The 233,981-nt window shown below is 38.9% G+C and overlaps 2 protein-coding genes across 3 annotated transcripts; one reads left to right on the top strand and one right to left on the bottom strand.

Moving 5' to 3' along the window:
• Nucleotides 1-9,693: 9,693 nt before the first annotated feature.
• Nucleotides 9,694-198,844, bottom strand: cacna2d3a (calcium channel, voltage-dependent, alpha 2/delta subunit 3a). Of its 2 annotated transcripts, XM_047372268.1 has the most exons (37): nucleotides 198,146-198,844; nucleotides 197,737-197,818; nucleotides 164,018-164,134; nucleotides 130,504-130,563; nucleotides 110,146-110,308; nucleotides 99,666-99,797; nucleotides 98,782-98,993; nucleotides 97,115-97,189; nucleotides 85,832-85,921; nucleotides 84,187-84,300; nucleotides 78,882-78,960; nucleotides 71,927-72,060; nucleotides 68,510-68,527; nucleotides 57,835-57,906; nucleotides 57,489-57,569; nucleotides 54,172-54,246; nucleotides 51,963-52,046; nucleotides 51,802-51,873; nucleotides 51,141-51,202; nucleotides 50,981-51,048; nucleotides 49,491-49,536; nucleotides 48,742-48,839; nucleotides 48,542-48,635; nucleotides 48,313-48,408; nucleotides 46,743-46,864; nucleotides 45,950-46,027; nucleotides 29,583-29,644; nucleotides 28,298-28,342; nucleotides 28,157-28,219; nucleotides 25,977-26,047; nucleotides 22,885-22,960; nucleotides 22,724-22,776; nucleotides 20,806-20,861; nucleotides 18,514-18,628; nucleotides 15,158-15,270; nucleotides 10,985-11,067; nucleotides 9,694-10,901 (listed from the first exon to the last, which is right to left on the bottom strand). In XM_047372268.1, the coding sequence occupies exons 1-37, from the start codon at nucleotides 198,268-198,270 to the stop codon at nucleotides 10,809-10,811; spliced, it is 3,279 nt and encodes a 1,092-aa protein (XP_047228224.1). In that variant the 5' UTR covers nucleotides 198,271-198,844; the 3' UTR covers nucleotides 9,694-10,808. The 2 variants fall into 2 exon arrangements, with proteins under 2 accessions (XP_047228224.1, XP_047228234.1); XM_047372278.1 differs by lacking the exon at nucleotides 68,510-68,527 and having other exon boundaries at nucleotides 198,146-198,843.
• LOC124872373 (leucine-rich repeat and transmembrane domain-containing protein 1) lies at nucleotides 34,990-41,180 on the top strand. Its single transcript, XM_047372293.1, has 4 exons — nucleotides 34,990-35,521; nucleotides 37,407-37,791; nucleotides 38,578-38,783; nucleotides 39,777-41,180. The coding sequence occupies exons 1-4, from the start codon at nucleotides 35,515-35,517 to the stop codon at nucleotides 40,304-40,306; spliced, it is 1,128 nt and encodes a 375-aa protein (XP_047228249.1). The 5' UTR covers nucleotides 34,990-35,514; the 3' UTR covers nucleotides 40,307-41,180.
• Nucleotides 198,845-233,981: the final 35,137 nt, after the last annotated feature.

Here is a 233,981-nt window from a genome sequence, read left to right as displayed (position 1 = left end):
TTAAGGCTCCAAAAATTCTACTCATATTCATGCCCGTGATCTACTTCACATAGTCTACAAGTCCTTGGCACTCAACACAAATTAGCGATGTATAAACATAATTTCAAGCAGAGTTGGTCTTAATTTTACATCCAGTCCAGGACTGTGTATATAAAGAAAATAGAAGTACATTTCCCACAGTGATTTATAGTAGCAGTGACTGTGGGATTTGGAAAAAATAATTACCCATGATGAATGAAATGAATGAGAAGTAAAAAAAAAAAAAATCTCAACAATTATGTTGTCCTTCTCCAGAAAATAGTATATTTTTGCTATTTTTTTAATTTTTTTTATTCCATAAACCAGATATATTCTTAACCAGATAAAACACTTTAGTTGTTTGATTGTCACCTCTCTCTAAAGATACAGTACCACTTATAGAATACAAAAATACAATATTTTTTTTTTTTATGAAATTCAATTCTTACCATACATAACATTGTCATTTCATGTTACATGTGTCCTTTGTGTCTATGACTTTGCTGCTGATACACCTGAATTTCCCCACCGCGGGACAATAAAGGATGTTTATATTTTTATTCTATTCTTCTCTATTCTTCATATAGATGATGAATAGAGATAAAATTGCAATGGTGGTGCATTAAAATATAATTTTTTAACGGGAGTCTTTAGCACAACAAAAAAACAACAACAACACAGGAGGAGATTGCTCTATTGAATTTAATGAATGATTAGAAGGAAAAAATCTTAAAACATTAAAATTCACCCCAAAATACACAACCTGACCAAATGTCACTGATGCTATTGTTGTTATCAGACTGCTTTAGGTCACTTAGGATTGCCAAAATAATTTACATTTGCTAAATGCCAAAATAATCAGAGATGTTTTGAGATGTTTCTTTTTTCTCTTTGTTAAATTCAGTTTACACATATTTTATTAGTATTTCGTAGCATTATGTTTTACGCTGTTTGTCTTGGGTCAAATGTTTTGGGAATCCTAGAACAAGCTTTTCACAGCAGTTTGCTGGAGTTTTGGCCCATTTTATAACAGAACTGAGTAAGGTTTGTAGGTTAGCACACCTTTCAGCTTCACCCAAAAACATTCTGGGGGATTGGGACCAGGGCTTAGTAAAGACAATCCAAAACATTAACTTTGTTGCCCTTAAGCCACCTTATATCAAATTTTCATGTCTGCTTTGGGTCATTGCCCAATTGGAAGACCCATTTAGGCCTAAGCTTTAGCTACCTAGCCAATCTACTGAGAAATTGATTAAATATTTCTGCTAAATACCATATACTTTCCTTTTGATGCCATCTATATTTTGAAGTGTACCATGCCTCCAGTGGCAAAACACTAAGCCAGCATGGTGCTGACACTCCATACTTCATAATGTGGATGTGACATTGGGCTTTCCCAATTTGTTTAATGGCATAGCAGTCTGAGTATATAGAAAATCTGACATTCAGCAAATGCAAATGACTTTCCTTATCCGAATTGTCCGTAAACAGCAAAAGTGTAATCTGATTTTTCTATTGTACCATTGTCAATTTAAAATATAAAAATCTTTGACGATACAAAAATGAACAACAATGAAAAAACAAGGTGATAATGGCAAAGCAGACTCATGCAACAATGGTTAGAAGATTTAAAAAACAGAATGTATGTATTATTCAAAAGCATTATTCTGACTGTTGATGCTGTTTGTGTTGTCATTAAAACATCTTTAAATAACCAAGTCATATACTCAATCAATATTTGGGGTCAAAAGTATTTTCTATTGTTATTTTGTGGGTCAGAAGCTGAAGGGTTTGGGAAACACTGTCCTAGGCTAAAGATGACATGTGCCTTGTGTTTTCAGTGCACAGTTTAAAAGTTGCCCTAGAGATCCATTAGTGCACTTAGTCATTTAGAGCCTGCACAAGCTGTTTATACCCAAGATGTACTTAAGACGTAAATAAATGCAAAAATAAAAGCCCAAAGTGTTCTCACTTAATAAAATGTCTTTTTTCCGCAGAGTCTGGCAGGATATTTGGCTGAAGAGTCACTTGGGCTGGTTTGAGTGGTGATTGTCTTCTTCGATAAACAGCTGAGGACTTCAGAAGAGATTATAAGGCAACAAAGGAGTTCTACTTTATATCCAAGATACCACTGCACAATGCAATATATGTCAAGATGCCTGATTCCAGGGCACAGTGTGTGGGGTAGCGGTAGACTGCACGACCCATATTCTAAGGCTTCAGTCCTTGACACAGCTGTTCAGGGTTCGAGTCCCGACCCCAAACACCTATGCAGCATCCCTCCCCCATCTCCATCCTGCTTCCCATCTGCTTACTTTGGAAAAAGAACAAAAAAAAAGTCCACCAGTCCTGCAAAAAATATTTTTTTAAAAAGCCTCATTCTGTGATGTAGCTCTAGAATCACTCAATGGTTTACATATTTTATAGTAGGGGGATCTCTTGATATTCAGAATAATTATGAAGTTCTCCTTAGATTAAAATATGCTATAAGAAAAAAGGAGAGCAATAGAATTCTTAAAGTACTGTCTCCTAGAAAAAATGGCCACAACAAACATATTTGGTATCTTCAGTGTTGTCACCAGTTTTATCAGTTCTGAACCTCACCTGTTTAAATAGGCACGGCTTGTTCATCTTTCTGATTTCACAAGACAAACAAGCATCAATAGCAAATCAAACTCTTTAGAAAAGCATTGATTTCTAGTAATACATTTACTATTGATAGATTAAACAATTTAAATGACAAAAATATGTTGTTTAAACAAATACTTTGTTTTAATACTGTAATAATGAATGACTGGAAACTAATATACCTTAAATGAAGCATGGCTGTTGAATAAACCTAGGAAAGCATACTGGTTTATTCAACAAGCAATGTGAAATTAGCTCAATCAACCCAGTGAAAAACACAGTCCTAATAAAATATTTTGAGCCAACCCAAACATATTAAGAAAAAATAACTAAATCTCCTATTGCTGAAAGAAACCTTATAACTGAGTGGAAATTTGGTCCGTGTTTTTCATGTTCATTCGGCAACTTATTTTTTTTAGGTTTGATTTACAAGAATGTGTCATTTAAAAGACCACATCTCAACATGTTCACTCCATCCAGAAAACCTGTGCCAGGTTGTTTTCATTTAATTTCACAACCAACTTCTGAAATCAGAGTTAATGATTTATTTATAATTTATTTTGTTCACTGCTGAAGAGGGAAAAACATAAAGTCAAACACAATTAATTTTAGTTGGTAAATAAAGCTTTGTGGTATACTCCAGCACTTTGTTCTGTTGGAAAAGATAGAGAGATGTGTAGAAAGTTTATTTTGAATCCTTGTCAATTTTGAATGTTGGCTGAACACCTTCTCATAAAGACTTCAGCAGGTTGGAACAGAGGATTGAATCAGAAATTGGACTATGTAAGATATGGTAAAATTATTTTATTGTTTTAAAATAATTTCAGTTTTAAACATCTGAAACCATTTAAAAGTTAATATTTGCTTTTTGTGAACTTTTACCCCTAAACCCTTTACATGGTAAATGACAAAACTCAGAAAACATGTATCAATAAATATACAGACATAAACATGTACACATGTTTTGTATGTGTAGTGATATGCCTTCCAAATCCTATTGTAACTATGACAAACTGACTTTCTCTTCAACAACCACACCATAACCCCCCCACCCCTCCTCCCCGAATGAAGTTTGCGTTAAAAATATGAACAATAATATTGGATCACCCCCAGATTAAAATAAAAACCACAAGGAAAGAATACCTTACAAACTGACAAATAGAGCGCAGAAAAGGAAGTGGGAAAGTAAGAACCCTCATTAAAGACAAACAAAATTGATTATTAGAAATTACATAAACATAGTACTAATGCAATGTATCAAAAAAAAGAAAAATATCAAGGAAGATATGTTTCACAATCATCAAAAGCAATAAAGTAGGAGAAAGAAATAAATGATATGCAAACCTCTAAAGGCCTGTTCTGGCTTTAAACAACCATTCATTTGACCACCCTGGGGCAATAGTATTAAATACTCTATTTTTCATAATGAAAAGTGAAAATGATATGTACTGAAATCTTAAATGACTATATGAATGAAAAATAAAGCCCTGTTAGAAAGTGGACAAATACATTTGACAAAAGGAGTGGAGGAAAGAACACACCGGGGAGGAAATAAGGTCCATTGAAAAGTGAATGAAATAACACACAGTGAGAGGGGGAGGTAATAAAGTTCGGAAGTTCAAGTGAAGGACTCATCTAGGCTCTTTTGGAAAGTAGAGAAACGCGCATTGTGGCATATCAGGAGGACTACTACAACTAAACTTAAAACTTTACAAATGAGCAATCCTGCTATTAATTTTATTCTAACATGGATTTACATGCTTTTCAGTTTATGAGCCTTACTTCTAGTTGTCCCTTTGTTTTTGCTGTTTTCCAATCCTCTATCTCATATAACCTTATCTTTTTGTGTGTTTTCACTTTTTTGACAGACGTGATTGTGTGTCAGTTTCTTATTTCCGCTCCAAATTATGTCGCACCACAAGATTTTTGGATTACACAGCTCATAAGTAAAACTCTTTATACACCCACTAATAAGCGGTATAAATCACAAGCACACATATATTCACTCAGAGACATGCAACCATACAAACACACACACACACACACACACACACACACACACACACACACACACACACACACACACAAAAGCCTTTGAGCTATGACGAGATCATATCCAGTATATATTACAGTTCTGCTTATTTTTAATCACAACATGGCCTATTCTGTTACTGTGGGACTGCAAGAGTCATACAAATTAGCACCCTAATCAAAACGCTCCCCAGGACTTTTCTCTGACTGCAAACAGACGACGTCCCCGCCCAGCTTGCCTCAACCAAAACACAAGTCAGTGCCCAAAATTTCTCCGTTGTGATGTCATACCCGCTAAATGTTCATGAAAGTTAGACTGAGAGAGAACATTAGGTCTGGATACATAGAAAACTTGAAACAAGGGTGTTCAAATGTGTGTATAAATGTACATTTACATGAATGTAGAGTATGCTGGTTAGATTAGAAGTGAGGATATGAAAGGACTTTGGCTGGCATTAGGAGTAAGCACTTGGACCTTCTTATGGTCAAGAGGGTGATGGCAGGGTGGGAGAAGAGTTTAGTTGGGGACACTAGGGCGTATAAATGTCACATTGCTGCATTCAGTTTTCAGTCAGGGCCTGTGGTTGTAACCTTAGCCTTATTTTCACTGTTCTGCTATGTGAAATAAGGGTGTTGAAATCCCAGAGCCTTCAAAAAGAACACGCAGTTTATCAATGCAGCCAAACATGTGTTTGGCACCCTCACATCCTTGTTTATTTATATTTGTTGGGAAGTGTTAAAGACATGAATGGTTTTCTTTCCCCTGAGCCTAATTCTACCAATCATAACTTCACCAACTAATCTAATGGTATTTTATTTCAACAAAGTTAGAATCACCGATTGTGGCCAAAGGGAATTTAAAAACAAATTTATGAAGAATAGTTTTTGCAATTATTTTATTTGGACAACATTGGAAGAAAGAAAGTAGGGTACAAAGATACTAAGGGGTTTAATTTAGATCCAAAATCACTCTAAACCAACTGGATGGCACCCTACAACCTAATTAAGTCCATAAACATCATAGCCTAAAATCCACAGGATCAAATTGCTCAACGACTCTTGTGCAAAGAGTGCTAACACACAAAAGCATTGCATACACCCTTTGCAAAACTTTGGATCTTTAAATAATTAAGAGACTGTGAAAATCTCTGCAGCCCCATGCCAACTTCTTAGCTGGCATAAATCTTTTCTACAGTTATTAGCTCATTGGCAACACTTGGTGGGTAAGAAATTCGAAAATAATTATTTTACACCGTGAGATGCATGATGTAGAATTATTATACCTACATTTTTCTAATTTCAGACACAGATATTAAACTATGCACACAGTGGTACCAAAAATACCTTTCAGAATGATAAGTTTCTCATTGTTATATTACAAATGACGCTGCACAGACAGAGTATCTATTTTGTGACTGAGAAAATTTTAGACCTCAAAATGAAAACTGGCTTATCAGCTGGGTTTCTGAGGGAAGTCTCTTTGGAACTGTGCTCTGAACTCCTGATGGTTATATAGATTAAGATGACCCGAAGGTTAATATAAAAGCAACCTGCGCTTTCATTACACCTCAGCAGTGCCACAGCCTGATCAACACCATACAACACCGCATAGATGCAGTAATTTATGCAAAAGGAGGTGCAACCAAGTATTTAGAGCATAGAAATGAAAATACTTTTCAGAAGCCTGATATATCAGCTTTAAAAATCTTATTATTACAGATATTTTATTGTTCAGAATACTTTTTGTGGGTCTCTTTTTCAATCCCGGAAAAAGTCAGTCACAACACACTGGTGTTGCTTGCTTTAGTGTCATGATAATATTAGCCCACCTACTCTGTCGCTATAGGTACTCTCTTTCCTACCGTTGCCTCCCTGAACTCCAATCTAGTTTCCCTACCTTATGGTTCTTTCCTTTTTTCTGCCTTCCTGATTGTCCATTTTGTTTAGATGGTCTTCACTAAGAACATGTTTTTGAGCGGCAGAGCCAAAGCAGAGGTCCATGTAGCCACTTCCTTTTTAAGGGAGCTAGTATGTGTGCCCCTCTAGCCCACTGCTGAGCACACTATGTGTGAGCAAACAAGGTTTTAGAAAGCCTTAAAGCTAGGTTTCTAGATGAGCTAAGATAGCATTTTTTGCCATTTAAACTACTGCTAAATGTATGAATATGAGTGGTTCTGATTTGTTATTCAGTCTGTGGTTACAGCCGAAAATACAGTTTGCCTGCATGACGGTGAAATGTTTTTGGTGAGTCTTATTTCAACTAATGATAATCTGTGCTAGTCCTAATCAGGTATTAAAAACAATGACGAATAATATCTCAGTTTCTCCCAAGAACCCCCACCTCTTTACATTAAACACACACACACACACACACACACACACATGCTCAAACATGTACAGATGGAGTATTAGTACAGCTGGCTATCAATTCCTCTGGCTCACCAGGTCCCTAAAAACTGAAACCTTTTTTTCCTGACGCAGCATGGGGTAGTCAACCAATTCGTTGTATATGAATGTGTTGGGAGTGTATGATTTCAGCTGGCACCTCTCAACTTTGGCAGGAAAGTGTCGCCTGGCACTCACAGGAACAAATTTGTCTTGGGGCTTTGGTTTGGTTTCCGTCTTCATTGTGGGAGCGTGCGGGCATATGCATGTGTGGGTAGTGCAACTAAGGGGTCTGCTCATTATCTCCAGTGTGCCCAGTAAGCGTGTGGTCAGAGCTTGAGGGGAAAAATATAAAAAGAGCGTGTTGAAAGTGGCGACTATAGGGGCTAGACTATAGAAGCTAGAAACGTTCAGTCCATTTGACTTATGATTGAATCCAATAACGACTATTTTCAGATCAAATGCTTTTCCTTCGTTGTCACTGTCATCGTCTTTCAAAAAAAGAGAAACATATGGAGTCAATGAGTTTCAGGGCCAGCGTATAGCCAGTGATCCAGTGGAATTTAGCAAAATATGTGTGTGTGTTTTCCCAGCTTGCCTTAGCCGTGTCTTGTTGTGGTCCCCGGCCTTGTGGGTGGTCTTGGTGTGCTTCAGCTGCTCAGAACCATTTCCATTTAAACATATCTGTGGTCCTCAAAGCAAACCGCCAATGGGATCCACTCCATTGGAGGTAACACCAAAAGCTTTGCCTATTGCGTGACCTCTGGTATGCATTGTATGTGTCGTGTTTATCATGCGTGTGTTTATACTTACACTGTTTGAATGTGTGAATACAAGCAATTCACTGTTGCCTGTCTCCTGGCAAACTGGCAAAAAGGATTTCTCATGTTGTCCAGAAATCAAGTTAAAGCAGTGTGAGTGTTGACGGATTGATGTGTTTTGAATCGCAGGGCCCCTTTAGAGCATTGTCTTCAAATCATCAGTGACTCCTCTCTGAGGGGTTCCTTCCCACCTCAAACAGTTGTGTGGATTGGATCATTGGGAAAAAATTTGAACAGCTTTTCAGAAAACACCATGAGTTATGTCATTCACTTGCTTTGTCTTTGAGAGAGAGAGAACATTTTAATGGGCAGAGGGGAAACGGTAAGAGTAAACTAGCTGAGAATCTTTATGCAAGATAAATTATATTTATATTTAAATGTAAGCAGGGATGTACACACATAAACCACTTTATTAGTTACACCTGATCATTTTGTTGTTAACACAAACTGCAGCCAATTACATAACATTGAAGCACCGACATGAGACGAAGAGAATTTGCTTAGGTTCAAACAGAATATCAGAAAGAGGGAAAAGAAAATTTAAGTGACTTTGAACACAGCATGATGGTTGTTGATGCCAGGTGGGCTGTTTTAAGCCATCTGCCAGGTTTACAAGTAATGGCATGAAAAACAGAAAATAACCAGCAGAGATTGTGACTCGGTTTTAAGACTCTTAAGTTGATTCACACATAGGTTGCTAAAACAAAAAATTCAGACTTAACTTAGACTTGCGCTCCAAAAACCTATGACTTGTCTTGGATTCCTGGTCTGAGACTGAAGTCTTATTAACAGTCTGTAGCTAATGTAATCAAGAGTGAAATGAACCCTCTATGTGACCTGTAAGCTATTTATTTTTATTTTAAATAAAATAAATAATGGTTTAGAAACCAGACCTTAAAAAGATTTTGTTCCACCTTTCCCAATTGAATCATTTTGGCTTATTCTGTGTTCATTTTCCTCCTGTATTTCCCACATGAATCTTAATTAATATCTGTGGAGTTTTTGAAATTAGAACCTGTGTGCATTTGTAGGCCTTTTAGCCCGGTCAGCATTAAAGTAAAGGAAACACAAGACACAGATGAGTATCTATCACTTACATGAACAAAGAAGGTGGTAAAAGGGTGTGACAGCTTCCCAGAAAGAGGTCTGCTTTCCAAAGGCAGCTTTTTGTACACACACTGCACCCACTTTCTCACAAGTCATCTAGCAGAGTGGAAGAAATCACAGACCTGATTGGATGGGCGGGGGGGGGGGGGGCTACTAACGTGTTGAGTAGTGGGGAGAGAGACGGAGATGAAGCATGGCTTGCTGTTGACCACAAGGATCCTTGTGTTGACATGGAGACCACAGCAGAGGTTTTTCTGGCTGGCACTGACATGATCTCAGGAAAACTTACCTAGCTGTCATTTTTTTCTGTTTCTCTTAAACAACAACACAAATTATATATTACTTTGGTGCACACAATGCGAATGGTCCTATGACAGCAGAAAACACTATCACTAAACAGATACAGATGCGTGTTGTAGATGGTCCTCAGCTGTCATGTCTTGATCTATATTGTCTCTCGATGGCAGGGTGGGGGCTTCCTCTGGGGCAGCAGTTCACATAAATGACAGAAAAGGGAAACAACAAATGCACAACACACATATGCTTGCCACATTTCTACTTTGGAGTAGATTTTGTCTTCATGCGGCTTTAACTGAGAACAAAACAGTAATCAGCGTGGATTAAAACTACAAGTTTATATCTTTTCAAACTTCTAAAGCGACTTCTAAAGAGCCTTTAAATAACATGACATTCCACAAAAGTCTACATTTTAAACAGTATTTTATTTCAAAAGTACACAAACAGGGACAATATCTTTTCATAAGGCAAAACTTAATTATTACAACCACTCACATCAGAGAATCTCTGAGTCACAGTTTATGGGTACCACTTGCAAACTATAAATAAACTTTTTTTCATATACAGTATATATTGTAACAGATTTTTTTCTCATTGTGGAAAAAGAAGATAATTAGACAAACATCATGTAACAATCCCAGCCACATGTAGCATCTTCAGAATATTTTGTTTAATCTTCAGAATAAAAATGTCCATTGAAAGTCAGAGCAGGCCAGGGGAAAGTGCATCCATCTCTGTCCATGTGGGTTGTTTGTGACTGTAATGCCCAGTTTCAAGCACAGCTACAGTCCCCAGCCCTTAGCTACAACCTGAAAGGGCTGAACATTTTGATATCAGTGTCAGTGGATATAGCCCTAGGAGACTTGTGTTGTTTTTTAAGATCCTACTGGTGTGTTTTAACTCTCTCTGCCCTGAACCTTTATCCCCTGTACAATGCTATAGTCTGAAGTATTGGATGCAGTAGAGATTAAACAGACTGAAATAGAAAATGTGGACATAAACGCTAAAAATTCTCATCCACTCAGGACTGCTTAGCACCACCCATCGGAAAGCCCCATTTGGAACGGTCAATCTCAAACTCCATCAGGGCCTTTTTCTAAGGTAGGATTATCACCATAGAACTTGTTTTTGCTCCTGGTATCTCAAAATATTGGGGGGATCAGGAAAGCCCCAACCCCTTGGTTCTTTAATAAGGACCCTGGAGGCAAAAATCACTTCTATTGTATAATTTGCAGTGTATGTTTTCTGAATTTCTCCCACAATCTTTCTGTGTGGTTCATGTGATACTTCTAAAGGATTATATTTAGCAGATTTAATATTGTTCATTAGCAGCCAAATATTATATGATCCCTAAGGGGAGATACCTGTGGGCTGGGGATAATGTAGGTGATGGATTTGAATAGGGCACAGTTTCATACAAGACAGAAATGTTGTTATCTGTGGCATCATTACAATTCTTTATAGTGCCGAGCCAAGCCAAACTAGGTCAAGCTGTGGATGATGAGCCAGAACCAGCTTTGGTCACCTAAGGTATAATGCCATGAGTGCAAAAAGCAGTGTTGCATTGAGAGATGTGGTGAGACTGCCCACTCCTCCACACTCCATTGAGTTCTCCTAGAGATGAAATAATATATGAGAAATAAATCAAGTATAGCATGCAGGTGAAGGGGGCTGTACTTGTACTGAGTAGCAAATACCTCTGGATGAAAAGGGTGACAGGTATCTGGACGCCTCCTGTCTTTTTGCATCTTCAGTCTCTCACATTTGAGCGATTCGTTATGTGCAGCTGAAGTTAAGGTAAAAAAGTGAAAAAAGTGTGTGCTGTACACTTTGCTCTGTGTTTTCTGCACAACCACAATTTCCAATGTATTTTATTAGGCTTTTATGTGACAGAATGATACATCTTTATTTATAAAGCACTTTAAAAACAACACTTTTGATCAAAAATGCTGAACACTGATAAAAGACAAAATAAAACAAAAATATGACTTAAAAGTTCTAGCAAGCATAAAAACAATAAAACCAATACAAAACAGTGAAAATTATAATATTTTAAGGAAACAGTAAAAGCCAACATCTCAACCTGAGTTAAATACCAAAGAGAAAAAAATGTTTTTAGAGAAGATTTAAAAACAGGAAGTGAGTCGGCCTGTCTGATTTGCAATGACAAAAACATTCGGTCACCTCTCAACCTCCTCTTTGACTTTGAGATGACCAACAGCAACTGATATTTTTACTTCATTAAGCGTGAGAGAGCATGCAGCTGGATCAGGACAGATAGATACTGAGGGGCGAGACCATGTAAACATTTAAAAAGACATAAAAGACAATTAAAATCTGTCTGGAAACTATCTGGAAGCCAGTGTAGTAATGCTGAAACGGGTGTTCTTGCAGCAGCATTTTGATTTAATCTAAAGTCCCACTAAAAGCATGGATTAAAATCTCAAAAGGTTGCTCGAAAGACATGGTTGGACTTCAGCAATTTGTCTCAAATGATAAAAGCTGGACTTGATTACTAATTTAACCTGTGCATCATTTTAAATCACACCAAGGCTGTCTGAGTCAAATATTGTGTTAAAGGACTCTGATCAGTATGGACTTTTGAAACATCACTGGGCTTAAACAATACTTAAATCTTTTGTTCATTAAAATGCAAAGAGTCCAGCAACATTCATGGTTTGATTTTTGCAAAACAATCCAGAAGGTGATTTATGAAGTCCTGCTTTTTCTGTTTTAGTGGCATATAAATTTGGCTGTCATCAGCATAAAAAAGAACAACAATACCATATTTCCAGGGAATTGATCCAACAGGATGTAAATGAGGAGAAAAGAGATGCGGTCCAATTATAGAGCCCTGGGGTACAGTACTCCACATGTAAGAGGCATTATAGAGGAATCAATAGCACCAATACCAACACAAGCACTTCTCTTCATTAAATAAGATCTAAACCACTCTGGAGTAACACTCTGAATGCCCAACCAGTTCTCCAGGCGAGACAGGAAGGTCTGATGGTCCACTGTGTCAAAGACAGCTGTTAGGTCTAGCAGCGTTAAAATTACACAGTGACCAGAGTCTGTGGTTCAAAGAATGTAATTAAAACCCCTCAACTGTGGTGACTCAGAACTATGAGTTTATGGTTTAGAAACCAGACTGAAATGGATCAAGAAGGTTGTGCTCATTTAAGTATAAAATCAATTGGCTGTAGACAACTTTCTCCAGGATGTTAGATAGAAAAGGGAGATTTGAGATGGGCCTAAAATTTGTAAAATCTGTGGAGTCCAGGTCAGGATATTTAATCAATGGTGTCACCACTACATGTTTAAAACTGGCTGGTACATAATCATTTGCCAAGCTACCATTTATAATATTGACTACATAAGGAGCCACGATGGGGAAAAACCTCTTTAAAAAGATAAGGTGGAATTGGCTCAATTGGAGGCCCAGCAGGATTCCTATGACCAGTGATCTCTTTTAAAAAAGGCAGAGTGAGAACATATCTAATTAGTTAACCAAGTCAGAGATCCACGGTTCAAGTGGAAGTGTCAGTTGACAGGAAAGCCATTAGTTGTGAACACCAAAAATCTAGCCTTCATAGAAGTGTGGAAGAACAGAAAACATTGCTAAAGGAAAGCCATGGAAAGTCCCATGTATAGGTTGTCACAAGCCATGTAGAGCCCGCAGTTACCATGTGGAAGAAGGTGCTGTGGTCAGACGAGACAAAAGTGTAACTTTGTGCCAAAAATGCTTTTTTTTTGGGATAAACTAATATTGCACATCACCCTGAACACGTCATCCCCAAAGTAACACCACGTGGTGGCAGAATCATGCTGTGGGGTAGCTTTCTTCAGCATGAAAAGGGAAGCTGGTCAGAGTTAAAGCAAAGATGGATAGAGTTTTATAAAGGACAATCCTGGAAGGAAACCTGTTTGACACTGCAGATGACATGAGCCTGTGGAAAACATTGAAACTCCAGTAGACAATAATACTAAAAATACAGCCAGTTGGAATGATTTAGATTAAAGCATATTACTTTGTTAGGGGAAAAGTCAAAGTTCAAACCTAAATCTGGTTCCAAAGCTGTGGAAAGACTTTGGAACACAATCTGATACCATGCAAAGAAGAATGAGCAAAGATTTGAGTCTTTAGATGTGGAGAGATGGTAGAGGCAAACCCAAAAAATATGCAGCTACAACTTTAGGAAAAAGGTGGTTCTGCAAACCGTTGGCTCAGGAGGGTGATTATACAAATGCATGAGGCAATTTTCAAATTATTTCCAAAATATTTAAATAAACCATATAATGTTGTCTTTCAATTCACAATTATGTACAACTTTGTGTTGTACACTTACAAAAAACCAAATAAATTACATTAACATTTAAGCTTTCATGTTAAAATGTGAAGACATGGTATGAATATTTTTGCAAGGCACAGTATTTCTCTATTTATGGAAAGGTACGCATGTTCTTGATTGCATGACACAAATAGGTGCTTCTGAGGGTAATAATACTTTTGTACAGAACGAAAAACCCAGCACAAGAAAAATAAATTTCCAGTACAGTATGATAGATTTTCTATTGTGGCAAGCACCAGAATAGCACACGTTACACTGCAGTGAGTGCTCTACAATAAAATAAACACCAGAGGGCATGTTTATGGCCGATACAATTTCAAAAGAATGAACACTGATGAAAAAACACCACTTTTTAGTTAGAGGCCTACGTCCTTCTGTAGAAAATCCCTGTATCGGTAACCCTATCAGCTATTGACAAGTGTTTATCAGAATTTAGGAACAAACTGACTCACCAGGCACTTTGAGGACATTTTTGTAAATTGTTGTACTACAGGGCTCTGTTTTAGATCTTGTCCCCTACAAGACTCATCATTTAGCCTTAATAAAGTAGGGAACCAGACTTTTTTTCCACCAATTAAAATTGTCTTTTACTTTTCCATTTATGTATAAGCATAAAGGATGGCTTAACTAATTCTCACCCTGAAAATTTTAAATGGGACAACAATAACAAACCATACATCACAACACGCTTTCATCATGTTTATCTGTCTTGCTTTGATTTACATTACTCTGCCACTACATCAAATAATGATTTACCCTTACACATAGATGGTGACGAGAGTCTTAGACTTACACCTGAGTTACACTTAAGTTGCAAAAACAAAGACTTTAAACTTGACTTAGACTAATGCTTTAAAGACTTGACTCAGGCAAAAAGTTTGAGTCCCATGAAAAATCTTTATGTCATGTAATCATGGCAAAAAGCCAGCTAGTATGTAAGCCTGAGACATGTTATGCATATGTACATTACTCTGTGAAAGGGTGCATTTGATCTTTTCTAGCAAGGGACATTTGTAGACTATGAACTCTTAATAGCTCACAAAAATATTTTCATTCTAGTGGTAATTTCATATTAATGATCACATTGATGTCTGTCAAACGGAACTCTTTATGGAAAGACTTTGGGTCATTTCAGAACAAAACAAACTAAGGAAAAGAGAAGAAAAGCCCTCAAAAGCAATCTAGGGTACTCCATAGTAAAGAAGCAGACAATTTGACTATAAGGACTAACAGGAGTTACTTCAAGTTCTTCAAAATAAAAGCATGTCCTGTTTGAAACAATCAGAAAATTGACATTTCTACTAATTTTCAAATAACATAAATGTCTAATTGTCTAATTATATGTCTAATTGGAGAGATATCAGGCCTTATCATATATGACTAGCAGCAAAATGTTAACGGCTGCCACAGAGGGAATGTTTTTTTAGTTATTAGCAAACTGAGAGTTGATGTGGATTTGGAAAAAAAACAGACTTATGGACATCTCTGCCATACCCCCCAAAAACAACTGAAGGATATACATAATTTCTATGGGATCCATGGTGATAGGTCCAAACTGGCTGCAGTCACACTTGTTGTCCACGACCACCATAAAAAGGTTACTGCTGGGGATCTGCTGAATCACAAATGACCTGCCAATAAAAACAGAAAGCCAGAAGGAAAACAATGAAAGATATGAAAATAAGTAAGGAAAATGATTTTTTTTCATCGACTACTAGTCCAAATGGATGAGGGAAAAGTATGGGTAATTGTGCTCATTTTTTAATTTGCCACTTATAATTTATAAATTGCACTGGAAAGACTCCACAGAACACAGGACGAGGAGAGAAAATACGTCATTAAGTACTCTGAATAAACTCAGAGACACACACAATCGCAGATGGACCTGAGCAGACAGAATACACACAAGCATTTCTGCCTCACTAACTCTTTGCTACGTCTAGTCCAAGGTGAGCATCAATGAAGTGTCGCTAAATATAACACACTCCTTCAAGAGACAAATGCGAACCACACTATGGAGCCTATTTCTTCCCAGTCTGTGTTTCACTGGCCTGCGAGATCAGGCCTCCTGCTCAGTGATTTATTTCCATGGAAGAGATTTATGAGGAAGAGAGCTCATAAAGATTATACGTTTCTTCTTTATATCGCTCTCTTTTCCTTGGGTCTCTCTCTTTCTCTGCCTTTGACTTCACTGTGGTTATCAAATATTTTATTTGGTTATCAGATGTTAAAATAGTGCTTGCACAAATCCTTTCTTGATATGAGAAGTCTGACTGCTGACAGATTAAAGCTGGCCCGTCTGCAGCAATATTTATATCCTCACTGATTAAACAGTACTATTAATTTAATCTTACCCCTAAAAGTCTCCAATAACTTAATGGTACCGGTCCACTGCATTCTTATACACATATCTCACTGTGACCAGTGGTGTCCAACATACACCCGCACATTGACCAATTTAGTTCCAAAGGAGTAATTCAGAATGTGCCAAGACTTTTAATACTGCACTCTCACCCCTGTGCAGTGGCAGACTGGTCAATTTCTGACCACTGAAAAAAAACAGAACAAGCTTTCGTGTAAAAAAAAAATGTTCTAAACATATCATGACACTGGACAGCTGCTCGACTTAAATGTACCCAGTGTTAGGAAAGTAAGCTCCACATCCTGCGTGAAAGAACAGATACCACATAGACTCATCGAAGAATGCCTCAAATACACACAGATGGACAGCGACAACCAATAAAGCAAACTCTTTCACAAACACAGACAAACCAGACAACTTTCATCTCTGTGACCCAAGGGAAGGACTTGCAACATGTTTGTCTGAAAGAAGGATGAAAGAGGGACAGACAACCCTTTGAGTGACATGGACGCAGACACAGCATAACAAGGAGGACTTGGGAGTGGGGGGTAAATGTTTGAAACCAAGTGCTGAAAAGGTAAAAAAGACAGTGACAGTCCATATCCTCGTCTCAAGGTTCTGAGGAAAACAATAATTCACTTTGTGACAAAAGATGGTAAAATATAGAAGCATGTTTTTGCTTGGAGGTACTGATGTTTATGAAAAATGGCAATGTATTGCCCATTACATGAAAAAGTCCCTCTGTGCTAAAATTTGGCTGCAGTTCCCCTTGGAGAAAGTCGACATGTTGTGGATTTTATAGCTTCACTTATGGCCACGACTCCATGGATTACATTTAAGATTTAGACTCCCAATGATTGTATGTGATTACCCAGTTATTGATGCATGAGGTTGAAATAAAATCTCAAAAAAGAAGAACAAAATGGAGGAAGAAAAAAAAAAAAACATAGTAACTTTTTTTTATGCAGTAATGTTCTTGTATCATAATAGTGATGTTTAAAACATTCTCAACACTTTCTATTCAGTTGATCTGCAACATATTAAGAGTAAAAGCATGCTAGTAAGCAACTAAGCAATCTGGTCAATGGCCCCATACAATAAAAAAAAACCTTCACTCCTTCGACAAAGCCCAGTTGGGATAAAAAAAACATTTTATTATGCAACTAATCAGAAATATGAAGAACTAAAAGATACCAATCAGATATTAATTTAAAAATAGACAGATGTAGACACCAGCTTTAGTATTATAAGCTGCTAGTGGTTATATTCTCTTACAGTGCCCTATATGCTGTGCTGTCCTGACCCCTGGGCAGAGAGCAGTATTGACCTTTTAAAAAAATGCTTCTGAATCTTCAACAGCATTCATTCATCTTGTGAGACAATGGTGTAGCGCTAAAGGTTTGCATAAACATATGATTACATCTTAAAAGTCTTTAAGATGAAGGCATCTCATTTAGTCTGTTTAGTCTGTTATATAACCCTCTGCATTCCTCTGCATTTTGAGGAAAGGGATGTTTCTTGTGCATCAATCCACCAATTGGGAAGTAATAGATGTGTATAAATAATGACACACATGGATACAAACATTCAAAATACAGCAAAAAGAAGTTTAACAGGCAAGACCTGGGGGTCTATTTCCTACGGCATAAAGTATAAACACGTGTCTCAATGAAAATATATAAGGTCTCAGTCCACCAATAACATAAAACAGATGTTTATCACAAATACTATTAGTTGAAAAATTTGAACAGCAAAACTTCATATAAATGAAATAAAGAAATTATTTCACATTGTCAGATTTATCGTATCAGATCAAGGGGATAAATAGTTTGGAAGAGCGTACAGCTCTGCCATGTAAATCTGAACTAGTGTGTGAGAGCCTGAGTAGGTGCTGCTGTATGTGTGTTTTGCGTTATGACTAGATTCTCAACCGCATTTTAGACATGGCACCAACAGCAGTGGTTACCCTGCCGACCTTGAGGGGCTCTGCAGGCAGCAGACACAGAAGGAAAACACACACATGTACACACAAACAAATACACACACACACACACACACACACACACACACACAAACACAGATTTCGAAGCTCACTGGCAGTTCCACAGCTGGGAGCAATGAAGCGCCCATTGGAGGGATCCAGAGAACACCCCACAATTGCCTGACAGAAAATCCCAAATTGTTAATGGGGACCACACTCATTTTCCCATTTTTAAAAGGAAGCATTTTTTTCAACCTCTCTCCCTCATCTCTAAATGCCTCGTATTTCAAACTGCTGGAGGACAGAGTTGGGGGTTTGTGTGTGTCTCTGATGAATTGGCTGGATAAATGTATTTTCAACAGACAACAAATGAACTTTTTTCTCATCCCATTTGGAGGTGTATATATCTTTTTTTTCTTGTTAGATTATTTTATAAAATACAAATGACATAAAGCTTTTTATTCAGGAATGCTCTTTGGGCTACTGTAGATATAATATTTTTGCTGTTATATGTTTCTGAGTGTCTCTTACTTGATGCAGCCGTCACAGTCAATGTTGCCCATGTTCTCTTTGATTGTTCTTTCTGATACGAAAGCAGGGTACTCTGTGTCACATGGCACCTGCATATGCGGACCTACCCTCTGGGCTAAAACAAGGATAGAGTAACAAAAGCAGAAAGAGAGAGGAGGAGATTAAGAAAAATGAGAACATAAAGAATGAAAGAAAAGCTAAATGAGAGAGGCAACAACCACTGAGTTGAAATTTGTAGAAAAGTTAAAGGACACCAGATTGGAGACTCAAATTATACATGTCAAAAAAACTCAAGTCATCATGTCATTAAACAGAATTGCAGGCAAACAGTTTAACACACCACATCCATGCAAAAATGCTATCATTAAAGGCAACAATATTTGTTAGGCAGAGCAACGTTTTTCTGCTTTCAAATGTCAGTTTGGGCTAGTCTTGCTTCCCAAACATTGCTTGAACACTACTGCCACCCAGAGGATTGAGACAATTCTACAAGATGCTTGGTAGTATCTTCCAAGAGCAAACCAATTCATTTAATGCAATCAAACTGCTTTAATGCCCAGCTTTCTCACAGAGCTTTTCTCATCTTTATGATAGAGATTTTGATCATAACGATGAGATTATATGTGTGATCAGAATAGAGTGGTTTAATTACAGCAAGTCAGCAGAACAGCGTTGTCTGGTTGTGTGTATGTGTGCGTCAAATTAAAACCATAAATGAGTATAAACGTCTAAGATTAGCTCAGCTTGAGTAGCTGTGTAGATTTGGTTACAGCCTTGCTAGGTTGTTGTGTTTCAGCCATGTGACACAAGTTCTGGTGTCTTTGTTGTAAAAAGATACAGAAAGTGCTGCTAAGACCTGAGGCTAGCCAACTGTGAAATTGTCTCGAATGCTTGGCGAGAAGCGATGCCCAGCTTTACTTCATCCAGGATTAAACTGTGCAAGCAAAGCATTTTATGGGATTTTCATTTTCTTCTCCATCCCTCTCTCAGTTTTACAAAATATTTTATTAGTTTTGGCTCCAATTAATATGACACTGTGATGATACTTAGTGTAAGTTTCAATCCATTCAGGGAAATGGTGATTAACACTACCTAAAGCATGAGGAATAACAGCATTCACAGCTTGTCAGTGAAAATATGACAATGTGCATTTGTTCAAGGAAGAAAATAAGTAAAACATGTAAGAGCAAAGACGTGAAACCAGAAAAGAAGAAAAAAAAAGAATAAATAGTTCTCCTATTAAAAAGCAGATATTAATTTATTATTTATTATTACTCTCCAAAATCAGTGTTCAGTAAAGCCAGTATAATACACAAATCACTGCAACTTTGTGATAATCAGATACAAAATCTGCTTCTGGTATTTTCATACTGGCATTTTTAAGGGGTCATACCAAGAAAGCCTAATTGCAAACAGAGAGATGATGAAGACAAAGGCAGATAGATGATATTTAACCAACTAATTTCACTTAAATTTAAGCACAGAGTGTGTTTTTTTTTTTATTTCATGGTAAAATTTAAGTGCAATTTATTTATATGGCGCATTTTACAGAATATCACAGAATAACATCAAGTTATTTAAATGTAAAAAATGGAATGAATAACAAAATGGCATATAGTTCAAAATGATAAATTAATACAATACTAACATTAAGCTGGCCGAAAAAATATTTTTTTGCATTTTTTTAATGAATTCACAATGACAATCCATTGTAAAGACAAGATGAGCAAATTCCACAATCCAGGTGCAATTATTTGAAAAGAGTGTTTCAGTGCTAATGTGGAGTAGTAGTCTCCGCTTAGCTGACCTAAGGGTCTCAACTGAAGGGCAATACATTAACAACTTAGAGCTTAAACATGTAAGTCTCTAAACGTTAGCAAACAAATTTTAAAATGAACTCTGAAGGTAACTGTTAACCAGTAAAGTGACATTTTTCAGCCTATTATTTCCATTTAGGATTACTTCATCAAAGATTTGTACCATCTGGGGATAACCAAGGTTTTTTTTTGCTTAGCAGTAAAAAATTATACTACACATATAAAAGCAGGGATGAAACTAATGTCAACAAAAAAGGAGTTAATTCAGTATTTGACCAGAAAAATGTTTTTATCATCCATCCATCGATCCATCCATCCATCCATCCATCCATCCATCCATCCATCCGTCCATCCATCCATGCATCAAAAACAGGAAAAAGCATACTTTAAATGAGCAGAAATTAAAATATTTTTATTAATAATATTTTTTAAATATTTACATATCTATTAGCTATCACAACGAGTTCATTCTTACCTTTAGCAGTGAGATCCAAGTTCCACCAACTGTACAAGTTGAATTCAACCAAAAATCTAAATATTGAAATGACAGAGATTAACCATACTATGAAAGATCTGCACATGGTGTAAAAAAAAGCCATTAACTGGTTGTTTATTGACTTTGCATCAATTTCATGCACGAGCACAGAAAAGTAAGAAACCTTAATAAGTAACATTTTAAAGTAAAAATGTTGTAGTTGTTTTAGGTAAGGAGTTCATCGTGCCATGACTGCAATGAGTGCTGGCATTCTACCTGAATTAGGAATCTACTGAAGGTGCTGCAGATTTGTTTAATTCTAAGAAAATCACATTTCTGACAACACATGAAGCTATTTCATGGTACTTTTTTGATTTAGCTGTTATTAGGCTGTTTATTAAAATATTGAACTTGGGATGTCCACTCCCAAGTATCATATACTAGAACCAATCAAGGCATCTATCCATCGATCCAGCCATTTTCTATACCCGCTTGTTCAATACTGGGTCGCAGGGGAACTGGTGCCTATCTCCAGCAGTCAACGGGTTAGAGAGGGGTACACCCTGGACAGGTCGCCAGTCAATCGCAGGGCAACACAGAAACACACAGGACAAACAACCATGCACACACCCATTCACACCTAAGGGCACTGTAGAGAGACCAATTAACCTAACAGTCATGTTTTTGGACTGTGAGAGGAAGTCGGAGTACCTGGAGAGAACCCACCCATATGCATGGGAAGAAACTGTACCATAGGATGTACATGTATTTCTGTTTTCACCATTTTCGATGAAATTCACATTGTAAGAGACTGTGTACTGCTGCAACTTCCTGTCTGTCTGTATAATGTGATCTGCTCTGCATGCTGTGGTCAGACAGTTTAGGGTAGAGCAGGGAGAGCAATATTCAAAGTTAAGTGCTAAGTTTATGACTTATAACTTTTTTGTAAGTTTTGTAAGAACGTGATTACCTGCAACTGCTATGAAAGAAGCAAAGATCCAAATTTTCAGTGAGTCATATCAAATAAGCGAGTAAAAAAAATAGATGAAATGTGTTGTGTTATTTTGCACTTTAAAGCTACTGAGCTTTCAAGCCTGTGGATGGCAATAATTTTGAAACTGAATCGGGCTGGACCTCTGTATTACTCTGATCGGTATTGGGGACAAGTCCTGATTGAAACATTCCCATTTTGAACTTCATCATAAAATGCATAAAGAAAAAAACAACAGTTTTCATCTGTTTCCACCTGCACAATTCTGACAACACAAACAAAAATGAAAATCTTGCAGAAAGTGAGGTGGTTAGGAATAATCTTATTTTTTTATGTGTCCTATAAATAACTTAGTGTAAATTAGTCCTAAGATTTAAACTTAATGAAATCATTGCAATGCTCTGTCTAATTAGCATCTGACATGGAACAAGTAAAAATGCCAAAAATATTGCATCTGATCTTTCCAAATAAAAAATGAATAAATAATATTGAATTTTCAGCACTTAATCTTATGTCTAGATTTTACTATTCTAAAATGGAAAATATCTCACATTTCTTTCAGATTATCTCTACTGTGTAAGAAAATACCAGTATTGACAACTCAGTCCTCCCATAATGCACTGTGGCAGTGACAGACCACCCAGCAGGACTAAACCACAACCGCAATGTGGCATCACAGAAATACTTGTGCTGCAGGAAACATCAGGTAGCCATTACTGGTTATGATCACAGAGGATCACATCAACGTACATGTGGAGGCCTCCATAAACAAACACACAGCTGATATACAATATACTCACAAACATACAGCTAATCTTAGAGCAGAGAGGCCTAAATACAATTCCTCAGAAACCACATATATATGAACAGAGCTTATAGCATAACTCCATAAACAGAAACGAGACAGTCTGTTATAAGGACTCTTACATGACAAGCTCAGTCAGGATCCACTTTACAGCTGCGAAGAAAGCGAAGTAAGGCTACAAGAAGAAAAGGGGGAAAGTAATGATTAAGCACTAGTAATAAATATTGTAATATGAATGACCTTATTACATGCTTAGAACACATAGAGGTTGAAGAGTGCTCACATCCAGCAGCTTGTGCCCACTGTCGCTGCTCTCTGAATGGACCCAGCAGAGAGCCTGATAGTCATACAGTGTGACACTATGGAGATAAAGATAAAATAGAGAACAAGACGGTGACACAGAGCATCTGAAATAGAAGCCAAGATAATATTTTCCGCAGTTCTGTTGCATTGTCAAGGAATATGCCAAAAAAGGAGATATACATCTTGATTCACACATTCTCTACAATTACATGCCTCAGGGGACTTTTAGACTGCTGTGTGGGAGTGGAAAGAGAAGATCCCACCTCTGCAATAACTGCTGCTTCACCTACAAATATTATACAGGATGGATGTGGAAAGAATGGAAATAGGAAAGCAAGTGAAAGCTGAGCGCTTCCTCAGAGGTGTGTCAAAGTGATTTCATAAAAGTCTGTGTGTGTAAATAATTTGAGGGATATTGGAGGGATATCAGAGGAGTTAAGGGCTTAGTGGACCCTGAGGCTGTGAGATCTAACTCCGTCTGGATGAGGTTATTGCTAATGTTTCAAACTGGCCTTTACACAATGGACACTCTTTTCAATGGCCTTTGGAAGAGTTTTGACACACATGATATACCTGTGTGTGAATGACTGTCTGAGCATGTGTGACGACTGAGTGGGTCCAATATATCTGCAGCCCTAGGGAATGTTGAAACCTCAGTCACAGTACTGATGACACACAGCTCCAAAACACTGCCCGGAACCAATTAGTGCTAAGTAAGACCACATAAATGGGTTAATGAATAACTTAGACTCATGTAAAATGGCATGAATGTGTATATCAGCGATTCTCAAAGTCTGGATACCAATAAAGATTCAACAAGTCTGTCCACACCAAATCCATTCATTAATGACATGATCAGACATTTTGTTAGGTTAAAGAATGTATTTACTTTGTGAAACATCGAATCCTGAAATAAACAGTAATATGGGGGAGCTCCTATTATTTTATTCATTAATAATTGCAAGATTCTTAGCAATGTAATTATTTTGTGTAGCAGGAAAACAACTCTTTGGGTATTTTGTTTTCTTCGCACACGATTAACTAAAACCACAATAAAGTTGTAATAAACTGAAAAATCAACAAGTCACATTAAAACTGAGAGGAGACAGATTGCGTTAGCCTAGAATCTGTGTGGGAGTAGAACACTCTGCTCTCTAGGAAATACAAAGATACATGTGTTTAAGTGACATGTTGATTGAACACTGCACCAGCTTTCTAAAACCTGGTAAACCGTGAACTGGTGCAGCAAATATTCTACAAAAGCTGATTGGGTAGAAAAATGTAAATAAATATTTTAAAAATAAAAACATCCTGAACACTGTTACTGGTGAGTGAGTCAGTTAAAGTGTACGATAGTACTGCAGACCATGTAAAAGTGATGAAATGTGGTGTAAATTGAAAGTGCTTCTTTTTAGTAGTGAGTAGTAGATTTTTGGGAGCTATTAAGAGGAAATTTAAGCTATTTTTCTATTGAAGTATTGAAATTTTACAGATCAACTTTATCATTATATACTAATAATAAAAGTTGAAGGAAGTGGTTACTTCAAAAATCATAGAATTCTGCAAAATTAGTGAAAACAGAATTTGGGAACAAAATAAAATGGAGTTGGGAAAAAATAAAACAAATTTCATTAAGTTGATTTTAGAATATAATTGAAGACAACAATTCAACGTACTATAACCATCTCTGGGTATGCACAAGTTTCTAATGAAATGGTAGTTTTCATTATGGTTTATTATAAACATTTGAGTAGTGTATGGTCACAAACTAGGTGCCATTTCTTTTATAAATTTATTCAAATAAATTTGTTTATTGAATAATTCATCCAGGCCTTTAATCTTATCTAGAAATTGAATTTGAACCTATGAACATGACGTTGGACTGTTATATGTTATCGTACAATACTTGCTTTAATTTCACACAATTGCCAGAGCATCAACATTTTTGATAGATTACTTGTTTGGAATGATTTTTAACATTTAAACTAAGACATAACAGTTTGTAATTGTTTTGCGAGTTTTTAAAGCATTGATTCTGGCTATTGAATATATTTAAGCTGACAGTTTGTTTCAAACTTAAGTAGGGCATTTTGAAATGTCAGTTTAGTTTTAAACAAGACAAAAATGGCAGACATCAGTGTTTAGATTTAAAGGCTCTGTTACTCATCATGCTAATTCCTCCCCGAAACAACTTATATTACTTATTCAACATGTGTCCTCCTCAATCTTAAACAATCCATCATCAACTAACTTTAAGGATTCAAGGAACTCACTTAAAGGCCTCTTTGTTTTCATGGATGGGTCTGTAAACTATTATTTTGAGGGACCATTAGACATAAACCCAGCCCTATAAAATATGGCCTGGGTTTTGCACTTGTGCAGTGATTTGCAGTTTCATACACTGAGAAATTCCTCCTCACCCATGTCCCGTACGTAGAAGGGATTGGAGGGTATTGCCCTGTTGCGGCCTTGGGAATGTGGTTGCAAGCTTGAGTGCAATGCTAACTTACACACAGCTCTGAAACTAGACAAAGATTTCACAAATTTCACATAATTCCGCAATTGCTTCATATTACAACCAAAATGTGCCTGTTTGCTTTTTGCTTGTGGGCACTTCTGCAATGGAGTACTGTGGAAGGTGTCACTGAACTAAATCTGAAAATTAATTACAGACTGCAGCAACTCACAGCCCCTGGCATTTTCCAGGAGATAAAGCTTCTTAACAAGAAAAGCATGTCAATGTGCCCTTTTCTGTATGTGAGTTTGTTTTTATGTATGATGTGCAAATTAATGAATTGAATTGAGGTTTCTCCTAATTCTTTTGTTTCAGAAGGAATATCTGCTTTAGTCCCCTAATAGAGATCTCCACAGCAAAAGGGTCAGAGTTTAGATCTGGCTGCGTTTAGAACTATCAGCACGAAATGAGACATGCTCTCATTTTGAAACCTTTTTTTTCATTTTTTGCACATGTATGTACACATATACATCCATTCATTCTCATTTATAGATTCAAGCTTAAGCTTCTGAGGGCACACACACACACGCTCACACAGGCACGCACACATGGATTACCGTTTAAAAGAGCCCATCTGCAGCAACTTATTCATTACAGCTCCTTCTGCCTCGCCAAAAAAAATTCCAGTCTAAAAATGGAAAGACAAAAGGTTCTTTTATTAAAGTAATTTTTGCTAATTTGCACAAAAGAAATGAATATATATATATATATATATATATATATATATATATATATATATATATATAACATTATATGTATAAATTATATATAATTATATTAAATGCCTTGTTTATTATGCTGTTTATTGTGACCATGCATTAATGCCAACTCAAAGAAAATTGCTGTGTTTATCTTCTTTTGATGGTCTGAATGACTCTGCCTTTGGTACAACTGATCACATTTATGTAAAGCATTGTGACGTGCTGTGCAGCATGAGTTGCCTTGTCTTTGTCTTACTGACTTTTGATGCTTCTACTTCTGTGGCTATGTTTCTCATTGTCATTTTAGTCCTGAGAGAGCAATGCTTCTAAATGAATTTATAGCAGTAAATTTGAATGTGAGCTAATTTAGACAAAAATGGCTCTAAAGGTTATGATTTAACCTTAACGTTGCTTCAAAGTAAATGCTAAGACAAACAAATCTGACCTTTTGTTAAGGGGACAAAACAGGTTGGTAGTTTATCGAGAATCGATTACCTACCTACAACAAGATCCTTGTCCTTTGTAACCTTTTAGGAAACTATGTCTATAGGTAAAGCATGTAAATGGGCAATTTGTAAGAAAATACATTATTCTCCCAAAAGTATTCGCTCACATGCCTTGACTCGCATATGAACTTTAGTGACATGCCATTCTTAATCTATAGGGCTTAATATGACATTGGTCCACCCTTTGCAGCAATAAGAGCTTCAACTCTTCTGGGTATGGCTGTCAACAAGCATGTTCATGCAAATCTTTGACCACACCAAACTCTCTCATTCATGTCTTTATGGACCTTGCTTTGTGCACTGGTGCACAGTCGTGTTGGAAAAGGAAGGGGCCATCTTCAAACTGTTCCCACTAAGTTGAAAGCATGGAATTGTCCAAAATCTCTTGGTATGCTGAAGCATTCAGAGGTCCTTTTACTGGAACTAAGGGGCCAGGCCCAGCTCCTGAAAAACAGCATAATCCCCCCTCTACCGAACTTTACACTTGGCACAATACAGTCAGCTGCTTGACTATGAAAACACATTACATGAAACTCTCTGTGCATTGTTATTGAGCTAATCTAAAGGCCACATGAAGTATGGAGGTCTATCCCAACTATTGACTCTGCAGAAAACTGGTGACCTCTGCACATTATGCACATCAGCATCCGCTGTTTAAGTCAGTTTAAATGGCCTACCACTTTGTGGCTGAGTTGCTGTTTTTCCAAATCGCTTCCACTTTCTTATAGTACCGCTGACAGTTGACGGTGGAATATTTAGGAGCGCACATTGGATTTGAATTATTTGGATGGGTGAGCGAATACTTTTGGCAATATAGTGTAGTACTAAGACTGTAGTACTAAACTGAACTTTATTCAGTTTAGTATTTAGTATTATTCGAAGTTAATCATATTCAATATAAATGACAGAAAAACGTTTTATCCAATTTGAATAAAAAGCTAACTGCACTGTTCAATTGTTAGGATTAATTGGAATGTATGTACCTGACTGTTGTGAAGTGCCTTGAGACAACATGTGTTGTGAATTGGCGCTATATAAGTAAAACTGAATTGAATTGAATTGAATGGCTGGGGTGAACTAATAAGAGTGAATACTAAAATTCAGTCAAAAGGAGTTAAAACAAAGTTTAGTTTAAGCTTATGATATTGAAATTTGTCTGTATCTACATTCAGAGTAATATTTAAAAGGTTTAAAACAACTTTAACCATAAAAATTGCTACTTTGTTCAAAATATAAATTCATGACATATCAGCAATATACACTGGATATGTATGGCAAATTATCATTACATACACCAGGACAAGACAAGACTAAGCATATGAAAACAAAAGACAGATGCAGGAAAAGAACATGCTGGGGAAGAGAAGGGCAATGACAGCCAGCGGACTGGCTTTGGATGAGCCAAAGTCAGAGTGACAGCACATCAAGTGACATCTAAGCAGAAGGTACATGCTCAAAAAGCACTTTGAGAGAGAGAGCAGTCTCTGCAACAGTACCAAAAGGAGATTTATGTATGTATGCATGTCTCACCAGCGTATAGTCCTCTGCTACAAGAATGAAGCCATTGTTGTCAATGAGGTAGCAGTTAATATTCTGTCAAATAGAAAATATAGTTTAGGGCAGATTCATTATGCTAGGAATCATGGACTGTTAAGAGAAAACATATCTGACCTCATCATCACAGCTTATGGAGCATTTTCCATCTAATGCCACACACTTAAAAAACACAAACAACAGATATTTGTTTAGTTTAAGTGCAAACACCACTCAGGTTAAAAACAATCACGACTGAGTGGTGAAAGTTATCTGTTAAAAATGCGACAAGAAATTTAAGTGGTTCTTTGTGACTTGTAAGTTGTTAAAAGCAGTCAGTCGCTGTAGGTATGACATGAAATTTGACAAAAACAGTTGCTAAAGTTGCCTAGATGTTTGTTCTGTGCATACAACAGAAAAAAACAAAACAATGAATCTGCTGTATACAGCAGTTTGACTCTGGAGTGGAACAACTAAAGTAACTCAGTCTGAATCACCCATCAGATTTCAAGCAATCCAGCAGAGGGTGCCATCTTTCATACACAGAAATAGAGTTCTTGCAGGAGAAGAGTAGGTAGAAAACATTTCAGAGTAGCTCAAATAGGAGTTCACAAAGAGAAAATTTAGGTGGAAATATTTCCAGTTAGGTAGAGGAAGTAATGCAAAATGCTGACTGAGACTTGACAGACCAGTTGTCTGCTCAGGGATGTTAAAAGTGTTGTCTGCTGAGTCCATTCTGCCTGAAATTCAATACCATGGTTGACAAAAATATAAATAGTTAAAAAAATTGCAAAAGTAGCCTTACAGCATTCAGGTAAACACTACAATTTTTTAAGTATTGGAAAGGCTGCATATTGCCACATATGCATAAAAACATACTGTATGCGTTTTTTATTTTAACTATGAAAGAAACCAATAAGCTGTCTGGGTTTTAGCTGTAAAAGAAATAGGTCAGCAGGCCCTTTGAAACACAGCCCAGCTAGAGGGCTCCACTGAAATATAAATTTCTGAAAAATGACTCAACATTCAATACCTCAACGTTTTTATAGTGAACCAGTAAACATAATGTTTTTGCTTTTTTATACCACATCACTTCAGTGTCAGACAGTTATTTACTCTACATTGTCACTACTTTTTCAGGTGAGGAGCATTTGAACCAACTGATGAACTAATGCATGGACGGACAGTCCGCCTGAAGTTAATAATAGTAGAATATAATATTACAAAGAGGAAATCACAGAAATTATAAAGTGAATTTAGAACAGTAACTTAAACATCAACAGGAAAAACTGTGACATCTAGTCACTGTGTGTTTTGTGTTTTTGGCCTCTGTTTTTAGGTGCCTAGGTTTGTAAATGTATTTGTAGTTGACACATAGATGCTTTAAACATATGGCATGTCAGTTTACACATGAGTACAGTACCTGTCTGCTGGCTGTCCAAAATTTTCTCTGGAAAAACTCCAACTTCATCTGGATTCCAACAGCTGAAAGAGATGTAAAACAATCATCAAATGTGGAACCACAAAAAGCCCGTAAATTTAATACAAAATTAAAATCTGAAAGAGAAACTATTTTATTTTAGCAAATATTTGCTTTCTAACATGGACCGAAAGGCCAAGTGCACTGCAAATGTGTTAGCATATTTTTTCTGGATTTGGTTTCTGTATAATACAGCTACTCTAAAAATGTCAAAGTATACCCAGCCAGATGCCAATTATAGTGTTTATTCGTTACTGTGCTTTGCTTTTGTTATCCTGACATGTGTTTCCGTAGATGGAATAAATAGCCATACTTCAGTCTGCGGTGCCTGTCGCGGCGGCAATCCCAGAACCCGGTGGTGGACACCGGCAGTAAGGGATGCTGTTAAGCTGAAGAAGGAGTCCTATTGGCTGTGGTTGGCTTGTGGGACTTCTGAGGCGGCTGACGGGTACCGTGAGGCTAAGCGTGCTGCGGCCCGGGCTGTGGCAGAGGCAAAAACTCGGGCCTGGGAGGAATTCGGTGAGGCCATGGAGAAGGACTACCGGTTGGCCTCGAAGCGATTCTGGCAAACCGTCCGTTGCCTCAGGAAGGGGAAGCAGTGCTTCGCCAACACTGTTTATAGTGGGGGCGGGAGACTGCTGACCTCGACTGAGGACATTATCGGGCGGTGGAAGGAGTACTTCGAGGATCTCCTCAATCCTGCCATCACACATTCCGTGGTGGAAACAGAGGCTGGGGACCCGGGGTTGGACTCTTTCATCACCCAGGCTGAAGTCACCGAGGTGGTTAAAAAGCTCCGCGGTGGCAAGGCTTCGGGGGTGGATGAGATCCGCCCTGAGTACCTCAAGTCTCTGGATGTTGTAGGGCTGTCATGGTTGACACGTCTCTTCAACATTGCCTGGCGGTCGGGGACAGTGCCTCTGGACTGGCAGACTGGGGTGGTGGTCCCCCTTTATAAGAAGAGTGACTGGAGAGTGTGTTCCAACTACAGGGGTATCCCACTCCTCAGCCTCCCTGGTAAGGCCTACGCCAGGGTATTGGAGAGGAGAGTCAGACCAATAGTCGAACCTCGGCTTCAGGAGGAGCAGTGTGGTTTTCGTCCCGGCCGTGGAACACTGGACCAGCTCTATACCCTCTACAGGGTGCTCGAGGGTTCATGGGAGTTTGCCCAACCGGTTCACATGTGTTTTGTGGACCTGGAGAAGGCATTCGACTGCGTCCCTCGTGATGCCCTGTGGGGGGTGCTCCAGGAGTATGGAATCGGGGGCCCTTTATTAGGGGCCATCCGGTCCCTGTACGAGCGGAGCAGGAGTTTGGTCCGCATTGCCGGCACTAAGTCGGACCTGTTCCCAGTGCATGTTGGACTCCGGCAGGGCTGCCCTTTGTCACCGGCCCTGTTCATAACTTTTATGGACAGGATTTCTAGACGCAGCCAAGGGCCAGAGGGGGTCGAGTTTGGGGACCAGTGGATTTCGTCTCTTCTTTTTGCAGATGACGTGGTCCTGCTGGCACCCTCTAGCCAAGACCTACAGCATGCGCTGTGGCGGTTCGCAGCCGAGTGTGAAGCAGCTGGGATGAGGATCAGCTCCTCCAAGTCCGAGGCCATGGTACTCGGCCGGAAAAGGGTGGCTTGTCCTCTTCAGGTTGGAGGGGAGTTCCTGTCTCAAGTGGAGGAGTTTAAGTATCTCGGGGTCTTGTTCACGAGTGAGGGAAGAATGGAGCGGGAGATCGACAGACGGATTGGTGCGGCTGCCACAGTAATGGGGGCACTGTGCCGGTCCGTTGTGGTGAAGAGAGAGCTGAGCCGAAAAGCAAAGCTCTCAATTTACTGGTCGGTCTACGTTCCTACCCTCACCTATGGCCATGAACTTTGGGTCATGACCGAAAGAACGAGATCCCGGATACAAGCGGCTGAAATGAGCTTCCTCCGTAGGGTGGCCGGGCACTCCCTTAGAGATAGGGTGAGGAGCTCGGCCATCCGGGAGGGGCTCGGAGTAGAGCCGCTGCTCCTCCACATCGAGAGGAGCCAGTTGAGGTGGCTCGGGCATCTATACCGGATGCCTCCTGGACGCCTTCCTCGGGAGGTGTTCCAGTCACGTCCCACAGGGAGGAGGCCCAGTGGACGGCCCAGGACACGCTGGAGGGACTATGTCTCTCGGCTGGCCTGGGAACGCCTTGGGCTCCCCCTGGAGGAACTGGAGGAGGTGTCTGGAGAGAGGGACGTCTGGGCGTCTCTGTTGAGTCTGCTGCCCCCGCGACCCGGTCCCGGATAAGCGGAAGACGACGAGTACGAGTACTTCAGTTCCATAAGACTTAACATATCAGGTTCCAAAACACATGAGCAGAAATTTCTTAAAATTAGGTCATTATTGTTGCTAAATGTCATTCGGTGAGATATGAAATTACAGTAAAAGAGTATTTTAATCAGCAACTGGTAGTTTTATATTTTGGAGTTAATGCTGTCTACCTGTCCCCCAGACAAATCTATTTTGACACTGCAGCAATCATTAATGTGGTCTTTGTTAAACTTTATTAAACCTGCAGTGAACCATCAGTTATTTACATTGAGGACAACAATATATTTTCATATTTTTAGAGCACTAGAGCGTATTAGGGTTTGGGTTTTAATTCATCATCAATATAGAGCACATGAGCAAACGTTAACATTTCCATCAAAGATGTGTGATGAAAAATACTTTGCACTGTAAGAAATCACTTTCCCTTGTTCAAAATAGAAAATTGTAAGGCAAATTGGTCCTCGGTCTATTTATCAAGCTCCTGCTGCATGCTGCAGTTGCTTGCAGGGCAGCTGTGGCTCAGTGGAAAAAGTAGTTGGTCTTGCAGTTTTAAGGCTGTGGGTTGATTTATGCTTTCCCCATTATGTGTTGATGTTCCCTTGGATAAGGCACTTGACCCTAACTTGCCCATATGGGTGTGGCTGAGTTAAATGAGACTGTAGTGTAAAATCAATTCTAGGGGGTTTAGTGTGACTTGAAAAGTGCTATTTGTGAAAACTACACCAAGGTACTTGAATTTCTTCCATTAAAGCAAAGACTGACTTTCACCCAGGTATAGCAGAGTTTTACCTCTAATTATTCCAATTGTACAACATTTCTAGTATTTGGCACTATGACAGCATTTAATAGTTTATAAATTCAGATGAGCAAACTAAGAGTCTCAGGCTCTGGCAGATTCACGAGCATTTTAAAACAAATGATATTCACATCTAAATCAAACCAGGGGAGATATTCAATTAGATCAGTGAGGTAAATCCTTTTAATGCTATTGCAACAGCTTAAAGAGTATGATATTTAAGGTAACGTGATCTTTTGGTGAGTTAACAATCTAACAGGTACTGTTAGCATCCTTAAGGCTGGAAAAGCAGCCATTCAACATAAAAAAAAACAGGTGAAAATGTTTTTTCACTACTCAGTGCACATTGGCAACATAATTGTGCACATTTTGCATGCAGTGAGGTCCCACTGTGACCCATTTAAGCTCTTGCCCATAGGAACAGGTGCAGATTATCCCATCCTAAGCTTTGCCAGATCCTTTCGGCAGCCCACCATTTCTACACCCACATGAAAAACCCGGGAGAAGAGACTAATTTAGGATGCTGGGAAACAGGAATGGAAACAGGACAGATGGAAAAAAAGGTAGAGCATGGGTGATAAGGATGATTACAGACACAGAGTTGTCAGACCGGAGAACTGTAAATGTGTCCAATCTATTCCACATGGAATTTTAAAATTAATAAGCATATTCATTAGAGAAATAAATTAATTTTAGGAGTATAAATCTACTACAGCAGCATTGGGGTTCATTCTGTGAAATGGATGCAGGGGTTAAAAGTACACTGATTTTAGAATGTACCTGAATGACATTTGGAACAAAAGCTCAAATCAATCTCACTAATACATGGTATATATTGTTTTCCAAGTAAAGACATTTGACATTTCCCTTATGTATGATTTAGTAACTTCAAAGTATTTATGTCCTGAGCTGGGTTTATGAGTCCAAAGATGAAGAGACAGAAAATCCACTCTTAATCCATTCAACAACAAATGTCCTATCAGTTCTGTCCCAAGCAGGGGGATGACAACCGGTCAACAGCCTACTGATTTAGGATTCTAGTAAGGCTTGAATAAATGTACAGTGCCTTGTAAAAATATTTATAACCCTGAAACGTTTCACATTTTATCACATTAAATCATTTTACAATAAAATAATCTCTCACAGAAGCAAACAAAGAAGGAACAAATTTAAAAGGTTCTTGAGATGTGCATTAGCAATATATGCTGGAACTGTTTTAATCAGATTTAGTACAGAAAAAAAAGAAAGGAATCATTGAATTTAACCGAAAAGATCATATGCTAAGAAATCATTGTTGTCAGCATGTATAAATCAAATATGTCACAGCAAGATAGTAAGGAGAATTTTTAGAGTTTTTTTTTGGTGCTATTGACACCTATTTTATTTTACAAATACGTGTCCAGAACAGACTAACTTGACACATTAGCATATTGCTGTTTAGCAGATCCAACGCAACATCACATATTTGCCGATGCATTTCCCTGCATAGGTGTAGGCAAATTATCTTCAATAACATTGGAAATTTGGATATTAATTGACGTGTCTGTGAGCAGATCCATGCTTCTCTACTTGATTTTTTATACATTTTAAAGATACTAGATGAATAATTGTTCAAGGCTGGCAATGTCACTTGTTTAGCTAAACAGTTTTTAATTTAGTTTGTTTAGTTTTTACAGACAGAATAACAGCAAATGGTAAACCAATAATAAGCAGCGGAATAGATCTGAATCTAGATAAACTGAAGGGCAAATACCTAGCTTGCAAGCTTTGAAATATTTAACATCAACAAGGATTCATCCATTCACATGAGTTTAACAGTCAATCTTTTAATGAGCAAAGAAAGGAAAAAAAATCATGCAAATTTGTGGCAGCCTTCTAATGTTGAACAGAATGTGTACGCGAATGTATGCATTTGTACAAGCTGCGCTGCTGTGCTGAGGGAGTGTTCTACCAGCCCCTCTGCCCACGGCCTTTGCATAATACCATCAGAGGATGCCAAACAATAGCCAATGTGTATTTCTGTGCATGAGTATTTTATTGTCTCGCTCGTTGCAATCTAGATCTAATTTTGTCTTGTTCAGCTCTTGCCAGAGTAATAGGAGGTGTAGCATGGATGTTGGTGAATGTGTTTGTGCTGTGATTTAAGAGGCACAGCTGTCCAGAGGGAGATGACACACCATCATATACACCAATGCAATTGGGGATAGAGGGAGAGGGGGGAGGGGGTGTGGAGAGAGTGCACAACAGACAGAAAGAAAGACAGACAGGAGGACCAATGGTGATTTGGTGTCAACAGAAGAGCAGAAATTTGGCAAATTCCGTCAAGAGAAATGGCAATGTAGTAAAAAGGGCAAACACTGAGAACAAAAATATACAGAAAGCCAAATGAGGAGTTGAGAGATAGTAAGAGGAACAAAGAGAGAGATAGAGAACAAGGGAGACAGACAAGGAGAGAGAGGGAGAGAGAGGAAGAGCTCCAAACTCGAATGATTCCCAGACTAGCTGGCAGTGAGCTCCGCGCTCTGATCTGCCTGCTCTGATGGGGTTTCATGCCCTCAAAGGCACTGCTGGGAAACCTGAGGGCAACACTGGTTTCTGCCGCTTTTCTTTTTTTCCCTGTAATTCCCACCCATTGACCAGACTAACCGAATGAGAGTTGAAGCCAGATAATCTCAACCCAAATGACGACAAATGGATCCTACACCAGTAACGCTCACTGCAATACCAAAAGGAAGCTAAGAGAACCCTGAAAGCAACGTGGCATCACAGACAGCTGGCAGAAATGAGAGGTAGGAGTTCCATCACTGGTGTGTTTGTGAGAGTAATTTCTTTGTAGGTGTGCAAGGAATCAATCAGGTTTTAAAAGTCTCCAAAGAAAAATGACAATCACATTTTTAATTTAATGTCTGCACATCGGGATACAGTTCACCCTTTTTGTATGTTGCACTTAGTCTCTGACATTGTTGACAGTGGAGCTTACTCAGAGCTGCTCTTGGTATGGGTTATGTGGGCATGTCATCACAAACTTCTTTGTATAGGGTTAATCCTGAAGGGGCACAACAGAGCAAAGAAGCATTCTCCTGTGCTGACCTCATTTCATAACTGCTATCATAATGCTCATCTAGGCTCAGGCCGTGTTTATGTGTACACTTCAGAGTTTGTTCTTCAGCCAGTGCACATACAGAGAGAATATGTAATTCATTGTTTTCATGCACATGCTATGATGAGCAAATGACCCGAAAGCTTGCAATTCAGCAAAATAAATCTGACAGGAAGTCTAAAACAATTGTTGCTGGGGGAATTAAGATAGATATAGAAGTGATTGTGCTTACATGTTTTTGAACCTGTAACACATTCATTTTAGTTCAAACAAAATTAGTGGATTTCGTGGCCCCAAGCGCTTTCAAGAGTAGACTATGATTTAAATAGGTGTAATTTAAACCATTCATTCCCAGGCTGGGGGTCACGACCCCATGAGGGTTTCCAGATAATTTCTGGAGGCTGCTAAATGGTTGTGGAGGAAAACAAAAAAATCATCTCAACAGTGACATCACATATTTTGACACTGGATATGGATTAATACATTATATTGCTTGCGCATATGTGAGTTTAAAAGCGTACATGCAGATAACCCACACGCTCCACTCATAAACCTAATATAAAGAGACATTAACAAAGCAAACTTTGCCACCCATCAGAAACCCTGACCCCTGTTTATTCGTGCTTAGTACTCAGGTTAGAGGGGTTGGTAAAGAGTCACAAACAGAAACATGACTGCTGAATTACAAATGAAATGTGTGAACAAGAGAACTCTGTTTCATAACGTGTGAGTAGAAAAAGTATTGATTTCGGAAGAGATTTAGAGTGGCCTCATAAAAACAGACAAGTAAACAACAATTCTAGCAAAAGATGCAGGCATGCAGAAAAACAGACATAGTTGAGGAAACACAATATATTCCCAGGTATAAAACTTGTATAATATTAGTTGGAGAAAAATCTTATTAAATAGATTTATTTATAATAATAACAAACATGGCACAGCTTTTCAAACTATGCAAGATCCATGATGCAACTTGTGAGCAAGCTACAGTCACAGGCTTGGGTCAGAGCTTCATTTCATTGAGCCTCCAGCTAGTCAAGCCAATGCTATAAATACTGCTGCTATGTTCCAGAAGGAATGGACATGTGAAGTTATCTCAAAGGGAATCAGACACCCAATATGTGCAGCATATAGATTTGCGTGTGGGTGAGGGGTTATGAAGCTTTGCTGAAGTTACCAGGGGTCACTGTATAAGGGGGTGGAAGGGGAGGCGTTATCGCTGAGTAGTGTTGGTGAGAATTAGCTATAAGTTTGATTTTGCATCTCGTTGAAATGAGAAATAAAAGCAAAGTAAAATAAAAAAGTAATAAATGTAAGGGTGACCATTGATATGGTAAGGTGTGGACCTATGTACAGTAGTTATGTTACAGTTATGTAACAGTTAACCATCTATATAGTTATAATCTCTATATAGTTAAACGTTCATGCAATCAAAATGAGACTCCATCTAAACAAAAACATAATAAAATAAATACACATTCTATTGCTCCCAGCTGTATAAGTAAATATGAGCTTAAAAACGTCAACAGCAATTTCACATGATGTTGCATTATCTTGTTCCTGTGTCTCCACAGTGGTTTTGGTGTTTGCCCTCCTCTCCTCCCTGCCTTTGTCACATGCCTGTCCAAAAGAGTGCAGCTGCAACAGCAACACCAAAGTGGTGGACTGCCGGGGACGAGGCCTCTATGACATCCCTCGCCGACTACTTTCAGACACACAGGAACTGTATCTTCAAGATAACCGTATCAGGGGACTGGGATCAGTGGCTTTCAAGGAAATACCTCTCGTCCGCATTCTCGATTTGTCTAATAACTCCATAACAGCTATTTCACCGACTGCTCTACTTGGTCTGAGAACTCTGCAGCGCCTCAGCCTGGCATACAACAGCATCAGAGAGCTCGACAAACGGCTGCTGGGACCTATACGCTCACTTTCCCACCTTGACCTCTCACACAACAGGTTGCACATCTTCTGGTGATCCTGACAGATATACCATAAAATCATATGCATAATTTGAAAACTTAAAAGAAAAAAAAGCAATTAGAGATGTTTGTCCTAAATAACAATTAGGCAGATGTGAATTATTAAAAACCATACTACCTAAACTGATCCACAATTCATACCAGAAAAGGACTAAATAAAACAATACAAGTTTGTTAGAGAGGAATTTCAAGATCCTTGAAAATATAAAAAGAGTTAAGTATCTGAAGATTCACATTTAGAGCCTATTCCAAACATGCAGGGCAAAGAGATAAAGGTTTTTCACCAATTTTTTTTTTCACACCGGAAACATTTAAATACGTCTTTAAACTGGGTCTGCTATCATAAATCCTAGAATCATTTGACAAATGGTTTGAAACATAAGCTTTTGCAATAAAAAGTTACATTCATATTACTTTCTATATGCAAATTGAAGATTCCTACAAGTTGAGCACAGTGAGCCAGAGAGCTTGCATTTATTGATAAGCTAAATGTGGTAAGAGATCTGCAGATTCAAGTCTTTTTAAAAGAGGAAAAGCATGCAAAAACCTATATTACCACCCATTTCAGGATTAGGCTGTCTTTCACCTAGCCATGGTCTGAAGTATCTATATGAAGTGACTTTTTCAATTTTTAAACAGCTTGAGCGTGCCACTTCATAATTGATTGTGTCGTCAGCATATAATTGAACATTGGCTTCAGTTTGTTCAGGTCATGCAACTCAATTGATGGTGTCCGATTTTCTTACTATGTTTCTTTTGTTAGCCTGCGGGGTTTGCCGGGAGCCATGGGAGACAGTCTGAAAAACCTCAGCTACCTGGGGTTAGCAAACAACAGGCTAGCAAGACTGGATCGCTCGGTGTTGGATGCCATGACCCACCTGGACAGCCTTACACTACGAGGCAACCCCTGGAGGTGTGATTGCCAGCTTATTGGCCTCAAACTCTGGCTGGAAACCTACCTCTTTAAAGGTTAGACCATTAGGATCTTCATTCACAGAGGAATCTAAAATAACTGGTTTAAGGCTCTTTCCAAAGTCTTCCCATTAAGGTATTGCTGTGAAATCAAGGCAAAACGTAAAATAGGACATTTTTACACCACCTTTCTAACACAACCAGATATTCCAGGAATATCAGGGTAGAAAGATTATGTCTTCATGTAGAAATAAAACTTCACTTTTTGGGTTTGTCTTACATAGAAATACACAAAAAAAATGTAAATTTCAAAACAAGTTATGTTCCTCTATGATAGATGATTGTATAATTCTTCCTTCCTATCTTACAATTATCAGTGTGTTGCTGGGAAAAGCACAGATGCAGTTGAATGTTCATTATCATAGGTCCTTGAAGGAAAATCTCCAGGACAGAATATCGACCAGCCATATAATTTTCCATGCTAGACCAAAAGCAACAGGCATTGGATAACAAAATTACCACTTTGCAGTGAAGGCAAGGCTTTCATGGAGTTACATGGTCCGCCTACGCACTCATGATACCCACACATTAATGTTTTCTTGCAAGGTGAAAATTCTAATTAGTGCAAGCAAAACAGTGGACCCATATTTAAGTATGCATGCAGATACAAAGCTAGTGGGTAATCAAGTGGACATAATCGGAGGTGTCCGCCAAAGGATACTGAATTTGAAAGATGAAACTAGGGGCTGACTGATGAACTCTTGTTTTGATTCCTTTTCTGAAAGACCCAATTGCTTTGGTTCTTGTGACCCAGATGAGAGATCATTACAATTTTTACCCAAATACCACATTTGAATGCTGCTTCTTAACACAGATTAAAACAGATGAAGCAATTAATTAATCTTGGATCAGCTATGGTGACCATAAATTCGATTGTGATCATAAAGTAAAGAAAATATATGTGATACTTTCTGAGAAGAGTCAACAACATAGCATATTCTTTTGCACTCTTGTCCTGATTTACTCAATCTCCTTATCTCTACTCTTAAGGTGGAGTTGTGGATGAAGTTCTCTGCATTCAACCAGAAGAAATGAAGGATAAGGACTTGCAAAAAATTCCATATCAGTTGTTTCATGCATGTATGACTACAAGCTACCATTACCTATTTGCCAACATACACCATCTAGAGTCTGAGAAGCTACTGAGAGGCCACACCCATGGCAACCATGCCCATCCCTCCAGCCACTCTCTCCATGTCCCCATGGTGATAGGTGAGGGTTTTGGTGGAGGAGGTGGAGGTGGAGGAGGAGGGGGAGGGGGTATCGCAGAGTGTGAAACTAAACAGAAGCACCGCCCTGTCAACCTGCGCCATGCCATTGCCACGGTGATCATTACAGGTGTAGTGTGTGGGATTGTGTGTCTGATGATGCTAGCTGCAGCAGTGTATGGATGTGCCTATGCTGCAATCATGGCCAAATATCAGCGTGAATTAAAGAAGAATGAGGAGCTGGCTACAGCACAGGGGGCAGATCATGCCACAGCAGATGAAAAAGAACCATTGGAGAACGCTATTGCCTAAGACTAGGTAACATTTTCCATGGACTCAGCCTCCTCCCTTTAACCTAATTATCTCTGGATGCCATGTTTGGGTTTGTACATGTGTGTAAAGAGTGAGATTTTTTATTTTTGCATAAGTTTACCAAATATTTAAGAAATTGGGTAGCTATATTTCACAGGTATTTGACTATGCACTGATAGGAAGAGTATCTTCCTCTTTAAGAGGATTTCAGAAGCTGAATTCAAATGTGAATTCAAAAATATACATTTTATTTTGTCTGAAAGAAGCATATCAAAGACAGGAAAAATATAATATATATTTATAGGTGTGTATTTATAGGTATTTGTAATGTGAAGCTTTGGTATTTATAGAATGAAATCCAGATTTTATCTGTTTTTTGTGTTATTGCTCATCATTTTGAGTCTGTTTTAGACTTATAATAGTCCATATCAGGCAGCTGTTGTCAGTCATGTCCTCATTTATTTGTATCAATGATGTGAATTTGAAACAAAATTAACCTGTGATGTTTAACTTGTGCTTGAGAGAGTGTGCGTGCTTGTACATGCGTGTTTAGAGAAAGATCAAATAGAGTACAGAGAACTTAAAGCATCTGTGCCTAGCAATGCTAAAATGTTTGTGAAGGAAATATACTTTTTTAAAGGATATTTTCTGGAAACTGAAGTGAAAATGAAAAATTCATTAAAGCAATAATGAAACCAACTAAAATGAAAATAACTTGGACTCAGACTTTTTGTATGTACTATTTAATGGGTTCATAGTTTACACATGCAAGTAAAGTTGTTCAGATCAGTCTTGATTGTGACATAATACTGGTAATGGTAAAAAATGTCCTTCAGTATGTTATATATTTAATAAAAGAAAACATTGTTGCTAATTGCTGTCTGAATTCTGGTTATCAATTCCAAAATCTCTGTGTCCTTAAGAATGAAAAAGAACTATTAAGAACGAAGATTTGATGCAGAGATATTCAAAGAAACTTTCAGCTATTTTGTGGTATAAACTACTATTAGGTTCAATTCATTTCAGTAACTCAATTCACTAATTGAAACACATTATATAGATTAATTACACACAGAAGGATGTTTTCAAGTCTTTGTTTCTGTCAATTATGGTGATTTTCGCTTACAGTTAATGAAAGCAGTGTTCAATTTTAAGATAAGAATAATACATCAGATTAACAAAAACATTTTTTATAAAAAAAATGCGGGCATAATGAAAAGTACGTTTAACACCTGCTTAAAGGTTGTTATTTTGAAAAGGTACTTTTTAATTTGACAAATGAGCCTCATTGGACGGATATTGTAATTTATTAAATATTTAAGTTGAAGAAGGCAGACAAGTAACATGTTATTTTTGATGCTTCTAATTGATGTTTGTTTTAAATAGTACAGAATAAGTTTTACATTAAAAGTGGAAAATGTTTTTCCATAATGTATCACTTTCACATCATATATTTATTTTGCTTACACTTAAGGTGTTCGGGTTGACAATATGCATTGTTATTTTATTTGGAAAAGACCCTGTTTCGTGTAATTACACCCGGACTTCTACATAAATGTCCATACAAAATGTCCAGTCTTATGAAAAAAAGCTTATAATATAGTTTTCTAAACACTTTGAAACAGACGATATTTTAAGATGTCAGTATTTGATTTGGCCCCATTCTGACTACCTTAGCTTTACTGTCTGGTAAAACATCTGTTTATCCATACTAAGATTGTTCAGGTTGCTATTTACAGCAGATAAAATACTGACCGCTACTAAGATCTCCGCCAAACCCTACTTTAAAAAGAACTTACTATCTCCTTACAATCTAGAAGATACTACCTTTTGTGCAAAACCACCCTATTTTTAAATGGCCAAATATGCTGAAGTGACAAACAAGTGATTTTTGTTGTAGATGCAAAGATGCTGCTAAAACTACCAAGAAGTACATTTGGTAAAAGAAAAGAAAGGTTTGAGACCCCAGTTCAGTCAGCCATCACGAGTTGTACTGGCTAAGTAGAAGACTAACAAAAAAACAAAAACAAAATTCAAACAACTGAATCTGTCTGTGGGTAAAGCAATGAAAAAACATCTTGAATATTACAAGTCAAAGATCTGCAACTTTGTGCTTACTGGATTCAATTTATTAACTTAATTAATTAAATGTGCCTGTTCTGTTGCCCAACTAATAATTTTATGTCCTACACTGAGGATAATTGTAAAAGATCAAGATAAAAATTATTAAAATAAAAATTGAAATGGTATTTTTTTTCTTTTTATGTGAAACACATTCAGTAGGTCAAGAATGGTGGTTCTTTTAAGAGCATTATCTGGTTTACAAAAAAATAATTACATGATTAATATGATAATAATCTGACAAAAAAACCACATTAACAAATAATGTCAGTCAGATTTTCTTGTATGTTTTTTGTATATTGACTTGCACAGAGAAGCAATACACATATTTAAAACAGCGTTTTAATTTATTCGTTGTACTTTAGTGACACATTGAGGTACACAGATGCCTTCGGTGTTCATGCCTGACCTAAGTCGTATGGTTCTGTGTAATTCACGGCAGCCGCTTCACTGCACGTGGCTTGGGATGTGACTGCAAACACAGACACACAAACAAACTGACATGCTGGTGTAAACGAGTATGTACGTACACGCACGGCAACATTGTTACTCCAGTGATGTCTGCAGGGCCAGTGGCGTGTGACGTCATCGGCCTGTCCTGTTAAGTTAGTGTGTTGGCATATTTACAAGTCTGTAGCTCAGTGAAGCGCAGGGCAGTGAAAACTGGCCCTAACCGGCTTACGCTAAATTTGCATTCTAGCCTACATCTCGCCTCCCATTTGATACTCTTATATAAAATCATCCTTACAGACATACCCAGATAGGACAAGTGTGATCATCATTACTGTACATCAGCACCCACTGCAACAATAGGTCCCTCCTAAATCCTTCTGACTGATTAGTCATTTGTTTTGCTGCTCAGAAGGATTTGAGAAAATGCTATTACGTTGAATGAACAGAGATGAAATGAGCAGGGTCAAATTATACTGTGGGCTGGTGCAAACTGTGGGCTGCTTGTGCACCACTCTGCTCAAACTCTGTGCATACTCGTGCACAAACACAAACTGTGTGTGTGTGTGTGTGCTTGTGTGTGCAGTGGCACTGCACAGACTCTCCCATCGTTGTCCTTCTGCTCCAGTGGGTTCCCCCAGGCAAAAACTACCCACAATGCACTGCTTTCAAGTCAACGTATCCAGGCACCGTGAAATCATTTTCTCTTTTTCTGCCCTTTTGCTTCTTCTCTTATTTTATCTTTGAATTTCAAAAAGATCATCCTCCTCTTCCTTTCCATCATCATTTCTTCTCTCCGCTCAGGATACTTTTCTGCAGTTCTGCTTGACCTCAGATGTTGACAGCGTACACACAGATATCATTTGAAGATCCTTTGTGAACATCAACCAAAAGTAATCCTATGTTGTGATACATTCTGTAAAGCTAGTGTACTGGTAATTGTGATAAAGTTCAAATGTTAAACAGACTGTCCTATTTAAACATCTTTTGAACCATATAAAGGATTTTAACTTAATGTTGGAGTCATCTAAATGACCCTCTGGACTAAAATGTTTTTTCTTATGTTCTTTTTTATCCATTGTGATAACAGTTAACTGGTCAGTAGTTTATATACACTTATTATCAAGATCAATGTCATATCAATTTTGGAATTTTAATGAGTGATTCGACCCATTCTTTTGCTGAGTTAAATAACGATCTAACATAAAACTTCAATATTTTTAAAACAAGGATTCGGCATACAAATTTGGATTTATTTTGTTTTTTCACAGTCATTTAGATTAATGTCCCTCAGTAAGTGGCATAGAAACCAATTGCTTTTTGCAACCATTAACAAGATCCTATCATAATCCAGATAGAATATTTGATCAATCGTTTTTATCAGAAATGTCAGAGCTCATTTGAATTGGCTAGTTTTCAACTACAGATGTTTTTTGTAGCATAGTCCATTAGGATGTTTAGATTAATGGATTTAGATTGATACAGGAATGTGCATTATGTGAGTGAATTTGCAGAGCAGCTGTGAAAAGGTACAGTTTTAAGGATTAAATCTAAATGCATCCATTTTCAAGTTCTTGTATAAATAAAACTCCATCAGTTCAATAATGAAATGCTCTTTTCTTTAGGGTCTGCACAATTCTCTGATTTTTGGGGGGATTTATTGCTCTGACATACAGTCTTTACTAGAAAGCAGACAGTATTTGATTTTGGGGAGTTTTCCTCTTGCTGACATATGCTCTTTGGTAGAAAGCAAACAACAATTACGGCCGTCAAGGAGGCGGAGCCTAAGTTAGGCTCATTTTATAAACAACAACAACAAAGTAAAGATGTTGGAGGTGATAAAAATGCAAAGATTTTATAATTTATCACTAAAATTGCACAAACCTTATTGCTTATTATTATTAGTTACCTAATTACACACTTGAGACAGCAACATGCTTTGAAAGTGGAGGCCCGCATGTAATCCATCTTTACCTTCCTAAGGTTTGACTTCTTTTGGACAAGGAACTCCAAAAGCAGTGAGCAATTTTTTTTCTGCTCTTCTTTATAGCAGCTTTGCTAATTTCAAGGTCGTTACAGATGTCATCAGTGTCTTTGAAGATATCCAGCCTTACAGTATTACAAGAACGGGGCTTAGCCACCTCCATGTCTCAGAAGACCCTAGGAACTTCCAGCACAACTTAACTGTCTCCCTATTACAATAAACCAGTGGATATCGCCTCTCCATATTGCAGATGATGTGGCTGGCTCCTACAAGCCAAGACCTTTAGCATCCACTGGGGTGGTTTGCAGCTGAGTGCCAAGCTACAGATATTAGGATCTGCTCCTCCAAGACTTAGGCCATGGTTCTCAACCAGAAAAGGGTGGCTTGCCTTCTATGGGTTGGAGGGGAGTTCCTACCTCAAGTGGAGGAGTTTAACTATCTCAGGCTCTTATTTACGAGTGAGTGGAGAATGGAGCAGGAGATGGACAGATGGATAGGTGCGGCTTTCGAACCATATTGTTGTGAAGAGATTTATCGGTCGGTTCCTGATCTTACTGTTAACACTGGGCATGAACTTTGGGTCATGACCAAAAGAATGAGAGCCCGGATACAAGCGGCTGAAATGAGCTTGATCTGCAGTGTGGTAGGGCACTCCCTAGGCCAGTGATAAGTAAATGTCAACTTCTGACTTAAACTGCAGTTACTTCAAAACCCTGTGTTCATATTAAATCAATGTTTTCCCCTTTTTTATATTTTCTAATTATATTGCTTTTCTGGCTTCCTCAATTAACTGTCAGACTGCACCACATAGTCAGTGCGTCTACCTATTTGTACATATTAGCACATACTTTTTTGTATGCTAGTGTACTATATGTTGTGTAGTGCAGTCCAGCAGATGCAAATGAACACATAAAACCACACAAAACTTCAGAACATTTGGGATGCAAGTGTAAGGAGGAAAGTTAGCAGGGGGTTGAGCACCTGTAGAGCAGGAATATAAAGCACACCAGTGTGAGGAGGAGAATACTGCAGTCTGTCAGTGTTGAGGAGTGTTTGTGGAGAAAAAAGGCTCTTGAATTTCCACTTACCTGCAGCTATGGGGGATTTCCTCTCATCCAGAAGCTGAATGGCAGTACTGGCCAATACAACACTCCTGTTTTCTGAACCTAAACCACACAGAAGGAGAACAGACATAGGACCGGGAAAAAAAAATCATGCATATGTAAAAGGTAAACATTTGGGTCATATCGGATGAGTTCATATGTTTGGAAGTGAGCAGACAGTGATTGGAGAAACAAAGATGTTACAAATATATCAGACTATACTGTCTCACTGCTAAAGCTATCACAGTCCTTGGAGGAAGGGTGCATCTAAAGCAACTCAGGCAAGTAAATAAGAGGCTTTCAGATCACTTGTATTAGCTGGCACTAATGGAAAGCCTGAAGCTGAGAACAAATGAGAACACGTTCTTCCTTTGGAAGACAGAGCATTTTCTAGAGAAACTGTTAATCTGAATATGCGTGAGATGCTTGAGTATTAGAAAGTTATTTTATAAAACTGTTGGCTCTGGGCAAGCCACAACGAAAAAAGGCGAGCCTCTCCCTAACATATCTTATTTCAACCATCAGCAATTGGCCTTGTCCAAATGCAAACAGAGCACAATTAATAAAAGAGGAAAGGCAAACAGACAAAAGCCAGAGAAAATAATAAAATCAGGAAAAAAAGGAAGAAACACTGAGAAATGCACAAAACGGTTTGTTTTTAAACTTAAACTGAGTGTTTTGTGATGAATTGTCAATTACATTATCCAAACAAACTAATTACATTTTTCCTTAAATACCACCTAATATTTTACTTCAAAAAAATAAATGCACAGCAAACCTGAGCTGAAAGGCAGAGAATAAATAAAGGTGCCAGGAACTTGTTCTGCTGCTCTCTTGTACCACAAAGGAAAGTGATCAGCATTGAACACCCCCTCTTTGTCTTCAGCTGTCAGGAAATCTCTTGATGGAGACAAAAAGCAAATGATACAAATGATGAATAAACAAACTAACTAGATTTAAAATGATAAATGTTGACAATCAAGATAATGTTTTGATCAGGACTTTACATACGCTCATCAGGAACTAAACTTTAAGTTTGGACATTTGATGCTGTATCTGAGGTATTCCTTTTCCAGGGTGGAATGACAAAAGAACAAACAGCTTTAATAACTTTTTCAAACAACTATTGAGGGTACAAATTTGAATTTACAGTTGATTAATGCTAATCCACAAAGTCAAAATTATACATATATATATATATGCAGACACTCCCTAAGATTTGAAACAAAATGTGTCTTAGACACATTTTTTTTGTAGCCATCAACAACCTACAGGGATAGTATTGGCTGTATATTTGACTACTCTTATTGCAGAGCTGGTCAAGTTAAATTAAATATGTCAGTTCCATGGCATGGACCAAGCTTTTAAGCATGGTCCACAAATTTTCAATAGGGTTAATGTTAGCCTACCTCATACATTTCCAAAGCCATGTTGTGTGTTTAGGATTCGGTGTCCTGTTAGAACACCCAACTATGTTTTGATTCAACCGTATGCCCCAATCCATTCCCCTAAGACAAAATCAAATAGGTTATAATGTCTTAGTACAACCCAGAAACCACTAAGGCATATGTCTATCATTAACTGAAAAATAGTAACTAAAGTTTAGTTCAAGTTTAAAGTCAACATTAGAGGATGCCAGCCACAAGAAAAGATTCCTGTTTGCTTACCTTGCCTTTTTGAGAAAGGTTTTATGGTCAAAGGAGAAGACTGAACCGTTTGGCCTCCAAGACAAGAAGAATATTTGAAAGAGTAAAAATGTCTCTTTCAAACCTAGGAGCACTGGACCACCTGTCAAGACTGCTGGCAATAGCATTATGCTGATGGTCGGTGCATTGCATAATGTGGGTGGAATAATAAAGAAGGACTATCTTTAAATTGTTTAACGTCCTGCCAAATTTGTTGCAAGATGGTTGAAACTTGGAAACAATTGGGTTTTCCAACCAAACAATGTTCTACAACACACACTGAGTCCAGTTTGGGAATGAATCAAGCAGGCTGGCACAAAGCTACTTGAATGACCCCTAATAAACATGTGTGGACTATCAGTGCTTCAATGTCAAGTCCATGCCATGAAACCAGCAATTTCGATGAACTTTATCAATACCGACAGTGGCCAAATGTCCAAATCGACGCTTGTAGATGACTAAGGGGCATTTATCCCAATAACAGTAAGAGTGTACATACATATTTGAGGCTTTATTTGAGCTGTTTCAGCCCCCCAAAAAGAAAGGTTTAAATGCAACATCAGAGGCCCACAATTAATCTCCATCTACACACTTGACAAGTGTATGCAAACTTCTGACCAGAACCCATTTCAAACAGTTACATACATGTAACAGATCACTTACTGGTTTGTGAGTTCATCAGGCACCACAAATAGATTAATTCTGGACAGTCCTGTCCTTGTGCCCAGATACGCAATCTCCACACCTTTATCTGAGTTTCTATAAAATTAGAAATGTTTATATACTGACTTGCCTTTGTGGGTAACTGTGTTATTGGTATCAGCAAAATGAGACAGACTGCTTATTAGTACAAATATTGTCTAATAATAAATATGTGTTGTGGGTGACGTACTCTGACTTATTAAGCACAAGACTGGTCCAGTAGGCTTCCAGTGGGGCTGTCACAACAGCATCAAAGAGAACTTCCTGAATCAGTTCCTTGTCACCTAAAAGAACAAAAAAGTTTACAAAACAAAATATGGTTATACATGGCCAGGGATAACAAATAATGTACTAGTTAAAGATGAAGTGCTATACAACAGAAAAGCTTACAATGCAAACGGGGTTCCTGGCCACTAAGATAAATCTTTATTGCTTCTATTTGAGACAAGTAGCGGTGCTCGGGGTGCTCGTCTGTGTTGCAGTATGTCCTATAGCATAACAAGACCAGAAAGTGAAAACACACGTTAGTTTTACAGTTTTAATTGGGTCAAGGTAAGTTTAATTTTAAACTGATTTGATGATCTCTTAGTCGAGTATCTACTTGCAAATGTCATTTGACAGCTGTACAAGTCTCTGAATCGATGCAATCTGCTGAGTTTCCTTAGATAGAAAAATATTTTATCCAATTTGAATAAATAACTGAATCTGACTGCACTGTTCAATGGTTAGGATTAATTGGAATGTATGAACCTGACTGTTGTGAAGTGCCTTGAGAAGACGTGTTGTGAATTGGCGCTATATAAATAAACTGAATTAAAATAATCCCTCTGTTCTCATCTGGCTTTGGATTACAAATAATCTAAAACAATATATTCAATTAAACAAAACCTTTTTAATGTGTGTTGAAAAGCATAGTTTGAAAAGCATCAATTTTAATCTGTTAGGATGTTGCTTTCTGACTCCGATGACCACAAGGAACGAAAATTACCCCATGAATCTATCTTAGAAATGCAAAAGCATCTATGAAGCCTTTAAATTTTTGTAAATGTGTTTCAATTTATAATTTTGCTTTATATTCAGGCAATAATTTCAACAGAGTAGGGGAGAAGGGGGATATTTAATTTTCATTGTCTTCTCACCATTCGTCGGCCAGAGCTACATCTGGATGTTCCAAGTCATGAAGTCCTGTGATAGAATGATAATATTCTGTCTCAAAGTGATTGTCTCAAAGTCCGGCAAATCTTAATAAAAGTGACAGGCCTCTATATTTAAAATGCAGATTAACTTAAACACAAAAACTGGTTGATAAATGTCTTTTTTGAATGAAAGTGACAGGTCTGATTAGATCAGGAAGAGCCAAGTCATGCTTCAAGAGTCCTGCATGACGGACATGTTTAGAGAAACACAGGGAGAGAGACCTACAGACAGAGGCACCGCCACATGAATATTAACATGCATGAAGCTGGACAAGAAAATATACTGAATAAATACACACTGGCAGGTGGAGACCCACACCGTCAAGCAAGCACCATCATGCACAGCAAAATAACTTAAATATACAGGCAGAAAATGGGACACTGAAACATCTACTTAGAGAAAATGTGACAAATAATTATAATTTCTACTTGTATGTTGATCTGATGTCAATTTTTAGGCTACTTCAAAGTAAAGTAAAATGTCTATTACCAAAGTGTTTCAAAGCTGTAAAGTTATAATACTTTGCAGACTTTACATACCTAATATATGATCAGTTACTAAAGAATAATGCTACACACAGGGCTACTGATTTGCCAGCTGAATTTTAATGTGATATATATGATGTGATATATAGACATTATGGTACAACTAAAGATGCATCGATCAGGCCTTATTCAAATTTTATCCAACTGACTTAAATTTCTTTTAAAGAACCATAATACTTAGAAGCTCAGTTTGAATGTAATTAAATGTAGCAAATCTTGAATGTTAACGAAATATGTGTATTGCAGATTCCCTGATAGAGGTAGACGTTTTCAATACAACAGTAAATTAGGGATTATCCCCATTTATGCATCAAAGCATAAGTTCCTAATCAAAACAAAGTACATCAGGAGACACTTCTAGTTTGTACGATTTGTAGTTTCGAAGTGCTTATGATTTGTAAGCACTTTGAAACTACAGCGTCTGGCTAACTGTGGGCCATTAGCAACGCTAAAGTTAGTATCTCCTTCACATCATTGTAAACAAAGTGTTATTTCACACTTTGGTGCTTCGTAGAAAAAAAAACAGTGAGAGACTGTCAACATACAGTCGATTTGTAATCACTGTGAATAAAGTGACTGGCTAACAGTTAGCTGCTTACAACGTGCAGCCACCCAACCTAATTTATGGAACACTTTGTGTGGATAAAGTGGCTTGTCACTAATATCAGATGTGTATTCCATGACAATTGTCCCATCATTATGCACTGCAGCATAATAAATCAATTCTTGTTTAGTTGGGGACAAACCATTAAGACACTGAACCAATAAGAGGGAAAGAAAGGTTGTGGAGAGAATAGCAAGTACAGACAGGATTATGAAAACAAATTAAATTAAAAAAAAAGAGTGAAATGCTAAAGGATGAAAATAAGAAAGGAAATATTTTCTACCTTCTTCCACAGTGACATTCCCTCTGAAGAAATACTTCCCATGCCCTCTGGAAAGAGCCACTCCTAGACTAACATTTAAATACACACCTTTAAAAAAAACAGCAAAACATAATTTCTTTCTTTAAGTGCTAATTTAAATAAATGTATCCATCCATCTTACCTGAAAGGAGTACCTTTAATGTCTGTGTAGTAATAATCATTGTGTAAAACCAGCACACGTTTCTGAAATCAAACATTAAAGCACTGTTTCAGATCACTTAGCAAATATTTAGTAGCCTAACATCTGTTATCTGATGGGATTCTTTACAATCTAGCTCCATCTAGTGGTACATTGACTGCATGGTTGTGGTTGAGACTTTGGCCTGCTAAGCTGCTGCTGCTGTGTGCTTTTTTCACTGTGTAGTTAGATAGTTGTGAATTTAGATGTGTTAATTCCTAATGATCAGACTAATGTATAAGGCCCTCTAAGCTTAAAAAATGCTAAATACTTACACACATTGACACTAACACACATACACCTGAACACCACTCTACATCAGAGACAGGCGAGTAGTGAAACTGAATCATCGGGAGGCTGCAGCCCCCTGCATTCAGCAACATGTGCTTGGTGGAGATAAGGGGCTCACACACAGACACTCACCAATGTATGCGGAGCAAATCAAATCGGAAACAAAATCCCTAAGTCATGGCAGTGCATCGCTGTGCCAGGTTTAACAACCCCTTGGCAGAGTGAATTGTCACTGTTGGGTTGTCTTGCTCATACATGTTTTGAAGGCAAAAAACAAATGTTGGTTTAATTTTCTGAATTTTGGACTGCTTACCCCTTTGTCCACACTCTTAGTCACCTCCATGGAGAAGGTCCCTGTCTTCCTGTTGACCATGGCATTTCTCAACTAGAAACACAAAAAGCAGAAACACAAAAGCCTTGTAGATCTTCAGATAGTCAGAGCAGCGAGGGTGAGGGTAATGTGGATTTACTGACCGTGTCATCCTTATCCTCCCATTCCACCTCAGACAGATCCACACTGCTGTAGTTTGGCTTCCTTCGCTTTTTGCCATCGCCGTACTAGACACACGGACCAATGAAACAGATAAATACTGATGAAAATATAACTCAGCATTAATTAGATTGTAAGTTAAACATGATTATAGTAACACTTGAACTCAATATTCAAATGCAAAGATACATAAAATAGTAAACACCAGGAAGGCACAACATTATTTTACATAAAGTTTTCTATTATTCAATTAGTGATTGAATGTGTTTCACCTTAGAATTTTGTCTTGTCAACAGTTTTAGCCTGATTATTTAATTATTTAATAGTAAGGAATAAATAATCTAAGCCACATATATTAGGACAAATGCTTTTACATTGGTAATGATAAAGCATACATCAATGTATATGTGTTGAAGCTGGAAATGCCTTTAAATACTGAAAAGATTAGGACACAGATTTGCTAAATAATTTGGCAGGGGACTCTGTATTCCCATTTCGCAAAGATGGATATGTTACATTTATCTATGCATTGCCTGATCAATGGTTTGGTTGTGTATTAGCTCAGTTACTTCTCTCATGCACCCCACGTTTATTAAAACAGGGGTAAATTCAATTTCTGCTTCAGACAAAGAGCAGCTATTTAATCCAGAGGAGTAATGGCATAAAAAAAAAAAAAAAACTGACATTTTGTTTTTAGTTTTTTTTTCTTATTTTGCTTTTTTATATTTAGAAACTATATATATATTTTTTGAAATGTAAATAGTGTCAATAATTCATATTTTAAAAATATTTGAGTCATGTAAAGGCATGTTAGCACACTTAGGAAATCAAATTGACAGAAACGTATTTAGGCATTTAGATGTGGTGAATACAACTAGCTCAAGTTCAAACTTCAAGGGGGATTAAAATGGAGGTAGAAAGGGGATTTAACTGACTTTGAATGTGGCATGGTCGTTGTACCAAACAAGCTGCTCTGGACATTTCAGAAACGTGTCATCTTTCAGGATTTTCAATTAAAGCGATCTCTCATGTTAAAAGGAAATGCCAGAAAAGCAACAAAAAAAAATCCAATGGCCAAAAATGCCTCATTGATGCAGGGTGGGCCAATGAGACTGATTTCAGAAGGAAGACAGGCAACTGCAGCTCAAATAACCACTTGTTACAACCAAGCAATGTGGAAAATCATCTCCGAATGTACAACAAGCTCAGGACAGGAAGTTGTGGCTGCAGGTTACACAGGCTAATCAGAAGTAGAAAATAACTAATGGGAAGAATGTTGACTGGTCCAATAAGTCTTTATTTCTGATCCATCCTGCCTTGTATCAACATTTCAGGTTGGTGGTTGTAGTTTAAGGGTGTGGGGGATACTTGTGTGGTACACTATGGGCCGTTTGGTACCAACTAAGCATTGTTCAGAAGCTCAGTTGGAACCACCACAGTATTTAATGCTCAGCCCTGTTCATCCCACTGGCTGGCTGTTAGAAACAGTTAGTCAGCTGTTTGATCTGATGACCACAGTTGACATAAAGCAAAATATTGCCCTCATTAACTGATGTGAATAAATTGCTCCATGAGTGCTATTCAGTATTTATTTATTTCCATTTATCTGTCAGTAAGGATCACCTCCCACCTCTCAACAGTTGTTAAACACTGTTCATTAACATCTTTAATTAGACCATTATTAAACCATCCATCTGTCTGCTTTACTGTCCGCCCTCTCCTCATCTGTTCTTTCCACATCCTTCATTATGTCTTCATTTTTTTCATCCAGTGTTGCACTAGGCTTTGGTACCTTGCACCTTTTTCTCTTTCATTTTTATTACAGTTTGGGGGTCACCTCCCTCAGCCCCTCCTTTCAGTATGGTAACTTCCTTCGCTCTCTTGTGAGGGGAGTGGATGAGTACAAAAGAGCTAATCACAGCCATTCAATAGCCGTATCTCTGTCTATTCAGAGAGCAGCAGAGGGCTGTGAAACGCTCTCCTCATCTACATAGGCCACACAACTATGATGCTGACAGGACAGAGAACAGAGCACCCACACATTTTATTTTGTTCCAAACTGATCTTCAGCCTATCTTAAAAATTTATTTGACAAAATAGGTGCAGAATAATGCAATAGACTGAAGTTCCGGTCTCTGTGGGATTGCAGGGTTAATAGGGTTAAACTTTGGGCTCAGCATCTGAGGTACTCACAAGTGGCCGTAGATCTGGGTGGGTGAGGATGTAGCCATTGTTGGTGATCGCAAAGGCATAGCCGTGAATGCCCAGCTAGGACAGGATGATAAGCAAAAACACAGGAAAACACAAATGATGCACAACAAATTTTTTCCTGGTTGTAAATCTGTACTAATCAAGCTCTTTGTCATTAAAATTGGAATCATTGTTTCCATGATGAAACTCAGAACAAAAAAATTAATTCATGGATGTCTGGACAAATAACCCACTATACAATGGCAAATCCAGCAAGGCTTCAGTGGGATAAAAGAAATCAGTATGGAAATTCTAGTGATGAAAACACTCAGATCGTATTACTACATGCAGTGCTGAATGTTCCTGACATATAATGCTTAAAGGAAAGGAATGTAGAAAATGTGTGAAATGCTCCACAGAACTGTTGTTTATTAGCTTATGACTTTGACATTCAGTACAGACCAAATGTTTGGACACACCTTCTCATTCAAAGAGTTTTCTTTATTTTCATGACTATGAATATTGTAGCTTCACACTGAAGGCATCAAAACTATGAATTAACACATGTGAAATTATATACTGAACAAAAAAGTGTGAAACAACTGAAAATATGTCTTATATTCTAGGTTCTTCAAAGTAGCCACCTTTTGCTTTAATTACTGCTCCGCACACTCTTGGCATTCTGTTGATGAGCTTCAAAAGGTAGTCACCTGAAATGGTTTTCACTTCACAGGTGTGCCCTGTCAGGTTTAATAAGTGGGATTTCAAACCTTATAAATGGGGTTTGGAACATCAGTTGTGTTGTGCAGGAGGTGGATACAGTACACAGCAGATAGTCCTACTGAATAGACTGTTAGAATTTGTATTATGGCAAGAAAAAAGCAGCTAAGTAAAGAAAAACGAGTGGCCATCATTACTTTAAGAAATGAAGGTCAGTCAGTCCGAACAATTGGGAAAATTTTGAAAGTGTCCCCAAGTGCAGTCGCAAAAACCATCAAGCACTACAAAGAAACTGGCTCACATGAGGACCGCCCCAGGAAAGGAAGACCAAGAGTCACCTCTGTTGCGGACGATAAGTTCATCCGAGTCACCAGGCTCATAAATCGCAGGTTAACAGCAGCTCAGATTAGAGAACAGGTCAATGCCACACAGAGTTCTAGCAGCAGACACATCTCTAGAACAACTGTTAAGAGGAGACTGTGTGAATCAGGCCTTCATGGTAAAATAGCTGCTAGGAAACCACTGCTGAGGACAGGCAACAAGCAGAAGAGACTTGTTTGGGCTAAAGAACACAAGGAATGGACATTAGACCAGTGGAAATCTGTGCTTTGGTCTGATGAGTCCAAGTTTGAGATCTTTGGTTCCAACCCTGTGTCTTTGTGTGGCGCAGAAGAGGTGAACGGATGGACTCTACATACCTGGTTCCCACTGTGAAGCATGGAGGAGGAGGTGTGATGGTGCGGGGGTGCTTTGCTGGTGACACTGTTGGGGATTTATTCAAAATTGAAGGCATACTGAACCAGCATGGCTACCACAGCATCTTGCAGCAGCATGCTATTCCATCCGGTTTGCGTTTAGTTGGATCATTTATTTTTCAACAGGACAATGACCCCAAACACACCTCCAGGCTGTGTAAGGGCTATTTGACCAAGCAGGAGAGTGATGGGGTGCTGCGCCAGATGACCTGGCCTCCACAGTCACCAGACCTGAACCTAGTCGAGATGGTTTGGGGTGAGCTGGACCGCAGAGTGAAGGCAAAAGGGCCAACAAGTGCTGAGGATCTCTGGGAACTCCTTCAAGACTGTTGGAAAGCCATTTCAGGTGACTACCTCTTGAAGCTCATCAACAGAATGCCAAGAGTGTGCGGAGCAGTAATCAAAGCAAAAGGTGGCTACTTTGAAGAACCTAGAATATAAGACATATTTTCAGTTGTTTCACACATTTTTGTTCAGTATATAATTCCACATGTGTTAATTCATAGTTTTGATGCCTTCAGTGTGAAGCTACAATATTCATAGTCATGAAAATAAAGAAAACTCTTTGAATGAGAAGGTGTGTCCAAACTTTTGATCTGTACTGTACATTCTACCTTATGGTTTTAAATTGGAGCATGCCACAAACCATGCCAACTGAAAGCAGTTACAGCTATAAATATTTATTTGCTATTAGTATAATAATATTATAAACATGGTAATGTTTATCTCATACCGGCACATCTTAAGAAAACAGAATGTCTTGTAAGACTGCATTTATTTCAGTATTTCCATTCAGAAACTCTTATTTAGATTCATTACACTAAGAATTTTCAGGGTTTTTTTTATAATTATTTGTAGTAAAAAAAATTTAATTTCTCAGAAAACTAGAATATTACATAAGATCATTGAAAGTGTGTCTTTATCACAAACATGTTGTGTTATTGGCGACAAAATCATGGGAATAACTGCTGACTTGACAGTGTACCAGCAGAAACCACTGTAGATTTTAAAGCACAGCAAATTTGAGAATTGTTGGGAAAACACTTCATGGTTCCCAGTTTTCCTCAACATGTCAGATCGCTTCATGCCAAACTGCACTGATGTAGTAACTTGCTTGAAATTGATCAATGTGAAATCAAACTACATTTAGGCCTACATTTTTCCATAACCCAGGCAGATTTAGATTTAAAGTAATTATATCATTTCACCAAATTCCAGTTTCGTCTGACTGGAGGTAATGTTAACATTTTGAATTGGCCCAGTCAGGGTTCTGAACTAAATCTAGAATCTGTGGAAAGAGCTAAAGATTAAAGTGATCACAAGCAATCATTTTAACCTCAAATGTTTTGAGCACATCATCAAAGATAAATAGACAAAAATGCTAGTAGAAACTAGCAAAAACTTGGTTAGCAATTGTAAGAAGGGTTTGATTGCTATAATACCAATAAAGATTTTTCCATTCAGTGTTAAGAAGGGTATGAATCATGTTTGACATGATATTCTTAAAATAAAATGTTAATAAAATCAGATACTTCTTATTATTTGATACTGCTTTTACATTATTTGAGAGATGCCTGCCTTGTATCCAATAAAACACAAACTTCTTGGCTGAATTAAAATAATTTAACATCTCAATCTGCCAGGGGCATGAATAATTTTGGACTTTAGAATGTACGTATATATGTGAAGTTTATATATGTATATGTTTATGTACGTATATATGTGAGTTTCTCCTCACACCGAATAACTGCATTAACTTAAATTTTCAATGTGCTAACTTATTGAGAAGCAAGTGTTTAGCCAGTTGTACATATTTTTTGAAAGGAATTTTGTTGTGAATGTTACCTTATATTTAGGAATAGTTTTGAGCAGCTCGGAGACTGGCACATCTGTCCCAACCACCCCAAGCAGGATTCCTCTGTTTCTCTGAAAAAAAAAAACACATTTTACAGATATCATTCAGTTTGTTCGAAAGGCAATAAACTCCAACTGAGACACTACTTACAACTATTGCGATTTATAATTTAAATGAAATTAGTCTTGCTCTACCGTGTCCTAATTTACAGAGTCCAATCAAAATGAAATTAGTGTTTTTTCAAACGTCATTCCTTAAATAAATGCAAAGTTTATTTGAGTAAAATTCCAAAGAAAATAAGCTTTTAAGTCTGTATAGTATTTTATGTGAACTTACAGTCTCATTCTTGGTACTGAACACTGGCATTGCTACTGTGGTCATCAGGACTGGACCTTGACCATCCTCCAACTGATGGTGTCGTGAGAGATAATCAGTGATGGATTGCAAGTGAAAGAGAATAAAAAGAAGTGAGGGAGACAAAGGAATGGAAAAAGAGTGAAGCTAGCTATGAAATATAATTGTTATAACAACAAACAAGATCTAACCTCAGGCATGCTAAATTGTTCCATGCATATTATACGAAACATCTTCCTTCATTACATCCAATGAGTACATTATTTTTCAGTTTGCATAAAATCTCCCACGTGAAACTGATGGGATTTCTGAAGCAGATTTAGTCATATTATCTTCTTGAGGGACCTTCAAAACTTCCATGGCATGTTTTATTCATATTTTTTACTTGCCCTAAAATGTGTTCAATCAGAGCCTGCCTTTGATCTTGTGGGGAATAAGCTTATCAAATGGACGTGTTTCCAGTTTAAATATGGGTATCTTGACTCAAAAAAAGACTGGCCTAGTAATTATAATATTTATCTTTACAGTTGATGTATGTCAAGCCACGTTTGAACCAGAAACAGCGGCAGAAGCGCCTGACCTGGGCTACAGAGAAGCAGCACTGGACTGTTGCTCAGTGGTCCAAAGTACTTTTTTCGGATGAAAGCAAATTCTGCATGTCATTTGGAAATCAAGGTGCCAGAGTCTGGAGGAGGACTGGGGAGAAGGAAATGCCAAAATGCCAGAAGTCCAGTGTCAAGTACCCACAGTCAGTGATGGTCTGGGGTGCCGTGTCAGCTGCTGGTGTTGGTCCACTGTGTTTTATCAAGGGCAGGGTCAATGCAGCTAGCTATCAGGAGATTTTGGAGCACTTCATGCTTCCATCTGCTGAAAAGCTTTATGAAGATGAAGATTTCATTTTTCAGCACGACCTGGCACCTGCTCACAGTGCCAAAACCACTGGTAAATGGTTTACTGACCATGGTATCACTGTGCTCAATTGGCCTGCCAACTCTCCTGACCTGAACCCCATAGAGAATCTGTGGGATATTGTGAAGAGAACGTTGAGAGACCCAAGACCCAACACTCTGGATGAGCTAAAGGCCGCTATCGAAGCATCCTGGGCCTCCATAAGACCTCAGCAGTGCCACAGGCTGATTGCCTCCATGCCACGCCGCATTGATGCAGTCATTTCTGCAAAAGGATTCCCGACCAAGTATTGAGTGCATAAATGTACATGATTATTTGAAGGTTGACGTTTTTATTATTAAAAACACTTTTCTTTTATTGGTCAGATGAAATATGCTAATTTTGTGAGATAGGAATTTTGGGTTTTCATGAGCTGTATGCCACAATCATCCGTATTAAGACAATAAAAGACCTGAAATATTTCAGTTAGTGTGCAATGAATCTAAACTATATGAATGTTAAATTTTCATCATGACATTATGGAAAATAATGAACTTTATCACAATATGCTAATATTTTGAGAAGGACCTGTACATATGTTAAAAAAGTAATTATCCAGTAATGTATTTTTTCATATCATGGTTACCACAAAATAACCAAAGATGTGCAAAATGTGCCCCTACTACACAACAAAACTGCATCTCAGTCAATTAGAATGCTCTACCCATTGCTCACCTTCTACAGTTGATACACTTGGTCCTGTCTATCAGTGTTTAACCCTGTCTTTCCTAGACATATCTATTGGCTGAGCTTGTCTTGTCTCTGCTCTGTTCTCTCAAACCCCCAGTCAGTCGTAACAGATGGCTGCTCACACTGAGCCTGGTATTGCTGGAGGTTTCTTCCAGTTTAAAAGGGAGTTTTCGTCTCCACTGTCGCTACATGCATGCTCAGTATGAGGGATTGCTGCAAAGTCAGTGCAAGCAACTCAGCTCACTGTTGCTACATGCTTATCCAGGAGGAGTGAATGCTGCAAGTTACTGACTTGATGCAATCTACTGGGTTTCCTAAGACAGAAAACATTTTAACCAATTTGAATAATACACTGAATCTGTCTGCACTGTTTGATAGTTAGGATTAATTGGAATGTATGTACCTGACTTAAAATCTGTATGATTTGATTGAATTGGCTTTGTAAAGTACCTTGAGACGACGTGTTGTGAACTGGCGAAATAAATAAATAAATAAAACTGAACTGCATTGAAATAAAATATCTTAGAAACATTTATTTTAATAATTTAAATGAAAAAAAAACTCAGATATAAAACAGATTTACCATGTAATGTTCAAGCTTTTATTTTTGGTCATTTTGAAGGTAATGGCATGCAGCTAATAAAAACACCAGACACAGTTTCTCAGAAATTACATAAGACTGGTACATTTTAATATGTAATTCAGATGTAGTTATATGATGGCCAAGTTATGGTCTACACAATCAAGGGTAGAAACGCTGATTTGGCATTAAAGACAGAGAACTGTATGCAAGCATATCAAAAGAAAGTTGAGTTGAAGGAAAATGTGTGGTAAAATATGCACATAAAAGACAGGAATGACCACATGAATGAATTGAGAAAAGTCTATTTAATAGTTTGGGGGCCATTTCCAAGGGCCGCTGCAAGTGTTGCATTGATTGTGTCAAGCCACTCCTGAACCAGAGAACACATCAGAAGCATCTTAAATGGCTTAAGGAAAACAATAACTGCTTTTGCTCAGCTGTCCAAAGTCTACTATTCAGATGAAATTAAGATTTTCATTTCATTTGGAAATCAAGGTCCCAGAGTTTGGCAGAAGAGGGGTCAGACACAGAATCCAAATTGCTATGTTGCTATGATCAAGATGTTGATTTCATTTTTCAGCAGTACTTGGCACCTGCCCACACTGTAAAAAGTACCAACCTCTGGTTTAATGACCATGGTATCTCTCTGCTTGATTAGGTCAGGTGAGCTTGCTGTCTCACCTGATCCCATAGAAACCTCTATGGGGTATTGTGAAGAGAAAGATAAAGGACACAAGTCCTTCCTTTACTCCTCAGCAGAGCCAGAGGCAGATAACTTCAATGCCATGCAGCACTGATTGAAAGTATATTGTACAGTACATATTTTTCAATAGGCTACCATTACTCTAAATATTATCCTTTTTATTAGTCTTCTGGAATACTCCAATTTTTTGAGAAACATAATTTTAGGTTTTTGTTGGCTTCTAACCAAAATCAGCTAAATTAACAGAAACCAAATTTTGAAACATTTTACCCTGTGTAACAAATCTATTTTAAACTAGTTGCACATTTTGAGATGACTAAAAAAACTATATTTTCTGATATTTAAACTTATTGAGATGCACCTGTTAAAACATGAAGCAATCAGGATTAGAGGAAACAAAAAGAATAGCCTACACTGTATTTTTATATCCTGTACTTACGTCAAATTCAGTAATCTTTATGCATTTTCTTTAGGAGTAACATTATTTAATCAGTCAGATATCATAGTCCTTCAGCACAACCTACTTCCTTCATTTCTCACCCTCATCTACAACCAGTAATAACAGGCAATGACAGGACACTGTTAGTCACCATCCAGTCTCCTTCAGACAGCGAGGAAAGGGGATTGGTGACCCGTGTTCAGACAGCTGGTAATAGCAATCCAGTGTGCAGCATTGGACATCAAAGAGAGAACAAAGCACACCTAAGTACAGCTGTTGTAACAATGGATGGCCTTGCTGGTGGAGAATGTGATCGATCAAAGGACAGAAGGAACGAGCAAAGCATCATCTAAAAATACAAAATCTATTTTCAAGCAGAGGTCTATTGGATCATATATCACTAGAGCGGCAAGCACTCCCTTCTCTGAGTACTCTCTGCACATGAACATTAATCTGGGAAGTTATTTATTTTAGTATAACAGCAGTTTATAAAAGTCTAACCTCATTCAGCTGCTCTGGGAAAAAGCATACTTGATGCTCTGCCAAAAAAAGGTAATGAAGAAGGAAAGCAGACAAATGCAATAGCAACAGGGGCTGTTCCTCAAACATACTGTTGCATGTTCTGTAGTGAAATTGTTCCAGAGCATTTTTACAGTTATACATTCCTGCAGCAGCTCTGTAGTTTGGACGTGCACGATAGTTTACAGCAGGAAGAGGGAGCAGACGGGAGGAAAAAGGAGACAGGGTTTTTTCTCTCTCTGACTGGTTCTGTACGGTGTGGCTGCGGCCGACAGCAGCTATTTCAATAAATCGTTCCATCTTTACCGAGAGTCATTCTTAATAGGAGTTACAACGCTTAGACAGAGAGAATATTACGGTGGTGTCAGAAGTGAACCTTACTGGACCTGGAAACCTGTTACAAGCGCAGCCTTTCAGTTTACAGTGTGCTAGTCATTATCTAGTGCGACATTACCATGGACGTTCCGGTCTGCATTAAGATTGAGGAGGAAGGACCAGGGACTGCGCTGTTGGTGCCAAGGTGAAGACAGATCCATGTTCCATAGAGAACACAGTTCAGACCGCCACGGAGGATCCTTCTGTCCCTCCTTCAGAAGCTTCAGGAACCAGCGCCATGGACGCAAACAAATATGGCACCACCTATGGACCGAGCAGACCGTGTGGGATAAAAACATCTAAATACGACGGTAAGTCAGACTGGGTAGCTTTCAGGACTCAGTTTGAAATACTGGCAGCTGCTAGCAGCTGGTTGCTGGGGGAAAGAGCTCTTCTGTGTTCCATCAGTCTGGGACACACACTAGTGGTGTATCCCAGACTGATGCCGCACAGGCAGTTATTTCACCCACTTGTGTTGCCGACATCGGGACCAGCGGCGCAGACACAGTCTGTGCACTCATGAACCAGAGGAAAAGGATGGAGGGGCTGCAGGGGCTCCTGCAGAGGAGTGCCGTGGATCTGGATAACAACCAGAAGGAGGTGCTGTGGAGTCTTTTAAGAGTATTTCAAGACTACTTCTCATGTGAGGAGGATGAGCTGGGGTGTACCTCTCTGGTGCAGCACTCCATTGAGACTGGGGATGCGGAGCCCCAATGTCAGCGTCCACGGCATCTTCCCCTCAGGTGCTGGAGAAAATGCAGCGGATGGGCATTATAGAGCCTTCTGAGAGCCACTGGACATCGCCTGTGGTTATGGTGCCAAAGAAAGGGGGGGAGTGGTGTTTTTGTGTCAACTACAGAAGACTCAATCAGTTCCCCAAGAAAGATTCATACCCCGTTCCATCTGTGGGCGAATGCCTAGACTTGGTGGGTGGATCCTCGTGGTTTTCTTCCATGGATTTAAGGAGCGGTTACTGACTGCTTTCCCAAGACTGCTTTCTGCATGGGCAAAGGGCTGTGGCAATTTAAAGTGCTTTGCTTTGGCCTGTGCAATGCACCTGCCACATTTGAGCGTCTGATGGAGCGGGTGTTGTCGAGTATTTCATTGACAGAATGTTTGGTGTTCTTAGATGACATTCTGGCTCTGACCAGACGATTGATTTTTTTAGGACACAGCATTGGCAGCGGAGTGGGAACTGCTGAAGAAAAGGCGCGGGTTATCAATGAATGGCCCACACCATCTGATCACGGACAGTTAAAAGGTTTTCTGGGGCTGGCGTCCTATTATAGGAGGTTTGTGCTGGGGGTTTTCACGTATTGCATCCCCCTTGTTCCGGCTGTTACAGAAGGACCAGCCATTCATCTGGTCACAGGACTGCGAAGGGGCTTTTGCTAGCCTGAAGCAGGCCCTCACAAGTGCACCCATCTTGGCCAGACCCACAGTTATCCTTCCTCCTGGACACTGCAAGTTGTGTGGGTCTAGGGGCGGTCCTGTCGCAGGTGAGACCTGAAGGAGAAAGAGTAGTGGCCTACTACAGTAAGGCTCTGAGTAAGGCGGAGCGAAGGTATTGCATCACCCACAGAGAGCTGCTGGCTGTTGTTTTGGCCATCCGTCATTTCAAATTTTACCTGTGTGGACACTCCTTCACCATACGTACCGATTACGCATCACTGCAGTGGTTGATGACCTTCAAACAACTGGAAGGACAACTGGCCCGGTGGCTAGAGGAGCTACAGAGCTATGAGTTTACGGTCACCCATAGGGCCGGAGATTGCCATGGTAACGCAGATACTCTGTCTCAACGGCCATGCAGTGACAATGGCTGCCACTATTGTGACCAGCAGGAATCTCGAGAGCAGGCGCTAAATACGGCTGACCAGGGGGACATAGAGGAGGATGAGTTAACCAATCCCAAGTGCGGAGAGCTGAAAGTGTTGGGAGCTGCTGATTGGTCTACAGAGCAGACGCAGAACCCTGACATTCGGGCAGTTATGTTGTGGGTGGAGGCGCAGCAACGTCCACCATGGGAGGAGGTGGCCACACTGTCTCCTGAGACTAACGGACTGTGGGCCAAATTTGGAGTGCTGCAGTTGCTGGAGGGTGTCCTGCAGCGGGCCTGGACAGAACCAGCCACGGGAATGAGGACTTGGCAGATTGTGGTCCCCAAAGCTCTGTGGGAAACTGTTCTCAGGGGAGTGCATGGGCCTGTGGGCTCAGGTCACTTTGGGGTGACAAAGACTCTTCGGCGTATCCGCCAAGCCTTCTACTGGGGTTGAGTTATAAGAGATGTGGAGGATTTCTGCAGGTGTTGTGACCTTTGCACTGCTCGTAAGGGACCACAGGGAATGTCCAGGGCTCAGTTACAACAGTTACAACAGTTACCAGCAGGTGAACCCATGCAGCGGTTGGGGTGGACATTATGGGGCCTTTTCCATGTACAGAGGGTGGAAACCATTTCATTCTCACTGCAGTGGATTATTTTACAAAATGGCCAGAAGCTTATGCGCTGCCTGACCAGGAGGCAGGAACTGTGGTGAGGGGATGCAGACTGGAGGTCCCAGAATCCATCCACAGTGATCAAGGGAGAAATGTTGAATCCAGGGTTTTCTCCACCAAGTGTGAGAAGCTGGGTATAGTCAAGATGCGCACAACACCCTTCCACCCCCAAAGTAATGGGTTAGTGGAGCGATTTAATTGGACTCTTGCGGAGCAGCTGTCCATCATAACATCTGGTCTTGTCGCTGGGGAGTTAGTGTGGGTCTACTCTCCCACACGGAAGAGAGCAGGTGCCCTAAACTGGGCAGTCACTGGAAAAAGGAGACGGGGTTTTTTCTCTCTCTGACTGGTTCTGTACACTGTGGCTGTGGCCAACAACAGCTATTTCAATAAATTGTTCCATTTTTACCGAGAGTCATTCTTAATAGGAGTTACAACGCTTAGACAGAGAGAATATTACAATACTTTTGTAAAAGAGGTGCTTAAAACTTTGCTTTATTGCTTAAACCAGTCACAGAAAAAATAAAAGATTGAAATACCAAACATCCAAAATATTCAGCTGAGGATTAGATGCATAGATCAATCTATCTTTAGCTGTAAAGGAGAAGCAGCCAAAACTTCTATACCCTTGAGTCTCTATAGGAGGGCATCCATACCTTGAATTTAACTCTTAAAATAGTAATATCATAATGCAAAATAAGAACTTACTACCTATTTGTGTCAATTTACACATCATCATTTACCTGGACAGAGTAAATGTCTCCTGCACTTACAATAAACACTTTGAGACGCACATAAAAAAACAAACAAAAAAAAACACTGCTGTTAAAAGCAACTGTTAAAAGTGGGTAAAAGTACAGTTCTTTCTCTAAAGTGTTCAAGGTGGATATTGCAAATGGAATAAATTACTTTTTTGACTTCTGCTTAAAAGGGGCAGCTGGAATGAGTGATTGAGGGGATGAGAAGAATCTTCTATAATTAGGATGGCCTTCCTGAGTGGCTGTACAGTTCAGTGAGGTTTTAGGTGAACCGATTATTTTGCTGACCTGATTGTTGATCCAGGACAATTTGGTTTTATATTTCACAGTGAGAAATTTGTACCAGGATAAAATGTTCAAAGTACTGACAGAATCATTGAGCTATTTATAAATATGTGTGCTTCTTCACACCATCTTGAGGGAGCTTTGTGTTTAAAACCTGCATACTTGGTATTAAACCCATTAAAAAAGACCTGTTGTGGTCTGGTCTGTAAAAAACTTTGAGTCCATAGAATCAGTGATAGGTGGACCTGTAGGTCTCAAAGGCGCTGCAGTAAAATGCTGATATTTACAGTGTTAAATGTAGAGGAGTAATCCATAAATAAAATTTGACTTGAATACACAGACACTTCTACCCCCTCTGTCCAGATGCAAACCCCTGACCTGTGTTATGTATTTCATTGGAAAACCTCATAATCTAGGTTACGATGACAAATTGTGTGCTGCTAGATATGGTGACCCTTGTTGCCTTGGAGACAAGGTTTAATGACGCTGCTCTGTGTAAAGCACTAAAGCTAAAACCCCTCCTTGTCAGCTTCTGTAAAAGAACTAAGAGCATGCTCCACTCCCAAAGGAGTTGGCATGGATCCAGCAAGCCATTTTACTTCACAGGTGCTTTGGGAATATGCATGAGACTTCCAAATCACTCTTAATCAGTGGTAACACTTTACATTTCAAACAACAATTTTTTGTAATAATTCACTATGATTCTGTGGACAATAAGCATTTTTCTGAAGCATGTTCACAATAGTATGTCCATTGATCCATTGGAGATCAATGGATCAATGCATGTGAGATCACGATGCAGGTTCAAGAGGGAAAGCCAGAAATCCATCTTCCACTTCATTCTGGGCAAACCCAAGGTATTCCCAGATGTTTCCAGGCCTGAGAGGATTTACAGTCCCTCCAGTAAGTTTTGGGGCATTCCCAGGGTCTCATCCAAGTGGGACATGACCAGAAAACCATGAAAGGCAAGCACCTCCAAAGGGGTATTTCTTCACACTAGCTTCACCCCATAGTGCATCATGGAGCCATGTGTTTCCCAGGGAAGTCTTGTCACATGGGCACTCACATAATATAAATGAAATTTCAAAATTTATCAGATTAGGGCACCTTCTTTAATTGCTCTGTGGTCCAGCTATGATGTCCATGTGCTCATTGTTGACGCTTTCAATGGTCAACAGGGATCAGCATTGACAGCCTTTCTGCCTGTGGCTGCGAAGCTCAATACTAAACAAACTGTGATTTATGGTGTATCATAAAACTTTTCTATCAGAAACAAACAGCTTTAAATTCTTTTGCAATTTGAGTTACACTAGTCAGTCAAAAAATAATCGGTCCACACAGGTCAACCATCACTCTGCAGTTACCGCCCATGACCCTTTCTCTGGTACACAACTGATCCTTCATCGGACCACTTTTGATAGATATTTGACCACTGCAGGCCGTACATACCAACAAGAGCTGCAACTCTGGAGATGCACAGACAGATCAAGATGAGTTGCTATCGCTAAAATACGTATGTTTTCTCTTTTTTTACCTGCTTCTAACACATCACCTTTGAGGACGAAATTCATTTCCTGCCTAATATATCCCACCCACTAACAGGTGCCATAAAAAATAGATAAGCAGTGGTATTTACTTGACCTTCACAATGTTATACTTGATTATTATCATATACCTCACTGACTCTCCTAACATACCCTCTCCATGCATCCCTCTCACCAAAACCTTACTCGCATTCTCTTAAAACTACAGCATCAGATCATCTGACAGATTGAGGAAAGAAAATTAGCCAGAGAATGATGGATGGAGCTGGCGAGGCAAAGGAGATGAGGGAGTGAAGAGGTGGCAGAGCGACATGTTAGAAGAGAGCCTGGTAAAAGGAGAGAGAGCAAGTAGAAAAATATAAAGAAAGGGTTGATGGCTGGGTTACAGTGAAAATGGTGGGAAGGGAAAAGATAGTATGACCCTGCATCTGGAAATGTGATACACATGAGCTCCAGAACAGAAAGCCCTTATGCACATCCCTTTTCAAGACTAATACTCTTATCTGACATTATGGCCAAGCTGGTTCAAGTGTTTTTCATTGAGGCCAGGCCAACCGTCATTCCTCCATCCATCTGTCTGTCCATCCATCCGTCCATCATACCCATGTGTTGTGAACCATTTCGATGTCAATCAGATTCATAAAAAACAAAGTCTTTGTAAGACATCCAGCCTATCAGTTGTCTAAAGACACAGCTCAGTGCCCTGCTCATGTTGGTGAGGAGGCCCTTTTGTTCTGTCATTTTCATTGTTATGATTACAGAACTTTTTATCATTACCCGAATACAATTTATAAATCACAAAAGAAAGCTACTGAAAATGATAAAAGGCATCAGAACGGATCATCCCTGCATAGTCATTATGAACTATTGGATCTGCACCCCAAACACAACAAAACAGCTTATTTTGGAGAACTCCACCGAAACAAATAACAAAGGCACAAAACTCCCAGAAGAGCTAAATGTAACCCCACATTTACACAGATGACCATACTGCCTGCATGGAAATACTCGCAAAGCACAGCTAACATCATCACTGATGAATGAGTGTGTGCACAGACGTGTTTGTATAATCACACATACAAAAGAGAGCAATACTGTAAAAAAAGCCTACCAAGATGCATGACTCGAGCCATTAAGTTGACAAACAGCATACAAGTACCGAACAAAATTAATGTCATGAGTGTGACAGTTACCCCAAACATCGCCATTGTCTCACAGCTACTGGAAACCACAACCTCCATGCATGAAATGCACATAAACACACAGCAGCGCCCAACAAAACACAGCATTACAATAGCCTCAAACCGGATGTTTTACCTTTTGTGCTTGGGGGAGCTTAAAGAGAGCAGTTTACAGAAGGAAGGAGGAGGGAGAGGAGAGAGAGAGGGTCAAAAACATTTCTGGATAAGTGACAGAATGTCTTTCAATGCAGTTTTTACTGTGCAGAGTGGTACAGTGCGTAAAAGCCACTCATGTTCACAAAGACAGCAACCTCAAAACAATTACCGTGTAAAGAAGGAGGTGCTTTCTGGCACTGAGGGTTGACATACAGGGAATAATTAGTTAAACTGTTGATGTTTGGTAAGTGAATAGAGTAAGTGTCATTGGTGAAGAGAAACACTGCAAACAATGACACAGATTGTCAGAAAAATAGGAATAAAACATGAGGAAAATTGTGAAGAGAAACCGTTGTTTAAATTTTGTGTTGAACATTTGGAATTCATTTCTAACAGGTGACACTTACAATAACACCTCTTATTTTCTTAAAGAAAAATTATCGAGAACAGTTGTTTGTCTTACTATGAACTTTTTTACATGAGCAAAACACACAATTGTGCACACTTATACTCCAGTAGTATGACTGCATTGTGCATACGTTTGTGTTAATGTTTATTTCTGTCTCTTATGGGATTTTTTTCTTACTGCTCTACACTGAGCTTGAATCTGGATAACAGGTGTCCTCTATTGCCCAAACCCACTTGATTCTCCCAGTCCCACGTTTCAATGATATCCTACGACCACTGAGCACCAACCTAAAAGCTGGAGAAAGGAAATGGTGAATTTCTAAAAATTCTGTTTATCTAACAAAATTCCAGGCACTACTGTCATCATTCTCTACCACTGATGTAAAAAGGTCTTCCTATATTGACAAGATTTTCAGTACTACTAATACACATAAACAATTTTCCACAACTATTTTCCATACTCTACTAGAACCTCCGCCATCTACACTTTTGACAAATTTTTTGCTGACAAAGTTTCTATCTAAAAATAACCATTGAAAGGGCGGTCTTCAAGCAGCTAACACAATACCTCTCACAAAACACCCTCCTTGACCTCCTTGGGTTAAAATGTGGCCACTCCACTGAAACCGCTCTGTTGGCTGTGACAGAAGCCATAAAAGAAACCAAAGAGGGAGCCAAGTCCTCTTACTTATCCTCTTACTTATGCTGCTCGACTAAACGGCAGCTTTTGACACTTTCAACCATGGTATCCTTTTGTCCATACACTCTAGCATGGGCAGAACACACTCCTCGTTTGAATAATACGTCACTGGTTGGTCATGCAACATATCCTGGCTTGGTCAGACTTCTGCAAAACACCACCCGACCTCAGGGGTTCCCCTACATTCCAGTACTGGGAGATCTTCTCTTTGCAATGTATACCACCACACTGGGCCAGCCAGATTATTGAATCACACAGCTTCTTATACCACTGCTATGCTGATGATACCCGGCTCTGACCACCACAAATCTTGGACTGTCAATCGTCTCTAACCGAACCTCTATAAAATTGAACTGCTTGTCAAATCGACCATACACTACAATATCTGCATCAAAACGGAAGCCTTGTCTCTTGCCCCATCAATGGTAGCTAGAAACTTTGGTGTCATGATCAATGACCAGCTGGCCTCTAAAGACCACGTTCCCTTTGTCACTCGATTGTGCTGCTTCTCATTGCTAAACATAATAAAAATCAGGCAGAACCTAACCCAAAATGCCACCCAGCTCCTGGTGCATCTGTATTTGTCCCCCGACGTAAAAACTGTGACGCCCTACTAACTCGTCTTCCAGCCTGTGCTGTGATACCTCTGCAGACGGTCCAGAACCCAGTGGCACATCTGGTCTTCCAAGAGCATAAAAGAACACACATCACCCCTTTCCTCTTTGAGCTCCAGTGGCTACTCTTAGCCACCTGCATCAAATTCAAGTCACCGACGTTAGCCTAGAAAGTGCTTAATGGAATAGCTGCCATTTACTTGACACCCACACTTCAATGTAACGACTCAGTCACTCCGGTCATCAAGGGATTGTCGGCTAGCAGTGCTTACACCTACTGAGCACTACAAGAACAAGGTCTTCCCTGTCTGTCCTCAAGGAACTCTTGAAGACCCAGCTCTTCAAAGAGCATCTCCTAACCTAGAACGTATTCTGTACTTTCTTACCCCTTCTACTGCACTATTTCTTTCTGCACTTCCATTGATGCCTGCTCTCTATTTTAATACTCTCACCCAGTCATCTCTGACAGAACCTGACTAGTGGTCTTTCTTCTAAGTAGCTTATTGTTAGCTTTGATATTAACTGCATAGATACATTCTCATTTGTATGTTGCTTTGGATAAAAATGTCTGCATAAATTCATAAACAAACATGTTTTATTTGTTATGTTTTCTATAAAAATTTAATACATTTGTTTTCTATTGTCAAACCTCCATTTATTCAGTTAGTATGTCCTTCTGTATATTTTTATTTTATTTGTCTATTGCCAGACCCTTGTTGCTTCTATCAGCTGATTGTAGAAATCTCATAAATTATTGTCCTTAGCTGTACATCATTCTCTGAGGATCTTATAGCCAATTTCCATTGATTGTTTTTCTCCCCATTCAGGCAAGTTAACTCTTACTAAATATGAGAGCTCATGACCCCTTTGTCAATCCCAATTCATTATGAGTCACTCCCTGTTGTTGGGTTTGATTTACCAGAGTCATATTACTGCATTTGATTATGGTATTCTATAAGTTGATAATATGTTTATTATGGAAAATATTAGAAATTATTTGTTGTCAAAGCAGGTGTGAAATGTTTCCAAGATCATGGTGATGGTTGGGTAAAAACATTTCTGTAGTAGATGGTTCCTGTACAAAGTGATCTTTGCAAAAGCGCAAAAAGCACAAAATGGAAAAAGGCCAAAAAGACAAGCACTTACCTCAGTATTTATTTGCCACTTCATTGCACCAACCATGTTTTGTGCAAATTGTCACTTTCTTTTCAATGCGATTATTATTTGCACAATGGGTACGTGTCATGAAACAATAAACCATGGCGAAGGGATCTGAGGTTTCTATGCAATTTTGTAAGCCATTTTGTAATAAAAAAAACAATGTCTGCCATAAGCACTTTTGCATGCATAGGGTCAACACTACAAGGCTCCCAAATGTTCACAAGAGGCTCATTTACTTAATGATACCATCTGCTACACATACAAGCAGACACTTTCACATGCTGGTACACTGGCACTCAGAGACACAGAGACGCATTTCCAGTTTTCTGATTGTGTTTAATTCACACTGATTTTTATCTTCATTATATATTTCATTCATTCTCAAAAATGCTAAACCTTTTTTTTTTTAAACACAAGCAAAAAATGCGTATTTGTTTTAAAGTTCTCTGAGTCCATAACATAGTATTCCATTCCAACAAATAAAACAAAAAGGGACATAAAAAGATAAACTCACAGTGCTGTCAATGTACGCCTCAGTCCACACTGTGTCATGCTCCTGGTCAATAACTTTGGGACGACTCAGCACGTGGAGATACTCCATCACATTCTCTTGAACATCTGCCAGTGTAGAAATCTGAGTGAAGTAGCCTGCAAGGCAGAAAGAGAAGGGGAACGGTTCAAAAGGAAGATCCTTATTCAAGTACTTAATGAATGTCAACCATTCCAAATAGTTTGTCTTTGGAGTCTATGACTGAGTTCCTGGAAACTATAAAAGGACTTTACTTATACAGAAACTGGAAAGGAATTTAGACCCCACACATACTGTTTCATACACAGTTTATCATCTCCAAAAAGGGTGCCACACATTTTTTTGGACATGTCAAAAAATTTTATTTTGAGTGTGGAAATTTAGAACCAAATCATATTTCTCACATATGCAGCACTGCTGCAAATGTTACATCAATGCAAAGAATTCAGCAGTGTCCTATACCAGCGGTACACAATGTTATTGTAAGCAATGCAATTTCTGAACTGATGCAGATTTTCTCATCTCTGCTTGCAAGGGCTTATAATTGCTGACAAGGCATGGAAGTTGGCCCTTTTTTGTGATCAATTCAGTTAATAATTATTTGACCAACCCGGAGGCCCTCGTTGACTGTGTGTAGATCATTGAACACTTAATTCAAGATAGTCATGTGCTTATTCAGTAAGTGAAAAGTTGTTCAAGTAAAGGTTTTAAAATTCGATGGATACTGTGGACAGTTTCTTGTTGTCTGTACATCAGAATAGCCCTGACATACAAAGACCTCATTATAATGACCTGTGAATGCCACAGGTATGCAGCAACAACATCAAAAAAGAAAGAAAATATCAAAAACATTAACATCCTCACTCCTTCATTTACAGTGCATAGAGTAATTTTCAGTCCCACAACAGATTACATATTATGCAAGACAGGGATGCATCCTAAATGTGACACATACACCACATAAGTGTAAGAACTTGAGATTTCACAAAACACACTTTGTCTTTGTTGTTTCTGAACATACAACAATAATGTTTTTCAGTACAAAAAAATCATAACAATGTCAGTATTTGACTATTATTTTTAGAAAACAAAAAAGTGAGATTAAAGACATAAAACACACTTATTAATGCTTTGAGATCTTTAATTTGTTTTACAATATCTAGCTTTCTTTCAGTGATAAGAAACAACATGTGGACTCACTTGATTTAAAATTTGCCTAGTATGGCTGACATTTTGTCAGCTGCTATTATTCAAAATAATGGCATTAAGTTTAAAGTAATGTTTTAATTTTACCAACATGTTAATTCTGAGTGGAAGTAACATTAACATTTTGAAGTGGCCCAGCCAGAGTGCAAACTTGAATCTAGTCTGATCAGCAATTATAAAAAGCATTTGATTGCTAATTTTTCAATTGATTATTCAGAAAAGTATAAATGATTTTTGGCATGGCATTTTATTTAATTATTTTGGAATATTAATGACTTATTTCCTATCAGAAACACATGTCAAGGGTTATTATAATACACCATAGAAATATGCAGTAGTGGTATGACACATCTGCTCTGACCAGCCAAATATTTTAAGAGGGCAAACTGCAGAGCTTTTTTTGTTAGGTGCAGCACCATGTCTGTTGAAATCAAAAGCAACAGTTAGACTGAACACAAAAATCACATGGATAAAATATGTCTGAAACTGGTGAAACTCAGAAGTCAGCTTCATTGGCTTGCTTCTTAAAACTAAATCTGTCTTGAATCTATTTTAATAATCAGTCCCTTACCTCTGTGATGTCCAACCAAATCAAGAGTAGATGTCTGTATGTATATCTGTATGTTCAAAGCTGTTTCAAACTGTTCACACTCAGTAAGTCATTAACAACATCTTATTTATCTTGGTAGCAAAGCTGAGTACAGAGGGCAGCAGAGATTTACTTGGTAGAGCAGACAGAACCCTGGATGTATTTATGAAAAATAGCAAAACAATGTTCAAGTCAGAGCAAACCAGTATGGGTTTGTGGATGATTACGTGGTATGTAAATGTGATGTAAAAGCTATTCTGAGCAAACCCAAATGCGGTGGCATTTCCTTGAGTGGCAATGCCATCATTATGCTACTAATGTACATGTGGAGGAGGGAATACTGTTATCTCGGCAGGAGGAAAGAAAGCTGGAAAGTAAGAGGAAATCAGGACAACAGGAAGACTGAGACAGAGCATAAGAAGCGAAACAATAACAAAGAGAAAAAAGAGAGACCAACAAGTTTCCACTCAAATGGAAAAAGAGCAAATGGCCTCCATCAGTGCAAGGTAGTCAAGCAGAAAAGCACAGCTCGAGGAAATATAGGGTCACTGTTCCCCAGCATAATCTTTACCCTATAAGGGGAAATAACAAAGCTTACACAATAAAAAAAAAGATCTGAGACACGTTATGTAAAAGTCTAAACATCATTCTTTAACACTGTACCAATTAACACCTAATTCTCAATCTATACCTGTAATAAAAAAGGATAAATTAAAATAGGTATCTTTTTTAAATCTCTGAACCCTTCCTAAATGTAATGAACACAGAGTCACAAAAACACTTGACTCTAAAGCTGACCTTTAAGAGAACATTTGAACTGGTGAATATTTTACCTGAAAATACAACAACGGAACACATATCCATACACAGACTTACATCACACAAAAACAGACCGTCTCAGCTTAAATGCATCGTACATCACAAGAGAGAGCTAAGAATGACTGCTCCCTCTGGGAAGGCTGAGGGCGTCCTTCAGGCTGAGCTACTGGGGCCAGTGAGATGAGCTGGCCAAAAGAAAAATGGCTGTGCTCTGTTCTCAGTGACAGACACACCGGTTGCACATACTAGACAGCTACAATGTGGCCTGGAAACAGTGAGGGCAGAAAAATCATTTTTAAAGAACCTTGGATTGGCAAAAACTGTATATGTAGGCACAAACTCACAAGGTGTCCTCATACATGAATATGATGAAGTGGGAGTAAAAAAATGCATCATAATGTGACAAAGAGCTACCGAACTATGAATAGCTTTACACTAAAAAATCATTTGATGAAACATTACTTAAAAAAATTATGACAACAAAAAGACATGCAATATAACTGAACATATTAAAATGTCCTGAACTTTGAGGGAAATGCAATACAATGTTTACTTAAGTGTAAGCTCTTTTTCATTTTAATAACTGTAATCAAACCAAAGCTTTCTGCTTTGGTTTGATTACAGTTTGCTGCTCATTAATGCTGTTGTGTTTTAGCACCAACAAAGTGGTTCCCAAATAGATTTTAGATCAACAATTTGATCAACTGCATTTTATTTTCTTGTTTCCTAAAGACATGACTTTAAGATAGTCTTCATCTGCAGTAGTTATCGTGCATCTTTCTACTTCTCTTACTCTTCTTAAACACACACTGGACAGTATGCTGCCATAGTGAGGGACAATGACTGAACACAAAAAAAATTAAAAGTAAGCCAAAGTCTGAAGAAAATCTCGTAAAAGGTCTTCTATGTTTCTCAGTTTTGTGTGTTTGTGTTTTTGTGAATCTGATGTGAACAATCACAGGTTAACAGCTGTTCAAATGTTCTAACTCATTGCTTTTCATTGGCGTGAATAATCTATTCATTAAACTAGAAAGAGTCAGAGTGGAAATCCTTCACAGGAGCACGAAGTGATTAACATAAAGGGACGGTTGGCACTTGAGAAGAAATCATTTAATTTGTTGCTTTTTATGTGCCTCTATGGTGTGCCTATCTGTTTTCCTATTATCTGTATTACAGAAAACAAAAATAGTCTCTTCTTACAAATAAATCTTCGATTCCAGATATCTACACAATCTAAATATAAAAAAGAACAGGCATGGGAATCCTATATTTCAGTAAAGTTCTCACATGGGCATAAATGTGTTTCTTCCTTTGCCAAGATGCTATCTTTTATATAGTGACAGCCACATTTATTGGTGCCTCCGGCCAAGATCTTAAAATAGGTAAATATTTTGCTTAAGTATTATAATCTCTCACTGAAAAATGTAGAAAACGTCAAGCTTTAATTTGAGCATGTTTGTTTCTGGAAAAATACCATCTTCAGAAATGATTGTCCTGAGGAAAATCACCAGTTACTCCTTTGTCGGTACCCCAACAAGCCATTTACAAAAATGTAAATTAATGATGTTTTTCTTTCTTTTAAAAGCCAGATGGTCCAATATCATGCTGTTTCAGTGATAATGGCTATGAATCACACAGCTATCATCTGTTCAGCATGAAACGGCAAATGATTTATATTTTTAACAATCCAAACAGATGTAAAATTAAATTTGCTATACCTCTCACATTTGATCCAAGCACCAAAATACTTCTGTGTGCATGACTGCTGGATACATTTATTGTGTGATTTGCTGACATCAATTTAACCCTGCCCACTTAAACAGGAAGTCATTTAATTTTGTGGTAAATGTCCCTGTTTACACTTTTAATCATATGAGCAGTAATCTATAGCTGGCAACAGATAAGTTGACGTAACATAATCCAAATTTTACAAGAACCCATCATTTCTGAATTGTAGTTTTCACCAAACCTTTGCCACCAAACAGGAAGTTGGTGCAACTTCCAATAGAGTTGCACCAACATACAGTTTGGAATTTTACACAGTTTTCACTTTGCTTTTTCCTGCTTCAAAACAGACCTTAGCTAAATATGCTTCAATGTAATTTTCAAGGCTTGCAAATTCCCGCCATCTATGCCTGAATTGTAATTCACGTTGAGTGAACGAACTGAAGTGCTGGTGCTGAAGAAACATGGTTGCAACACAGTTCTAAGTCCTAGTTGCTAAGGTGCATAGCATCATAAAATCTCTGAAATACCAGGACATCTTAAATACAAATCTTTCGGAATCTGGCAGTAAAGTGAAAATGGGTCATCACTGAATTTTTCAGCAGAACAGAGATCCCAAACATATAGCCAAACCCAAACAGAAATGTTTAACAGACACAATATAAACTTTGTTCCATGGTCATCACAGCTTTCAAAACAAAATCCTACGAAAAAGCTGTGAGGGTAGTTCAAGAGAAGAGAGCATTACAGAGGACCCACAACTCTGGTTGGCTTCAGGAGAATTTCATTTGGGTCTCACCTCCAGTTGGGTCGACATCCCACCACAGACCTCATGTTTACATTATCCATGCTCTATTTTGAAAATCTTTTTTCGTCTGTATAAGCTGCAAATTTTTTGTTTGTGCATAAAACAATGTATTCCCAACTCAGACACATCTTTACCAGGGTTGGAAATAAATGTGGTCAATGCAAATCAATATTCACATAACTTTTCAGGTTCAAACTAAAGCATGACATGCACATGCTTGAAATGCTTGAATTAAGTAATATGCGTCACCATAACACCTTCTACGATCCCCTTGCAAGTTGGCCTCTAGTTCAACATCTCCTTATTGCTTCCACTCACTCATTTTCTGCACCTTCTTTATCCTGTTCAGGGTCACGGAGGGACGTAGCCCATCCCAACAATGGGCAAGAGGCAGGGTACAGCCTAACCAGACTATTACAGAGCTGAAAATAGATCAGTCGTGAATGTTTGCACTCCAGCAGATACAAACTGGAGTCCATTCTGGTTTACGGCAACAAACAGTAGCCAAACAGTAGGGTGAGTGATTTTTATTGGTGTGTAGTAGGTACTTACTACAGTTTCTGAAATAAATGCTTTTAAACATAGGTAAATATTTATGACATATTGTCATTTGTGATAATAATATTATCATTTATATATACATTAATATTATCATTTGTAAATACATGTGAGTAATGTATATACACTGATTAGACATAGCATTATGACCACCATATTAAGTGAATATCATTGATTGTCTCTACATCATATCACCTGGTAATGGTTGGTTTATAGTAAGCAACAAGTGTACATTGTGTCCTCAAAGATGATATGTTAGAAGCTGATTAAATGGGCAGGCAAAGGACCTAAACAGATTGTGATGGTTATTCGACGAAGTAAGATGATCTCCAAAAACTGCAGCACCTGAAAGGTGATTTCTGCAGTGGTCACTATCTATCAAAAGAGATTCAGAAAAAAAACTAGCAATGGGGTCTAGGCTCACTGATGCAAAACCAATTCAATATGCATCAAAGCAGAGATTATTCTCCAGAGTCTTAAAAATAAACTTTCGGGGGCCCAGTATGTGGAGGATATTAGTCTGCAGTTGGGTTAGGGTTAGAATCTAACCATAGAATCTTTGCAGCATATATCCCCCCGTTACACCGAGTAACAAGCTGAACATATAGTGGAACCAGAAGTGGTACAATCTCTTGTGACACAGAAGAAGACTGCAAACTGTAGGCGATGTGACTGTCACTGTATGTTTAATGAACTGGCATTCACACACACTTATACAGCATGACACACATTCAAATATAGTTGTCTCATCATCCCCACTAACACCCTCAAACTGACTAGATGGCCCCACTGATATCACTTCCACACAATGCTATAGCTAACCTGGTCTTTTGTGCAGACATACAGCTAAATACATGTGTACATCTTTTATGTGACCTGTGACTCGATTGTCTTATCTAGTGCGCCTGAGGAAATGGAGCCAGACGGTCTCTGTCAGCTACCTCTTGGCTAAATATAGAACCTGAGAAAAAGTGTTCTTCCCATTGAGACAAAAATGACCACACACAAAGTTGTTACAAAATAGTATATTCTTTCAAATGTACTCTTAGCTTGGGGGATGATAACATAACATGACATGTTGGGTTGGTGCAACTGCAACCAGCTGCCTGCTGTCATGTGTGAGTGTTAATATTGATGAGCACTGACAAACTCATCCATGCTACTGAAAAGAGAGATAAAGCGTTCTCTCCTGGCAACATGCAAGACCATAAGGAGAAAAAGTAATAAGATCCCACCTTTGTTAGCACACGCCATCCATTTTAAATTATCTGCGAAGGCAGACTCTCGACCAATCAGGTAGGGGAATATTCGGACCTACAGAAAGAAAGGAAATTGCTACCATCATTCATTATGATCACAGTTTGATAAAGGCCAGTACTCTATAAAAGATAACACTCTCAAGTCAGTGCAAAAGGCTTCATTCGACCAGAGCCACACATGGACCCAAGAAGGTTTTACATTTCTCATTTATAGTTTAATTAAAGTTATTTTTAACTTAAATAAATGTGTCAATTTCAAATATCACACATTCAGGTAATATCTTCGAACAGATGTAAGCCCTAACAGGCATTACTTCAATTCAAAATCCAAAATCTAAGGTCATATCAGGTCAGTTCAATCTATTTGCAGCCAAACCCAAATTTTCCAAACAGTTTACAGACAGCTCTAGCAGAAGGTGTAACTGGCAGGTGTGTCGATGCATTCTGGTGTGTTTGAAAAGCAATGCTGCCAGATGCAAGCCTCTGGGGGCACCGCTGCTATGGCTTCAGTGCTTGATTTTTTCATTGCCTCTCTTCATTATGACAAAATGGGTCTTTTTATGTATTATATATGCCATGAAGCAAAAGTATTTGATTAAGTTTAGGAATATTTTTAAATTAAAAAATTATTTTTGTTCTTTGTTTCAGACCTTCACCTAAAAGTACAAAAAGTCATATTTATACCCTTAGCAGACACTGATTCTTGGTTATGAAATGTTTAATGAACTATGGTACTCTTTGTGTGTGAGTTTAGCTGTCACACAGTAATTATTTGGTAGTCTCTATTGATGCTCATCCACAACCATCAATTTAAATCAGGAGTGCTGAAGCAGTGAAATGTTAAAGTTGTGGTTATGAAACACTCCTCCTAGGTACAGCTAATCTTAAAACTGTAGGGCACTTTATTACAGCATATAACACTAACCTAAAACACCCATTTAGTTTGACTTCTATTCAGCTGCAGACAGAATATCTACATGTTTTTTTCTTGTTTTGTCTACTCAGCTTCATGTTTGCTTGTGATACACATCCATTATTGGATTTTCCAACAAGAAATGGCCCATTCCATTGAATTGTTTTTGTTAAGTGGTGATTTTAATTATGATTTAGTGGAGAAATTTTCACATCTGTATATAAACATGAACACAAGCAAAAGCAGAATCACTCATATCAGAATATCTAATACAGCAGCCTCACATATACTTTCAAATATACTTTCAAATATTACAGTGAGCATGTTACAAGTATTTTTGTTTTCACATTAATATTGTTTATTTTTTAGCATTCTTTCTCAGCTGGTAACACAGAACTTAGTTTAAGCGAAAACCATAGAACACAATGACATAATTTATTTTCTGTCCACCTTCTGAACCTCAACTAGCGGGCAGGGAAGATTCTGGCTGATCCCTCCCACCCCGGTCACAGACTCTTTGAGACTCTCCCCTCTGGCAGGAGGCTGCGGTGCACCCGGACCAAAACCTCACGCCACAAGAACAGTTTTTTCCCATCTGCCATCAGCCTTGTTAACAAAGCCCGGAAACCACACTGACATTCTCCCTTTCCCCCACACCCCCCTTTTTGCTGACAGGACACTTGTAACTCGCAACTCTATGCGTTACATTAACGCTCAGCTTGGACTCCTGCTTTACTTGCACTGCCATACTTGCACACTGATCATCTGCACTGTTGTACCGCTCTCGCACCCAATACTGCTCTATATTTACTCTCACTCACTTAAAACTGTGCACATATATTTATATTATATTGTAGATATGTTTATACTGTTTAATTTGTATTGTATTGCACCGACTACGCCAAAACAAATTCCTTGTATGTCCAAAAACGTACTTGGCAATAAAGCTTTTCTGATTTCTGATATTCATGAGATATGGATCATGATCAAAATAATGAGATCCCACATACAAGTAGCTCAAATATGCTTCCTTTATAGGGTGGCAAAGCTCAACTTTGGTAATAAGATGTGGAGCTGCGTTGTCCGGGGAAAGTTTGGAGGACACTGCATGGCAGAACCAGAACTTGGTGGAGAGATCCCTCCTTGCAGAAAGAGGTGGAGAGTGTTGTTATGGGTAAGTATGTCTGGGTTTCCCTCCTGAAGCTGTTACCCCAGCAAATCAGTCTCAGATAAGTAAAAGTCAATGGATGCCAGAAATTTTAACTATTTTTCCCAATATGTTCATAAAAATCCTTCTCATAATTTAGGAGGAAAAAGAAAGAAAAATGGAAAGAAGTTAGAATTAAACATTTGATATGAAGTACATGTAATACTATTAGAAAAGTATGTTTAATTCATGTCAAAGTATGTTTTAACAATTTGCAATGGTACCTGTTTTCTTCCTAGAAACAAATGTGATATATTGAGATATCTTAACATTGTCACACTTCATTTTGAGAAAAACACAGTTTGATTCTGCTTCATTTTGTTTAGTATTTTAGACTTTAAGCACTAACAATGTTTATGATGGCAATAAATATTTCTTGAATATGTCAGTAATTTGCGTAGACATTCAAAATCGTATTTGCATTCATTTTTTACAAAGCCAAGCAAGCTGTAGTGTGATGCTGTACAGTGGCGAGGTAGTATAGCCGGCTGGGAAGAAAGCCATTAAAAAGCAGCGGTGGAGGAAAAGATAGGGTGAGCGAGACACACTGGAGAGACTGACAAAGACTGAAGACTTCTATTATCAGCGGGGTTCTTCTAAATGAAACTATCTAGCAGCCTTGTCCCCTCTCCAATCACTGCTGTTGAGCCTTGAGGAAGGAGTTGGTGGGAGGGTGAGTTGCTGGTGCTGGAGGCAGAATTAATACAGACGATGATAGACAGACACAATCCAGATATATCAGTTAGATTAGCCAAAATATAATAATGACAGTAATATTACTAAACACAAAGATATACATTAATATGGGCATATATCCATGTTAGCAACCTTCTGGACTCACTATAAACATATTTGTAGGGATTTGCCTGAGAGGTACAATTTGCTCAAGGCCTGTTTTGTACATTTTAGCTCTCAGTTCAGAATGTTTCTAAACCACAATTGTTTATACATTGGCTATAGAACCATAAATGCAATATCATAGATGCAGCCTTATGATAAAGCGTTTTACATTAATGTAGTGCTGTAGCAATCTAGTTGAAAACCTGTTTCAATAAAAATCACAATAAGATACAGTGGAAACCAGATGTTTAGTGACATTGTGTAAAAATACACAATTAATGTTTCTTAAACCATTTGTGCCCCGCATGTCTTGGGATGTTGCTTCAATAATTTACAAACAGCTGGGTTCTGTTTTGATATATATACATTCATTTAAGTTTATATATTGAGAAAACAATATGCTAAATTGAAAATTTTTGAGATTTTATTATTATACGAATTAACATTTATTACCACATAAACAGACACAAAAATTCCAGAAAACCGGTAGTGTTTAGTACTACCACTCCCTTACTTCACAGATGGGATGGTGCTCTAAGCTTTACAAGGTTCCCCCCTTTCCCCTAAATGTAACAATGGCCACTGAACATTTTTCGTAATATTTATGTCTTTGTCCAGGAGTGCACTGACAAAGTGCAATTCGCATTTTTAAGTTGCCTTTTGGAGTAATAGCTTCTTTCTCTCTAAATGGGCTTTTAGCCCATGTCGGTACAAGGTTTGTTTCACTGTGAATAAGGTCACCATTTTACAAGTCTCAGCCAGGATTTTCACAAGGTCTTTTGTTTTTGTTCTGAGGTTGATACACACATTTCGCACCAAGGCAGGTTAATGATTAAACAAACTGGTGAAGGTCCACAACTATCTTCCTGTTATCTTGGATGATTTCTTTTACTTTCCCAGCATGTTACACAATGAAGTAATGTGTTTGAAGCATTGCCTTTAATCGCATCCACAGGTGTTCTTCCATTTAACTCAAATGTTTTAAATTAGTCCATCAGGAGCTTACAAAGCCTTGAGTTTCTTACCTGGGCTTTCCCAATTGTTTCTCTATTCTGATATTTAGCAAAAAAATTATTTTGGTAAATCTTACTGACCTGAATCAGGAAATGTTTAGTCTGATTTATTGCCCGACAGAGAGAAATGTTTACATATGTATGTAAACTTTTGATTTCAACTATATGTTTTCATTGCCCTCATGATGACAGTTCAAATTTAGTTTCTTATTTCTCATCCCGCTGAACAATTTTCAGTTAAAAAATAATGTCAAAGTGGCGGTGGGGCGGGGGTAAAGCGCATGACACATGTACAGAAGCTACAGTCCTAGATGCAGCTGTCATGGCTTTGAGGCCCTTTGACCTTTGCCGAATGTCTTCTCTTTTCTCTCCTCCCCATTTCCTGTCGGTCAACTTACAAAATAAAAGCCCCTAGTGCCACAAACTAAAGCAACAGCCAAAGTGACATTCACATCATCCATAGATATTAACAACTGCGTTGAACTAATTAAAATATATAAAATGTGAAAGTTTAGTAGAGGACCAAACTGAGTTTAAGATGTGTATAATTATCATTCTGGCAAAAAACAAAGATGTTGCAGGTTTAAACTTTGACTATGTTTTAAGTTTCAGTTGTTTCATTGGATGTATTAAATACAGTGAACTGTTCTGACTAACATTTTGTCAAAATCTAGATGGAAATGTGAGGTTATAAATAATAGCTTATTGTAAACAATAAATATTAAGTATTGTTTATTGAGTTATACATGTAGCTTGAATGTTGAAATTAGATTTATTGCTCAGTGAAATGTTTATGTCCAGAAAAAGTCTTAGAAACTGCCTCTAGCATGTGGAAATAGAATTGTATTAAAGGTAGAAATCTGTATTTGCACAAAAACCTGAAATTCATTTTGACTGAGCTTCAGTGATCCAGAGTGGAGGTTGTAGGTACTTCCAGTACAGCAATGATCACAGCAGAGCTTCACTAATAAGGGCTTTTTGGCACAGCAGTCACATAGAAGCTGTTAAAGGAACACAAAAGCATCTCTGGATCCTAAAAGGTAAACCTAAAGCACAAAAGTATTTTAGGGGAAAAAAAGTCCTTCCTTTCGGCCATTATGAAGATTCATAAAGGAAATCGGGTAATAAGTAGTACACAAAAGCCCCCACACAACCTATGTAAAATTATTTTGGACTTCTCAGGTTAAATATTTCTATGCTAATAAAAGGACATAAAATTTCAGCTACAACAGTTTAATCTCTGAGTAAAGGTTAAAATGAAACTTTAAGGGTGCACATATTTTCCAATAAAAGATTGAGTTACATTACCTTCCTCTCTGGCCAGTTAAACTTCTCAAAGATGGCATCATATGTATCGACTGCTCCATCTGTCACCAGCATAATGGCCTGGCTACACTCACTGCCCCTACCAGTCTTGTTAAACTGGAAACACAGAGAAAATGACAAAGTTCTTGCATCTTAACAAAACAAACTTATGTTTTAACATATTCAACGCTGTGAAAAATTGATTGCTGCTTTACAGAGTCCTTCTGCTTTTGTCACACTAAAATGTTTCAGATCATCAGATTTAAAAAAAAATACGAAGAGACGTTTTTAAATTATTTGATTTATTAAAGGAAAAAGGCATTTCCAAACTTCCTGTGATAAGAAGGTTTGAAAAGGTTTTTGTCCCATAAACTTAATAACTGATTGTGCTGCTCTTGGAAGCATTGACTGCCATGACATGTTTGTGAAATGGGGCAAAAATGTCTTTTTCATCACTGTAGCCGAATTTGTCCCCACTCTTCTTTGCAGAACTATTTTAGTTCAACCACACTAGAAGATTTTCAATAATGAGACACCTGTTAAACATCATGCCACAGCATCTCAGTCAGACTTATGTTCAGACTTTGATGAAGCTGTTTCTACACCCTCACCATTCAGAGGTGGACCTGCTAGTATACTTTGGACCATTTTCCAGCTGCATTACCCAAATGGGCTTAAGTTTAAGGTTACGAGTTTGTGGCTGGACATTTTCCTTCAGGATTATCTGGTAGAGTGCAGATTTCATACTTTCATCAATTATAGCAAGCCTGCCAGGACCTGAAGCAGCAATTCAGCAACAAATCAGCCTCAGACCATCACACTACCATCACCCTGTTTGTGGGGTGTTGGTTCTTGAGATCTGTTCGGTTTAAGTGATTTCATTATTTTACAGGTAAATCAATAATTGGGGCCTGGGTATGCTAAGTGAAATTGAACCCAGAAAATTTGACTAATTACAGATAATTAATTGGACAGCTTCTTCCCCTAAATTATTTGAAAGCTGCATGTTGTATTTACTCTGGTTATCTTTGTCTGATATTGAAATTGTTTTTTGTGACCTGAAATATTTGAGTGTGATGAGAAAAGCAAAGAAAAAGAAAAGAAAAAACAAGAAATCTATAAGAGGGAAATACTTTTCACAGCTCTGTACATAGCCAGTTTAGATCCACATATGTAATAAATTAATGACCACAACATCTCCCAACTTCCTCCCTACTGGAAAGTACAATTTTGGATCACAACAAAGAAGCAAACATATTAATGTACATAGTATTATGGACATAAGATTATCAGCAATGTAAATGTTTTACAAGTCTCAAATCACAAAGAAACACACATATGTTACTGCAGTTGGTCTTCCAGAATATTTAAACAGATAATTGTTTGTCAGATATGATTATACAGATTGAGTTAGTAGCTGCATGTGTGTCACTTTACTTTTTTTGCATTAAAATTTGATTAATTGCTGATTCCTAATGGCAACAACCTGAGTCATCAAGTACCTTGTTTACTCATTAAATATTTTTTGACTGATTCTATGAACAGAGCTATTAATTACAGTCTTAATTGAATTTCAGCATAAAACTGTTGTTCAGGTGAGTGTGCGTAGGGGTATTAATTAATGATTGTTCATCGGTGAGTCACTTACATCACTGAGAAGATTGAATGCCTCCGTCAGAGCTATGTCCAACATACCAATGCCTTGAGCAAACAGCTTATCAAGGTGCTCCCGGAAATGCTGCAAAAATAAAATTTGGAGAGATAGCATATAAGGTCATAATGACATGAATAAAGACCTAAACTTCAAATTTCAGAAGATGCTAGATTTAGACTTTGTGGTATTTGTTTTTTAAGAAAAACAAATCTGAGATTACTATAATTTAAGGAAATGATCAATATAACAGACTGATTTTCTGATATTTTACAGAATTTGATAAAGTGTGGTATATGTGTAGAGAGGGATAACACAGTCTAATGGACTCGTAAAAAGCCTTGGGCCAGATTATGAGGCTCAACTACCACATTATTTTGAAATGTATTTTCACTTACTGACTGAGATGACTACCCTTTAATGACCAGTGTTGGGACCTACAGCCATGGATTTCCACATTAAAACTCCGGTACATACTTTTCTGGAACTTTTCAAAATAAAGTGCATTAACTTTCTTCCAGCACAGCCAGCAAAGGGGGTAACTGCGGACTTCCTGTGGCGCCATTACCCAAAATTAAGCACAACTCCGAAGGGGGAAGGGGGGGTAGCAGAGGACTTCCCAGTGATGCCACTGCCCGTATAAGACCCCCACCCTTCCCACATATCGCTCTCTTTCAACACGGCCTTCGAGGAGGACGGTTCAGGAGAGGCCCAGCGCGCGAATGTCTTTTGCTGGCAAAAAGACATAAATTCAACTGGATCCAAGGAAGCCATACGATCACCGATCATATGCAAAGTTAAGTAGAATGAAATACTGTCTGTGTATCCGGTATTTTCATTCATGAGCGAGGAAATTAAGGTGTAAGAGTTGCTTACATTTTCTCTTCGAAGCTCCGCAGAAGCAAAACTGTGTCGAAGAGATCCCCGGCAAAGAAGCTGTTTCAACAAGCCGAGTCTGAAGGACGGACCACGGCTTGCACCACCGTGTTACGGTAACGAACAGCCGCCCAGCTCTCCGGAGCTAACGCTATCGTTCACAGAGCGAACGCAGAGGTTAGCTGAAAGCCAACCGCTTGTTGACTGAGGACGTTTATTCGAACTTCATCGCCCTTGGACAACATTTCCTCACCATGGTCAGAGGTTAGGTTTGGGCAGATTAACAGTTAGGTTTAGGATGAAATGATCTAAACATTTTCATGTTATGAAGTTTGTTTTGTGGAACTCGGCTATCTTTGTGCTAGCATGCTATTTGTAGCACACAGGCCGGTTCGTGTTGTTTGTATGTTTTAAAGTTAAGATAAACTTTATTTAAAGGGTGGTTTTAACCAGAACATTGCTCATAACGCGCCGTCCGCGCTTATGCATTTTAACCCTTTTATTAACCTGGTATTTTAAGGGTATGTGTTGATTCTGGTGCTAAGCTATTAGCTTCTTTGTTAGCCCAACGACTAGCCGGTAACAACACGCAGCACTAAGTAAACACCATTAAGCCCATTTCTCCAGAATGATTTGGCTCTTTTCCAAAATACCCCTTTTATAATCTTTCTTCGAATATTATTTCAATAACTAAAGGCAGCTAATTAGACACCGATGTGAAATGGTCATCCAGAAGGTTGGTTTTATTCAGTAGATCATTATTTAAAACATTATTTTATTAAAATAATATTTTATCTGATCTTGCATTGTGAAGGGTGTACTAAACGTTTGCTGATTATTGTCTAAGTTGGTTCCAAGACTAACTTCACTTCCAGATTCTTCAAGATAATCCTTGGTTCTCAAACATAAACATTGCATGGTAATGTTGCATCACTCTTTTTGGTCATGATTTCCAATCATCTTTTTAATCAACTTGTTTATATTGTACATAGCCCATTAGTCTTCATTATTCTTTCATTCTGCTTGGTAGTTTAGTTGGATTGTTTTAGCATAGTAAAGAGTTTGTTGATTGAAATATGTTTGACTTTGAGTTGACTTATTTTTGTTAATAAATTCTTGTATTTTAAGAAATTGTGTGAATTCATTCCATGTGTGTGCAGAGTTTATGCTGTTCAATAATGTCAGAGCTCGTCTCACACCTTTCTATTCTGTCCTAATACCATCGCCTTATTGGGCTGGTATTCACAGGACAACCCTTAACAGACCGAAATATTATTTGATAAAATATTAAAATATTAATATTAAAATATTAATATTAAATAATATTCTCAGATTTATATTTACAACACCAGTTTCCCTCATCTTCACTGAAAATCCACTGGATATTTTTAGCAACTCCAACTTGACAACAATCCCTCAGACAAATACACATCAGCAGCCATATTGTGTAACTTGTTTTCAAATATATACATCTATTGTTCCATGAAGACGTTTTCATACTTTGCATTTTGTCACATTACAACCACGATTTGCAATGTATTTCATTTTGGTTTTATGTGATGGATGAACACAAAGTAGCACTTGACTGTGCATCAAGTGCTACTTTTTTGGATTCTGCTCAATCCATCACCTATAAATGACAGGAATACACAACTGCAAACATACCTAGGCCTGGCCTTCACCTTACAATTACAGGTCATGCAAGGACAATATTAATCACTGTAAGGGGTTGCAGTGATTCACAACTCAAGCAGGAACATCTGGTAACAGGGCAACTATTATTGTGCGCTCTACAAATCTGGCCTTGTTGAATGAAAACTGACTGCTGTCGTAAGATGCTGTTTTTTTAAATTTGTAAATCTGAGAGTGCAGGTGGCCATTTCCTAACTGGTAGACCCAGACAACAGACAAATACAGATTGGTAACCTAAACGAAGATGACGTATAAGATGGTGCTGCCGCAAACTGCCCGTTATTCATCCTCTGCTCATCCCAACCAGCCAGTGGAATGCCTTTGTCAACATCTTTTTATCAAGGAGTTTGTAGATCAGGACTACCTTTTATTTTGATCCTATTTTCTCTTGTTTATCTTAGTTAGGGAGGTGAGTTATTGTCATTTGGAATATTTATTTTGAGTAGGTCAGTTCAGTTAATATTTCAGATAGTTTCCTTTTGTTTGATGTTTTGGCATAAAATTCATCCAGCTCCCTATCAGTGTTAAAATCTGAAGTAAAATAACATATTCTAATCAAATCATTGTAAAATTGTACACCTCCATTTTGTGGTTGACTAAGGTTTGACAAGAATGACTCATCTTGATGCTGTGGTCTGGCAGGCCTAGACCGGTCATAACAAATGCATTAGAAGTACCAACCGCACTTTGCATGTAAGACATAGGAATAAGGCGGATGAAGGTGCTCTGGTCAGGCAGACTAGAATTAACATTTTTGGCCTACAAGCAAAACGCTTTATGTGGCTAAAAACTAATGCTGACATTTTCATAAAACACCAACCAGATCATGAATCACAATGGGGGTGTTGTCACATGTTGTGGGAAAGCCTCTGTTAATTTCCTCTCTTCCATTTTCCTATCAAAGTTGACATGAAAATGGATGGAACTACATTGAGTACAATCCTAAAAGAAAACCTATCAAAGGCAAGAAAGCGCTTGAGACAGGGAGAGATTTAACATCCAGCAGGTGAACCACCACCCGTAAAACCTAACACATGAACATACAGGTCCTTCTCAAAATATTAGCATATTGTGATAAAGTTCATTATTTTCCATAATGTAATGATGAAAATTTAACATTCATATATTTTAGATTCATTGCACACTAACTGAAATATTTCAGGTCTTTTATTGTCTTAATACGGATGATTTTGGCATACAGCTCATGAAAACCCAAAATTCCTATCTCACAAAATTAGCATATCATTAAAAGGGTCTCTAAACGAGCTATGAACCTAATCATCTGAATCAACGAGTTAACTCTAAACACCTGCCAAAGATTCCTGAGGCCTTTAAAACTCCCAGCCTGGTTCATCACTCAAAACCACAATCATGGGTAAGACTGCCGACCTGACAGCTGTCCAGAAGGCCACTATTGACACCCTCAAGCAAGAGCGTAAGACACAGAAAGAAATTTCTGAACGAATAGGCTGTTCCCAGAGTGCTGTATCAAGGCACCTCAGTGGGAAGTCTGTGGGAAGGAAAAAGTGTGGCAGAAAACGCTGCACAACGAGAAGAGGTGACCGGACCCTGAGGAAGATTGTGGAGAAGGGCCGATTCCAGACCTTGGGGGACCTGCGGAAGCAGTGGACTGAGTCTGGAGTAGAAACATCCAGAGCCACCGTGCACAGGCGTGTGCAGGAAATGGGCTACAGGTGCCGCATTCCCCAGGTCAAGCCACTTTTGAACCAGAAACAGCGGCAGAAGCGCCTGACCTGGGCTACAGAGAAGCAGCACTGGACTGTTGCTCAGTGGTCCAAAGTACTTTTTTCAGATGAAAGCAAATTCTGCATGTCATTCGGAAATCAAGGTGCCAGAGTCTGGAGGAAGACTGGGGAGAAGGAAATGCCAAAATGCCAGACGTCCAGTGTCAAGTACCCACAGTCAGTGATGGTCTGGGGTGCCGTGTCAGCTGCTGGTGTTGGTCCACTGTGTTTTATCAAGGGCAGGGTCAATGCAGCTAGCTATCAGGAGGTTTTGGAGCAATTCATGCTTCCATCTACTGAAAAGCTTTATGGAGATGAAGATTTCATTTTTCAGCACGACCTGGCACCTGCTCACAGTGTCAAAACCACTGGTAAATGGTTTACTGACCATGGTATCACTGTGCTCAATTGGCCTGCCAACTCTCCTGACCTGAACCCCATAGAGAATCTGTGGGATATTGTGAAGAGAACGTTGAGAGACTCAAGACCCAACACTCTGGATGAGCTAAAGGCCGCTATCGAAGCATCCTGGGCCTCCATAAGACCTCAGCAGTGCCACAGGCTGATTGCCTCCATGCCACGCCGCATTGAAGCAGTCATTTCTGCAAAAGGATTCCCGACCAAGTATTGAGTGCATAACTGTACATGATTATTTGAAGGTTGACGTTTTTTGTATTAAAAACACTTTTCTTTTATTGGTCGGATGAAATATGCTAATTTTGTGAGATAGGAATTTCGGGTTTTCATGAGCTGTATGCCAAAATCATCCATATTAAGACAATAAAAGACCTGAAATATTTCAGTTAGTGTGCAATGAATCTAAAATATATGAATGTTAAATTTTCATCATTACATTATGGAAAATAATGAACTTTATCACAATATGCTAATATTTTGAGAAGGACCTGTACTTTAATCTAAACCAGTTCAGATTAAAGTATGTCCATGTGCTGGCATGGCCCACTAACAGTGTCAGACCAAAATTTAACTAAGAACCTGTGGCAAGACTATTAAGGTTTACAGATGTTACCTGTCCTATCTACTTAGCTGAGCTGGTTTGCAAGAAGAAAATATTTTGCTCTCTAGATCAACAAAGATGGTAAAGAAATGCCTAAAAGAGTTGCAGCTGTAACTGCAGCAAAAGCTGGTTTAACAAAGTATTAACTCAAGGGGGCAGTCAGTTGGAAAGCATCATTTTATTTCCTTGCACTACTTTGTGTTAGTCTATCACAAAAAATCCCAACACAACACACCAAAGTTTGTCACTAAATGTGAAAAAATTAAAGGGATATGTATACTTTTGCAGAGCAGTGTAGATGTTTTATATTTAATGTTTCCTAGTGATAGTAGAAACACATTTCCACGTTAAGAAGTGAGCACACATACATGCACACCTTAAAGTGCATGAACACCCCAGATCTCTTGTACACCCTATTTGGGTCATGATCCTCAACGCCTTTCATCTTTTCTTAACTTCTCTCCCTTTTCTTTCACTTTTTCTACAACCATTTTCCTGGTTTTCTTTCCTTCAGTGATGAAGGTAAAGCATTCCAACACTCAGCGAGGGCAGCAAGATATATAAGAATATATCAGAGTATGCACAGTAGGGAACAATCGTGCAGTTGCACACACATACAAACACCAGGCACAAGTACACATGTACACAGAAATAACTATTAACGTCTCTTCTAACATCCTCGTATGGCAAAAAGGAAACCTTTCCATGGATTCCAATAAAAGGTTAATCAGTTCCAACAAAAGACCATTCCCTGGAGCAAAGCAAGCTTTACCTATCGACAGTGCATCATCTGTGAGTGCCTGTGTGTAAAGGTTGAAGTGATTTTTCAGAACACAGCAGGATATGTTTAAATCCAACTGAGTATTTAAGTGGCAGACAGAAAACGTGAGTGTGAGTGCAATCCTAAATATCAAATTCTTTGGAGGGCAGACACCTTTAACTCTTTAAAGTTATCATAGCAGTAAGTCAGATCTGCCTAGCCGTACATGTATCAGTGTGAACAAATAAAATATCGTCAAATGCAGCTTGCCAAGGCGTTTGGTTTAGATTTTATGGGAAATTACTCGGAAAAGAGATTGATGCACTTCTGAAAAACACATTCAAAGGCAAAAAAAGAGCTTTGAGTTAATAAAAAGGACTGATTTAATTGTAGAGATAAGATAACCACAGTCTGTTTTAAATCCAATTAGCAGGCATGAACAGTGATCCAATACTAAGTCAAATCAAGAGTTTACCATCCTTTGACATTACATTACATCATCTTTTTTACTTGTAGATAATTTTATTTGATTCATTCAATGTAATCCTGTCTTCTTCCTATCTTTTAACTTGTATGTCATTTTAAATTGTATTAGCTTAATGTGTTTTTAAGTATAGTCAGTTTGCAATAAGCCTTTTACATTAGTTCGTATTTTAGCCCCTGACTTAACCCAAAATCTCTAGGCAAATTGATAAGTAAAGTCAAAACCAGAAGGGAGAATATCATATTCAATATTAAACATCTAGAAATATTCCAGTCAAAGATAGAAGAGATTTAGTGATGCTGACATTGCTGCATAATTGTCTTAAAAAGAATACCTATTTAAAGCATGTAAACACTCTAGCAATAATTGATCTGTGTCTGAGTTAGCTAAAATGAACAAGAGCTAAAATTTATCAAAGAAAGTTCAAAAACAGGATTAATTTCCCCCTCAGGAAATTCTTGGCAAGACCTCACTTTGTGCACTTCAGTGAGAAAATTTAACATGAGTGTGAGCTTCTGGACACATCAGTGTTAGGCCTCTCTGCTTTGTAATCGACACAACACGTTCCTCGATACACTGATTAAATTCCCCATTCAATCACAATGTAATCAGTTTTAGAATGTATTGATTTAATACAATGCTGGACTAGAAGAACCAATAAATCAATAAATATTTTACCTTAGTTCATGTTGTCAGATATAAAGTCAGCTAAAAGATCTCAAAAGCTACACATCATGCACAGAACATTTCAGAACTGATGAAAAAAAATCACTAATATCTATCATTCTCGGGAGGGCTTACTAAGATTTTATTTTTTTTTTGCTTTTTTCCACATGTCCGGTCTTGCCATTAAGACATACCATACAAGAAACTAGATGATGTACGTGTACCAGCACAGCTTTGGTATACAAAAAGGATATCTGGAGATGCTATCCTAATTAGGTGACTGTTTTTATTAAATCAGGACTGCATCTGGTAGCAGAATGGACCAGCACCGAGGAGGAGGCACCCCCGCAAAAGCCCCCAAATTAACCGGGCAAGCATCAGAAAGCAGTTTAGGACCAGTTTAGGAATGGCACTGTATTATCCCGCCTGGTAAGATAACCCAAGGGCGGTCAAAGAAAAGGGACTGCAACCGTGCTCAGTTCAGTTCTTGCAACCCATAGACAGATTAGAAAATCCTTGAGACTAAAGCCAGCAAGAAACCAACTAACAATAGGCCTACCAAAATTAACCCAAGAGCACATCATTCATTCATTAGCGGAGATCACAAAAAATTCTGAACAACATCTAAACAAAGAGTCTGGGCAAAAATGTCATCTGTGGGTGAGTTACAAGGTAAAAACCAAAAGGTAAATCCCTACCACTATCACCACCACAACAGTGGTAGAGATTCATCCTGTAACCGGTGGGTTGCCGGTTCGAACCCCTGCTCTGTTTGTCACCGTCGTTGTTTCCTTGGTACAGGACACTTTACCCGCCTTGCCAGCTGATGGTGGTCAGAGGGCCCGGTGGTGCTGATTGTATGACAGCCTCACTTCTGTCAGTCTGCCCCAGGGCAGCTGTGGCTACAATGTAGTCTACCAATGTCAGTGTGTGAATGTGTGTGTGAATGGGTTGATGTCTGATTGTAGTGTGAAGCATTTTGGGATCTTTGTTTACTTGATAAAGCACTATACAAGTGCAGACCATTTACCAATCACTGTGAATTCTGCTCTTTACCAGAAAATTCTGAGGGAGAATATCCAACCATCATTGTGAGACCTTAAGGTCAAGCTCACTTGGGTTATGATGTAGGACAATGCACACTCGCAAGGTAACCTCTAATTGGCTCAAAGAAGCACAATTAAGGGTTTGGTTTGGATTGGCCTAGTAAAAGCCTGGACTTAAATCTGATTTCAATGGTGTGATATGACCTGAAACAGCCTGCTCATGCAGGAAACCTCGGCAATGTGGATGATTACAGCAATTTTGCAAAGAAGAGCAAGGACAAAATTCCTCAGTTGTTGCCGCCAAGGTTAGCAGCACCGGCTTTTAGGTTTAGGGGGAAATTAATCTGTCACAGAGTGCCACGTTAGTTTAGGTAGCTTGTTTCTCTTTATAAATGAAATTATTGTTTGAAAACTGTTTTTTGTATTTACTCAAATTATCTTTGTCTAATATTTAAATTTGTTTGATTTTTTCAAACATTAAAGTGCAACAAAAAAAAAAAAAAACTAAACAGAAAAATGCTGTAGGGGGCCAAAAACTCACAGTTCCCCTATGTTTAAGATTTTTCTTTTTCAAAAGAAAATCATGAATTTAAACTATGATACATCTACAAATACTGGTTGCACTTTCACTGGATTTTCAAATCTTTAAATGTCATTAGTAATACTTGTAATATGATATCTTTAAACATGCAACAGCTAAGTGAAAATTGAGTGTTGAAAGAAGACAAAAGGAGCATGACTGGATGGGAGAGAGGGGCTTGAATTAATAACGCAAGACATAATGGGATTACGACAGTGTATCACAAATCATAGCGCTATTTTATTTTGATAATTGAGCTCTAATTATTGCAGGATGAGGCCAAGTATTATGGGGTGTTTTCAATTCACTACAACTGTTAGACATATCTGAAAGTTTACTCTCAGACCTACTCATCTGTGGGTAAAAATACTATGACTTTAGGCAGTTTGGTCCTAAAGTAGTTGTAGTAGTTTGAATTTTTGCACATGAAACCCTGATGACTTGAAGTACATTTAAAAAAAGTGTCTTTTAAATATCACATATAGTTTTAAAGACAGACAAATAAATTTGAAGCCACTGCTGGGACAACCACTTTCTGTCCTCTGCTAAGTATAAGATATTAGCCTTATCTACCGGTGCACACTGCTTACTTCTCTTAGGTGGGCTAGCTCGACTACATTAAGCTACTATCTGGACCTAAACACACAATCCTCAATACACAGTTCTAATCCATATTCATAAGTGTATAGTCACAAAAGGTACACAGAAACCAACGACCTCATCAAATTACATGCAGAGAGCATTTTTCACCACTTGCAAGTGGAGCTCTCACAGCATTGCATGCCTCTACAGGTAAATAACTCACAGTTGTGCTGGATTAATGGAGGAAAACAGAGTTTACGATATAATCACAGGACACTCGGAGGAGAAATTGGTCTTTGCTTTTGATCATTGTGGTATCCTCATTAATGCATCTTAAAACTTCCCATTACCATTCTTAAAGTCATACTATAAATACACATGAGGTTACTCTTAAATATATTGCAATCTTCAGAATTTGGACAACACTTCAATAATACTGGATTTGTGCGAGTTATTCAGTTATATTAAGAGTTATTCAGGTACTGATGTTTGTGCCACTGGATCTAGGGAGTGCAGCGAAGATGATCTCATGTATGGCTGTGGTTACTCATCACAAGTAAGTGTTATTGCATACTAAACCCTATATTAGTCAAAAACTATAAGTCAAAAACTATTTCTATCATGGGAGAAGAAGTGGAGGTGGTGGAGGAGTATAAATACCTCGGTGTTCACCTGGACAACAGACTAGAGCGGAGATGCAAGTGTGAAGCTGTTACAAGAAGGGACAGAGCAGACTGTACTTCTTGAGGAAGCTTAGGTCCTTTGGTGTTTGCAGCAAGATGCTGCTTATCTTCTATAAGTCTGTTGTGGAAAGTGTGATCTCTTCTACCATCATCTGCTGGGGAAGCAGCATCAGAGCCAGGGACTTAAAAAAGCCCAACAAGCTGATAAAAAAGGCTGGCTCTGTTCTGGGGACTCCTCTGGAACCTCTGGAGATCATTGTGGAAAGACGGATTCTTCATAAAATTAAGAACATTATGGAGAACCTTGAGCATCCACTTCATGAGACTGTCCTACAACAACAGAGTGTCTTCAGTCAGAGGCTTCTTCAGATCTGCTGTAAGACGGAGCGCTACAGGAGATCCTTCCTGCCCACAGCCATCAGCATCTACAACGGCTCTTTGAAGAAACCTTCATAATGAGCTACAACAACAGTTAATTTCCCTTTGGGATTAATAAAGTATTTTTGAATTGAATTGAATTGAACATTACTACAATATTTAATGGTTCTTGTAATCCTATATTATTATTTTCACTGATGGCATCTTTGAAAGCCTTTACTCTGAGCAGTTGCACAGTGCAGAAAGGGAGGTGGTTCTTCCCTCATGTCACCCTGATAAGAGTAGTGAATGTGTCTTTGCTTCTCTATTCAGCTCCTCTGTGTTAGTCTCCCTCCCTCAGCTCCTCTGCCTTTCTTCTGCCTCAGCTGTTCCCCATTATCACCTGATTGCTCTCACCTGCACCCTATGCCTTACTCCACACCTCCCTCAGTATTTAAGCACTAGTTCTCTTTACTCACTGCTGGTTTCTTCCATTGTTCTATCTGGCGTTCTGTTTCGTATCAAGCCAGTTGTTTGCCGTCATATTCCATGTCCTGTTCCCCTTGTGCAGTTCTTTGATTAAGTTTGCTTAATCATTATTTAATATTCTCACCTCTCCACCTCTGGTTTCCGTCTCCATTTGGGTCCAATTACAAACCAACAATGACAGAATACCCAAAATTGAATTTCTGTTGTTTTCTGTTGCCTTAAATTTGTATCAGGAAATCTATAAATGATTTCAAGGTGACTATTACAGTACAGAAAATATATAAACTGCTATAAATACTCACATCTTTGTTGGTGACATCCGCTTGAACCAGGGTTCCATTAAGACATGGCTCCACATAATGCAATTCCTCATTGTACTATATATAAAAACAAAGGAAATGTATGAAAGCATTTCATTTAAAAACTTCCAATCTGCTTGAAGGGCAAATTATTGAATTTTAAAAATTTATTATGAAGACTAATAAACTTCACTCATCTTGATGACAAGCACATGTGCACAAATTGCCCAATACGCATTATACCAAATGCCTGCTCTTCGGTAATAATTCCATTAAATGCATCAATATGAATTAAACATCAGAGTTCTAGGAAGACAATGGAATTGTGTTTCTCCAAGCCAGTAATTGTGCTCTAATCTGTTTCTGTGTTTGCTGTGAGTGAGAAGTTTAGGACTGAGAATGTGTATTTATTACAGAGCAATACATACTCCCACTGCATAAGATTGTTTTCTCTCAAGAGTGTATATAATTTGCTTTATCACTTCAGCGAAAATAATACCATGATGGGATGTGTGCGAACAATGGTTTTGTGAAATAGTAATGACAAACTTATCAAAATAATTCATTATTTTAAAGTAGCTTTTCAAATTCCCCCTGCTTTGTTTCCAACTGACAAATTTTCTAATTACCATAATAGCATATTAAGTGTCGTTGAAATCTTTGTTTACCGTAGAAAATGAAGTGCCATTTTAATGTCTACATCTGTACTCAATTCAGGATTTTAGCATCTCCAATTAAAGTTTCAATCAAATAATAAAAACAAAATCTGAATGTAATCTTTTAGTCATCAGAATATGCAAATATTTTTTCATACTCTTCTTTCTTTTCTAGATGGAGATATTACAAAAATCTGACTGTTTATGTTTCTGTACAGTCAAAAACTTGAACATGAAATGTGTGTGTTCAGCAGAACTGCATCAGCCTGAATAAATGATAACAATAGCTTAGATTGCAGCAACTAAGCCTGTCTTTTTTCATTTTAAATCTTCATTCAAATGGCGATTAATTAGTTATGAGCATGACAGGAAAGACAGCTCATTTCAAAAGGAAATGTCTAGTTTAAAAAGGAGAAGATGAAAATGAGCATGTCTCATTTGTGTATGTAAGCTTGTTGTTTGTTAACTGGGTCAGAACATTATATCTTGGGACTAAGAAGCAGACTTGACATAAGCTTAAAAGAATCTTTACCCATGCAGATGGAAGTGTTCCCCATTTTGTTTTGTTTTTTGCACAGTATGTGTTTGAAATTGTTCATTGGTAACTTTAGTATTAACAGTTTATATTTAGGGCAACATGGTGAATCTGGTGTGTAGCAATGCTGCTTCCTAGCTAAGTGTTTGGTTCAGATCTCTTTTGTGGGTGAAGTTTGCATCTTATCAAGCATGCATGGGTTTTCTCCTGGTATCCTGGCTTCTACCTAAAACATGCAGCAACAACATGCAAGTAACTGGAAACTCCTAATTGACCTTAGATGTATCTGTGTGCATTGTTGTTTGTTTCCTTGGAAAGAGACAAACTCCCCTAGTCCAACTGCGACCCTTAAAAGGATTTAGGGAGTAGAAAAATGGATGGGTTGGGTTAAAGTAGGCTTTCAGTTGTCATAGTTGCTGGTATGTTTACTGGATTTAAAAGAAAAAGATTGGTCTTAAGTGTGGATTGTGTGGACGTACAGCAATTATATTAAAAAAGTCATCATCTCCAAGAGTGTCTAGAATGGAGGAAACAGTCTGCCTGGCAATAGTCAGTCTCAGGCCTTTCATGCTGCCGCTGACATCCACTAGGATCACCACATCCTTTGGAGAGGTGGCAGCCTGGATGTACCACTTTCGGTTCCGACAGTCAAATGCTATAACTCCATGTTCATCTGGCTTCCATTTGATTCCTGTAGCATTGTATAGTATATGAAATAAAAAAAAAGCTGCATTAGTTTGTATCATAAATATTTCCATTTACCACTTTTGTTATTCATGTAACATTCATGGTTCTCTTTCCATAAAGCTACTTCTTGAAGCATTCTGTTTTGAGACCTCCAAATTGCCAAAATTCATAAAAGCTGTTCTGTGTCCCCAGTACTGAGAAAAAACTGAACACCTCACAAAAACCACTTCAAGCTATTTCCATTAGGATAATTTCTTTAATAGGTAAAAAGCTATTTATTTGAAATTCAAGACAGGTTTGACGAATACCAAAATAATAGAGTTTCTCATTTTTCTCACTGTTTTTCCATCAGGTACTTTGGATGTATCCAGAGAGAAAGTAACACTGGAGGAGGCCATTTAATGATCTCAGTTGTTCTATTGTGTGTGTCAGAATTAGGAGGAGGTGATCAAAACGAACAATTGACACTTTCCAGTGATTTTATAAAATTCACTGCTGTTTTAAAACTGAATGGACTTCATGATACTGTCTAAATTATGTTTCTTTTATTTCATTTTATCACACCTTATTTTTTTTTTTAACTGTTTTTTCATCCCCTTCATCCACAAGCTAATCTTTATAAACTCCATCAGCCTTCTGTTTTCCACCTTATGCATGTCTGAAAGCACACACTTACCCGGATATTGTCTAAAAAAGCCCTTAGCGCTGCCAAAGTATTGCCATATAAGCGAGGGATCCCTCTCAAAGTTGTCCACAAACACCTTGTTCAGGGCCTCCGACCAGTACACATCATTGACAATCGCAGAGTCTAAAAACATACAAGGAGAAAAATAAAATTTGGTTGAATTGTGAAAGGTTGGAGCTTGCAATTGGTTGGTGGTAACTGCTTATATCATCATATTAAAATCACAAAATACCAGTCTACACATCTGCATACTGGCCTAGTTATTAAACGACGATTTAGAGAAAATGCTCAAACATTAAAAACAATGAGAAGGTTTGAGACATCAGAGCTGAAAGAGAACAGAGTAAAGCAAACGGATAACTTTTGCTAAAAAAAACAAACAAAAAGCAAAGCAACTACAGTTTGTGCAGATTTCATCAGAACCTAATTAGAAGGTGATTCTCAATCCATCTTTTTCCTTTCATTTCAAACAAGTCAGTTAGCTAGTCAACTAAACAACGATTAAGCTCCTTCAGTTTCCAGTCTTGCCATACATCTAGGTGTATCTGAAAATTGCATTTTACTTGGGGATATTTAAAGGGCAACTATTATGCAAAATTCACTTTTTGATCATTTTTATACTTCCATTTGGGTCTATCGGTTCTACAAACAGTCCAAACGTTAAAACAAAACATTCAGTTGTTTTTTTGACTATAAATGAATGTTTTTAATTTTTTTTAGAAAAGGCGCAGTTTCAAAACCTGTGTAATTGTGACATCACAAATACACTGGCACCTAGCAAAGTTACCTGAGTCCCGCCCCTGACTAGCAACTGAACACATCTTGCCGGCTGGTTTTACCTTACACACGCTTTACAATGGTCACCCTCAAAGGCAGATGTTCTGTTGTTGGCAGCAAAGACCCACATGTGTCCATGCACATTCTCCTACTGTCGGATAACAGGTTCGTGGCTCCATTTTATTTTTGAGGGCAATGTTCCAGTCACATTGACAAGGACAGTACTAGTTTGCGCAAATCACTTCACCACGGACTGCTCTGAAAACTTACATCAGCACACGTCAGGATTTTCAGAAAGACTCAAACTGAAGAAAAATTCAGTCCCTAATGTTCATGACAAATCTGCAGATGACAGAAATGTAAGTACTTATTGTTTCTTATAAGTGTTGGTTTCGTTTCCAAGTAATAAGTGCTGTTTCGGGGAGCGCCATATACAGCTAATTTGCATAACAGTGACAGAGCCCTAAAACAACTCATTCTGAAAGAAGCTCAAAAAAGTGGGAAATGATGAGGTGAAATCTCATTATCTGAGAATGATTTTGTGTGAAAAATGTAATTAATATGTTTTGTATAGCTCATTGACCTATCCCAAATGTGTAAAAGGAAGAATAATAGGTCACCTTTGGTGAAACATCCAATCTTTTTTTTAAATAAAACATGTTATTAATGTGCAGGTTTATTGAGATAAAAGGAGTAAAATTTGGTGTGCTACTGCATAAGGACAGTCAGTTACTTTTTGCTGTGATGTAACGATCTTACTTTTTCTGATTCCATACATTATTGCCAGACCATTTCAGGCTGTACACTCAATGCTCAATAATATGCTTTTGAGTAACCCCAAGGGTTAAAATAATTATAAGTGGTCAGAATTTTACTTCTGAACATTGTATACATGCAGTAAATATGAGCTATCTAAGTTGCAGCACTCATATCATTGAATACATTTACATGTCCCAACAAATATGTGGCACCCTGACCTGTCCATAGATCATTAAAAAGGCTATCAGATGTGTAGGAAGGTGATATTAATCTAATGCCACAGATGTTCAGCACCAGAGCATGCAAGGCAGATGCACAAAATGTGACAGGGGTATTCTTTACTGACTTTTTCTGAAAGCTAACTTAGTTAGCAACCCTCTGAAGCCCACATATTTCTGTTGGTAGTTTAATGGTAATGTTAGAAATATACATTAAAACAGCTACAGTTAAGCCCTTGATTATTTATAGCCCTGGCAGATTTGGGTTTAACTATATAATTAAATTTTACCATTATCTTTCTTCTGATTGAACATAATATTAACGTTTTGGATGGCCCAGTCAGAGACCCAACGTAATCTGATAGAGAAACTGCAGAGGGAGCGAATGATTTGGGTGAAGGGAAGAAGGTCTTCCATCCTCAAATACTTGGAGCTCATCTCCGTAAGCACACAAAGCATTGGTCAGCAATTATAAGAAGAGTTTGATTGCTGTAATTCCAACAAAGGTTTTTCCATTGACTATTGAGAAGGGCAAAAATAATATTCCTCATGATATTTTTAGTAAAATGTAAATAAAAATAGTTTTTGTTATTGATAATATTTTTACATTGATTTATTATCTTTTGAGAGATCCTTGCCTCCTTTTCTTTCTGAAACAAACTCATTGGTTAAATGAAAATACTTTTCAATCTAAATGTAATAAAGTTGCCAGGGGTATGAATAATTTTGGGGTTAACTGTAGGCATGGAAACAATATGAAAAATTAGTTTGATTTTCAAAAAATCCTGAAGGAAAATTAAAAACTGCATGTTCCTCTATGTGTACAATGAAAGTGATTGAGAGATTTTATGCTTCGATTTGTGGTTTAGAAAACCTGCAAAAGTGTGACTTTTTATTTATTTATTTTTATTTATTTATTTTTTAAGTGTTCATTGCTTTTTTTGCCTTTGCTGCCTTGCAAAAGGTGCATGTTTATTCCCTTATACAGTATGAGTATCTGCAAGGTATCTAATGTGTACAAATCAAATATGTATGTACATGTATGCATATAGAATGAACAATAACATTTGCACATAAATCCACCTTATACAGCCTTACAGTCAGACAGATACGCAATACCCTTTAGAGTGAGCAAGAAAAGAACAGCCAGGAATGCATACAGAGAGATGGGCAGAAAATGACAGACATACAGACAAGTACCTAATGGATGGAGTGAAAGAGAAGTAGATCACAGATTTCACGTCATCTCCAATGCTGGCAACATTGTTTTGCTGTCAACAGCCATGCCAATAAGCCATGATTGAATTATTCTTCTGGAAGCTATAACACACTAAAATCCTCTGTTGATAGTCAACACCCATCCACCTCCAGGGTGGAATGGAGTGGAGAGGGAACTGGAATAGATCCATGATGCATTTACACAACAATGCAGACACTTCTGGTGAATTTTCAGTGTCTATTACAATCTGAAATAATCATAATGAGGAAGCAAGCATAGGTTCTACTGTGCCAATAAGGTTTAATTTAACAGCGCTCTAACTTCAGCATAGTCATATTTATTCTATGCACACCCATGTTCATGTACTAAGATGAAAAGCTAAGATTAAACAGAACCACATTGTGTGACTAATAAAAACATAACTAAACATTCCTTGCTCAGATTATTTGCATTGTTCAAGTTAGATTACGACCTCAGGGAAAATTAGGAGGGAATTTAATAAACAAGGTTTGAAATCATGATTATTAAACTGAAAAGTAATGGGCATGGGAATGCTAACATGCTAGCAAAAGTATGTACCTTTTAGGAATGTTGGCTTCAGCACATCCATCACACATGTTTGTATGTCATGTCAAAGAAATTGACTGTCTAGGCTTGTGCGCGTGTGTGTGTGTGTGTTTTACTTTCACTGTTTGAAAGAAATAACTTTGATACACAAAGATTTACACTATGACAGACTAAAGGAAAATTCATCACTGCTGATAAAAACAACTTTTGTCCACACACTTCAGCCAGCTCTGCAGCATAAAGTATTCGGTTCAGATGACAGTGATTGGAGAGTGCATGTGGGGACAATAGGAGTCTGTGAAGCAAACTGGCAACAAAAAAGAGTGAACAAAGGTAAAAAAAAAAGCTAAAGTGCAAGTCTTTTTTTTCAGTTATTTCATCCTTGGTTCCTTTCTAGCAGTTATTCTTCGCATCTAAGCCCCGGAATGTAAGATGAGCGAGAAGAGAAGAGACACAAGGGGTTCAGCCAAAAAGGCATTTAACAAAATGTAACTTTCTTTCTTGGTATGTGTCATTATAAACCATCAAGATTTAAATATGACATTTTACTCAATTGCATCATCTTTTTTTGTTGTTGTTTTGTAAAGGTTTTTACACACAAAAAAAGAAAAGTAGGGTTGTCTTACGTGTTTGGTACATCACAGATGCAAAGAAGACAGATCTGTCATCCTTCCTCTCTCCTTGCCCAACTCTTTTACAGGTGCGTTTTTGGAATTTCAACATTATTCTGTGCTCAAATTTTCAAGTAAGACGTAGAATGACAGTAAAGAAAGGAGACATAAAAGTTCTGATGAATTTATGATCCATGGTTGAACTATTTAACCTGCAGAGATCTACTTCATTAAGCAGATTCTGGGCATTATTAAATTTTTCTGGGCATTTTTACAACAGTCAGACAATGTGATTATGAAATCTGTGAGCACAGTCATTTCAGATCTTATTATATATGACTTACATATAAATGTATTTCTAGAAGCTTTAAATTGTTAGGAATCTTCAACACTTTAATTGCCAGCAATGAACGAACTGATAAGGCTGATTGCAGTGCAGCTGAGATTTTGAGATTAAAACACATCTGAATATGATTTATGAAAATATGTAATGTGAAATAACTACTCATATGTCTGACAGTCACATCTAGAAACAATCTATATTCTATAAATTAACCCAATTTTGACTGATTATAACTGTGATGATGCAATTACAGGTTTGTATGTAAATTGATTATGTTGGAATGTGTTTTCTATCCTTCCCTCTGCAGTTTTAGTGATTGTGATCAGATTTCTTATCTTTTTAAACTGCTTTGTAGAAATAAATACCTGCTTATTGATAATATCACAGTCAAATGCTTAATTCTTGAACCTAATCAGAAGAATACCTTGTTAAGTTCCATATTTAAGTTCAATTATTTAATTGAAGGTAGTGGTTCCTGTATTTTTTACTTTTTGACTCAGTGCAGCAGTTACAGAGACTCATTTTTGGCATGCTGATATTTATAAACATTCCTAGAAAGACAAATTATTGAAAGTGCATAATTCTTGTACTTTGTACAGTTTTTTGGTCTGTCACTGTATACAGTCAGAGCCTTTAAAACACAAATGCTGCTTGAAAAATAAACAAAGTAATTATCAAACACGCTACATCAGTCCACCATTTACAGGTCCTTCTCAAAATATTAGCATATTGTGATAAAGTTCATTATTTTCCATAATGTAATGATGAAAATTTAACATTCATATATTTTAGATTCATTGCACACTAACTGAAATATTTCAGGTCTTTTATTGTCTTAATACGGATGATTTTGGCATACAGCTCATGAAAACCCAAAATTCCCATCTCACAAAATTAGCATATTTCATCCGACCAATAAAAGAAAAGTGTTTTTAATACAAAAAACGTCAACTTTGAAATAATCATGTACAGTTATGCACTCAATACTTGGTCGGGAATCCTTTGGCAGAAATGACTGCTTCATTGCGGCGTGGCATGGAGGCAATCAGCCTGTGGCACTGCTGAGGTCTTATGGAGGCCCAGGATGCTTCGATAGCTAGCGGCCTTTAGCTCATCCAGAGTGTTGGGTCTTGAGTCTCTCAACGTTCTCTTCACAATATCCCACAGATTCTCTATGGGGTTCAGGTCAGGAGAGTTGGCAGGCCAATTGAGCACAGTGATACCATGGTCAGTAAACCATTTACCAGTGGTTTTGACACTGTGAGCAGGTGCCAGGTCGTGCTGAAAAATGAAATCTTCATCTCCATAAAGCTTTTCAGCAGATGGAAGCACGAAGTGCTCCAAAATCTCCTGATAGCTAGCTGCATTGACCCTGCCCTTGATAAAACACAGTGGACCAACACCAGCAGCTGACACGGCACCCCAGACCATCACTGACTGTGGGTACTTGACACTGGACCTCTGGCATTTTGGCATTTCCTTCTCCGCAGTCTTCCTCCAGACTCTGGCACCTTGATTTCCGAATGACATGCAGAATTTGCTTTCATCCGAAAAAAGTGCTTTGGACCACTGAGCAACAGTCCAGTGCTGCTTCTCTGTTGCCCAGGTCAGGCGCTTCTGCTGCTGTTTCTGGTTCAAATGTGGCTTGACCTGGGGAATGCGGCACCTGTAGCCCATTTCCTGCACACGCCTGTGCACGGTGGCTCTGGATGTTTCTACTCCAGACTCAGTCCACTGCTTCCGCAGGTCCCCCAAAGTCTGGAATCGGCCCTTTTCCACAATCTTCCTCAGGGTCCGGTCACCTCTTCTCGTTGTGCAGCGTTTTCTGCCACACTTTTTCCTTCCCACAGACTTCCCACTGAGGTGCCTTGATACAGCACTCTGGGAACAGCCTATTCGTTCAGAAATTTCTTTCTGTGTCTTACCCTCTTGCTTGAGGGTGTCAATAGTGGCCTTCTGGACAGCAGTCAGGTCGGCAGTCTTACCCATGATTGTGGTTTTGAGTGATGAACCAGGCTGGGAGTTTTAAAGGCCTCAGGAATCTTTTGTAGGTGTTTAGAGTTAACTCGTTGATTCAGATGATTAGGTTCATAGCTCGTTTAGAGACCCTTTTAATGATATGCTAATTTTGTGAGATAGGAATTTTGGGTTTTCATGAGCTGTATGCCAAAATCATCCGTATTAAGACAATAAAAGACCTGAAATATTTCAGTTAGTGTGCAATGAATCTAAAATATATGAATGTTACATTTTCATCATGACATTATGGAAAATAATGAACTTTATCACAATATGCTAATATTTTGAGAAGGACCTGTACATTAAGGAGTGCACTTGTGCAGCTTAGCAGCAGACAGTTATGCATAACATGTATTTTTATTGCTTGATGTCCTTATGGAACCAATAGTGTAAAAAAGTTCAAACTGAAAAGTAAAAATCCCTGTCATCTTTATGTCAGTTTTTTTGAGTTTGTAAACATCAGAGCTTATTGTTATCCCATCCATCCATCCATCCATCCATCCATCCTTCCTCCTTTTCCTAGCAGGATTGCAGGAGGCTGGTGCCTATGTCCAGGGGTCATTGAGTGAGAGGCAGAGTACACCCTGGACTGGTCGCCAGTCTATTACAGGTCATTGTTATTGCAATAGATCACAATTTTTATTAAGCACATTTTTTCCCAAGTGATTTGATAATTACCTTTATTTCTTTTTTCTGCTCTCGGTGGAGGTGGACGCTTTTTCTCTGTCTCCCGCACCCCTCTCATATCTGCCCTGCTTCAGCTCTGTGTCTTGTCTTTTTTTTGGAGCCTCTTTTTGCACATCTTCCAAATTCTTCCAAAATATGGATTTGGTCAGCTGGTCTCTCAATGCAATTGATCAAATTTTCTCGACGAGAAGACAGGGGTCGGGAGAGCCCAACTTGCCCGGACGGGACATTTTTCTCCGGATACACGATGGACTCCTGGCAGAAGTGGAGGATTGTGTGTCTGTCGATGTCAGTCGAGGATGTGGAAGATGTGTATATAATTGGATGTTTGATATCAGGATTTCTGCTTTTTGGAGTCAGCGGTTACCTGGCATATCGAGAAATTCGGAGAATGTCAGCAGCTGTTCTGGCCATTGTAAGGCTGCCTGGCATGTGTGATGGGATCTTCAGAGCAATCAACACTCAGACTGAGATGTTACATGAACTGAATCGCAGACTGGATGTGATCCTTATACAGGATCGCAGGCAGGTTGCGGTTCCTGGACTCAGGGGTGAAATGGGATAAATCTTGGAGAAAGTTGTTCGCTCGGATCTGGCAGAAAGACCAGGAATTTGGCTGTTTGGATTTGCCTTTGAGAAGCACCAGTGAGACTCTCAAGGCTGATGGAAAATTAAGAGTCAGCCTAACCCAAATAATTATTGTTTTTCTGAATCTGGTTCCCCTGCGCGGCCTTGATGGCTGGCTATCTTCAACTTCTCCTGGAAGTTATGTAAACATGATGCTCTGCTCCCTCTGCCCCCTCCCTTCCCTGAGGACACCTGTGGACCTGCTCAGAACTTGGCCGGTTGATGTACATTCCAACAAACCATCAAGAACAATGGCCTCTGTGACAGTGCTTCATGGACTTACTTGCACACACTCACTTGCACACACACACATGCTCAAGATAAACATTTGCACTCCTCACACCACCTTCACCGTTCCCGGCATGATGTTGTTTTGTATGATGTTGTTTTGTAAATTTGTTGCTTCTTTGTGCTGAGTTTTTTTGCAATCTCAAACTGTATCCTGCTAAGGATAAAGTGTGAAATATGATTTTCTTTTTCCCTCTACTTACCTAATGTGGCCTCTTTTCTCATCTAGCAAGGGCAGCGCCTGTGAGTGGGCAGCAAAGCCTCGGTGACCCGTCCCCCCATTGTCTTGTGTCATGATGTATGTTTGGATGGGTTGTACTGGAATTCTAATTTCCCCTCGGGGATCAATAAAGTATCTTTGAATTGAATTGAATTGAATATCATGTACTCACCAAAAAAACCTGCAGGGCAGTTTTCTAACTACCTCAGTGACCTCAGCCATGCTGATGGACTCGACTACACTCAGATTCTGCTTTGTCCACCAAGGGCATAATGACTGAATTTATGAGATCATCAAGAGTGTTCCTTCCTCCTGCAGGCAATATTTTAATGTAGGTCAACAGTTTCTACCCCAAATAAAACACAGTCTAGGATGAGCCCTGTTTTCTTTTTCTGAGTGGTTAAATGGTTTGCCAGAATTTCCATGTAATCAGAAATGTTGTTTGATGCATAAGCACAAACTAATTAGAACCGACACCCTCATTCACTGGGGAGAGCCCCAACACTTAGGAGTTCAGCCAGGTGCTTGACAATAGTCTCACACTTGCCTGACTAAATTAACAAAATCTGAAAGCTGCCCAACTGACTGCTTGTACTAACTGGCTCCTACCTTTGTTGCTTTTTAAGCTGTGAAAGTAACACTAAAGAAAAACTAGAACAAATACTTGTAAGATGAACAGGTGCATGTCACTGAAGATATTTAATATTATCATTTTAATGGAAATATTTGTACAAAATCTTTATGGCATGTTTCAAATGAAAATTAGTTCAAAAAGAAAACCCTCTCCACCTTATTTGAACAGAATTGTAAGACTTTAGAGCCAAAGAAGTGTAACTCAATACATCCATGCCGGTGGTATTTTGTGTAAAGAATATGGGTTTGTGAATCTAATCATCTGCCTGTAAATCACATCACAATTACTGTTCCTCTTCTTCTATCAGCTGCCAGCCTCACTTTTCTTGCACTTTTATTTATTTAGCATCTAACTTTGTTCTTTCATTCTCACTTGCTTTTTCTCTCCCATTTACAGGGCACAATTAATCTCTTGCTTAGACCTTCCATCAGTCTGACTTAACCTACTTTCTTTTCAATTACGTTCTCCCAGTTCTCTCCCTCCTTCCTTCTCCTTCCTCTCTCTCTTTCTATATACTTTTTTTGCCTCTTGTAGCTCGGTTAAGTCAACTTGACATTCACTTTGTCCACTGAGCCTTGTACAAGGCCTTAAGTTCTCTTTTTGGATTTGAGCTGATGGTAAATCAGATGAAGCCTAATTATTAATAGCTAATTAGGTCAATGTGTGACAGTAATGAACCAAAGAGCTACAAATAATGAAGTCATAACCACCTCCTCATAGAGGCATACATTATTCTCCAGTGACACAAATTTTATTTTTAGGTATTTTTTAACTGCTTCACATGTAGCACAGATTTTGACTTTATTATGTTAATTTTATAGCTCCAAGCAACATTACCTGCAGATATATTTCAGTGTGATCAGGGAATGAATGGCTATAAGTACTTACCACTGGGTAAAAAATTTTTTATTTTCTTTCTGTATTAATTATGAAGCAGCCTCCTTGCTGCAGGCAAAAAAAAGAAGAAATATATGAAATGTATATATATATATATATATATATATATATATATATATATATATATATATATACTGTATATATGTATATATATATATATATGAACATTTTCAGAAAGATGCTTAATCTTAAAGTACAAAGTTGAACATGGAGAATTGAACTTTAGAATATATAGCTACGGCATAGTTGAAAAGATCTTGACATGTTTTCAATAATAAAGTCCATAAAATGTTCGTTGGATTATTTGGCCTTTTATCGATTTGTCACTTAATGGTGACAAATGGTTGGTGTAGGAAATATTACGAAACTTAACTAATCTTAGGTTAAACTAATAAAAACAAGACTGAAATTTACCTTGGACCATTTATTTTAACATTTACTTTCAAGATTGAACAATATCTCTGACTGTTTTCAATAGCATTGAATTTATTTGCGCGTCAAACAATTTGCAGTCAGTGTGCATTAATGAAAAGCAATTTTTCACAGATTTTTAAATAATAATCCCATTTCTTGCATGCTGTGTAGATTGTGGATTGTGCACATACCTTTATTGTACATGTTGGTGGGCACCTGAACCACACTGAGGCTGAGGTTGACTGACAAGTTGTTAAAATGATCGTTGGGCTGCAGGATAAACTCTCCTCCCAGCTCTACATTGTTTCCCTCCTCATCAATCTCATTGATCAGTACTGCATTGAAGTATTCATACTGTAAACAAAAAGAAACAAAAAGAGAGACTTCAAAACATCTACACAAAGCTAAAACATAAATATTATGTTAAATCCTAAATTCCTCCAAAGCTGTCATTCAGATCCGAGGGTCTCAATCCCAATATGTTCAGCTTGCCGAGTCATGCTGTCGATACCAACAGAACGCGATCACTTTAGTGCTAAATCAGAAAGGTTTGCATGGTGAGGTAACCTGAATCCCTGGATGATCCCAGGACGTGCATGCTGTTACAGAGGAAAGCTGCTGAGCTGACAAATCCCACCTCAAGCATCTGTGCACTACTTGCCCAGCTACATTGTGCATGAGGTGCTGTGCTCCAAAGTATTTTTAGTACTGCGTAGAGTAGGAAGACTATTAATAAATCATAGTTCTAGACACTTTGAAAGCACAAGAGTCTCTGCATCCCAAAGCTTAAGATGACGCCACAGATTACACTTGCAAAAGAAAAAAAGAAAGACTGCAGAGCAGGAGGCAACTAAAAGGCAACAATCAGAATTTTAAACATTAGTTGTCTGTCAGGTATTAAAAAATAAATAGACACGTCAGTGCATTTATGTAAAAAAAAGATAACTTTTATTACATGTAAAGGTGCAAATCCGCCCACATATTTAATGTACTAAAAGTCATTTTTTAAGCAGGCTACAGTTAGGATAGGCTTATGTGAAACAACATGCATTCCCTTCTTCAATAGGAAACATTTTCTGCATTGTTTGTATATTCCAAATATCCTCAAGAGGGCAAGAAGCCCATGGTTACTCTGGAGGAGCTGCAAAGATTTACTTATCAGGTGCGAGAATATGTTGATAGGACAACTATCAGTTATGCATTCCATAAATCTGGCAATTGTGTAAAAGTGGCAAAAAGAAAGCCAATGCGGAATAAAATATAAGATGTGAAGTTTGAAGTTCACAGCGAGTCTTGTTGAAGGCACAGATCAAACATGAGGAATAAGCTGCTCTTATCAGATGAACCCAAAATATAACGTTTTTGGCATAAATACCAATTTAGATGGAAAAATAATAATGTATGTCACTCTGAAAATACCTTCCTCACAGAAAAATCATGGTGGTGGCAGCATCATGCTGCGTGGAAGTTTTTGTTTAGCAGGGGCTGGAAAGCTGGTTAAAGTTGATAGGAAAATGAATGGAGCTCAATACAGGGCTATCTTGGAAGAGAACATGCTAAGAAACAAAGTGGTATTTTTTGCCAGGAACATTTAATTGATCATATCACTTTAAAGAAAGCCTCCTAGCATTTATCTGGGAACATAAATACCTTGGAGTACTTTCTTAGTCATAAACGGAAAGAAACATTTAGGTTTACATAATTAGTTAATATGCTGGAACAAAACGCTAGAGCAACATTGGCCAGCAAGTAAATTTTAATTATTACGTACATCTCCTAGACAGAGTCACAAAGTGCAGTACAACACAGGTAAAATTCAATTAAAACCTGTATAAAGCACATAAAAAGAGATTAGAGATTACATTACAGAAATAAATTTAGAATAAATAATAGATCATATTATAATAAAGTTACCTTATGTTTCTCACTCATTATTGAACAACTGTGCCAGAAACACTTTAACCTTAAATGTAAGTAAATGGACTTTCTGTGTGCTCAAACAACCCCCACCCAACCTTAGCTGCTCAACTCGAGCATGAATGACCTTCAAAGGGGTAAATCTTCATAGGTTCTCATGAGAAACAATACCATCCTTTCAGCACAGTGCAAAACACAGATAAAGCCATCAATTAGGTTAGCAAGCTTTGTGCCTATCAGTATAATTAATCAGGCCTGATTAGACTTAAAACCATTTTATCAAAGAGGATATTCCCATTTCAAGGTGAAAAAGAGTAAGGCTGAATATTTTCTCCATATTGTGCCCTCTGCATGCACACAAAAATAGGACAAGTTTGGAAAGCTGGATAAATTTTAGTAGAGCAAAAAATTTTCATGGTTGGACATGGCTTTCTTCAGTCAACACGTGTTTGTCTGTGCATAACATCCATTCATCCATCCAGCCATTGTCTATACTCGCTTATCCTTGCAGGGCCGCAGGGGGGCTGGTACCTATCTCCAGCAGTAGTATATAATATCCATCCATCTATTTTCTATACCCACGTCTTCCACACAGGGCCATGGGGGAGCTGGGGCCTAACTCCAGCAGTCTACTGGCAAGAAGCAGGGTACACCCTGGACAGGTTGCCAGTCCATCGCAGGGCAACACACAAACAACCATGCACACACCCCTTCACATCTAAGGGCAACCTAGAGAGACCAATTAACCTAACCGTCACGTTTTTTGGACTATGGGAGGAAGCCGGAAAACTCGGAGAGAACTCCCACATGGTTGGGAAGAACATGCAACTCCATGCAGAAAGACCCCCAGACAGGAGTCGAACCCAGGACCTCCTTGCTGTAAGGCAACGGTGCTACCAACTGTGCAGTTGGTAGCACTGTTGCACCACCATGCAGCCCTAGTGCAGGTTTGATTATATACAATATGTATTGTTCAGGTACAAATAGGAGCTTTCTGGTGTGTTACATTGAGGCTTTGGGGACAATTCGTACCTACTAGGACAACTGATCAATTATTTCGGTATTATCAGGACATGATGTGTCATATTTCAATCTGAAAAGACTCACAAAGAAAGGGATGGCAATTAGAAAAGATTTAATGATGATAAATTACATGGTTATTTCTTTGGCGCTCGGACCTGGGAGGAAGACATGAATGCTGAGAATAACATGAGCTAAGATGATCATTTGTAAGGCTTAGATTTAAATATGTCTTCCCCCTGATCCGACACTGGTGGTGGATTGGCGGCCAGGGAGCGAGGAAGCCAGGAGTAGATGAGAAGGAAGATGGTGGAGGTGGGGTGGAGGAGGGATGAACTCAGCTGACAGGCGAGGATGAACACAGGTGAAGGTCCTTTAAAAGCAATGCGTCAGAAGGTGATTGGATGGAGAATCAGAAGGACAGGATGCTGATTGGAAGGCCGGGAGATGCACAGAAGAGTCATCGGAAGGTGGAGGCGGTGAAGGTGTGTCTTTCATTCTGAATTTTCGTCTAAACTCCATTTTATAATAGTCAGTTGGCCCAAATGGGGATCAGAACAAAAACAGTCAGGCAATGAGACCCCCCTCAAGTATGCATTTGGTAATTATAATAAAATGTAGATATCACTAATACTTGTAAGGGACTTTAGTTGCTGTTTCACACAGTCATATAGTCAAAAGATAATCATAGTTTGGTACAAAAACTGTTTTGAATTAGGTCTTTGATTAGAAAAAAATGGGGATTTGTTGCTTATTGCCATACATACATGAGAAAAATCATGTATTTAAAAAAAACTTAATTTTGTTGGGCATTAAATGATTTATAAATGTTAAGCATTAAATTGTTAAGGGAAATAACTCAAACAATGAAGACCAAGCTTTCAGATACGATTGTAATAAAAGCTCCTATGTTTTAACATCGGACAGAATCACAGGGACAAGGGATTATTTTGGGAAACCTTTGTCAGGTACCAGAATACAGATGTGTATTTTTATGTCACCTTGAGCTTCACTGTGTAAAGCTGAACCCTTGTTCAAACTGAAGATCTGCAGACACAGGGGCATCTGGAATGGACCCCCATACAGTGAAATGTGTAATGTGGTCATAATAAATCGTGAGTGCACTAAATGAAATGCAAAACAGTTAAACCAGTAAGAGAGCTTTTGATTGTTTTTTTTAGTGTCCAACTGTTATGATTCTGGCACGTCTGCTCTACCCTGTCTCCCTGGCTGCAATCAGCAGATTAGATGCACCTGGTGGCTGCTGCAGTGTAGTGTAATCTGTGGAATGCCAAGCACCTGTGTCTTCCCTGATATATACTGACTCTGACAAGCAGACGGTGCCAGATTTTTGAAAGCCATCGTGTGAGTAGATATCCAGCATTCCTTCCTGTCTGATCATTGTTCTTGACCTTGCCTTGCCTTGCCTTTTGGATTTATGCCGCTGCCTGCTCCCTGTCGGACTATTTGGATTTTGGTTGTCGACCTTGTTTCCTGCATCTGGTTTATGCCTCTGCCTGCCCCTTGCCTGACGCCTCTTGTTCCGATCGTTGACCCTGTTTCTGTCCTTGGATTATTGAGCCAGCCTAGCCCTCGGATTATTCAGCCTGGAGTCACTTCTTACCTGTGCTGTGGAGATCACCGCCTGCCGCCCACTGAGGTTTCCCCTTTGGGTTTCAAGTTCCATTCAAGACAAAAGAAGGTTAGTGACTTTTCTGATCCCTGCAAAATCTGGAGAGACTATAAGTCACTAACCCCTCTTTCTGCCTCAGTGATTCCTGGAAGCTGTGAGGAGTTTTACCTGTGTGACGTTTTCCTGTGGCTGAATAAACCTTTTAAACTTTCAGTACTGTGTCTGGCTGAATCTTGGGTCTGCCTTTTTCTGATTCATAGCACCAACACCAATCTGAATCTTCACAATGAGGTACTGAAGCAGAGGGAACACAATTGCCCATTGTAGTTTTAGGTCTGTTCTCTTTCTGTCATTACATACTATATTTTGGATATGTTCTATAATTCTTCATCTTGTGTCCTTTTTTTTTCTGCCCCAAGCCGATTTCTCCTTTTACATTTTTGCTTTAACCTTTATCTTTATCGACACCTCTTCCCTGTGACAAAAAGCTGAAATGGGAAAAATGTATATGTTTAAAGATTTCTCACTTCTGCCCTGTTCTTCAATAAAGTAATTTATCCCAATTTTTGTGGTTTTATCAAGCAAAAGCAGGTCCCAGTGGCTACTTCCAGAGGCGAGGGATCTCACTTCAGTACTTTTAGATCAAACCTATAAAGGTTTATATTCCATGCAGCTGGTGTTCCAAGCGCTCCAAGATATGAATGCTTTTATGACCTTGTCAGAGTTTTTCTAAAAATACTGTCTAAATGTCTTTCAATATATGTCAAAGCTTCTCTTACATGAATGATCTTTATTTGCTTATTTATAATTTCAGCAGGCTTTGAAACAATCTATACTTAGTACTAACCTTTAATATTGCTTACTGATAACATCTTATTGGTTAACATCTATTGGTGGCTAAGATCATTTTCAATTAAAGAATGTGATTAAGAAAAATAATAGATTTGCAGTTTTTAATATTGAATGTCTGCAAAGCTCTTGCCCCAAGTCTGTCTATACGGTTGATCAGCCCCTCAGGACTACTGTTTACCTTGAAGAACTAGCTGCTAAGAGGACAGCTGGGTCCCAAGTGATTCAGTAAGTTAGAATCAGAGAACCTATAAAGAAGCCTTGCCCTACCAAGTCAGAGAGGACTGAACTTCCTTTCCAGATTTAGTTCTGATAAATGTTTTTGTTTGAATCATATTCAGTGCATAAAAACTGCATAATTTTCATTTAAGCTAAAATAAAAGTGAGACTTCCAAACTTCCTCTAAGAGCTACAGGTCTACATTTCCCCCCCTAAACATCCTTTATGCAACAGATTATGTATTTACAATAAAGGTACTTTTTTCTATTGCCCAGTAAACAATGCTGGATCTTTTTATCCTATCTGATACATTAAGTTTTGGTCTGTCTCTTCTAGTTCTGAATGCACCAGGCCCAGCTCCTTCCAAGTGTTTCTCAAAGCAAAGAACGGAATTGAACTGATATTGGCAACTCAGAATGCAGATGTTTTTACTACAAAACAGAAAGACTTGAACCTAAAAACAACAGCAAGAAAGAGACTCAAATGTAAAAATGGTCAAAATGCAGATACCTTATGCTATGTATGTATACATTACACACCTGCATAAAATCTAAACAAAATATCAATTAAAGCAAACAAATAATAGAAGAAATTACCAAATGATCTTACCGTTAAGAGACTGAAAAAACCCACACCATACACCTTTTAATTTTAATTTAAATTACACAGTTTTTGAGTTGCAAAGCTGTGGGAGTCAGTGTGGGTGTAAAAACAGAGATACCACGATGCCAGTGCACGTGTTTCTGTATGCACACTGCAAAGTTACGAGAGTGTCCAAATGTGGGTGCATATTTTCAGCAAGTCAATTATGCTTTTCCAACAGTACAGTGAAGGAGTGCCCTGTGCCACTAATGCATGCCCTGATCATGGTGTTAACCTGATCTTTAACTCTGCAGTGCATTAAACTGAGAAATTGCACATGTAGCATCAGCACCCACTCACTCATTGTGGCATAGAGAGAAAGGACAAATAAAGGTTAGTAAAAGTAAAAAAGCGGAGCAGTGGCAGTGCTTTTGCCTTGGAAAATTTACTGCAGCTCAAAAAGCTTTGAATGAATCATGAACATCCACTATTATCTGCTGCCTAAAGTGAGGTAAGTTTAAAGTGACGTAAGATGCTTACATTTTTTTCTTGTGCAAATAATCTGACTAGTGACGGTGACATGGTCTTTAAAGGAAAGGTGTGGGCACATATTTTAGCAGTATTACTGAAAGTCTAGATCTCATCACTATGCAATATTTTTCAATCTATTTGATATTTCCAGTCATGTGTTGAATAGTTAGTGCTTTGAAATTGTTAAGAACAAATAAATAAATAAACTTTATACAGAGATAACCAAACTAATCCTGAGGTTGCTAAAGGCTTATGATGGCTGCAAGGCTTACAGCACCTGTTACAAAGGAGGAACAAGTAAACCTTGACCGAAACAACAGAAAGTGGAAGAGATGGGTTTTAATCAAACAAAAATAAATAAATTAGGTAATACACGACAATTATCTCACTAGCTCTCTGTATATAATAATAGTGCATCTTACGGCTGCCAGCGAGCCAGCACGTGTTTTACGGCGGTGGAGCTCTTACAGCTAAAATCTTTACAGCAGACATGTCAAGCTTCAGAAGCAATTCAGATACCCTTTTACACCATGACTTGGTCCAGCTCGCCCCATTAAGTCACCCATGTGACTATACCCATGTATAGTAAGTGTGCGTGTTTTCAAAATCCAGTTAACAATGTGATAATTTCTTAAAATATTGATTCTAATACAAACTCATTGAATTTAAATGTCATGTTCCCACTGATTTATATTTGCTCTGTGGTGAAACAAAGCCTTTTGAATCTGTCTTGAATTTGCTGTTCCTCTTCAGCCTGGTTTATAAAGCCAGTTCAGTCAAGCCAAATTACACTACTTAATTCTGCTTTTGGAGAACCAGCTCCCAGGCCATCATCATTCACACAACACCAAGGAAAATATGAAGAAGAAGCAGGCCTTGACTTCCTTGCTTTTTCTGCTAGTCCCCACAGCCAGCAGTAATTAAGTGACTAATTTGATCATTAAAAAAGATTTAATGACTGTGACATTTCCCACTGAGTTTTAAATTTACATTTTGAAACTTGCATGTCTGAGTTCACCATGCTGAAACTAGAAACAAGCTGAAGGTATAGGAACGTCTGAAATTCCTGATCAACATAAATTATTACTTGTATACCATAAAAACTTTTCCATTGTATCGTATTACATTCTGATACCACTTCAGCATAGTAAAAAAAAAAAAAACAATGTGAAGTCAAGGGTCCAATTTGCCTTCTAAAAGAGACCCAATGCAGCTCATTATTTGATCAGCCCAAACGTTATGAAAGAAACAACTTACACACATATTAAAAAAATGCAGCTTTATTTTGATCTGGAAATAAATCTTTTCAGTGAAGCAACACATTGAATCAACAGCCCAAAGCAGCAAAGAAGGATTTTAAACAGAAAAATTAACATATGGGCAGCAGTGAGGGTCAACCATGACGCTCCACCCTCTGGTACTCACGTTTAACTTTAATCTTCACTTTTCCACACCCACATCCAAACCCTTTTTCCATGGTGGTGAAAGGGGGAAGTCACCACACCAAAAGTGTGGAAATGTGACCGAAAAATAACCAGGGGCTATGGGTGTAGATAATCACTGCTTAAATGAGGCAGCAGTCTGAGTAAATAACTTGGAGGAGAGGCCAAGTAATGGTGGATATGCAATACTTAAAATCTCACTTCATGCATTTTAAAGTCTGAGCTTCCCATATCAGAGGTAAAACAGACTGCAATACACAGGCCTGTAGTACACATAACACTTTTAAATAACAGCAATGGAAATTATCAACACTTATTTTTGTTATGTAATAGCTAAGTATTTAATAATATTAAAATGTGTATTGTAAAATTAATGGAGCACTAAACTATGGAGTAAAAGGTAAATCAGGTTTTATATTTTCTGTCTTAACAGTTTATTACCAGCCCCAAATTGCGGTGCAATTACGAGATCAAATCAATTAAAAAAATAACAATATTTATCCCCATAGCTATTTTCTAGTTTAAACACTCAGAAGTATGCTAGGAGAGATCTGATCCTAACAAAGCCTTCAATAAAATAATAGGAAATTTTTTCAGCTGAGGACATTACTAAGGAGTGGTGCATCTCTCTAAAGAAAGTTTTAACTCATACAGGTTTTCTCAAGACTTTGAGGAAATGTAATGATTGCTTGGCTGGAGATGTAACATATTTCTTATGAGCAGTTTGTGTGTCCAACCATACACCTGTACTTATATTTAGTACTTATGCTGTTTGTTCAGTTGGTGAGTCCAGAAAATGAACCTTGGACAGGATGCATGTCTATGACAGGGTGCATAGAAAATAATGAGAAGAAAGTTTACAGATATTCAAAGAAAGCTTCAAGAACTACAAATCAACAAAAAATATTAAGATTTACAAAATTAAAGGCAAAGTTTGACTCCTTTCATGGTAAAGTGTGACATTGTTTTAGGTTGTTAACATGTTTGTGTCGCGTTCTGAGGTTTAGGTTGACCAAGTGCAGACAAGAGCTAGGCAGATTAATGTTGCTGAAAGGCTTAAGCTTTAATTCCAAAAGTTCTTCTCAAAGAAACGAAGCAAAAACACTGCAGGTACAGGCAAAAGATGAAATCCAAAACCTACAAAGCTGACTCTGCAGGGGGTTGTGAACGGGGTTGTCAACGAAGTAGTGAACAGAAGGAACCAGTGAGGAACTAAGAACACAGACCAACTAATATACAGAGAGACATGAGAGGGTAAGAAAGGGCAGATAATCAAAGAAAACAGGGAACAACTGTGACATGGACGCGGGGAGGCAGAGGGAGCAGGTGAACCTAATACGAAGACTAAAACAGGAGGAAGGGGACTAATTAACAAGACAGTGACAAGACCTAAACGAAACTATAGACCAAGATAAAATAAAACATAAGAATCAAAAATAGACATGAACTAAAGGAAACAGAGAAACTGGAGGGAACACAACAACGTAAGATCTAAGGACTTGGCAAAAAGAAACCATAAAGAAACCCTGACTACAAAAGTAAACAAACCTAAACCAACACTGATAGAACAAACTGAGATGAAGCAGAGGAAACGAGGACTAGAATAAAAGTAAACAATAACTAAAGCTAACCTATAAAGGAGGGACTGGAGAATAAAGATAAACTAGAGGAACAAAGCTAAGAGGGACAATGAATGTAAAGGGAACTAAAACTGAGTAATTAATAACTAAAAGAAGAAAACTAATGACGAGAGGAGTAACAGAAAAGAAACTAATAAAAGGGAGAGTGCAAAGGAACCAATACTAAAACATGAACATAAAACGAATCAGAATCAGAATCAGCTTTATTGCCAAGTTTGTACATACAAACAAGGAATTTGACTCTGGTACACTTTGCTCTTTGGTTTTGTTTTTGTATAACAGAATATATATATTTACAATGTACAATATACACATATATAAATAAAAAGGTGCATTTGCAACATCTGTATGCTGTTGTTTTGTACTCTATTGAATGTTTAACAGAGAAACAGCCTGGGGGAAGACACTGTCTCTGTGGCGGCTGGTTTTAGTGAACAGTGCTCTGTAGCGGCGGCCTGAAGGTAAAACTCTAAACAGTTTATGTGCAGGGTGTGTGGGGTCTGCAGAGATTTTAGCAGCTCTTTTCCTGATGCTAGACCTATATAAGTCCTGGATGGAGGGAAGGTCAGCCTTGATTATTCTCTCTGCATTCCTGATTATTCGTTGCAGTCTGGACCTGTCCTGTTTTTTGGATGAGCCAAACCACACTGAGATGGATGAAGACAGGACAGATTGAATGATGGCAGTGGAGAAGATGACCAGCAGCTCCTGTGGAAGGTTGAACTTCTTGAGTTGCCTCAGGAAGTAGTCTCTGCCTTCTTTCGAACAGTGTCTATGTGTGAAGACCATCTCAGGTCCTCAGAGATGGTGGTTCCTAAGAACCTGAAGTGGTCCACGGTCGATACGGTGTTGTTGAGGATGGTGAGGGGGGTGTATGGGGGTGGTGTTCTCCGAAAGTCCACCACCATTTCCACAGTCATGAGTGGGTTGAGTTCAAGGTAGTTCTGACTGCACCAGTGTACCAGCCGATCCACCTGCTGTCTGTATGCAGACTCATCACCGTCTTGGATCAGACCAATGACAGTGGTGTCGTCTGCAAACTTAAGGAGTTTCACGGACGAGTCCGATGAGGTGCAGTCATTTGTGTACAGAGAGAAGAGGAGTGGGGATAGGACACACCCCTGGGGGGCACCAGTACTTATTGATCTGGTTCGGGAGAAGATGCTCCCCAGTCTCACCTGCTGCTGTCAGTCCGTCAGGAAGCTGTTGATCCACTGACAGGTGGAGGCTGGGACGTTGAACTGGGTGAGCTTCTGGTGGAGGACGTCTGGTATGATGGTGTTGAAGGCCGAGCTGAAGTCTACAAACAGGATCCTGGCGTACGTCCCTGGGTGGTCAAGGTGTTGCAGGATGAAGTGTAGACCTAAGTTAACAGCATCATCTGCTGACCTGTTTGCTCGGTAAGCAAACTGCAGGGGTCCAGCAGGGGGCCTGTGATGTCTTTCAGGTGCTTCAACACCAGCCGCTCAAAGGATTTCATGACCACGGACGTCAGAACTACAGGCCTGTAGTCATTTAATCCTAGGATGGTGGGTTTCTTGGGCAACGGGATGATGGTGGATCGTTTGAGGCAGGAGGGGACCTCACATTTCTCCAGTGACTTGTTGAAGATCCTTGTGAAGATCGGAGCGAGTTGATTTGCACAGGCTTTCAGGCATGATGGGGAGACGTTATCAGGTCCTCCAACTTTCTTTGTTTTCATGCGCTGAAAGAGCCTATTTACATCTTCCTCGGAGATCTTTAGTGCAGGCAGAGGATCTGAAGGTAGGGGGTTGGTAGCTTTGTGGGAAGAACTTGTTCCTGAATGGGATGTGGAGGAGATGATTTGAATGGCTTTCTGTCATGTCTGCAGTAGAAGCCATTCAGACGGTTGGCCAGGAGACGACTCTGTTCAGGATGGGTGGGGGGGCTCCTATAGGCAGTCAGGTTTCTCTGACCGGTCCATACAGCCGAAGCATCGCCAGTAGAAAGGCTGTTCTTAAGCTTCTCACTGTAGCTTCTCTTGGCTGCTTTGATCTCCTTTGTTAGTCTGTTCCTGGCCTGCCTGTACCGCACCCAATCTCCACTGCTGTGAGCTTCTTCCTTTTCCCTGCGCAGATTCCTGAGGTGTGGAGTAAACCATGGCTTGTTATTCCCAAAGGTGCAGAATGTCTTGGTCTGCACACACATGTCCTCACAGAAACTGATGTATGATGTCACCACATCAGTTAGTTGGTTTAAGTCAGTGGCTGTAGCATCTGCTTTGATTCCTCAGTCCACTTCTTAACAGTGTGAACCTTGGGTTTAGAAGCTCTTAGTTTCTGTCTGTAGGTTGGGATGAGGTGGATTAGATAATGATCCGAAAAACCCAGAGCAGCCCTGGTAACAGCGTGATATGAGTCCTTTAAAGCTGTGTAACAATGGTCCAGTGTGTTTTTGTCTCTGGTGGGACACTTAATATGCTGTCTGTATTTGGGGAGTTCATTGGAGAGGTTTGCTCTGTTAAAATCTCCCAGTATTATGATGAAAGAGTCCGTGTATTTTTTCTCCACATCTGTAATCCGCTCAGCAAGATGTTTTTCCGCGGCAGAAGTGCAGCCATGCGGTGGAAAATATGAGCCATTATTATAAACAAGGAAAACTCTCTCGGTGAATAAAACGGTTTACAGATTATGGAAAATGACTCCAGATCCGGACTACATGTTTTTCCCCAGCACTTTTACGTCTCTGCACCAACCTTCACTTATATAAAAGCAGATTCCGCCTCCTCGCCTCTTCAATGATAGCTCCGCACTGCGATCCACTCTGAGCAGCTGGAAGCCCAGCAACAGCAGTGCGTGGCCCGGGAGGTTTTCACTCAGCCATGTTTCGGTAAAGCAGAGAATCACTGATCCGCGGAGGTCCTTGTTTTTACCTGTGAGAAGAAGCAGCTCGTCCATCTTGTTGTTTAGAGAGTGGACATTTGCCAGGTGGATTGAAGGCAGTGGTGTGCGAAGTCCTCTTTTGCAGAGCTTTACCAGCACGCCAGCACGCTTTCCCCTTCGACGCTTTCGGCGCAGTATCCCGTATAGAGCCGCAGCTCCGCTTGCTAGGAGCTCAGTGAACCTCGGATCAATGAAAGATGGTGAAAAAATCCTGAGAGAGGACTCTCTGATGTTGAGAAGTTCCTCTCTACTGAATGAGACCTCAGGATTGTGGCCCGACACCACAGTACTGTGGCTCGAAAAACATAAAAACACACAAAATACAAAAACAAAGAGAGAGCGAAGCTCCGAGGCTGCCATCGTCGGCGCAATCTTGGTTTCAACGAGAGCAAAGCTAAGGAACCAGAGAACTATAATAATAATAATAATAATAATAATAAGGAAACCCTTCTAAGTACATAAAAAGGAAAGCAACACCAAGGGAACTAAGGACGAGAGGAGAACACACTGGGAGGGAGAACGAAATCAGAACTGTCAGGAAAACAGAAAGCAATAAACAACATGAATACAAAACCACAAACAAGCAACATTGAGCAAAAGTAATTGATTTGTTACACATTCAGTTTTTGATGAATTTGTCCTAGAAACAATTATGTTGGATTTTTTCTAAATAAGAATATGCTGTGTCAAAGTGTCAAACTTTTTTAGTGAGTTGTCAATCATATTCATTGCACTTGGCTTAACTTTATTGTACTTGTGACAGGTACTATGCAAAAAATGCAGGTATTGGATTACTATCTGCACATAATTAAATGAAAATCAGTCATTACGTGTATATTTTATTTTGTGAATTGGCACTACATAAATAAACTGAAATGAATTATCAGAGAATATAACTTGTGATCAAGCAACCCTTTTATGTAATTTTGATCAATTATGTTGTCAATGTACCATGTTTTGCCTTTGTTTTGTGTTATAGTAAATATTATACTGGGTTTTAGCTTTGTGTTGTTTCAGGCTATTTAATTATGTATGGTCTTTTTATAACCTTTCTGACAAAAGAAATATATATCTAAAAGTGAAATATGTGTTTAAATAAAGTAAGTAATTGTACATAAACCTTTTGGCACTAATGGTAACTTGGGAAACATAAACTCTGCATTCTGATATTTTGTGCAAATGATTTCTGATAATAATATGATATATATTGTTTGCACAAATAAGTTCATTACCCAAATGTAGCCATTAGAACTGTTTTTTTCTTTTTAATAATTTTTTTCTAGAACTGATTCATCCTTTAAAAGTAGCTTTAAGTTGTCAGTATTAGTTATTCTGCATGGCCTTTCCACATCTCTCTAGAAAACCTGTACACAAAAGTAGATTGAAACAGTTTGAATGTGAAGTTGGCAAGCAGATGAGACTAACAGCTGTGAAGTGTAATTGTACATTACGTGTTTGAGGGACTAAAATACCACTTGATAGGATGGCTTAAAAATAATCCTTCTTCGCATTACTAACAATGTATGTGGCAGGACACTGAGGTAGGCAATACAATGAATACACAGACATACAGGTCAAACTGTTTTTGTTACTAGTGTGGACAGCAAATTGGCAAATCAACAAGCATGCGGTTATCCCTCTGTCCTCTTTAGTGCCATCCCAGACAGGAAGGCAAGGGCAATACATAAATAAAAAACTAAAGGACAAAGCATTTCTTTTATTGTTCCCTTCAGACCGGGGCTACGTTTTCAGTCAGCATAAGAGTTGGCAATTGGGTGTTTTGTCTCCAACCTCCAAGGAAGGCTTTCATTGGCTGCAGAGGCCATGGGAGACTGCTGTCTTGCTTTCCTATTTACAGCACAGGGTAAGAGAGTGAGGGAGGAAAATCGCAGCAGATTACCGTGCCAATTTCACATGGAAGCAGAAGAGCTCTGGAAAGGATAGATAAGGAAATTCCTATCAAACCGCTGCCAGCCAAATATGTATCCAGTAGCTATAAACCGCACAAACATTTTATAATAAACCCCCGAATAGTGATGAAGGAGGTTTCACCCTACAGCGTGGATGCGGTATTTTTAGTTCAGCTGGTGATAATTACCATCTATTCACCATGTGCTGAAGTAAAACGCATTATTAGGATTGCCACCATCAGAGAGACATGAACACACACATGCACACTCTTACACAGGTGTAAGGATAGAGTGCTCATAAACATACATGCAGTTTAACATGCATGTGAACAACTAACGCAGCTCTAAATTTTAGCCCAGGCTGGGTGACTTGCTTGATTTATACCTCACATAATAACAATAATAATAATAATAGTGAAAAACAATAAACAACTGAACAATTGAAACATACATTGCCCTAAAACACACAAAGGAACATCTTAGTACACTAACATTGATGTGGAACATTAAAAAATATATAATAAATAATAGTAGAGGGCAGTGGGTAATTCCTGTTGACTGTTCATCCTTTTTGGCACCCCTGGTAGAAAGTAACCTATAGGTGGGGTGCCATATCACCCACATCAAAAGCTAACTATAGATGAAGAATTAATAGATCAGTAATTCAAGCGCTGCTTTAGTTTGTGACCCTTTTTTCATTTAAGTGGTAAAGAAGAAACTTCTTATTTTGGACAAATATTTTGCCATGTTATTACTGAATTATCCACAGCTACAAAATGTTGTAGTTGTTGCTGTGAGTGTATGTCTAATGACAAATGTCAGGTCCATGATTTTCGTGAACCCTATGATATTATTCTCTGCCTTTACCTGGTCCACCAGCTGTGTTGCACAACCTCCTAATTTACATCTTTTATCAAAGCAAGTGCAATTACTGTGGCCAAATACCATGCCAACAAGCATCTGCTAATGACTTCAGACTATGAATGCATGTTCAAGTTTTCTTTTTTGAACCCTCTCCATTTCCTATTTTTTAGTTTATTTGTTTTTTTCTCTATATTCTCAGAGACCTAGATACATAATCCTGCCATGTTGGTGCAATGTATGTTTTTTGTTATAGTATTTTGCTGTATTCAGGAGATATTCTCCATTACACTACACACTCCATAATGCAGCAACAGTCCAGGCTGTGAAATTAAAGCTGTAACAAAGAGGCACTCTCCATGTTGGGCTCATTTCATTGCTGCCAAATAATTACTGACATAAAACGGTACTGTGATCCCACAAAATGATCATGCCCATCAAGCACCAAATTAAAAGACAAGCACATACATGACACAAAAGTGCCATATGCTATATTGTGTTAAACCATATCCACAAAAGTATGCAAAAATCTTGTCATTGATAATATTTGTTACATGGTTGTAAATAAGGAAAACACAATAGTATTAAAAATGGCAGAAGGAAAGAGAAAACACAGTTAGTTAGCCATTTAATTTATTGTGTGAAAGTACTAAAACCATATAAAAGAAGATTGCTGCTCTAAATCCAAGAGTTTGCAAGTGACTACAAAGTATAACTGATTGCTGTCTAATTTACAAGTTAATAGAGTTTTTGTTTGATCTAAAAATCTATGATAACATCTGTAACATAATGCTTACATCTTTACCACAGTAAACAACAAAAACAAATGTTTGAATATAAATATATACATTACCGGTCTTTTACAAAAGTATGGATTTTGAGAATTTGTTGCAGGAATGGGCAAAGACGACAAATGACTGTAGACTTCATTTTCCATAGTCATTTATTTTAGTAATCCATTGTCTTGCTTAAGGTCTCATTTCTAGTCACTATTGTTAGCTTGAGGGTAAAACCTGCTTTCCTTTCAGCCAACATTTAGCTCCTTTCACTCTAAAAACTGTGACCTCTGTTTTCATTTTACTCATTTTAGGTCCTTACGTTTAGGTCTTTACAACACAAAAACCAGTAGAAAATTTGCATTTTTTTGGATTACAACCTTTTCAAAATGCTCCAAAACAAGTAAGATGGGAGAAAAAAAAAATCCCATTGCTGTATGGCACTTTATATGAACATACTAATGCTGCACACCGAGGATAAGTGGTATAAAGCACAAAAAATGCGCCACAGAGCGCAGAAGGCTGGAACCTATTGGAATCTAAATGGAGAAGATATTAAATATCAGAAGTGTGCTTCTGTGGTTTCACATTTAAGTAGTTTGAAAAATGAGCTAAGCTCTGTTAGCCAGTTCATTATCAGTTAATGTGAGCTAGTTTAAAATCGCTAATATTTTTAAACATAGCTAATGTCACATTGTGGTGACAAACTCAGTACACTGAAACCATATCAGCTTTACTTTAAAGGTTGTTTTTTTTTTCAGTAAAAAATGGAGAATTCAGAGGATGTGTAAGAATTATTGAGATCACCAAGAAGACCAAAAAGATTTGTTATAATCCTAAGAGCTGGACAGCAGTTAACTTAGTAACTAAGCACCTTTGATAGCATGTGCTAGCAAAAAACCACATTCACTGTAATACTCTAAAGAACTGACAAAGTAAACACTTACTTAAAGCAGGCACAGATACAAGCACTCAGAATTAAAAAATGGCTTAGCAAATTCTCCAAAGTCGACTTAGTATCATAGCTCCCCTTAAGACCTCAAGTTTGTGCTGCTCCTCCCACTTTAAAAAACTCTGTTCTAAACTGTGCTTGACGTTCAGCAAACTCTGGCACAAACACCATGCTCACGCAGCCACACACAAAACTGCTGCACTGCTAAACACGCACATGACGTACACAATTCAAAGCAGCTCTCACAAAATTAAAGCTGTTAAAATGGATTTGAGGCAGAACCATGAAGGCAGCAGCTTGGTTTGGAGGTGTGCATGCAGATGTGATTAAAAGAAAGCATTTGCCCAAAAGGAGGAACTTATTAGGAATAGTTTAGAATTAGTTGAGTGGTTCAGTTTGTGTGTGTGTGTGTGTGTGGAGGGGGGGGTGGTGCTAAGGTAAAAATAATATTAATTCATTATTTTATGTATAACTCAAAAAAAGTGATGGTTTTTAGAGTGTGTTTAGATTAGAGATTTGCAGTTTATGTCATAATGACATAAGACAGAAAAGATATTGGGAGACATAATTTAGACTAAAAGTGTATAGATATTGTTTATCTGTGTTTACTTTAAAATAACCCCACGGTCATGGAAACGTTTAAAAAAGCTATGTACACATGCAAACCTGTGGATATGCCAGAGTAAGGGCTTCCATATATTCCTCCAGTGATTGAATGCTCACAGTTAAATTATTTTGTTACTTTATCATCTACACAGTCAACACAAAAAATGAACAGTGCATAAAAAGGCAATGAATTGATTGAGATATTATCTGAAAGAAAAAAAACACCAATAAGACCTCAAAACAATTGTTTTTTCTGAACCCATTTCCTTCTGATTTATCAATCAAGCAGTTTTCATGCAAATTTGCTGGAGGGACTATGTCTCTCGGCTGGCCTGGGAACGCCTTGGGCTTCCCCACGGAGGAGCTGGAGGAGGTGTCTGGGGAGAGGGACATCTGGGCGTCTCTGCTGAGTCTACTGCCTCCGCGACCCAGTCCCGGATAAAGCGGAAGACGATGAGTACGAGTATACAGTATATGTTAACGTTCCTACAATTTTTTCAGTGTTTTAATGGTAGGTGAAACATTTTCTTCAGTGAGGACTTAAGAGTCTTTATAAAACATCTGTGACAAAGTATCAATCTTATAGCTACACTGAGGATTTTTGTTTTTAGTTTGTCATGGTCTGTTTGGTTTCCATTTTGTGTAGATCTTGATCTTTGGTTTTCCAAATTGATGTATTTTTTACATTTATCTTAGTTTTGGTTAGGCTATTTTGTAAATTTATGCTGTATTTGCCTTGGAATACAGAACTGGGATCTGGAAATGCTGTCCCAAGTTGACCCCATTCTAGTTAGAAGTTTCAGTAACCAAAGGGATTTGCCTTTTGCTGTGTTGAAATTATTACCAATATAATCTATTTAACAATGTATTTCTTGCAATTAAACATCCAAGCAACATACACACAAACTATGGGTCAATAAGACAGAAAAGGCGAGAAATGCAAATAAACAGTGTATTCCTACAACTTGCACTCCGTTTATATGCATGGGAGCCGGTTTGAATGAAAATCTGGGTTGCTCCTGGACTTCTAGGTCAGAATTCTGCTTTCAGAGTAAAAGCTGAATCATCTCTGTATTGCAAGACTTCTACCTTTGAAGAACTTGATCTCAAAGCATACCTGGTCCTCTTTTACTTTTCATCACGCTTGCCCCTTTTTTTCAGTGGCTTCCTTAATACTATTTCTAAGTTTCCTTACTTCATTGTCAGAGCCTTATATATCTCCATCCATAGTCATGTTTTGAAAAAAAAACATTTATGTGGCAGTGTTTTATTATTTCTGTCACAGCATTACATTACTGCCTTCGAAACAGGTGTAAGATCAGCACCAAAAGTGTACTGTCCGGGATGTGTTCACTGAGCCGGGTTTTGGTGAAAGAGTCAAATCAATGGAAGTCCAAGTTCCATGTACAGTCAAGGAGCAGCTCACTCTTTCCAACCTTCACCAGGGTGCAGACATCAGCTAGCATCTCAGTAAACTCCCACGAACATGTGTCGCGTTTCCAACCAGGATTTCAGAAAAACATTCTGGATCGATGAAAACTGGAGAAAAGCTTTCCAGAGAGGATTGCCTGGTGCTTAAGAGTTGCTCTCTTGTAAAAGTGGCTGTAGTTTGGCAGCAAAGTACACTAGAAATACAAGCGAAGTACCGAGGCAGTCATCCGTGGTGCCATCTTGAAAATGTAATTTACACAAGTACTACCTAAATGTTGCCACAATGACCTAATAGTACCGTCACTTAATCTCATGCTTTGCTATGCAAACACTATGTCTGCACGGATTATTTACTCACTTAGGCATTCCAAATGCTTGGAGTCGCTTCAACTAATAAAAGCATTGAATACTTTCTGAATAATTTGGCTAAAACTTGTTTGATCACTTGCCTCAGACTTTGATAGAGCATTGGGCAGTAATGTCACAGAGAAAGCTACTTTGTCTACTGACTCAGTAGCACCCTTTAAATTCTTAACACTTTTTGCATGCACACTATCAAAAATGGGTCTGCCTCATAAACTACATACGTACATCTTGTACATGACAGTATTAGATGGCTCCCAAAATTCACTTCACTTCCTCATCTTTAAACCCATGTAAAACACATTTTTGGATATGACAAGGGGCAAAACAAGAAAGAAATTCAGTATTTGTTATTGCTTTCACTGTCTTGCTTCCTGCCCTATGAGGCATGTACAAAAGTAATATTAATAGTAATATTAATACAAAGCACACAAGCCACTGCCAAATCCTAACCAACCTGCCTAACGGCCTAATTTGTTCAATACCAGTAAACATAGAATAGTATCTGATCATGCACTGATATGTTAGGAGGCATTGCCTTTTACTTTCTGAACATATTCCACCTACTGTTTATGCAATAACTGCATTATTGGCCAACAGCTCCAGTGAGGCTATATTATAATGTTATACTATACTATATATAACTTTCCAGGGACATGGACTGCAAAGGAAAAATATTGCAGTGTGCTCAACTGAAACAGCAGAACTTGGCTTTTCTTCATATCTGGCCACTCTTGTTTTTACAGAGGCCTACAGTCTTCATTTATCCTAACACGTTAATAATAAAAGCTCTAACTTTGATTGTCAGCAGGGATTTGCTTCAATCCTCTGAGAATAAGGAATGAACATGTTTATTGAAATTAAGTTTGCACTGAGGCAGTACTAACATAAAACCACTGTATGCATTGACTTACCTGCAGGTCTGGATCCTCTTCATGCTGTAGGTGGGCTTCTTCTGCTGCCTCTACCAATCTCTAAAGGAAGAGAGAGGGTAAAATCATAGCTTCAATAGATATGTGAATCAATTTGTAGTTTAAAAGAAGTAGCCAAGAGAAGCTCCATACAGAAATTATCTTTTATGGCCATTGTAAGCTGTTAGCACCACAACAATATTGACACTCTTATAGACAAAGACACACAGAGAGCAGGAAAACACTTGGTGATATCATAAAAAGAAGCCATTTTCTTTAATGCTTCAACAAAAGAGATAATGACTGCCCTGGACCCTTAGATCCCAGTGATGCCAAATATCATTGGTTCATGTTGTTTTACACATGCATTTTTCCTCTCCAACCACCATTACCATGCACATTCACAGACAAGCACACATGAAATCACTCCTTCATCACCCTCTTGCTGGTATCGTCTGCCGTGCTTTTAGGGTGGTGCGGGTTGGTATCTTTTTGTCCTTGAGTACATTTTATGTTTTTTACAATCTCTCTCTCTCTAATATGAGCTAACATGATTTTTTTTTTGTTTGTTTGTTTTTGTTTTTATTGTAAAAGCTGCCACATGATGAGACATTCAATGGAGACAGTAGCAGCAAACATTAGAAAAAACTAACTAGGATTACAAGACTTTTAAATATTATTTTCAATTAGCAAAAGGCTTGAAGAAGTACAACTTTAGCAAATGTGTTGTGACCTAAAAGATATGATTTTAAATTCTCTGGACTGAATGGTACAGCCCTTAAATCATGGCATCTTATTGCTCTTTGCACTCATAGATTTGAACTCTATCCCACACTACATGCCTGATAATCATGTGTCAGCAAGGAAGCATTGGTGAGGTGGAACCTCTAAGTCTAATCACAGATAATCTAGTGTTATTCTGGCTAAATAATATTGTACACAGTAGTGCTCAATGATTTTCTGCTGAGCACAGCTTTGAGGACCTTTCCTTTTTGACAGCACTCATTCTCTATGCTCTCTTTGTCCAGGTTAATGTCAAATATTCCTGCAGTGAGATGCTTCCACTACCATTATTCAGTTCAGGTATGATAGAAGCAGCAAACAGGTCAACCATTTTACAGAAATATACTCATCAAAGTTCTTAAACAGTTAAATTTTTGTCTCTTTTCATTAAATAATTTTTTATTCCTTTTCCTATTACGGTCCTATTCAATAAATTAGAATATAGGTTCCAATGAGGCTTGTTTGTCAGAGGATTTTTTGAAAATAACAACCTTTGAGCAGGTATAAAACATACCTTTCAAAACGCCCACATTTCTGTAATAAGAAAGTTTTTAATTGCTGTAATAATAATTTACAGAAATAAATGCATGAAAAACATCGGTTTTTGTGCAGTTGTCAGCAACACAGGGGGCTCCACAAGGGACTGTCCTCTCTCCCTTCCTCTTCACCCTCTATACAACCGACTTCCACTATTGCGCAGAGTCCTGTCATCTACAGAAGTTCTCAGATGACTCAGCTGTGGTTGGTTGTATCAGAGAGGACGATCAGGTTGAGTACAGGGCTGCTGTAGGCAAATTTATCACATGGTGTGGGCTGAACCACCTGCAGCTCAATGTGACAAAGACTAAGGAACTGTTGGTGGATCTGAGGAGGAGGACTAGGATGCCAGTGACCCATGTTTCCATACAGGGGGTCAGTGTGGACATTGTGGAGGAATATAAATATTCAGGACTCCACAATGATAAGAAACTGGACAGGGTCAAGAACACAGATGCGTTCTACAGGAAGGGCCAAAGCCACCTCTACTTTCTGAGGTGGTTGAGGTCCTTCAACATCTGCCGGACCTTGCTCAGAATGTTCTATGAGTCTGTGGTTGCCAGTGCTATCCTGTATGCTGTGGTATGCTGGGGCAGTAGGCTGAAGGTGTAGGACACCATAAGACTGAACAGACTGATGCAACAAGGCCAACAACGTGTCAAGCTGGACTCTCTGACAGTTGTGTCAGAGAGAAGGTTCCTGTCCAAGGTGAAGGTCATCTTGGACGAGTCTCATCCACTTCATGACATGCTGGCTGGCTACAGGAGCACCTTCAGCCAGAGACTCGTCACACCAAAATACACCAGAGCGCCACAGGAAATCATTTCTGCCTGTAGCTATCAGACTTTACAATGCCCAACTCTGAGTGACTTAATCTAATTTTTTCTCATTTATAGATTTATTTACAGATTACCATATTTCCATGTACATGCTTATTTTTTTCAGTCATATTTAAATTACTTAATTATAAATTTCTATCACTTATGGTTATATTTGTATTATTGAATTTTTAACACCTTGGATGGAGTAGCTTGTCAACGAATAAGCAATTTCCCCTTGGGATCAATAAAGTATATTCTATTCAAAAAAAATTTAATGGCTCTGTTGTCTCTGTTGACTCATTTAGCACAAAGGAACCTCAGAAATTGGTATTTATATACAAATGCATATACACTGCCTGGCCAAAAAAAGGGTTGCCACCTACTGTAGATTTAACTAAGTATATAGGTACGAGCCTCCCATTGGATAATTACTGCATGGATGATTATGTTTCAGCTGGCAACAAGTTATTTAACCCCAACTGGTGCTATGAGTTGCTTCTCATTTCTTAAACAACCATGCCAAAAGACACATCCCGTAGTCGTGGAAAACATGTCAGTCTGTTTCAGAAGGGTCACATCATTGACATGCATCAAGCAGAGAAAACATAGTGGGGATCCATCGTCCACAAGGAAGAAATGTGGCCGGAAAAAAATCCTGAATGATCGTGATCGGCGATCACTTAAAGGTTTTTCAAAGAAAAACAACAGTAGAACTCTTGGCTATGTTTAATAGTTAAAGTAAGAGCATTTCCACAGGTACAATGCATAGGGAACTCAATGGATTGGGACGGAACAGCTGTGTAGCCTTAAGAAAAACACTAATCAGTGAGCCTAACAGGAATAAAGGCTTCAGTTTGCTAGGGAGCATAAAGATTGGACTCTGGAGCAATGGAAGAAGGTCATATGGTCTGATGTGTCCAGATTTACCCTGTTACAGAGTGATGGGTGCATCAGGGTAAGAAGAGAGGCAGGTGAAGTGATGCACCTATCATGCCTAGTGCCTACTGTACAAGCCTGTGGGGGTTGGTGCAGTTGGTGAGGTCTGGGATCAGCAACAGTATGTGTTCAAAGATTGAGGTCAGCTGACTACCTGAATATACTGAATGATCAGGGTATTCCATCAACGGATTTTTTCCTCCCTGATGGCACGGGGATTTTCCAAGATGACAATGCCGGGATTCATCGGGCTCGAATTGTGAAAGAGTGGTTTAGGGAGCATGAGACATCATTCTTACACATGGATTGACCACCACAGAGTCCAAACCTTAACCCCATTGAGAATCTTTGGGATGTGCTGGAGAAGGAATTGTGCAGCGCTCAGACTCTACCATCATCAATGAAAGATCTTGGTGAAAAATTGATGCAACACTGAGTGGAAATAAATCTTGGGACATTGCAGAAGCATATCGAAACAATGCCACAGCGAATGTGTGCCATAATCAAAGCTAAAGGCGGTCCAACGAAATATTAGAGTGTGTGACCTTTTTTTGGTGGTGACTTTTTTTTAGCCATGCAGTGTTTATACACACCTTTAACTCCTCTGAGCAAGAGTGTTGAAAAGGCCTTGATCATGACTTTAGATTAAACAAAAAACTATTTCAATAGATTGTGGACCTGAGAATATCAGAATATGCAGTATTTATGACTCATGTGCTAAACTGTTTATTTAGATAACTGTGATGACATGTCAAACTGAATGACAGGTCCTTCTCAAAATATTAGCATATTGTGATAAAGTTCATTATTTTCCATAAGGTCATGATGAAAATTTAACATTCATATATTTTAGATTCATTGCACACTAACTGAAATATTTCAGGTCTTTTATTGTCTTAATACAGATGATTTTGGCATACAGCTCATGAAAACCCAAAATTCCTATCTCACAAAATTAGCATATCATTAAAAGGGTCTCTAAACGAGCTATGAACCTAATCATCTGAATCAACGAGTTAACTCTAAACACCTGCAAAAGATTCCTGAGGCCTTTAAAACTCCCAGCCTGGTTCATCACTCAAAACCCCAATCATGGGTAAGACTGCCGACCTGACTGCTGTCCAGAAGGCCACTATTGACACCCTCAAGCAAGAGGGTAAGACACAGAAAGAAATGTCTGAACGAATAGGTTGTTCCCAGAGTACTGTATCAAGGCACCTCAGTGGGAAGTCTGTGGGAAGGAAAAAGTGTGGCAGAAAACGCTGCACAACGAGAAGAGGTGACCGGACCCTGAGGAAGATTGTGGAGAAGGGCCGATTCCAGACCTTGGGGGACCTGCGGAAGCAGTGGACTGAGTCTGGAGTAGAAACATCCAGAGCCACCGTGCACAGGCGTGTGCAGGAAATGGGCTACAGGTGACGCATTCCCCAGGTCAAGCCACTTTTGAACCAGAAACAGCGGCAGAATCGCCTGACCTGGGCTACAGAGAAGCAGCACTGGACTGTTGCTCAGTGGTCCAAAGTACTTTTTCGGATGAAAGCAAATTCTGCATGTCATTCGGAAATCAAGGTGCCAGAGTCTGGAGGAAGACTGGGGAGAAGGAAATGTCAAAATGCCAGAAGTCCAGTGTCAAGTACCCACAGTCAGTGATGGTCTGGGGTGCCGTGTCAGCTGCTGGTGTTGGTCCACTGTGTTTTATCAAGGGCAGGGTCAATGCAGCTAGCTATCAAGAGGTTTTGGAGCAATTCATGCTTCCATCTACTGAAAAGCTTTATGGAGATGAAGATTTCATTTTTCAGCACAACCTGGCACCTGTTCACAGTGCCAAAACCACTGGTAAATGGTTTACTGACCATGGTATCACTGTGCTCAATTGGCCTGCCAACTCTCCTGACCTGAACCCCATAGAGAATCTGTGGGATATTGTGAAGAGAACGTTGAGAGACTCAAGACCCAACACTCTGGATGAGCTAAAGGCCGCTATCGAAGCATCCTGGGCCTCCATAAGACCTCAGCAGTGCCACAGGCTGATTGCCTCCATGCCACGCTGCATTGAAGCAGTCATTTCTGCCAAAGGATTTCCGACCAAGTATTGAGTGCATTACTGTACATGATTATTTGAAGGTTGACGTTTTTTGTATTAAAAACACTTTTCTTTTATTGGTCGGATGAAATATGCAAATTTTGTGAGATAGGAATTTTGGGTTTTCATGAGCTGTATGCCAAAATCATCCGTATTAAGACAATAAAAGACCTGAAATATTTCAGTTAGTGTGCAATGAATCTAAAATATATGAATGTTAAATTTTCATCATGACATTATGGAAAATAATTAACTTTATCACAATATGCTAATATTTTGAGAAGGACCTGTAGTTTTGAACTCACCGGCTGTTGAAAATGACCAATAATTTATTCACAATCAGTTAGACAGGTACATTTGTTTTGAATCGGAGCTATATAAATAAACTGAATTGAATGGAACTGAAATGTTAAACTGAATGTACATCTACTTTTTTCAGTGCCTGCTGGTGTTTTATTTTAGACTGCTATGTCCAGTCAATGGTTTATCTAATCAATAGGATTAACATTTCAATGTGGGACAATAACATTTATCATTATATAAATTATTTGTTTTATTTAAAAGCAGAATCTTTTTTTCTTAACAGTCCTTGTGCATCAGCATGGGAAGAAACTTATGCCATCAACTTATGCTATGCGCTTCACACTAACACGGTTGCTAGGCAACACAAGTTATGCTGATGTAAGGGCAAGACAAACTCAGACCGACGTAACACCAGCGGCACACTATGCTAATCTGTCATGTTTAGCTAATAGCTACAGGTAGCATAAGTGTTACTGTTTGACCATCATTTGTTTACATGACGCTTCTTATAGATACTCATTTGACTTGGTGATCGACATCCGACAAGCTCATGTATGCTGCACTGCTGCAGCTCAACATACCGTAAAGGACGTTTAACCTGATGTGAAGCGTAAATCGACGAATCTGTGTTTGTTTAATCTGTGGCTTCAAGGACCCGGATGTGTGACACAGAAAACTGAATTTTGGAACTGAAAATGAATTTCAGACCTTAAAGTGAAAGTAATCAAACTGAATTTTCAATACAAAGCAATGCAATTTTCAAAGCAAACAAATTCAGTTTTAAACCATTATATTCAGTTTCAGTTTAGTGAAATTCATTTTCAAACCAATGCATTTAATTTCAAATTACACAAATACAGATTCAGTCAGAGCAATTCAAATTCAGTTTCTGATGGCACAAGTTTCTTCCCATAATCAGCACCTTAAGACATAACTGTTCATCTTCTCTGAGCTAAAGATACAATAATGGTGGCAAAATTTCTAATTTTGTTAGTTAGTTTTACTGTACTTTTTGATACTTTTATCTTTAAAATTCAAGCCAGCTTTACTTTGTTTTGTCTACACCAAGAGACAGAACGCATTGCATCAAACAAATCTGCTTTTTGGCATTGTTTACAATTCAGTTCTGAATTTCAAAGAGTGGAAATACCAAACATCCAGTGCCTGTAAAAGATCAAAATGACTCCCGGCAGACACGACCTTGAGACCAGGTTGTGTAGTAATTGATCATAGAGGCTGTGCTGAGACTCCCCTGTCTACGAAGCTGAGAAATGGGATGTCTACAACTGCAGGTCCAATGACCCAGTCCCAGCTCATTCAGAGGTGACACTAGAAAACCCAGGGAAAAAGTAAGACATGTCTTATCAATTTATCTAAGGCTGTTTTCTGACACCGGAACCTGTTGGACCTGTCGGTCTTTGTGCTTTTCAGTTCTCCATTTCCTTCTTCTTCAACCCACACTGTAGAGTTAAAAAAAGTATTTAAAACTCCAGATTACAGGAAAAAACCATTGAATGTATATTTCAAAGGGAGCCACACTAGTAAAACGTTTGATAAAGTTAGCCATTAATCATCTAATAATATTCAAAGGGTTCATGCTTTGGAATTTCATTTTGCTGTTTGCTGGTTTCTTTTACATTATGTTTTGGTTCTATACTGATTTAATTTTGAAATATATAAGTGTGATTACTAACAATACTAATTACTAACTATTATTGATTCCATATGCATTTAATTTCAATATAATCATTTGTATTTGTATTTTGGTTCTCAAAATAAATTTTTACACTCGTATTTCTTTCTGTTAATTATGCCACAAGATGCCTCCATAATAAAGTAAAAGAAATGTATTATTGATTGTTTGGATACTGATAAAAATAAATAAAATAATATATCATCCTAGATGAGACTAATTAGATCGCTGATATCTAAACATAATTAATTACCCTTATGATTTGCAGCATTTAATGGTCCACTGTTTATGAGTTAAGTTATTTTTGTGAAATCTATTAATTTTACTGCTAGGCTATTGAACTTGGTTGAATTTGTGGTGGCCCTAAATCATGTTCCATGTTGCCTAATTACTGCAATTTCTTCGCTACTGGAGACACAGTGTGTAAAATGAGATTGTGTTCCACAGGATCTCTCAATATTAAAATGTCACTATTTCTTGCCTAGAGGAAATCTGTCTGTCTAAATGAACAATCCAGTTTTAGTCGGCACGACTCTGTCTAGCATAATTATCACTAAAGAATTCCTCACCACTTTTTTGTAAAGCAGCATTTTGGATAACAGAGAAAAATAAACGGTGAGTTAAATCTAAAACAAGAAAACGTTTTCAGCAGTGTCGGTAAATATTTCTGTATACTGAAGCTGACGTCCACTACTTCCACTTTTGAAGACAAAGGGTTGAATTTAATTTTATTTAAGGGTATCAGAACTACGGGAACCAAAAACGTGCTTTCCACACTTTTCTGATTTTTATTATTTAAAAACATTTTAAACTATGTATCTTTTTCCTTCCACTTCACAATTATGTGATTTTATATATTAAAATATATTGTAAATGTGAAGAAGTATAGGTATTTTTCAAGTAAGTCTATGTCCCATTTTGCAAAATTACTACATATTTTTAAAGCTGGAGGCTCCTTGAATGGAATCAGATCTTTTCCATCGAGATCTTGTGATGTTAAAATGTCAATATTTGTCACAAAGCAGCTATCCATTAGCAGTCAGCATGACCCCGTCTGGCTAAATTAGCATTGAAATGGCATGCCCCATTTTCAATTTGTTTGTTTGGGAGCATTTTGTGAACCAATTAGAAAAAGTAAACAGCAATAAATGTTTTGTAAGCAATGTTAAAAATTCTACCTGCATACTCATGCTAATGTTGGAAACCAGATTTTGGCCTCTTGTACATAGCTCAAAAATAAAAATTATTTCACACTGCCCATAGATTTATAATACCTTTATTGTGTTGGTGTAACCCAAAGGATACAATTTGTGTACCTGTTTCTGGCTACATTAGAAGGCTGTTTTTTTTAAGTATTTGGGGCTGATTTAGCTTGTCTTTAGTTCAAAATCTAAAATAAACATCAACTGGATAAACACTATGAAAACACAATGTGAAACATTCTTGTGTGAAAACGTTTGATTATATAGCTATTTTTGGTGTTAGGAAAATTGTTGGAATTACTGGTGGAAAATTGCTGTATTTAGATAAGTCCATCATGGCCTTAATTACTCTACACCGATTCAAAGTTTTTAAAAAGATAACACCTTTAGTTCTTAAAACAAAAAGAGAGAATATTCATTTATCTTAGAAATACGGTTAAAATCTCAGCTTGCTTCGTTCTTGTGGACCCAATATATTGTATCATCCTTGAACGTACATCTACCTAAATCCATAGGAGAAACACATCTTTAGAAACGTTTTCACTGATCAATGATTCTGTGCAGTTTTGTCACAGAGGTCTGCAGAGATTTTCTTTACTTCAGTTTTGTTCTAGAAACTGAGAAAGAGAGGCTGAATGATAAATGTGTTCCACCATCATTCAAAGCTCCAATCACTTGTCACTCAGTATCTGTCTGTTCCATCTGGCAGTGACAAGACCATGGGTAGTTGGAATAAAGAGGGTTGGCAGTTATTGATGACTAGTAGGAAGAAAAATTACATTACATCTAAAGTCCATAGATTTTCTAATTTGGCATACAATGTTAACATGATTCATCGCTAACCTGCAAGTTAGGCTGCACAGATTTTGTACAGACACTGCACTGTTTTATTTTCTAGACAGCGGCCCACTTTTCTAAATAAGTCCAAACATGCTGTTTGCCACAATAAGACTTCAGTCAAGCCATAGATTTGAAGGTTTTGCAAGAAGCTGCTCTTTGCTACAATTTCCGTACATACTGCATGAAAGGTAGATCACTCTATGCTGATGCAAAATTGGAATTTTGCTCCATGAACAGACATAAAGTTGTGTTGAGCCCGCTAACCGGCAGAGAGAGGCTAATTTTTCGCTCTCTCTAAAAGTAGGTCAAACACCGCCAAGTTTTTATTCCCTAAATCTGTCGTAAGAGGAGGCTTTAATATTTCTAAAAACAAGTCGCCTACTTTCTATCTCACAAATACTTTCGGTTTTGCAACAATATAAACACAGAAGATGACATTTAAAGGTCCATCAGACATGGCTAACTCAACCAGAAAAATGCTACAGGATTTACACGTTGTTGACCCACCCCCTTATGGCTGCTATCACTAGAAACTACAGACTCTAAGTTTTCCATCGAGGTATGGCACTTCTTTGTAAGAACTTGTCTGGTGATGTAATTTCCATGCATATCATAGGTAATAAAAATTGCAGTCACGGTCGATTTGCGCATTAATCCAAATACAGGGACAAAAAAATAGTTTCCACATACCTTCTCGGTGGTGGGTTTTTTTTCTCCACGAATGTCAATAATTATAATGGCGCAGAAGAGGAAACTGACCATTTTCTGAGCTTTGGAAAACCTTTGAGCACCAGTGATGTTGAAGTCAAAGTCTTCAGCAGAATTTGGAAGTGGAGGAATCAGAGGAATTTCTTCTTATGGACCTTTTCATGGGTAAGGTATGCTGCTATTTTTTTAGGAAATAACTTATTATTTTGTAATCAAAAAACATAGCAATGAACTAACAACCCCAACCCCCCGCCAGCCGTGTACCTGCTGAACAAAGGGCCCACATGTCCTGTATGTGGAATTGGTTCAAGGAATTTTATAAAGTTGTTACATCATTGATGCTTTAACAATATCACTTTACTGTTACAGAATTACAGCATTGCTTTCGTTGGGTTGTGCCTTTATCAAGATTAGGCCTATCTATGATGTCATAAAGACATAAGGACAGAACAACGCTCGGAAGCAGCACGGTGAGTTGTAGCATTTTCACAGACTGGGTAATGCCCAGAGAACAGGTAGTAATCAGAAGGAACCAGTGGAGAACAATGAAACCAACAAATATAATAACTGAGGTAGGGTGTAAAATGGACGAATGAACAAGGGGAGCAAAGGGGAGGGAAAATCAGGAGCACCTTGTGGGAGAAACTATGTACGCAACTGAAAGACGGAGGATAATTGACAAAGATAAGCAAGGAATCCGGGGGAACAGAAATACATGTAAGTGAACATTGAAACTAGCTCAAGAAAATTAACAGGGAGGAACCAGATCTATGAAGAAATCCTAACTAAAATATCTAACAAAAAAAACCAAGAAAGTAATCTAAACACAAGAATGAATGAATCGAACGAACAAGAATGAACTGAAATAACAGCAGGTAAAGAAAACTGACAAGGAACTCAGACTCAAAACCTAACACAGGCAGACACAGTTTTTCATTGATAATTCTTTTTTTCAATAAAATTCTTTGTCTAGTTGGAAACAATGAATATATTGCAGCTAATTCTTCATTTTATCGATTTTATGCTGTGCACAATGGTACATTTTGATGATACACAAGGAAAATGTCATGAGCAAAGGCTATGTCATATGCAGGAGTCCTACAACAGAAATCAGCACTTGACCAGATTCCCTTTTATGAGCTGTAAAACACATTTTGCACAGTTTTAGGTAAATTTGGCCAAATTGTGTCAAAATGACAGCTTCACTTGGCAGTAGGCAGTAGGACTGAATCAGTTGAAGCATATTATGCTTCAACTGATTAAGTCCTACATAAAAAAAGAAATTTATATTTTCTTTGTTTAATCAAGGATAAAACAGGTATAGTAATAGTTGTAATATTAATATCGGATGTCGGCCCAAATGTTCATATCGCTGCATCCCTAATTTCTATATGGCCAAAAATTTATTAGTAGGTCTAGTAGAGTAATAGAAAATAAAAAGCTCAAGGTGATCACATAAATACTGCTAATTCTGTGTAATGAATCATCAAACAGGGATCTGTGCAGAATAAGAGGAGTATGGATTTCAAACAATGAGATTGTTCATTTTATAAAACAAAAACAGTTGTCAAGCATGAAGGAAAAAGGCAGCAAATGTTGTCCATGCTGGTATAATGCTAACCAAACACTAAATTTAAACCACGGTATACTGTGAAGCATGGTGAACCATCTTCTAATATTTTTTTCTCGCACTCTACAGTTAAAAATAAAAATATTTTAAAACATTAATCATGAAATTCCTTATTTTCGGACAACATTACAAAGTATGTGTGGTGGTCTGGTTCTGTAAGGCCTAATTGTGACAAACAGCTTCTTGCTCAGGAAATTGTCAAAATGTCCGTTTAACATTCATGCATAACAGTTACCAAAACATTTTTGTAGAAAACCTGCTCTTACTTCCCTGTTTGGAAAGTTTCACTCTGAAAAATATGTTTTGAAAAATTATCACTTCAGGCCAAAGGTGAGAGATCAAGGTGATACTTAAGGTCTTACCTCTAAATGATGTCTTACAAACACACATGCAAACATTTCTACTTTTTTATAAATGTGTTGTGATGCTCATGGTGCATTTTTACTGTGACCAACTTCTCTCATTCACATCCGGTCTCCCTGCCTTGGAGTTCTGGTAATGAACTCCAAGGCAGGGAATAATGAACTTCACATTTCCATTCAAATGGATTTCACCGCTAAACTACTGCAATCAGCCACCCTATTTTAGCTGAGCAATGGGTGTGTGTTGTGTTGCTGTTATGTGTGTAGGCAAGCTGTTTTGGGACGGTAACACTGTAATCTAGACTCTAGCAAATAATTTTCTTCACCATAGCAACACACCTGGCCATTGCATATTGTAGAATATTTTGTGATTGGTTATAGTCAGCTATATAGAATCATGTTTGCATTTGCTCTGCTTCCTTCTTGGTCTCTGACAGTTTGACAGAAAAAGGCAGAGCAGAGAGACCCATGGCATCTTGCAATGTTTCTGAAACCAGTCCAAAAGGGTTTGACAATATAAGAACATATTCTAGTTTTAATTTAGCTGCAAGACGACGAATTTGTGGGTTTTCTCATTTTTTTAATTAGTAAATATACATCTCTCTCTTTGATACTATGGAAACCCATTTAATTCAAAATTAAATAAAAAAATAAATACTGCTATTGATACATTATTAATAAATATTCCATGAAATAAATAAATGTCCCCATGAAATAAAACAAAATTATGTTAAAAGAAATGTTCATCCTATTTTATTTTATTCATTTCAAGATTTATTTAATTTACTTAAATATTTATTTAATTTACTTAAATATTTATTTAATTTACTTAAATATTTATTTATTTTACTTAGAGATTTATTTATTCATTTATTTATTTAATTATTTAATTATTTATTTCATAATGCAGTTTTATTTTGTAAAGCTACTTCACGTATTTCACCCCCTTTTTCATTTTAAGCTCTTTTTACTTCATGTTCTTATATTCAAATGAAGGGGCGGAGTTTTATCTGTGGGGCGGCGCTGGGACAGCAGGGCCGAGCTCAATTTGTGGCTGAGGCCGGCAGAAGCATACCACTGCCTGCCAGAAGACAGCATGCCGGAGGGGGATTCTGCGAGGAATCCCCTGGCTCCCTCCCCTGGCTCTGGCCGTAGAAGCCTGCCATGGCGGTAGCCACTATTTTTGTGGAAACCAATGCTGATTATCGGCAAACGGGATGTCATTATTGTTATAGCCTGTTACTTTTAAATGATGATGTCTTTATTGGTTTTTAATTAATAAACAACGTTAGACCCATAACATAAGGTGGCTGTACTGACTTGGATGGAAAATAAATAGCACTATGTGTGTGTATGACGTGCAGAAAGGATGACAAAGACTTATTGCACAAACAGCTTCCACAAAAACAGCGGCAACCGCCGTGGCAGGCTTTTACGGCCGGAGCCAGGGGAGGGAACCAGACGATTCCTAAATTAAATAAATCTTTAAATGAATTAAATAAAATACAATGAAAATGTCACGTAATTATTTTGTTTTATTTCATGGGGATATTTGTTTATTTGATGGAATATTTATTAATAATTCATCAATAGCAGTATTTATTTATTTATTTAATTTTGAATTAAACGGCTTTCCATATGATACACTTTAAGCCAAAGGATAATAACTATATACAGGGGTTGGACAATGAAACTGAAACACCTGTCATTTTAGTGTGGGAGGTTTCATGGCTAAATTGGACCAGCCTGGTAGCCAGTCTTCATTGATTGCACATTGCACCAGTAAGAGCAGAGTGTGAAGGTTCAATTAGTAGGGTAAGAGCACAGTTTTGCTCAAAATATTGAAATGCACACAACATTATGGGTGACATACCAGAGTTCAAAAGAGGACAAATTGTTGGTGCACGTCTTGCTGGCACATCTGTGACCAAGACAGCAAGTCTTTGTGATGTATCAAGAGCCACGGTATCCAGGGTAAAGTCAGCATACCACCAAGAAGGACGAACCACATCCAACAGGATTAACTGTGGAAGCAAGAGGAAGCTGTCTGAAAGGGATGTTCGGGTGCTAACCCGGATTGTATCCAAAAAACATAAAACCACGGCTGCCCAAATCACGGCAGAATTAAATGTGCACCTCAACTCTCCTGTTTCCACCAGAACTGTCCGTTGGGAGCTCCACAGGGTCAATATACATGGGCGGGCTGCTATAGCCAAACCTTTGGTCACTCATGCCAATGCCAAACGTCGGTTTCAATGGTGCAAGGAGCGCAAATCTTGGGCTGTGGACAATGTGAAACATGTATTGTTCTCTGATGAGTCCACCTTTACTGTTTTCCCCACATCCGGGAGAGTTACGGTGTGGAGAAGCCCCAAAGAAGCGTACCAGCCAGACTGTTGCATGCCCAGAGTGAAGCATGGGGGTGGATCAGTGATGGTTCGGGCTGCCATATCATGGCAGTAAGGAAACGTTTTCCTCCACCAGTATCACGTAGTGACCAGGCCACTATCCTGCAAGGAGAATGGCTTAACATCTCTCTGACCACTGTGCAGGACTTGTATATGTCATTCCCAAGACGAATTGACACTGTATTGGCCGCAAAAGGAGGCCCTACACCATACTGATAAATTATTGTGGTCTAAAACCAGGTGTTTCAGTTTCATTGTCCAACCACTCTATTTCTTTATTTTATGTGCTAGAATCGGAATAATAAAAAATACATGTAATGAACAACATTATCATTATTGTAATAGTCAATAACACCACCTATAAATGATTAGGACTTTTTCACATTAATAATATTTTTTATTATAAAGCCCTTAATGATCTAGCTCCATCATACATCAGAAATCTGATTGTTCCACATGTTCCTAACAGAGCACTTCGTTCTCAGACTGCAGGTTTACTGGTGGTTCCTAGAGTCTCTAGAAGTAGAATGGGAGGCAGATCCTGTAGTTATCAGGCTCTTCTCCTGTGGAACCAGCTCCCAGTTTTAGTCCGTGAGGCAGACACCCTGTCTACTTTTAAGGCTAGGCTTAAAACTTTCCTTTTTGATAAAGCTTATAGTTAGAGTGGCTTATCCTGAGCTATCTCTGTAGTTATGCTGCTATAGGCGTAGGCTGCTGGAGGACATAATGGCCACTTTCACCCTCTTCGCTACATTCTCACACTACTCTCCAATTTAGCATTATTTGCTTTTATTTCAGCTTTTAACTTTATGTTCTCTCTCTTTTCTCTTCCTAGAAGCTACACCTGGCCTGACTCTGTGTCTACCTGTGACACCTTTCTGGAGGGGAGCATCGTCCAAGCTTCTGCTGGCAACAACTTAATGCTCACCCTCTACCGATAATACACATGGCCCTGTCTTTCAGTGTTTAACCCTTTCTCTCTCCTAGTCATAGCTACCGACTGAGCTTCTACTTTGACTAACTCTATGTGCTTCTCTTTCTAACCTTGAAAACTGGCTCAGAGTTGATCTGTTCTTTCTTTCTAGATGAAACGACAAAAAGAGCTACATCCATTAACATCTACTTTTCCTTACCATAGAAAGTACTCCTGGATCAGTGCTTTTGCATTCTTTTTGTGTCTCTGCTCTGTTCTCTCAAACCCCCAGTCGGTCGTGGCAGATGACCGCTCACACTGAGCCTGGTTCTGCTGGAGGTTTCTTCCTGTTAAAAGGGAGTTTTCCCTCTCCACTGTCGCAACATGCATGCTCAGTATGAGGGATTGCTTCAAAGAGAACGTCAGTGACTGTCCACTGTCTCTACATGCTCATCCAGGAGCAGTGAATGCTACAAGTCACTGACTCGATGCAATCTGCTGGGTTTCCTTAGATAGCAAAACTTTTTATCAAATTTGAATAAATAACTGAATCTGACTGCACTGTTCAATGGTTAAGATTAACTGGAATGTATGTACCTGACTTGAAATCTATATGATTTGATTGAGTTGACTTAGCCCATTTTAAAGTTAACCACCTCTCACATAATGCAACAGGAAACAACAATCCCTCATTCTGAGCATGCATGTAGCGACAGTGGAGAAGAAAAACTCCCTTTTAACAGGAAGAAACGTCCAGCAGAACCAGCAGAACCAGGCTCAGTGTTAGCGGCCATCCTTTAGTTATTGAGCTCCTCTCCTGTGGAACCAGCTCCCAGTTGTGAGGCAGACACCCTGTCTACTTTTAAGGCTAGGCTTAAAACTTTTCTTTTTGATAAAGCTTATAGTTAGAGTGACTTAGGCTATCTTCCTTATTTTTTATCTCTGCCTTCCTCCCTCCCTGTTGGATGGAGTAAGGGGAAGTCAGGTTTGGCCTAAACCAGCTCAGTTATGGTTGAGGTGCAAACACACCCTCCATTTCTACTACCTGTGCGACCCCTTCTCTTTTCCAATGGTTATAATCAGTCTGACAGAGATGGGTACCCTCAATCCTTGTGGTTTTTAGTATAACAATGGCTACCAGTGGGCTCAAGATGGACAAACCTTATCAGTTTATTATTTTACTTAGTACCCCTACACATAGCCCATTCTAAAATGGCCAAACTAATACTCAGTAGTTTATTCTTACCTCCCCAGAACCCTACACCATTCCAGACCCTTTGTGAAGTGCCTTGAGACGACATGTGTTGTGAACTGGCGCTATATAAATAAAGCTGAAATGAATTGAATATCATAATTTAGGAGGACTTGGTTTATTTCTTTATTTTTTTTATTATTATTATTATTTTTCACCGTGTCCTGTCCGGCAGAGAAGCACTCAGAATTGTTGTCTGAATGCCAAGAAAAAGCCCAACAGATTTACTTTCACAAGTGGAACATTACAGCTAATGCTTTAAAGCTCTGCTTGATATTCATAAAAAGAAACTTTATTAGAAACTGCTTTGGGACTATTTAAATTGTTACGGACACGGAGACAGAAATGGAAAGGAAAAAAAAGAAGCACGAAAGAGAGAAAGGGAGGCAAAAAGGAAAAGGGGGAGAAGGAGAATAGAATGGAGGGAAGAAAGAAAGAAAGAAGGATGAAAATAATACAAGATAACATCCTGTTTGCTTGTACACCTGCATAAATTTTCGTATTACCAACCTTTTTACCGAAAGGTGCTCGGTATTTATGAATGCAAAATGTATTTAGTAGTAAATGCGGCTCAATATAGAACATTTGTGTATCTGTTAACACCTGGATCTAAACACCTTTGGGTCTGAGTGTGAGCGCGCCTACAAGGTTTCTCCGACCAGAGAGGACAATATTCTGGATCACTGTTACACCACCATCAGAGACGCTTATCACGCCGTCCCACGTGCTGCACTGGGCCAATCCGACCACATCATGGTCCACCTGATTCCTGCATACAGGCAGAAACTAAAGCTCTGCAAACCTGTTGTGAGGACGACAAGGAAGTGGAGCAGTGAGGCTGTGGAGAATCTCCAGGCGTGTTTAGGCTGTACAGACTGGGATGTGTTCAGGTCCACTACCAACAGTCTGGACGAGTACACAGAGGCTGTGACTTCCTACATCAGCTTCTGTGAGGACAGCTGTGTACCATCATGCACCAGGGTGAGTTACAACAACGACAAACCCTGGTTCACAGCTAAACTCAGAAGGTTAAGACTGGATAAGGAAGAGGCCTTCAGGAGTGGGGACAAAGACATATACAGAGAGGCTAAGTACAAGTTTGGCAAGGCAGTGAAAGAGGCCAAACGACTGTACTCTGAGAAGCTCCAAATCCAGTTCTCAGCCAACGACTCTGCGTCTGTCTGGAAAGGGCTCAAGCAAATCACCAACTACAAGCCGAAAGCCCCCCACTCCATCAACGACCGACGCCTCGCCAACGACCTGAACGAGTTCTACTGCCGCTTTGAAAGACAAAGGGACAGTCCTGCAACCATCTCCCACGACGCCCCCCAACAGCTGCAGCCACAATCCACCACCCCCACCTCCCCAACCTCAAGAGGGGCCTTGGCACCTCCAACCCCCACCAGCCCCCTACCCACGCCGAGGACGGCTCTTTCCATCCAGGAGAGGGACGTCAACAAACTCTTCAGGAGACAGAACCCCCGGAAAGCTGCTGGTCCGGATTCTGTCTCACCAGCCAGCCTGAAGCACTGCGCTGATCAGCTGTCTCCAGTCTTCACAGACATTTTTAACACCTCACTGGAGACATGTCATGTGCCAGCCTGCTTCAAGTCCTCCACCATCGTCCCTGTTCCCAAGAAGCCAAGGACCACAGGGCTTAATGACTTCAGACCCGTCGCCCTGACCTCTGTGGTGATGAAGTCCTTTGAGCGCCTTGTGCTCTCACACCTAAAAGACATCACCGACCCCCTCCTGGACCCCCTGCAGTTTGCCTACAGAGCCAACAGGTCTGTAGATGATGCAGTCAACCTAGCCCTTCACTTCATCCTCCGGCACCTGGACTCCACAGGAACCTATGCCAGGATCCTGTTTGTGGATTTCAGCTCTGCCTTCAACACCATCGTCCCAGCTCTGCTCCAGGAGAAGCTCTCCCAGCTGAGTGTGCCCGACTCCACCTGCAGGTGGATCACTGACTTCCTGTCTGACAGGAAGCAGCGCGTGAGGCTGGGGAAGCACGTCTCTGACTCCCTGACCATCAGCACCGGTTCCCCCCAAGGCTGTGTTCTCTCTCCTCTGCTCTTCTCCCTGTACACCAACAGCTGCACCTCCAGTCACCAGTCTGTCAAGCTTCTGAAGTTTGCGGACGACACCACCCTGATCGGACTCATCTCTGATGGTGACGAGTCCGCGTACAGATGGGAAGTGGACCATCTGTTGGACTGGTGCAGCCAGAACAGCCTTGAGCTCAACGCTCTAAAGACAGTGGAGATGGTTGTGAACTTCAGGCAGAACCCAGCCCCACCTGCCCCCATCACCCTCTGTGACTCCACAATTGACACTGTGGAATCTTTCCGCTTCCTGGGAACCATCATCTCCCAGGATCTCAAGTGGGAGCCAAACATCAGCTCCCTCATCAAGAAAGCCCAGCAGAGGATGTTCTTCCTGCGGCAGCTGAAGAAATTCAACCTGCCAAAGACTATGATGGTGCACTTCTACACAGCCATCATTGAGTCCATCCTCACCTCCTCCATCACCATCTGGTACGCCGCTGCTACAGCCAAGGATAAGGGCAGGCTGCAGCGTGTCATTCGGTCTGCTGAGAAGGTGATTGGCTGCAGTCTACTGTCGCTCCAGGAACTGTACACCTCCAGGACCCTGAAGCGGGCAGGGAAGATTCTGGCTGATCCCTCCCACCCCGGTCACAGACTCTTTGAGACCCTCCCCTCTGGCAGGAGGCTGCGGTCCATCCGGACCAAAACCTCACGCCACAAGAACAGTTTTTTCCCATCTGCCACCAGCCTGGTTAACAAAGCCCGGAAACCACCCTGACATTCCCCCTTTCCCCCACACCCCCCCTTTTTTTGCTGACAGGACACCTGTAACCTGTAACTCTATGCGTTACATTAACGCTCAGCTTGGACTCCTGCTTACTTGCACTGCTTTACTTGCACAATGATCACCTGCACTGTTGTATTGCTCTTGCATCTTATACTGCTCTATATTTACTCTCACTCACTTAAAACTGTGCACTTATATTTATATTATATTGTAGATATGTTTGTACTGTTTAATTTGTACTGTATTGCACCGACTACGCCAAAACAAATTCCTTGTATGTCCAAAAACGTACTTGGCAATAAAGCTTTTCTGATTCTGATTCTGATTCTGATTCATAAAAATATGCAATAGTGAGTGTGAGGAGCCACAGACCCGGCTCCCTGGACCCGGGACAGATATGGAGGAGACCTGAGCCACAGACATCCAAAGGCCCCCCAGAGCACAGGAACCCCAGTAGAACCACCGCCGGGACTACCGTAACCCCCCGAGAGGAGCAGGGGAGAATCCCAGGGGAACCACCCAGCACCACAGTGCAGGAGCCCCAGGGAGCAGCAGCGATGAGCCCACAGGTCCCGCTGGCAGCCGTCTACGCCCGAGCAGATCCAGCCATGGACCCAGAGACCAGAGACACCAGGACATATCACTCCCCAAGCAGAGGCCCGACCAAGGCTAGGGGTCCAGGCCCCAGCAAGCAGCCACCAGGAGTGAGCCAGCACACATCAAAGCACCCAGCCCCAGATACCGAGAACCACAAGTATACCGGCAGGCAGAGATACACATTAAATGAGGGGCTAAACTGATCCAGGAGAGGGAGCAGCCCAAGACCCAACCTGACACAAAAATCAGGCACACACAGTCACAATCACACATTCCCACCCTCATGCGTACACATAAAAACACTCACACCCACACACCCAACGTAAAGACAAACAACAATGGACGTCGTGGACTCACTCACACTCCCCATACATACTCCACCCCACCCATACTTCCAGGTCCAGGTGCCGATACCCCATAGGGACAACCAGCCCCCGGACCCAGGAGCTGGTCCCCTTCCCTCCGGGGGTGGAGACAGGCAGACCGGCCCAGCACCTGAACCTGGTCTGGGCTAGCCAGGTTCAGGGCTCGTGCCTGAACCTGAGCAACCTCGGCCCGGACCCCGACCCCCCGCCACGACCACCCACATCCGGGGAGGGGGCCATGTACAAAAGAAGGGTCTACATGGTCCAAACAAGCCCGCCAACCAGAGCCGCCACGGAATTAAATAGTCCCAACCCCCAATGAGTTCTGATCCCAACCCCATGAGCCCTCCACCCCCAATGAACCCAATATGAATATCCCCACTAGGCCACCCCCAACCAGGACACAGATATCGAACACATGCCCCTGAACCCAAACGCCATTAATCACCTCCCACAGCAAGCCCCTGACCCACACACAGACGGGACAAACTCACCCGGCAAGAAGTCCCCGCCAGGCGGCAAGCACTCGAGGCCGGCGACCCTCACCCCACCCCCGCAACCACACAGACACACCATATCACTGCCACTGAAACGGTAGCCCAGGTAGAAACATTATCCAGCTCAGCTCTACCATTGCCACTCAGCCGATCCAGATGCCGGTGACCCCGCATCCAAGAAGAGGACACAACCCCTCACGATGCAGTCCCCCACGCCACCCCCTAGCCCACCACCCTGATCCCCCCCCAGACACAACAGCCAGCAGAGCAGCACACCCCCAAGCCTACTCAACCATTCGGCCAATGTCAGCAGCCCCAGCCCATCAGTCCGTGAGAGGGAAACATCCACCAGCCGGGTAACCGGGCCGGGCAAGCCAACCACTCCAGGCCAAGCACATCTCATCAGCCGCACAAGATATGCTCCACCGCCCAACCCACCTGACTGCCAACCGTAGCCCTGTGCCCGGCCAGGGGCAAGAGCCACAGAAGGCAGCATTGGAGGAAGGCCACCACAGCACGCCAAGGACAGGGCACCTCGCCAACCCCACACTCAAACCCCGGAGGAGTGCCTGGATGCCGGCCACCCACCCTCCCGCACAGCACACCCCACCGCACCAAGCAAGCTGGCAAGCCCCTCCATCAAAGCGAAGCCACATCTCACTCAACACTGCACACCACCCGGCCAAGACCCCCTCGCCGGAGCCTGATGCCTCCACAACCGATGGACCGGGCACCAAAACAAGGGACCGAGATCCAAGGCAATCCAAACTATCCCGAGAGGGCCGAAGAGCCAGCACCAGATAACCCCCAAGAGCCGAACCTCAACTCCAGCCCAGATCTCGACCAGAAGGCCCGCTCCCTCTCCCGGCCTCCGACCCCAGATGGCAAACAGCAAACGAGGTTGAGAAAAGACCCCGAACCTACCTCCACCCGCTCAAATGTGGTGTTGATGCGTGTTGTTGTAGTGTGCATTTAAAAAGAAAAATGGGTGGGGAAGAGGGTCTGCCATGCCCCCTCCACCTCACCCAGAACACTAAATGTTTACATGCAACTTAATCCTTAGAGGTGAGCGCAAGCAGTAGAGGATAGGCTAATAAAATACTTTCCCTCTTTGTGCCATTGAGCGCACTTACACCCAATGCCCTACATATGAATGCCATGAAAATGTTATAAATGAGTGTCTAAGTTGTAAAATAAAATTGGGGTACAGGCTGTCATGGGACCGCAAAGGTGGAAATCCCTTGTGGCACCCCAATGACGCACCTGCACCCCAAGGCCCTACATGAGTGGTAGTGTGATGGAGTGGGCGGAGGGAGGTGTCCAAGGATGGGGAGGGAAGGACTGGGGGGCAAAATGCTCTCCCAGGGAGCCAGCTCCCCAGCTGACCCCAATAGGCACCCCCGTTCGCCGAGTTCCAACAAGGGAGGGAGGCATAGGCACATCCATCGGGCGAAAGGCTAGGGACAGGGACCAGGCCCGAGAACAGACCGAAAACCAGGACCAACACCCCCAGTCCCCCCAGGGAACCATCCAAACCCTCAAGCCCCAATCCCCAGCCCGAAGGAGTCACCAACTCACAACAAAAAGGAGCCAGCTGGAAGCGTGCGCAGCATCAACCAAGACTGCGGCCCCACCGCCAAAAAAAGAGCAGACCAGCCGGACCAGTGCAACCAGAATACGCGACACAAAGGAAGACACATGATCAGCATGCCCAACCACCGCCATCTGTCATAGATGAACCACTGATTTGTTTTTAATTCAATTCAAATAAACGGAACACAAAAAGTCGATTTTCTGGTGGACTGTAAAAGTTTGGGGAAATTAGCTCTATTTTGTTGCCTGAGTGGACATTTTGCTCAAGGTTCTTTTAATAAAAAATTGTAACTTTCTTTGTTTCTCATTGTATTATAATGTTTAAGCATGCAGTTTTTCTTCTTGATCTTTAACTTTTTTTAGAGTACCAAACATGTTATATAAGAGCAAATCCGGACTAGAAAGACATTTAGTAACAATGTACATGTATAAATAAAGCATGATAATATATCTAAGTTTAGGCTTTCAATTCAGTTAAAAATATCCTGAATTTTTGCAGAAAGATTAGTCCAAGGACAAAACAATTTTATAACAATTTAGACATTCACGTAACTGTTGAGATCGATTACAAGAAGGGGAAAATTAGAAGAAGCTATGTTTTATAAAAAGAACAAATCCAACATGCTGTCACTAGCATTACATGCTTAGAAGGATTGCAGTCAGGAATATGATTATAATTAAATGTGTTCTAATCTAATCTAATGAATATTTAGACACACAGATTAGGTGTTATATTAGCATACTATTCAAGCAGTCTAACTCAGCATGCAGCAAAACTAGAGCTTAATCTCTAGGGTAAAATGACTTCAATCCTAGTAGGTATTTTTTTCAATTGAAAAATCAGATTACCAGTAAATAGATACTACTCACTGAAGCTAACACGTTACCTGAACAGTCCAGGTAATGTGTTAGCTTTTTTTGTAAATGTTTGCTGTTTGCTGGCTGCTTCACATTATATGTGTTTCTCACATACATTAAATAAACCTGCCACGTGCTTTTATCAACAAGTGGCCCTGCTAGAGCGTATGGTGCAGATTAGAAGAGAGGAAATTACTTTTCGTCTGTAGTTGTTCTGCTGAAGTTTGGGCTTACGAGATGAAAGCAGTAATTAGGCTGATAGTCAGAGAGGCCGGCCCTGTTGTACTTGAAAACACACCTGTTTGAATACAAATGTACACTTTAATATTCCTTCAGTGCAGGAGATGAGGTAAAAGCTAAAGGCACAAAGATAAAAACACTTGCAGTGGTGATTACATTTGATGGGTTAGAAATCCCAAAGTTGTATCTTACAATGAGTATAAAGTTCTGCTGATCATGTCTACACTACATAGCTTCGATTCTTCACATAATGTAAAAAATTCTGTCTTTGATTTAGTCAAATTTTAACTTCTGGGTATGTATTTATATACCCTCACAAATACAGGGGTTGGACAATGAAACTGAAACACCTGTCATTTTAGTGTGGGAGGTTTCATGGCTAAATTGGACCAGCCTGGTAGCCAGTCTTCATTGATTGCACATTGCACCAGTAAGAGCAGAGTGTGAAGGTTCAATTAGCAGGGTAAGAGCACAGTTTTGCTCAAAATATTGAAATGCACACAACATTATGGGTGACATACCAGAGTTCAAAAGAGGACAAATTGTTGGTGCACGTTCTGCTGGCACATCTGTGACGCATGGGGGTGGATCAGTGATGGTTCGGGCTGCCATATCATGGCATTCCCTTGACCCAATACTTGTGCTAGATGGGCGTGTCACTGCCAAGGACTACCGAACCATTCTTGAGGACCATGTGAATTCAATGGTTCAAACATTATATCCTGAAGGCGGTGCCGTGTATCAGGATGACAATGCACCAATACACACAGCAAGACTGGTGAAAGATTGGTTGGAGCTTGAGATGGAGGAGTCTTAGAAGCTAAGCCAATTACCGGGATGTCTGAAGGCCAGTGGTAGAGGTCTGGAGGTCGGCCAGGAGACTGTGAGAACCTACGGAAGAGCTCTGGAGACTGGTCCACAGAGCGCTGGAACCCATGGTGAAGCTCTGACGACAGGTCCACAGAGTGCTGGAACCAAAGGTGGAGCTCTAGAAGCTGGTCCAGAGAACGCTGGAAGCCAAGGTGGAGGTCTAAACGTTGCTGCCAGGTCCGCTGGAACCTTCGGAAGAGCCCTGAAGAGCTAAGCTGGGGGCCGCCGGAACCCTAGGAGGAGTCCTAGAGGAACAGTACTAGGGCTCAACGTATTTTGGGAGAGCACATGAAGGAGCTCAAGAATATGAATGCGAGAAGGAGGTGAGTCCATCTGAGAACTAAGAAACAGGAACAAGAGGTGGGTTGTCCTTGACTTATGATAAACTATTCTGTGTAATAAATAGAAAAAAAGTGCTTTTTGTAAGGAGTGTGTCTCGTTACATCTGCCATAAAACTATCACAGCATTTCAAAGCAAAAACTATAACGACACTTAAATATGACAGTGGTGGTGTGATGGTCTGGTGCTGCTTTGCTTCTTTGGGAAGTGCACTTGATGTAATGGAACGATGAGTTCTACTTACTAAAAGATGAGATGAAATACTGTGATGTTACCTCAAAGGAGGGGGGTCATGCTCAAATATCTTCATTGTAGTGAAAAATATATTCTGTCAAAAACAGTAGGCAAAAATTCCTCAACAGGGATGTAAAAGATTGATTGCCAGTAATCACAAGTGCTTAATGGTCATCACAGGCAAGGGTAGCACAATTACTCATTAGGTTTAGCAGACAATAACTGTTTCACATAAGGTCAGGTTGGTGTGGGTAGCTTTTGTTAATTAATTAACGAAATCATACAATTTCATTAATTGCATAGAAATAGCTTATGTATTTACTCAGGTTATTTTTGTTTGATATTCAAACGTGTGTTATGCTCCGAAACATTTACGTGTACCAAAAAAGACAAAACAGAAGAGCGTTGTGAGGGGCCAAACATTGTTTTTTTTTTTGTAGGAGAGAACGGCTGTGTAGTAAAAGCTTGAGCCTGAAACCTTCTTGTTAACAGGCTAAATTAATAATTACCACACCACCTTTTTTCCCCTACTTTTAAAGCTAAACAAAAGCAAAGCCTTTCACTTTAATTAAACACAGTTTCTGTTCACTTTACATCATTCTTTAATCCCACCTACTTTTACTATCCATTTCATTTTTGTGACATTTGTACTCATCTACCTCCTTTCATTATCTGACATCTTGTAATTATGTTTTGCCCATAAATTGACTCTCTTGTTTACTCTTTCCAAAGATCATCAACAATCCCCCTCATTTAGCTGTCAGCCTGATTGGTTTATTGTTGTTTGTGCACCTCACCTACTGTGTAGAGGATTTCCTGAGGGCTGACATCAATGACCTTAGCAACTGCTATTCATTATGGATGCAGCAATAAATCCGTCAAACTTTCCAGAGGTTGTCATGTGCAGCTGAGCTATGCTAAAAGCAGCTGTCAGAAAAGGAGAGGTAGATTGGTTCACATACATTATTGACCAGTACCAACGCCTCTTGCTTTCTTTTTGCGCAGCACATTAAGCTTTGACTCAACACTTTTCTGAGGGTAGTGACCTGAATCTCAATGTTCTACCAGGGTAACCCAGAACAGGAGCCCATCAGGCAGAGTTCTAAACAGCCCCATATAAATGCCTACCCAGCAGTCTTGGCTGCTGCTGATTTAGTGGACAACTGTATTTTGAATGCAGCTTAACTTTGTCTAAACGTCTTTTCCTGTTTGAGGATGTAGTTTGCTGGGCAACTCCGATCAGTTAAGGGGAACCCTGAACATTTAGGAGTAGATTTTCTCTTTTGAGGTTTAGTTTATTTGCTCCTAACTTTATCAGATAGGAAAAGCAGTTGTCTTCCACAAGACTTTATGTACTAACCATGAATCCGTTTGTCCCCGCCTTGGGGATGTTTTGTATATGCTTTGACAACTGATAACTTTTGGCAATTTTTTACAATTCACTTAATCTGCTGACTATGTGTCTCCAATAAATAATATCTACCTGCAGAAGTCTGCTCTTTTATTTTGGGTTTTGTCAGAAGTCATAATCTGTCATATGCCCAAACTGGGATCAAAATAACAATCAATACAAAAAGAGTAAAATCTTCAGGAAATAAGTATTTAAGCAATTATGAATGTATTAAAGGCATGTTGTTGTGTTTCCTTCACTTTTCTTATGTTTGTAGTAGCTTGTATTATGTTAAATTATCAAGCTTTCTGTGCTGAGCTGATTTTTGGCATCATAGTTAAGGAGATGCATCAATGTTAGACGCATCTCCTCAGAGGTAAATCAACGTTTATGTCAGATCTAAGCATTGTTTTGAATATAGCTCATTAGAATACTTAAGATTAACAAGAAACATGCTGATAAAGTTAAAGTACATGGGTATAAAATATGTGGTTTACATGTAAGAAATATGGGTAAAGATTGGCATAGAAGTAAACTAATCCTCAGTAAGTTCTTTGAAAGAAAATTCTCTACTTAATAACACAACTTAAAAACAACACATCATTGATCAAGATCAGGAACTGAATACTCAGCTAAATTCATTTGTACTGTTGGTAGGCATAGGAGCCACTATATAAAATAGCTGCAAAATTTCAAGTAAATCTACATCGACAACTTGCTGATGTACAGCTTTTCTTTGGTTGTAACAGCAAATACTATGTAAGGTTTGGCCTCCTACAGTAGCAGGGAAGGTCGTTTGGGTCTTGGTTCTGCCAAAGGTTAAAGATGGGTTGGCTTGGGTCAGCCCATCAATAGTACTAGGGACAGCAATTAATATTCTCATAGGAGCCAAGGAAGGGTGCAGCATCAACAAAATAGGAGAGTGCTCTCTGACACTTTACTTCCTCTGTTTAACAGATTTAGATTGGGTTCAAGCCAAGTAGGCAGAGCATAATACAGAGTCAGAGACAAAGAGGTGAACGGGAAACTTGAAGTCCTTGTAATCAATAGTTGATATTTCGTAGTTTTGCTGACCGAAGGAAATATGAAATTCTCAACCGAGCTCCATCAAACTGCTTTTAAATTTTCAGAGAAAAAAGGACTAACACTCAATAGCACTTTAAGGCTGCAGAATTTTAAAACCGTTCCCCACATTTTTAAACCTCTATATTAGGTACATCTTGCTAGTACCAGGTTGGATGTACATTTGGTTTCAGAACTGCCTTAAGTCTTTATTGCACAGATTCAACAAGGTGCTATAAACATTCCTCTGAGATGCTGGTTCATATTGACATTTATCTAAACATTGCAGCTGTAATTAGACTTATTTGACCAGGTAGTGCAATAAAGAAAGATTTAAGGATTATATAATGAATGAGGGATGCAACCTAAACACCACTTAGGCTTCCTTTCCAGTCCCAGAAATTGCGAAAATATTATCAGCTTCCCTCGAAGCAAAAATGGGGGTTGGGGGCTCATCTTTAAAGAAAAACTAATAAAATAAATAAATTCCATTTGCTCCCCAATATTAGTTTATTTTAACTGTGCTCTTTGAATTCAATTGGCTTGTAGCTATTTCTCTTTCTTAAGTGGTTTAGTTGCATCTGCCTGAAAAAAAGTGGCACAAATTGGGGAAGAAGCCCTTATTATCAATATACAAACAGAAAAAAGAAATGAAAATTAATCAGAATTCGCTTTGATTACGTTTCTGAGAATTTTTGTCTAAGTGTAGAATAGAATAGCTTCATTGCAGTTATGTTAAATTATCCATACATGTAGGTGAACGTTTGGATACAGTTTGGCACATTAACCTAGAACATAAAGTTTAAATGCAAAGTTTTAGGTCAAAATTAACTTGTAGTTTTAATGAAAAATAAAAAACAATCTGCTGGATTTGATCAAAATTGTGATGCAGATTATCTGTCAAATTGACAATATTTCTTTTTTAGGTTTATCTTAAGTTAAAAAAAAAGTTAACTAAATACAGAAATGATGGGAATAAGCATATTACTAATAATAATGATGGGACCTGCTGATGAGCAGGTACCCCGAAACCACAAAACAGCTTGTATTTTGAAACCATGACTGATGCAAATTCAGGCCTAAAATTCTAAAATGAGAATTGAGTCGTACAAAATGGGAAAACAAAACATCAGTGAATTTTAGAAACTAAATACCATTTAAAATAATCTCCTGAAGACTTTTTAATTGCTAATGACAGAAATTCAAAGTGCACTTTGGGCAATGGAAACTGATGTTCACATGAGGCTTTTCACACATTTCTTTTAAAATCCCATGTGCATCTTTTAATATTAACATAAAGTACAACAGAAACAACTTTTCCACTCTCCACAGTGACAATCATGCTGATGACTACAGACATATGGCTGCCACAGGTAAATGATATCAGCAGGTACAGAGCACAGACCAAATGACATTACAGGAGAAACAGTGCTAGAAGCATGGCATCCACGCTGCTCTGAAGTGTGTTAGTCACATGAAACACAGCACTGCTTGACTTCAAAGAGGGCATTATAATAGCTCCACGCCTTTCAACTTTGATAACAATGCCTTTACCATTTCTTGCCATTTACCACTTTCAACTTGTGTGAAATTTTTCCAGCAGCTCTGACAGTAAAAGAGGGAAGGATAGCTGAGTGAAGCTAAGCCCCCACCTACATAAAATATTCAGCCAAATAGGCAGAAAGGTTAGTACTTCGTTTGTGCTGATTTGTGTCATTAAAACTGTTGTTTGTGTTGAGATATTAAAGATTATTATGCACACAGAACACAAACCCCCGGATTCCTGATACCATGTCCTCCAAAATTGTTTTCGAAACCACCACCATGGTTTGACCCGCTTTGGCTATTGCGGTTCTTAATATTTCTGTAGTCACTCGTGTTTTTTGAGCTTTTCCTGGCACTGCGGTGTGCGGTAAAATCTGTGACTTGTCATAATATATTCTTTGAGCTACCGCAGTGAACACTTTCTCATGCTACTGACACAGAGCTGACCAAGCTTATGGCCATTCAATGAACAGCAGTCAGTTCACCTACCATTTCGGCCCTGTTCAGCCACGATGCGAACCTGCTGACGAGCAGGTACCACAAAAGCCAATACTGGACCGGAAAAGCCAGTAATGGAAATGGTCGCAAAACGCGCTAAGTAGAGCCCATGGAAAATGGGCATTGGATTCCAAACTTTACAGATTTCAATGTAATGAACTGTGACAGGATGTGTGGAAATCTAGAACGCACCCCACACATGACAAGGATCTACTGTTGTCGACATACTTTCCAGGTTACCCCCAAATGTTGTTCTTTTGTGACCTAACTGGTCAGTGCTTTTTTGATTGTTAAACAGAGACCTCCTAAAGTTTAGAGAGGTGGTCATAATGTCACAAAAGATACATGTAAATACACTTTGTTTTAGATTCCAACTGGTTTTAGTGGGCAAAATTTGGTAAAAAGAAATCAACAGACTGTCAGAGGTATATTGATACTCTAATACCGTGTAATGCAACTGAAATCCGGCTTGCTTCTTCACTGGCAGCAAATAGTGCTGTAAAGTTAAGGAAGCCCCATCCCATTGCAGAGAACCTCACTTTACCTGCAGCCATGAATATAATCAAAGTGGTATTGGATCAATGGGGCACTGCGTGGTGTAGCAGTAGAGCATGCACCCCATATACGGAGGCTACAGTCGTCGAATATGAAAAGTATCTGTATCTCCAAACTCTATTCAATTCCACATTACCACAAAGTTCCATCCATTCATCCATCAATACAAAAAAGACGAAAAAAAAACTAAAACTCTGGAAATTTAACTCTGAATAAGTATGGAATTTTGAAAAAAGGGTAAGAACCCTGATACTAACAATAATACGCTTGCTAACATTTTTGAATTACTATTACACTTAATGGGACTGAGTTATTGTTAATGGTGATAAAATTCTTTCCAAATTAAAAAGCACAATGTTAACACACAAAAGTCATAAATACTCAGTCTTCGGCCCAATTAAATAGCGACCACATCAATGAACATACTGCACTCATTCACAGGTGCTCCCTCTTACAGCACCAGAGACCGCCGTCTCGTAGCAGGTGGCGGTGGGCGATAAGAGGGTGGGGGGGATCAACGAGGAGATAAAGCCACAATGACAGGCAGGGGAGAGTGACTGCACGGAAATTGAATCGCTGAGGCGTCACATATACTTTGGGGAAAAAAAGCAGAGAGATGGGGAAAGACGGAGCAGAGAGAGCAAAGACAGACAAAGAGGAGAGGGATGCTTAAGGAAGGCTAAAAGGAGTGCATGCCAGGCCTGACTGATTTGAATTTCAGTAATAAAAGCAATGGGAAATTAGACCAAGATGGGAAAAAAAAGAGAATGGAAGTCATGTAAGAATCTGTTACATTTTTAAAGCTACCAACTCATTACTATTGAAAAACCAGAAATTTAGCAAAATTGAAGTTAGGTGAAGTCCTGCCACACAAGGGTTAAGCCTTTACCTCCTATATTTATTTCTTTGATGTGATTCTGCTATTCAAAATATTTCATCTGTCTTTGTGACAGAAGGGCATTTCTCACTAAACCCACAAAACTGTGCACACATCTGAATTCAAACAAGCCCCATGAAATATAGCTTCAGTTAACTGGCATTCAGGCAGGTATTTTGGAGAGCTAACCGTACCATCCCATTACCAGGGTTTAACACTTTGAAGGGCTCTTGTCAAGGCGATAACATGTTCAGGAGGGAAACCCAGACATTCTTCTCGCCAGTGACTCTATCCAGCTTTTTCTGGGGAATCCCGAGGCAATGATATATAGTCCACCAAGCAAGTTGTGGGTGTGCCCTGCTTTGTTTTACCAGTAGGACACTCCTGAAAAATGTTTATAGGGAGCGATGCTGATCAGATAACTGACATGGTGTCCAGGTTTATGATTTGTAAATCATAATATTTCGATTCGACCCGCTCCAGCAATTGCAATCCTTAATCTTACTGTAGTCACTCTTGGGTTTTATTAACTTTTCCCTGTACTACCTCTTCGAAAATCTTGTCATTTCTCTTGGTCCCATGACCAATCAGTGAACAGCAGTCTGTTCATGTCACATGTAGTCCCTGCTCAACCCCGGTCATACCTGCCCAGGAGGAGGCAAGAAAAAAGTTTGTACTGTTACATAAAAAACAGTAATGAAAACGCTTGCAAAGTGGGCCAAGTGGAGTGGAGCCACCCAAAATAGAACCAGTGGAAAAGGGGAATTAGAGTGCAAAAAGTACACAAGGCTCTCAATGTCTGCAAGCCTGACGTGAACTCTTTAATAGTTGCTCTGTCAACTCAACAGGGAAGCTCAAGAACTTTGAGTCTGAAAGTCTCATATTAATGTCAATATTTAGGTGCACACTTGTATATCTGAGACTTAAACTAAAAGCTTACACTTTCTGACATAACTCTAAAAGAGAACACATGCCCTGAAAAAAGCAAGTTGAACCATTGAAGTGCTTTGCCACTATCTGTGCCCCTCTGTCTCACTTTTTGCTTTTTTCAGTTTCTATCCTTGATCAGACTGTCACAGAGAAATCCAATTTCTTCCAACAGCACCATGTTGTCCTGATAGGATCTATCACCTGAAGCAGGAGCTGCAGCCAGAGAGCCAGAGCACTGTGGACACCTGTTACAACACTGACACACACACACACACACACGCGCACGCACGCACGTATGTATCTGTGTGTGTAAAGGAGGGGGATAAATTGGCTGATTTTCAAAGTTAACATATTTGTGTGAAGTAACAAAAACAGATGAATAGAAAAGAAGGAAACATTCAAGTATTTTAAAAACAAAAGGTAATGCTGAGTAGCAGGTATTTATCATGGGCTCATTAGCTATTTTACTGCACAAAAATTACACTGAGCACAATTTTGTGTTTATTTCAAAATAGTTTAGCACAAAAAGACAACATGGAATAAGAGCAACTTCAAAATGTATTGCTGTATTGTCTAAGCCTTTTACAGAAGACTTTTGTTTTCTAGAATTAAATGCTAAATAACCAAGCACACTTTAAACAAACACTACACAATAGCATAAGAATTAAAACACAAGTGGGGAAAATATATAAGTGGAAAATGTGTAACTCCATGACAGTAAAAAAAATCATAGATTGATCATAACTTTCTAAACTCTCTAAACAGGTCTTATTTAAAAGACATTTAAGATTTAAAACTCCTGTAAAAAAAAAACAGGAGTATCATTAAATAAATAAAAGTACAAAAATCCCCCAAAAATTGCAGTTTTATTTTTTTCTTCTTTGCCACTTTAAACATACTGTTTACGAACCACAACTGCAATTCAACCTGATTTTAAATTTGTCTGGACACCAAAAAACCAGTGTAATTTGTCTTTTTTTTATTTTGCTTTGTGTGTGCGCTCGGTCAGTAAGTCCAACCAAAACATACCGCTAAAAATCCAAACCAAAATACTGATTAAAATGTTGAAATCAAAGTGTACTGTGGCAAATCAACAAAAAAGCAGGTAATTTGAATATAATTGAATTTTAAAATGACTGTATTATAAAGCAAAATTTCTTATTTGTCCTTTAGATAATGAAAGGAGGAAAATTCAATCAAAACATTTCTCCATACTTATCTAGACTGGACTCCTTTGTATGCCCTCCTATGATGTGTGTTGCCCCAAAACTGTCTTGGATTTTATCCAGTGTGTTCAGAATAACAAAGTTTAAGAATCTTTTAAACGTTGCTGAAATTGTCAAACTGATTTACAGAAAACAGGTTTAGACCAATGGGATTTTTCTTCTTTCACGCACTCCTTCAGTATGCAAGTGTTGCAACATTGCACCTGCTCAATAACAAAAATGCTAATACATGTTTTTTAACAGTAAATACTGGTGCATTATTCACATCGCAAGCCTAAAAAATCTGCATGTATGGTTGGTTTAAAAACTTTACTCCTCATACTTTGACATCTGGAAATGCATTTACAATAAATACATATTCAATACCAAGTACCAGGTTTAAATATTATTGTGTACCACCCCTTTAGGCACACATCCAGGACGGCAACAGAATAATAAGTAGCAGCAGTTAAAATATGATTTAAAAAAGATATCTGACAGGCAAGAAGCGTTGCTAACTGTTACTGAGAGAACATGATGCAGATTCAGTACCTTCATAGCCTGGGCTTTCTTGTGAAACATCTCTTCCATGTTCTTAGCCAGCCTCTTCACCAGACGCAACCCATCAATCTCCTCCACCCTCACTGCCCGCTCAAACTCCTTGTATTTCTGAAAGAGAAACACAAGTTCAAGTTATTAGATCACAATTACTACCACAGCTAAAGAACACAAATTACACATTTTTATTTCACCAAAGTGCTGGCAGATGAAGAATGTTGGTCAAATGTATCCATCATACTACTTATTGAATGAAACACACCGTCTCCCAAACTTTTGTGACTACTCATGCAGACAGTCCATGATGCTGCATTTACGTTTTACTCGTAAACTACATATTTTGTACTAAATTGGCTATAAAATATTAATCTCTCATTGTCATGTGAAACCTTCATTGCAGCCTTGCTCAACAGAAGGTTATCAAGATAACAGATGGTTATCAAGATAGAGAAATCTTCACCTTCATCTCCGTTAAGGTTTATACCAGACCCAACAAAGAGAGGCTAAAACTAAATGTTATCTGTAGCATTTAGGATTCAACTACAGGCCTTGCAGTCTGCCACTTAGACAAGCAAACAAATGGAATAAACAAGATAACGAGAGACTTAACAAATTAACATGAGACAATGACTTTCATTTCCTTGTGACAATGAGATCATTTTCTCATTATCTCAAGAAAATGACATAGACATATTTATACCTTGTATGGCTTTTGTAGGTAAGCAAGTGGACTGAAATAATTTAGGGCTTTTCTCATACAAACCACCCAAAGACGTTTTACACTACAAGTCACGTTCATACACCATGCACAGATCTATAGACAGCATGGGGTTCAGAGTCTTGCCCAATGACACTTTGACATGTGGTGGGGTTGAAGCTGAAGTTGAACTCACAACTTTCCAATTGCCAGAACACGCACGAACAACACATGTAGTCAAAAGTGGTAGAAACAAATTTACAACATTGTTTACATACAACGTGATAAGCACTAGAGTTTTAAAATTACAATATCAGTAATTCTGAAGTGGAAAATAACTAGAGAAGTATTTTTTCAAACTAATCTACATATAAATGAAACCAATCAGCTAAACCAGGAATTATCTCCAGCTTCAAATTTTACTGCACAATGAGCACTGATGACACACCACTGCCCCCAGTATCTGCAGAACACATAATCACATGATTCAACTGTAAACCTTTACTCGGGTGCTCAGCTCAGCAGGGGCCATAACCGAAGACACTGACATCAAGTCCCACTAATTCATCATAAATATTTACCATACACATACAGGGATGGTCTAACTGTCGCCGCAGCAAAACGAAAATAACAAGTTGTAATAAATTTAAACATACAAGACACTGTGTTTCACTCTTGTGAGCTTTAAGATTTTATATTAGATAATATGTCATTGCTAATGTTAATGCCTGTGACTCCAGCTTTAATGTGTTTTTAGCAACTCATGAACAAAAACACGCAAGAGCTGAGTTATAAAGTATTTTGGTTAGCAGAAAATGGGGGAACGAAGCAAAGTTTTTGGTTAAATGTTCCCACCACTGAAGTTTGATTAGTGCCAAATGAGCAAAATTATGTTTTTCAAGGTTATGAAAGGCCAAAGTACTTCACATTAGGCGAGAAGACAAACAGAGGCGTGGATACTTTTTTACATTCATAGGTTAGACACATTATCTGTCTGCTATGATTTTCCCTTTTTAACCCTTGACTCATTACCACTTTGCCTGTGTGTGCTAACGTGCAGACTTTTTGAGAAGCCCAAAAATGTTTTATTTCATCCTTTTTTGTCACTTTTTGTGAAGATAATGTGAAAATGCCCAAAAAATTTGATTAATTGAGTCAAACTTTTAAACAATACATACAATAATACAAATAATAGCACAGGTCATTTTATAGTTACAATCTATTATTATAGTCTCTCTTATTACATTATTAATTAAGGCTGTAATAGAAACATATTCTTTTGCCTCTGGAGTTGGACCTAGGTCCTAACTAAGCCTTTTTTTTATTTTTTATTTCCAGTTTGGTCTCATAAATTCGATTCTGAACACTCATAATAACAAGGGATTCATTTTATTAACTTTTTTCATACTGGAAATGGCAATTATACATATAGTATTTGTAATACTTTAAAGTGCAAATCTCAGTCTATGTTTGATTTTGCAGTATGCAACAAATTTAAATATTTATTGTTAAAATTCTTTGGGAGGAAAGGTATCAGTTTCGCATAATCAAGAAATAAAACAATCAATTGATAGATTAACTGTCAGTCAGTCATTTTCTACCACTTATTCCAGTCAGTCATTTTCTACCACTTATTCCAGTCAGTCATTTTCTACCACTTATTCCATAGTGGGTTACGGTGCCTATCACCAGCAGTCTATGGGCTAGAGGCAGGGTACACCCTGGACAGGTCGCCAGTCCATCGCAGGGCAACACACAAACAACCATGCACACTCATTCATACACCTAAGGGCAATTTAGATTGATCAATTAACCTAACAGGCATGTCTTTGGACTGTGGGAGGAAGTCGGAGTACCCAGTGAGAACCCACGCATGCACAGGGAGAACATGCAAACTCCACACAGAAAGACCCCCGGCCTGGAATTGAACCCAGGACCTTCTCGCTGCAAGGCAACAGTGCTACAAACTGTGCCACCGTGCAGCCCTGATAGATTTACTGGAAAAACAAAATTATTAGTGGCAGCCCTACATTAGTTTATTAGATAGAGCTGAGCACTGATCATTTTGCCATTTCCTAGTTTTGCAGATTTGGTCATTCTGTATCCAGTTTGAAAATGTTTTGAACCCTCTTTGACAACCAATGGTTTAAAAATAAATTTCTATAATCTTTTTATAATCTACTATAAGGAAATATGGGTATGTGACTGCGGTAAGTCATCTCCTCCAGGGATCAGTTCTTTGTGCTATTTGGGTCATAATCTCTCATTTTCAATAAGAGTCAATTGGTCCAAATGGGAATCAGAACTTCAATAAATTGAAAAGTGTATAACATAATTTATAAACATAACAAGGTAAAAATAATATGTAAGATTTGAGCATTTCTGTGACTGTTATATACTACCAAGTCTGTATCTCCATAATTCATCAAACATACTTAACTAAAGAAGGAAAAAATTATACACCTGGTTTAATGGGTATGAAATAATTTGGTCACTGAAATGGAAAGATGCCGAGACAAAACATGAGTGTGAAATAGAGGTACAAATTTGCGTACGGATAAATTAATGCGGAGATTTATACAACCACATGACTGAACAATATGTGTCACTTAAAAGGCAGCCAAGATTTTGGTTTCAGTGCCAAATATTTTCAGATGCCACATTCAAACACCTTAATTTCTTCAGAGGATCCACATATATAAAGACAGAAAGAAAGAATAAAAAGAAAGAAAGAGTGAGAACAAAATGGAATACTATTTTGATCCTGCTGAACAACTTAAAAAAAATTTCTTAGACTCTCATACCAATCTTACTTACTCCATCCTTCATCAGCACTGCTAATTAATTGCTGCCTCAAATAATCTGGTCTGTGGCCAATCAAAGTGACTGGCTGATGACTCAGATGCCAAATCACAGCGACCGTAACGGTAGGAAAACTGGAACGTTAATCCCACTGGCACACTGAGAGCTACTGTATGACACAGGGATAAGAAATCCAGGTTTTAAAGCGATCCTGCTTCCTGGCTCACTGTAGAAGGCTGTTAAAGCTGACAGTTTCGCAGCAGCTCAGACATGAACTGGTCTGACAGGTTTCTTCACCAATTTTCTTAGTCCATTTTCCATTTTCTGTCTCCCAAAGGCTTCTTTTTAGGATCTCCTGCTATAAAGCTTATTCTCTTTTCCTCTTTCCTTCTCCCACTTTCTCAACAAATTATGAAAATGATTTACATTATAGATTCAGTTGAAACTAATAATATTTTGGGTTTTAAAGAAGTCTTTTCTGATAAAACCAATACACTTTGGTTAATATGTTCACTAAACTGAAAGGCATCCCACACAAACCTAAAGAAAGCATAGTTTTTTTGCAGTCAGCTGGAAATGTTCATGTGTTTGTGATCATGTTTGCGTGGTCAATGAGACACTAACAGGAATCTACTGACCACACTATGTTCAGTCAGGCTGACCAGAGCAGACCAGGCCCAATTAGCCGGAAGCTACCGTCTTCACTTCGAATCATCATCAAAGAAAAGCCAACTGACATACATCCAACAACATACAACAACCTTTTGCTAGCACAGGAGAAAGGAAAACATTCACACTAAGATAAATGGTAAAAAAGGGCATAAGTTCAAATGATCAGAAAAATTAGCTTAGATAAACAGAGAAACCTATCTGCAGCTTAACAATTTCTGCTTAAACATGGTCAAATGTTTCCTCTGGTCCTTCTACGGAAGAAACTTTTAATAAACCTGAAAACACGTCTTATTTATCAGTCTCCTCACAATGATTATAATAAAATACCCTAAATTTTTTTGAAAACATTAATGTTTTCTTTCCACTTATGGTAGATATGCCATATAGAAAGATTATTTTCTGATCAAAACAAAAGCCAAATTTAGTTCTGCTTTACTTTATTCTGGTGAGTATCCCCACTGGGGTTTATATGACAAACCAATAGACAAATTGCAGCTTGTCTGGCAAGCAAATGCACCACAGAGCATTTGAAGATGTATAATAAATTTCGTAATAATGCCAGGAGTACAAATAAAGACCGGTAACAAGAAAACAGTGCTTGTGACACCTGTATCAATCAAAGAATAACAGAACTAAACAGCTAAGTCCTATCCATTTGGATGTTTTTGCTTTTTTTATATTCATGATACATTTCATTTAGAGGCAATATGCGTGTTTGCTAATTGGTAGCATGTATTCATGTATAAAAGCAACAACAAAAGAAAACACACACACAAACACAAGAACTGCATCAAAACTGGTTTTAATTGAATTATAAACTAGTGAAATGTGTATACACCTTGAATTACATTGTGGTAATAAAATTAATATTTAAATGTCTTGACCTAAAATACAACATTTAAAAACACTTTACTTTCCAAGTTTATTATCATTATGAGGCCTGATGTGTAGAAATTATAATAAACAATGTTTTTATCAATTCAAAGCAATTAATTATCTTAGAACAGTATAGTAACTTTATAAAACCCAGTGAACCCTTTACTCGGGCAGATAGAACCACCCTTAAAACAATTATTAGTGAGTCAGTTGGAGCACAATCACAAAGAACAAATAAGAGCAAGCCGCACATCTAAGAGCCACAGAGACAAGAAGGCTGAGCTGACTGAGCAGCCAAGGGATCGCCTAGACAACCCAGATTATTGTATTGTGTCATTTGGTGTAATTTTGATTATTATATGAGATGAGATGTGGATTTTGTGGGTTTTGACCAGATAGGTTCATTTTCTGTGGTAGCTTTAAATCAGGACCCCCTATAATAGTTATACTTTGAATTAATGTCAACAAACAGCAATGGGTCTCCCAGCATGTGACAGACATTGTTTGGTTTGTGTATAATTAACAAAAGCTTTTAGTGTTTCTACAAAGCCTGGCAACACAATTTGACATATCTCTGAAAAAACAAAAAGCAAGCAAACAAATAACTGGTTTTGGTGCACACTAATGAAAAAAATCTTTCCATGTCATGCTACAATTGCAAACTAGATCTTTTCTATGGGAATTGTGAGCGTTTTCACAGTATCAAAATGCAATAAAAAAATAAATAAATAATACAAACCTTTGCACCAGCCTCTTAAAATGTGTAGATGTGTTATTTTATTTGTTTCTGTTTATGTATATTTGTGCTATGAAAAAAGCTAATAAGTGGAAAAAAAACTTAACATGAAAGTGATGTTAAACTCCAGCTACAATGCGAAATTCCAATCTTGACAAAACCACCTAAATCCACCTTTTTGGATGTGGGGTCACCCGCATTTGAATCGGCCGAGCAGCAATGGTGGAGCTGAGCTGGTTAATGTTTCTCCCTAGTTTCTGCCAGTGATGTGGTGAGTTTGTGTGGTCGCGGGGGGCATGGTGGGGAATGCCAGCCCCGGGTGCTTGCCGCTGGCTGGGGACCTCTTGCCGGGTGAGTTTGTCCCATCTTGGTGTGGGGTCAGGAGTTTTGTTGTGGGCACGGTGCTCGATGGTGTCTGCCCTGTTGCGCCTGTTGGCATGGGGCTGGGGTGGGGTGGGGTTGCGTGGGTCCCTTGCCTTGCTGTCGCAGCACGCTGTGTGGCCGGGGGCAGGATGTGGCGGGGATGCTGTGTGTGGAGCTGTGTGTGGAGCTTGCGCTGTGTGGGTGTGTCTTTGTCAGCTTTTCGGGGATTGAGCTGTTTGGACCAATTAGACCCCTTTTTTGTACATGGCCCCCTCAACGGATGGCAATGGGGGTTGTTGGAGACTGGGGTCGGGGTATGGGCCAAGATTGCTCAGGGTCAGGCGGTGCCGGCACTAGTCTGGGCTGGTGCTGGAGCGTTTTGCCTGTCTCCACCCCTGGAGGGAAGGAGACCACTTCCTGGGTCCTGGTTGCCCCTATGGGGTATCGACACCTGGACCTGTGAGTATAGAGTATGTATGGACAGTGTGAGTGAGTGTAAGGCATCTATTGTTTGTCTGTCTTTACTTTGAGTGCGTGGGTGAGTGTGCCTGTGTTTGTGTCAGGTTAGGTCTTCTGCTGCTCCCTCTCCCGGATCAGTTTAGGCCCCCCAACAAATGTGGGGCCTATTTCCTCCCAGCCACACAATCTGCCGGTGGCTAGTGTCTCTGCCCGTTGCCCCTAGGCTCTGTCGGGCCTCTGATTGGGGAGTAATGTGTCCCGGGGTCTCGGGTCTCTGGGTCCATGGCTGGATTTGCTCGGGTGGGGCGGCTGCTGGCGGGGCCTGTGGGCTTGTCTCTGCAGCTCCCTGGGGCTTCTGCACTGTGGCTGCTGGGTGGTTTCCCTTGGCCTATCCCCTGCTCTTCTCTGGGGGGGGTTGCGGTAGTCCCGGCGATGGTTCTCCTGGGGTTCCTGTGCTCCGGGGGGCCTTTGGATGTCTATGGCTCGGATCTCCTCTGTGTCTGTCAGGTCCAGGGAGGTAGGTTTGTGGCTCCTCACACTCGCTATTGCATATTTTTATGGAGAAACCTTGTATACACAAGCGCGCTCACATTTAGACCCACAGGTGTTCAGATTCAGGTGTTAACAGATACACAAATGTTTTATATTGAGCCACAGTTACCACTAAATACATCTTGCATTCATAAGTACCGTGCACTTTTTGGTAACAATGCTGTTATTACATATGTTTTTGCAGGTTTTGTAATCTCTTCATCCTTCTTTCTCTCCTGCATTCATTTCTTCTTCTCTCCCTTTTTCCTTTTTGCCCCATCTGCCTCTCTTTCGTGCTTCTTATGTTTTCCTTTTTGTTTCCTTCTCAGTGTCCGTAACAATTGAAATAATCCGAATGCAGTTTTTAATAAAGTTTCTTTTATAAATATCACGCAGAGCATTAAAGTGTCAGCCGTAAGGCTCCACTTGTAAAGGTAAATCTGTTGGGCTTTTTCTTCGCACTCAGACAACAATTCTGAGCGCTACTCCGCCAGACATGAGACAATAAAATAAAAAATAAAAATAAATTAAAAAAACACCCACACACACATGCACACGAGGCCCAGGTTTTGGGCCCCGTAAGGAGCAGTGGGTCCTAACAACATAGAATGTGTTAAAAAACTAGACCTCTAACATTTTTACAATGTTGTGATTATTAATCTGAAAATATTATTTAATATTTAATATAAATATTCTGATATTTTATCAAATAATATTCAAATAATATTTTGGTCTGTTAAGGGTTGTCCTGTGAATACCAGCCCAGTAAGGCGGTGGTATTAGGACAAAATAGAAAGGTGTGAGATGAGCTCTGACATTATGGAACAGCATAAACTGCACATATATGGAATGAATTCACACAATTTCTTAAAATACAAGAATTTATTAACAAAAATAAGTCAACTCAAAGTCAAATATATATTTCAATCAACAAACTCTTTACTATGCTAAAACAATCCAACTAACTACCAAGCAGAATTAAAGAATAGGGAAGACTAATGGGCTATGTACAATATAAACAAGTTGATAAAAGAAGATTGGAAATCATGGCCAACAAGAGTGATGCAACATTACCATGCAATGTTATTTATGTCTGAGAACCAAGGATTATCTTGAAGAATCTGGAAATGAAGTTAAGTTAGTCTTGGAACCAACTTAATAAGCAACAAACGTTTAGACAACCATTCACTATGCAAGATCACATAAAATATTATTTTAACAAAATAATGTTTTAAAGAATGATTTGCTGAATAAAACCAACCTTCTGGATGACTAATTCTCAACGGTGTCTCATTAGCTGCCTTTACTTATTGAAATAATATTTGAAGAAATATTATTAAGGGAATATTTTGGAAAGAGACAAATCTGTCTGGAGAAATGGGGCTTAATGATGTTTACTTAGTTATCAGATTTAGTGAAATAATGTTTAGGGACTATTATTCACTAGCTTGAAACTAACAACCTTTCTGTTAAATATTCTTTAGCACCACTCAAACACATACTTTTAAAATACCAGGGTCAACAAAAGGGTTAAAATGTATAAGCGCGGACAGTGCGTTATGATCAATCTTCTGTTCAAAATCAGCCTCCAAGTAAAGTTTGTCTAAAGTTTAAAAACATACAAAGAACACAACCTAAGCACATGTGCTGCAGATAGCCTGCTAGCACTAAGATAGCGGAGTTCAACACAAACAAACCAAACTTCATAAAATGAAAAACGTTTAGATCATTTCAATCTAAATCACTTCTATATTATTCTGCCCAAACACTTAACCTCATGAACTGTGGTGAGGAACGTTGTCCAAGCGACGATGAAGTTTGAAGAAGGTATCCACAGTGAACAATGGTTAGCTACAGCTAACCTCCTTTGCTTTGGGGGTTGAAGGTGTTCTGTGAACAAAGGGTTAGCTTCCCGCTAACCTCCAGCTGTGGATGAAAAACGGCTCGTTGTGTCTGCCAACCACGCTGCACGTTAACACGGTGATGCGGTCTCTGCTGTCTTCCTTCCAGACTGGGAAACCGCTCCGCTCGGCTTCATAGAGACCGCTTCTCTGTAGGGAACTTCTCTGGGACAATTTGCTTCTGCGGGCCTCAGAGAAAAAGTAAGCAACTCTTACACCTTAATTTCCCCGTTCATGAATGAAAATACCGGATACACAGACAGTATTTCATTCGTACTTATCTTTGCATATGATCGATGATCGTGTGACATCCTTGGATCCAGTTGAAGAGTTTATGTCTGTTTGCCAGCAAAGAGACATCAGCACGCTTTTCTCCCCTATCCGGTCCCTTTCGAAGGCTGTGTGGAAGAGGGCGGATGTAGCAACAGCTGAGCTTTTATTTGGGCAGTGGCGTCACAGGAAGTCCGCAGTTATCCCGTTTACTGGCTGTGCCGGAAGAAGGTTAATGCACTTTATTTTGAAAAGTTCCAGAAAAGTTTGTACCGGAGTTTAATGTTGAAATCCATGGCTGGGTCCCAACAACAATGTAACAAATGCACAAAAATTGGAGCGTTTGTTTCCATTCCTCATACAACAGCAGACAAAAGTCTGTTGTTATTATTATTATTTTAGATTTCTTTTTAATCAATGATCCTTAAACGGATTTTAATGGAGCAAGGTCATTTATCACATACCTTTAAACACCTATGTGCTTTATAACTCCCTAGATCGAACCACAGTTATAACAATTTTTTCCTTACAAATTTTAAATAAAACAAACAGTACTGTTTAATTTTTGTTTTCTGTAAATCTTAGTCTAGAAATTATAGACAAACCACTCTAACAAATACATTAAGGTGATGAAGTCCCTCTACTTTTATTTGTTCTCATCGGTTGGCATTCTGGACACTGTGGTGTGACTTTGTCACAGAGCTCAATGTTTTTTTTGCAATTATTAAGATGAACAAATCCTTGACAATTAGTCCCACACCCACAAATACATAAACACTACCACCATGTACAGTATATGTAAAAACGTTATTGTACAGAGCATGGGAAATTGCACAGTAGAAAATAAAAATATAAGTCCTTCCTTGCAGATTACAGATAACAGAACACAATTTCTTAAAATAAACCTTCGTCCTTAGCTGCAAGGTTGCTATAATGTTCTCCATACAGTTCACAGTTTTCAGCCGTTGTGTCCATTGATCCAGTGTCGGTGGCTGTAGCCAATTCAGCAAAATAATATTAATAAGCAATCAACACAAGGATTCGGAGCATATGTATATTATCAGTTTCCCAATAATTTGTGTTCACACCACCCAGAACCAACTGGTATATTTCTAATATTATGTTCATATTTATTCTCTTCCTAATTTTCTTATAACCTTCTCCCAGTATCATTTTGTCAGAGGGCACTCCCAAAAGATGTGAGAAAAATCTCCTATCTGGCCACAATTTCACCATCAGAGGGGACTGTTCTTGTTTACATAACTGCCTATAATATTTGGGGTTTTAAAAAATGTCATCCTCAATTTCCAACTAAACTCTCTCCAATTCAGGCTATTTAGGAATTTATGCCACTCGTCCTAGCAATAGCAGCTCAAAGTTTTGAAGTGAGGTTTCATGGCTGCACACAAACAATAACAGCCATACCCTGACAATCACAGCACAAGTTTCAGGTCTGATTTATAAAATAGCGTATATTGGGCTATTTATTCCAACTTAAAAACAAACGGGTGCTAATAAATGTGGCAGCTGGAAACACTCCAGCTGCCACATTTACGGGGCCCAATAAATACCACACTTCTATTAATTCATAGATTCAGTGGCTACGTCCACAGAATTTAACACATGAATGAATGAAGGATGGTGATAACTATCCAATTTAAAGTGGGAGCACTACAACAGAGGACATTACGCATGTAACAGACTAAAACAAAACCAGAAATGTTGCACTAGTATGGACCATTAATTGTCCCAACAGCTTACCTTTCTCTGCAGCACTACAAGTCCACACTGATTTAAACTTGCGTACAGCCATACACGATCTAAGGTTTAGGATTTCAATGTATCCTATGTTCTCATCCAAATTAGTAATTTCTAAAATGAAAGAGAAAATGACCGCACACCCATTTATTTTTTTGCTGTATGCACGTTTGACAAGAGACATTGACTTTACTTTTCTGTCTCTCACTTGAATACACACACATACAACCACTTGAAGTATAGCACTGCCAAGCATCTGCATCCTGGCACAAACAGTTTAAAACTCTTTACTCAATAATTACACAATTATTTTAAGCACATAAATAAACTACTCAGAACTCATAATTGAAAACTCATATAATTCTAACGCAATTATGACTGAAAGAGACTGAAATAGAAAAAGGATTATTGTCTTTTTATTGCCTGGACCCTTGCTGCCTTTCCTTCTTATTTAACATAGTGGAACATTACATAAGAAAGGAAAAGAAGGATATCGAAGCATGCGGCATGAAACTATTTGCTGTTTTATGAATGCTGAATTTACATGACATGTCTGTCTTAGACTGGGTTATTTGTGTTTCATTCACAAAAAGGAATCCTGTTTGTTTTGTTTGCATCTGTTTGCTTTTAAGACTTTCAAGAGAGGAGTGTGGTTTGATGAACAAAAATACAGTACCTTTTAGTGTGCTTCTGTGTGAAAGAGTAATTGGCAAAAAATTAAAGGATAAGAACTCCAGTAAAACCACTTAGCAGACTTGTATGTACTGAGTGCTTGAAAGGATTGTCTGTCCATTTATTTAATTATTTTTTTGTTAGTTTGAAATAAATAAAAATAAAATAAAATAAATAAAGGAACTAACATGATATGAAATACAAAGTATATATTTATGGCACAATCACTTTTGTCAGTCTGCCCTAGGGCAGCTGTGGCTACCAGTCTACCGATGTCAGTGTGTGAATGTGTGTATGAATGGGTGATGACTGATTGTAGTGTAAAGCACTTTGGGGTCTTTGTGGACTTGATAAAGCACTATACAAGTGCAGGCCATTTACCATCCCCCTACTTTCAATAAAGGAAGAAAAAAATAAAAAATAAAAAAATAAAGACCACTAGTGCTGCAAAAAAAATCTTTTTTTTTTTTTTTTCAATAAAAATGCTTAATGCAACTGGATCCTGAAAGGTGTATTAGTACTCAACCAGTACTATAGCCTGATTGGGTAAACCTTCATTGTGGATTCTAGAAGTTGGGTGAATCTCCAAACTCAGGTCTCAGATTAATACCCTTCCTGGCAGAGCAGGCTCTAGCCACCTTAGTGCCCTAGGCAAGATCGTGGTTTGATACCCCCCAGCCCAAAATGTCAAGGGGGTTCAACAGCTATATGTATATTTGCAGACTGTGTTCTCTTTCTAAACTATATTTACCATAAAATATATATTATTTCACAACTTTTAGCATAGTAATAGAAGGTTGTAAAACAGTTTTTAATAATAGATACTGTTTGTTTTCACAACAGAGTCCTTTGGAGATGGTCAAAAAGGTGGCAAATCTGTATTAAAAATAAAAATTTAATCTGCGTGGAAGCTACAATTCACATTGCTTTCTGTCTCTATGAAGGTTTAGTAAAGTTTTAAGATGTAGCAAATTTATTTGAATCGTTAAAAATGACTTTTAGAACAATTGTGTGGACAAATGTGGCAAAAATGCCCTCAATGGGCCTGTCAAAGACAGGTAGATGGTATTTACATGTTGCTGAACATGTTGGTGAACATGCAGCTGCAGCAGACAGACCACTTGATGTGTTCAACATAACATCATTTAGTTGAGATAATAGATTTATATAATAAAGGAGGTCTAGTGCAGGTATGAAAAGCAGCAGTTCATAACTCATCCCAACTCTTCCTCATCCCTTTCAGACACAAATTCTTGCCATACACCAACCACCCTCTACCTTCAGATCCCCTGCCTGCACATAGGATCTCAGAGGAAAACAGGATCTTTCAGTGCCTGAGAACAAAGAAGGCCACAGGACCTGATAATATCTCTCCATTATGCCTGACAGCCTGTGCCGACCAACTGGCACCCATCTTCACTGAGATCTTCAACAAGTCACTGGAGCTGTGCGAGATTTCCTCCTGTTTCAAATACTCCACCACCCACCATCCCAGTACCAAAGAAACCCACCATCACAGGATTAAATGACTACAGGCCTGTCGCCCTGACGTCTGTGGTCATGAAATCGTTTGAGCGATTGATGTTGAAGCACCTAAAGGAAATCACAGGGCCCCTGATGGGCCCCCTGCAGTTTGTCTACCGGGCAAACAGGTCGGCAGATGAAGCAGTCAACTTGGGACTATACTTCATCCTGCAACACCTCGACCACCCAGGGAGGTATGCCAAGATCCTGTTTGTTGACTGCAGTTCGGCCTTCAACACTATCAACCCAGATAGTGCTCATCCAGCTCAAAGTCCCAGCCTCCGCCTGTCAGTGGATCACCAGCTTCCTGAAGGCAGCAGCAGGTGAGGCTGGGGAGCATCTTCTGGCAGATACTGTACTTCCTGAGGTACAATCTTCCACAGGAGCCTCTGGTAATCTTCTACACTGTCATAACTCAGTCTGCCCTGTCTTCATCCATCTCAGTGTGGTTTGGCTCATCCACAAAACAGGACACGTCCAGACTGCAACAAACAATTAGGTCTGCAGAGAGAATCATCAGGGCTGACATTCCCCCTATCTAGGACTTATACAGGTCTAGGGTCAGAAAAAGGGCTGTTAAAATCTCTGGAGACCCCATACACCCTGCACACAAACTGTTTAGGCTTTTACCTTTACCATCGGCACTACAGAGAGCTGTCTGCCAAAACCAGCTGCCAAAGAGACAGTTTCTCTGATGAAAACATGACAGTCCAGAACAACACCATGCATACTTGGCATGATCTCACATTATATTCCACTGTAAAGTCAATGGTGTATATATGTACATTTAAAAAGATATTCTTCATTATTGAGAGCAAAGTGTACCAGAGTTAAAATCCTTGTTTGTCTGTACAAACTTGGCAATAAAGCTGATTCTGAAGTTACATTACACTTATATAGTTGCAGAGCAGCTATAGTATCTACTGTGGCTTTTTTAGGTGACTTGTAATTTAATCTGCCAACTAGTTTTGCAATAATATTTAAATGGCGGCAAAAAATAATGTTCCTTACTCTTTCATTCAAAGCTTTTTAGCCTGTTCTGTTAACACTAAGAATGTCAAAAATAATTATTTTATTCACGATTGTTTTGTAAAATATATTTCAGATAAGATAGAAGGTGAAAAGCTTTATCTTAAGCATCATTTCCATTCCAACCATTTCTAACTGGGATACAATGTTCCTATTTTTTCCATTAACACTTATTGTAAAATGAGACCAAATAGCAAATAAAGGAAATTAACTCACAGAAACTAAGATGATTCAGATTCTGTTCACACTTAACAAGTCCACATGGATTAAAAGTTAAAATAATTAAATACTTGGATTTTTTGGGGGGCAGCATGAGGATAGTGGGCCTAATATGAAGTAAAATATATTTAATAGTTTTGTAAAAAAGTATTGATTTATCAGCAACCTGGCATTGCCTCTCCTTGGCCTTTACACAGGAGGAAATACAGTCCAACAACCATTTAGCAGCTAAACTTATATAAGGCAGCTCTAACTTCCATTCACAGCTGTTTCAGGTGGAAAACACTGCAGTGAAGTTAGCATCTGCTCTGTAGCTTCCAATTTTGCCATTAAATAAGTGAAACAGCGCTTCAGAAGCTATAAATCACAAGCTGACTTCAGCTTGGAACAACAATAGAACCTGGGTGCTAGTTATTTAGCTTAATTGGAACATGTTAAAAAGGTTAATAATAAAAAAATCCCTCTCTGGCACTCTGCAATGCATTTAAATATAAAGTAGTTCTTTTAAACATTTCTTTAACTACTTATGTTGGATCATCTGACTGTGGCACATGTGTAGGTAGGCGGAATTTTTTGTTTTTCTGGCATTTGATTGACAGCAATGGGAGTTCCATAAGAATGTAGAAAAACGGCACAGGGCATGGGATTGTTGTTTATATTTTCTATTTTTTTTATTTCAATACAGAGCTTCAAAAAGGGTGCATATCATGGCTGCTCATTGTTGCTCTTATGCATTTCATTCTGTTTTTTTTTTCTTTGTGAGTTGTCGTAGCAGCTGGCTATGTGGCCTAGCCCTCCTTCCCGGGAAGGAAAAGTCATAATGGACTGATCAACCAATCATAGGCAAATTTGTTCTAATGTTAGAACTTTGTTAGTCTTCTCTAAGCTCCCAAAAATATCATACATATTACTGCATTGATAATAAAAACCTCATGGCAGGGCTGCTTCACATTACTATTTTTCTAGCATGTAATCATTCCACTGAATAAAAGACTGGTTCACATTCAAGGTTTGAAAAATTAACAATCAGAATCATATTATGTATAACTATGGATAATTTCAAAACTTTCTGAAATTCTACATTTTCAAAATAAGGTGATCAACTTTATTGAAACTTGAATTTCAATCTACTGTATCGGTAACCAATATACTTCTGATATTCTGAGCTTGCTGGGAAACAACCTGCAACAATAAAATGCTGTTTTGGGTAGCCCATTATCTATTATATAACTTACAAACAGAAGACTTATTTGGTTTACACTCTTTAAAAATTTGTTCTTAAAATATGTTAAATGTACTTGTAAGCATTTCATTTGGATTATCACTTGAAATATCTACACTGCACAATTGCAGTCATCAGAAAAAAATGCAAAATGTCATGAAGTTATTAAAGAGTAGTTCTAAGAGAACAGAATAAACATTTATAGTCTAATAGTGCACCCAATTGTAATTTTCTAATATGAATTTAATTCAATCATTAAACGTCATAGAGCTTTCCAAATTGTTAAATTAAATTCAAGAAAAGAAATCTACAACAAGGCGATAATTTTCTTCTGAAAAAAATGACTGTCATGTTTCAGGTGCATTTGTTCTTCTTTAATTACAACTCTATCCTTTAAAAATTGCTATTTTTTTCTAAGCATGTTGAGGAAAAGCAATGTCTTGCAGCTTTACGATTTAATATGAAGAGGCTTAGATTCCCCAAAGCCATGTTTGTAATTAAAGCGAACACGGAGGAGGACACAGCAGAGGGTGGATAGACAAGTGGAGATGAGGTAAGGGGAGGAAAAGAGAAGAGTCAAGGCATCAGGGTGTGAGGCTTGAAGTTAATTCTGTTTCCTGCCACAAAGTCAGTGGGTCAGTACAGCAACTATCTCTGTCTGCGTGCAGAAATCTGAATAGAGTATAGGGTGTCTGAAACCTACTGAACTCTGACTGATGCTGCATCATCCCTCCTTTGAGACACTCAATTCGTATGTGGGTCAGGGAAGGAAGTTTCAAACAAATTCTACAGGAGGAAATCACTATCACATCACAGAATCTCTGAGAAACGACAAACATCTCCCCTTCTTCCCTCCGCTGTATTCGTGTCAACAAATTGTTTCCTCAAAAGAAAAGTGCTGGCCGGAGAAGAAGTGGAACAATTAATTTCATGGTTCGTCTGAGTCAGGTATCAGATCAAAGAGAAGCTCCTCAGATGTTGTAAAACACACACTGCTAAATGTAAATAAAGCTAAACATAAGAGCAAGTCATCATTTAAAATGTCAAGATTCATAGATCATTTTTGCCTTACAGACCACACCACATCAATGCACCAAAACACAATCTATCAGCAGTGATGAATAAAGAAATAATTCTAAAGTCAATAAAATGAATTAATGCTGTGTGGATGAGTCTGTGTGACAGACCGCTGAATCGATGTGTGGAAAGAGAGCTGATGGAAAACAGACTGTCATACAGAGCCAGGTGGGAAAGTCTTCATAGTAGGAGGTTCATCACCTTTGAAATCCACACTGTCTGAACAAATGCAAGACATTCTGGACATAAATAAAAAGGTGGTGATAAGTTGTAGCTGCCACTCTGGATGTTGTTTCTATCTTATAAACAAATTATCTTAATTTCAGAAAAGCAAGTCTAATGTAACAAAACATACAAACTCATATCAAAACACCAATATACAGGTCCTTCTCAAAATATTAGCATATTGTGATAAAGTTCATTATTTTCCGTAATGTCATGATGAAAATTTAACATTCATATATTTTAGATTTATTGCACACTAACTGAAATATTTCAGGTCTTTTATTGTCTTAATATGGATGATTTCGGCATACAGCTCATGAAAACCCAAAATTCCTATCTCACAAAATTAGCATATTATTAAAAGGGTCTCTAAACGAGCTATGAACCTAATCATCTGAATCAACGAGTTAACTCTAAACACCTGCAAAAGATTCCTGAGGCCTTTAAAACTCCCAGCCTGGTTCATCACTCAAAACCCCAATCATGGGTAAGACTGCCGACCTGACTGCTGTCCAGAAGGCCACTATTGACACCCTCAAGCAAGAGGGTAAGACACAGAAAGAAATTTCTGTACGAATAGGCTGTTCCCAGAGTGCTGTATCAAGGCACCTCAGTGGGAAGTCTGTGGGAAGGAAAAAGTGTGGCAGAAAACGCTGCACAACGAGAAGAGGTCACCGGACCCTGAGGAAGATTTTGGAGAAGGGCCGATTCCAGACCTTGGGGGAAATGGCAGGAAATGGGCTACAGGTGCCGCATTCCCCAGACCTGGGCTACAGAGAAGCAGCACTGGACTGTTGCTCAGTGGTCCAAAGTACTTTTTTCGGATGAAAGCAAATTCTGCATGTCATTCAGAAATCAAGGTGCCAGAGTCTGGAGGAAGACTGGGGAGAAGGAAATGCCAAAATGCCTGAAGTCCAGTGTCAAGTACCCACAGTCAGTGATGGTCTGGGGTGCCGTGTCAGCTGCTGGTGTTGGTCCACTGTGTTTAATCAAGGGCAGGGTCAATGCAGCTAGCTATCAGGAGATTTTGGAGCACTTCATGCTTCCATCTGCTGAAAAGCTTTATGGAGATGAAGATTTCATTTTTCAGCATGACCTGGCACCTGCTCACAGTGCCAAAACCACTGGTAAATGGTTTACTGACCATGGTATCACTGTGCTCAATTGGCCTGCCAACTCTCCTGACCTGAACCCCATAGAGAATCTGTGGGATATTGTGAAGAGAACGTTGAGAGACTCAAGACCCAACACTCTGGATGAGCTAAAGGCCGCTATCAAAACATCCTGGGCCTCCATAAGACCTCAGCAGTGCCACAGGCTGATTGCCTCCATGCCACGCCGCATTGAAGCAGTCATTTCTGCAAAAGGATTCCCGACCAAGTATTGAGTGCATAACTGTACATGATTATTTGAAGGTTGACGTTTTTTGTATTAAAAACACTTTTCTTTTATTGGTCGGATGAAATATGCTAATTTTGTGAGATAGGAATTTTGGGTTTTCATGAGCTGGATGCCAAAATCATCCGTATTAAGACAATAAAAGACCTGAAATATTTCAGTTAGTGTGCAATGAATCTAAAATATATGAATGTTAAATTTTCATCATGACATTATGGAAAATAATTAACTTTATCACAATATGCTAATATTTTGAGAAGGACCTGTACTCTTGTCAGTAAAAGAAATCTTTCTTCTACTTTTCTTCTACTCAAAGGAAATATCTTTCCTTTGACTGATTATTACTCTGTTATGTATAGATACAACTAGCTAAATAATCATTTCAAAAGTCTCACATTAACATCATTGCTGATTTCCTGTAGTGGGTGTGATGGCAGCAGCGACAGTAGTTATAAACGTTGCATCCATAAAATATAATCTGGACAGGCTGATAGAGACAGAAAATTGGTAAGTTAAAACTGCAGCAACATTTCTTCATTAGATCAGCAAAAGTACAACATATTTACTTTAATTAACAATATGCCAAAGTCCACACATCAGTCAGACTAAAATAATTCAGCATATTCCATTGCATTTGTGGGTTTTCTGTAGGCACAAGGGTTCCCTTCCATAGTCCCAAGACATGCATGTAAAACTTTATGGGTGAATCAAAAAATATCCTTTGGTGTGAAATTGTGTGTGAATATTTAGTTGTCGCTATGTTGGCCTTGTGGTCTCAAGGTGTACCCAACCTGTGAAATTAACTTCAGCACCCTCTGGACCGTGAATGGAACCAAGTAGGTGCAAAAAAGATGAGTATGGCCCCTTTCACCCAACACTGTGCTAAGATCTCTACAAGCTAAATAAATTCCTTCAGATTGAAGGCAACTGATATTCTTGCATTTGCCAAATAGGTTATTTTCTGCATCCTCGAGATCCTCTCCTGTGCCTTCGCCATGCTCTATACATCGGATAAATATCATAATATTAAATAGAAAATGTGCAGTAAAAACACTTGTGATGATATAGTGGAAAGCGAAGGACTGACACTAATAGATCATTTTTAAAAGATGCATGAATGCAAATGCAGCTGGTAGCAATAACAATATCAATAATTTAAACAAATTATTGGTACTTAATTTTTCTAAAGTAAAATCAAAGAAATTTATTTTTAAGAATTTACATCTATTAAAAATATTAATAGCCTTTACCTATTTAGATTACTTTGAATCAGGATAAAAATTAAAACCGTCAAAACGGTTACATTTACATTAATAGATATAATAGCAAAATAAAATACATTATTTTATTATTTGTACATATGCTTGTACGTACATCTATGTATCAACAGCTCAACAGAGGATGGAAATACAATGCATCCTAGTTTATCGTACACAGTGAAACCGACAACGGCCATTTAACTATACTGCCTGAATATTTTTAGTTACAGTAGCAGTTAGCAGCATTAAATAATTAAATATCCATTTTAAATGATTAAATATAATAAATGAATGTCATTTTTTAAAATAAATAAATATAAATAAATATGTTTATTTATTTACTTGACTTGCTGTGTGAAGCAGCCAATCAGATGTCAGGATCTATTGAGGAGCCCCCCTAATCCCACCCACAGTTTCAATTATTATTTAATGCAACTTATGCAGAGGAGCTATTAAAAAAATAAATATAAAGTTAAATAATTATTTATATTTTTTAATTTTTTTTTTTTAATTACGGTTTTTTATTTATTTAATCATTTAAAAGACATTTAGTTAATTAATGGGATATAATGGTATATTTAAATATTTAATGATGTATTAAATAAATAAATGGTACATTTAATTATTTATTTCATGGGACATTCACAGTTATTTATTTAATAATATATGTATTTATTAATTTTGGTCCTATTGGCCCTCCATAACCTTCTCCTTAAGTTGTTTATTGTAAAAAGTATTTTACTAATAGTAAGATCAGCAAGCTTTATCCGGCCTTGTAAATGTCTACAATCTACTGACGTTCTATGTTGTTTTATTGGTTGAAGAGTTTTATTTATGCTACACCTGTAGAAAGGCAAAACATTTCAAATATGTATACCCAGTCTTCTCAAAAGATAAAAAAAAAAAAAAAAATGTTATAGCAGATGTGACTGCATGGTGGCACAGTTCTCTACACAATTTCCTTGCAGCAAGCCGGTCCTGGGTTTGAATATCATCTAGGGTCTTTCTCCATGGAGTTCCCATGTACAGCAAAACATAGGCACAATTTGGGGAAGTGTGCCTTTCTCCCCACATGGGAAGCCCACTTCAGTGGGGAGCCCAGTATAGTTTAATTTCTATTTACTAGGGGCTTCATATTTATTGACATGGAGTTCATGGATTGTTCATTCAGTACTAGGGTAAAATCATTTTTGGTTGGAACCAAAGGTGCAGTGAAATGCAATTAGTATAACAGCATAAGACCAGATAAGTGATGTCAAATTCAAAAGAAGCTAGCAATGGTTTTCATACATCTCATTCCCAGTACCTCTTCTGAAAATAATAATCCAGTGCGTATTTCTAAGTTTAAATATGTCTGCACAATCTCTAAATGGTCCATAGACATTTAAGTTAAAACTGGTATCTATTTAGTTTAACAGTGGATGTTTTTTCAACACGAATACACTTTTAAAACCTTATGCACAGCTTTCAAAGAATAGTTAAAGCTGCTAAGAGTGGGCCAGCACCATTTTAAAGCATTTGTGTCAAAAATGGGATGTAATTAAAGTATGTGTGTGTAAAGGCAAGCGACACAATACTTTTGAGAATAAATATTCTGTGCCATGTTTAAGCTAGAACCATCACCTTGTTAATGTAAACCTAAGTCAAATTACTAGTACATGTACATGTTTTATGAAAAAAAGGTGTTTCCCTTTTCATTTAACATAATTGAGACCACTTTCACACCGCATTCACTTCTCTCCTCAGCAAATGTAATTCACCCACAGCTCATGAGAGTGTGTCTGTGTGTTTCTGCTGTGGTAGCCTTAAAAGGTTGACTGAGGGCTTTTATAGATGAACATTAGAACAACAGCTGTACTTATATACAAACAAACACAAGCTCGTATTGTGTAGCTAGTTGCTGTGCTGAAATGTCTGTCACAGGGTGCACTGCTTCTTTTAGGTATGCCCCATTGTCCCTTGAAAAGGGGGTGCCAAATCTGAGCTCCTTCTAATGACTGCAATATTTCACTGTCCTCACATGCCATGAACCCACCACATATGGCCAAACACACTTAGCGAAGCTCCTAAAGTTTTTTCACTATAGCCATTTATACCAGCATGAAAAGATCTGTATGCAAAAACCATTAGTGTATATAAATCAAATGGATATTCTTCCCTTCAAACAATTAGCAGTAGGTTCAAGAAATTCCATTTTATCTCCACCTTTTTTCTTTCATAAACCAGAATTCACTTTAGAAAAAAAAAGGCAGACAGCAGTTGGTCCTGGTCAAATATGATCAAACAGAACAAATGAATTTCTCTATAAATATGCTGTAGCTTATAGTGACTTCAGCGCTCTTTTTCCAGCTTGGCAGCGGAAGCAATGTGCCCTACTGCTTCCCCATTCTACTCCTTATATTTTCATGGTTTCAAATTGATTTGAGCGACAGCCAGCTGTAAAGTGGAAGAAAAGAGCAAAACACTATGGTGGCTTTATATAAACACAAGGTAAAATTATTATGGGAAGTTAGAGATTTAGCTAAACTTTCCTTTTTCCATTTGAAGTTTGAGAATTGTTCACAAATAAATTAGGGCCTCAATTAGAGATTTTTGAAAAGTAAAGATTATTTTAAATTAGACAGTGTAACCTTAAAATAAAAGAAATCATAAAGACCATTCAAAAATTAATACAGTGATCAAACATTTCCATTGTGTGGGATATCGGGTTGTAACTGTTTAGTCTCAACTCTAAAAGACCAGATAACAACAGATGACTATCAGTCCAGCTGCAAAGAGGCCAAGTATTTTTCTAGTTTTCACAGAAAGAAGCAAATTATATGACACTATTAAGCATAAATATCAATAAAATCAGAAGTAATTTCTTTTCTAAATATTCTAAACTGAGATCTTAAAGGAAGTTGCAGATTATTTTAAATGCAAATAAACGATGTGTATCATAGGTACTGTGTTTGTTCCTTCACTTGAATTCAAAAATAGCATTTGGCGTGCCTTTTAAACAAGAAAGAAACAAAAATATTGACTTTATGAATTCCACCATGCTTTATGAAGAGAAGGGCTTTTCTACACTTTATTCTGGGATGCTGGCATTGTTTACAACCTGTTGTTAAAATTAAAGGTAGCTCAGTATAAAATGTTTTATCCTGCTAAGACATTTAAAGACATTGGTAGAAATACAGTTGACTTCTCACATTCAGTAGCTAAAAAAAACAAACAAATTTTGGAGTTGTGACATCTGCATATATTGCTAGTATGTGTCTTGTTGCTGTGTGAGCAGAAGAACACAATTAATGAATTTTCAGAGTTTTGAGACTGGCTTGATGTTAATGTCATGATCCTGGGACATGGTGGTGTGTTGCTTTATGTTTTCCCTCTGTCTGCCCCCCTTTCTCCCTCCTTTTCTGTACCACTCTGTCTCCATGGCTGTTTCTGAGAATCTGCTCACTCACCTGCAGCTACTTATCTTACAGTTCAAAAAAGACCAGTAGGACTCTTCAGTACTGCCAGACTGTACCATTTTATTTAAGGTCAAACTTCCTATTTGTTGTTTCCTGTGAGAATACAAATTACATGTTCCTTGCTTCCTTCTGTTCTAGATTCTCAAACCAGGACCTTACCACCAAAGCATAATTTGGATTCTTAAGGCACTTCTTGATTTAGACAACATCGACAATCATCATCTAGAAAACACCTCTTCATCCATGAGAGCACACTGCTGGTCCTACTTACCTGGTCAGACTACCTTTGCGGATCTAATACTCACCGCCACCTACCTTTCATCTGTCTTATTTAGCCACACTGGAATCCTCAGCATGGCCTCTGTGTCTCTAACCTCCCTGCTACAAGTAAGATTGTTACAAAAAAACACTGAATCTTCAGATAACCCTCCTGAGCCTCTCCAACTCTGTTCTCATCTCATCCAGACAATTCTCTGGCATCTCCACAGATCACTGTTTATCTTATCTACCAAACCTATAATTCAATCTGAAAAGACTCACAAAGAGAGGGATGGCAATTAGAAAAGTTTTAATGATGTAAAATTACATGGTTATTTCTTTGGCGCTCGGACCTGGGAGGAAGACATGAATGCTGAGAATGACATGAGCTAAGATGATCATTTGTAAGGCTTAGATTTAAATACGTCATCCCCCTGATCCGACACTGGTGGTGGATTGGTGGCCAGGGAGCGAGGAAGCCAGGAGCAGATGTGAAAGGAGATGGTGGAGGTGGAGTGGAGAAGGGATGAGCTCAGCTGACAAGCGAAGATGAACACGGTAGAAGCTCCTTTAAAAGCAAGGCGTCGGAAGGTGATTGGATGGAGAATCAGACAGACAGGATGCTGATTGGAAGGCCGGGAGACACACCGAAGAGTCACTGGAAGGTGGAGGCGGTGAAGGGGAGTCTTTCATTCTGAATTTTCGTCAAAACTCCATTAAACCTTTTCCTTAAATCACCTTTTTCTGGGTGTTAATGCATTATGTGTATCTAAAACAAAATATCAAATATGACAGATGATTAAATGCAGAAACATCTTGCTGTGTATTAAATTTACAAAGGTCTCTTCTAACTTTCTCAACCGATAACATCATTGATTTTTAGGGTGAAGTCACTTTTACCAATACATTAATCACTGGTATAATGTTGGTGACATTAATGCTACTGGAATGAAATGTTATTATAGAGGCTTATGTGGTACAGTTACAGCACATGTAAAATGATACCATTTGATCAATAATTGCCCCTCTGTATGTAAGTGATCGTTTGTCTCTTTCTCACTACTCAGCAATGCTTCAGGGTTCCCAGAGCACTGGCCAGAGCAGGGTGCTAGACAAGAATGCATTCGTTTAAAAGTCAAACAAGGAAGGAAAAATGCCGACAAACCTATAAAATGTGCTAGTTTTTGGTCAAATATTTTTAGGGAATGTTTCTTGAATAACAACTACGTATGGGTTTTTTTAGCCACATCATGCTGTATTCAGGTTTGTGTTTGTGTAAGAATGAGCCAAGTCCTGGTGAAGGTCAAAAGGTGGGGCCACATGCTGTCTTGCTGAGCTGGGGTTGGCAGCAATATCACAGTCTGTGAGAAGTGTGTACGTTTTTCTGCATGTGTGTGAGTTAACAGAGTGGATGCAGAGATAAAGCGGGAAGGTAACCTGAGATGTACAGTGGCAAGTAACATTTAGCCAAAGTTCAAGTAACTATTTGCATAAAAGACAGAACATCATGAAGTTAAAGATGAAACATTTATATAGTAATTACAATGGAGTACCTTTTCTCCATTAATTTAAAATAGCTAAATAAGAAGAATTGTGAAAGACAAAGCTTGCAAATTTGATGTGTACTTTGTAAGACACTTTTTGGCAGATACCAGACCTAGCAACACATTAAATCACATAACACAGAATTGGTTTGGGGCCAGAATAGGTACCATGCTGTAAACGTCTTTTAGATTGTCATTCTTGTTTATTTTGTCATTTGCTGTCAGAATTTGACACGTACAGTAGATTAATGTGTTCTTGCTTTTTGTCTGAAATGTTGCCTAAACCATGGGCTGCCACACAGCTTTAAATCTTAGCCATTAAACTGTATAGGTTGTTTACATACCAGAAACAAAAAAAAGAAAGACTAGGGCTAGATGATTAAATTAATATCACAAGTTCACTGTAAATATCCATTAAATACACCTTATTGGGATTTTATGTGATACTGTAAAATAACAAAAGGTAGTGCATAATGTGAAGAGGAAGGAAAATTGCATTTTTTAAGTCATCATGAAGATTCTTAGTTAAATTGTCCTGACTTTGACTGGACTATTTAAACACATGAAAATGCTGTTATCTAAACTATTAGCTGTCCATTCAAGGGTTTTGTCCTGCAGGAAGGTAAACATCCACCCCAGTGTTGGGACTTTTGCAGCTTTGCAAGCAGGATTCATGCTGTGTAGTTATTTATCTACTAATTACAAATCTTTCGTCATGAAAGAATATCTCCAGTATTGATCTTGAATCGAACATGTGTGGTTGTTAAAGTGACACAGGCTCATTTAGTGCTGTTCCACCCAAAGACGACCAATAACTGACATCAAGCAATGTAAGACATTTTCGGAAAAATTTCAACAATGGCTTTAATTACGTAACTCTTCCATAAATGCTGGATTTGTAGCACTTGATTAATAGTTTTGGTGTTGACAGATTCCCCCACAAGTTGTGAAATTCTGCAGCTCCTCCTGAGTTACCATGAGTCAATTGACTGGTTCTCTGAATGATGCTCTCCTTGTCTGGACTGTTAGCTAAGATGGGCAGTCATGTCTTCGTAGATTTGAAGTTGTGCCATACTTCATTTTCAGGTGATGGACTGAACAGTCCACAGTGAGATGTTCAAAGCTTGGAATATTATTTTATAACCTAACCCTGCTTTAAACATCTCCACAACTTTAACCCTAGTTTGGTGTGATTCTTGTTGTATATAAGGCCGTTTGTTTACTTATGTTCTCTAACAAACCTCTGAGGCCTTCACTGAACAGCTATATTTATACTGGGATTACATTACAAACAAATGGACTCTATGATTTAGGTGACTTCAGACATCACTTGGGCACACTGGATTTTATTTATGGGATACAAATGGATGGGCCCATTTTTAGTTTATTCCTTTATAAAACATGAAAGTCATATATCATATTCTGTCACATAAAATCTCATTAATATACATTTAAGTCAGGGTTTGTAACATCACAAAATGTGAACAGGTTTCAAGGCTATAAACACTTTTTCAAAACCCTGTATACGCTCAGCATGCAGAAGCTATGGGACACAAGGTGAAATTTGTGATTGATGGAGCTGCTCTAATGAGGTATGATGTTATTTTTCTATTTTTAGTGTATCTCTTCATAAGTAAAATCTTCACCTACAGCAGACAGCCTGGATTCAGACTTGTGGCTGGATGATTGATAGGAACAGCAGCAAGTCACAGACAGTCCTTCACACAACGCTGCACACATTAATGTGCTTAATAGTTTTAGTCCCGCCCCTTTAGCGGCTGTAGAAGGTTTACTGGAAAAGTCCAGAGCATACCCTGTGAATGATCTGTCATAATTACAGAAATTTGTGAGAGTCTGTGTCTGTGTGTGAGTATTCTTTAATGTTGGAGTAACCATAGTGAAATGCTCTTTACCTACAGTCCAATAGCAGGAGAGGCAGATCTAGAAATGAGCAGCCAAATCAGATAACAGTAGATATTTATCTTCAGCGCCCACATTTGTCATGTTAGCAGAGCAAAGAGGTGTTGACCGTCCATCTTTTGCAGAATTTTTTGGAAGCATAAATAAAATTCTTCCTTGTAAACACAAGTTAACTCATTTTGCCAAGTTACCTTGGGACAAATCAAACAACAAGTCATCAAAACTTAAAGAGTGTCAAATCCCACACATACTCTGTCAGCATTTCAGCACTTTAGGGATTGAAGTTATTTAATCCGGGAGCATAGCGCCTGCCGCTGAGCTCTCTGTAGAAAAGGCAATGTGTTTGATTCATACAGTCTTTATTCTTGCTTTTCTCAGCAACAAAGCACTAATTACATTAAGAGTGGGACTCTGTGTTGGCCAAAGCTGGCCAGCTAGAACATGAACCAAAAGTAACCTGCTGCTCTTCTATGTACTAACACTGCAATTAACTCATTCTTTCTGTTGCAACTTACTCCTAAACACATATTTCCTGATCCTCTCATTCCACAAGCAGGGAAACTATCTAATTTAGCTCAATCACACTTTCCTCAATAAGACAATAGCAGGCAGGGAGGAGAAGGGAAACAGGAGAAGAGGTGAGAAGATCAGGGGAGTTTAGAGAGGGGCAGCCATAAGCACACACTCTTACAAGCCCTCTTCGCTCAACTCGTTTCCAGCCATGCTGAACCAAACCCGACAGCTATTCAATTTTCCCAAAGCAAAATCTAATCTGCCGCTGTCTCCTGCTCACCGACACATTGCTACACCGGAACGCTTCAGCCGTCACCCATATTTGGCAGCAAACTGGCACAATCACAAATACTTCCTTCAGCAGTAGGACAAAAACCAAATTATATAAAGCTTTTTATTGGACAAAAAAGATAATTGGAGCCCATTAAGTATATTACTCCGCCACTAGTTTCATTCGTTCTAAAATAAAAATTGTAATAGCTGAGAATGTATACAATTAAGTACCAAATTATTAAATGTATTATTAAATGTATGCTGTAATTTCACCTACATATTTCTTCTGACTGGAAATAATGTAAACTTTTTGAGTGGCCCAGGCAGAATCTGATAAAAAATTAGGGTGATGGCAAGGGGGTTTATCAAGATTAATAGTCAAATTACCTGTGGAAACATGCAGAAAGCTGGCTAGCAAATATGAGACGGGTTTGAGTGCTTTAATGCCAGTAAAGATTTTTTCATGGATTTAGGAAAATAAGTAATTTCTGACATGCATTTTTCTTTTTATAAAATAAAAAAAAAAACTATTATATTTACATTGTTTTACTGTCTTTTAGATTTCTGAAACAAACCTCTTGGCTGAAGGAAAATGATTTTTAATCTAAACCAGCAATGAGTAAATTTGGGCATGATTGTTTGATATGAACAGTCATGGTAAAACAAATGTACACCCTCTGTGAATTCTAGGGTTTTCATGTTTCTGAAAGTATTTTAATTCAACCTCACTCAAGTGTTTTCCATAATCTAACTACTTAATAAATAAAGATGCAGTCAGAAAATGATATATACAAGTAAGTGATATAGCAAAAATTAAATTTAACTTATTTATTTACAATAGAATTCCAAATTCAGTGGTGAAAGGATAGAATTTTATGAACAGACAATTTTTAATCTCATTTTAATCAATTTCTGCAATGTGCCAACTTTGCCCAAGAAAATGTAATATTTTATACTTATCACACAAAGTACTCTCAGTCTGAGACTGTTAAGCCAAACCAAAAAAACTGTATTTGACAGATAAGGAACAACACCTGTTGGGTGATGTGTACTGCTGATATTTAAAAGACAAGGAAACATAAACTAATTCATCTACACTAAGGCACAGAACAACAGTGGACATAATTTCCCTTAGAAATTACATCACAATCTTTTATCATCATATCTTCCAACCCCTTGTAAAACCCTAGAATTTGAAATGGTGTTTTGTTTTTACATATATTGTTACTTTAATACTTAATTCTAGATTGCAATGAAACATCTGATTTAGAGCAACAATAATTCACTTTTAAGCAAACTCAGAACTTTGCTTGTTGTACATCACTCTTCAGTCTGTTAATTTCACTGAATTACCTTGTCAATAGTGTATTTTCCTCCCTGTTTCTCTATTTGTTCTCAGTTCCATTCTTTCTTTAGGAGTATTGACAGCCAACAGTCAGTGGATTGCGGCACAAAGCTCTTGGGTTGTAAAAGAAAATGGTGTGGTTCCTCTAGCAGCCCTAAACACACACCCACACACACACACACTCTTTTTCTCTGCCAAAGCAAATCGATTTCAACATAGTCTTGTCACACATCATTACACCTTCCTACCATCCTCTCCTCTTAAGATCAGTAGATGTGCGTCTGTATGAGAGAGTTGGTGTGTGTGTGTGTGTAATTGAGCGTGCTTTATGTAGGCATGCAAACTTAACACACACACAATTCAGCGTGCACAGACGCACACACACACACATATGCCTGTTGCCAATCCCCTTAGATGCAACCCCTGCTTTTAAAAATAGGAAAAAAGACACGCACGGATGGTCGCCACCACACTGACTGATCATTTTTCTTGTATCTTCCATTACCAAGAGGTTTGAAGTTATTTCAGAGTAGAAAAACATCCTTCTGCTGATTCCAGCAAAACCATAACATCATTTAGTGAGAAATACTCGACCGACCAGCAAGGAACACACAGACATAGCCGTCACTACCAGGCTGGCTCGTCTGGACAGGTTGCTCAATGATACATGAAATTAAAGATTTAAACAGAACGACAGTGAAAAGGGAGAAACCCCAAAGCTCATTCTTTGTGTTGTTGGTAGAGTTCTGTTAGGGTTTGAAAACTTTTGTATAGTTTATCACTCATGTCTGCTCCAAGTGCTTTTCTCTCCTACATGCCATGGAAAGGAATATGTGGGAGGTGAGTGAGTTATGATTACCAAGTCCTCACTCCCTCTCTGTTTAAAATCAAGACACATGAACCCTAACCTTTCTGACCCCACACACACACACACACCCTGAATGTTTGTTGAACTGTGTGTGAACCAGCATGTATAATTAAAGAGAGAGGGGTGCCAACACTTTGTTGTCTGCACTGCAGAGCTACCCTTGCAAGTAAATTGTTGACTATATAATAATAACAAGTTCCAATGTGCCACAAGATGAAGCCTTTTTTTCTTTTTATGAATAAATCAATCATCATTTCATTCTTATTGCAAATTTAAGCTGTTATTGATCATGGTTCGTTTTTTTGGGGGGTAGGGACACAGACACACACACAGATACACACACACACAAAAACACAGCAGTCCTGACTGGTATAACCTTGAAACAAGAGCCGTTTCCGATGGATGTAGGACGTATGCAAGGTTGTGAAAAAGGGATAACAGATCCGGACAGGTGAGAAGAAGGTAACTAAGGTTAAATAAATCATAAAACATTAAAACTTCTGTTTTTATTATCTTTGTTGAACATAATCTAACACTGGATGCTAAGAATTATGCAGCTATTTCATGTAAATATTTACATGTCATTCAAAAATCTGTTTTTGCTGCTTAAAGATTAAAAACTCTGTATAATCTGTTTGGAGAGATTTCTGTTTAAGCTTTTAATGTATTTGATTAGGACTGAACCTCATTTAAAAATAATTAAGATGTTTATAGCATAGTTTTATGTTAGCAATTTTAATTAAGTCCTTTTGTTCTTATTAGGAGTAAGTCTTATTAAAGGTAATCAAACTGGAAGTCAAGCATTAACACAAAGGAAGACTCACTGAATTTGTTGCATTGATCTGGGAACTGTAGAATATAAACTATCTATGTGTGTAACTGGAATGTGCAGATAGAGGAGAGGGGAGTGAAACATAGAGAGTGCAAGGTCATAAATTGGTGAAGGACAGGGGATTACCAGATGGGGGTGAAGAAGATAGGGGAGGACAAGCTTGCTAGAAGAAAATAACCAGAAGCACTCCTTATTTGGACCAAAGGAACTGTTATGCTATACATGAGTGACATGATATATGTATATGTTGAACACACCCTTGAGACTGAATAAAACGAGCTGGAAACGGAGAGAGACCAGAGTTGTTGCTCGCAGGTGTTTGGCTGGGGCATCTTTTTCTCACTCTGCGCAGAGGCGAACATAAGCTGATTGTACTTTGTGTTTATTTCACTCTTTTGAAACCTGTGCCCAAATCGACGGACCCGGGGAAGCAGAGACGGCTTCGACAGAACAAAATGAAACAGGAAGAGCAACACAGTTTTACATAATTCTACAGTTAATCTTGAGTAAAAATACCACAGCTTTAAAGTATCATCGTAGTTACAAAAACATCTAAAAGTAAAATTTATACATTAATCTAACTGCTTTTATACATTAATCTAACTGCTTTTATTTAGAACAGAAAAGCAACATTTATTCGTTTATTTCAAAACAATAAACACCTGCATATTGCTCTGTTGCCAATACGTTTTGACAGTATCTTGCAGCCGCTGTGTCAAAGGGTCTAATGCACTCGTTCTGGTGGAATATGTTGAGTTTTTTGGCTCTGTGGGGCCAATATTACTTTTATTGTTTACCTGTTAATAAGGAGTGGCATTCCCCACTAGTGTTTTGCACTATATAAACGCTGTATAAAAAATAACGTGGCTGGCTAATGACTCTGAAGCTGGTATCTGATTCACAGATTCCAAGTCATCACTAAATTAAAGTACTACTTCTCTGTTTTCTTAAATATTCTGGACCAAATCTGATTATCTCTAGTTCTAAAACTAAAATACTTAGAATAATGAAACCAAAACTGGATTATTCTACACTGGACAGGTATTCTTTAACCAAACTTTAAGACTCTGTTTGCAACTGGTATGTAGTGACCTGTCTAATTTGCTGCCTGGACCAGATTTGAGCTGTTGTGTGATGAATTTAAATTCAATTGTTGCACAACAGAAATTTTTAATTTTGCAACAGGGGGAATGTCTCTTTGTTTCCCCTTTTTGCAGAGCAAATCTGCTTCTGACACTGCAAGGTAACCAGACCCACCATAAAGTTTGTCTTGCTTTTGTATTGGTTTGACAAGGAAGAACATCCTCAGACAGAATAAGAGAAAGAATTGTCTGAACATGTGTGCGTGTGTGTGTGTGTGTGTGTGTGTGTGTGTGTAACGTATGCAGATGAAGTGCTGCTTCCATGGGAGTTTAGTTACGCCAGGGTCAGAAAGATAACTGAAGAGAGACTTAGTCCATCTGTCCCGTGCCCAGGGGAGACCTGCACACACACTCACACACACTCACACATGAACAGAAATTTCAGTCTTTTCTCTTCAATACCAGCCTCCTCTCCAACAGATCATGTCTCTCAGTCTATCCATCTGTTTAAAAGCATTTGTACCCTCAGGTTAGCTGTAGCCCCTACTCATGCATTGTACTAGGCTGACATCAACAAACAGGAAGCTGGGACATGGTTTATAATCTATACATGGATTTATGCAACCTGCACACATGTGAATAACTGTTCATTTGCATCACAACAATTGCGGTGCGAAAGATGCACTTCATCGACAAAGCTTCATTCTGCCTTTCTTTGCTCAATTAACCCCATGGTCCTCATTTGCATTTCATAAGCAGGTCGTCACTCTGTGGGAGGGTTATCTCCTTTTTGGAGGCAGAGAAACATGAACTGCCTTTTTTCTCTTGTCAAAAAGATAACACCACTCATCTGCCTTATCACTTATTGATGCTCATGCATGTGGGTGACTGTGTTTGTGAACATGCAACACATCCTCAAGACCATAAGCACTGTGCAAGTGAAGTGGGATTTTTTATTCTATGTGCACAGCACATGTAAGGGACAAATGCAGCTCCTGTCAATGCACCATGTCAAACCTCTTCTTTGCCTTGAAATGCTCCATGCTTTCACCAGCGCTCTGAACCGGTGGCCCTGCATCTGCCTGCCCATTCAGAGGTTGGTTTCATTTTGGCCTTTCATCCACTAATTATCCATTAGCCAGTTTTAACTCAAGCTTCATCAGCTGACCCTCCATTAGGAAAATTTGCATTTCATCACACTGAAATCCTGCATTAATGCCACAAAACTGAGTGGACGATCTACGAGAAAAGACTGCAAAGAGGCATAAAAAGGTAGATAAGAGGAGAGGGGTGGAAACGAAGGAAACACTCTGCTGGATAGCAATAATATTTGCTCTTTTCCTTAACTGTAATTTGTGAATGTGCATGAATATATGTGTGTGTGAGTGTGTATTTAAATGTATCTGCCAGAGTGCTTTGGAGCTGTCATCTATTTAAATGGCACATGTTTTGAATAAGCTTTTCAAACTGTGCCTACAATGCTGACATGCATTACCAATTCTCAAGTGGCTAATAAAGGACAGGTCCTTAAATATGGCGGGTACAAATCTCAGAAATTACACAACTCAAAACATTTCTGCTCATAAGCTGCTTCATCATGTCAACATAAGAGCATTAATAATCTTTTCAAGGGTATTGCTATTCTAAGGGAGTAATATAGTTTAAGCTTTGCATAATAAAAATGATTAAAATTATAACACTTTTGAAATATATGTAATCTCCCCCAATATGAACTAGGAGACCAAACATTTCTTTTTTAATGTAAATTGCACTTCAATGAATTTTGTGATGCCTTAAAAACCTTTGTAGAGTGTGTTTTGCAACAAGACCAATGCCCTTTGAAGACATGATTGTTTTCAGTATTAAGGATTTTGGGGGTTTATTTATACCTAGAGACTTAGGAGGAAACTTAGGAGGTAAATCAGCTAACCTTTTGCAGCAGCTGGGAGCCAGAGTATTTTGCAGAAATGGACTTCATCTCCCCACCAAATGCAGAGGCCCAGAGCTTCACCCTGAAGGTGTGCAAACAAACAATGAAGATAAAAGTGAAGACATTGCTGCAGAAAATAAGTACATATAAAGCAGAGACTTAAAAGTGTTGAAACTTACTTGATCCTATATAGCCACCTTCTCAGAAAATATGACACCTCATGCAACAATTTCCGAGAAATTTGGCTATTTTATTTAATTATGATTTATATAAAAGTATCAAATAAACCAAATGTGTATGCAGTTTTACAGAAGTGCAATCCAAAGGAAAAAAAAATTATAGGTTAAGTCCATTTTGGTACTGCTTTGAAAGGAAGCACCTTTGCGGAAAAGTACATTGAACTACTTACACGGATGGGGGGATGCTCTGGTGGGTGCCTCCAACTCCAGTTGCCCTGATGCTTAGAGTTGAGAAAAGTAAGAGGAGCCTCATAAACCAAGCGCTGGAAACCACACCGCACCGAACCACCTGCATCTTTGACACTGACACCCCCCTCCTGCGCGCACAATGCGAGTTTCTAGATTTTGCTGCCACCCTCAAAGTCTCCAGTGACGAGAAGGAATAAAACGAGGAAAGCTGGAGTCACCTATAATGACTGACAAAAAAAATCATGACAGTGGGTTCAGCTTTATGAGTCGGTGCGGGACTGGAATAAGCGATGCGTCTTGGCGAACGGCGGTGCTCCCGCTGAGTGACTTATCCAAAGTGCAGCGGTGCGGCTTCACTGACCAGTGCGGCGCACACGGCCGGGCTTCCATACACTAAGTCGACTTCGACTCTTCCAGCAAAAAGAGAGTGCTCTTAGTCGCTTTGATTTGCCCAACCCAGCCGCTGAAAAAGCCACTCTGAAGGTTCGGGGGGAACCGGGGAGAACATCAAACGACGCAGCGCACAAGTGCACGCCTTCTTCTCTTGACTGATGTGACTAACCTCCTCTCCCTCACTTTCTCCCTCCCTCACACATAAAGCCCCACTTTCTCTCCTCCTTCCTCTCAGAAGCTGAGGATATAGGCTGGTGACGGTTCCGGCATTGTTGTTGAATTACGCCATACTTGGGATTGCCTGACTCGTTCTGTCTTTCTGTGCCCTCCGCCTCCATCCATCCCTTCACTCTTGGTTTCTATTGCAATAATAGCTGTAGCCTGTGCTTTCAGGCCAGATCAAGTAATGTACTGTACTGTCAGTTCACTGAAGCAGAAACTGCCGCTAAAGTAGGACAAAATAAGAAAAAAGTAACAGAGAAAAAAGTGGAGGTGTTTAGTGTCTTGGTGGAAGAAGGGAAGAACCAGAAGACAGTTCTGTTGCATTAAAGCATGCCAAATGCACTTTGCAGAAGTGATGTGGCACTGGCACTGTGTGGGCATATGGGTTGGGAAAGAGGATGAGAGGCCCCAGGCGACAGACCCTATGTGATGGATTGCATTTCACAAAGAAGCAGGATTACTGGCGAAGCACAGAAAGGCGATCAACTTTGCCTCAACAGCCCAGATCCCACCCTGCATGTGGCTTGCTCTAATGTTTGGATATCAAAAATGGACAAATATCTATGTATAGATGCTGGCATGCAGTGCCCCACAAAAGTATTTTTCCCCATTAAGCGTTTTTTCTTTTTCGTCACAATACAATCTTAAACCTCAATACAAACTTCAATTTTTGCGGGATTTTTTTGTGATAAATCAACACAAGGATTAAACAAATAAAAATCTGAAAAGTGTGGTGTGTCTTTCTGGTCTGTTTCTTGGTCTTCATTATGCTCTAATTTCACTAATGCTCTGTAACAAACATCTGATGCCCCCAAAGGTGGATTTATATTGAGATAAAATATTACAGGGTGGACTAATTTCGCTAATTAGCTGACTTTTGTAGGCAATTGGTTGCAATGGATGTCATATAAGGGTAAAAGGGGCTTAAAATGTCATTTTTTTATTTGTAAAGAATTTTGGAAGTTTCATTCTCCTTCCACTTCCCAATTTTCTATAACTTTGAGTTGGTCTAAATAAAATCCAATAAAACACACAGAATTTTGGGTTTGTTACATGACAAAATGTGAAAATGTGGAGAGTTTAAAAACTTTGCAAGGCATTGTAGAAAAACATTTTTAAAAATATGGCATGGAAATGCTTATTCCAACACATACAGGTCCTTCTCAAAATATTAGCATATTGTGATAAAGTTCATTATTTTCCATAATGTCATGATGAAAATTTAACATTCATATATTTTAGATTCATTGCACACCAACTGAAATATTTCAGGTCTTTTATTGTCTTAATATGGATGAAAACCCAAAATTCCTATCTCACAAAATTAGCACATCATTAAAAGGGTCTCTAAACGAGCTATGAACCTAATCATCTGAATCAACAAGTTAACTCTAAACACCTGCAAAAGATTCCTGAGGCCTTTAAAACTCCCAGCCTGGTTCATCACTCAAAACCCCAATCATGGGTAAGACTGCTGACCTGACTGCTGTCCAGAATGCCACTATTGACACCCTCAAGAAAGAGGGTAAGACACAGAAAGAAATTTCTGAACAAATAGGCTGTTCCCAGAGTGCTGTATCAAGGCACCTCAGTGGGAAGTCTGTGGGAAGGAAAAAGTGTGGCAGAAAACGCTGCACAACGAGAAGAGGTGACCGGACCCTGAGGAAGATTGTGGAGAAGGGCCGATTCCAGACCTTGGAGGACCTGCGGAAGCAGTGGACTGAGTCTGGAGTAGAAACATCCAGAGCCACCGTGCACAGGCGTGTGCAGGAAATGGGCTACAGGTGCCGCATTCCCCAGGTCAAGCCACTTTTGAACCATAAACAGCGGCATAAGCGCCTGACCTGGGCTACAGAAAAGCAGCACTGGACTGTTGCTCAGTGGTCCAAAGTACTTTTTTCGGATGAAAGCAAATTCGGCATGTCATTTGGAAATCAAGGTGCCAGAGTCTGGAGGAAGACTGGGGAGAAGGAAATGCCAAAATGCCAGAAGTCCAGTGTCAAGTACCCACAGTCAGTGATGGTCTGGGGTGCCGTGTCAGCTGCTGGTGTTGGTCCACTGTGTTTTATTAAGGGCAGGGTCAATGCAGCTAGCTATCAGGAGGTTTTGGAGCACTTCATGCTTCCATCTGCTGAAAAGCTTTATGGAGATGAAGATTTCATTTTTCAGCACGACCTGGCACCTGCTCACAGTGCCAAAACCACTGGTAAATGGTTTACTGACCATGGTATCACTGTGCTCAATTGGCCTGCCAACTCTCCTGACCTGAACCCCATAGAGAATCTGTGGGATATTGTGAAGAGAACGTTGAGAGACTCAAGACCCAACACTCTGGATGAGCTAAAGGCCGCTATCGAAGCATCCTGGGCCTCCATAAGACCTCAGCAGTGCCACAGGCTGATTGCCTCCATGCCACGCTGCATTGAAGCAGTCATTTCTGCAAAAGGATTCCCGACCAAGTATTGAGTGCATAACTGTACAGGATTATTTGAAGGTTAACGTTTTTTGTATTAAAAACACTTTTCTTTTATTGGTCGGATGAAATATGCTAATTTTGTGAGATAGGAATTTTGGGTTTTCATGAGCTGTATGCCACAATCATCCGTATTAAGACAATAAAAGACCTGAAATATTTCAGTTAGTGTGCAATGAATCTAAAATATATGAATGTTAAATTTTCATCATGACATTATGGAAAATAATGAACTTTATCACAATATGCTAATATTTTGAGAAGGACCTGTACAGCTGAATCTCAATAAATTATGATAAATAACAAATTTATTTAAGTAATTTATTTAAAAAAGTGGAATTTCTATACAAAATAGGTTAATTCAAAATAACATGTTTCAACCAAAAATTTAGTCCTGTAGAAAATTAGAATATTACATAAGATCAATAAAAAAAAAGATTTTAAATACAAAATCTTATGTTAAGCCCACAGCCTACATAATCATGTTCACTTTAGAGTTGACCAGCAGACAGTCAATGACACTCACCACAAGAATGATATGCCACATAATGTATTTGCTAAATAAGCTAGATGTACACATAGGGCTGTCTTCAAAACATGCCAATAGGAAGTTGAGTGGAAGGAAAAACCTTTAGGGAAAATGGCACAAAAGCAACAGAGATAACCCCAGCCTTGAGAGGACTGTGAAGCAACGCAAAGAGTTTGTGGGAGATTTAGGTCGTGTGGACTGGGGCTGGAGTCAGTGCTTCAAGAGCCACCGAACAACAAATTTATTCAGAAGAAAAGGCTACAATTAAATTAAACTTCTCCTGAACCACAGACAACATCAGAAGCATCTTATCTGGACTAAGAAGAAAAAAGACTTAACTGTTGCTCAGTAGTCCAAAGTCCCCTTTCAGATTAAAGTAAATTCTAACATTCATTTGTATATCAAGGTGAAGGTGTCTGAAGAAAGAGGGCAGAGGCACAGAGTCACAGTTGATTAAGGTCCAGTGTCCACAGGTTCACAGTCAGTTTATGGTTTGGGGAGCCATGTCATTTACTGTTGTTGATCCACTATGTTTTATCAAGTTAAAAGTCAATTTATGCTACCCTTTGCGAAAAAACTTTATAAAGGAAATTGCTTTCATTTTCTAGACAGACTTGGTGCCTAACCACATCGACAAAAGTATCCATACCACCTATAATGACCACAGCATCACTGTGATTAGCCAGCAAACTCGCCTGAACTAAATCCCTTAGAATATTGTTAAGAGGAAGATGAGACACTGGGCCTAACAATGCAGATGAGCTGAAGGCTGCCATTAAAGCAACCTGCATTTCCTTAAAACCTTAGCAGAGCAACAAGCTGCATTGAAGCAGAACTCATTCAAAAAGAGTCTTGACCAAGTATTGATTCGATATACTGTACATACGTAGGCTGACATTTCTGCATTAAATTCCCTTTTTTATGTAGCATTTAAGTTAGTATTTCAATTTTCTGAGATACTGGGTTATAGGTTTGTATCGCTGCAGTCTCAAATTATCAAAATTAGTCGGCAAATATTTTTGAAATATAGCACTTTGTGAATATCTAAAATGTATGAGTCTCAATATTTGAAATTAATTGTTGTAATAATTTTTTTTTTTTCTTGATGGTCAGGCTTTGAATACTGAATCAGCAACCAGATGGGTACACTTGCAGGAGATGGATGGATGGATAGCTGGATGGATGGATGAACGGACGGACGGACGGATTTAAGTAATAGGATAAAGAATGATCTTTTGAAATCCAAATATCTTTATACTGTATTTTTTCAGTCTGTCCAAACTGAAAAATTGCCTCAAATTTCAAGCTTTCCCAGTTTTTCAAGACTGCAAAGGAACTGAAACAACCATGCATGGTCACTCAAACACCAAAGGTCAGTTTAGAGTCACTGAATTACCTTACATATTTATTTTGGACAATAGGAGGAAACTTAAAACAAATAGCATACATCCACAAGGAGACTATAGATATCAAAACAGACTGCATCATATTTCTCATATACATAAAATATCTCTCATAAAATATGCAGTCCATGCATATTTAGACCCTCATTTTTCTAAGTCAATTGTTAGACATTTTTTAGTCTAAAATCACAACTTTTAATTATGCTGTCTGGTTGCAAAAAATACATTAATACTTGGTTCCTACCATATTTCTCATCTGGAGACAAATTATGGGGATTTTTACGATGGATGAAACAGCAATGTAGGAGGTTAAAATCTGGATTAACAAGGGTTTGTTAACTCAGTACAGTCAATCTTAACAGCTATAAAGATCATACATTTGCAATGTTAATGAGAGTATCTGTGTAGCAAACAAATGTTATCAGGAAATACATTAATGTCATTTAATTCAATTCAGTTTTAATTTATTTTTATAGCATCAATTCACAACAAATGTATTCCAAAGCAGTGTAACAAAACATCAAATTTACACTCAGAAACATTTAGTCATGTAAATCCATTCAGATTCAAATTTAATTAAATGTATGTGTATTCAGTTCAATACGTTTGGCTACAGTTTATTATTCAAATTGATTAAGTCAATCTAATGCAGTTTATTTATATAGCGTCAATTCACAACACGTTGTCTCAAGCCATTTTACAAAGAAATAAAGTCTATTCTATCGAATCATACAGACAGATTCCACATCAAGTACAGTATATACATTCCAATATGATCCAGGTTATCTAACAATGTGGTCAAGTTCAGTTTATTATTCAGGTTTTTTAGGTTTTAGGAAATTCAGCAGATTGCATCGAGTCCCTGACTTGCAGCATTCACTCTTCCTGGATGAGCATGTTGCAACCGTGGACAGTTGCTTGCATTGTGTCATTGACTTTGCAGCAATTCCTCATACCAAGTATACAAGTAACAACAGTGGAAAGGAAAACTCTTTTCTCTCTGTTTTTTCTCTTTCTAGAAGCTACATCTGACCTGGATCTGTATTTAGTTGTCGCACCTTCCTGGAGGAAGACATCGGCCAAAGTACTGCTGCCAACAACTTAATGCTCACCTTCTACAGATGATACACTTGGCGCTGTCTTTCAGTGTTTGACCCTGTCCCTCAAAGACATAGCTACTGGCTGAGCGTCTACAGTGACTAATTGTATGTGTTCTCTTTCATACTCTAGAGTTGAAAACTGGCTCAGAGTTCATCTGCTTAGATGAAGCCTCTAAAGGAGCTACAACCATTAATCTTTCACTTTTCTTTCCATAGAACGTAATCCTGGATCAGTGCTTCTGTGTTCTTTTTGTGTCTCTGCTCTGTTCTCTCAAACCTCCAGTTGGTCGTGGCAGATGGCCGCTCACACTGAGCCTAGTTCTGCTGGAGGTTTCTTCCTGTTAAAAGGGAGTTTTCCTCTCCGCAGTCGCTATATGCATGTTCAGCATGAGAAAATGCTGCAAGGTCAATTCAAGCGACTGCCCACTGTCGCTACATGCTTATCCAGGAGGAGTGAATGCAGGGTCACTGATTCGATGCAATCTGTTAGGTTTCCTCAATAGAAAAACGTTTTAACCAATTTGTATAATGAACTGAATCCTACTGCACCGTTTGATAGTTAGATTAATTGAAATGCATGTACCTGACTTGAAATCTGTATGATTCGATTGAATTGACTTTGTAAAGTGTCTTGAGATGACACGTGTTGTGAAATGGCGCTATATAAATAAAACTGCACTGAATTGAATTGAATTAACAGGAAGAGACCTCCAGCAGACCATCCATCATGATCGACTGGTGGTTTAAAAAGACAGAGCATACACACCAAAAACAAATCAGAAGCAATGATAAAACAGTGCTTTCTATGTTAAAGAAAAGTAAAAAGTTATTGAAAGTAACAGATCTTCTAGATTTCTCTCTCAGGAAACTTATTTGATTACATCAAGTTACTGAGTATGCAGCAGTCAGTCTTTTTGACCCAGTATGTAGCAGCGCTGGACAGCTCTTATCTAGCAGCAATCTCTCACACTAAGCATGCAAGTAGCAAAGTTCTGCAAAATCAAAAAAAAAAACTTTAAATGAAAATGAGAAGAATGGATTGTGAGCTGTTTTAAACAGAAGTTAAAGTCATGATTAGGATCCCAGTCTCATATCATTTTGATTTGATCTCTAAACCTCTCGTTTTCCTTGATCGACAGAGCTCTCTTTCACCTGTTCTTCATTTTCTAAAAGCTGTAATCACAGACAATTTTTGGAAAGCAGACCATACCAGAATTGTTGGTAACTATCAGGTCCTAATATTACAGCAAATTAAATAGAAAGAAAAGAAATCAATCTAGTCTCTGCATTGATGAAATTCATATAAGAACATGGTTTGATTGATTACATTCTTGCATTGTGGAAGGCACGGGGATGCAATATATCTTACTAGAAAAGGGGAAAAAGTCAATAAATAACAGCATGTTTTATCTTATCTTTGTAGCCACAATCCACCAATGTATATATACTGATCTTTAGCAGCCAAAGGGTGAGTACATCCTGGATAGGTCCTCAGTTCATTGAAGAGGCAATTTAAAACAAAATTAGTACCTGGAAACCTACCATAATAAATAATTATGTGCTGCCGTGCTCAAGACACACCTCTGAATTTTAGCTGATACTGAGAGTTAAAATAGTTTCTTCCATTTTCACTGGTAAAGGAACACTTTACCAGCTGTGTTTTATTTAGCTGGTAGCATCCAATCAACATTCAAACTTGAGGAGAGAATGTTCATGCAAAATGTTCTTAAACACTCACTTTCCAAGTTATAAAATAAAAATAAATGTATTTATTGTCCCTCAGTAGGGAAATTCAAGTGTACTAGCAGCAAAAATAAAAGGCAAATAGAAACTTGAAGGTACACACAGAGGTAAAAACATCAAAAAACAAAAAATAAGAATTGACTGTACAGTAGGATAAATTTTCACTGTTACGCTGATGATACTCAGCTTTACTTATTCATAAATCCTGATGAGCCCAACCAGTTAGATAGACTACAAGCATGTATTGAAGACATAAATGGATGACTTTAAAGTTTTTGCTTCTAAATTCAGACAAGACAGAAGTTGTTGTCTTTGGACCGGAGTCTTTAAAAAAGAAAATGCTTAGTCAATCACTTAACCTGGATTGCATTAAATTGACCTCTGGTAATAAAGTAAAAAACCTTGGTGTTATTTTTGACCAGGACATGTCATTTAAATCCCATGTTAAACAGGTTTCTATGATTTTCTTCTTTCACCTCCGAAACATTGCCAAAATTAGAAATATCCTATCCAGGAGTGACGCTGAAAAACTAGTCCATGCATTTGTTACTTCAAGGCTGGACTATTGTAATTCGTTACTATCAGGATGTCCACAAAATGCAATTAAAAGCCTTCAGCTGATTCAAAAGAGTTCTGATGAAAATTTAAAAAATAGATAATATTTCTCCTATTTTAGCTTCCCTTCATTGGCTGCCTGTTAAATCCAGAATAGAATTTAAAATTATCCTCCTCACATATCAAGCCCTTAATGATCTAGCTCCATCATACATCAGAGATCTCATTGTTCCATATGTTCCTAACAGAGCACTTCGTTCTCAGACTGCAGGTTTACTGGTGGTTCCTAGAGTCTCTAGAAGTAGAATGGGAGGTAGAACCTTTAGTTGTCAGGCTCCTCTCCTGTGGAACCAGCTCCCAGTTTTGGTCCGTGAGGCAGAAACCCTGTCTACTTTTAAGGCTAAGCTTAAAACTTTCCTTTTTGATAAAGCTTACAGTTAGAGTGGCTTAGGTTATCCTGAACTATCTTCCTTATTTTTTACCTCCGCCTTTCTTCCTCCCTGTTGGATGGAGTATGGGGGTGTCAGGTTTAGCCTAAACTGGTTCAGTTATGGTTGAGGTGCAAACACACCCTCCATTTCTGCTACCTGTATGACCCCTTCTCTTTTCCAATGGTTATAATCAGTCTGACAGAGAGAGGTATCCTGATCTTTGTGGTTTTTAGTATAACAATGGCTATCAGTGAGCTCTAGAAGGACAAACTTTATCAGTTTATTATTTTACTTAGTGCCCCTACACGTGGCCCGTTCTGGGGTGGCCGGGCTCTGGCACTCGGTGGTTTGGTCTGGCCTCCTGGTGGCCCCGCGCCGTTCCGGACCCTTTGTGGGGTGCCTTGAGACGACATTGTTGTAAATAAGCTCTATATAAATAAATAAATTGAAACTATCTCTGTAGTTATGCTGCTATAGGCTTAGACTGCTGGAGGACATAATGACCACTTTCACCCTCTTTGCTACATTCTCACACTACTCTCCAATTTTGCATTATTTGCTGTTATTTCAGTTTTTAACTTTATGTTCTCTCTCTCAGTTCTTTTTATCTAGATGAAACGACTAAAGGAGCTACATCCACTAACATTTACTTTTCCTTCCCATAGAAAGTACTCAGTGCGTCATACAGGTAGCAGAAATGGAGGGTGTGTTTGCACCTCAACCATAACTGAGCCAGTTTAGGCTAAATCTGACTCCCCCTTACTCCAACAGGGAGGGAGAAAGGCGGAGGTAAAAAATAAGGAAGATATCCTAAGCCACTCTAACTATAAGCTTTATCAAAAAGAAAAGTTTTAAGCCTAGCCTTAAAAGTAGACAGGGTGTCTGCCTCACGGACTAAAACTGGGAGCTGGTTCCACAGGAGAGGAGCTCGATAACTAAAGGAAGGCCGCTCACACTGAGCCTGGTTCTGCTGGTTCTGCTGGACGTTTCTTCCTGTTAAAAGGGAGTTTTTCCTCTCCACTGTCGCTACATGCATGCTCAGAATGAGGGATTGTTGCAAAGTCAACGCCAGTGACTGTCCACTGTCTCTACATGGTCATCCAGGAGGAGTGAATGCTACAAATCTCTGACTCGATGCAATCTGCTGGGCTTCCTTAGATAGAAAAACTTTTTATCCAGTTTCAATAAAAAAACTGAATCTGACTGCATTGTTCAATGGTTAGGATTAATTGGAATGTATGTACCTGACTTTTGTGAAGTGCCTTGAGACAACATGTGTTGTGAATTGGCGCTATATAAATAAACCGAATTTAAGGTAAATATTTATAACATAAGAAAAAATACTGTACAGTTATTAAAAATGGCATATTCATTCAATTAAATGTGCAACTGAGTAAGGTGATTTTGAAAATGTACAAAATGCGCATGTATAATGGTGCATTAAAAACAATAAGAATATTTATAAAAACTGGAAAAAAAAAACTGTGCAAATAACAGCATGGGTGTAAATATCTTATTGAACTTGCTGGCATCGGTGCTGGTAATTAAGCTGCCGGGAGGAAGGACCTGCAATAACACTCCTTTGTGCACCTAGGATGCAGCAGTCTTTCACTGAAGGAGCTTTCCAGATCTGCAACAGCTTCATAGATAGGGTGGGAGACATTATCCAACAGTGATGTTATTTTTGCTAGAATCCTTCTGTCTCCCACCACTAGCACTGTGTCCATTGGGGATTATAGGACAGAGCTGGCCTTCCTGATGAGCTTATCCAACTACTTCCTCTCAGCAGTAGATAAGTTGCTGTTACAACAAACTACATCATAGATGATAAACGATGCCACCACAGAATCAAGAAAAGTCTTCAGGAGCGCTGCCTGCATTCAGTCTCCTTACCAGTTAGAGTCTGCTCTGAGCCTTCCTGTAAACAGCATCAGTGTTGTGACTCTAGTCTAGTTTATTGTTTAGGTAAACATCCAGGTACCCCAGAGTCCACTATCGGAATGTTTCCCCTGGATGTTCACCGGTGTCAGTGTGGTGTGTCGAAGATAAGAGGAGTTGCAGCAGGGGAGAATGGGCTGGGGCAGGGGTGAGTGTCTGATCAAACCTGTTGGAACTGGTTCAGATTATTCACCCACACTAAATCTCTAAAGCTTGGTAGTTTGGTTTGTGACATGAAATTGTTTTAGGCTCTTCCAGCCCCAACTAGTGTTGTTTTGGTGCAGCGGGTCTTTTTCTTGTAGATTTTTTTTGTGGATCTTTCTTCTCAGTTTCTTTTGCACAGCTCTCAGTTTCTCATTGGCTCTTTTCTTCTACTTGAGGAGAGCCGTAATATCAGGGTTTATACAGGGGTTTTTATTGAAGAATCACTGTACCTTCATCAGGGGCACAGTGTTAAAAGATTAGGACAATGGCAAAGATGCCTTTTAACCTCAAAGGTTTGCTGCTCAATGCAAATCATGGATAGTCAAAAATACTGATAGAGACAGAATATCAGATTAGCAGGTATAGAAATCTATTGATTGCTGCAATGCCAGTAATTGGTTTTCCAATGATTTGTAGAAAGGACATGTTCATTATTTTTATTAAAATGCAATTAAATACAGAGCATTTGTTTCTCTTTCAAAAATTATACTCCTTAACTATAATTCTCAGGATGACTGTTTCAAGGTTTACTAAAAACAATGATAGAAAACTTACTTATCTTACACCAGGACAACACGAAATGGAGCAAAGGCAGAACGAGTTATAAACAATAAAAACCAGAGAGCTTATATTCTGAGGCAAGGATGGATCCAGGTGGATCAGCCCCTCTGTTAACACAGAGAGGAGCTGAACTAGATACAAAGGAAACTACAGACTAAAGGAGAAAATGATTAACACTGATCTCAGAGAATAAACTAAAATGTAAAGAGAGCAGAACAGAAGAAATAACAAAAGAAACTAAACACAAAGGACCGAACTAATATAGAAAGACCCTATGAACTGAATATGGCACCTTACAAACCTAAAAAAACAAATAAATTATTGGAAAACCAACATAAACATAAATCAAAACCAAAACCCAAACACCCAAGGATCATTACAGATTTTGAGTTTTTTTCCCCAAATCAAATTACTTCTGTCTTATTTTCCTTAAGATTAAAATAATTTAACTGCATATGATAGTTCCAGTGGGTTATACACAATGGCAGGACTTGGGTTGGCCAGAGGATGGGCAAAGTTTAATTAGGGGGTCCATATAATAATAACAGCAAATATTTGGTTTCACTAATCAGGTGCCTAAAGGACATGTCTTCTTGACAAATCACTCTGTCTAGTTGGCATCACCATTTCCATCTAGTGTTCTCTCCGTTCCAGAAGTCATGCCTTGAGTTTTGATCCAAAATGGCCCAAAAATGGCCCGGTGATCCCCCCATGCCACCCCTCTAGCTCCACCCCTGGTTGTAGATTCATCCTCAGAATCAGAACCAAACATCTAGAAACAGCATGCAGTTTACATACCACAGTAATCTCAAACAAACTACCAGAAAACAGCCAAAAAATGTAATCCCTGAGCTCTTTTAAATTAAGGTTAAACACTTTGCATTTGACTGTTCTATTTAAACATTTAACTGAAAAATCTTTAGATTCAGTCTGTAATCCAACGTTTCTCTACATTCCATTATTATGCCATTACAATGTACTTTTTGTGTTTTCTTTTCTTGTTTTCATCATGAAAAGAACTTTAAATTGTCTTTTTGCTAAAAAAAAAAAAAACAAGTGTTATATAAATAAAATGTTTTTGCCTTGCATAGGTCTAAAAATACATCTTCCTGTAAGCTGCTCTGTTTTGCAGCTAGCTTAGACATAACAGCTGCATATTTATTTGTTAAGTAAAGCAGTTATAATTCTTTGCCAGGAATTCCTGGACAAAATTAAACAAAATTTGCCCTTTCCTCTTACAGTACTGAGTGGCTTCTTAAAACTAAACCTGTCAGTACTGACAAAAAAAAAGTCATTTGGAGAAAAGAGGGAAAGATAATATTTTTAACAAGGCATTGGGATGAGGAGGGAGTTTTCCTTCAGGCTCTCTAAAAGGACACCAAAGATGAATTTTCCTCCAATAAAATCTTTCAGCATGTTATGCATATTAGTGAATGTAAATGCGTTTACGAGTAATTATGAACCAGTTATTTCCATTTCTAACAGATACGAATCAGAACATTCACATTTCATGAAAGGGCTTTCATGAAATGTGAATGAACTGATAGAAGAAAAGGACTCACAATTGTACTGACCCACAATACAGAAGGGTCATGCAATCAAGATAGATTGGCTTACTGCTATGTTAAATTCTAAATTTACCTTCGTACTCGTCGTCTTGTGCTTCATCCGGGACCGGGTTGCGGGGGCAGCAGATTCAGTAGAGACAATCAGACGTCCCTCTCCCTAGACACCTCCTCCAGCTCCTCCAGGGGGAGCCCAAGGTGTTCCCAGGCCAGCTGAAAGACAGTCCCTCCAGCGTGTCCTGGGCCGTCCCCTGGGCCTCCCCCCAGTGGGATGTGCCTGGAACCCCTCCCGAGGAAGGCATCCAGGTCTAAATTGACATTAAATAAGTAAATATGAGTCACGCAAGCTGCTAAAGAGCTCAGTACATACCACAAAGAGCTGAGACAGCAGCAAAATGCAGTGAAAACAACTTCTAAGTTCTAAATTGTATTGCCACACTAGAAACCACTGCTGTGAAAAAGTATTTATCCCCCTACAGATTTCTCCTGCTTTTGTTTTTTTGTCACACTTAGATGTTTCAGATCAGCAAAAACATTTTTTTATCGGGAAAGCCTGAGTGTCATAATGTTGACTGCCGACCTGACCCACATGCAGAGAACAACCAGAGACAGATAAATTTAGACAAATATTTATTTTTAGCAAATAATCCTGGGAATCAGGAAACGGGAGTGGAATCCTCTGGCTGCGGGAGAAGAACAGAGTTATAAACTGGACCCCAGAAAACGCACCAAACATTATTGTGCAGCTTACAGGTAAGCACGGGTAAATCCGCCAGGGAGGACAGTCAGAAATCCTGGAGTGTGAGAGAGAGTGGTCAGCTTCACCCACCGTGGTGGTCAGGATGGACCGAACATGAGGTGCTGGGAGGGTGGACAGGAATCGCTCAACTGGACTCTCACAGAAGAGTCAGCCCAAAGGTTCAATCCAGGAATCGGTTCAAACTGATTCACTCCAAGTCTCTGGTCAATTCTGCCGGATCCAGAAGTAATGCACCTGGAAGTGTCAGGACAGGGTAAAATCAGTACAGAAGTGAAGCACATCAAACTTAGCTGTCAACAACAAAATCAGATTTCTAGGATGGCCAGCAGCTGTACCGCAAAGGCAAAACACTCAGGCAACGAAGTGCAGGCGCAGCCTCTTCATATACAGGTCCTTCTCAAAATATTAGCATATTGTGATAAAGTTAATTATTTTCCATAATGTAATGATGAAAATTTAACATTCATATATTTTAGATTCATTGCACACTAACTGAAATATTTCAGGTCTTTTATTGTCTTAATACGGATGATTTTGGCATACAGCTCATGAAAACCCAAAATTCCTATCTCACAAAATTAGCATATTTCATCCGACCAATAAAAGAAAAGTGTTTTTAATACAAAAAACGTCAACCTTCAAATAATCATGTACAGTTATGCACTCAATACTTGGTCGGGAATCCTTTTGCAGAAATGACTGCTTCAATGCGGCATGGCATGGAGACAATCAGCCTGTGGCACTGCTGAGGTCTTATGGAGGCCCAGGATGCTTCGATAGCGGCCTTTAGCTCATCCAGAGTGTTGGGTCTTGAGTCTCTCAACGTTCTCTTCACAATATCCCACAGATTCTCTATGGGGTTCAGGTCAGGAGAGCTGGCAGGCCAATTGAGCACAGTGATACCATGGTCAGTAAACCATTTACCAGTGGTTTTGGCACTGTGAGCAGGTTCCAGGTCGTGCTGAAAAATGAAATCTTCATCTCCATAAAGCTTTTCAGCAGATGGAAGCATGAAGTGCTCCAAAATCTCCTGATAGCTAGCTGCATTGACCCTGCCCTTGATAAAACACAGTGGACCAACACCAGCAGCTGACACAGCACCCAGACCATCACTGACTGTGGGTACTTGACACTGGACTTCTGGCATTTCCTTCTCCCCAGTCCTCCTCCAGACTCTGGCACCTTGATTTCCGAATGACATGCAGAATTTGCTTTCATCCGAAAAAGTACTTTGGACCACTGAGCAACAGTCCAGTGCTGCTTCTCTGTAGCCCAGGTCTGGCGCTTCTGCTGCTGTTTCTGGTTCAAAAGTGGCTTGACCTGGGGAATGCGGCACCTGTAGCCCATTTCCTGCACACGCCTGTGCACGGTGGCTCTGGATGTTTCTACTCCAGACTCAGTCCACTGCTTCCGCAGGTCCCCCAAGGTCTGGAATCGGCCCTTCTCCACAATCTTCCTCAGGGTCCGGTCACCTCTTCTCGTTGTGCAGCGTTTTCTGCCACACTTTTTCCTTCCCACAGACTTCCCACTGAGGTGCCTTGATACAGCACTCTGGGAACAGCCTATTCATTCAGAAATTTCTTTCTGTGTCTTACCCTCTTGCTTGAGGGTGTCAATAGTGGCCTTCTGGACAGCAGTCAGGTCGGCAGTCTTACCCATGATTGGGGTTTTGAGTGATGAACCAGGCTGGGAGTTTTAAAGGCCTCAGGAATCTTTTGCAGGTGTTTAGAGTTAACTCGTTGATTCAGATGATTATGTTCATAGCTCGTTTAGAGACCCTTTTAATGATATGCTAATTTTGTGAGATAGGAATTTTGGGTTTTCATGAGCTGTATGCCAAAATCATCCGTATTAAGACAATAAAAGACCTGAAATATTTCAGTTAGAGTGCAATGTATCTAAAATATATGAATGTTAAATTTTCATCATTACATTATGGAAAATAATTAACTTTATCACAATATGCTAATATTTTGAGAAGGACCTGTACTGCCCAGCTGATGAGCCTGATGAGTTGCACCTGTCCAGCTCCAGCACCTCCCGAAAACTGCACCTGGTGGTAAAATTGGTTAGCTGCAGGAAGATCACACCACAGATTCTGACCCTGAGTAAACAAAACACATTTCAAATGAAGATTTCTCTGGATGGCTATGTCCAGAGCAAACAAAACTTTCCAAACTTCCTTTGGTAAGTCTTTTTACATTGTCCCTCAGCATCTGGTTTTCAGCAGCAAGCAAAGCTGCCTGTTCTGCGATTAACTCCAGAAGTTCCCTCAATATTGGAAGTTCTTTATGGAAAAGCTTTGATGTACCTTTTTTGGGCAAGATAGAAGTGGTTCTGGTGGAACATTTGATTCTGGTGTTGCAGTCTGCCCGTGGGACTTGCCCATAACTATGTCCTTAAATAATTTGTCCATGTAGCTCTCCAGGCTGACCAAGGTTTTCTCGTCCAGTCAGAAAAGATAAGACAGTCGCAAGTGTTACAAACCTTTCATGTTTTCCTTGAATTTTCTGGGTGTTTGACAGTGTTTTGACTTTGTCCACTTTAGATCATTGTCCTGCTGCATAACCTAGTGTCCTTCAGCTTATGGTCACAGAGACATGAAATACCTTATCCTTCAGGATTTTCAGGCAGCTGGTGGTAGGGGGAATGCAGAGCAACTGAAGGAGGGAGGCTAATGAACACAGATGAGCAGGAACACAGAAATACGGGAGAGAATCTAGCAGAACTCTAAATATACAGGAATACAATAAATAAGTAAACACTGGGATGAACTAAAGAACACCAAAAACACGGAGGAAACAGATCTACAAACACATTCAAATTAAAACACTTAACACAGAGAAATCCCTGGAAGTAACATAAATATTTAAACACAAGAATGAACCGTGAATCTAATCTAACATGAATGAACTGAACCACAACAAAAGAACATAAGCAGGGAAACCATCAATAACTCAAACACAGGTGAATTATGACAAACTTATATGAATAACAAATTCAGGAATTAAGATATACAGACATAAAAAATATCAGGTATATTTAAATATGGTAATTAAAGATTTAAAAAACATTTTGCCATCATGTCTTGATCACAGGCAGCATACAGTCAACAAATGAGTGACATACAGGTCCTTCTCAAAATATTAGAATATTGTGATAAAGTTCATTATTTTCCATAATGTCATGATGAAACTTTAACATTCATATATTTTAGATTCATTGCACACTAACTGAAATATTTCAGGTCTTTTATTATCTTAATACGGATGATTTTGGCATACAGCTCATGAAAACCCAAAATTCCTATCTCACAAAATTAGCATATTTCATCCGACCAATAAAAGAAAAGTGTTTTTAATACAAAAAACGTCAACCTTCAAATAATCATGTACAGTTATGCACTCAATACTTGGTCGGGAATCCTTTGGCAGAAATGACTGCTTCAATGCGGCGTGGCATGGAGACAATCAGCCTGTGGCACTGCTGAGGTCTTATGGAGGCCCAGGATGCTTCGATAGCGGCCTTTAGCTCATCCAGAGTGTTGGGTCTTGAGTCTCTCAACATTCTCTTCACAATATCCCACAAATTCTCTATGGGGTTCAGGTCAGGAGAGTTGGCAGGCCAATTGAGCACAGTGATACCATGGTCAGTAAACCATTTACCAGTGGTTTTGGCACTGTGAGCAGGTGCCAGGTCGTGCTGAAAAATGAAAAAATCTTCATCTCCATAAAGCTTTTCAGCAGATGGAAGCATGAAGTGCTCCAAAATCTCCTGATAGCTAGCTGCATTGACCCTGCCCTTGATAAAACACAGTGGACCAACACCAGCAGCTGACACGGCACCCCAGACCATCACTGACTGTGGGTACTTGACACTGGACTTCTGGCATTTTGGCATTTCCTTCTCCCCAGTCTTCCTCCAGACTCTGGCACCTTGATTTCCGAATGACATGCAGAATTTGCTTTCATCTGAAAAAAGTACTTTGGACCACTGAGCAACAGTCCAGTGCTGCTTCTCTGTAGCCCAGGTCAGGCGCTTCTGCCGCTGTTTCTGGTTCAAAAGTGGCTTGACCTGGGGAATGCGGCACCTGTAGCCCATTTCCTGCACACTCCTGTGCACGGTGGCTCTGGATGGTTCTACTCCAGACTCAGTCCACTGGTTCCGCAGGTCCCCCAAGGTCTGTAATCGGCCCTTCTCCACAATCTTCCTCAGGGTCCGGTCACCTCTTCTCGTTGTGCAGCGTTTTCTGCCACACTTTTTCCTTCCCACAGACTTCCCAGTGATGTGCCTTGATACAGCACTCTGGGAACAGCCTATTCGTTCAGAAATGTCTTTCTGTGTCTTACCCTCTTGCTTGAGGGTGTCAATAGTGGCCTTCTGGACAGCAGTCAGGTCGGCAGTCTTACCCATGATTGGGGTTTTGAGTGATGAACCGGGCTGGGAGTTTTAAAGGCCTCAGGAATCTTTTGCAGGTGTTTAGAGTTAACTCGTTGATTCAGATGATTAGGTTCATAGCTCGTTTAGAGACCCTTTTAATGATTGGCTAATTTTGTGAGATAGGAATTTTGGGTTTTCATGATCTGTATGCCAAAATCATCCGTATTAAAACAATAAAAGACCTGAAATATTTCAGTTAGTGTGCAATGAATCTAAAATATATGAATGTTAAATTTTCATCATGACATTATGGAAAATAATGAACTTCATCACAATATGCTAATATTTTGAGAAGGACCTGTATAAGAATAAGACAGGTTGTTGGAGCTGTGGTGAATTTCTATGATTATAATGAACTGAACACCACTATGTCAAAGTGCATGGCTAGTCTGACATTTTTATGAATGAGTCAACTTGTCAATTTTGTTTTCAATTGTAAAACAAGCTCTGAAATGCCTCGAGCAGCAGGCTGATTGCCTAAAAAAATTGCTTGATTGGAAAGGAGGCTTCATTATGTGGAAGGCAGCCAGTGGACAGGACTGTGATACTTGCATTGTTTTGCACAGCACACTAAAAATCATACCTATGTGTTACATTACATTCAAAGCATGCGCCAAACCGATTTGCCCAGAGCATCCAATTTCATTTTACATTTTCTGGCCACTTCAATTAAAGAAAAAAGAAAACACATTGCTGTTTCAAGTCCTATTCTTACCTCAATTATTCTTCGTCTTTCTCTTTACTTTTCTCCCTCCTCCTGTCATCAGGCTGTTTCAGATATACCATCTCTTTTTTATCCTTTTTCTCGGGTCTCATTGGCCCAGCCTCGGTGCACCTTATTAAAATGTATATTTTTAATTTATTTTTCAAAGAGAAGCTGTTTGCCTAGAGAACCAAAGCAGTGTCCCATGTAACAGGAAATTGCAGCATAACCGAATAGCCCTGGTCTTTGTTGGTGTCTGTTTTCTTTGCTATGGATCAGAAATGTTACACAGCACAACTTGAAAAAATAAATTGACCAAACACTGTTAAAGAAATCTTTTGTAAATGTTTGTATAAAAAGAAACTAAACTGTCTCTCAGCATATTAACATAAACATTTAAAAAATACCATATCGTTAAGAAAAATTACTATCTGTAGGGCAGCATATAGTGTTTACCATTCAATTCTCGGACTGTTTGTTTTTCTGAGCTCCACAGGCTATGTTGTCTTGTTGATAACCTACTAATTTGCGATGATAACATGCTCAAGAGGCTAAAATGAGGCCATTCGCTGCAGCTGTGTAGATAGAGGATTAGGAACTCAGAGGCTGTGATTGGCTCTAATGTGATGTTCAATTAATAGTCAACTCACAGGGCTCTTGTAAACATCAAAGCGCCTCTGTTAGGTTGAGTCAGTGATTGACAGATGAGGATAATCCCAAAAATGAAGTGCTGAGTAAGAGCATATTATCTATATTTATTATCTATATTAATATTTTATAAGGACATTTATTATAGTTTTTGAAACTTTTCTTTTTTAATTGCAATTAGATTCAAGCTCATGATAGTAAACTTAATTTCCGTGTCTTAAATTGAGAAATATATACAAAAGCACAAGGCAACCAAGACTACAGTAGAAAATGACCAAACACTGACGATGTCAAGTTTGGAATATTGAACTTGAGCAACAATGCATAACAGAAGGTCCACCAAATACAAAAATCAGTTTTAACAAGGTCTCCAGCTTGAATCTGAGTTCATAAAGTGAAGATATAGATGGTGATTTATTTAGTGAGGCAGAGAAAGTAAAGAGAAAAGTTTTCGAAGAGCAGCAGCTTGGCTACCTAACAAACTGGCACCCTAGAAGGAATGCCCAATGTGGTGCGTTCAGTCTGCTTGTTATTCACCACAGTGACAAATCACACCTTTGGAGTAAAAAAAAAATGTAATTTGGGATACTTAAACTTTGTTAGGATTCAGATAGAGGTCATTTCTGATCTAATTCTGACCACCATGTTTACATTTACATGTGCAGATCCGTATCAAGATATTACTCCCCAGAATAGCCAAGCAGTGGTTGGATATATCTCACATTTCTTGACATAATCAGTCTGAGCACAGTCTTCCACACCACTCACACTGGAAAAATGCCACTTCAAAAAGTCAGTCAGTCATTTTCTACCGCTTATTCCATGATGGGTCGCGGGGAAGCTGGTGCCTATCTCCAGGAGTCTATGGGTGAGAGGCAGGGTACACCCTGGACAGGTCACCAGTCCATCACAGGGCAACACACAAACAACCATGCACATACTCATTCATACACCTAAGGGCAATTTAGAGAGACCAATTGACCTAACAGGCATGTCTTTGGAATGTGGGAGGAAGCCGGAGTACCTGGTGAGAACCCACAGGGAGAATATGCAAACTCCATGCAGAAAGACACCCGGATGGGAATTGAACCCAGGACCTTCTTGCGGCAAGGCAACAGTGCTACCAACTGCGCCACCATGCAAAAATAAGTAAAAAAAGATTAAAATCTGCCAGTGGAACAAGTGACAATTAATTTGACAAGATTTCTAGAAGTAAGACATTACATTAAAGCCTCACAAGGTATAGATAATCTTGAAACTAGCCACAAAAACTCATTCTGAGCAGTATTTTACAACAATTGTGAGCTTTGCGTCTCATAATAAGCTTGTGATACCCAAAAGTAGTGTCCTTCCCCTCAAAGGTAGCATTTTTTTTTCAGCTTGAATGTGATCCTCTTGTTTTAAAATTTATTTAACTCATTCTTAGTGTTGGGACCTACAGCCATGGTTACAACGTGAAAGGCCAGTACAGACTTTCCTGGAACTTTCAAAATAAATTGTATTAACCTACTTCCGGCACAGCCAGGAAACGGGGTAACTGTGGACTTCCTGTGACGTCACTGTCCAAATAAAAGGACCGCTCTTGCTATATCCTGCCTCTTCTACGTGGTTCACACAGGGACCTGGACAGAGAGACCCAGCGTGCTAATGTCTCTTTGCTGGCAAAAGACATAAACTCTTCAAACTGGATCCAAGGGTGTCATAAGATCACGCGATCACATGCACAAGTTAAGTACAGATGAATTACTGTTGAAAGAATCCGGTATTCATTCATAAAAGGAAAATTAAGGTATAAGCATACTGTGCTCCAGAGGGTTCCCTGCAGAGACACGGTCTCTACAAGCCGAGTCTGAAGGAAGGGCAACGGCCCCGCATCACCATGGTTACGGTAATGTGCGGTTGGTTGGTGGACCAAACGAGCCGTCTTTCACCCACAGCTACGGAGGTTAGCTGGAAGCTCACCCTTTGTTCACAGAGCTTTCTTCAAACTTCACCCGGACAACTCCACCTCAGCATGGGTCAGAGGTTAGATTTGGGCAGAGTAATAGAGATTTATTTAGGATGAAATGATATAAACGTTTTTCATTTTATGAAGTTTGGTTTTGCTTGTGTTGAACTCAGCTATCTTGGTGCTAGCAGGCTATCTGCAGCACATGTGCTCAGCTTTGTGGTCTGTGTTTGTGTTTTTAAAGTTAAGACAAACTTTATTTAAAGGGTGATTTTAAACACAGAAGATCGGCCATACCGCGCCGTCCACGCTTATGCATGTTAACCCTTTTATTGAAGGTATTTTTAAAAGCTATCAGCTGCTTTGTTAGCTTTAACTGCTAACAGCTTAGAACGCATGCTTGCCGGATAGGGAACATTTAACAGAAAGGTTGTTAGTTTTCAATCTAGTAAATAATAGTCCCTAAACATTATTTTACGAAATCTGATAACTAAGTAAACACCATTAAACCCAATTGCTCCAGACAGATTTGGCTCTTTTCCAAAATATTCCCTTAATAATATTTATTTGAATATTATTTTCATAAATAAAGGCAGCTAATGAGACAGCGTTGAGAATTAGTCATCCAGAAGGTTGGTTTTATTCAGTAAATCATTCTTAAAACATTATTTTATTAAAATAATATTTTATCTGATCTTGCATTGTGAATGGTTGTCTAAAGGTATGCTGATTATTGCCTAAGTTGGTTCCATGACTAACTTAACTTCATTTCAGATTCTTCAAGATAATCCTTGGTTCTCAGACATAAATAACATTGCATGGTAATGTTGCATCACTCTTTTGGTCATGATTTTCAATCATCTTTAATCAACTTGTTTATATTGTATATATCCTATTAGTCTTCGTAATTTTTTTATTCTGCTTGGTAGTTTAGTTGGATTGTTTTAGCATAGTAAAGAGTTTGTTGAATGAAATATGTTTGACTTTGAGTTGACTTATTTTTGTTAATAAATTCTTGTATTTTAAGAAATTATGTGAATTCATTCCATATATGTGCAGAACTTATGCTGTTCAATAATGTCAGAGCTCGTCTCACACCTTTCTATTTTGTTCTAATACCACCGCCTTACTGGGCTGGTATTCACAGGATAACCCTTAACAGACCGAAATATTATTTGATAAAATATTAATATTAAATAATATTTTCAGATTTATAATCACAACATTAGTTTCATAATTGTGGCAATGCTCTGGGTCCAGGTCCAAAACCAACTTAAATTAAGATTTGAACATTGCATTTTAAGACAAATTACCTTTAAATTTGCATTCCTGACTAGCATTAAGAAATTCATTCGCAGCATTATAGCCCTTCTCCAACCTGTTTTCATCTTAATATTTTTCCCTCCCTAGCTCAAGCCAATAATTTCATGGATGCAGACAAGTGTATTGATTATACACCATACTTTTATGTGAATTTTAATAATAGCAAGTACATTGCTGCGAAATATGACCTCACAGATATCATCAAATGTCAGTCTTGACTCAGTGGTGAGTCTGGGTATTTGGACCAAACTATATTTTAGAGCATTGCCAATCACTGAAGTATAGAACAGTATTTGTACTCATTACCTTTGGAATAATATGCTGGAATCAGACCAGAGTGCAACAGAACAGAGAATGAAATATTATTTTAGCTGTCTTTTTTCCAAATCACTTGAATGTTTGGTTTGACAGAAATTTATTAAAAATAGCTACACTTATAGAATGTATTGTAATGCACTGTGAGTTGGGCATGTTGTTGATATTGTTGTTGATTATCAATAAAGCAGATTTGTCCTATTTCAAGTTTTTCTTGAAACAAGACTTTATGTTCTACAAACCTCACAGGAACTTCAAACTCGTCTGAAATGTCAAAAGAAAACTTGTTTCATTTGAGAAATTACTCAAAACAAGAAGTTTTCATGACTATTTCACTTATCAAGGTTTTCAAGATGCATTGTCTCAAAACAAGTTGTTATGTCTCACTTAAATTTATCTCTGTAGATGGTTTTGACTTATATTAAGTGTGATGAGAGGTTTTGACTAAAAGTTAGAAAAATATACTTGGTAAGATTTTCTTTTGCAGTGCAAACTCATTATTAGCTCAAGCTAATAACCGTGGAGATACCGGCAGAATAATTATTTAACATGATCTACAGACATCAGCAGACACTTTGTATTGATGTAAAAACTAAACATCACTTTCAAAGAAAATATTTTTTTAACATGATAAATGTGCTTATATGTTTGCTCACAAACAACAGCTGTGGTCATGTCAGTGGTCTGGTTGTTGATTCCCTGTTATTGTTGAGTCAAAAATCTTTTCTAAGCATGACATGATCTGTGTGGTATCATTTTCCTTTTGCTTTGGGTGATTCCCCATCCTTAAATCCAAGATTCCAGATTTTCTATTATCTTCGGGGCAACAAGTATTTTCAGGTTCTGTGAAGCTTATCTTTGTTTCCTGCACTGATGATCCTTTTAGCAAAAACTCCCTCTCCACCCTCTTTCTGTTGTCATTAAGCAGCCACACATCCATTCAAAATATTCCTGTTACAAAAATCGTGTGTCTTCTTTGAACAGAAAAATCAATTATGTTTTATGTATCTTTCATAGCTTGTCAAGATCCTGCTGTGTCAGTTGTTTTGAGTTTCATTTCATGTCTCTGTTTTTTTATTTTCTTGTTTATATTCTCTTAGTGTTATTTTTAGTTCATTGCAGATTTGGTCTTTGGTTCATTTTTGTGTTCATTTTCTATTGTTATTCTGTGTTGGATTTTTCTGCATTCCTCCTGATGATCCTGTTCATGTTACTCACCCATCAGTGGTCTCAACTGTTTCTCATACTCACCTGATTACGCTCACCTGTTCTCCATGCCTTTTGTCCTAACTCTCCCTCTATATACAGGTCCTTCTCAAAATATTAGCATATTGTGATAAAGTTCATTATTTTCATTAATGTCATGATGAAAATTTAACATTCATATATTTTAGATTCATTGCACACTAACTGAAATATTTCAGGTCTTTTATTGTCTTAATACGGATGATTTTGGCATACAGCTCATGAAAACCCAAAATTCCTATCTCACAAAATTAGCATATTTCATCCGACCTATAAAAGAAAAGTGTTTTTAATACAAAAAACGTCAACCTTCAAATAATTATGTACAGTTATGCACTCAATACTTGGTCGGGAATCCTTTGGCAGAAATGACTGCTTCAATGTGGCGTGGCATGGAGGCAATCAGCCTGTGGCACTGCTGAGGTCTTATGGAGGCCCAGGATGCTTCGATAGCGGCCTTTAGCTCATCCAGAGTGTTGGGTCTTGAGTCTCTCAACGTTCTCTTCACAATATCCCACAGATTTTCTATGGGGTTCAGGTCATGAGAGTTGGCAGGCCAATTGAGCACAGTGATACCATGGTCAGTAAACCATTTACCAGTGGTTTTGGCACTGTGAGCAGGTGCCAGGTCGTGCTGAAAAATGAAATCTTCATCTCCATAAAGCTTTTCAGCAGATGGAAGCATGAAGTGCTCCAAAATCTCCTGATAGCTAGCTGCATTGACCCTGCCCTTGATAAAACACAGTGGACCAACACCAGCAGCTGACACGGCACCCCAGACCATCACTGACTGTGGGTACTTGACACTGGACTTCTGGCATTTTGGCATTTCCTTCTCCCCAGTCTTCCTCCAGACTCTGGCACCTTGATTTCCGAATGACATGCAGAATTTGCTTTCATCTGAAAAAAGTACTTTGGACCACTGAGCAACAGTCCAGTGCTGCTTCTCTGTAGCCCAGGTCAGGCGCTTCTGCCGCTGTTTCTGGTTCAAAAGTGGCTTGACCTGGGGAATGCGGCACCTGTAGCCCATTTCCTGCACACTCCTGTGCACGGTGGCTCTGGATGTTTCTACTCCAGACTCAGTCCACTGGTTCCGCAGGTCCCCCAAGGTCTGTAATCGGCCCTTCTCCACAATCTTCCTCAGGGTCCGGTCACCTCTTCTCGTTGTGCAGCGTTTTCTGCCACACTTTTTCCTTCCCACAGACTTCCCACTGATGTGCCTTGATACAGCACTCTGGGAACAGCCTATTTGTTCAGAAATTTCTTTCTGTGTCTTACCCTCTTGCTTGAGGGTGTCAATAGTGGCCTTCTGGACAGCAGTCAGGTCGGCAGTCTTACCCATGATTGGGGTTTTGAGTGATGAACCGGGCTGGGAGTTTTAAAGGCCTCAGGAATCTTTTGCAGGTGTTTAGAGTTAACTCGTTGATTCAGATGATTAGGTTCATAGCTCGTTTAGAGACCCTTTTTATGATATGCTAATTTTGTGAGATAGGAATTTTGGGTTTTCATGAGCTGTATGCCAAAATCATCCGTATTAAGACAATAAAAGACCTGAAATAGTTCAGTTAGTGTGCAATGAATCTAAAATATATGAATGTTTAATTTTCATCATGACATTATGGAAAATAATTAACTTTATCACAATATGCTAATATTTTGAGAAGGACCTGTAGCTGCTTGGCTTTCTCCTTTCATTTGCTGGATTCTACTGTTAGCTTACCTACTGCATGCCCATTGGTCCTCCTTATGTACCATGCCTGTTGTTTTCCATCAGGTCTCTTGTTTCCAGTGTTAAGTTCTCAGTTTGCCTTCTTATTATTAAACATTCTTCTCTACACCTCTGGTTACATATGTGATTGGGTCCTATTGCAAATGCAGCATGACATATCTTCAATATTTATAGGTTTTTCAAGCTCTAAAATATGATATTTGCCCTTTTACTGTTCAAAACACTGATTTTATCAGTCAGACAAAGCAGAAAAATCAATGTACTTAAAGTGTTTAAGCACGAAAGAAAAATATGATGCAAAGTCATGTAGTTATGTCTGCTGCCCTCCAAGTGAACCCATGGTCAGCTTTGTAATGAACATGTATTCATTGATTGAGAAAAAGGTCAAACTTGACCACCTAGTGTTGAGCTCCCTTGTGCAGCCTACATCAAAAGCAGTTTAGACGGTGAGGCCAAGCCGCAAAGGTTTCACATCGACAATGGAGTTGCATGAGGGACCCTATGGGCTGTGCTTTCCCAATTGGAAGCTTTACATATAAAGCAGGCAGGCCTATCTGTCTCTGCACAGGCTGCAGCCACAAAGTCTGAATTCCCAGCTTTGAGGACTCCGAGGATCCTAGCTGTATAGTTCTGCACAGGAAGGAGATTAACAACAAACACTAAATGCATTTCTTGTTCATGCCTTAAATGAGACAGGAAAGGAAACTATAAATCACTGAAATGTTTCATCCAATGGTGTTTCCGGACTCACTGGAAGTACAACTGATCATTGGGTTATCTTTATATATTAACATTTCTTAATCTGTCAAGCATATTCTTTTCTCTTTATTGGGATGTTATTGCACCAACATAGCGTAAGGCACAGCTAATTAAAATCATTAATCAAGATTTAACTGAACTTACAACTTACAAGAGCAGATAAAGGTAATTAAATGCTCTAGCCTTCCAACAGCAAGACAGTGAGTGTCAAACACAGTGACTCTGAAAGAATAAACAATAGGTGACATCATACAGAAAGCAATAAGCTCTGACACAAGTGCATACTGACATCTAGAGCATTGATTATGAAATTACACTTCCCCCAAAAATTGTGAAAATCATTCCACAGGTGCTGTTCAATAAATTTGAATATTATTGTTTATTCATTTCAGTAACTCAACTCAACAACGGATACACATAGATAAATGCTTTCAAGGTGTTAATTATAAAGATGTTCCGCTTAAGCCAATGATGTCCAAACCTTCCGTTAAATGGGCCAGAATTATCAAGTCATAAGTACTTGTGCGCCAAAAAATAAAAACTAGCATGCCTTAAGAGAACGGAGTCCAGTTTGCCAATTCTTTTGGGCTTGATTGAAAAGAAAAATAAACAAAACAAAACAAAGTCTGTTCTTGTCTGTTCTCAGCAGTTCAGAATTACGGTCACTCTTTAGCCAAGTTTAATAAATAAGTCAACTTTTTAACAAATTTAATAATAGTGGATTGGCTCTATTCAATAATAATAAGTCTCCATCTGCATTAACAACCTGTGCTGGAGGGCAAAATTTGCATCATTCTGGAATTGCAGTCAGGGGCTGCTCAAAATCAGTACATGGCCATTTGTGGCCGCCACGCACACTTTGGACATCCTTGGCCTAAACTAATGAAAACACAATTTAATTTCTTAGAAGATTAGAATATTAATCCAGAGTAATAAAAACAAAAAAACATTATACAGAAACGTGGGCTTAATGAAAAGTATGTTTAATATCTGCTTACAGGTTATTTTCAAAATGTACTTTAATCTGTAAAACAATCCTAATTTTAACACATATTCCAATTTACTGAGATGTAGCTGTAATTCAGCCTTTAACATTTTCTGCTATTGTTTCAGATTTTGCACATAAGGGTGAGCAAACGTTTGATAGTATAGATGATAGATAAGTATATTGTTTGGTGGTGAAATTGTTTTTTTGCTTTTAATAGTGTGTTCAAAATAACAACTCTAAATAAAATATTATGTTTTCTATGTGATTATTTTCTGGTAAAATTAGTTAAATGGCAAAACCCATGTTGAATGTGCCTGTTGGACGTTCATCTACAAGAATGATTCCATCCATCCATGCATCCATAAATTCATCCTGGGTAGGGATGGGTACCTTTTACATTTGAACCAATACGGTACTGATACCCGATACCTGGGAATCTGTATCAATACTCATTGGTACCAGTTTTCAGTACTTTTCTGTGTGTTTGTGTAGTAATAAATGTTAATTTGTTTAATAATAAAATCTCAAAATTTTATTTCTCAATATATGAACTTGAATAAATATATCAAAACAACATCCAGCTGTTTGTATTGTAACATCTCAGTTGTTTCAAACATTTCTTCTCCCATGTTGCTGGCTGCAGATGATGAGTCACCAGTAGATGGTTGTGCTAACTGTGCCGAATGCAGGAGTTGTAGCCGTAGATCTAAGGCTGATGAAAATTGTGCACTCTTCAGCCTTGAGAAAAATCTTGTGCTTAACCAGGTGCTTCCACAGATTAAAAGCATTCCCGCCGCTGGCGTTGCACTTCGCGTCAAATATTGCAGTGAGCGTAATCTGCACCACATTTGAAAAGTGGAGCCATACTTTCGAGCGATTTCTATCAGCTATGCTTTGTTGACAGTACCAGCAGCTACTGATGTCATTATGCTCTTGTGCATGCAATGCTGTGTTCATGTCGGCATGGAAAATCGGCCACTCTTCCACTCCCTCGGTGTCACAATGATGCATTTAGTTACCGAAACATGGTACTGTTTGATTTTACGTGACTTGGTTATCGGTAGTAGCAACCGAATTTGGTTGATACCTAAAAGTCCCGAATTCGGTACCCATCCTTAATCCTGGGACATTTAATAACTCAAACTCATGCTCTCTTTTTTTGTCAAAATTGTCATAAAAGTTCAAAATACTTTGTCTGACATACAGTATAGGCTCTTGTTATCCTCCTGGAAACTACAATTTATAGGTACAAAGATAACATCTGGCTATAGTCTCCTATATTCCTTTGCCCAAACTGGAGGAAGTTTATGCACAACAAAATCAAGAGTTCAAATGCTTGTGATTGAACCGGACAATTTAATTTTCAGTAGAGAAATCAAAAATGTTGACCAAGAGAGAGAATCAAACCACATTTTATTGAACCCACAATCGGTGGCTCTTTTTGGGCAATACGGCACTTAACACAATGAGCACAGAAGTCTTCTCTAAGTTATAAAACCATTCGGTTGTGTATAAGTTGGTGTTCAATTTGAAGCTTAAAGTGTCACACTAAAATAAAGGTCTCTTTCATTTTTTTTATCTTGACTGCCTTTGACCACCTCAAGTTAAAATGTTAAAATGCTTATTCTGTTCTTTGTTCCATAAAAACAACCTTAGATTTAGGAAAGCATGGAAAGCATCATACACTGTATTTTTTGCTGAGACCTGGACTAAATCATACCACAGTTTGATATAGTTTTGTACAATTTGCTTCTTAAGGGTTGTGTTTTGTTGTGTGTGGTTTAGTGATTTGTGTGGGGGATAGGGGGAGAGAGATGGGCTCGGTTGTAGAGGGTGTCATTCAGTCAAGAACTGCCACTGCCAATAGTAAAATCTGGTGATAGCCTGGTAGCCTGGCAAAGTCTGGATCTTCTGAACACGTCAGAGGAACACTTCCGAGGGTGCAAACACGGATTGTCATCTGTGTTTGCACCCTCAATCTAAACTTCAGAAATAATGAAAGACAAAGTCACAACATCCAACATGGATAATTTTGCCTCTTATTCAAATGTTAAACATCTAACTGCTACATCACATGTCAGGTTTAATGAAAACGTTGCTCATATTAATGTAACTACATGTTATTGAAATAATAATATAATCACCATTGAAACTTTTCAAATTCCATGTACTTTACTCAGTAGCTTACCTGAAATGTAGGCAATTTTATTTATTTTTCATTGAAAATATTTTTTGGTAATTCAAAGACAACTGAAGTCAAAAATATATTTGGTTTAATCATTGGCAGGTCCAGGGATTTAAATATAATATCAATACTTACCGTTGGATGTCATTATTTTTCAACAAACTTTTCTGAGGGGACATTAAAAAAATATTAGAGAAATGTTCACTAGTTTAATGTAGAGACCTATTGATTACAACTTTAGTTTTTAGCTCAAATACATTTACATTTCACTTTTCCTTTTACAAGGATTTTTTGACAAGGAATTTTATCCATAGACACGACAAACACTATTTTCCCTAGACACAACCAACAGTTTGTTTAAATTAGCTGAAAGTGTGTAATTGTACCTATTTTCAAGCTGATGATGTGGACATTTTACTGTTATTCCATGAGAAATGTAACTAATACCAATTGTTTGTTAACTAACTAACTATATTAGAAACTAACTAACTAGTACACTCTTAATCCAAACTAGTTGACTTTACTATAAAATTGAGAGTTAAACCCGTTGCCTTAAACCATTCTAGTGTTTACACAAGATAAAACTAAACAGGTTAAGTTGTATTAACTAATAATCTTAACAGAATGCACTAAACATGGTGAAGTCACCATCAGTAGACTTAATGTAATTAATGCATTCTAATTTAATTAATTAATTACAATATGTTGGTTTTTAGACTGTATTAATACTGGTACTCTTCCTCGTTGTCTTCCGCTTCATCCGGGACTGGGTCGCGGGGGCAGCAGGCTCAGTAGAGACAACCAGACCTCCCTCTCCCCAGACACCTCTTCCAACTTGTCCAGGGGAATCCCAAGGCGTTCCCAGGCCAGCCAAGAGACATAGTCCCTCCAGAGTGTCCTGGGGCGTCCCCTGGGGCGTCCCCTGGGCCTCCTCCAGGTGGGGCGTGCCTGGAACACCTCCCAAGGAAGGCGTCCAGGAGGCATCCAGTATAGATGCCCGAGCCACCTCAACTGGCTCCTCTCGATGTGGAGGAGCAGCGGCTCTACTCCGAGATCCTCCCGGATGGCCGAACTCCTCACCTCTAAGGGAGTGCCCGGCCACCCTACAGAGGAAGCTCATTTAAGCTGCTTTTATCCAGGATCTCGTTCTTTCGGTCATGACCCAAAGTTCAAGGCCATAGGTGAGGGTAGGAACGTAGGACCACGTCATCTGCAAAAAGAAGAGACGAAATCCACTGGTCCTCAAACCAGACCCCCTCCGGCCCTTGGCTGTGCCTAGAAATCCTGTCCATAAAAGTTATGAACAGGACTGGCGACAAAGGGCAGCCCTGCCGGAGTCCAACATGCACCTGGAACAGGTCCGACTTAGTGCCGGCAATGCTGACCAAACTCCTGCTCCGCTTGTACAGAGACCAGATGGCCCCTAATAAATGGCCCCCCGACTCCATACTCCTGGAGCAACCCCACAGGACACCACGAGGGACACAGTCAAATGCCTTCTCGAGGTCCACAAAACACATGTGGACCGGTTAGGCAAACTCCCATGAACCCTCAAGTACCCTGCAGAGGGTGTAGAGCTGGTCCAGTGTTCCACGGCCGGGACAAAAACCACACTGCTCCTCCTGAAGCCGAGGTTTGACCATCGACCGGACTCTCCTCTCCAATACCCTGGCATAGGCCTTACCAGGGAGGCTGAGGAGTGTGATCCCCTATAGTTGGAAAACACCCTCCGGTCACCCTTCTTATGAAGGGGGACCACCACCCCAGTCTGCCAGTCCAGAGGCACTGTCCCCGACCACCACACAATGTTGAAGAGGCATGTCAACCATGACAGCCCCACAACATCCAGAGACTTGAGGTACTCAGGGTGGATCTCATCCACCCCCAAAGCCCTGCCACCGTGGAGCTTTTTAACCATTTCGGTGACTTCAGTATGGGTGATGAAAGAGTCTAACCCGGAGTCCCCAGCCTCTGCTTCCACCAGGGAATGCATGACAGCAGGATTGAGGAAGTACTCTTTCCACCGCCCGATAATGTCCCCAGTTGAGGTCAGCAGCACCCCACAAACACTGTAAACAGTGCTGGCAAAGCACTGCTTCCCTGTCCTGAGGCGACGAACGGTTTGCCAGAATCGGTTCGAAGCCAACCGGTAGTCCTTCTCCATAGCCTCGCCGAACTCCTCCCAGGCCCTTTTTGCCTCTGCCACAGCCCGGGTCGCCGCGTGCTTGGCCTCATGGTACCCATTAGCTGCCTCAGGAGTCCCACAAGCCCACCACAGCCAATAGGACTCCTTCTTCAGCTTGACAGCGTCCCTTGCAGCCAGTGTCCACCACCGGGTTTGGGGATTGCCGCTGCGACAGGCACCGCAGACCTTACGGCCGCAGCTACGGGCAGCAGCATCGACAATAGATGCGGAGAACATGGTCCACTTGGACTCTATGTCCACCAGGCGCTTTCAGACGAGTCCCGACCCCAGGCCTGGCTCCAGGGTGGGACCCCCGCTCCGCCGTACCGGGCGACGTCACGTGCCTTGATTTTGTGGTCCTCGTGACTGTGTCTTGAACCTCTCTTTGTCTGACCCATCACCTAGAGCCTGTTTGCCATGGGAGACCCTACCAGGGGCATTTAAGCCCCAGACATAGCCTCTAGGATCATTTGAGCACTCAAATCCCTCCACCACGTTAAGGTGGCGGTTCAAGGAGGGGTGTGTTAAATTTATTGTTTAATTTCTTTTCTTTACATTTTGTATTAAATATGTTGTTTAAAAATGCAAAGAAAATAATTAAAACAATTCCTTTGAAAATTCAGTTGTACATCATTCAATAACTTAGCAAAGTTTACAAGAAATGTTTGTTTTTTTTAATTAGTAAAATAACAGATTGTCAATAAATAGACAAGTTCAAACAGGCTTTAAACATGTATATCAATGGCAACCTTTTTCAAACTGTTAATACTGCCCCAACAATATCTTCCCTCCCTCCCCTGATGGGGATGGTGATAGTTCATCATGGCAATGACAACAAAACAGCAGTTGTGTAGCAACTGAACAGCAGTCAGAAGTGTCTGTGTGTGCAATTATGTTTAAAACGTTTTTATAGGCAGTACCTAAAACATTAGTAATGTTCGAGTGTGTGGGGCCCAATTATAAACCATTGCAAATATTTCGACCGGCATTCATCTCCTAAAAATACACTTGCACAGTACACTTGAAATGAAAGTTCTTTATATTGCAAGCTGGTTTTTCAGTGTTTCAAATGTTGCTTTTAGTTCACTGTGGACCAATGAAAGAAGCACCTGTTGGATGAAGTAGAATGAGAGTTTCATAGAACTGGGGTAGTTTAGATGGTGCATATGAAACTCCAAAGAAAACAGAAGAATTGACTCATTTGAGCGCATTTCCTTGCTTGTAGTTGAATTCATGTATTATAAGCTACTTGGAGCTGGTGTTAAATAAGCAGTTAAACAAGTCATATGTCCTACTCAATATCTATTTGATATCGTTGTAAAAACATCAACAAATTCAGAAATAACAGGTTCTTTACAAAGCTTGCTTTGTAGTAGTCTGTGGGGTTGTTACCAATGATAACAGGAAGCCCTCTGCGCACAAGGGTCCGAATATCAGTTGGCTCTGTAGCAGTGGCGATTGCACTAAGACTGCAAGGGAAGCTCAGCTTCCCCTAAAATGTCAAAAAATATGTGATCAAATATATACTGTTGTGTGTACATGTCACTGACTAAATATGCGCTACAACGCACCCAACTTTTGTTCAGAATCAGCTTCTTATCACTGGTAACGACGTGGCTTTCCTCTCACTCATTCCTGCAGCTTCACAGTGCTTTAAACAGTGAGTTCAATAGTGAGCAAAAATGCTGGGCTTTGTCCCGCCCATCGGACGCTCAGCATCTCTGATGGTGTGTTCACACCGAATGCGGATTCTGCGATAGGAGTGGCCGATTTATATGTTATCCCTATGTAGAGGCTCGTTCAGGAGCGGAGCGGCGCGAGGTGGAGCGGCGCGAGGCGGTGCAAAGGAGACAAAGGATGCGGTGCGGAAGACGCGCCGAGCTAAGCGGGAGCGGAGCGAGAGCGATGTACGAGTTGAAAAATCAGAACTTTTTTCTAAATTTGCGTCGCTTCAACCAATCAGGGACTGGATGTGGCTGTGACGTAAGGTGAAGGACCACAGCGGAGAAGAAGCGGTTGGCAGTGAAGATGGAGGACCAGATCATAGGGGTGGTGTGCGGCAAGCCAGAGTTGTATGACTCAACTAATTACTTTTACCGAGACAAATACAGAAAGGACTTGGCCTGGTTATGTTTAGGCACAAATATCTTATATTAAGGAGATGTGGACATTAAAAATCGACTGTTTTTTTTACTGAGCTGAGATTTATTTACTCACCGAAGACAGATGGACAGGCATTCAGCAGCGGGGATACAGCGCTGGTAGTTGGTGTCCCAGAGGCCGATTCGTCTCCCAACACAGGACAGCAGATCTTTGAACTGGGTCCCGGATAGACAGAAGTACCGCTAAATCGATCGTCATCCAGACGCAGCTCCTGGAGTAGGTGGTGGTAATCTCCGAACTGTTCCCGTTCCTGAAGAATCTGGTGAACCCAGGGACGTCAACGTCGGCGGCGTTTTTCAGCTCTCCATAGGTAAAACACTCTAATTAGGTCCGTGAAATCCATGTCCGCCATATTCAGTTGAAACCAGCAAGCAGCAGATGAAAGCTCCTCCTATTTGATGACACGGCGAAGCGTTGCCGCTTGTTGCCAAATGGCAACGCCGAGTTCACACGGAATGTCAAAAGACGCGAAATATTCGCAGAATCCGCATTTGGTGTGAATGCACCATGAGGCTTTATAGGGCAGCCTCGGCTGCAGCAAAATGAGAGGAGTCATTGGATAAATGCTGGGCTTTGTCCCGCCCATCGGACGCTCAGCGTCTCTGGGGGTCTATGGGGCAGTGGGCTGGCCTCGGCTGGCCTGGAAGCTCAGCTTCTGCATGATGATTGGATGATCTGTCTGAGGCTGAATCCCTTTTTGATTGACAGCGAAATGAGCGAATCAGCGATCTTGAAATTGAGCTTCCCCTCCTTGAAAGACCAGCATCCGCCACTGCTCTGTAGTCAGAAAAATGGTATGACTGGCAATGAAAGGGAGCTGAATGTGTGCAAACATTCGTGGTGTAAGCAAGGAAACAGTACAGTTCTAGTGTAGCTCAATGTTATCTCTTATCCGATATAAACTCCCAGTACTTACACTTCTACTGCATTTCCTAAGAGCCTAAAAGAGGGAAACATAATATAGCATTTAGCTCAACATCTCAGTTGCAGAAATATTAACACCACCAAATATATTTACCAACCTCTGCTAATAACCAATGATATCCTTTGAAAGCTTTGCCAAAATAGTGCCCTAAGTGTATCTAGTCACCCATGCATATTTAAAACCAACCGTTTTGAATCTGTAAGTTACTATATTGAGCAGACATTAGCTAATTGCCTCATTGCAGACTAACACACATGCCAATGCGGAAACTGACATAATTATCACTTTAACTTTGGGTTAACGTTAGTATTAAGGTAGCTTATTTTCATCCAGAAAGATATTGTTTTCTAAGAAAAATTATATTGTCAAATGTAGCATTACACC

Source organism: Girardinichthys multiradiatus, chromosome 1 (genome assembly GCF_021462225.1).
Source record: "Girardinichthys multiradiatus isolate DD_20200921_A chromosome 1, DD_fGirMul_XY1, whole genome shotgun sequence".
In the NCBI taxonomy this organism is placed as follows: Eukaryota; Metazoa; Chordata; class Actinopteri; order Cyprinodontiformes; family Goodeidae; genus Girardinichthys; species Girardinichthys multiradiatus.
Note: the sequence above shows the minus strand (reverse complement) of the source record. Positions and strands in the feature narration are given on the sequence as shown.

Excerpts from the sequence above, each read along its gene's own strand:
- LOC124872373 (XM_047372293.1), top strand. Across the intron at positions 37,792-38,577 it reads CTTGACCTCTCACACAACAG|CCTGCGGGGTTTGCCGGGAG; the intron begins GTTGCACATCTT and ends TTCTTTTGTTAG. Across the intron at positions 38,784-39,776 it reads GGAAACCTACCTCTTTAAAG|GTGGAGTTGTGGATGAAGTT; the intron begins GTTAGACCATTA and ends TCTACTCTTAAG.
- cacna2d3a (XM_047372268.1), bottom strand. The coding sequence starts at position 198,270 with ATGCAGGTGGTTCGGTGCGGTGTGGTTTCCAGCGCTTGGTTTATGAGG. Across the intron at positions 57,570-57,834 it reads TCAGTACCAAGAATGAGACT|AGAAACAGAGGAATCCTGCT; the intron begins GTAAGTTCACAT and ends TTTTTTTTTCAG. Across the intron at positions 52,047-54,171 it reads ACCCAGATCTACGGCCACTT|TACGGCGATGGCAAAAAGCG; the intron begins GTGAGTACCTCA and ends CCGTGTGTCTAG.